Source organism: Sorex araneus, chromosome X (assembly GCF_027595985.1).
Source record: "Sorex araneus isolate mSorAra2 chromosome X, mSorAra2.pri, whole genome shotgun sequence".
In the NCBI taxonomy this organism is placed as follows: Eukaryota; Metazoa; Chordata; class Mammalia; order Eulipotyphla; family Soricidae; genus Sorex; species Sorex araneus.
Window position 1 is genome coordinate 223,935,611 of NC_073313.1, and position 280,977 is coordinate 224,216,587.

Genomic DNA, 280,977 nt, shown 5'->3' on the forward strand with positions numbered 1-280,977 from the left:
ATTTGGAAGCTTCTGCCTTTTTTTGTTCATGGCACCCAATAATACATCCTGTCTCCTAGATTTCCACTCTGGTCTCTTATGTGAACTGACCTTGCCATAGCCAGTTTAACTGCAAGCAGGTAACAATGGCAACATTAAAGGAAATGATGCCATTCATCTTTCTTTCAAAATAGAACTGATATTTTTATGTTTAATCAAGGAGGGGAAAAGGTAAAATGTCAAATCCATATATAATGCTGGTAATTTAAGGTCTTTGCCTCCATGCTACTGATGAAATACTAAAGTTTCTGGACTATTACAGTAAACTAAAATCATGCTAAACCATTCTCTGTGGTAAAAACCAGATGAAATAGTTAAATGATAGCAATTCCAATTTTTTTAAAAAATGATATTCTTTGTTTCCTCACCATTTCAGTTTACAAAGTCAGTGTGAATCCAGTCAGGCTCATACCAACTGATGTGAAAACTGAGCAGAGGCTTTAACGGGTTCAGCACCAAGGAAGTGCCCCAGGCATGTCCAATTATATTTAACACAATATACAGACATATATATGTACACACACATATATGTATATATATATATGCTTAAAATAGACTTCAAGAAAACATTGTCCCCCATCAAAGAAAAACAATGCACTTTTATAATAATATAATTGTGGTAAGGGATAGTCAAAAAGTAAGACACAGATACACAACAGTGTGTGGAAATTATATGGAAGAATCTTTCAAACATGTCTCCCTAAACCACTTTTTAATGTGTCAGAAGGTAAGTAACACAATACACTTCACAAAAAGCAGTCAGAACGAGGTCTAGAAAAAGCACAACAGAGATAAATAGCCCATTTGCATGTGTATTTGTCAGAGAACCACATTAGTGAAAAATATGTAATTCACAATGCAGTTACACAAGTGTTCAAATTATTTGTCATATTCAAGTTAAATGATCTGTCAGGGAACTTTTTTCTAAATTATTAAACTTTCTGAACAACTGAATACTAGCTAATGACTATAAGACGAATTAACAAGAAGAAACAAATTTGACTGTCCACATCCATGGATAATTTTAACATCTGGGAAAATAATTCGATTTGCTTCCAGAGATACTGTTAACACAATCTGGATCTCTTGGTGGAACTATGAAGATAATTTCATTTACAGGTGACCATGTAGAAGATAAATACAATGTTATTTACCCCTGGATATTCAAGTTTAAACAGAAAGCACTAGTCATATATTTGGAAGTACACTTACTTCCTTCTCTCGATATGAACCAGTATCCTAAAGCTACTATAAACACACAGCCTTTTTCTTCCTAGAAATACAGAATTTTCCTTTTGTTTAAAATGGGAAGATGTAATAAAATAAGCCAAATTTTATCAGCTTCCCAGAAACGGAACAGCTCCATTTGATAGAAGGGTGCTATAAAGTCAGTTTAGTTCTGAACTCTTTCGTTGATGGACCACTGGGAAGCTTTTAGCCACACATAAAGCAGAGAGAGAACAAGAAATCTCCTGAGCAGAAATGTGTCATTCTTACATCAAAAAGTTCCCTAAATAACCATGTGACCTATCCAACCACCTTTAACAGGTAGGCACTAGCTTCTGCTCAGCATTTTCTAGATGCTTCTAAACTCCCACCTCCCAAAGCTCTCTCACTAGAATTCTTATGCTTTGGGTACTCACAAAACCCACACTGTGGAGAAGGCTTCCCACTTTTACCTTGAAATGAGATGTGTGAAGCCTTTCAGGGTTTCTGAATTAGGGGGAAATCCACTCGCTATCACAGCTTGCAGCAAATTTGTTGACATTTCTTTCATTTCCCTAGAAACACAGGATGTGAAGGAACAGAGTAGCAGGAAATCACAAATGGGAACAGGGGAAATCTGGCCCGAGAAGATGAGGAAAATTCCTGGTCTAGACTTCATTTATCTGTAAAAAGATAAAATGCAGGTAAGCGGATTACATAGATTGCATGGCACGCAGACTCACTAGTGAATGTTTCTGCTCTGCACCAGAGCAGCAGCAGAAAATAACCATCATGGACTCAGGGGGCCATCGGCACGTGCTGGCCTTTCCCTGGGCTAGTGGAGGCCTTTCCTGTCCCCTAAGCCGATGGATTAAGGCTCTGCAGCCTGCAGGCAGAGATCTGTGAGTTCATCCAGGCTTAGGCTGCATAAAGCTTTTTGCTATTAAGCAACATGGCAAATGTGCTCACGCAAACAAGGGTGAGGCAATGCCAAGCTATTCCAGAGAAGAGAGGGGTGGGGATGTGGGGAGATGCACTGCCTGAAAGGTCACCTGGTCAGAATAATAGCGAACGTGATTCAGGTACAGGTAGAGAGTAGATTCATCCAGAACCCCATCATACCCTCCCCTGGCCCAACCACCTGGAATGCGGCAGCCTGAAGGCAGTGAATGACTCATCCAAAGAGCAACAGACTGCCCCAATCTGTCGCCCTACAGACTGAGCTTTCCCCTCAAATCAGAGGCTCTCAACCGGGGATGACATTGGTCCCCCCAAATGTCCGGAGACCTGACTGTGGGGGTACCTACGCTCCTGGCAGCTAGTGGGCTAAAGCTGGGTAAGCTGCTGAAAAACCTCCATACACAGGCTTGGAGGTTTCAGAACAGAAGACGATGCGCCTCGCCAAAGCAATAGAAACTCAGTAGACTCAAAACTTCTTGAAAATTGAGTGGGTTTTTTTTGTTGTTGTTGTTGTTTTTTGTTTTTTCAGTACCAGGTAATCAATCGTGGGTGGTTACCTCCTGGGCTGTTAGGAAAAGCATTTTGCATTAAAAAGCACAAGGAAAGTTTTGTTCTCTTTCAACCTATCTCAGTAAGCACTTGCTTAAGGACCTGGTTTGAATCCCAGCACCAAATACAGTCCCCCAAGCACACCAAGCATGACCCCTGAGCACAGAGCCAGGGGTACCCCTGAGCACCTCTGGGTGTGGTTCCCATCACCCACACGGGCAGTCAGCATGGCAGGCTTTGAAAAGAGAGGAGAGCAAGTGACTGACGTGTGTGAGAGAAAGACACACAGAGAGAGGGAGATGGAAGGAGGGGGAAGGGAAAAGTAAGGACAGGCGGGGGCTGAGCCAGACTGAAACAGACCTGGATTCAAATCTTGACCCTGTCCCTTGGTTGTGTGGCCACAGCATAGTAATCAACTTCTCTAAACTCCCAGGTCCTCACCTATTCAGAAGAACTCGTCTCCGTAAACAGATTTGTAGAAAGAATTAAATTAGTATATACAAAAATGCCTGAGATGAATAAAAGAGCACAAATAAATGTCCCTTTTACTAGTTCCAATTTTCACTCAAGGCCTCTCAGAGTAGACTGGTTCTCGTGTAGTCACAGAGGAAAAATTTATGAGACAAGAAATCCAGACTAAACAAATACTCAGGTTGTGTTGCAGAAGACACAGGTGCTTTGTGTCTTTCCTGGGTAATTTCCTCAGGAGCCCAAGGTTCCTCCTGCTGCTGGGACCGGCCTCGGCCCAGCGCTGCCCTGGGACAGAGCTGCGGACACTGGCTAGCTCTGCGCCTTTCTTTCATTTCAGTGCACAGGCCCTTATTCCAAGAGCTGGTACGGAATGGAAATCATGACCAAGGCTGAGGATAAATAAACAAGTTGGAATAGATGAGGTCAAATCCACCAATCTGGTGGATTTGAGACTAATCCCAAAGCCTAACTCTTTTGCCTAACCAAGACTGTGCCCATATTATAACTTCTTTTAGCGCTCGTAGTCTGCTGCAGTCTGATGTAAAGAGGAGGCTCTGTGTGCAGGAGCGCGTGTGTGCATGTGCGCAGGCGTGCGTGCGTGTGTGTGTGTGTGTGTGTGTGTGTGTGTGTGTGTGTGTTGTAGAAAAGTCAGTGATTTTTTGTTTTTGTTTTGGGGGTAGGAGGCTGGGGCCACACCCAGCGTTGTTAAGGACTCGTTACAGGCTCTGCGCTAAGGGATCACTCCTGGGGTACCAGGGGTCCTTATGGGGTACTATGGAGCAAGGTGGCGTCAGCTATGTGCAAGCCTTAAACACTGGATTATCTTTCATGTTCCTTTAATGTATCTTTTTGGTTTTGTTTTTCTTTGTGACTTTTTGTGTAGTGAAGAGTTGTGTCTATGATCATACTTGAAAAGTATGACCAGATGAAAATTCTTTCATAAGCTAACCATCTTTTAATTAATACACATATATGACAAAAGATGCATTTAAAATTAAATGGGCAGGGGGATTTATGGATGACTTTACAAATGTTTTGGAAACAAACAGCTGGCGATGTATATGGGAAAACTCCCCAAACTAAATTCTATCTCATATTTGTAAAAAAATATAACTTCTTATGAGGCAAAAATTTTTTTTTTTTTTGCTTTTTGGGTTACACCCGGCAATGCACAGGGGCCACTCCTGGCTCTGCACTCAGGAACCACTCCTGGCGGTGCTCAGGGGACCATATGGGATGCTGGGATTTGAACCGGGTTGGCCTCGTGCAAGGCAAACGCCCTACCCGCTATGCTATCACTCCAGCCCCAAGGCAAAAATATTTTTTAAAGCAACTCAAAAGATTTAATAAAACTTCAAGATTCATGTGATAAATGACCAAGATTAGTTTTGTTAAGAGTTTTTGCCTTTCCTAAAAGGCAAAATCTTGGCTCTCATGGAAATATAAAATGAAAACAAATATTGCTTTTAACTCATTAGCAGTAAATACAATAATAAAATCACCCCCAGAGTATTGAAGAGACAATATTTTCACAAAGTCGAAACAAAATTAATCTGAGCATCAATATAGAGACAAAATGAGGTTGTAAGCTTACTTTTTAGGTTATCTATCTTTTTTTTTTGTTTTGCTTTGTTTGGGGACTCTACCGGGCAGTGGTCAGGGGTTACTCCTGGCTCTGCACTCAGGAATCACTCCTGGTGGGGGTCCCGGGGACCTCATGAGGAGCCGAGGATTGAAGCTGGGTCGGAAACATGCAAGGCAAATGCCCTACCTGCTGTGCTCTCTCTCCAGCACCCCCATCGTTAGTTTTTCTACGGGAGAAAAATTACTTGTATCTCTACAAAGAAGGAAGCTGTCACTGTCACTGTCATCCCGTTGCTCATCGATTTGCTCGAGCGGGCACCAGTAACGTCTCTCATTGTGAGACTTATTGTTACTGTTTTTGGCATATCCAATACACAGGGTAGCTTGCCAGGCTCTGACACATGGGCTCGATACTCTTGGTAGCTTGCAGGGCTCTCTGAGAGGGGCGGAGGAATCGAACTCAGGTCGGCCGCGTGAAAGGGGAACACCCAACCGCTGTGCTATTGCTCCAACCCAAAGAAGGAATCGTAAGTTAGAATATTATCCTTACTATATCTGGAGTCTCCTGTCAGTCATGCTGATGAGTGGGACTACGTAGAATCCTTACATAAGACAAGGGCAATGTTTTTTTTTCCCCCATAAGGGTTTTTTGGGCTACACATGGCTGTGCTTCTGGCTCTACCCTTCGGGGTCACTTTAGGAAATGCTCTGGGGACCATATGTGGTTGTCAGCAATCAAATCCTTTTTGGCTGTGTGCATGACAAGTGCTTTAATCCCTGAACTCTCTCTCCAGCCTGACATCAGTACTTTTGTTTTGTCTGTCCATGGCCAGATAGTGTTTCAGCCCTCATAAGTCATAATGTCTTTGTTGTCACGACTTAACTCAGCCATCAGCATGAAAGTTAGTCGTGGAACAAATAATTTTCAATACTGAAAGAGCATACTAGGAGCTCGAGAGATAGTACAGCAGATGGGGTGCTTGTTTTGCACAAGCCCAACCTGGGTTCAATCCCAGGTACACCATATGGTCCCTTGATCCCTGCCAGGGATGATCCCTGAACACAAAGCCTGCAGTAAGCCCTGAGCACTGCTGATAAAGAAGCATACTAGAGCGATGCACCAAAAAGTCCTATTTATACAGAGGGTCTGAGCTGATGCACAGGCAGGAGTTTAGAGCACCCCATAACAGATCATTCTTGGGTGTCCTTTGTCCCTTTAGGATATTGAACCTTTTCACCTCATTCCTATAAACTTGTTATGTGTTTTACACATGCGCATGAGGACAGAGAATAGGTTTCCTTATTCTAGTCATCAAATGAACAAAATCATCTAGAAAGGGAGAGGCATCCAAAGGCCACAAACCTACTTCCTGGCTACTGTGTAGACTGCACTCACAGCACATTCTAAAAGCACCAAGCAGGCTCACAGTGCTTGCACAGATGGGGGAATTCATCCATCTTATTTTTCCAAGGTCATGGGGACTAATGGTGATGACAGAGTTAGACCTCCCATTTCCCAATTCCAAACACTGGCCTGTCACCCCAAAGCCACACTGTCTTTTCAATAACAAAGCAGAATGAAACATACTCAAGTCTAAAGCAAATAGCGTGTCTCAGGAGCATGTTTTGAATGACGCAGGGACAAGCTTTTTGTGGAAAGCCTTCCAAGACAGTGGCTGGGAGATGCCCTTAAGGCACCCATTGGGTTCAAATATTCTTCTCTGTTGTTTTTGGGCCACACCCACTGATGCTCAAGGCTTATTCCTGACCCTGTGTTCAGTAATCACTTAGTGGGCTGGGGGACCACATGGGGTGGCAAGGATTGAACCTGAGTTGGCTGAGGGCAAGGCAAGTGCCATACTCACTGTGCTGGCCTACCCTCTGTATTATCACTCTGTCTGGGTTCAAATAGTCTTTCCACCATTTGCTAATAGCTTGATTGTAAGTCAAATCATGTCATTTGGGGAAAAAGATCTCTTCCAGATCTATAAAAGTGGGAAAGTCAATAATACCTAGCTGAGAAGGGTGCTGGAAAGTCCGAGCAAGCTATTACCTTGTGACATTCCTGGTGCCCAGCAAGCATTTCCGAAGTGCCACCAAATACGGGGGTAATGATTATCATGCTGACACAGGGCCACTTGCTCAGAAATAACAAAGGCAGTGTGCAACAGCCTTACTCTATTTTGAAGCTCACATGATCTGAACAGCCCTTTCCAGTTAGCTGTAACTGTGCCAAGTTTATGAGGCAAGTCTGTCTAGCCGGGAGCTACTAACTGTGGACAACTTTGTGGTCACGTATACACCTATGAAAGGTTCATTTCACATGCGCCACATACAGAACTATTTTGCTATTACCAGTCTAAGCTCTTTCCTAACTGACTTATCTCTGACATCACATTCAGAAAGGAGTAAGAAGTGTTTCTAAAGATGCCAATCCATGCTGTGAGGAAATAGGGTGAAGAATATCTTCATACACCAGAGACTTGAAACTCAGCAGGTTGTAACTCCTGCCATCGAAGCATCTTCCTGAGCACAGGAATGTCCTTCCCTCTCTGCCCATCCCTCTCCCCTTCCTTCCCCTTCCCCTGCCTCCCCTTCCCCACCCCTCCCCACCTTCCCTCCCCCTCCTCCCTCATCACTGGCTCACTGTCTGTGCCAGACTATAGGCACATGGTGAAGAAAGGCCAGTTATGACTCAGAGACTTTTTTTTTTCCAAAAAAGCATTCAACAAAATTATAAAATGTAACTGGAATAGCTTTGTATAGAAAAGAGCTTAAAATCAGATGACTTCAGGGGAAAAAATAGAAGCAACCAAAAGAGAACACATTTAACACGAAGGATTTCTGACTAATAGGCAGACAAGACTATCTGACATACCTACCCAAACCATTCTCCCAAAGGAAGGTTCCTCATCCTCATGGGATCAGCCTGTCACAGCTCCGGGTGCGGGTACCAGCGGTACAAATCCATTCACACACAGAAAAGCAGAGCCATTGACTCGCTGCCGCTGGCTGACAGCATGTAATTATTGTAACTACTCGGGAACATGAGCCCTTTTCCCTTCCTAAAAATAACATTTCTTCATCCAGACACGGTGCTGAAATAACAGGGCAAAGGGAAGCATTTTCCAAGTGGAGAAATCTGAATTCCTTAACAGACAGACAATGGATGCACTATTCCTTGATATAACAAGCAACTTCAAAGGCAGAGTGGGCAGGAGTGGTTGTGTGTGTGGTGGTGGTGGTGGTGGGGGGAGTATTTGAAATAGCAGGAACACAAATCATCACAGGCTCCACTCAAGCCCCTTGCCCTGTCTCTCCAGACCTGTGGTCTGACCTGACGCTCACCCAGCCTCAGCGGACACTCAGCAGAGCGGGAACAACGCACCCCCTCCTCGCACTCACCATGTCAAACTCCACTCTGCCCACCATCCGGGACACCTCGTCAAAGTCCTCAGGAGACATCGGGAGAAGGTTGTCCGTGTTTTGAAGCCGAGAAGGGTGACTGAAATGAGGAGAAAGGAAAGGAGGCGTCAGCCACTGGATCCCACAAGCCAGGGTGCAGACTGGGACCCGAAGTGGCACGGTCAGCTCTCACCACCGATCCAAATGGGTATGTGTAAGATACCCGGGAAAAGTACAGGTCCCGGGAGGTTCCAGAGGTTCCTTTGAGTCCCCAGCCCAGTCCCTTCGAAACAGACTCCAGACACCTGAAGAGGGAGGCCCCAGGACCCTGTGTCTCTTCTGCCTGGGTGGAGGGGTAGCCTTGGGTGACCAGGCCTCGGGGCATACCCCTGACCAGGAGCACCACAGGAACCTGGGGAGTCCCTCCCTCATCCCTACCTTGAGGTTTGTATGCAGAAAAAGCTGCTCCAGAGTGGTTTTACATGAAGGCTACATCCATTCACCCCAAGACACTGCTGCAGGCCAAATAACTGACAATGACTTTTCCAATTTTTTTTCTACCTTTTATGAAATGAAACAACAAAATAAAAGCAAGCAGAAAAAAATGTATCTCCATCATTATTTTGGCCTTGTCTCCATTGAAAAGAACTATTTGCCCACTCTGATCAATTTTTTGTTCATTTTATTTACACTTTTTCAAAGTATCAACTTGGGGAGAACTTATATACCTTAAATACAACTCTGGGGGACTTGGGGGGTTTGGGGAGGGGTTCTTTCTTATAAAGGCAATAAAACGCCTTTTCAACAAGTTCCACTGGGATGGCAGCAATGACAATGGACAAGGAACATATGAGACTCTTCCACAGCCTGGGGCAGGCTGGCATGAGGAGTTTTACACATGGCACTCTTCTGTGTTCACTTACACTTCAGACACAGAAATCAATTCGGTCTTGATATATCCTGTTCCTTTGGGGCCATCGAGTTCCATTGGTTCCGGGGCTAAAAGCAAACACATTGTGTACTCTTAGCAGAAATGAACACAACCACACTTTTCTCTTTAACCCACATTTAAAGTTCTCCTTAACAGCCACGTGAGAAGTTTTGTCAGATTCCAGAGTTCTAAGCTCCCTGCGTGGGCCACCTGAAACTCTCGTGGGAGGTAGAGAAACAACTGGAAGAAAAGGTTCAGAAGTCAAGCTGAGAGGCTTCAACTTCTCAGAAACCAGACACCCCCTTGTGCAAGTGTTTTCTGCTCCAGTGGTCCTTGCTGGGTGGTGCAGTACACACAGCCGTTGAGGCCAGCCGGAAGAACTTTCTCCCCAAAGTATCTGTGCTAAGACTGAGATTTCTGACCCTGAATTGTGGGTGCCAGTGTGCTCTGAATCACCCTGTTCAGTTAAACTCAGCTCTTTCAAATGTAGTCAGGAGGAAGGAGGTACAGGAGATGGGATTCTAATCTAGGCCTGCTCTTCACGAGAATTTCTCAGGACAGTGTGATCCAAGCATTAAATGGGTCACTTCTCTTGGGTATCAGTTTCCTCAATTTGGGGAAGAAGGGTAGGGACACACCTGGTGGTGTTTAACAGCTACTCCTTGGTGGCTGAGGGTACCATGTGGTACCAGGGGTGGAACCTGGGGCTCCTGCAGGCAAAACATGCACCCTCTCTCTGCCTCTGTTTCTTCATTTTAACACTGACAGACTGGCAAAACTCAGTTGGCCAGAGTGGTCCCATCTTTTCCCCTTCCCACGTGAAAAAGAGAACACAAGACCAGTAGTGGGCTCTTAAAAAAACCCACCCTTTGGGGGTTGGAGCAATAGCACAGCGGGTAGGGCTTTGCCTTGCACGTGGCCGACCCGGGTTCGATTCCCAGCATCCCATATGGTCCCCTGAGCACCACCAGGAGTAATTCCTGAGTGCAGAGCCAGGAGCCAGGAGTAACCCCTGTGCATCGCCAGGTGTGACCCAAAAAGCAAAAAACAAACAAACAAACAAACAAAAAACCCACCCTTTTAATTTCATCCCCCAAATAAGAAAAGATTTTACTACATGTGTCACAATCAAAAGAATGCACTATTTCAAACTTCTCTGTATTTACCCCATTTTGGAAGGCCCACTTAAAAAAAAAAAAAAGAACAAACATTTGGTGTGGAAGGAGGGAATGTCTGGGCCACACGTGGAGGTGCACAGGGCTTACTCCAGTCTCTCTAGTGAGGGATCATTCCTGTCAGTGCGCAGGGAACCGTATGTGATGCTCCGGACAGAATCCAGGATTGCTATATGCAAGACAAGTGCCCTACCCACTGTTCTATCTCTTGGGCCAGGAACGATTTCTTTTTCAAATAATAATAATAAAAAAAGCAACAGGCTAATAACTTCCTAGAGAAAGAAGAACGAGCAAGGAAAGTGGAAAGCACGTAAGTAGGGATGCTTGCAGACCTAACTACCAGTTCATCTCAACAAGAAATGTACTTTGTTGTTTGGGGGCCACAATCAAAAAAAAAATTCATAGAGGGAAATTAAGCTGGGACCTGTGCCCACAAGGGGCAGGTGTGAGACTGTCTCTGCTTCTGGGAAATCTCTGACTGATGACAGTGCCGAGACTCCAATTTTTCAAAGCAACCGAGCTGTGCCCCATCCGCCTGGACAGTGACTGTTTGCTCTCCCCACTTACCTTCCTTTGGCCTGGAGTAGTACTTCCCAAAGGCATGGTCTTTATCAATGTTTGGGTACAGATACTTCAGAGGATTCTCTGGGATATTTTCAGCAGCCATGACTTTGTAATTGCGGATAATATCAGGGAAAGTAACAGCAGAAAGTTCTTTCTTCGTGTAGGGTTCAACGGCATGGAAGTAAGGTTCTGCAAAGAAGAGCAGCAAAGTGAGTCCCAGGCGACCGCCAGCACCGCCAAGACTGCAGATCTGAGGGGACTGGTAAGAACGAGTCACATTGAGGACATGCACACAGCTGTGCCACATTTTCTCTAGCAGCTCTGAAGGCGCCCCCCCCCCCCCCCAACAGGCGTAGTCCCGGTGGTCTCTGGCACCTCACGGTCCAAGAAGCACCACATCCATGGGCCCCAGCATCAACTGAATGGCCTTGGCGGGGGTCAGGAATCTCCTGGGCACTGCTTGGGACACCACACCCATTAAAAATACAAAAAAAAAAAATCACAAACAAAAACCAAAAAAACCCAAAATACCCACCCACCCAGGAACACTAGAGGCTGTGATCAGCTGCAGTAATACTGCACTGGCCACTTATTTGTTTAGCTTTGTAAATCTTGTCAACAGAGTTTACCCACCACTGTGAAAAACCCTGCCTCTTCAATGATGTGCTAACCACAGGCAGATAAATGATCACTCACACTGGGCTGTGGATGCCCGAGATGAACACTGAGTTACTGTAAGGCAAAGTATTCAGCTTTTAAAAGAAATATTAAATATAATTGTTGTTGCTGTTTTGAAGATACACCCAGCCCTGTTCAGGGCTTACCTCTAGCTCTATGGTAAGGGATCATTCCTGACAGTGCTCAGGGGACCATATGGGGTTCCAGGGATCAAACCTGAGTGGGCTGCATGCAAGGAAAAAAAGAAAAAAAAAACCCCTGTACTATTAATTTTTTTTTTCTTTTTGGGTCACACCTGGCGATGCACAGGGGTTACTCCTGGCTCATGCACTCAGGAATTACTCCTGGCGGTGCTTGGGGGACCATATGGGATGCTGGGAATCAACCCGGGTTGGCTGCATGCAAGGCAAACGCCATACCCACAGTGCTCTATCTCCAGACCCTGTACTATTAAATTTTTAATGGAAAATAAAAGATACTTCAGAGTTTTCCAAGACAAAAAAAAAGGTCCTATTTTCTACGTTTTCCTCAAATCCATCCTGTAATGAACCAGATTAATTCATTTCTGCTAATTCCCAGATGTAATTTAAATCCCACTTTTTTTTTTTTTTTTTTTTGGTCTTAGGGCTCAGGGCTTACTCCTAGCTCTGCACTCAGGCATCACTCCTGGCGGGCTCAGGAGACCATATGTGGTGCCATGGAGGGACCCTGGGTCAGGCGAGTGAGGCAAGCACCCTACCCACTGTGCAATCACTCGGGCCTTCAAATCCCACTTCTTAAGAGGTCCAGTTCATGGCTGGACGCAAAAACTCCAGCTCCCCTATGTGGCACCTGAAAATGAGGAAGCTGCTGCTGCTAGAACTTTCAGCGGCCAAGTAGTTTCTTCTCCTTTGCCTGGTCTGCCAGCCCCATCGGCAGCCTATCCAGGCAAATCCCAGTGCTCCAGTTTTTGTTCTTTGTTGTTGCTATTTTATTATTTATTTTTGCTTTTTGGGTCACACCAGGCGATGCACAGGGGTTACTCCTGGCTCTGCACTCAGGAATTTCTCCTGGCCATGCTCGGGAGACCATATGGGATGCTGGGAATCGAACCTGGGTCGGCCACGTGCAAGGAAAATGCTCTACCTGCTGTGCTATCACTCCAGCCCCATTATTTTTAAATTCTTATAAAGTTGTTCACGATGGTTTGTTATATTTCATATTCCAACACCAATCCCACCAATATTGCACCTTCCCACTACTATTATTTCCAATTCTCCCAACCACCACCCAAGCCTGCTTTAATGTGCTCCAGTTTGTTTTTTTTTAATCTGGAGACAACTACCAGCAGAGGGAAATGGTCTGTCCTGCTTCATCTTTGCACTAAAAGAGCCTGTTCACTGAAGGGGCTGTGGATGCGGCTTGAGCAGGCAGAGCAGACTCTGAGCCTGTGCATGACCCTCAGCTGGATCCCCAACACCGCATGGCTCTGACCCCTGAGTGGCCCCCGTACTACAACAAAAAATTAAAGAGGGGATTGGGGGATATTCGCTCAGTGGTAGATCATTTGTCATGCATGCGAGGCCCTGGATTCCCGTCCATGGCAGCAGCAACAAGAACTGCATCAGGGCAAGGGTGACTGTACAGTGGTGAGGGAAGATGCGCCAGCCCGCCCGAGCTGGACACTTGACCTCCCAGCACTCTAGGGTGACCCTGGCAGCCCCTGGGCCACAGAGCGGAGCAGCTCCACATCCTCAGGTCCCAGCACTGAACCTCCAGCCCAGGGGACAGCAGGCTGCCAGGAGGTCCCCCCCCAAAAACGAACAGACTAAAATTAGTAAATAATAATAAAGATGAAAGGGTAAAAGCCACAGGAACTAATCAATATTTTTCTCCACTTCTTCCAACAGAGGAAACAATAAACAGCAGTGGAAAGTCACCAGCTTCTCTTTTTATCATTTTTCTTATCTCTGAGGCTCCACCTGATCCTCCCCAAAAGCTCTTTTTTACAATGCCAAGGTTTTGGGGTGTTGTTTTAGCTACAGGTTCTCTCAGTTCATTAGACACCCCAACGGATCAGAAAGGCAGATTTGCAATATTTATTATTTTTTTTGTCTTTCTTTTTAATTTTTTTCTGCTTTTCTTTTGTGGGGGGCACTCTGGGCAGTGCTCAGGGCTCATTGCTGGCTCTGCTACTCAGGGATCACACCTGGTGAACTCAGGGGATCATATAGGGTGCTACGGAATGAACCTGGGTGGGCCATATGCAAAGCAAGCACACTATATGCGGTACTATGACTGAGCACCCAACCACAGTCACATTTGAAGGGACAGCGGAGGGCTGCATCCTGTGCCCTCAGGGACCCCTTGGATGTTCCCACCCCACATGTACTCCCTTGTGGATCATTCGTGGGAGCCTGCACTAAGGGGACCTCCCCAAGTCGTGGCCAGTCACACATCTCTCATCACTCACGGACAGATTACAAGCCTGTCAGGGCTAGCCTGTTCCTCCGACCACTATGCCAGAGAAAAACCCAGGTCTTTCCCATGCCAAGTGGGCTCCTGCCCCTTGGACAATCGCCTCAAACTTATGGGTTTTCCTTTTAAAAAACATCATCTCCTTGGGGGCTGGAGAATTAACACAGCGGGTAGGGCATTTGCTTTGCATGCGGTCGACCCGGGTTCGATTCCCAGCATCCCATATGGTCGGTCCCCTGAGCACCGCCCGGAGTAATTCCTGAGTGCAGATCCAGGAGTGACCCCTTTGCATCGTCCGGTGTGACCCAAAAAGCAAAAAAAAAAAAAAAAAAAAAAAATCAAAACATCATCTCTACAGCATGTTCCAGGCGGTAGTCACGATATTCAAGGGGCCATAGAGAGTCGACCTGGGCACTTCCATCCATGGGAGGGTATGTGTAGGACCCAAATTTTTATGTCAGAACTTTTTTTTTTTTTACAGCTACAAAGCTTTTATGTTTGAGTTTCAGTCATACAATGATCAAATACCCATCCCTTCAGCAGTGTACATTTTCCACCACCGATGTCCCCAGTCCCTCCCCCCACCCCATCCCATCCCTCTCCCTGCCTTTATGGCAGACAATTTCCTTCTTTCTCTCTAATTTGGGGCATTATGGTTTGCAATAGATACTGAGAGGCCATTATGTTTGGTCCTTTATACACTTTCAGCACACATCTCCCATCCCGAGCAATCCTTCCAACCATCGTTGTTCTGTCAGATACTTGTTCTCTATTGGAGTACTGTATTTCATGGCTTAATTACCACAGATCCACAGATTTTAGGACAAATTGTTTTGCAAAAAAAAAAAAGAAATTTTGTGTCAGGACCAGAGAGACAATACAGGAGGAAAGGCACTTGAACTACTGGTGGCTGCATCAGCTGCCACCCTAGTTTGATCCCCAGCAAAACATAAAATCTCCTGAGCACCTCTAGGGGTCACTCCCCAGCACAGAACCAAAAAACAAACCCCAGCACTGCTAGGTGAGGCCTAACAGCCCCAAACCTTTCCCTGCTCAAAAAAAAAAAAAGGTTTGTGACCATCATATAAAGCTTTTAACTAGAATGAGCTGGCATTTAAAAAAAAAAACTTATCATATAGGATCCAGAACAACAGAACAACATGTAGAGTGCTTGCTTTGCAGGCAAATGACGTGGGTTTGATCCCCAGCATCCCATAGGGCGCCCTGAGCCCTGCCAAGAGTGATTCTTGAGGGCAGAGCCAGTTCTAAACTCATCTGGATGTGCTCCCTAAAGAACAAACCCAAACACACAACAACGACTTCTGACTCAACTTTCTTTGGTGCAATATGGGGGTTGCACGGACTACTTGAGTATTTGAGTATGTGTTAAAACTTTGCCGGGATGAGGGACTCACTCACTCGGTGTGAACAGGTATTTGGGGTCTGGGCTTACCGCCTCCGTTCTGCGAACGCTCCACCCAGGTGAAGGTGATGGCCCCTTCCCGGCAGCTCTCGCTGAAGCGCAGCAGGAAGGTCCCGGGCTGCTGGTCCTTGAGCAGAGCACGCTCGCCCTCCTTGCTGATAAAGCCCACGATACACCTGCCCGGAGAGAGCAATCAGGAGTCCTCTGAGGCACTTACGGTTCGGATCTCTACGTGAACTGATACATCAGAATGGCCGCAACACGGTGAGGAGAACGGAAGATTAAAATGTCCGGATGGGAGTGTGGGGAGGGGATATATGGGAAGACTCGGGGAGGGAAGTTGACACGGGTGGTGGGATTGGTGCTGACATATTTAATGCCTAAAACTCAACTATTAATAACTTCGTAAATCACAGTTCTTTAATTAAATTCTTAAGCTCCCCGTGGCATATTCGATATGCCAAAAACAGTAACAACAAGTCTCCACAGTGGAGATGTTACTGGTGCCCGCTTGAGCAAATCGATGAACAATGGAACAACAGTGCTACATTTTAAAAAATGTCCAGACTCCTTTAGATGCTTTGAAATCTCTTTCAGAGATGCTTACAAAGGCATTGCACTAAGACACATTTCACTAAGTCAACAAAATCACTAACACAGTGCCAGCAGGCTTCAACAGATGATCAATAAATACCGTGTAAGTAACTAAACTCTTTGTTTCCACTTGTTGACTTTAAAGGCCATGAAATGTCTAAATTTATGCATCTTCTACAGTGGAGTGGGAGACCCAGTCAATAGTTTTATTGTGGAGCATCCTAGTTGAATTAGCAACTGGCCCTGTGACTAAGAAACAATTTTCAAAGTGAAAAAGGTTTGATCTTTTTTCCTTGGGAGGGCTCAAGAAATCCTGGTAAAATGAATAGAATAAATCATCATGGCACTTCAGGTTTTCTTTGGTGGGAGGAGGTGGTTTCCTTTTCTAATTTATCTCTGAAGATAGGGATGCTGTGAAAAATGTAGCCTTCAAAGGTTCCACAGTCAATAGGGACAGTCTGGAAGGACACTACTTTGTGCGATGGACTCGTCAACGAAATTCAGATCAGACTTGGCTCGGCCTCCTGGTGAGGGAGTATGCGCTCAAGCCATATTAAAAAAAAAAATAGATCCAGAAGAGCCTTTACCCATCATTCCAGAGCGAGAGCAGGTGCTTCTTAATGAGTTCAAGGATGCTTTCGATCCAAAGCCAGAAAGAAAAGTTTTTATCATTGATGTTTTCCTGCGAGAACACAAAGATGCCCATTAGGAATGAAGAAATCCAAGAGAATAATGTACCACACCTCCCTTGACCGACAGATCTGAATTTACACAGAGCCCTCAGCTACCAGAGGGAGACGGCCCTCGGGATGCTGCCCCCTTCCCCTCTTATCTGCGCTCCAGCACCGTGCTCCCCGTTTCCTGGGCCAGGCTCCACTTCCCTCTCCAAACAGAGGTAAAGCGGCCAGGGGATGACCTCCAGGGTGAATCATGGAACAAAAGCAGCTCTCGCCCTTGTAAACTCCAAGAGCTTGGCAATACTGTCTGGTGACCCCAGTGGGGCCACCTTCTTCCCTCCAACTGGTTCCTCTGCTTGAGCAGGCTCAGGGGAATGTGTCTGGCTGCCGCCAGGCTGTCCACCCCAACGCCCACAGCACATCATTCACAGAATGGGGCGACAATGCTGCCAGGCAAGGCGGCTGGTGGGAGCGCACGGGAGACTCATTCCGGATGTGAGAGAATGTTATCTCGCAGGCAGGCGCTTCCTGTCAGACTCACTCTCGGAGACCAACCTTCTGCGCTGAAGGAAAAGTCAACAACTTGGCCTAAGGGCTCCATGGGTGGGAGGAACATGCCAAGATACACACACACACACACACACACACACACACACACACACACACACACACACGACTGCCACAGTAGAAACAAAACCACCTCCAGGAAGGACAGTGAAAAGAACTCAGAGTGGCAAGCCCCGAGGGTACCCACCTTGCAGAACCTTGTCCACGGAATCAGACCTTCCGGGCTGGCATTAGGGCCTGCACAGAGAGAGACACACTCATTGAGGAAGCAGAAGTGGAAGCTTTGGCTGGAACAGAGATTCTTGGAGGCGATCACCAGAAGCACAGCCAAGCCCAAGAAAAGGAAGGGGGTCTGTTCACCGTCAAGGTTCCCAGAGAGATGAGTGCGGACGGTGTGCTGAGTCCCTCTTCTGCCTAGTGACCCTGCAGCTCTCCAAGAAGCTCACACTAAGATGAAGCTCATCTACGTAACTGACACTCGGCTTCCCAAGCTAATGTTGACTAGGAAGTAAGTGCTCGCCTCGGCTCTTCTCCCAAAGGTCCTGAGCTCAGGCAGGTGAATGCACCCCTCAGTCACATGAGAGAGTGCAGGAGGGGCAGCCTCGGGGCTCCCAGCTACAACCGTTATTCCAGAAAGAGAGCAGGTGCTTCTTAATGAGCCTGGGTCACCTCTCAGAGAGAACCACAAACCCTCCGGGACTTCTTCACGCTCTCCCCAAAAGAAGTGTTACTTCACTTCTTTTTCCTGCACTTCTTATCTCCTACCCTTTTCATTTTACTTACAGCCACTTCTTACGCTTTCTTTGGGATTGTGAAGGGGTGGGTGGGTTTGACTAAGCCTGGAGGTGCTCAGCGCTTTACTTCTGGCTCTGTGTTCAGGAATACCGGTGAGGCTCAAGGGACCATATGCAGTGCCAGGGACCAAATCTGCCCTACTTCTGTACTACCGACCCAGTGCTGGCCTTCGTTTCCTATCCTTTAGTACACAAGTGCCCCACTTCGAGTGGAGGCACTGTCGAGAGCTTGGGGAGATACAATTGGTGTCGGGAGTTGGCGGGGCTCAGCAATGCAGAAAGCAAACCTGGACAAAAGTTGCCTGTGCATCTTGGAAGAAAGAGTTCAAATTCAACTAGTCACTGGAGATCTGGCCTTGGGACTAGCAGGTCATTTTGATTTGCATAGTGTGGACTCAAAAGTTCGCAACGCCAAGCAGAACTGTTGGTCAAGGGCTATCTCCTGTGTGTGAATTCTATGTCCTCGTTCTGGGTCACCTGACCCAGACTCACCATGTGCTGTGTGGAGGGCAGCCCCCTCCCCACCTTACCCCAACCATGTCCAGCACAGATATCGCCTGCAAGTTTAAGAAGACATGGTCCATCTCATCGAGGAACTTACTTCAGCTGCAAATCATGTATTTCTCCTCATTCAAAAATATAAAAAGTCACATGCTCTGCTAATGTTAACATGAGATCATGGGGGAAATGACTGATCTGAATCTTCTATCAGGTTTTTCTCTTTCCAAGGTGAGGTGCAGTGCTCACTTAGTATAAGAAGCCGGTGTAGGGGATCAGTATGTAGGGCATCTGTCTTGCATGCCGCCAAACTGATTCGGTCTCCAAGTCCCGCCAGGGGTGATCCCTGAGTGCAGAGCCAGGGGTAAGCCCTGAGCACCTCTGGGTGTGGCCAAAAACCCAAAACAAAACAAAACAGATAAGTTGAAGTTGTTGCTAGATGGGCTGGAGAGATAGCAGAGTGGGTAAGGAGTCTGCCTTCCACATGGCTCACCCTGGTTCAATGCCTGGCACTGCAGAAGGTCCTCCAAGCATTGCCAGGAGTGATCCCTGAACACAGAGTGTCCCTGAACACAGAGCCAGGACTAAGTCCTGAGCCCAGCTGGGGGTGCCCTTGCCCTGCCCCTCACTTCCTCCCCACCCTCCACCCCCTCACCCCCAACACACACGTACAGAAGCTACTGCTGGAAAAACCAATAGCATTTACCACCCCACCACCTCGAGCAAATCAGAAAGCAAACAGGAAAAAGGAGCAATTTGAAATATTTTCATGAATTCCAATTTTTATGCCCGCGAAAAATTATATATATGTTCATACCCAGAAGTTTCTCTCCCAGCATGTTTAGCTGGTCCGCGTTGAGCCCTCTCTTGGTGACAGAAGAAAACTGCCAGCTGAGCACCTCTGACAGCTGAGCCCAGCGTGCACACGGAGGGTTCAGGAAGAAGGAGAGATTCTAGAGAGAAAAACACAACAACTAAGGAAGAGCCACAGGCACGAGCAAGGCACGCACGCACGGGCCAGTCTCACAGGTCACTCCTGTGCCTGCAAATACGCTCAAGTTTCCCCTAGTAGACAAAGAGCCAATTCTGATGATCACAGATTCACCTTTGTGAATTCATCTGCTCACGAAAACTGACTTGGAAACCCCAAACCCATATTTATGGCACTCACAGGTTTTCATGGGCATACACTGCACACAGCAAGGGAAAATCAGAGTGGCTGAACATTTGCAGCTGAGGCTGGACTGAGTGACACTCTCTTCTTGTGTCAGCTCTCCTGTCCACAAGGGCCCTTTTCAAAGCTTTTCAGAGTGCCATAAGCTCTGAGTGTCTGTGGCTTTTTCTTGGTGTTTACTTGGTGAGATCACTGTTTTAAAGTAGCTCAAGTGTAATGTGAAGGATGGCCTAGTGTTCTGAGTTAAAACAAAAAAAAGCCACATCAGTTTTGATCCCCAGCATCCCATATGATTCCCCCAAGCCTGCAGTGATTTCTGAGTGCAAAGCCAAGAGTCAGCTCTGAGCATAGCCGTGAAGTACCTTAAGGACAAAGTACGTGTGCTACATATGCTATGCTCAGGCAGGAGTTCAATGCTAATGAATTGACAAATACATCAGATAACTGATCTTTAGACAGAAATGCACACAGACAAGGTTATATATTGACTGGCAGAAATGCACACAGACAAGGTTATATATTGACTGGTTGACAAAAAAGGTTGGAAGCAGAGGCTTACAGGAATCTAATCTTGGAACATTCCTAGGAATAATAGTTCACTAATCACAACTGCAGTGTCCACAGTGAATTTATGAAATGTAACTACAGTGAATCATGAGACTCACTATAATTAATCAATAATGAGTATCTATCTCCACATCCAAAAATGGAGCCTGCTTCTTAAGCAGATGTATAGCTTTTAATATCTTTTTTTGTTTCATTATTTTTGTTCTCAGAAATTTTCTCTTTTTTAAAAAAGAGTAACAATACAGGACTTATTCCACATGAAGTGGTATGAAATAATTTATGACCTGAGTTTACCATGGGAAAAAGATTTTATTCTTTACCAAGTCTTACTTTATCAAGTAAGGCTCATTTCTAACACAGACATAGCTCATTCTCCAGAATCACTCAAGATCCTTAGCAGCGTGTACTAAGGGAGATAACAATACGCACCCAGTCCCTAACTGTCAATCAGAAAATAACAGGGCGAGATGAGAAAAAGGAAAAAAGTGGGACCAGACGTGACAGAGGGACAGTGGTGCATGGTCACGGGCACTCTGATGGCGGACTGTCATTCTGCACATCAATCCACGAACTTGAACACAACTGTAACCCTATTAGCTAAACGATATATTTTAAAAGGTCTCCTTAGCAGCTCCCCCTGTGTGACATCAGGCTCCCTCAACATTGGGGGCCAGTCCAGACATGCAGACACTAGAACAGGTGCAATTTCCATACCCTGGGTTCCGCCACCAGCATGTTGTACCACAGGATGGAGGCCCAGCCACTGGGGAGCTGGCTGACATTGGAGATCACCACAACGGGCAGAGAGGTCGTCTGCAAGAAGACAGACACCATGAAATCTTCGGAATCACACAGTATCACCTTCATCCCCCCCACTCTTGAAGCCTCAGAACTAAGTCAGGAATGAATTCAACACCTGGGTTTATTTTAGACTCGAAAGAAAGTTAAGAGGTCAAGTGATGTTTTGTTTCCAGCTTATCTTTGCAGTTGAGGAAAGAGTCTCCTTGCTATGTATACGAAAGTTAGCACGTGATTCTTGCCAGGGCGATAGTATAGTGGATAAGGTGCATACTTTGCATGCAGCCACTTTGATCCCTGGTACCCCATACGGACCCCCCTCGGTCCCCAACGCCCCATATGGTTTCCCTGAGCATTGCCAGGAGTAATTCCTGACTGCAGAGCCAGGAAGAACCTCTGAGCATTGCCATGAGTGGCCCCCAAACAAAAATGAAACAAAAAAGAAAGGTAACATGTGATATCTCAAATGGAACATGTGGAATACTAAGCGTAGAGAATTTGGAAATTATTTCAGTGCTATGGCTTCCCGAACCACTAACTAGGTGACACTAGCATTACAATTTGTGTTAATGAAGTCATATTCAAGGGGGAGCCACTGGTAGTACCGGCTGGTGTCAACATAATATGAGCTGAAAGTGGTCTCAATGACATGTGCACCAAAGGGGTGCACATGCCTGAGTGTGCAAGACCTCAAGTTTGAACCTCAACACCATGTGGCTTTTCCAGGAAACGGCGCTGCCAGGCAGAGCTGTACTGCATTGCCTGGCCTGAGCACCTGTCCATGAGTCCCTCATGACCAGCTGAGCATCACTGGGAGTGGCCCCGGGACCCTCAAAGCACTGCAGAGAAGCTTCCCCCACCTCAAAAAAAAAAAAAGATTTCTTCACCAAAGCCCACAAAAACTTGAAAATAAAACACGTATAAACAGTTAAGGGGCCAGACTGATAGTACAGTGAGGAGGGTGTTTGCCTTGCATGCAGCTGACCCAGGTTCGATCCCCAGCATCCCATATAGCCAAGCACCGCCAGGAGTAATTCCTGAGTGCAGAGCCAGGAGTATCCCCTGAGCATTGCTGGGTGTGACCCAAAAAGAAAAAAAAATACCCCAAACAGTTAAAAGCCAAATCAATCAATCAATCAATCAATCAAGGTTTTCAGTTCCTAATCATGGCCGTCTTACCTCCAGGTCAATGACCAAACCAGGCTGGCACAACTGGGTCTCGAAACTAAGGGAGTGGAGCTCCTCAGTGACGATGAGAGGACCCTGTAGAGAGAAAGGGGAGGGGGACGGAGCCTTTCATCCACCGATCCTGCCGCTCAAGAAGGGACAACAAGCACTGCTCTCGGCCACAAAAGTTCAGGACAGCTGCGGCACCGTCCCCTTCCCAACAGCCTCCCTTGCAATCACCCTGAGTGTCTGAACATCCTCCGAGACTGCAGACCTCGGTCTGGGGTGGTCAGAGGAAGGAGCCACGCCAAGAGGTTCCCGTGTGACCACCAGCCACTTGGCGCTCGCTCGGCACCTCTCCCCAGCCAACCAATCTGTGTGGGCTGAGCCACTCCAGCAAGAGGGGACGGCAGGAGCTGAGACTAGAAGTGCTCGTGTGATCTAGGTGTGAAGATTTCCAGACAGACTGATTGGCCGGCCTAAGCCTGGCAGGCCCCCTGGTGCCTTGGTTTGGGTAGCCAAGCTCTAGTTCCAAAAGCGCCTTCTCGCAGCGTCACTCCCGTGAGCATCGGAGATCGGCCACAGAGAGGAGCAGGCCTATCTGTGGTCACAGGAGAAAGCAGGAAAGACTTGCACTGCCAGGCAGCTGACCACTCCACAGCTCCACACGCCCCCTACTGGCGTGCTGTGGAAGAACAGTATATTCTCTTTTCTCATTTTTTATTAGTGAATCACCATGATATATTTATATATATATATAAATTACATATTTATATATAACATACTTTCCTTTATATATATATATAGGCTATATATATAGCCCTAGATAAGTCAGACTTTTTTCAATTATCCTGAATTTTATTTCTTTTTAATTAAAAAAAAATTTTTATTAGTGAATCACCGTGAGGTACAGTTACAGACTTACAAACTTTAGTGCTTGCATTTCAGTTATACAGTGGTCAAGTTACAATACCTCCACCAGTGCCCATTTTCCACCACCAATGGTCCCAGTATCCCTCCCATCACCCCCACCCCGTCCTCCCCCCACCCCCCTCCCCCCCACCCCACCCCACCTCTGTGGCCGGGCATTCCCTTTTGCTCTCTCTCTCCTTTTGGATGTTGTGGTTTGCAGTAGAATTATTAAGTGGCCATCATGTTCGGTCTATAGTCTACTTTCAGCCCGCACTCCCATCCCGAACGGGCCCTCCTTTACTTGGTGGTCTCTTCTCTATCTGAGCTGCCTTTTCCCCCAGCATGCAAGGCTGGCTTCTAAGCTGTGAAGTAATCCTCTTGGTACTTATCTCTACTGTTCTTGAGTGTTAGTCTCCCATTCTGTTACTTTCTATTCCACAAATGAGTGTAATGTTTCTATGTCTGTCTCTCTCTTTCTGACTCATTTCACTTAACATGATACTTCCATGTTGATCCACTTATATGCAAATTTCATGACTTTATCTTTTCTAACAGCTGCATAGTATTCCATTGTGTAGATGTACCAAAGTTTCTTTAACCAGTCATAAGAACAGTATATTCTACTCTACAGGCACAAGGAATAAGAATACCCTCAACCCAGTCCTCTCTCCTCCAGGCAGCTTGACCTGTGTCCATTACTCCATTTCAAATTTCTCAACAACATAATTCCAGAAGAGTCTAGTTGTCAAAAAGAAGTGAAGAGAAATACTGTGTCACTGAGGAGGGATCGTGTACAATGGCAGGCATCCCCTCTGAGCACGACCTGATGTTGTCCTGGTCATCAGAACACAGCCTTTAGCTCCAGCTCTCACTGGCATTCCCTGTGCAACCCTCGCTAAATCCTGCAATACCTTCCCAGGCTTGACCTGGTTCCTGTGAGTAATATAGAAGTCCTCCCCAAATCTATTCATGTGCACAAATCAACCTGGTTATAGAGTATGACTCTTACTGCTACCAATGATATGCCCCAAAGGTCACTCCCTGAGCTTCCTTAGTCAGCCTCTCTCTGAGGTGTCCCCAGCCACAGGGGTGCTGGTTAACTCCACTGGACAGGGATCAATTCACAATGAGGAAGTTAGAGCCCATTCAGACACACACAGAGGGGGGAGAGAGAGAGAGAGAGAGGGTGAGAGAGAGCGCCTCACCTCATTAGTCCTGGTGCCTGCATTTTTCTGTTCTTTCAGTTGCTGTAAAATAAGAAACCATCTTACTACCTGGCCAAAGATGCTATTTTCACTTACAAATCAGTAAGAGTTGGAACTTAGAATAAAGAACATGAAATGGTTTTCCAAACACAGAACAAGAGAGGAAATGCCCCTTGTGAAGGTACTTAAGAAGGATGGCCTTTCCCCAGCATGACATCTTGTCCACACCAGAGGGTCTAGAAGGATCCAAAGGATTGCATCTGGTCCCCTCCCCTTCCCCGTGCAAACTGTTCCAGAATGTTCCCTAGTCAAACTGAACTTCTCCACAAACCCCATGCAATCAATCACCAGAAACACATTCTAAACCTGAACTCCAAGGGTGCTCTCCACACGATGCACACAGAGCCAGTCTGTGGGGGACACGGACCAAGGGAGACAGATTCAGCTCCAAGAAGAGGGGAACTGGCCTCCTCACCAGGTGTCGAAACTCTGCCGCCAGACTTCCGTTGATGGACTCATCCATGTTCATCACCTTTGTATGTGTGCCCAAGATGTTGAACTTTCTGAATCTAAACAAGGAATGGCAGACATGTGTAAAAGGCCGGGAACTATTCAGCCATGAAGCAAAATAGTGAAACTCGGTGCAAAGCGATTTACATACCCTTTCACTGTATTTTTCTCATTCACATCTCTGCAAAAAAAAAAAAGATATATAAACATGTGAATTTAAAGTTTGAAATAGCCTTAATATTAATGCAAAAGCATGTGTATAAGTAGAAGATGTATAGACGTCTACACCTGTGGGTTTTCCACCCCTTCGTTCATTGCACCCTCAGCCAACCAACCAGCCACCATTAGTGCTGGCAAGAATAACTGGGTGTCCCTGGGCCTCATTTCTCCATTATCCACGCTGCTCAAGGCACCAAGCTTTCAGCATTTTGTGAGGAGTAAGCCAGCTAAATGCTAAAAAAGAGCAACTGGCTTGCTCTCAGTAAATGGATGCACGGTCATGGCTGTTTATTGAATTTCTCACTTGTGCTGGGTATTAGGGATGCTCTAACTGAACTTAGAAGACTTTCTGACGTGATGGCTTAATTCTTATTTCTATTCTTTGTGATCTTTAATAGTCACAACAAAACTTGAGGGTAGTCAACTAGTTTTTAAATCTGAGGTTACAGATCTTGAGAGACCTTGCACCTTACATAAATTCAGGGCATACCTGTCATGTTCTGCACAAATACCCTACCTTAGAGGCAGAGGCACAGAATGAAAAGATGAGCCATCCATCATCTCTAACAGTGACCTACTTTTCCTCTTGGATAAAATTTTGTTTTGCTTTTTGGGCAACATCCAGTGGTGCTCAAAGCTTCCATCTGGCTTCGTGCTCAGGGAATCATTCCTGGAGATGCTAAGGAGACCGTATGTGGTGCTAGGGATCAGACCGGGGTCAGCTGCTGGCCAGGCACATGCCCTACCCCCTGTACCACCTTCTCTGGCAGCTGGATGAAACTTTGGAATGAAAAGGAATAGTGTGGGATAAAGAACACTCCAGAACTGAAAAAGACAGAAAAGAGCCAGGAACACAAACTCAAAGAGAGACTGGGTCAAAGCAGAGTGTGTGGTCAACTGCAATGGCCAAGTTCTAGGAGTCTGTGGATCCCAAGAAGATTCCCCCAAATGCTGTTTAACGTCACTCCAGAAACAACCTGACAACTGAGTGAAGAACCAGCACTGCTTGGAAACAGACTTGAGTGTGGAGGAATAACCAACTTTCGAAGTTCCCTTTGAAAGCTAGGAGAAGGGATAATATGCCACATCTAGTTGCTTCCAGACTTGATCATGACAAACTTCATAAAGCTCAAAATTTACTTCTCCTTTCATTCCTCTCCCAGTAGGGGTGATACTGTCTTCTGGGGAGCAAAAGCAGCCTGGGGTGCAACTGGGAGGGAGGTGCTTTCTTTGCTTGCTTGATGAAAGGGAGATTTCTGTGTGTGTGTTGGGGGGGAGTACGGAACAATCTTCTTGGATTTTTTTTCCCAAAAAAAAAGATGGTTGGCCAAATAAGTCTGGAAACCTCTGCTTTATGCTGAGACCAGCTCCTGGGGAAGCTTTCGGATTCCAGCTTCATTTACAAACAGTCCTGGCCCGTCAGTCTGCATTAGCTGTCGTGCCCAGCATTTGTTCATGTATCTTAGGTAATGGCAAATATCTTACTTGTCAAATAAGACTTTGACTTTCAGGTTATAATTCAGCTCCGGTAATTTCACCAACAATCTGGGGGGAGAAAAATGAAGATCATTATGATTCTGAAAAGCTATGCCAAGTTAGTGATGATGCTAATTTACTATCAATTAACATTTCAGTATCTCGTACCCTCTCTCCAGTTTCTGGTTATTACAATGGTATTGAAGTCCTTGTGAGTCTACTAAGTATCATACTTTAGAAAGTATGATAATCTCCAGGCTGCAACTGCCAGGAGAAAACTCTGGTCACTAAAGTCTGACAGAGGCTTGTTCTCTCTCCCTTGAACACGAGTCTTGCTTGCTTGTCTCCATGTCTCTTTGCTTGCATTTCCCACTCCAGAGAAGCCTGCCTGTGTTCTCTGTTCTCTCTCTCTCTCTCTCTCTCTCTCTCTCTCTCTCTCTCTTTCTCTCACCCTTCCTCCTCTACTCCCTCTCCTCTTCTCTCTCCTCTCCTCTCCTCTCCTCTCTCCTCTCCTCCCCTTCCTGCCCCTCTCCCCCCTCCCCTCCCCTCTCCTCTCCTCCCACCCCTGCCTCTCTCTGTTTTGTATTGTTTTTCTGGGCCACACCCAGTGATGCTCAAGGATTACTCCTGGCTCTGCACTCAGGAATCATTCCTGGTGGCACTCACAGGACCATACAGGACACTAGGGATCAAACCTGGGTCACCTGTGTGCAAGACAAGTGCCGTATCAGCTGTATCATCTCTCCAGCCCCTATGTTTTCTCTGGAACACGTACTTCCTCTTTCTTTTTCCCTCTTCTTGTGCTTTCTAAGATGTTTCATTCAATAAAAACTATCTTGCTCCAATAAAAATAAAACCCAAACTGACAGAAGCATTGAATTTATTCCCACCAAAAGTTACAAAGAGTACCCATTTTCTTCTATAATTTTCCAAAACTAGACTGTAACAAAACTTCTACTTTGGTTTTGTCGGTTTGGTTTTGTGTGGAGCCACACTCAGCAGTATGTGGGAACTACTCAGAGGTGCTGGGAATCAAACCTGCAGCTCCCATATGCAAAGCGTGAGCTATAACCCTTTTGCGCCATCTCCCTGGGCCTCAAAATTCGTTCCGTTGGTGAAAAAACAAAAATTATCTCCATCTTTAGAAAAGTGAAGGTCACATTCCAATCTCTCCAAGGCAGTGTGGAAAGACAGTAGGAAAGAGTGCAGGGCTGACACTCAGGTGCCTCTGTGGGAGACTTGGGGAAAAAAGTCTTTGAAGGCAGCTCCATGGGGAGCAACGGGGATACGGAATGGGCTTTGGAGTGCCCCTAGCTGCCAGGTGTAGAGTCACAGATGCTCTAGCACGGCACTGTCCTCTGGAAGGATGCACCCACAGAGGAACTCAGCAGTACCCTGAACCAAGGGACAGAGCCGGCCAAAGGCAGTCCCGCCGCTCACTGGAGGAGCACTGCAGCCCTTGAAAATAGGAAAGTCAAAACGTACGTCCTTGTGTACGAACATTTCTGCAATAGATGATCACAGAGAAAAGCTAGACTGCAGACCACAGAGAAAGAACCCTAGTTTTCAAAATAAACTTTGTGTACCATATAGACCTAGATGGAGATATGTGTGTGATGTGCTTACAGAATTGCATAGATGTAGAGAAAATTCTGGGAGGACAAACACGAGGCTGTTCCCTAGGGTGGTTAATAGACATTCGACCAGAGCCAACTTGGAAAAGTTGATAAAAGCTGTGAACCCACACACAAGAAAAAAAAATGGACGTGGTCTCTAAACCCTCTGCCTGAAATTCCAGAGCTATAAATAAAGCTCATGTTATAAACAGATGCGCAGGAGAGGATGGGACTTCTGACATCTTCAGTTCCTGCTCTGGGCATCTCTGAAATTTCAAATTCCTCCTTACAGTGAATGTGCATGAGGGACGAACCGGGTGTGTGCACACATGGATACCTGTGACATTTTTGTTCTGAATATGACTGACAAATCTGAGGCGTCTGAAGTAGGGATTCGTATTAAATCATTGCAGCAAAATTGCTTCCTCTAAAGCGGGCTGTGTAGCAGAGTTGAAAAGGGAAGGTGGGAACAGGAAGCACGTGACTGGCAAAGTCTAGAGCTATCTCTTTCCTTACCTCAACTTCACTGTAAACTGCACCCCCGTCTTCAAGACTAAGGGCCTCTGCGGGTGAGTCGGCATGCACGGCTGTCTTTCCACCACAAATGAGCTGAAAATTCCCAACAAAGGGTAAGTTAGCATTTCCATGACGACAAAGGTAGTGAAAAATTTCATCTCTTAAAGAGAAAAGGAAAGAAAAGGGCTTGAGCTAAAAATAGTTAAATATAGTCTGAAATAGATAAAAATAGTCCAAAAAATTCAAACAAGTTGGATAAATGAAGGGGAGATTTCTAATCAGGAAAGAAATCTTCAAACCTATTATGCACTTAAAAAAAAGTGCTTTGTAGAAACTCAATAATGGCCACCACAAAGTGGACTGTTCATTTTCCAGTATACATGAAAACTGCCCACTAGACTTACTGTGCTGATTCTTTTGCAAAAATATACAAACACAAATCATTCTGGTCCCCCAAAGTAGTGAAATGTTCCATGCCCTGTATACCTTTATTTAAAAATGAAACGAAAAAAGAGGGAAATTTTCCTACCTTTGAAAATGAATCACATATTTCTTCATCTATATTATCATCTGAAATACTTTAGTGTATTTTGGAAAACAGCCCTTTTAGAAATACTGTCTAGTGATATTGCCTACTGATATCTAATAAACATTTCAAAATATTAACTTTTTGTTTGAAAAGTAAAACAAATATGAAAGCTACACTTGAAAACCCAAGTCAATGTCTTTAAATATATGAAATCACCATCCAAGTATTTCTGGTTAGATTTCAACCACAGGCAATCCCAAATATTTTTATTATGTCACCAGCACAAAAAAGTGCTTGCAATATGACCTGTACTCCTCTTTTTGTTTTGGCTTTTGGGTCATACCTGGCGATGCACAGGGGTTATTCCTGGCCTTGTGCTCAGGGGAACCATACAGGATGCTGGGGATTGAGCCCAGATCGGATGTGTGCAAGGCAAGCACCCCACCCACTGTACTACTGCTCTGGCCCTGATCTGTACTCTCCTACCCAGAGCTATTGCTTCAGCAACAAAGGGTACCGGGAAAAGCTACCATGGGCAAGGCCCTACACAGAAAAATAGAACGACAAAGGTACATCCCCTCCAGGACAAAGTAACCAACTTACACAGACAACCCTATCTCAGAGGCCATGGTGGGACCAGATTGGAGAATGAACTACGAAGATCTGGAAGGATCTGAGCACCCTTCTGGGGAACTTTGGGAAGATTTCAGATATAAGCTGAAGTGTTCAGGATGCTACAATTGTGAAGTCAGGTACAGGAGAAAGTGGCTCAGGGACAGAGGAAATCATGACAGGAGCACAGAGATGTCCACAAGGCAGGTCCAGCCAGGGGCAGGAGGCCGTTTGCCTGGAGATGAGGCAGGCGAGGACACTTCCGGCAGGGGCAACGGGGCCAGCCTGAGGAGGCAGCACACCAGTGTCCAGCTCACAGGCTCTGCTGACTGCGAGCAGGTGACAGAGAACCGGACTAGAACTTGGCCCTGAGACAAGCTCAAGCCATGAAGGCTAGAGAAAGGGCTGAGCGGGTCATCCCAGGAGTGCCAGTTAGGCTGCAAGAGCCTGAAACGAGATCATGTCATGTCTGGGAAGAAGAGGACAAACAGCCAGGACACTGGTCACAGGGAGGAGGGACAGGAGGGACAGCTCCTCCTTCCCAGCCTAGGTGGCCGCAATTGTGAAGGGCGATGGGAATGAACCAGAAATTCGAAAAAGCTGATCACTGGTGAAAATACGTGACAAAGTTGAAAATACATGAGAATGGCAACTCTTTAGGAGAGGCTTCTAAAGGCTCTCAATTCCTGCGAGTTCTCTCTGGAGTGAAGAGAGGACCGTGTTATTGCACTTATTTGTGGAGTATAGGATAACATCACATGAGGCTGACACCCAAGGACAGTAGATACAAGGGCCAGGGGGATTGCCCCATAGCTGGAAGACTGCTTCATGAGCGGAGGGGAGAAGGCAGATGGAATAGAGAAGGGATCACTAAGAAAATGATGGCTGGAGGAACCAGTTGGGATGGGAGATGCATGCCGAAAGTAGATAATGGACCAAACATGATGACCTCTCAGTGTCTGTGTTGCAAGCTATAATGCCCTAAAGTAGAGAGTATGGGGAATGTTGTCTGCCATGGAGGCAGGAGGAAGGTGGGAAAGGGGGGTGTATACTGGGGATACTGGTGGTGGGGAATGTGCACTGGTGGAAGGATGGATGTTTGATCATTGTGAGATTGTAACCCAAACATGAAAGCTTGTAACTATCTCACGGTGATTCAATAAAATAAAAAAAAAAAGAGAGAGAAGACCGTGTTACCTCTGAATGAGCTGCTGGAAGAGGGTGATGGTGCGGTCCCACAGCACCGACTTGTTCTTGGTGATCGGGTCGTGGTCGTAGGGAACCTTCTGCTCCAGCTCCTCCAGCTTCTTCAGCTGCTGACGCACCTGCTGCAGACTCTCGGCAACGATGGTGAACCTGGGGAGGCACAGTGCACAGAGCTCTCGGTCCCAGCTGGCCCTCGGCCGCCTGCGGTGCAGGGAACCCCGGGGAAGACCCGTGCCGGGTGGGCAGAAGCCGGGGCCATCCTCACAGGCAAGAGTGCACCCTCGCTGGGAAGAGAAACTTCCACATACGACAGCCAGGAGACAGGTGGAATGGAGGAGAGGGGAGAAGAGACTGGGCTCATCAAAGGGCCGTGATAAGCAGAGGGTGAGATTTGGGCTGAGAGGTGGAGGACAGAATTGGGAGGACTCCACTAGGCAACACCATCAGACCCACACATCTGGCAGCAGGAAAGGGAAATGGGAGAACAGCCTTCGAGCGATCCAGGTGATGCCAGACCCCGTCCGGAGTTGAAGTGAAAGAAGAAAGCAAAATGCGAAATGTTTGAGCTGGGACCCTCCAATAGGCAGCGAGCAGGGAGCCGCGCCGTGGCAGAGAGGCTCATCCTTGCTGACAGTAAATCGCCCCAAGAAAATCTCGCTAGCAAGAACCCCCTCGTTCCCTGAGTCCAGCTCACAGCACCAACTGAGCAGCCCTGGGCTGTGAGAAGAGCAGCATAAAGGGGGGGAGGGTGGGCAAGCCGGTGGGACCCTCGAACCCAGTACTGCCTAAGTGTGGGCCCCAGCTCACAAAAAAAAGACAACAATGCTCGCATGGTCCAGTCAAGGGGGGAGAGAGTCTGCTTTAGTTTTCTCTCTTCCTTTATTTATTTTTTTTGGGGGGGATGGGGGAGTAGGATTTGGGGCTGCAACCGGCAGCACTCAGAGTTTCCTTCTGGTCCTGTGCTCAGGAATCACTCCCGAAATGCTCAGGGATCACAGGAAGTGCTGAGGATCAAACCGCTCTTGGCTGCGTACAAGGCAAGCGCTGTATGCACAACACCATCTCTCCAACCCTCGAGGGTTTGTGCTCACCAGGAGAGGCACGGGGGACAATAAGCCATGCCCAGAAGGCTCCCCACAGCCCAGGGTCTCCTGGGCCACCGGGAAGATCTGGGGGTCAGATTTTCTCAAGATTCCGGGAAACAGCACACGGGGAATCTCTGTTCCAACAGCAAGAAGCAATTCATAAAAGGAAAACAGATGGTGGTGGGCGGGAGGGGGTCAGGGCCACTGCTCAAAGGGTGGGAACACATGCCTTCCACGCACGAGGCCCTAAATTTGGTCCCCAGCACTGCACAGATCCCAAGCGCCAGGATTTCACCCTAGTGGCGGTCACCCCAAGCAGTGCCAGGCCCAGCACTGAACCATCCAGGCTGGTTGGTGAAGTACTGCTAGGAGTAGCACCCTGCTTAGGGCTCAATTAACGGTCATAAAAGATTGGTGATTGTGACTGTGATTGTGATCGATATATATATATATATACATATATATATATAGTAGTAGCAATCTCAGACAATAAATCTTTTTGTTTTGTCTGTTTTGGAACCACACCCAACTGTGCTCAAGGCTTACTCCTGGTTCTATGCTCTGGGATCACTACTGGCGGGCCCAGGGGACCATATGGGATGTTTGGGATCAAATCTGGGCTGGTCATGTGCAAGGAAAGCATTGTACCCATTGTGCTATCACTCTGCTGCCTCAGAAAATAATCTTATGAGATCTGTGGTCCTAGAGATCCTGGATTCTTCAGATTCTAGCCCAGAGTCTGGCTTAAGAGGTATTTGTGTTAAGTGGATGACCAAAAATCCCGTGAGAAGCTATCATTCTGTTATGCAAGCCTTAAAAAAAAAAGTCTCCAGATATTTTGTGTTGAAGAAAACACGAGGACTCTTTGGGGCTGGAGTGATAGCACAGCGGGTAGGGCATTTGCCTTGCATTCAACCCAGGTTCGAATCCCAGAATCCTATATGGTCCCCTGAACACTGCCAAGGGTAATTCCTGAGTGCAGAACCAGAAGTGAGCCCTGTGCATCACCAGGTGTGACCCAAAAAGCAAAAAAAAGCAAAAAAAAGAAAACACCAGGACTCAAGTTGCTCAGAGATCACGAAGTGACGGTAGCCCTGTTGCTCTCACAAACCAAGGGGGTGTTCCAATACACAGAGAGCCGGGGACAGGAGGGCTCTTCCTCCAGCTGACCCAGGCTGGAGAGCTCTGTGCTCTCGCATCTTCAGGGCAACAAGTGCTGGATCATTCCAAACTCTAAACCAGTGTCTCCTAAAGGTGAACACTGGGGAGAGACTACTATTCATTTGCTTAAGGAAGGAAGATTTCTAGTTGGGGTGAGGGTGGGGAGCAGGGGTTATAGCGGTATTGAGCGCTTTTTTTTTTTAAAGTTTGGGTGTTCTTCCATAAAATGGGGATGTTAAGCCAAATAAATTTGGAACTTGGGAAATTTCTGGTCTAAACCAAAGTTTTGACAGGGTCCATAAAACTAACACAGCTTAAAAAAACAACAACACAGTTTTATTTGGGGGGTATTGTGACGGAGGGGGGTTGGGCCACACCCATCAGTGCTCAAGATTACTCTTGGCTCTTCACTTAGGAATTACTCCTGCAGGGACCATATAGGATAGGCCAGGAATCAAACCCACGTCAGCTACATGCAAGACAAATGCCCTACCTGCTGCGCTATCGCTCCCAATATCAGTTATCGCAGTTTGAAGGTGCATGTTCCAAGTCAGTGTGTCTGGCAAACTTTCTGCTCCAGCTCATCTTACCAGTTCTGCAGCTGATCGAGGCAGGCATTGGGGGGGCCTCCAATGCAGGCGCTCTGCTGTCTCCGCTTCCACTCCACCAGCTCATCATTAATCAGGGCTTTCTGGGTCAGCTCAGTGACATTCAACAAGTCGATTATTTTGTGAACTACTTCCTATGAGGAGAGGTAGAAACAGAGAAAAATGAATTCATATCTAATTTCCATATTTTCAAAGACTTCTTTTTATTTATTAGTGAATCACCGTGAGGTACAGTTACAAACTTTTGAACTTTCATGTTTGGATTTGGTTTACATCCCTCCACCGGTGCCCATTCTCCTCCACCAATGTTCCAAGTATCCCTCCCACCACCCCCACCCTAACCCCCACCACCCCACCCTGCCTCTGTGGCAGGGTATTCCCTTTTGTTCTCTCTCCTGTTGGGTGTTGTAGTTTGCAATAGAGGTATTGAGTGGCCATCATGCTCAGTCTATAAGGACTTTTTTTTTTTTAAGAGCAAAGCAAATATCCTTTAATTCTCTACTGGGATTCTCAACCAAGTGACTAGAAGAATAACTTTTCCTCTATTTTAAACTTTAAGTTCATTATGTACATCCTATGATAAAAGTAACAAGTTGATCTGGAAGTAAATCACTACCTTTCTCTTATTGTCAAGCCTTAAAAACATCTGCTGAAGTAAAAGCTTTTCTTGTTTCTGCTCTTTCGTGGCTACACCATTGGTTTCATTCTCTGCAAATTGGGGGAGAAAAGAAAATACACGTGAAAAAGAGACAAAGGCAACTAAATCCATGATTCATAGAGACTTAGGGAAAATGGGATCTCAAGCTAATCTCATGATACTAAAGCTAGGGCCACTGTCAAGCTTTATTAAACAATGCATGAAAAATGTCCAAGAACAAAAAGGGGACATTCAGAAACAAAATTTTTGCTTTTGATGACCCATGTACCCAGGCAGCCATCCTTCCTGGTAAGTGTCTGTCAAGGCTATTTCCTAAATGCACATAAGTGACAAAATTCAAAATTGCAGATAAATCTAGTAACTTGGAAGGAGAATTAGCCACTGGAAGTAGTAGCTAGTAGGTGAGGGTTCTGTCATGCATAATTTTACTCAGATTGTGCGAATAATTCCTCCACCCTAACCTGTCTCTTCCCAGTGACTGTCAGGGTGGCAGCTGGAGCCACATGTTCTACACAACTGGAGATTATGCCCAACTCTTTTCCTACCACCATTAAAAACAAGGATAAAAATGTTTTGACATACAAGGAAAAATGCTAAGCCCATGTGTCAGACACACACGTGGAACTAGGCTGTTGGAAAGAAATCCAGGTGTTAGGGCAGGGGCACTCCAGATTAGCTGGTCAGCGGTAAAAAACACATAACCAGTGGGTTAGCAGTAGGAGTGCCTATTGTCCTCCAGGGACTACACAATCCCCAAGAGGTAATATCTGGATACAATTTTAGTTGCCACCTTTAGGAGCTTGGAGGTCAGTTCCACTGTAATTGTCAATGTACATGCTGTTCAACATCCGAGGACATAGAAGACACACAGTGGACACAGTGGAGTACTACAACAGTACTCAGGTTCAACAACCCTGACCTGGGTCATCAAGAAGCCGAGAGATACAACTCAGAATAAGAATGTCAGTGGCCAGAAGGAAGGAGATTCATTATCTAGCACAGAGAGAAACATTTCTGGAAAATAAGCACTGCTTTCGGCTTTCTTACCTCTGTTCTGAAAGGTTTTATATTTGAAGTCATATTCATCCTGTAAATCTTCCAGGGTCTTGATATCATGCTCTATACACTGCAAATGAAGACAGAAACAGGTTGTCCCCTCCAACGGCTACAGGAAACATAAACCCTGCTTCCAGAGGACACAGAAAACCAGGAAAAACAACCCCATTCCCTCCAAGAGGGAAGGGACCAGCTAATTCTAAGCACATAAATGAAATCATTTCTATTTCACTAACAAGGGTAGAGTAACTTTCTTAGAGAACAGAAAGTAGATGGTATATTCATGCCGAGTGACATGACATCTGCTTTACTTCATGCTTCCTTGTGTGGTGGAAGGATGGAGTTGCTGCAAAGAATCTAAAATTCAAGAAAATTCTCTCTGACATACAAAGCCAAGGCCAGGTAGGCTGTACCCAGAGATGCACAGGTGGCTGCAAGCCTTGTCAGGGAAAGACTTCTATGATTGGAGCCTGGTGTAAAGCGGGGCTTCTGGTCTCTGACCCCAAGTAGCCTTAAGAGTGGACACGAAACATCACAGGCCTTCCAGGGCACTGAAGTTGCCCTCAGTTTCATGAATTATTTTATAGGTTTTATTACAAAGGTTTTATTAAACATACACTAGGGATGTTTAACTCTAATAACAAATGTATTAACATTTCTTTCAGTGAGTTGTTTTGCCCCTTTTCCAACAATTTTTTAATTTAAGCTAGATTGATTTTTTTTTCTGCTTTTTGGGTCACACCCGGCGATGCTCAGGGTTTACTCCTGGCGGTGCTCGGAGGACCACATGAGATGCTGGGAATCGAACCCGGGTCTGCCACGTGCAAGGCAAATGCCCTACCTGTTGTGCTATCGCTCCAGCCTCCATTTTTTTTTAAGTGAAGCAAGATGTTTTTAATTAAACAAAACTTAGAAAGATGCAAGAGGGGTGCTGGAGCGTAGCACAGCAGGTAGGGCGTTTGCCTTGCACTCGGCCAACCTGGGTTCGAATCCCAGCATCCCATATGGTCACCTGAGCACCGCCAGGAGTAATTCCTGAGTGCAGAACCAGGAGTAACCCCTGTGCATCACCGGGTATGACCCAAAAAGCAAAAAAAAAAAAATGCAAGAGGATGGGGCTGAAGTCAGGAGTAATAGTATAGTGGGTAGGGCATTTGCTTTGCGTGAGGATGACCTGGGTTCAATCCCCAACAATCCATATGGTCCCCAACACCACCAGGAGTAATTCCTGGGCACAGAGCCAGGAGTTAAGTCCTTAGCATTGTCAGGTGTGCCCCCTGTCCCCGTTAAAAGAAAAAAGATTCAAAAGGAGAGAAAGAGAAAAAGTACACGTTCAAGAGAAAACACCATTTTCTCAGAGTGGAAAAAACAAACATAGAGACAAACCAGAGATGTGTTTAAGGAAGATAACGGGCTTGAAGAGGAAGCCCCTTTTCCAACTCTGTAGACAAGTGCTGGAAGGAAATGGGCCCCGTGTCTCCGAAAGCTCTGTGCAATACCCCAGTCCACCCCAGTCTGAGTCGCAGACACAAAGACTATGTAGAGCAGTGGCATCTAGTTCATGAGGAAACAGGGCATAGTCGCCAGCAATTGCTGCTCTGGCAAGGAAGGAAAAGATAGACAAGTTCTTTTGAAGTCACGCAAGGAGCCATAAAAGTTGGGCTCCTCGTTTGTTTTGCCTGTGTATTAAATTATGGTTTGGAACCTCGCATAATTTCCCTCAGCTACATAAAAGACTGAAAAGCAGTTATGAGGGCAAGTGAAACCTTCCCTATACCCCCCACCTCCCACAAAAAGTTATGAACAAATGTTGTGTATGGACTCACCATAACATTGTCCTTCACATTTCTGACTTTGCAGTCAAGCTCCTTCTGTTTGTCCAACATCACCGTGCTCTGAACATTGCCTGACTGGGCCTGTGATGGGAGGTAGGTGGGAAATGGCCGTCATTTCCTCTGGTGTATTTACCATCCACTTTACCTTCCAAAGCCAAGTAGGGTCCCTCCTACTCTCCCAGATGTTCCCAAGTTTCCTACAAGTGTTCCACGAGTATCAACCTAAAAGAGCTCAGTTCTCAAAGCCCTAGCAAAGCCAGACAAATTATTTTTTTCAATTATCCTGAATTTTATTTCTTTTTAATTTTTTTAAAATTTTTTATTAGTGAATCACCATGAGGTAGTTACAGACTTACAAACTTTTGTGCTTGTGTTTCAGTCATATAATGCTTGAGTGCCCATCCCTCCACCAGTGCCCATTCTGCACCACCAAAGATACCAGTATCCCTCCCACCCATCCCCACCCCATCCCCCCTCATCCCCGCCCCCATCCCCCCTTCCCCCCACCTCCTCACCCCTTGCGTCTGTGGCTGGGCATTCCTTTTGTTCTCTCTCTCCTTTTGGGTGTTGTGGTTTGCAATAGAGGTATTGAGTGGCCATCATGTTCAATCTATAGTCTACTTTCAGCACGCATCTCCCATCCCGAGCGGGTCCTCCAAACACCCTTTTCTTGGTGTTCCCTTCTCTATCTGAGCTGCCTTTTCCCCCATCATGTGAGACAAGCTTCCAAGCCATGGAGCAAACCTCCTGGTACTTATCTCTGCTATTCTTGGCGGTTAGTCTTCCATTCTGTTACTTTATATTTCACAGATGAGTGCAATCTTTTTATGTCTGTCTCTTTCTGACTCATATCACTTAGCATGATACTTTCCATGTCGATCCACTTATATTCAAAGTTCATAATTTCATCTTTCCTAACAGCTGCATAGTATTCCATCGTATAGATGTACCAAAGTTTCTTTAATCAGTCATCTGTTCTCGGGCACTGGGAATTTTTCCAGAGTCAAAGACAGACAAATTCTTAAAAGGCTATAGAAAGACTGGGCAGTCTCAATTCACGCCTACTGTAAATAACAGTTCTGAAATTTTCCATCAGTTCATATAGTTGCATGGTACCACACAAGGATTTCAGGGTTTCTCAAATTCTGATAAGACTACTCTTATTAATCATGTACTTATATGTCCGAAGACATTGCACTGCACAACGCAGTCTCTGAAAGAGTCGAGTTTGAGAGTTGGAAATACAGAGCCTCAGAGTTTCAGAATCTCCTCAGAATCTCCAGAAGCAAGCACTTAGTAGGTCAACCTGGCAACGATCTAGACTTGGTGGTAGAGTGGAACACTGGGTCAATCCTGTCCTCGAAACATATTCTACTCTAGAAAGATGTACATCTTGTTTAGAATTGAAGTTCTCCCTTGGCAAAGATCATATTGTCCACCTTACCAAATATCCCACATAGCACAGATTACATGAAGACAAATTTATATATAAACAAGATGTATATACTTTTATATACTCAAATCTATCGGTCTATTCTTTCTTTATATCTGGATTTTCCCTCACATTAGAAAGTTTGCCCTACTAAACAAGATTATAAAGGAGTTCACTCATTTCTTCCTAGCCCTTCCTCTCTCCCTTCCCTCCCACTCACTTTCCCTCCCTCCCTCCCTCCCTCCCTCCCTCCCTCCCTCCCTCCCTCCCATTCTTTCTACTTTTGAAGTTGAATGTGAATAAGGGTCCAATTTCCACTTTTTTGCCAATTGCTCATCTATTTGTCTTAAAAGCACTGAAAATTTCTTTCCCCCAGTGCCTTGAGTTGCCACACTAAACAGATATTTTCCCAAATGTAGCTAGGTTTATTCAGATTATATCTTCCTTGGCTCTTGCTGTTTCTTTTAAACCTGAACCCTGAGCAAAATACAGTTAGAGTGTTTCTAGTACATCTACATGGGCTAATCCCATCTCCTTCTGTTATTCCATGAGTTTTCTTGCTTGTTCTTCATGTCTCCCTTTCGGATGAATTTCTGAATCAATATACACAGTTCCAGGAAACATCTTGCAATGTTTTATTGGAACCACATGAACACTGTGAGTTAACTGAAAAGGGGCTGATATTTTTCCAAAATTATTTTCTACTCAAACGGTTTTCTTTTGTCTAATTGCACCGGTCAATATGAACAACAAAGTGCTCAAAAGCAGTAGGAAGTGGGCATCTTTGTCAACACTTCCCACTTATTGGTGCTTTACAAAGTAAAATACTCAATAGAATTGGTATTGATGTAGCACTGTAGGCACTGTCATCCCACTGTTCATCGATTTGCTCGAGTGGGCACCAGTAATGTCTCCATTACTATTGTTACTGTTTTTTGGCATATCGAATATGCCCCGGGTAGCTTGCCAGGCTCTGCCATGCAGGCGGGATACTCTCGGTAGATTGCCGGGCTCTCTGAGAGGGATGGAGGAATCGAACCTGGGTCAGCCACGTGCAAGGCAAATATCCCACCCGCTGTGCGATAATTTAAGATGTATCCAGCAGTTCCTATTTTACTGAGTTTTTCCTCAGAAATGAGTGTTTGGTCAGTTTTAGCATCTGTGAAGATAAGTAAAAGTTTTCTCCTTATATTTATTTATATGATGAATTACATTAAGGGAATCCAAGGCACAACTTAGTCATGTAATAAAAAATAAACCGTACTGATAATGATGCAGTATCTTCTTCAAAAAATATTCACACACACACACAGAGGAATGCATGCACATACGATAAAAACAGAGCTGCACGTCTGTTTCTGCCTGTCCTTCTAGCTGCCACGTTTGATTTGTCTTGTGAGGAAGAAATACCACAGGATAGTTACCTGCTCTAAGAGGGAAGCAGCAGTCCATGCAGATCACTAAAACCCTCCTACCCCTTCCTCTCAGATCTGAGACACACCTCTACCCTACTTCCCTCTGGTTACCTGGAACCATCAGGTACCTGGAAAATAACAGCCACAGTAAGCTTTTATTCAGAAGAGGGTGAAGTCTTACTTTGAAACTGTCTGACAGGCCAGAAAGGATAGAAAACCGCAGGCTCATCAAAGGTTCCCACAATACTGCCCCCACCCCAATGTTCTCATTTCACCCTGTACCTCAAGAGACCTTGTATGTATACAGGATTTCCACTGAACTCAGACATGCCTGCATCCAGAACAGATTCAACTCTGGTGCTCACAGAGGCTGCTCTCCTCTGCCGAGGAATAGGGAGCTGTAGATGAAGAGGGGGCTGCCAGACGTTCTCTCTCCCCACCCCACAGAGGAGAAAACTGAGGAGGGATAAAGTGACTTCCATGATAAATGAATCTTTAAAAAAAAATTCTTTTTGCATCACCATGAGACAGACTATTACAAAATTGTTCATGATTTGATTTCAATCATACAGCATTCCAACACCTATCCTTCCACCAGTGTACATTCCCCAGCACAATGTCCCCAGTTTCCCTCCTACCACCCCCCAACTCCCTTTACCCCAGCCTGTATCTATAGGCACTGCCCTTCTCTCTCTCTCTCTCTCTCTCTCTCTCTCTCTTTCTCTCTCTCTCTTTCTCTTTCTCTCTCTCTCTCCCTCCCCCTCTCCCTCTCCCTCTCCCCCTTCTCTCTACCTCTTCCCCCACCCCTCTTTTGGGCACTGTGGTTTACAGTACAGACCTGAAAGATTATCATGAACATCTCTTTACTACCTACTTTCAACACTCAGTTCTTTTTTTTTCTTTTTGGGTCACACCCAGCGATGCTCAGGGATTACTCCCAATTTATGCACTCAGGAATTACTCCTGGTAGTCCTTGGGGGACCACATGGGATGCTGGGGATCAAACCCAGGCTGGCTGCGTGCAAGGCAAACACTCTACCCGCTGTGCTATCACTCTGGCCCAACACTCAGTTCTTGTGCAGTGTGATCATTTTCAACTATTATTGTCATACTAATCCCTTCTCACTCCCCACACACTTGTGGTAGATTCCAACCACTGACCAGTCCTCCTGACCCCTGTTTTCCTTAGATATTAATCTCATACTATTTTATATACCACAAATCAATACAGTCAATTTATAATATCTGTCCCTCTCCTTCTGACTCATTTCACTCAACATGATACTCTCCATGTCCATCCACATATAGGTAAATTTCATGACTTCATTTTTCCTACCAGCTGTGTAGTATTCCACTGTGCAGATGCACCATAGTTTCTTTATCCATAAGTCTGTTCTCGGGCATTCAGGTTGTTTCCAGATTCTAGCTACTGTAAATAGTGCTGCAGAAGTGCAGACAGAGTTTCTGCTGTGTTTTTGTGCCCCCAGGGTAAATTCCCAGAAGTGGTACTCCTGGGCCAAACGGGGGCTCAATTTCTAGTTTTTTGAGGAATGTCATATTGTTTCCCCAAAAGGCTGGACCAACCAGTCAGCATTCCCACCAGCAATAAATGAGAGTCCCTTTCTCCCCAGGTAAATGAATCTTAAGAGTGACACAATTCTAGGTAAAAATTCCAAATATCAGCAGCTCTGTGGCCTTGGGCAAAGCACTTGTACTTTTACATCTTAGTTTTCTCTGCAGAGGAGAAAACTTTGAACCCACTTTGGGGCCTGGAGACAGTCAGCGGTTGTACAGAATGTCTTGCCTGTGGCTGATCTGGCTAGAGTCAAGCATCACAGGGTGCATCCCTGAAGCTCCCCAGCATCTCTAGGGTGGCTGGGGTGTCCCCAGCACACAGGGCATGAGTAGTCATTCCTTGGGTTCTTGCACTGAATCCATGGCCCAGTTGCCTAAGAGTTTCCACTGGGGTCCCCAGGCATCCTGAGCACTGCTTTGAAGTCCTTCCTATTCTTCCGAGAACAGAATATATAGTTTCAAGTTTTGAAAGCACTTCTTCAAATAAGATGTTTATGAAATGCAAAGAGCAAAGCCCAAGCTATGAGCACTTAGCATACAGTATGTCACGTCTAACCCAAGATCACGAAGATGCTCTGAGTTGATTAAGAATTTGAGGTACTTTTAAAAAGGAGAGAGAATAAAAGGGAATGCCCTGCCACAAAGGCAGGGTGGGGTGGTGGGGGATGGGCTGGGGGTGGTGGGAGGGATACTGGGATCATTGGTGGAGGTGAATGGGCACTGGTGGAGGGATGGGTAACCAATCACTGTATGAGTGAAATGCAAACACAAAAGTTCATAACTTTATAACTGTACATCACAATGATTCTCTAATAAAAAATTAAAGAAAAAAAGGAATTTGGAGTACTTTTACATGGCTGAAATTCTCTTTGTTTCTGAATTATTTAGGAATTCCAAACTCCTTCCTTCCTTACCCCGCCACAGCAGTGCTTAGCACTGCTTTTGGCTCTGTGCTCAGAATTCACTCCTGGCAGTTTTCAGGTGACCTTATGGTGTACCGGGGATCAAACCCTGCTTGGCTACATGAAAGACTTACTAGCTGTATTATCTTTCCAGCCCTAATGGCTAAATTTCTTAAATCCCCATCTACCTATCCCATAATTTTGGCAATTACAAATTCATGGACACCCTTATTTCACCTTATTTCACCTTATTTCACCTATAATATCTCTCCTCTGGCTCTAAAATGGAATTATTTTTGGAACAAATATATCACATTTGAAAAACAAATATCACTTTTCAAATAGATGTCAATAAGAGTGGAAGATAGTCATAGTTACTGGGCTGGAGCGATAGAACAGTGGGTAGGGCACTTGCCTTGCATGTGGCTGACCCAGATTTGATCCCGTGGCATCCCATGGTCCCTTGACCCCTGCCAGGAGTGATCCCCGAGCATAGAGCCAGGACTAAGCACCGAGAATTGCCAAGTGTTTTCTCCGTCCCCCCAAATAAATAAATCATAGTTACTTTATCAAGTGGGAAATGACACAGTTCTAAAGTTCCCTGAAGTAGTGACATAGAAAACGCTGGAAATGAAGTACCAATTCCCCCTTTCCTTTCCTGAACAGCCTGGGCATCCAGGTCCTTCCCTTGCTTCTCACATTCTCTCTGGCAGCCAAACAGCCCTCCTTATTCCTTTCTGGAATCTCAGGAAGCCCTCTCCCCGGAGTTCCTGCATTTGTAAAGAGGAGGTCAAAAACAGCCCAGCCTCTGAGGCCAAGCAGAGGCCTTCATGCTCCTGGTGAGCATGAGAGAGGAAGGCAAAAATCACAAACTCGGCCTCCTACTGCCAAGTCCAGGCCAGGACAAAATGTGAGCCGAGGACTGCCTGGCAGTTCATTCCTCTGTCAGTCTCTGTCCTTGACTATCTGTCCTCCTCAATCCATTACAAGATAGAAATGGCCCATCGCATATTACTGTATTAAGATGAGAAAATACCAGGCCAGAAAACTCCCAGGGGAGATGGCCAAAGGGTGGGAGGCATTTTTGCATGTGGGAATCTTGGGTTTGAACCCTGATGCCAAATGGCCCCTTAAGTACTCCCAGAAGTGACTCCTGAGCATCATCAGGTAAGAACCCCCGCCAAGTGAAAAGAGAAGCTAAAATCCCACATCCCTGGCACCACATATGGTCCCTTGAGTCTTTCCAGGGGTAAGCCCTGAGCACTGCTAGGTGCTCAACCAACAACCAGCCAAACAAACATCTCCCGCTGAAAAATCTCTCGACTAATGCCTCATTGAAGACAGGCATAGTTGTCCTTTCTCAGAGAGACAAAGCAGCTCCCAGGATGAAAAACACCTGTTCACTGGGTAGATACCAGAGGAACTGGCTAGATTTAGGTTAGCACAAATAAGATGCACCTTTAAATGTTCAGCACAGCAAGAGACCTTCAGTGTGACAGGGAGAAAGGAAGTAAATGGCTGGGGAAGTAGCCAGATTCCTAAGACCATGTGACCAACAGAAAGTGCAGGAGTAGGGTCTTTACTATCAACACTGAAACCCTGTCTCCCCCCCATGGCAGGCTCACTTTGTGGGCTATTTGCAAGTTAAAGGCAGAAAGGACACAGCCCACTGTGACCTGGACATCCTCCCCACAAGTTGGAAGGGTCTCAGCTAGAACAATGCAGAGCACAGTGACTTGATTTCTCAACTGTCTGCGTGCTGGGCTGTTCTCACCACCCCATCGCTCGAGAAATGAATGAATAAAAACTGTAAACCCTAAGTGGGTTTATAGAATTAGTAAAACTCTAATTTTTTTAAAAACCCAGTAGCCAGAGAGATCATACAGCAGGTTGCACTGCTGCTTTGCATGTAACCGACCACTGACTGGTTGAATCGCCAGCACTATATATGGTCCCCTGAGTCCCACCAGATCTAAGCCCTGAGCACTGCTAAAGACCCCAAACCAACAACCAACCAATCAAGCAAACAAAACATTCAGTGATAGTTAAACTTTGACTTTCTCAATGTCTGGCTATGTTAGGTATGTAACAGAATTGCAATCCTATTCAAGGAGAAATTTGTAATTTTTCTACAAACTTGCTCTTCTGCTTTGGAATCTATGGTTTCTGATACAAACTCTGCTATCTTCCCCGTCTTCTCTGAAATAGCAGCAACGTTCACCTTTGCTTTTCCTTATTCCCATTTAATATTTTTTTCACATAAGCCCTATTGGTACCATGTCTAAAACATAACTTGAGTTAAGGATCTACTCCTTCCCGCCTCTACCTGGTGTGCGAGCACCTTCTCTTCCCTGCACTCCTCCCAAGAGCTTTCCAACAGTTAGTTGCCTGCTTTCTCTCTTGCCCCAGAAACTCAGTAATTTTCTGACCCTGATCTAAATAAACAAGTCCAATCCCCAGACACCACATCGCTCCCTCATACTACCAGGCTTGGTGATCATCACAACAATTATCACCATCCAAGAGCAACACTTTATGAGTTGACTTTTTCCTTCACTAGAATGAATTCCATTAGCTTAAAGCCACTTCTTAAAATCTGGGCCTGTAAGATCTCTGCATCTGATTACCCTTACTTCTTTGGCTATGAAATCATAGAGCTATGAAATCACAAGTGCCTTGAACAGCTTCTACAAGGTATTTGTTGAATAAACGAATGAATTTCTATTTTATTACCTAAATATTCAATTAGGTGGAAAGTACCTGATTGAATCTCTGAGCATTTTCCAGGATTTTCCTTTCCTCCTTCAGGCAGTTATAGATAATCATGGACATCTGTATTGGATCCTCCTGAAAATTATCCTAGATGCGATAGTTAGAATAAACACAAATTAAATTTTAGACTGTTTTACAATGCATTAAAAATTGAAATCACTTTGCTCCTTATCCACTGAGAAGCTAACTTATGCTTATTAAATTTTATAGGAGTCAGTTTTCTTAAAATCAAAAATATTAATCTCACAAATTGTGACCCCAAAATGATGTTATCTTTCAATTACATAAAGATACCTAAATCACCTTTTGATTAAAAACTAAAGCTACTTTCACTCAGGGTACAGAAAATATTTTTACATTAATGTCTACTGTTCTTGAGGCCAATTTTCTTCTATTAGAATCCAGAAACAAAGCAAATGATACAAAACTCATCCTTTAATCTTTAACATTCCTCAATTAATTATCTTTTGGTCTGCTATGAATTAAACAAAGCAAGAATACAGTTCTCAGTTTTTTCTGGTTCCTTGTCAGGACTTTAATTTTGCAAAATACTGGCGATTATGGCTCTTTGTAATGGCTACTATAGGAAAGCAAATTTCTGTAAGTTAATGTAAATTCCCTACTCACTGTTATTTATAAAATCACAGATATAATTATAAAAGAAGAGGAAGTCTCTAAACAATCTAAATTGAATAGTTGGGTTTTGTTTCATAAAGCAAGAAAACATTAAAACATGAAAGTTCCATGAATACAGAAAATGAACGAGGTAGCCAGGTTTAACATTAGACACTGAGAAGATGTCTAAAGAGTAAACCTTTGTGGCACTACTTTCTTCTGTCTCCTTCGGCTTTTTCCATGGCAGTGGGGGGGGGCACTCTCCCAGAAGCAAGACAAGGCAATTTTTAATATTATCTTTTTCTCAGAACTACTGACACTGGGGCTGGAGTGACAGAATGGTGTGAATAGGGTGCTTGCCTTGCACCCAGCTTGGTTAGATCCCCGACCCTGGTTAGATCCCCAGCACCACATATGATCCTGGGCTCTGCCAGGAGTGATCCCTGAGCACAGAGCCAGGAATAAGCCGAGTACCATGGGTGTGACACAAAAAAACCCAAGATATGAAAACTACTGACACCTATTAGGTGAAACCTGAAGACTCCTAACATGTTTCTGAAACAGGTGTCTTAATTTACTTATGCTTGAAATATTCACCACATAAAAATACCACATATAATCTCTGTAGCTCATCATAAACACTGTTTTTTTGTTTGTTTGTTTGTTTGTTTTTTGCTTTTTGGGTCACACCCAGGGATGCTCAGGGGTTACTCCTGGCTCTGCACTCAGGTATTACTCCTGGCAGTGTTGGGGGACCATATGGGATGCTGGGAATCAAACCTGGGTCTGCCGAGTGCAAGGCAAACGCCCTACCCGCTGTGCTACAGTGCTACAGTCTCAACACTGTTTGTTTAAAAGTATTTGCTGGATGATTAAAATCTCGCTTGGATAAATCAAACATGGGCACACTTCAACTAAAATGCTCAAGACCAATCATACCTGAAGATTACGCTTGCTTTTCCTTATGTTATGCTGCAATAAAAATTTTTTTCCCAAGGAAAAGCGGCTGTATTGATCGTCCAGCTGTGACAGGAGGTCATGAAAAAGGATAGTGGCAAATGAAACGTCATAGGCAGCATGCTCCCTGCAGGATGAAAAATGCACACAAATCATGTGGGATACTATTTCAAGCAGACAAATACTGCTTTCTTATTGAAATAATTTCAAATAACTTAAAGTATTTTTCTTAAGGTTTAGGTATTTGTTTTAAAACTGCCACTATTATTTTTAGTAGCAGTTTGTACAATAGACATCACTAGCATAAAAACTCTAAAACTCAGGGCTGATGAGATAGCAGAATGTGTAGGGCATTTATTTTGCATTTGTTTGGCCCCAATTTAAACCCGGGCACTGTATATGGTCTCGCAAGCATCCCCAGAACTGATCCCTGAGCAAAGTGATAGGAGTAAGACCGGAGCATAGCCAGATGTGGTCAAATAACACACCAGAATTTTTTTACATGGTACTGTTATGGTCTTTGGAGGGGATAAAACCAGCAGGGTTCTCCTAATCTTTATGAGCTATCTCTTTAATTTTATCACTTTCTTCTGATTTCTCATCTCTGTTTTGTCATAGGTCAGCACTACACCTTTTAACAAACTTCTCTCTGTAGCCTGGGTCCTAACTCAAAATGTAATTGGTGTCAGTGTTACTTAATTTGTCCAAAGTTTGAGAAATACATATCACAATTACATTTCAAAGCAACACAAAAGTGTTACTCGAAGCATCGCCATGACCCCAAAATCTAAAACCCCAAGGAAACATGTGTCACATTTAAAAAGTCAGCACAATTTTATGGAATAGATAATTCCTATAGCTATTATTGAGATTCATCTCAATGAAGCTTCCAGGTGCTTAATCATCAATTGTAGTAAGTAAGCTTTCCTTACCAGTCTTGCTTTTCTAGCCATTGTGCCAGGTACTGTCTAATTTCCATGGGAAAACTGTCATCGTAGAGCTGATGAACCAGCTCCAGGAATTTGGAGTCAAGCTGCTGGAGTTCATACCACTGAGACATCCTAAAAAAGGAAATTACAGATTATGAGTAGAAGCCCCCACGTCCAAAGAAATCAGATATAGCACTGCATTTTCACTGATGCTTTAAATATTATTTGTAAGGGTAGGGGTCAGGGCCTGAGAATCTTGCACTGCAGAACCTGGCAAGCTACCCGTGGCGTATTGGATATGCCAAAAACAGTAACAATAATGGGCTTCATTCCCCTGACCCTGAACTCGACAGGGACAAATGGAGATGTTATTGGCGCCTGCTGGAGCAAATCAATGAGCAACGGGATGACAGTGATGCAGTGATACAGGGGTCAGGACCATGCATGGTGGTGCTCAGGGTCAATTCCTGCCTGTGTGCAGAGGAGTGACCCTGGCGATACCTGGGGACCCATATGTAGTGTAGGGGAGTAGGAGGGAAGTTGCGGACACTGGTAGTGGAAAATGTACACTGGCGAAAGGATGGGTTTTGGAACATTATATAACTTAAACTAATCATGAACAACCTTGTAACTGTGTATCTCACTGGTTCAATAAAAAAAAGTTTTTAAAAAAGATCTGTGATCCAATAAAAATTTTTTTTAAATAAAATAAAAAGATCTACACTTTGATCCAGACTTGTTGTCACTGTATTTGGCATATTGAATACACCACATGTAGCTTGCCAGGCTCTGCTATGCGGGAAAGATACTCTCAGTAGCTTGCCAGTCTCTCCGAGATAGAGGAATCAAACCCGGGTTGGTCGCGTGCAAGGCAAATGCCCTACCCACTGTGCTATCGCTCCAGTCCTTATCAAATAAATAAAATAAACAAAAAGATCAAAGAAATGATCATTTAAAACTCTCCAAAAGTTGCTTTTACAAATTACAATACATTCATAATTTCACTGAAAGAATTTTAAACTGATATTTTATGATTTGCATCCTGAAATGATTTTTGTCATAGATCTTCTATAAGAGATGCTTTTCCTCTTTTGCCTATCATAGACAATGAATCTCACAAAAATATCTTAAATTTCAGCCATAATTAAAAAAATTTTTTTAAAGATTCATCATTGTTAAATATAATTTGAAAGGACAAAGTAGTATCTCTCAGGATAACTAAATCAACTGTCAACACAGACATTTTGAAGATGAAAATGTAAAACTGAAACCAGGGAAAAAGCTCAAATGGCTGGAGCACATGCCTGGCTTGCCTGAGACCTTGAGTTCAACCTCTCGTACCCCTTCAACACCACATACCCCTGCCTCCTCCTTTAGGAGTATCTCTGCTGCCCCCCCCCCCCCCCCCAGCACTACAAGGCCTGAGCAGATCCATCCTGGGGCAGAGCACCAAACGGTTCAGCCTGCAGAGGCGGGCCAAGTGGCCCTTAGGCCTCCTGAGCACTGCTGGTCAGCCTCCCAAAATAAAATTAAAATTAAAATGCAGCTTAAAGAAATCCTAACCTCCCTTAGGAAAACAGAGGACAACTTGGGATTTACACCAGTGTCATCACTGTCATCACTGTCATCCCGTAGCTCATCGATTTGCTCGAGTTGGCACCAGTAACGTCTCCATCATAAGACTTCTTGTTACTGTTTTTGGCATATTGAATATGCCACGGGGAGCTTGCCAGGCTCTGCCGTGGGGGCAAGATACTCTCAGCAGTTTGCTGAGCTCTCTGAGAGGGGGCAAAGGAATTGAACCCAGGTCATCCGCGTGCAAGGCGAATGCCCTACCTGCTGTGCTATGTACCATGGACAATACAGAGGGGCTACACACGAGTCTCATACAGTCTCTGAGGAAAGGTTCTGGGTTTGAAGCAGGTGATGAGGTGAGGGGTGGGGGACCGGTATGCTTGGTGGCAAGCACACATGTGCAGAACTCAAGGCATTCCTTTCTTCGAAACAGCACAGTGAGACCAGGAAGCTAATCGCCAGGACAGATAACATTAGAAATGAAGCTAAATCAGGCCGATCGGGACACTATCCATAGCGATTCAATTTTTCACTTCAAACTTATCTTACTTACACTTTAGAGGATTCTAAATATGTGAGTCTCTCCCCGCTTTGAATCCCCCCTGCCTGCCCCAACCTCAGTGTCTCCTAAGGCTGGTCTGCATGTCAGTCAGCAGGGCCTGGGTTGCAAAACCTCTTACTTCTCAGATGAAAATTTAGGGAAATTTTTTTCTATCAATAGGTAATTCTGGGTGGACTATACACACAGAGCACTTGGCACAGAGCAGGTGACAAATCAATTCATCTTAACATTTCCAAATTCCCTCTGCCTTTTTTTCACATAACATGTTACTAACACGGGGTGTAATGTGACTGCACTACCCAACACCCAATCACCTGGCTCAAATACCAAATTTAGGACTGACTCCCATCTCTTAAGCCCTAAAACCTCCTACCGCCAACACTCCATCTTCCAAGTTTAGCTTCCTGCACACTTGAGATGGAACATATGCGCTCTTGTTCAAAGCGCACGATAACTTATGTATTCTTAAGCAGATTTCGAACCTCCCCACTCCCCACCACCCACTTCATCTAACAACAGAGCAATCTAGAGATCCAGAGACCCAATTATTACTATGGCAAGGTGGAACAGGGTGTGTGTGTGTGTGTGTGTATCTGTGTGTGTGTGTCTGTGTGTGTGTGTGTCTGTGTGTGTGTGTCTGTGTGTGTGTGTGTCTGTGTGTGTGTGTGCGTGCGCACGCGCGCGTGCATGTGCAACATTTCTGCTTTTCTCCTTCACTTATCCTTGGGATAAAACTAACTTTTGGGGTTGGAGTGATAGTACCGTGGATATGGTCCTTACCTTGCACGCAGCCAACCTGGGTTCCATATCTGGCACCCAATATGGTGCCCAAAGCCCATCAGCAGAGATCCCTGATTTCAGAGCCAGGAGTAAGCTCTGAGCATTACAGCTTTTGCCTGCCCTCCTCCAAAATACAAAAACCAAAACAAAACAAAGTCCGCTTTCTTATAAATTGCTGCTCTTCTAAAACTAGGTATGAATGTCACTTCTTCCATAAAGCTGAGACTTACCCAGAGATTCTAGAGTTCAGACTTAACCATCATTGCATTCTGCTGGAACACCTCTGCTGTGGCATCACTCTGTTTGCCTTATTAAAAACTCCATTATCTCCCATGAAACAGGCATGTAATATCATGTAGGAAGTACGATGCCAACACCAGAGTTTCCAGGAAGTTTTTTTCCAAACATCTTGCATATAACATCAATCCAACAATAGTTTGCCAAATTAAAATGTGATATATTTCTGATTAGATTTAAAAAGGAAGCAGCAAGCCCTACTACATGTAGTGAGTTTGAGTCCTGCCTCTTCTTGAAGCAACAGCTGCACACGGGGCTGTGCTGGAGGCAGTGGCTTTTTGTCCCATAAAAAGTAATTGTCTTGGGGCTGGAGCCATAGCACAGTGGGTAGGGCATTTGCCTTGCACGCGGCCGACCTAGGTTCGATTCCCAGCGTCCCATATGGTCCCCCGAGCACCGCCAGGAGTAATTCCTGAGTGCAGAGTCAAGAGTGACCCCTGAGCATCGCTGGATGTGACTCAAAAAGAAAAAAAAAAGTAATCATCTTTCTGGGGCCGGAGAGATAGTACAGCGGGTAGGGTGCTTGCCTTGCATGCAGCCAACCTGGGTTCGATCCCTGGCATCCCATATGGTGCCCCAAGCACTGCGAGGGGTAATTCTTGAGTGCAGAGCCAGGAGCTTTTCCGGTCACACCCATCAATGCTCAGAGCATTGATGGGTGTGACCGGAAAAGCAAGACAAAAACAAAAACAAAAATCATCTTTCCACCCTTATATAAAGACACCCAGAGCAAGTCCACCTCATACCTATAGACCTATAGACCTCCCATCAACTCTAGTAATAATCTCTCTCTCTCTCTCTTTCTCTCTCTCTCTCTCTCTCTCTCTCTCTCTCTCTCTCTCTCTCTCTCTCAATCTCTCTCATTCTTAGACTACACAATGGGGAGGCTGGGGTAGGAGGTTTGCAGGAACTAAACAATCATTCATTTTTTGCAATCCTGAACACTTCCTAGACAAAGGATACATAATCAAAGTTCCAAAGTCATGTGCTCATTCATTCCTAGCCACAAACATTTACCGACCTGTCCCCACAGGTGGTCCCCACACGGGGCAGGGGATTGGACCCACGCAGCAGCCACACACAGCACTTCTGGGCTCAAGTCTTTGGGGTTTGCAAGCACGGGGTGCAAGCGTCTAACTTTTACGCAGCACTCTGGGGATGCAGAAAACTGCCTGCAAAAAAAAGGGGGGGGTGGGAAACGTGTTGGAAAGAGGCAGGGAAGGAGGGAAAAGTTAAGGGTGGAGAGAAAAAGGCGGTATTTTGAAAAGGGGGAAATATTGTATCTCACAGGGTGTTTTTCTTCCCCCCCCCACCCCCCAGATGGGGCAACCGCACCATCACCGAGAATAGCACTGGGAATACTCGGGTCGCGGTGTCTTTCCAGGAGGACGGAAAGCAGTGCAAGGACCCGACGGCGCCGCCCCCAAGCGTCCCACCTGCCACTGGGACCCCTTTCCCCCCCACGCCCTCTCACCCTGCGCGCTGGGTCGGGCAGGGGTGGGCGCGGAGATGCTGCGTCTCCCGCGCGCGCCCGCTTTGCGCGATCTGGGGAGTCTGGGGGTCCGGTGGGCGTCGAGGGGGCTGCGGGTGTGTCCGTCCAGCGGCCACTGGAAAGCGAAAGTAGCTGCAGGCAGAAAAGGCCGCTCCGGGGAGCCACGCCTCCTGCCGCGTCCACCAATCGCCGGGCGACCGCGGCGCTCGACCAATCGGACGCGGCTGTTCCGCGAGCGCGCCACCTCCCGCCGCCACGGGGCCGCCCCGCCCACATCCTGCACCCCCTGGAGGTTGGGCTGGCTTCCCGCGTCGACGACTTGTTCTGCGCTGCAAGTTGATGGGCCTGCAGTGATATTTACATACTTTATAGAACCGCCAAAAGGAAGTTCAGTGTTGACGAAGGTTCACTTTGGAAATCCGTGCAAGCGCCCCACATCTGGCAACTCAAGGGAGACAGAAGTTGTAGACTTTGACGTTCTAGAAGCTCAGGTTAGCAAAGGTAGAAGCTCAGATTAGCAAGGGACCTCCGAGTGGCCAAACCCAGAGAACTCGGTGTGCTTTTCTTGACCCTGGTGAATGTTAGCACACTTGTTGCCACCATTCCTTGGCCATGCCTGCCATCCATCCTCGATCCAGCCTGCCTCCCTGGCACTCTCATCTCATCTCTACTCTGCTTCTGCTACTGACTGAATCAGTGTTAATGTCATGGACCTCATCTTGGTCAACGTTACCTACCCTTGTCCTCATCTATCCTGTGATGACCTTGTCCCCAGTTTCAATTTCCTTTGACATATAGAGGACTCCTAGGATATTCTGTACACTGGCCATAGCTTCCTGAGCACCTCATCCATGTGCACAGTTCCCTTTTGCCTTTCTATTCGCATGAATAGTAAGCTCTGCATATTGTGTCCAAAACTAATGCATCATCTTCTTCCTTACACCCGCCTTTTACTATAAATTGCACATGCCAGAGACCTAAAGATTATCCTTGATGTTGCTTTCTTCTGTAACCTGTCAAAATAGTTCTCATGAGGCTGAGAATGTAGCTCAGAGGTTGAGTATTTATTTTGCATGTGCTGGGTTCCACGTCTGACACAACAATTAAATATTTTTAAGTATTCATCTATCACTTCTGTTTACATATCATACATTTATAAATGTTAGGCTACCATAAAAGAAACTACACTACCCGTTCTCATTATATTATTGCAGTAGATTTCCAAATGGTCACCTCATTCCAGCTCAATTCCCTTTCAAGTCATTCTCCCAATAGCTACTGAATGATTTTTCTAAATTGCAAAGCAGATATGTTTGCCAACCTGAAGCTCCTATGAAGGTTTTTATGGCAAAATCCAAACAATTTCAGAGTAGTCTATTAAACCCTGACTTCCCTGATTTTCTCCAACCTTGTCTTGTGCCACATATTTTTCTTATTTAAGCATTTTTATTCTTGAAATAAATTACCCTCTTTCCCCAAACTCACCAGTACTTCTCCATTTGGAAAACCCCATGAGCCAATATTTCCCTCCCCAACATCTCAGAGAGTTAGTTCATCTGTTGTTTGTTAGCTAAAATCTCCACTTACATACCACTGAGTCAGGCATTCTTGCAGGATGCATTCTAGAGGTGAGACTAGATTAGATCTTCTTGGAATAAAAGTAATTGGTTCCTTCTAGCAAATGGAACTGAGTCAACTTTGAATAATAGGGCAACTTTGGGTACAAATAATTTTCTCAGAGGTATTCATATGTGTGCATGTACTATCTTTTATTTTTATTATTACCACTTCTGTTTACTACTTATCACACAATAACCCTCATAAAGCCCTTTGACCTGGCAATAGTAATGACCTTTGGTACTCAAGTAGCAGCCTTCTTTGAAATTAGGCGAACGAAATGAATATTTTCCTTCCTCTTCGCCCACATGAGTCCCGGTAATTATTTTTGAATAGCTAATTCTAAGAAGATTGAATAATTTGTTAGAAACAGGTTTCTCTGGTACTATACAACTTGCATGGAGATCGCTTCAACATAGGCAAGTGAATTAAATAAGCTTGATGTCTGCAAACAGGATGTTTCCCTATTTGTATATTTTAATTGTCTTCAAAATTTATGCTTCCTTAACTCTACTCCTTATCCTCATTTATTAACAATACTCTATGGTTTTTACTTCAGAACTAGCCTGCTAAAACAGATTACCTTCTCTTTGTACCTTTTTTTGCCATTGTATTTGCCAAATTAAACGGTCCAAATCTCCACATTTATGTCAACATTTTAAAAAATTTTTTCAGTGAATCACCGTGAGGTATAGTTAGAGACTTACAAACTTTTGTGCTTGTATTTCAGTCATAAAATGTTCGAGTACCCAACCCCCCACCAGTGCCCATTCTCCACCACTGATGATCCCAGTATTTCTCCCCCCCCATACCCCCCACTCCACCCCACCTCTGTGGCAGGGCATTCCCTTTTGTTCTCTCTCTCCTTTTGGGTTACGCCATCATTTTCTGGTCAAAAACCTTGACAACTCTCAATGTATGATAAATAGGAACTTTGCTTGTCTGGATCTTCTATAAAAATGTCTCTACACATCTTTTCTATCTTCTCTTCCACTGTCCTATTTCCCAAATAAACAATATTCTGCTTTTCCCATTGTGCTTTTAATATTCCTCATTCGGCTCAACTACACTTACTATGTCATGGATTTCACATATAAATAGCAACTCATGCTCTATAGTCCTTCATTCAACAAACTTAAAACCAAGCCCACTCTTATCCTCTCAAACCTGAGTTCTCACTTGGACATTTATCTTGCTTGCTTGTCTCTGTGTTTGCTTACTTGCTCTTTCAAGCTCTTCTTCTCTCTTGAATACACATTCCTTTTTTACTCCTCTCCCTCATGTCTTTTTAAGTAAGTTACATCTATAAGAACTACCTTGCTTCAATTTAAAAAACCAGGGGTTGGAGAGATTGTATAAGAAGTAGGGTGATTGTTTTGCATGTAGCTGACTTGGGTTTTATCCCCAGAATCTCACTGGTCCCCAGAGCTTTGCAAGCCAGGAGTGATTCCTGAACAGAGAACCTGGAGTAAACCCTGAACACTGCCAGGTATGGCCTCCACATTAAATCAAATAATAGCAAACCCCAAACTTCTTATTCTCCTTTTAAACCCCCCTTAAGCTTTGCTAATCAATCTAGTCTCTGAAATTATACTGTTCCTTTTTATTCTGTATGTCACCATACATTCCCTTATGTTATGCTTTTTTAAGTGACCAGGACTTCTATCTCAGAGTTTATATATTTCTGGAGGAAAAACTGCATTTTATAACCATTTGACATATTTTAACTATTTAAGAAGCAAACAAAAAGCCAATTAAAAATTAGAAACATAGAAGTAACAGGACCAAATGTGTGATAACTCCCTTAGAACAATTAAATCGGGAAATTATCTGTATACGAACAATGTCAGCTTTGCAAAAGAAATTGTAATACCAAAATCACAGGAATGGCTAATAGAAAACAACCACTTTATCAGTAAGAAGATACCTTTAACTTGGGAAACTAGTCTGGCCAAAAAGCATGCAGAGTGAGCTTTGGAAAGGAGGAGTAAGGATTTGATTTTATGTTGAATATCGTCAGAATTCTGTAACAGTTTATGCCTACTTAACTTTTCTGGGAAAAGTCATGCATACTTATAAGAGCGAACCATAAGTGCATACAGTTGTAAGCATATAACGAATACTCATAAACATGCATCACATTTATGATTTCTCCACAGGAGATGGTGGAGAAACATCAGTGGGGAGCATGTTTTATTGCAATAAAAGAAATAGGTCAAGAAAAGATGCAGTGTGCAATCCCTGTTGATCAGCCAGGGACTTGGGGTTTCTTGATATATACAAAGCTACTGTCAAGTAATATTTGATTTCAGTCCAATATAAGCCAAAAATAGAATTATACTATCTCGCGGGGGGGGGGGTTGGCATATCACCTAAACCACAACCTGGAACCAGTGTGTTTTGATTTCTAAAGTCCAAAGAGTTGGTCACAGTTTATGATGAAAAATTATCTGAGTACAAAGTTAACAACTTTTTTTTTTACTTTTTAGGTCACACCCGGTGATGCACAGGGGTTACCCTGGCTCTGCACTCAGGAATCACTCCTGGGAGCACTCAGGGAACCAAATAGGATGCTGGCAATTGAACTCAGGTCAGTCACATGCAAAGCACACCTACCGGCTGTGCTATCACTCCAGACCCCAAAGTTAACAACTTTTTAAAATTATAACAAAAAATCTAGAAAAATTTAATACCATGACCTGTGTTAGTTTTCCATTTTTTCCTTTCTCTTCCCCTGCTGTTCCCTCCTTACCACATCCCCCCACCCTACCCTCCTCCACCTTTTGTTGAGTGAAGCATTGCACTTACACTGGCTCACATTAGCCATATGACTTGCTTTCACCAACAAGTGTGATGAACAATACAACCCACCCATGACTTTGCAGGTTCTGTGATTGACTGTCCGTGTATGAACTTTCCCTGAACTGGCAGCCACAGACACTCTAACCTGAGTGGTGGAAAGGGAGATCTGTGGAGTCCCTTGAGTGTGTAGTCTTGGAGCAGATCGCCCCCTCATGCCATCCTCCTCCAACTTCATCCCCATAAGCTCATCCTGCTCCATTGGTTTTGGCCATTTGTTATTCCTGTTTCTTTATAACTTATATATGAGAAAAATAGTTCTGTATAGGTTCCTCTTCTCAAATGGGTTTTGTTTTTTTGCTTTTTGGGTCACACCTGACAATGCACAGTGGTTACTCCTGGCTCTGCATTCAGGAATCATCCCTGGTGGTGCTCAGAAGACCATATGGGATGCTGGGAATCGAAGCTGGGTCAGCCGCGTGCAAGGCAAATGTCCTACCCACTGAACTATTGCTCCAGCCCCTCAAATATGTTTTTTAAAGCAAGAAATGATAGGGTACTCTATACGAGTGTGCAGCTTTGAATTCTTTCCAACATGGCATCCAGCTAGTCATTATCAAGCAATCTGAGATGGCTGTTAAGATGAAATGTGCATTGCTTGAAAGGGGAATTAGGGTCGACGAGGAGTTTTAAAACTACATGACATGATAACCTCCCATTTGGAGTAAATTTCTTTTCCCCTGGAGGAAAAAAAAGATACTGATTTCTATTTCATTTCTCCTATTCCCCACTCAGTTGCATTTGTTATAATTATATTACTAGGAAACGGATATTATCAGTGTCTCATGGTTGGAAGGATGTTTTAGTAGATTGTTTTCCATAACAGCCGCATTATTCCTTTCTCTGCATCTACGCCCCTTTGCAATGTGGCTCTGGATTCTATTATAATTGAACAGAGCAGCAGGTTCTGTTTCCCCGTTCCTTGAATCTGGCACTCTGGTGACTTGCAGTGATCAATGTTATGCAGCAGATGTGACAGTGAGTCATTCGCAGCTGAGACCTCGTTCTCGAAGTTGAGAGAGTTCTCTCTCTCTTCTATGGAGCACTGCTGGCTGTCATGTCCAGCAGGCCAGTCCTGTGGAAGGAACAGACGCAGGAGCACCACTGGGCAATGTGCCTAAGTGCATGACACAGGATCTGATGACCTCCTTAATGTTACAGCTTTTTCAGAATTTGTCCGGTTTCTACTGGAAAGCTCCTCAACCCCCCTGCCTAGAAAAGAAAGATCTGATGGCCTCCACCAGAGAAGCAAAATAGCACAGTTTACCCTAGATTCATAAGCAGTGATTAATTTTTATTCCATTTTTTCCCGGTAGTTGTGTTCCCAAACAGATATCAGGGCGTCTCAGTGATTCTGGCCAGCCTGTCTGAACCACAGTCTCAACATGAGATAAAGGACACAAGGCTGCCTGCCAGGGACCACCATGGCCACCGCAATTGGAGATACTTCAGAACATTTGGAGGGTATTTGGTTTGTTATATAGCCATCAATCCCACAGACAGATTTATGAGGTGAGCAAACTATCTTACTACTGAGTTCTAGAACCAAGTTTCTCAATGATGCCTACCCATTGACCCCCACAGTAAATATTCCCCGGGATCTCTTCCATCTTCAACTAACACTCCCTTCTCTGTGCCCTTACCATCCCCCTCTTCACCCCCCCATGAAAAACTACTGCCTGAGTTCTGTCTTCACAGCCTTGGATTGTTTCAAAAGGAGAGCTGCAGAATGAGAACAAAAAATCCTTAAGAATATTTTTTAAAGATTCTTACTTCCAAGCATTCATATTGCATCTCTGGAGAAACTTTTGGAAGAAATGTAGCCTGAGTATCTATTATATATATATACACACATATATATATGTATATATACATATATATGTATATATATACATATATATATATCCCTGTGCTAGAACAAAATATTCTCTCCAGGATGATTTTGTTTCATCTAAAACTACCTAATTATATAAAATAAATGAACACGCAGGTTGGCAGAAATGTATATAAATTGAAACATAGAAGAAGGAGTTGTGGAGAGAGTAAGTTGAAAGTGTTAATGCTTCTGGGCATTAAATTACTTCTTTATGAATATTTTTTCTTTTGTTTTATATTTTTTCTTTTTTTACCAAAGTACCTCTAACACACCATTGCATTTGCACTGGGAATTCACTACAAGGTCCTGTGCCAGCCATGGCAACTGCAACCTCCTTATGTGGCTTGCAGGGGCCACGCTGCTTTGAAAGATTTCCAAAAACACAGCAGAGAGCGCGGCGGGAGGGACGCAGTGCCCAGAAGAGCCAGCCCACGTGTTTTCGGGGAAACGGCCGGCGAGCGAGAAGCAGCAGGCTTGAGAGGAAACCGAGAAGCGAAAGTCAAACCGGGTGGCTGAGGCTGCGCAGGCGCGCGCTCGGGGGTTTTCCCACGCCCCGCGCGCCAGGCCTGCACCCTCACCCCCCACCCCCCTGCCCGCGCCGCCCGCCCGCCTGTCCCGCACTCAGCCGCAGCACCTCTGCGTCCGCCCCGCGCTGCAGCCCGCAGCCGCGGAACGAAGGCGAGAGTGGGTACCCGTTAACTCTGGAGGAGGGATGGAAGCAGTGTGTCTGAACTGCACAAGATGCTCGAAACCTTAACCCCTTCGGAACCACCTGCTTGTCCCTTCGCCTGCAAGGTCCGGTTTCCTGCACTCACTTTTCTAGAGTCTGAACTTGGGTGCACTCAGATTTGTCTCTCAAGCTGACCCCGTCTACTTGGGGGTGACTGGGGCGCCCGTCCCACTTTGCTAGATTAGGGAAAGGGGTTTTCAACAGCCCCTCCCCTCGGGGGGGTGGCGGTGTAGGTGGGGGTAGAATGGGGTGGTGTCTTTCAGTGCTGTCTTAACCTCATCAACCATGGAAAGGATGCAGAAGGTAAACGGAGGAGAATGTCACTGGAGTATGATTTCCAAAGTTTGGTGGGTCCAGCAAAAAGAGTTTGGGTCCAAGGACCGGTTCTTTGGGCCCCACTCAACTACTTAGCAGGCTGTATCTACTGAGGGTGACTTAGGGACCCACCCAGGATCCCCGATGTGTGTGAGGACCCATCTTTTGCGACCACATTCTTGTTATTTTGTGAGAGCACAGACTCCAAAATGCCCTCTATACAATGCAAAAGGTGCAAATTATTTGCTGGTGAAGGGAGGACAGTCCTGGATGTATTATTCGCACAGCCCAGTGCAAAGTGAAACTGTGGCTTACTCGAACCGTGTTCAGAACTTCAAGGTCATGTAGAGAATTCAAACAAGCACGACTTCATTCCTGCTTGATCCACTCTAGCGCTGGGCTGGTTGCACAATCACAAATTCCCTTGCTGGGACAAGTGAGAGTCCAGCTATAGAAATCATGGGGCATTGAATGCTTAATCAGAAGAAAACTTAGATATAATGAAGAAAGAAGTGTTACTCCCTTTCTCCCCTCCACCCCAGCTTTAAAACCATGGTGGGCCGGAGCAATAGTGCAGCGGGTTGGGCCTTTGCCTTGCATGAGGTCCACCCAAGTTCAATCCTTAGCATCCCATATGATCCCCTGAGCACCGCCTGGATCGCAAAAAGAAATGAAATGAAACAAAACAACAACAACAACAAAGCCCTTAAAACAGGCGCAGGGCTGGATGGACCAGAGAAAGATTGATGTGCTAGAGCTCGGGGTTAGCTCCCTGGCATACCATGATCTGAGTACCGCCATGAGTAACCCAAATATTCAAATAAGTAAAAATCTCCACGGGCTTCCCATACTGCTTAAAATAAAATCCAGAGCCTTCCATTTATCCTGTAGAAAAGTGTTCAACCTTTTCACATCTGCACATGGACTTACAGCCCACATCTGGCTGTTATAATTAAGGCGGGGTCCCAGTAGTTTTTATCCTTTTTATACCTGCAGTGGGCATTGGCCCATGGATGGTGGCTGAAGTCCACTGCTGTGGAACTCTATGTGCCTTAGTCTTGCCTCTCTCATGTCGCAGACATGAGCTTGCACTCTGGCTGCACTAAACTCCCCTTGGCGTTTTAGTTGCTCAGATTGCCCTTGCCGTTGCTTGTCTATATCTGTATTCTGTTGGGACATTCCTTTCCAGACTATATCCATGGTCTCTGGTAATGTAGGTCTCAGCTCAAATAACTCAAAACATTTATTGACTACATCTTCCAATTCCCTTTTCATAGTGTATTTTTCATAACACCTAATTCTGGCCATTTGCATTATTATTTACTCCTTTGTGTGCTTCACTTCACACCAGGAGGCATACCCTGTCCCATACTTGGTTCCACAAAACTTAATAACCCTAAAGTCCAAAATATATGTATATATCACCTTCTGTCTCTGCTGTAGATGTACGATGGAACACTTGTGCTAGCCTGGGAGAGAACTGAGAAAATGGACAAGCCAAATCACCTTTTCTGTCTTGTGCTCTATGGGAAAGCTCTGGCTGAGAAAGGTGATGCCTGATGTAGTTTCAAACATACTGATCAGTTGAGATCAAGAATTAAACTTCAGGGGCTGGAGTGATAGCACAGCAGGTAGGGCATTTGCCTTGCAAGCGGCCGACCTGGGTTCAAATCCCAGCATCCCATATGGTCCCCTGAGCACCGTCAGGGGTGATTCCTGAGTGCATGAGCCAGGAGTGACCTCTGTGCATTGCTGGGTGTGATCCAAAAAGCAAAAAATAAAGAAAAAGAAAAAAGAAAGAAAAAAAAATTGAACTTCAGTGATATACATTGACCAATACTGGAATCAGTTCATTCAACCTCAGATCTCAGCACTGAGTTTAGCTAGAATTGAGGGAGAGAAAAAAATTTATGACACCGTAATTCAATAAGTATATATAAAAAATAAGTTATGAAATTTTTCTTCCTTTGGTTTTGGGCCACGCCCAGTTGTGTCCAGGGTTTACTGTGCCTGAGGATCCATCCTAGTGGGGGCTTCTGGAGCCATAAGGGGTGCTGGGAATCAAACCTGGGCTGTCCATGTGCAATGCAAGCACCTCACCCACTATACTATCTAGGCCTCCCTCGCTCTCTTCCTTCCTTTCTACCTACCTTCATTTCCTCTTTTTCTTTTCTTCATCTCTCTTGGTGGTCCTCAGTACTCCTGGCTCTCTGCTCTGGTGATGGTGAGGCAGGGTTGTGGCTGATTCTGGACCTTCTGATGCAAATCTTGCACTGTGGCCTGTTAGAACTCTCTCACCAGCACCCATATTCCTCTTTAAAGAGCCTGAATAAAAGCACCACTCCCTCTTCCAGACTGACCCCTGTCTCTGCCCAAGGTGGTCTCTAAGTTCTTCCCATCCAGCAGTCAGTGAGCAAAGAGAATATCAAGGCTAACGTATGAGTTTTTACATTAGGACTTTATCAGGGGCAGGGGTACTAAAGAATGTGAATGTAATGAAGCAGAATTAAAGGGGCCATTTCAGGGACATAATTTACCTGTGAGTGGTGGTGGATGCCTGGGATATTTTGTACACATGAGATAAACGGAAGTTAGGGGTGCTAATAAATGTACAATTAAATAGCATTTCTGTTTTAAAGTTGTGAGGTGAAATACAGAGGAAGTTGCATGTTATTTGAGCAATAATGTGTGTAATGGGTTTGAAGTATAACACTATTCTATAATTTTAGATTTTGGTAATTCTATTGAAGCTTAACAAAGGTGTAAAGGAAAGAAAAGAGTTATTATCTTCTATGTGTTCAAATACTAAATCATTAGCAAATATTTATTAGGGGCTATGTTTGTTGTGTAGCTTTCAGGGCTCCAGCTGTGAGTAAAATTTTTTTTTGTTCCTGTATATGCAGAGCTTGCTTAAAGCAAACAAATGAAGAAAATGAGGAAGAAATGTTATATACATTTACAAGATGATAAACATTGTGGTGGGAAGTCTAGAGAGCTTAGGGTGCTAAGTGACCTAAGTCAAATTGTGCGTGTGTGTGTGTGTGTGTGGGGTGTGCATAAGCATACACGTGTGTGATGATGCTCAAGAATGTAAAAGATATGTGAATATCATCAGGTGAGAGGGTACATAAGGATGGGACTGGAGAATTGAGAGGCTACTGAAAAGGGAGGTAAGATCAAGGTTGGGCCATAACAAAAACTGAAAGCAGTTCAGTATTCTTGTGTGTGCATATTTTGGAGGATGAGAAACCATTGCTGGGAGGTCTGAGTTAAAGACTAAGCAGATATTAAATAATATATGGTCCTATTAAGAATCATAATGTACATCCAAATTTAAGTGTGTGTATGTGTGCTGTGGCAGTCTGAGAAAACCTATGAACTCTTTAAGAAAAAGTTTTCAATTGAATAAAATAAAATTTTATTTTTTATTTATCGCTGGAGCAATAGTGCAATAGGTAAGGCGTTTGCCTTGCATGCGGCCAACCTGAGTTCGATTCTCCACCCCTCTCGGAGAGCCCAGCAAGCTACTGAGAGTATCCTATCTGTACCGCAGAGCCTGGCAAGCTACCTGTGGCATATTCGATATGCCAAAAACAGTAACAACAAGTCTCACAGTGGAGACATTACTGGTGCCCGCTTGAGCAAATCAATGAGCAACAGGATGACAGTGACAAAATAAAATAGCTAAAATTTAAAAGAAAACAAAATAACAATTATACAGATATCAAAATATTAAGCCAACTTTGTTAGATAGTAATATGAATACTTTATTAACAGCATTGAAGTGTATAAGAATAGTTTCAATGAATCAATTTCAAAATTGTGTCTGGTTCATGTGTAGAGCTTGACCTTATGAGAATAATCTAGAATTCAGTTGAGTGTATGTGGATATGTGGATGGGTATAAAAGATAAGATTACTAGGATTACATCTCACTAATGGGAAAATTGTTTTTCTCTTTGAACATTTTTACTATAATATATTAATTAGACTCTGTTTCCTTGACTTGCCTGGAGAATAGGAAACTGGTGCAAGAAATTAGAAAACAGTCCATCAGAGAGAGGGCAAGGCATCTCTGGCTCTGCAGTTAGGATTCACCAAGGATATCAGCCTGAGGATTTTGCTAAATCTGGTCATGGCAGATGCCTGCATGTGGTGACCTCTTGCTTGGAAGAGCTGCTCCCCAGGGGCCTTGGAGATAGACCTTTCCAGGTGTTGGGACCAGGGAAATTCCAGGCTAATATTATAGTAGTAGGTGTGCAATGACATCACATTGTCATTGCCTCATTCGTCCCAGCATCTAGTCCTGAGACAAGTAAGGCAAGGATCCAGATGTTCAATGCTCATAGACATGTGTTGACACCAGTAAATATTTTCCCTAGAGAAAACTGAGAACTTCTCAGCTTAAAAATTATTCCTACATCCATGGAACAAGAGACTCTTAGAGCTAGAAAGGACCATAAGGACCTAACTTGTTCGTCCCTTTCTAGAGATAAAGATGCCACTCTGAACTTAAACCACTCAGCCAAGGCCAATGTTGAAATTCTCGTTCCAGTCGTCATTTCAAGAGATTTTTTTAGCCATGCATCTGCTTTCATTGCATTTTGCCCATGTTACCACCAGATATAATTCTGGATTCCTTCCACTAATAAGATCTATGTTTTGAGCTATGGTACCTGCAACTATGAAGCCCTAATTGGAGTTTCATAGTTGGAGCAAAGTTGAAATGGCAATAAAGAGACTTCATAATTTTCCCCCCACCTTCACACCAGAGTTCCTGTGGACTCTGCTGCTATGCAGTAGAGTATCATTGTTTCCATTTTGTATCTAGAATGATGACTGTTACCCGATAAAACTCAGGTCATTGATTTATTTGATATTTCCCTCATGTATTCCTCATGGATTCTGGGTAATGTAGGTAAGATTTGTTATTCCTGACTTACTCTGGAATCTTAACACTTAAACCTTCTAAAGTCAAATTTATAAGTGACACTTGAGAAACAAAATCAGAAACAAAAGAAACACAGTCTTTTTGTTAATATTATATTAATACTATATTAAAGTGTCTCATCTTCCAAGTTCATCTGAAGACATGGGTTTCAAAATTATAATTCTAAATTCAAATTTTAGAATTACAGTCCTTTGGTAGAGGGATGTTATACCTGAGATTGGAGAACTTTAGGCTTCAACTATTTCCTGAAAATTGGTACAAACAAAACTGAAGATGTTGGCAAAGATCACACTTTTAATTTACTTGCATCCTTTTGTTTTGAATGTCAAAAGTTTGTTCTCTTATTCATCAGAATATGGAGACTGCATCTAAAATTGAAAAGTAAAAAATGACCTCTGAGTAAACTCTTATTTTGAAAGTAAATCACAATCTGTTAGATATCCATTGTCTTGCTGCTAAATACTCCACAGTTCCTCTACCAATTAACTATTGAATATTTACAAAAGTAATTGGAGTTGATCCTTTTAAATAAAAATGTATCTTTTTAAAGTAGTTTTAAGAAAGTGTATTTATTCAACCACACATATAGTGAGGATCACTAAATGCAAAATATAGGAAAAGTTATTTAAGGACAATTAGTATTGGTGTAAGATTTCAAAGAAGAGCATGAATTTTCCTTCCCTGAGAATTTTCAAGATAAGGAGTTCAAGATGCTTTATTTATAGTTAGATTCAGATTTCTTGGGTTCAGAATAGCATCTACTGTTCTCATATATGTTCATTTTCACTTAAATTGAACAGTTGTTCTGTTTTGGGTCTAAACCCTGAAGTGTTCAGGGCTTACTCCTGGCTCTTCACTAGGATCACTCCTGGAGGGATGGAATCTGGGCCAGACACATGCAAGGCATACACCTTCCTACTATATTTTCTCTCTGGACCAGACTTTGAAAGTTTTGGGAAGAAGAACAGTACAGTTAGGTTGCATCCCATATTATCCTGTTACTTCATTTAAGATTATGACTCAATTCTCCAAAATAGTATTGTGCTACTAATGATTATTACTCATATACTATATTGAATAGATTCTTGGCAAAGTAGCAATCAAGACAAATTGGAATTTGTGGTGCTTGAATTGCTGAAAGAAATATTAAACTAAGCTTACACATGTTGACTAACATGTTGTGTCTGCTAAAGCAGTAGGAAGTTGTGGAGTTAATGGTGGATGTAGAATCAAAAGTTCTTGAATTAGGGGTATAAGAACATTTTGCTCTCCAGTGGCTTTTGATGAATGGCGTGAAGCTAAATCAGTTCAAATAGGAGCAGGTGCCTGCTTTTGATACCTGTAATCTATGGTGATGTCAATAACACACTTTTTGTGTTATGCTCATGAATTCACTCCATCAAAAGTATATTTCTCACTGCCCAAGCAGAACTTTGGCCCCTTTAATTCACACACCACCTTTGCTTTCTTAGAAATACCCTTGACCCGCAACGAAAAAGGTTGAGAACATACTGCATTTTCAATTGTGGTGGGACTCAGGTTTTCTCTCAGCACTGCATATACACTTGGAGACATAGGCAAAAGGTCACATGGAGAATGTGGCTCAGTTGAATCACTTCGGCTTAAAGAGATAACAAGGTAAATATTGAAACGGATTAAAAGATAAGAGCTTGTGGCGACTTACTGTGTCAGGAACTCATTTCTAGGGCTTCATCTACTTGTGAGGTTGCAAATCCCAGATCCTCATCAGCTATCAGAACTTTCAGCCTATTACGGAACATGTGGCATTTAAAGAGCAAATGGATAATTCCAGTCATGAGAGACTGTAGTGCATCCATAATCCTAAGGAACAGATCTTTTGTATTAAAGGAAATGCACATTGAGCACCAAAATGCTTTGTTTTCAGTTATATGCATTTTCTCTATCCTTAAATTTTTATAGACAAAACCATTCAACTGCTTTTTAAAAATGTGATGTTATTTACATGTAACTAAGATTACTCACATTGTGGAGATGGGAATAAAAACTGAAGGAACATAACCTTTGTCTCCCCTTTCTGTTGGTCTTGAAACTGAAAAAGAAAGGCACAATGTTGGGGGGAAATGTTATGGCTGTTATTGATAAGATTAGAAAGATGTGTCTAGAAAAGTATTAGTCACACACAAAAAAAGATAATACAAATGTTTAATAGTTCATAAAAATTTTAGTCAAATAAATGAATTAAAATGTATTTTTCTACTTTCACATCTTGTGTTTACCTAGAAATATTCCAGATATTACTAAATGTTTAGGTAATACTAAATTAGAGCTTCTTAGCAAGTGCCCCAGTATGCCCATCTTGTGCATATCTACTAATATTTTGGATAAGCACAAATGTGCAAGAAGAGAAAACAAATCCCTTGGCAGGCCTAATCTGACTTTACATATTAATATCTCTAAAATGCACGAGAAAAAAGGGAATTGACCTTATTCTCTACCTAGTATGATGAACTTCGTTTTTATCATAAGGACTCATTTGTTCTTGTATTGAGGGATTTGTTGTAACTCAATTCTTTTTATTAAAACTGATACCCATCATGATCTTATTATGTAACTGGTTGAAGCACAGATAACACGCCACTAAAAGTACCACTGCTCTGTGCTCCCAGTAACATGACACTCTCACTTTGGGGATGTTCCCCATGTTTTTCTATGGCACCTGTGCTTGGTCCAACTGTAATTTGGACTAATGGTAATTTTTCCAGTCTCATTGGCTACATTGGCATTTGTTATTTCATTTGCTTACATGCAGAGGCATTAAAAAGCCACAATTTCTGTGTTCGTTATATGGAGCTTTTCAAAAGTATGGCCCTAAAAATGTATAGTTTTCATTGATGCCAAATAAACTATTCAAGAAAAAAAAAGTTACATTTTTTCCTCTTTATTCTTTGTATTGGTTTCAAAGGGGGGGATGAAGAAAGGGGTCCAGGTCACCATCCATGAGTCACCTTGTATGAAACCACAGGAAGGTGCTCTTAAATTTAGTTGCTATGGATCAAGATTTCCACGGATTGTATACATCTCTTATTAGGTAAAGAGAATGGTGAACTTTCATTAAGTGATATAGCTAATTTTATTAATTTTCTTTCACGTCTTCAAGAAAGATTAACCAAGCAGCTATTCTGGCCAGGTAATGTTTTAGGCCCATAGGCTATATACTTCAGAAAGTTAGGCATGTCAGGACTTGACTATAGAAGGTAGAAGGGAGGGCTCAGATCCCTAGGTCTTGCCCTAAGCAATGAATAACAGTCTCTGAGTTATGAAGGTGCAATATGGTACTGTCACTGTCACTGTCACTATCATACCGTTGCTCATTGATTTGCTCAAGCAGGCACCAGTAACGTCTCCATTGTGAGACTTGTTACTGTTTTTGACATATTGAATATGCCATGGGTAGCTTGCAAGGCTCTGCTGTGCGGGCAAGATACTCTCTGTAGCTTGCTGGGATTTCCGAGAGGGCCTGAGGAATCGAGTCCGGGTCGGCTGCATGCAAGGCAAGCACCTTACTGGTGTGCTATCACTCCAGCCCGAAATATGGCACATAAATAAATAATTAAAACATATTGGAGATGTAATTTAGTGGCACAGCACATGCTTTTGCATGCACCAAGTCCTGCAATGCTTCACACCAAAAAAAAAAAAAGAAAAAAGAAAAAAAGAAAAAAGAAGAAAAGAAAGACCAGAGAGATAGCTCAAGCGGTAGAACACATGCCTAGCATGTTCAGACTGGAGTTCGGTCCCCAGCACTTGCAAAGCCCCTGGAGCAATGCTGGGCGCGGCCAAAGACTGCACTGCCTGGTCAGCTCACGGAACCATCAGGCCTGCGTCACCTGGTTGAGCTTCTCTGAGGATGGAGTACGCAGTCTGATGGGTAGGGCCCCTAAAATAATTGAAAAAAGAAAAAAAAGAAAAAAAAGGGAAAAAGAAAGAAGGAAGAAAAAAAAAGAAAGTATAAATCCTGAATGCCTGAATGTCTTTTGTAAAAAAATATACCCGCAAAACTTTTAAGAGTTTTCTACTCTTCCCCTCACTCCCTTCCTCTCCCCTTCCCTAGTCAAGTGAAGCTTTCAGCCCTCCTCTTTATAAAGTGGCACCCATGAAGAAGTGAGAGATGATGCCACAAGTATGGTGAAGTCTGGCCCCTATACTGGCCACTAACTACTGTGTAAGGAGGACAGCCGGGAGGCCCTTTGCAGGAACTGTCCACGTACCTCACTCCTAAGGCTCTCACTTCCACAGGGCCCTTAGGTCCTACTACCATCCAAAGCAAACATGCAAAAAGCAACTTCAGTTAACTTTCCTCTAAACTATGGTTATTTTTTTCAAAATAGCAAGAGAACGGTAAGTGAAAGTACCAACCTTCGCAGGGCTGGGAGCTGTAGTGTTTACCAAAGGCCTTGTCTTTGGGAATGTCAGGATATAGGTACTTCAGTGGGTTTTCAGGAATGTTTCCAGACATTATAACTTTGTAATCTCGAAGAATGTCAGCAAATGGCAGAGCAGACAAGCGGGCTTTATTGTAGGGTTCGACAGAGTGGAATCTTACTTCTCCTGGAAAAAAAGAGGAAGTGGGAATTGTTCAGTTACTAGCAGGCATTCTTTTTGGCTATTCTTCCTACCCACATTATCTCCATGCTGCTGATTAGAAAATAATACAGCCATTTTATTTTCTTTTCTTATATTGAATTATCATATATATATATATTGTACATATGACCACAGATGGAGGAAGCCCACACAGATTGAGAAATTCATGATACCCTGTTCTGGGATAACTCTTGATAACACTCAAACCATGAATAACAGAATGGCCTACCACACACTGCTGGGTATTGGGAATACTGCTCAAACTCCACAGTGCTAAATTCACATGAATAGACAGACAAGAGCAGATACCATTTTCAGAATGGTCCACCCAGGTGAAAGTTATTCCTCCAAGATGACTTTCACTGAATCGTAACAAAAAGGTTCCAGGCATTTTATCCTTTAGCAAGAGGCGTTCCTTCTCCTTACTAACAAAGCCCATGACGTACCTAAAAATAAAACAACATAAAGTTGAATCTGATCAAAGGTCATGTTTTATTACATTTGCATTTGTTTCATTCACAAAGTGCAGACACAGTTCCTTGTGAGTTTAAGTAAAAGTCAATAATGCCTGAAATATTCTTCTACAGGTTAAAGTAAATATCAATCCTCTATGGAAAGTAAAAGAAACTGACATTATTTCTTCCAATCCCCCAAACATTGAACATGCTTAAAAATAGGCAAAGACAAAGCAAGGAAAAAATAACCACATAAATATAAGAACTGACTGAATAGGAAAAGTACAGCCTGTAACTCACCCATCAATCCACAGGGGAAGAATATGTTTTTTAATTAGATCTAATATTGCTTCAAGCCATGTCCAAAAGGTAAAGGATTTACCAGGTAAGTGTTCCTAATGGAATAAGAAAATATGTTGCGCATTGATCATTTCTGGTATAATCATACAAGTTTCTATTTTCAATGAAATGTTCTCTTTAAATGAGACATTAGAGTTTTCTTTTAAAATAATCCAGGAAGTCATCAAAATTTCGAATATGGTATGGAGACTTGTAAAGAAATACTAACTTTAAAAATAACCTGTGTGATATTTCCCTTCCCCTGTTTATACCTTGCAGAACTTGGCCCAGGTGAGATGACCATCACTGTAGTTAGACTGAACTAAAAACAAAAGAAAAGAATGATATTTTTATGAACCATTAGACTCTTCATTTGGGGCTTATTTTAGACCTCCCTACCTTCAACACACACACTCTTTCATGTTTTTTCAGGGTGGGCACACCCAGCAATGCTCAGGAGGTACTCCTGGCTTTGTGCTCAGGAATCACTCCTGGTGAGGCTCGGCAGACCATGGAAATGGAACCCAGGTCTGCCACGTGCATGACAAGCACCTTACCCACTAGTCTACCTCTCCAGCCCCTCTTTCAGATATTTCTAAAGCACTTTTCACTAACAGGTACTTAATGCTAGGGATATGTTTATTATCTGGTAAAGAATACTTCTCCTTTTGGGGGTTAATTTTAGTCTAAAACTAGATGGAATGCTTCATGAATTTGCATGTTATTTTTGCCCAAGGCCATGATAAATCTTTTCTGCCTTGTTCCAGTTTTACTGCACATACTGCTGAAATTGAGGGAAAAAATTATCTTCAATGGAGGAGCTAAAGATAACTTTATAAAACGGTGGCTGTTCAGGACCAGGCTTCTAAGAATAAGTGAGATATAAATGGTCAGATATAAATCCTTTCTCACTAGGAAGGAGGCCACCCAGTAGCAAGAATAATGTAGGTCGAGGTCCAGTGCATGTGAAAGTGACTTCTGGAAGAGACATTCAGAGTAGTCTAATGTTGCTGAATAGTCATCATAAATGAATTGATATAAATCTTAAGCAGCCAGGAGTCTCGACTAGTACAATGAAAAGAGTGAAGATTTATTAGGCAAGGATATAGATACAGATACAAAGTAGTGAAAGAATGAAAAGAGATTCTGTAATTTTAAAGGGAATTATATTTGGTAAAGATCGAATGGATAGAGCTGGTCTCTGAAGTACATATTATTAACTCTTTAACAAAATATCTATTAATATCTACAACTGTGATTTGTAAATTCAATAAGGCTTTGAAAGGACATTAGGTTAAGTAAATTTTAATAATATTTACTGAAGTCCTGATTTATTTATATATGTATTGATGAGATAGTAGGTACAACTGGCAACCCAGCATTACTTAGAAGTCAAAGTTAGTCAACTCAAACATGGCTCCACTGTTGTTCAAATGCATTTGAGAACTTACTTTAACTAGAAACACTTATAAGTCCATTTTCACTTTTTGGTGGTATGCCAATGTGTTCACTCTAGGCTTAGCATAATACAAATATCTTATAAACTCTTAGTAAACACATTATAGTCACTACAAGGAGTTCTAATGACTTATGCATTGTTAGAAAGAAGAGTCAGAGCTGAAATGATTGTATGCAGAACTAAATATTACCTGGGTGGCTTTAATTTTCTACTACATCTCCTGGAAAATAAGCTATTTTTTCCAGTCAGGTTAAAAATCACTGTGATATTAAATAACAAGATCAAGAGCACTTCACATCATATTCCGTGGGAATTATAAAGGAATATCCTAGAGAGTGGACCATGGAATGGGAAAAGGGGGTCTTTAGACCTAAACGCCGGATCTGTAACTTGACTCTGTTATGTAATAATCACGCAAACCTCCAAACAGAAGTAACATCATATAATGTCTGTCATAACGGAATTTTCAGAAAATTAGAGAGAGTAGAGAATTTAAGCATGTGCTTGGCAGCATACAGGTATTCAATAACACGCCTCTTATTACTAACAGTAGTATTAGAACCCTGATTCTTTAACACTTAAGTACCAGGTATTTCATTTTTACCAATTCTCACCTGTAAGCTTCTCTGCCAGCATGTTTAACTGCTCTGAATTAAGGCCACGACCAACATATGATGAAAACTGCCAGCTTATCACTTCCAGGAGTTGACACAAAGTAGCAGATGGAGGATTATTAAAGAAAATCAAGTTCTGAAATAGAGTTGTAATGTTGATTATACTTATGAATCATATTAGAAACTATAATTCAATATGTAGGATTTCTAATTTAAACTTTTTAGGCCAAGTTAATTTAATGATAAGAATGTAATCTCATTTCTGTTATGCTTTTTGAGACTGATTTTTTTCCTTTTCTGAAAGTGTTTTTTTGTTCCTTCATCTAATATATACATAATGCATGACTCCATTTTACCCTTGAAATAAACATTGAGCATCTCTTTAAGCTTTCCCTGGATTGTGAACTATCAGCCCACACAGGGATACTTAATACCTTCTGATAAACAGCTGGACAAGAAACATAAAGAAAAGCTGAATTTGTAGAAGCACAGAGATGAGAATGGTTGTTATTAGGGTTTGGAATATAGGAGAAACAATAAAGTGTTGGTTAAAGTGTACACATTTCCAGTATTAACTGTAAGTTCTGGGGATTTAATTATTGAAAATTTATTATATTTAATGTATATAGATACACTTGAAAGTTTCTAAGGAATAGATCATAAATGCTTTACCACAAAGAATAATAATTGTGTGTCATGACGGTGGTTCTAAGTAATGCTATGCTAAGTAATGCTATGCTATTATTTTGTAAGACCTAAGTGTATCAAATCAACTGTTATGCACCTGAATCTCACACAATGGTACATGCCAATGACATCTCAATAAATCTGGAAAAATTGGACTGGTTTTCCTTTTGGAAATATATTAATCCTATATAAAAACTGTGTCATGTCATTTAATCAGTTCACCATGAAGTGACACCAGACAAAGCATCCCAACGCACAAAAAATTGATAAATCTCAGGCTAAGAAATGAGATTTATTTAAATGAGATTTATATAAATGAAAATTTAGAGTTAAACTGAGACTCCTATATTTTGCTTTTGGACACATCTGGAAGTGCTTAGGACTTCCTTCTAGCTTTGTGCTCAGGGATCACTTTTGGCAAGGCCTGGGGGACCAAATGAAGTTTTGGGGATCAAACCTGGATTGGCTTTGAGTAGGGCAAATGCCTTACCATCTGTACTCTCTCTCTAGCCCCTGGGACTTGTTTTAAGAAAAGTAAAGTACTGTTTTCTGCTTTTTCACTGGACAACAGGCTTTTCTTATGATGAACTGCAAACAAACTAGAAAGTGGATAAATAATACTGTTCCAGATTAGTGGAAAACAAAGTTTGAAAGTCAATGAAGATATTCAAGGATGAAGGGAATAAATGAGATAACTGATTAAGTAAATGGAGAAGTCTGAGCTACACTGGGAGGCATGAGAAGAAACTAATACAAGATATTTCAGAAGGATGGAATGAAGAGGGTACAGAGCCTACAAAAGGGGTGATAGGAAAGAGAGAAAAATGGAATGACACTTCCTAGGGAGACACTGTTCCTTGAACACAATAATTCTGTCTGGATAAATGATCAAGAACAAATGAATATAACAAAGGCTTTGATGCTTAGGATTTGAAATAGAATCTGATTAAGAAGAGAAATCAGGGGCTGGAGTGATAGCACAGCGGGTAGGGCGTTTGCCTTGCACGCGGCCAACCCGGGTTCGAATCCCAGCATCCCATATGGTCCCCTGAGCACCGCCAGGGGTAATTCCTGAGTGCAGAGCCAGGAGTAACCCCTGTGCATCGCCAGGTGTGACCCAAAAAGCAAAAAAAAAAAAAAAAAAAAAAAAAAAAGAAGAGAAATCAGACATATTTATTTAACTGGGCTCTAAAAGTAGGCTGTACATCTATGTTTTAGTAAACATAGATGACAGACACTTCCACATTCCTCATCCTGAACTAGAAAAGAATTCGTATTGGTATGCCAATTCTAGTGGCTGCCTTACAGAAGACTGCTAAAGAATGTCAGGGCAGCAGCATTGTACCATGTGGTCAGAGGACAGAGAAGTCTTCTCTCTCCTCTCCTCTATCTCTGAAGTGGAGGAAAAGTGCAGAACAAATGTTTCTCCTGATGGGATGTGACATTTAATTTCAATGGTCTTGGCTGTTCCCAGCCCTAACGACTAGGTGACTCCCCAAGTAAATTTGTTCCGTCAGTGGGTCAGGACAAGCAGGGGGTAGAGCACTCTGAGTGGTCTTTCTCACTGCAGTTCATTTATTGTATGTGCCCCGACACCAGAGGTTGAGAAGGAACAGGGCTGACTGAGTCATTTCCCTTCTCGGTCCCCTTTATCAGGAATGTCAAACAGTAGGGGAATAATGCATCACTCCGATTCTTATTGGTAGGACCTAAGCTAGAATAATTCTTTCCTTTAGAGAGAACATTTATTTTACACTGCAAAGGACTTTTGTGTCTACCTCGAACCTACTTCCTTTCTCTAGTGCTGGGTGCTTTCCCAGACAACAGAGGTTGTGCAGGAGAGCTCAAAGGAACTGCTGACTCATAAGTGTTCTTCTCTATCACTCCATTTTCTGATGATCTTTTTCTACTTTTGGTGGTGGTTAGGATCTTTAAGCTGTTATAGCCAGGAATGTTCAGGGGCTATTCCTGGATCAGTGCTCAAGGATGGCTCCTAGGCTGCTCCTGCCCTTTGAACCTTTCTCCCTGCCCTTATAAGAGTATTTATTTTCTACTTCTTTTATGACCTGAAGTCAGTTTAACATCAGTGTCTCAAAATAACCACCAGATGGCATTAAAGCCCAATTTTAACCTAGAAGGAATTTAATTTCTTTTATTTCTTTTTCAGGATCACAGGTGCCACACCTAGGAGTGCTGAGATGGGAGGAAAGGTGTGTCATCCTGAGATGCTGATATTAGGGTTAGGTGTCAGACTCCATGATGTCCTGGAGTCACCAGAACTACCCCAACAGTGCTCAGTGTTCGGGGACATTCAGTGGCAGGAGTCAAACTCTGCAGGATCAGGCTCTACCACTTGAGCTCTGAGTTCTAGAATGGATTATACTCATCACTGTCATCCCATTGTTAATCGATCTGCTCCAGCAGGCACCAGTAATGTCTCCATTGTGAGACTTGTTGTTACTGTTTTTGGCATATCGAATACGCCACGGGTAGCTTGCCAGGCTCTGCCGTGCGGGCGGGATACTCTCAGCAGCTTGCCGGGCTCTCCGAGAGGGATGATTATACTCACAAATCAACTTAATCATTTGTGCTCTCAGAATATGTTAGGGAAGAGGGATGACTATTCTGGTTACTTCTTTGGATACCTAACTGATTCCTTTGTAGAGGAGCCTGCATGAAGGATGCAGTCAGAGGCAGCTGAGGGGCAACTCAACAGTCGCATATAAAATTTGGGGGCAAAGAGGGTCTCCTCGAAGCCCAGTTAAAGGAAGCAGAGGATGGCACTAGAGTTAAGGCGGTGGGTGGGGGGAGGGAGGCATACCAGATTGTCAGGCAAAGCGAATATTTGCCACTTGAGCTAGACAGAATTCTCTTAGGGTCAAAAGACAGAGTAAACATTTTAAAATTCATATTCATTAATTTATTTGAGGTGGGTGTTGGTTGAAAACACATCTGACTGTGCTCAGGGCTTACACTTGTGCTCGGAGATCACTTTTGTGGTGCTGGGGATCATATGCAGTGCTGGGGGTTGAAACTGGATTAGGTGTGTACAAGGCCAGTGCCTTCCCCATCTTCCCCATCATACTAGCTCTCTAGCTCTAGAGTATATTGTTTTTAATATGGCATGAGGGAGGGATCATACAACTGGAAATATTGTTGTTCTGGAATAAGACAACCCACAATGATATGCCAAAATATGTGTGCATATGTACACATAGCTATATGACACATAACTATATGATACATAAAACTACATAGCTATCTCTCATCTCTCTCTCTATTTTGTTGCATATGAATTCTATTGATAATAAAGTAAATCTATTAGAACTCAAGGAAGGGAGACAGGAATGGGAACCCTACCTGGGAATCATTGGTTGACACATTGTACCAGATGATGGATGCCCATGCGTTGGGTAACTGACTGACGTTGGAAATCATCACCACTGGTAACGAGCTGGTCTGGTTTAAAGAGATAAATGAAAGCACATTTATTATAGGCTTGTCTTGCCTTAATGATTTTATGCATTGTCCTCTTCACTGCACAAACATCTTAAGCAAATTCCACTCTGCCAATTCTGGTATCTACTGTTCCTTGGTTACTAAAATAACTTATAAAAGCACTGGAACTTTCTAAGCAAATATGAATCAAAGTATAGGGAGGAAAGAAGCTCTGAAAGTAGGAAAACTTACTTAATGTTCAATTTCTCAAATGTCTTCACTGGTAGTGTAATTTTACTCTTTTATGTCACATACTTTTCAAAATACAACAAATTGTAGATTGTATTGGTTTGGCAACTATTACCTTTGTGCGATCAAATGATCTAATTTTAAATTTATATCTGGATTGAGTCAATATTTTCAAATTATGCTCAAACAAAGTTGGTACCAGAAATGAGAGACTGCTGCTGCAGAACTCAGCTTAGTCTGACTGGCACTGTAGTTGTTTTATCTATTGAAATAAACACACTTTCACAGACACCGTCAGGGAACTCATCAATTACAGAGGTTTGATTGTTGTGATAGTTAAATTTCCAGGGAAGGCAATTAATAACTTGTAAACAGAGGTTTAGGGTAAAGAGATAAAGGAGAGAAATAAAGGTAATATTTTATAAACATTACACACCAATTAAGATTAAAAAAAGAAAAGCAGGGTTGGAGTGATAGTACAGCCAGTAGGGCATTTGCCTTGCATGAGGCCAACCCGAGTTCGATTCCCAGCATCCCATATGGTCCTCTGAGCACTGCCAGGGGTAATTCCTAAGTGCAGAGTCAGGAGTAACCTCTGTGCATTGCTGGGTGTGACCCAAAAAGCAAAAATAAAAAGCAAAAAGTAGAGTTCTAAAACAATATAGCCTACCAACTGGGCCACATTCAGGATGTGTGGAACTACTCCCTCATGCATTCATTTGTTCACTTATTCAACTAATGTTAAGCATCTACTCTGTAGGAACTGTGCTAAGCCTGAATAAATAAGCCACTCGCTACTTCCTTCAAGGAGTACAGAGTTAATCATGTTCAACTTTAATCTCCCCAATTTAACAAAAAAAATTGCCCTAGATTTTTTTTATTCCTTTGCTGAGTCCCATAGTCCTATGGTGCCTTACAAGATGATTAAAACAATGTACTATTAATTTTTTTTTTTGGTCTTTGTGTCACACCTGCAATGCTCGGGGGTTGCTCCTGGCTCTGCACTCAGGAATTACTCCTGGCAGGGCTTGGATGACCTTATGGGATCTTGACAATCAAACCTGGGTCAGCCTAGTGCAAGGAAAACACCCTACCCACTGTTCTATCACTCCGGCCCCTGTTAATGTTTTTAAGATTTGTTTTAGCTCATCCATCACATTGGAAAAATGTTTATTCTGAGGAAATTTTATGTATACATCAACTTTTTAAAGTTAGCTTTACAAGATGTGGTTCAAGGATTATTATTTCTCTTTTGGATTTTCATTACAATTTTTATTTGACTTCCATTACTCAGGGAAAAAGCAAACAACAAAACATATAAACTTGGCAATGACTTAGTCAATCTACACTGAGTTCATTATTCCTATGAGATTTTACCATTTATGTTTAACCAGAATAGGAGTGCACACTGATTAGTGAATAGAGACACTGCTTTTCTAAATGGAAATAAAAACACCAGGGAAGGTACTAAGATCTAGAAAAACTGAATTTTAATGTCTGAGTACTGTTCAGTTTCTGCAAATGTTATTAATAGGAGATGTTTCATACAAGACATACCTCCAAATCTATATTCAGGCCATAGAGGCAGATCTGTGTCTCAAAGGTTATGGAATGAAGCTCTTCGGTAACCATGTGACAGCCCTAGGGAAAAAGAAATAGACTGTTTTCTTACAAGTCTTACTTGCTATCAATTATTGCGATCTATTATCCCTATTGTGTTTGTGAAACTTACAAATTCTTCAAGTGAATGTCCCCAAACACTTCCTAATACAGAATATTTTATTTCTTTTAAAAATTATACATACTTATTATATATTTAGAGAAATTTTAATGGTCACAAACAATACTTTTAATTTAATGGTCACAAACAATACAATACTAAATACACTCCAAAACAGTGCATTTCCTGAATTTTAAGATTCCAGAATATTAGAATTAAAATTCCAGAGAAATGATTATTTTTAACATTTGAAAATTAGCTTTTTTAAAAAACCAACTATTAATGAAAGCAAGCCCTATATGCATAGGTATAAAGAAACAAATCAGCATCATATTACATTTGTTTAAAAAGGCGGCAATGGTGTTAGCTCAAGTTGTGAAATAAATACATGTATAGCATATGTTAATCTCTGAGTTCAGACTCTATAACACATGATCACCTTCTCCACCCCTGGCACTCCTGAGTGTGAACCCAGGACCTAGATATCACTGGATGTGACCCCTATAGAGGAGGAAAGAGAAAGCAAGAAAAGTAAGGAAGAAAAGGAAAAAAGAGGAAGACAAAGGGGAAAAAAAGCAAGGTTTTTCTTTTGGCTAAATGTGATTGATGAAAAAATAAATTTTCTTTAATTTTTTTTTGGGGGGAGGAGTGGTGTGTGTGTGTGTGTGTGTGTTTGTGTGTGTGTGTGTGTGTGTGTGTGTGTGTAGCACTGTACCTGCTAGAGTTCGGAAGTAAGGACATGGTCAGAGCCCCGCCTCAACTATGACTATGAAAAGATGCAGTCTTTGGAGTGGGTGAGTCAGAGGAACTACAGAGATGCTCTGTGTTCTGGGTAGGGGCCAAGCTGAGGGCAGGGGAAGGAGCTGCTCTGAGGAGAAAGGAATCTTATAGTCCATAAACAAGATGGAACCTTTTTCTGTGTCTGACATGTTAGGAGCTATCAGGGAAGTGAACCAGGTCTAAGAAACAACCTACACATAGCTTCTTTGTGGTGGGGTGGAGGATGGACAGCATGGAGGGAGGAGGAGGAGTATCCTAAGAATCAGTCTTTTTGTTTTTTTTTTAAAATTGAATCACCATGAGCTACAGTTACAAAGCTTTCATGTTTGAGTTTCAGTCAGTCATACCGTGATCGAACACCCATCCCTCCACCAGTTTACATTTTCTACCACCAATATCCCTAGTGTCCTTCCCCCTCCATCCCACCCCTTCCTGTGCCTCTATGGCAGACAATTTCCCTCTTATTCACTCTCAAATTTTAAGCACTATGGTTTGCAATACAGATACTGAGAGGCCATCATGTTTGGTCCTTTATCTACTTTCAGCACACACCTCCCATCCTGAGTGATCCCTCCACTCCTCATTGACTTAGTGATCCCTTCTAAGAATTGCTCTTTTAAATTTTTTTTATTTTATAAAGTAGTTCACAATATTTGATTACATTTAATATTCAAATACCAATCCCACCACCATTATCCCAAGTTCGATTCCTCCGCCCCTCTCAGAGAGCCTGGCAAGCTACCGAGAGTATGGAGCCCGCATGGCAGAGCCTGGAAAGCTACCCGTGCATATTGGATATGCCAAAAACAGTAACAATAAGTCTCTCAATGAGAGACCTTACTGGTGCCCGCTCAAACAAATTGATGAGCAACGGGATGACAGTGACCACCATTATACCTTCCCACCACTGTATTTGGGATGTTTCCATCCCAAGCCCCAAGCCCTGTCCCAAAGCAGAACCGAAATAATATATTTTGTATTGTTTGTTATGAAAAACCATTGAAAATACTACAAAAAGGTATACATCTAGGAATCTGTGTGAAGATTGTTCTATTTTGGTAGGCGCCATTAAGACCTTCTTTAAGATATCACCAACATATTAAAAGTTGAGCGTTGTGAACTTTCATATATATATATGTGAATGTGTATATATATGTATATATATATATTTCCCTCTATGATTGGTTGCCTACTATTTGAACTCCATCAAATGTGGTGTGGTACTCTTGGAGAATGAGTAGGGAGTGACTTAGGATGTGTCTTATGGTGCATTCACTGCTGTGTGGTCCAGGAATAGTTTCACTAATGCATGAGGCTCAGTCTGAGTGTGTGGGGAGCGGCCTTGAGCATGGCAGCAGTTGGGTTCTGCAGATTTTCGGCTGCAGGGGCTGGATTCCTTGGCACGGGGAGGGCTCTCACCCACCCCCATCTGGGGCGCCCTGAGTGAAACAGCCCGGCATGGTGTCCCATGGCATGGCTATGGCGAGTGTTCTAAGAATCACTCTTAAGTCAACAAATCTCACCACACACACACAGAACTTCGAGGTAATTTTTATGTGTTGCTTTGTTGTGGTGGGGGGTCCACACCCAATAGTGCTCAGGGCTTACTCTTGGTTCTATGCTCAGAGATAATTCCTGGCAGGGCTCCGGGGGCCACATATGGTGCTAGGTGCCAAACCCCAATGAAACATGTGCAAAGCAAGTGCCCTACCCTCTGCACTACCTCACTATCTCTCCAGTCCCATCCAGATAATTTTGGAAGGGTTCCTCTCATGAATACGAAGAACTAACAATTATCAGACATTTAATAAAAATCTTCACATATAAATAATAAAAGAGAATTCAGTGCAAAAAAATCAAAAGCAAAAAAAGATCAAAATATATTAGAACTAGTCAATCAATATATGGCACGGAAAGTGGGCAAAATTAGCTAGGTGTAATTGGTGGGTATTGCTTGGGTATTGATTTGTGCACACCAATTGCAAAAGGACCTTTGGAAAACAATGGAGAAAATGGAATGAGAAATGAGATTTCTCATTAGCAGAAGATTTTTAAATGATGTTAGTGTGTGATAAATATATTGTGATTATTATTTTGAAATCTTTTCATTTTTGAAAATGATATCATCAAAAAATCTCAATGAGCAAGATCTTATAATTCCTGGAGCATAAGTGTTCCAGAAATACTGTTATATCTCTTGCTTTCCTTTTATACACATTTGAAATAGTTCTTAAAGATACTTTAGAAATTCATGAATATCCTCACAGATAAAATGTTATGTAAGTGAAATAAAATAACGAGAACACTCTTTAAATCAGTGACTTAAGATAAAGTTGGATACACAGACAAATAAGGAAACGAATTCGAAAAGGTGCTTTCCAGAAAGTAAAACAAATAAATCAGGCGATAAAATTAACAATCTTTTTTTAGTTTCTGTGCCACACCTGGCGGTGCTCAGGGATCACTACTGGTGGGGGCCCAGGCTATGATATGGGGTTACTGGGATCAAAGCCTGTTAGCTTCCGCAAGGCAAGCACCTTACCCATTATACCCTCCCTCTGGTGCCCTGATACAAACTTTTAATACACAGGCACCAAAAATCTAAGAGAAGTCCTAGAAACAGAACGGAGAAAATAAAATAGAGGAACTACCAAAGGCATAATTCAGAGGTTACTCTTGTACACAGCTGATGGGAGCTGGTTGTTATCACTTTGGAGAATAATTTCTTAATATTAGTAAAGTAGAAAATGCTCAGATACTATGCATACAAATTATTGTTTGATATAAATCAAAGGTTGTCTTGTATCCACATTTTTCAAAAGAAAGACATGTAGGGGTTAGAGCAGGGAATGTAGCTCAGTGGTAGTGCACGTGCCTTGATGTGCTCTTAGGTTTAATTCCCAGAACCACACAAAAAGGATATAAAAATATGGCTAAAGCAGCATTATTTATAATGCTAAAATCATTCAGCAGTATAATAGCTGATATAATATTAATGCCAGGTATATTTATAGAGTGAAAAACAATGCAGTATTTGAAATGAATGATCTATAATGTCCTATAGGAAGTCATTGACTTTTCTGAGACTATTAGAGCAAATCTTACTAAGAAAAAGAGACAGTAAACTCAAAAAGAATACATGAAGCTTATTAGGATAAAGGGGAGGGGAGGTATTCTCTAGGATAACATGAAGGAAGTTTAAAAACATCTCCCCCCGCTAGACTCTCCAAACTATAATAGTGAGTTTTGTTGAAATATTAGATGCAATCAAAGTGAAAGTAAAGTGAAATTTATCAGTTACACAGGCAAGGGGGGGCTAGGGGTGGTGGGGGGACTAGGGGTGGAGCTATACTGTGATTCTTGGTGGTGGAATATGTGCACTGGTGAAGGGATGGGTGTTCGAGCATTGTATAAATGAGACTTAAACCTGAAAACTTTGTAACTTTCCACATGGTGACTCAATAAAAAAATTAAAAAAAAATAAAAGAAAAGAATGTTCAAAGAAAAAAAATAAAATAAACACATCTCCCCCATAAAACACAGATACAGAGAAAGGAGAGAGAATGATATATATATATATCATATATATAATGATATATATATGTATATATATAGAGAGAGAGAGAGAAAGAGAAAGAGAGAGAGAGAGCAACATGCAACAGCACCAGCAGGTAACTAGCTCAGATTAGAGCAATAGATAAAGGCCTAATAAGAAAGCAACAGATGGTCAAAAGCATTAGAACTGGAGAGGTTTTCTGTAGAACTGAGCTTGCCTGCGGAGGTGGGAAGAATGGGAGTGGTCCTTGGCAAACTGGTGGAGGGAACAGGCACTTTGGTGGCTGAGTTTGGTATTAGAATGAGGTATGCATAGAGCAATATAAATCATGGTGTTTCAATAAAAATGGAATTAGAAAAAGAGATATAGGACTCCAGGGGGAGTGCCAAGGAAAGAAGAAAGATTGACATGTTTGATGGAAGTGTGAGGTTCTCTAGTTCAAAATGTGAGGTTTTCTAGTTCTCAGGAAGGTTTGAGACTAAATTAGTGATTGCATATAAGATAAACTGGTCAAATTAAAAAGACAAAGCAAATAAAAGATCAGAGAAAATAATATTTGCATGGGAATACAATCATACTATGGAATATAGCTCAGTTAACAATTTTCATATAATCATAGCAATGTAAGCATTATGTATAATGCCTAAACCAAAATTTATTGTAAAAATTAAATATACGCAATAATATGATGATGATGGAGGAAAAGTTATACCTCTGGAGACCTGGCAATAAGAAAGCCTTGAATTATTCTTTTCTGGGGAATGGATTCATCTTTCATGGAGAAAATTCAGGAATCAAATATATTTACAAATTATGAAATACCAGTATATGTGTGATACAAGGCAAAGATCAAGAAATGATCAACTTTGGGGTGTAGATGAAGTGAGAAAGAATGGAACAGAATGTTCTGGTTATTTTTTTACAAATTCTTTTAGTGCTTTCTATGTGTCATTATATAAAAGCTTATTCAAAAAATGGGGTCTCTGGTCTCATCCAAGGCATACAGAGTCAGATTCTGCACTTTTAACAAGAACCCAGATCAATATGGTATACCACATTGTGGTTAATGCCGAAAAAGCTGTGCAAAGATTAGGAAACTATATGATGTTTAAATAATTTTTTTTCTTTTTGGGTCACACCTGGCCATGCACAGGGGTCACTCCTGGCTCTGCACTCAGGAATTACCCCTGGCGGTGCTCAGGGGACCATATGGGATACTGGGAACCAAACCCAGATCGGCCACGTGCAAGGCAAACGCCCTACCCACTGTGATATCGCCCCAGACCCCAAATATTTTTTTTAAACCAAAAATTCTTTGTGGGAACCCATGAACAAACAAGGAATTATCTAGGCTAGAAAAGCAGGGGAGGACAGAGTCCTAATGAAAGGTTGTGTATTAAAAACTAGTCAAATATATTCTGTATTAAATAATAAGTGGTTCAAATGTGATGATTGCAATAACAATGAGATGAGGAAACTATTGATAATGAGAAATATTAAACTTAGCATGTATTACTGAGAAGAAAATTGGGAATTTGGAGTTTATCCTGCAGCAGGTAAGGCATTTGTGACCTACGTTCGATTTCTGACACCCCATAAAGTTCAGAGCCCTTCCAGGAGCAGAGAGCCAGGAGTAAGACCTGAACAGTCCTACTGGTGGAGGGATGGGCTCTCAAACATTGCATGAGGGAAAAACAGGCACAAAAATGTGTGAACCTATAACTGTACCCTCACTGTGACTCACTAATTAAAAAATAAATAATTTTTTTTAAAGTAAAAAAAAAAAGATCTGAGCAGTCCTGGGTGTGGCCCCCAAACAAAAACAAAATAAAAACAAAAGAGTAGGTAAATAAAAAATTCCCTTCTAAAACTTTCCTTATTTTAAATAAGAAAGAAAACTCTTTGTCCTTCATAGAGCGATCTCCACTGCAATCAGGAAGGATGACTCATTAGAGGGATTTTCTTACTAGGTTAATAAAAAACTATGTAAATGAAAATTCTGCTTGACAATCCCATTGACTACTCCTAAAATGAATCCCAGTATATCAAAACCACATCAAAGATCAAGTTTCCTAGTCCCTAGGATGAAGTAACTAGATTGCTGTTTCTATGGTTGACCATGAGATGAAGAAGTTCATTGGGTTTAGGCGCTAAGTTAAAGAAAAATTAATTTTTTAAACAAATGGGAATCTCCTGCATAACTGATGGGAGGAGTGTTTATACAATGCGAAGCACCAAGACAAAGGAAGAATCCACAATTCCTTATTCAGGACTGGGTGTCCTTCACTTTTTAGCCTACTTCATGGCAGTCAGAGTAATACAGGATTGTGCAGAACATCTGAGAGACTTGAGGCAGATGCACAGATGGAAGCCCGCATACCATATGTCTAAACAGTTAACCATCATAAATCATGTTAATAAACTGCTAGAAGATGGCCCAGCCTTCTGCCATGACATCTCAGTTTTCACATGACCTAACTGGCCAGCTTGCAATGCCTCAAAGTTCAAATGGAACATGAGCTTGAGAGAGTATGGTTATCCTGGGCCAACCTCCATTGCCCCTCACCCCGCAATTTTCTCCTATGTGAGGGGCTTCACAGGACAACTGTGGCTCCCTGGGACTCTGCTTTTACAGATATTTTATTTAGTTTATTTTTTTATTTTTGGGTCACACCTGGCAATGCACAGGGGTTACTCCTGGCTTTGCACCCAGGAATTACTCCTGGTGGTGCTTGGGGGAACATATGGGATGCTGGGAATTGAATCCGGGTCGGCTGCTTGCAAGACAAACACCCTGCCCACTATACTATTGCTCCATGCCCCTAGATATTTTAAACATATGTAAACAATATTCGTGCTGTATTGTTAAGAGAGTAAGGGCTAGAGCGATGGTGCAACGGGTAGGGCGTTGGCCTTGCACGCGGCCGACCTGGGTTCGATTCCTCCGCCCCTTTCGGAGAGCCCGGCAAGCTACCGAGAGTATCTCGCCCACATGGCAGAGCCTGGCAAGCTACCCATGGCGTTCGCCATGCCAAAAACAGTAACGAGTCTCACAATGGAGACATTACTGGTATCTGCTCGAGCAAATCGATAAGCAACGGGATGACAGTGATACAGTGATTGTTAAGAGTTAAAATGTCAAAATGCTGGAAATGTTTGCACTGATGGCAGCATCTGCACTTAGGAGAGCAGACCCAGATGCCCAAAGAGGGCCTGGAAATGGGCTTGAGGAATTGTCCCATCCTGAACTCGGGAAGAGCATCTCTCCCCAGCTCACAGGAACCTCTTTCTCCATATAGAAGGCGCAGGAGCTGATGGACAGCTAAAGGGAAACTTCCAAAGTCTGAGGTCCATCCTCCCCTCTTTCAGTTTCTATGGTTCATTTATGATTAAATGCATAGTTTGATCATATGATTTCCCTCCATCTTTGAGTAGAGCTTCTGTGTGTTCACCATCCAAACAGCAGGACTTTGAATCAGAGGAGAAACCAGGACTTCAAAGTTAGAGTAAAGACTCTCAGGGTTGCTTTTTAACTTTTGGGGAAATACTTCATGCTTTAAATGGAAATGTGGCTGGAAAGATGTTTTTTTTTTTCAGTGATTCAAATTCATTTCTAACCTGTACTCAAAATTCCTGAAGTAATTCTGAGGCACATCCAGGACAAAATCTGACAAGGGAGTTGACGTACTCAGGACTGAACTAAAGCACCTTTAACTGGAGGAAGCATCAATGGGTTTCCATGACCATCCACAGTTTTTATTGTTTTCTAACACAGTGCAAATCAAGATGCTAAACAAGGTTACATTCTATGCCTTACAAAATTGGGAACATATATAGATAATAAAGATGTATCATTAAAAGTTATCTGATCATCTTGAGAAATACCTACATTGATTATATCTATGTAATATGCCACTATTATAAGAAGTTCAACTGGTTTGTACTTCTAAAAAAAAGTACCCATTGGATAATCTGCTAAAATAACTGAATAATTTGACCAGGGCTCCACTTAGAAATAACCATCATCCAATAGAAGTAAATAGTACAAGTAAATGACATATATATATGACACCTCCACCTACACCTAATATATATATATATTTTACACCTTTGATTAAATGCATAAAATATGCCTGGAAGCTTAGCATATCTTAATAACAAGTGGTGATGGATTTTGACTTAAAAGAAAACCTTTGCTAGGAAAATACAACGGGGATAAGGATGATCATCATGAAATTTCTTACTTGTCTCTTAACCAGCCTTAATCTATGATCCTGTTGCACATGGAAAATGATGTGGAATAAAATGCAAAGATAGTACTCTGTCCACCTAATGAATATTTATTGAGTATCTATCTCCATTAGGCACTAGGGTAGATGCTGGGAAACAATACTGAGAGGGAATTTAATGGTAGAATCCCACGGAGAGCGTCCTCAACCACAGAATCAGTGGAATCATTTTACACAGAATGTAAGAGGACAATGAATTCTGAGCTGCCAAAACACAGGGGAGGGTGTTACCTAAAAAGCCTTCCTCTTTAGTGTTATTCTTGTACTGATCTCTCTTCTCTCTCTCTTTTAAAGCTTGGCAGCAACTTAAATTAGTGCAGGAGGAAATCAACTTCCTGTGAAAACGCTTGGGTGAGTTGGAGTGTGAGCAGAGTACCAGTGTTTGGAAACATCGAACCTTGAAAGAACATCTGTTTGGCTATTTTGTTAAATGAAACTCAAGCTGCCCATGCTTTACTAATAGCTTCTTTGTGCTTCATGAATTTCCACCACATAAACAAAATTACCTAGGCACCTCAGTCTGTGACTAAAACTGTCATTTATCAGTGACTAAGAGCAAACTGCAATTCTTGCTTCCCTCTCCAGTTTCCCCTGTTTCAACAATTACTCTCAGGATGATGCCCTGTCAGATAAGACCCTTCCGGAAAGGTTGCTTCCTGAGAATGTTTATTCTACAAGGACACATTGATGTCTTCAATACTGGGCCACTTGCAAGTCCAGGGAATCGTTTCTTTGCAGTAATTCTTCCAAAGGAAGCACAGAGAGGCAGGAGGAGACCGTAACTGCTGACCTTAATTTTGTGATTGACATGCTCATGGATTTCTCTAGGCATGCTGTGAAATTCCAAGGAAAACTCTTTACAAAATATTTACAAAATATTGCACATTTGCAGAATCTTAGTGAAAGAAACTTTAGAGGCTGCAGTTTCCAATGGTTTTTAGATGCTTTGCAAGAAAAACTTTAGAATATAATCACAGTGTAAGTTTCCCATATGGACTCCTGTCTATAAAATGCATAAGGCAGAAGTGTCCTGGTTGAAATAGGTGGGAGATGTAGGACTCCACCTCGCACTAATCCCAGTTCAGAGGTGACAGTTCCTGAGGCATCTGTGGTCTCTTTTGGCCTTTTGACAACACTTCCACTTTCTCCTTTCACCAGTTCCCCGACATCTTGCCCCTGATCACCTTGACAGGTCACTTCTTGGATAATCACTAGGATTGCAAGGTTTGGAATGGCAACCTTCAAGAAACTATCATGGGAGGTTTATGATCATTTAATAGGGATCCAATTCAAGATTTCATAATGACAAAATCAGAAGCCAGTGTATATACGTGTGCATATGAATTTATGTGTGCACATGGGATAGGGCATGGTGGGACCCTATATGTATACTACTCCCATTAATAAGGCACACACCTGGTCATCTGAGGTTTAGAGACTCAGAGCCTAAAGAGATGGTTGGGGCCTTAATAGTTAATGTCTCCAGCACAGCACTAGCAACCAGTTGTTCACAGCCACATTATGCACCTTTAGAACCATTGCTTCTTCCCATGTAAATACCTGCTCTGTACACAAGGGGTTACATGGGGAGCTGAGATCCATAGCAGACATCTTCACAGCGCCTCACTATGACTCAGACAAACCAGCTCATTATGGATATCTCAACAATCCCATCTAGTGTATGCTAACATTATACTCATTTTAGAGACGAGGAAATTAGGAGTTAGTGAGGTTCAATGGCTTGCAGAAGGCCAGCTGCTGCTAAGAGGCAACCCCCCAAATGACACTATATCCACTCCTTGCCTGATGCAGTTTCCATACCTCAACTACTGTACACAGGAGCTAAGGGAAAGGTCAACAGTATCTTTATTTAATTTAATTTAATTTTAATTTAATTTTTTTTTGCTATTTGGGTCACACCTGGCAATGCACAGGGATTATTCCTAGATCTGCACTCAGGAATTACCCTGGCAATGCTCAGGGGACCATGTGGGATGCTGGGAATTGAACCCAGGTCGGCCACGTGCAAGGCAAATAAATGCCCTACCTGCTGTGCTATCACTCCAGTCCCAACAGTATCATCAGAACATTGCATTGCACTGTAGCACTGTCATCCCGTTGTTCATCGATTTGCTCGAGTGGGCACCAGTAAACATCTCCATTGTGAGACTTGTTACTGTTTTTGGCATATTGAATACACCAGTTAGCTTGCCAGGCTCTGCTGTGGCGGTGGGATAGTCTTGGTAGCTTGCCAGGCTTTCTGAGAGGGACGGAGGAATTGAACCCGGGTTGGCCATGTGCAAGGCCAATGCCCTACCCACTGTGCTATTTTGCTCCAGTCCATCATAAGAAGGACAAGGATTTTTTTTTAAGTAATGTTCTGATGATGTTTTGATGATACTTAAAAAAAATCCTTGTCCTGGGATCACAAAACAGATTACCCAGCAGTGGGGGCTGGGCAGTGGGAAATGAGAGGTGGCGGTGGGGTGCATCAAAACCATAAATGTTAATACTATTGTAACAATGTTCCCTGACGATAATTTAAAGAAATAATTCCTCCTAGGATTACTCCACAGCTTAGGAGCCAGCCTTGCATGCTGGGGGAAAAGGTAGCTCAGATAGAGAAGGGACCACCAAGTAAAGGGTGCTAGGAGGGTTCACTCGGGATGGGAGATGTGGGGTGAAAGTAGACTATAGACTGAACATGATGGCCACTTAATACCTCTATTGCAAACCACAACACCCAAAGGGAGAGAGAGAGCAAAAAGGAATGCCCTGCCACAGAGGCGGGTGGTGGTGGTGGAGGGGACGGGGTGGGGGGGCTGGTGGGAGGAATACTGGGACCACTGGTGGTGAAAAATGGGCACTGGCGGAGGAATGGCTACACTTTGTGACTCTTTCGACTGGCAGAGTGGCACTCAGGGCAGCAGCATGGTCAGAGTAGGCCAACTGCCAAGGCTTTGCCACTCTGTGCCACAGTTTCTCTAACTAAAATAATGATACCCACAGCATCTACTTCAAAGCATATCTATGAGAATTACAATAAATCAATGTCAGGGAAGCTCTTTGAGAGTGTCCACTAGCTAGCAGGCACCACACACAGATTTGTTGTATAAATTCATTTTTATTTTGATTTTGTTCAGGGACTATTCCTGGCTCTTTGCTCATGAGTGACCCCTGGAGATGCTTGGGGGAACACATGTGGTGCCTGGGATTTGAACGGGGGTTGGCAGGGTGCAAGTCATTTAGCCCCTATTTTTACATCTCCATTCATTTTAAAATTTTATTTAATTTTTGGTATTTAGGCCACACTGGTAATGCTCAGGGTTTATTCCTGGCTCTGTGCTCAGGAATTACTCCTGGTGGTGCTTGAGGGACCCTAAGAGATGCCGGGGATTAAACCTGGTCGGGTGCGTGCAAGGCAAGTGCCCTGCCCATTTCGACATCTCTCCAGCTTCATCTCCATATATTCTTATCAGACAACACATTTCTGCCAAAGGTGCTTGCAGATAGTAACACTTTGAAATCTGAACATGAGTTAATGCCATGCTAGCCTCCTGTTTTCCTAAAATCTTGGTTACTAGAATCTCCATAGCTCACTTTACAAATCCCACTTGATAGCCAAGTCTTTTCCTCAGCTCTTGTTTTTCCTTTGGCCACTCCTATTGTTGGCCAATTGACAAACACCTGAGTTCACCTTTCTTGTTCCCTTTCACCTTTTTTTGTAGCTCCGATTCTTCTGTAGCATATACTAAGGTTCTGATTTGTTTTAAATGGACTAGGAGTCATATTCACATTCTATCAACAGGGGGAGCTCGAAGAACATCTATACACAAAATTATACTACACTAGCCAACTTGGGGGAAAAAGGAGAAGAAATAAAATCACCAATGGACTTTATTATTTACTTGATTTAATTAAGACTTAGTTAACTAAATATTTAGATGATTTCAGTTAAGATGACTTAGTTAAAATGTTTCTCTCTAGGGAAATCCAAGTAAAGATTTTTTATTTTTTACATTCATGAAAATAAACAATGTACAGAAAAGTTGAGCTTTTTAAGATTTATTTCCAATTAATTTGTTTTACTTAAGAGAAGTTCAGGGGCATTGTTCCTAGGGTAGTCAGGTTTAGTAAATACTATTCAGGGATATCATATTGAATGAAATGTTGTTTGCAACTCTGGCCAAAATGCTAGCGAGATGAGTGAAATAGGCTTTTCATTATAATGCACTAAAATTTCAATTAGGAAGTCTGAAAAACATGTGTGGGTTTTAATAGGGTGGGAAGACACTCTCCCCCCTTATTGAAATATCTTTAAACTCAAAGGCTCTCTGCTCATGTGATGGCTGGTTAGATCTGTCTGGACCATTGCCCAGAGCAACCCCTCTTAGATTACCCCTGGGGGCAGCTCTCATATTTGGCAAATATCTTTAAGATACAATTTAGCGAATGAAGGTTTCTTGCAAAGGAAAATGCAGAGCATTAAACCTGTTGTGATAGATTTTGTGGCTCTATGTGGTGGGCCGGATTGATTGCAGCTGAATGCTGGATTTATAAAGTGCTTTTTTTTTTCCCTCCCTTCCAAATGATTCAAAGATCTTTCTCATAGGAACTGTGAATATCAAGCTAGGAGTTTGGATCAATAGCAACCGCACCAGAAATAACCCACAATGCTTCAAAACTGTACTAGAGAGGTGGTTTTACATATGTGGCATCCCTGAGCAGAGCCTGATGTTGAGCATCACCACCCTGATTTCCTGGAGAGAAAGAATGCAGTATTTTTCATTCAGGATCATTTGCCAGGGATCACCCATTCAGTCACTGTCAGAGCAAGCACTCAAACCCATGTTTTCTCATTTTAAATATGTCGGCCATAGACATTTCCCCAGTGTCTAGGTCAATTAAGTAATTAATAATGAAACAGATGCTCTTCAAGGCCACACAACATCCACAATTCCGACCACTCCATCATTGACTGATTCAGATGTGAATTGGACTCCTTTGTTCTTTTCTTCCACTCACACACACACACTGAACGCCCATTTTCGAAATAAAAGTGGCCAGTGATGCCATAAAGTAAAAGGATCATTTTTTGTTTTTTAACCAGTGATTTTCATGTGATGGTAAATTGGTCATGCAGAATTATTTTTTGTGAGAACTAGTGATTTAAAGGGTTTATAACTGGAAAGAACTGACTGAAGAGATCACAACAAGCCTGCATGATGCCATTCTGAGCTGCCGTCACAGTCATATGCTCCAAGAGTCAAGATCATGGAAAGCTATTCACCTTACCCTTTCTTGGGTGGGAAAAGGGGAGCAGGTTTACAAAAAAAAAATTACCTATATATTTTAATATCAAGGCCCCTCTCCACACGTTCAAACGAGCCTCACACATGAAGGTATCGGCAGAGGAACCCCAGTTTGTGGGACCCAGGCCTGAGGCCTCCAAGCCTGCTCGGATCGGGACTGGGTCTCTTCCGCCCAGAATTCCCATCTCTTAGTAGCTAGGCGGCCACACCCAGGGACTGCCCCTGGCACCATGTAATCCCATCAATGGCCAGCATCCAGAGACTTAAAAGCAAGCTCCCGGAAGCATGAAGCCGCTTATAGCCTACTTTTCCCTCTGGGAGAACCTGGCAAACTACCGGGAGTTTCCTGCGCACATGGGAGAGCCTTGAAAGGTCCCCATGGTGTATTAATATGTCAAAACTAGTAACAAGCTGGGTCTCATTCCCCTGACCCTGAAAGAGCCTCCAATGCGGCATTGTTGGGAAGGATGAGTAGAGAGAGGCTTCTAAAATCTCAGGGCTAAGACAAATGGAGACGTTACTGAGACCGCTTGAGAAATTCAACGATCAATGGGATGATGATGATGATGATGATGATGATGATATATTTTAAGGTAATGAAAGTCTGTAGTGATGTGCCAAAATGTCAATAGTAGTTTAATTCGAAGGATATTGTTGTAAGCCAATTTTATTTTTGCCTCTTAAAAACAAAGCAATTTGGAGGTAATTTAATGGTAGAGCATCTGTGTTGCAAGTGTGAAGCCTTGAGTTTGATCCCTGGCACTGCTCCCAACACCCCCATGCAATCCTACCAGCACCCCCAAGGCAAGCTCAGCCAAAGAACAGGTTAAATGGGCTAGAACCACAGACAACAAAATCAAGTGTGTGTGAGACCAATGGAATAGCAACAAGTAGCAGCAGCAAAAAAAAGTAAAAAAAATTTAAAAGCTAATGCTGAGAGCTTACTAAGCAAAACCTAAAATACTTATAATTCTTCTCTTTTGTGTGTTTGGAGGGTGTTGGGTTTGGGGCCACATCCAGTGGTGCTTAGGGCTTTCTACTGGCTATACAGTCAGGGATTACTACTCCTGGCAGGACCTGGGGTACCAAATAGGGTGCCAGGGATGAAACTTGGATTGTCTGTATGCAAGGTAAGCACTGTGCTACCCACTGTAATATTACTTAGGCCTCACTTAAAATATTTTTTACATAGTCTAAAATTATTAAGTTTTGTATTTCCAATAAAGGAAATATTAAACTGAGTTATAGAAAGCTATAAAGGTGAATTTAAGTGCATTTTGGAGATAAGCGATCACAGGATTACATCCTAGGACAATTCTCTTGGAGACAACATGACCTACCTCATTCCCTTTGCTTCCAGTGCTGGATTTCATTTCCTTTGGTTGCTTTGAAAAAGAAAATAACAATGTTTAGAGAAAGAAATACTCATTATTTGTTAAATAGCAAGTTGGTCATGCCTATTATAGTTCTTTACTTGGCCACAATTTTGTCTTCTTCTAGAATAATAAACCAGATGTCCTCTCACTCAGAGATATCTGATACAGCCACCCAGATTCAACAGCAAAGAACTTCTGGTTTCACTCATGAGCTGCCACTTTAAATACTTACAATGAGATAAGTGAGCAAGTCAGCATACTATTAAGACTGTGTTTTTAATTAAGCCAACATTTTTGAAAGAGGAAATCATGCTGGGATGCTTTAGTCGACTCAGTACTTCTTTGTACCTGAGAAGTGACTTCTGAGATAATCTGTAAGATTTCCCCATCTCTTTAAAACCAAGTTTGTAGAAAGGATCTGGGTAATAAATGAAGAGTGGTATTCCCATGGCACAGTGAGGTGCTAAATGGCAGATCTGCATGATACTTACTGACCTTAAAGCATTCATGATAGATTGCTATTGGGGAGAAAAAGCTGTCAAATTAGTTGCACAATCTGATTCCACTGTGAAAAAGTGAGATATAGTAGATAAAGAGCTAAGACATAAAGTGGGAATATTATTCCAGAGAGATAATAGGTTATTTTAATACAAAACTTAAAATGTAAAAAAGATAATAGGGTACATAGGTTATTGATTAGAAATTATGTGTTATTCCAGATAGAGGTTATGGGTTATCTTTTCATTTTAAAATGTTCTCATAGATAACTAGATAAGGAAACTGTGACATATATGCACAATGGAATGCCATTCAACTATAATAAAGGACAAAATCTTGCAACTTTCTACTACATGTATGAACTGTAGAGATTATATTGAGTGAAGTCAGTCAGAAGAAGAGAGACAGAGATTAAAATGAGCTCTTGCATATATGGGACTAAAAGAAACAGGATCACTGTCATCCCGGTGCTCATCGATTTGCTTGATTGGTCACCAGTAACATATCCATGTGAGACTTGTTACTGTTTTTGGCATATCGAATACGCCACGGATAGCTTGCCAGGCTCTGCCGTTCGGGCTAGATACTCTTGGTAGCTTGCCGAGCTCTCCGAGAGGGGCGGAGGAATCTAACCCGGTAGGCTGCATGCAAGGCAAATGCCTACCCACTGTGCTATCTCTCCAGAAACAGGATGGGAATATCAAATGGTCAAAGACAATAGAACCTGAGAACCGGCTCTACAGAACTGAGCTTACCAAGGGCAACCGGGAGGGGGGGTGGGGTGGCTGGATGGGAAAAGAACCTGAGACAACTGTGTAGGGAAGTGGACACTGGTGGACGGTGTGGTGTTTGCACATGGTACACATAAACCTGTCATTGACAGTATTGAAGTCTATGGTGTTTCAAACAGTGAAGTCTATGGTGTTTCAAACAGTGCTCTCAGGTTTTCTATTCTTATTTCTTTTTTTGTGGGGGAGGGTCACCAAGCAGTGCTTTAGGGGTCCTGGAGCCAGTCTCTATGACACATGGTGTCAAACAGTTACTGCTTGGAACCAGCAATGCTGGGAGCCACCAGGATCTCACCAGTTTTGGGGTTAGGGTTGAGGCTATTTGGTGCTGGGAATCAAACTCATATTCTAGTGCATGCAAGTAATGTCCTCCATCCCTTTGAGTTATTTCCACAGCCCCTAATTATTTATATATTTAAACAGTTTTAAAGTTATTACATAAAAGATAATTATGTGACAATTATTTGCAGCTATTCTGTAAAAATGGTTATTATTATTATTATTCTATACTATACTTGATGAATAAAGACCTAGTCTTTTTTTTATGTGTTCTGATTCTTATCTATTTCTATTATTCCAAGTTCCTTGAGGATAAGAACCTAAGCAAAAAACAGTGTTGGCTTGAAGGATGGCTAAACCATAGTTTCTCATTATATTTAATTTATCAGATGATGGATTTTGTTAAAAAGAAATGTGCTTTTCAATATGGCAGGCTAAAAGACACAAACGAAAAAAGGAGTAAATTTGTGTTCACAGCTTTCTGTTAACCTAAATTTATTTAATCGTTTAGAAAGTAACATTTTTGAGAGATTTGTGCAGTAGATTTATTTCCTAAATTGTAATACACCGGATGAGTAGTATGCTTCTGGCAAGAAAGGCAGCTGTGTATTTAGCCTGTATGAACTGCACAGTACTAAAAAGAAAGCAGGAGGAGAACTCTAGGTTAAGAGGAAGTGGTAAAAACAAGAAGCAACAGGATGAGGTGGGTCAGAAGCTTTCTAGAAATGCCAGAACAAATTGTGTACAACTGCCCTACCCAGGAACATCCTATATCCTCAAACTAATCGACTGAAATGAAATGACTTCAGCCATGTTGTAAGAGGATATAACTTCCTGGAAAGATTTAAGAAATGAAATGATAGAGACAGAAGATGGATTATCTGTGTTATCATTTCCAAAATCTATTGATCATTTACTACAAGTAGTTTTATTATATCAACATTGCTAAGAATTAAGACCTTCTGAGTTAAATTTCAATGTTTTCTACCATTTTTAATTCTAAATGATGGCATGTTTGATTTCTTGACATGGTTCTTAATATTACATAAGAATACTAAAGAGAAAAGCATTGAAGTGTAGGGAGTATTAGTAAAGAGGTGTCTAATTTGAAAGACCAAAACTCCTGCAATTTTCCTATTAAACTCACCAAATGTCGAAATTCTACTGAGAGACTCCCATTGGAACATTCTTCAATGGACATTACTTTGACATGAGTTCCACAAAGGACAAATCTTCGATTGCTAGAGAGGAAATCTAAGCTATTTACATGGTCTTGCATAAAATATAATTGTAAAAAAGCAACAACAACAAAAATGTCTAAAGCAAATGTCTTACCTTAGAGTTGAAGCATTTCTGTAAAAAAAGAAAATCCTTTAAAATGGGCCATTTAATTAATCTAGTAAAAACTTTTGAGAAAATCATTTCTGAAAATTCTAATCTTACGTTTTAAACAATTGGGTTCTCCCAAGCAGCCCTTAGCATGGACAGGGCACACTCCCAGCAATACTTGGCTAGAGGGGCCAGATAGTTCAATGGTAGGCTCTAAGAATGTGAAGTTGCTTGGGATCTGCTGCTTCAAAGATCATCAGAGTCACGATGGTGGTGCTTTGGAGGGCCTTCGGGAACATATAGCAGTGCTCAGGGGGCCACAGGGTGGGGTGTTTGAACTTGGATCCCATCACATGCAAAGTAAGTACCACTAACCATTGATCTATCTCCCCGGCCCTTAATCATAAAGAACTTTAAAGCAAATTTGTATTAAAATACTGCTAAGTGTTTGAACTTCAAGTTTAAATATTTGAAGTACAATGATAAATATACTGTTCAAAACTTAAATTTAAAACTCTGACATTATACTAAAAGCAATTCGTTAAAAATAAAGACTGACATTTTTGTGTTTCAAAATGAAATTAAGAACTTACTTGTCAACTGATGCTTTCACTTTTACCTGATAGTTTAACTCTGGCAGTTTTATTAGTAGTCTGAAAACAGGCATCAAAAAAGAATCAAAGGTAAAAATTAAAAGTGCCAAATTTTAATATTAAGCAGTTACATGCATTTATGGCATATATACAAATAAAAACATATCTCTATAATTTAGCATATTCTATATATTGTATTTTTAAAATATAATTTTTTTCTTTATTTTTGCTACTCTTTATATCAATCGCATTATCATTACTGATAAATCTTTGGGAAAAGTTTCCATTTGCTTCATTTGGTTTGAGTTTGATAATATATGGGCATATCAGAAAAATAGCTCCATATATTTTGGCTAAAGTCAAAATTTGAGCAAACAATAATTATGTACAAGTCTACTTATATATCTCTGTTTTAGTCTCATGCTACAGAAAAGTTTTGTCAATTTAGCAAATCAACTTTTTTTAAATGAAAAACGGTTATACAGTAAAAATACTGGGCAGAGTTGGCCTTTGATAGAAAATGGACAAATTCAATTCACATGCTTTTGTAATCTAAACACAACATATTAAATAACAGCAAAGTGCTCATAACCAAGAGACCTAACTTCAAGTGATCAGAAATTAGAATAATAGTTCCCTTCATTTCTATACTTCCAAAGTCATCTTTTCCTTTATTCTTTTGCAGTTCCTAACTCCTCAGAGATGTACTCTTTTGCAAGTATTCTCTGAAGTTAGCATTCATTTTCATAGAAATCTACTCACTTAATCACTCATTTATGCACATAGTCCACACTCTGCTCACTCAGCATATATTAAGTTCCTTATCTAACCTATACCCCTATATAAATCCTCCATACAGTAACTGGTATAGTGAAGATAGGGGCCAGGAGAAGTGTGAACATAGTTAAACACAGAAAAATAAAGTTCTGAAAAATAGATAAAACACAGATTAGTAACTGTTATTAAAGAAAAAGGAGGGTTAAAGGTAGTAAAAATTCCTTAGAATTTCATTTAAAGGTCCAGAAATGGCTGTGTCTAAAGTGTTTGCCTTGCAAGTATGAGACCATGATTTTGATCCCTGGCATTACCCACATGTGCTAAGTATGATCTGGCCACTCGGCTGTTTGTATCTGGCTGCTCAGCTGTCTAGGCTTCCAGGTGCCACACATGATTTCTGGATGTACTATGTACAGGTGTGTGTGAGCACTGAACTATAGGGTGCAGCCATCAATGAGCACTGCAACTAAAGAGATACGGCAAGCGCTGTAACCAGGAGGATACTCCCCTGTGAGTATAGTTTTTGAGCTCCATGACATCCTCCAGTAATAAAGATATACACACCCTGGTGAGCATGTGTGCAAAACCGGTATCAAGAATATGAGATCCAGTGAACACCACAACCAAATGAGCAAGCGCTACAACCAAGCATGTACTACTTCTGACCATTTAAGAGACCATATCCAAGGAGGAAAGGGAAGTGGGGCAAAATTTTTACACAGAATTTCAGAGTAGATTTTATAAACTGGAACATGATTAAGATATGGTTAATATGATTTATTATAAAGTGGAAATACGGAACAGCAAATGCTGTTATGGAGTGGAGGATGAGGTGATCATCCGAAGAAGGCAGGTACTCCTCCGAGATGTATCGTTTTGCAAGTCTTCTCTGCAGTTACAATTCGGTTTCACAGAAACTTACTCACTCACTCACTCACTCATAAATGAGTAATTTTTTTCCCTCTCATCTTTCTATCCTGCATCAGAAAGATTCTGATTTACTAGATGTTGATGACCTAGAGCTCCATATCATGCTTCCCTTTAAAATAGAGTAGAATATTATGGTGTAGAAGAACTTTAGGGGAAAATCTTGATGACAAAATACAGGATGATGAGCAAGATATGGGGATAGAGTAGAGAGGATGAACACCCAAGTAAGGTAGAAGAGGAGGACAGAACACCCAAACCAGGGACTTGGGCAACCAGTGCAATCCCAAGAAAGGGATCTCTCTGGCATTTCTTGCACTCAGAACTCTTGACAGAACAATTTATATTCAACTTTTTTTTTAATCCCAGAAAGCATCTTAGACTCAACATATCATCTATGGGGATGCCTCATAGATATGGTGTCCACCAGCCATTTATCCTATTCTGACCTTTACTGTTACTTTCTTGTGGGTTATAGTTTCAGAAAAGAGGAAAGAGCAATTTTAAGAAAATAATGAAATTTTATTTTATTTTTTAATTTTTTTCTTTTTGGGTCACCCCTGGTGATGCACAGGGGTTACTCCTGGCTCTGTACTCAGAAATCACCCTTGGCAGTGCTTAGGGGGCCATATGGGATGCTGGAAATCGAACCCAGGTCGGCCACTTGCAAAGCAAATGCCCTACCCGCTGTGCTATTGCTCCAGCCCCAAGAAAACAATGAAATTTTAAAAGGGAACCCAGCCTCTGCTTTTGTTTCTGTTTATTCAACCTTCGTGCAAAATTCATACAAAGGAAAGAATGAAGAATTCCAACTGGGGTTTTTGAAATGCAGGACAAAGACAGATGCCTTGTCTTTGAAAATGGAGTTCTAAGGCACAGGATGTTAACTAAACTTATTGTGGTAATCATTTCACAACATATGTATGTAAAGTTATTAAGCTGACCCTCTTCAGCTTACACAGAGTTCAATGTCAATTACATGACAAAACTGAATAACAAAATGGAATTCTCACAGTGATACACGATCAGGAGCCCTATCAAGTACATCACACTCTACCTACAGCATTGCCTGCTCTTTTCCTAGTTCAGATTTTCAGCTTCCCAGAAATTATTGAGTGATGAGGAACTTAAAGCTTAGGGACCTGGAGATAAGGTATGATAAACATGTTTGGAAGTTCAAATTTTTAAGTGACTTAAGGGCAAATGAGAGATTTGGGTTGCTTATGCTAATGAAAGGATCAGATATGTAGATAAGGCAACAATCACTCCAAGTCATATACAAGTAATTCAAGGTGCACACATTAAGGATATACTGAAAATTGAGCTGAGAGTATTCATAGAAATCCAATAAGGAAGTGAGTGGTTACTTAAAGAGAAAAAATTGCAGCTGATATATTTCTTGGAAAGGAGATTCAAAGACTTCCACATTCTGTTCCCAATCTACCTACTCAATTCTGTCTCTCCCTGCTTCAGGTTTATAGAGAACAGAATTAGGTGCTGGATATGCAAGAGATACTTAATAAAGAATAGTTGAGTAAAGGGTACAAGGAGAGACATTCAATATTAATTAACACAGTGAAGCCATAAACATATGAAAACATTCAGCCTACCTTAGCTTTACAGTGAATTGAATGAGGGTTTTAAGTACCATTGGTCTCTGAGGGTGGGTTGGCATGCATGGTTGTCTTTCAACCACAAATGAGCTAGATTAAGAGGAAAAACAAACGTGTCATTTGAAAACATTGAAAATGTTGACTGAAAACCACAGAGGAACAGGCTGATATCCTCTTAAAAGCCCATATTTCTACACTGAGAAGATATTTATTTAAATTCCCATGAAGGCCAAATCTTTCTAATGACCTGTCAAGTAATGACCAAAAGATGGAACAATGCCTAAAGACTGTCCTTAGAAATAAACATAATTCCCAGTCATCATGTCTCAGTTGAGAATAAAAGCTTCAATATATTTTAGTCATATTAAACAATGTGAAATGGCCATCTCATGACCATTTTGAGCCAATTATTAGGAGTTCTGATATACACTAATTTTTTTTTCTCATCTTGAGGTTGGGGTGGGGAGTTGGACCACTCTTGGTAGTGTTCAGGTCTTATTCCTGGCTCCATGCTCAGGGATCATTCCTGGTAGTGCTCAGGGGACCATACACAGTGCTGGGATTTGAACAGGGTTGCAATAAAAAGGCAAGCATCTTAACCCTTGTACTTTATCTCTGGCCCCAGAATTTTGTTCTTTTTATATGAGCTTATAAACACAAACATGATCTCTACCCTTCATTTCTTGGATATACAATGAAGAAATCCTTGAAATATTTTCTAAAATGTGAAAACTGTACTTTAAGTGGGTGATGTGACTTGACTCATGAAAAACTGAGTCAGTTGGTGGGAGATGAGTGGTGATAAGTCTGTGGTGAACAGCAGAAATGTGATTTCTAGAGGTTTTTTGGGCTTTATTCACTTTATCACTCAAGACTCACTATTTAATATTGCCACTCCACTTTAGCTTCACACCAAAACCCAAGCTTGGGTGTGTTTCCAGCTCCATAGGACTGAGGATGCTACAAGATACCCAGATAGACAATACCTCACTTACTTCTTGAAAAGGTTGTAGATCAAGAAGGTAACTCTTTCTGTCAGGTGTGCTCTCTGCATGGGGATGGGATCACCTTCATATGTCATTTTGGTTGACTGCTCCTCTAATTTTTCCAATTGTCTTTTGAGTTGGAAAAAACTTTCTGCCAAGAGTGTAAAACTATTGGACAGCAAAGGAAGATCACAGATAGTATTTCCACTTTGCAATATATCATATTAACCATCTCTTAAAAATATTAAATGGCTAAATAAAGATTAAATTAATAATTCATTCCCATTAGAGGTGAGTTGACAGTTATTTATTTCCTAATCCATTTTCCTCTAAAATGCATGATACAAGTTAAATATTTTTAATATTCTCAAACTTATATCTTCAGTTATAGCTAATAAATCATTGATAAAATTTTGTCATCTAAAACAAAATCATTTTAATTATCCTTTGTTTAAAAGTCTGTTAAAAATTTACATCTCGAAAAAATGTCACCCATTTAAGGACTACGAGAGAAAAATTTAAACTTTAAAAATATGCCATATGAAGACTATTTTGTGTAAGAATACTGAAGGAAAATGTGATATAATCCTTTGAATTTTTTTATTGAATTACTGTGAATTGAAAAGTTAAAAGTATTTTTATGATTGAGTTTCAGACATAAACTGTCCCAACACCAATACATTCACCAGTGTCTACTACCCCCCACCAATGTCCCCTCCAGCCCTCCATGAATATTTTTTTGAAGGAAAAAAAATCTATTCTCCCCTATTCAGCAAATACATGTTCTTTATAAGTCCTACATCATAACCAAAAATTTTTAATGGATTTATCTGGACAATGGTATCTGTTATCACTATGTGGTGATTTCAGTTTAAAAATGAAGGAGGAAGTATGGGCAGGAAGAAGTTTAGTGAAAAGGAAGACTGAAATGGAACAAAGGGGACTTTAATTAAAGATTTGCTACATCCATTTGGTCCTGAAAGTAGTTCTTTCTCCTCATATTTCATTTTCATATAACACTGTGAAAAAAACAGTAAAGCCCCCACTCACTTTTGCTATAGTATCAATATCTGCTTTATTTTTCTGTTTCTTCCTTTTTGCTTAAAATAAACACTAGGGTTTGGGGTGATACTTATATCATCAAACTCTCTCGTTCCCAGAATATTGCTTATAGTTTCCCAACAGAGTGCAAGGAGGCAGAGAATTAAAACATCTCCTCAAGGAAAATCAATGCATTAAAAAAAGAGACCCAATACCTTCTTTTGAGAAATAGACCAGGCAGGACAAAACTTTTAGAGTAAAAGCAGCTAACTACTAAAGAGTTTCTTCATATTAAATTGTACTCTTTTGAAAACAATTCTGGATTTCAGGTAGGACATTTCCTTTTCATTATATTCCCCACTTGTTCTTTCAGTCAAATAGTTTTTTTTGTATGGATTGAAGGAGGAACCCATAAACATTTATGACTATGTGTCTATGTAAACTGTGTATGTGTGTATGTGTGTGTGTGTATGTGTGTGCTGGAGGGGATGTCTACTGTATGCAAGGCAAACACTTTGTCACTATAGCACATCCCTGACTCCTGCATGGGTACATATATAGACAGAGAATGCCATACTGTATTAGCCATTTGAGATTCTTCATTCACATATAAAAAGAAATTGTTTATAACTCAAAATGTTTGTTATATCAAGATACACAATTAAAAATTGAGAAATATTTTTATAAGCTTTAGAAGTTATTGATCTTTAAAGTATATCTATTGCTGATTTCAATGATCCACTTGAGTCTTTCTAAGATTGATACAGTATATAAGAAAATTAAGCAACTGCTAGGACATTCTATCAATTTTTATTGATAATTGACTTTTCTCCCAAAGGCATGGAAATTAAGAGTATTCGTATATACAAGCATATATACATATATATATTTGTTTTCGACTGTAGAGTTCCCAGATGCTAATTCACTGCCAATAAGCTAAACCTTAGCCCTACTTGAGTGCCACTGGTTTTTTGTATTTCCTGTGGTTTTCACTAGAAACTAGAGTCAATTTGTCTTACCAGTTTTGAAGTTGATCGAGCCCATTGTGAAGTGGACCTCCAATGCACGCGATTTGCTGTCGCCGTTTCCAGTCATGCAACTCCTCAATTAGCATGCTGTTAAGTAGCATGTCTGTCTCATTTACTATTTGTGTCATCTTACTGAGGGCTTCCTAAAGACAAAGATACTCATGAGCCCAAAAGTCACTCAAAATTCAACCTATAGAATAATTTTTCTGACCTAGGAAGATAAAGGCTGGGTTAACATTCTGACCAAGTATTTTACCAAACACTACCTTTTTTTTTTCTTTTTGGGTCACACCTGGTGATGCACAGGGGTTACTCTTGACTCTGCACTCAGGAATCACCCCTGGCGGTGCTCAGGGGACCATTATGGGATGCTGGGAATCGAACCCGGTTTGATTCAAACGTCCTACCCACTGTGCTATCGCTCCAGCCCCCAAACACTTCCTTTTATTTGCCATAGCACTGCCGCTTCAAATAAGTAGACTATTATGATTAAACAATGTAATGAAGAAACATTTAGTTATAATCTCACAACATTCTAGTACATATGCTGAAACAATAATTTCTGTGACATTGACTCTTGTAGTGATTGACTTAAAATATGGGTATCTTTTTAAACTTAATTTCTTATATATAGGTAGACATATTTATTTTAATAATGTAATGACTTAAGTTTGAGCCTTCCTGTTTGATTTTATTAGGATTTTATCTGGGGTTTTGGAGGCAAGTTGAGAAGGCCTAACTTTCAAAGGCCTAACTGGACAAAGGCTTTTAAGGGTAAAACTGGAGAAGTCATTTAACATTTCTGCACTTTGGTCTTCTGATCTATAGTTGGGTGAATAAAATGAATTACTCCTGTTCTCTTGGAAATCTTATTTCTAGCACAGTATAATTCAGAGAATGCATAAATGTATAGCATAGACTTATTGTGCATAAAACATTAAGTTTGTTGTGGATTAACTGCATGCTTAAAATATGACATACAAATTTAAGTTTTATAACTGACATTGACCTAAGGTGAAAATAAAAATATTGATTTGTGCTGAAAAAAATTCCTGCACAGCAAGTGAAGTCAAAATTTAGAAATAAACATTGTTTGTATCAGTGATATGTTGACTGGAGCGATAGCACAGCAGGTAGGGCATTTGCCTTGCACACTGGGGTTCGATTCCTCCATCGTCTAGGAGAGCTTGTAAAGCTATGGAGAGTATCTCGCCCACACGGCAGAGCCTGGGCAAGCTACCCATGGTGTATTCGATACCAAAGACAGTAACAACAAGTCTCACAATTGGAGACATTACTGGTGCCCGCTTGGGCAAATCGATGAACAATGGGATGACGGTGACAGTGACAGTGATATGTTAAATTTCAATTACATTTATTTTGTTTTTTTTGTGCCACCCAAGCTCTGTGCTCAGACATCTTTGGGTTATTTTGTGCTAGGGACTGAACCAAGATCTTCTGGATGAAAATATTGTGCTCCAGCCTCTTGAGCTACCTCTCTGGTCCATGTCAGTTACATTTATTTTCAAAGAGAGGTAGAAAAATAAAATAGAGATATTACCTCTCTTTATATTTTCAGTGACAGGAATGGATAGAAGGCCTCACACCTGCCAGGCAAACACTCTGCTGCTGAACCACAACTCGAGTCTTCTTTCCACACTTATAAAACACTTTATTGAGTTAGAAGAAAAGTTTTTCCTTTCCTTCAGAGAAGGCTATATTGCATACTTTTTACTGCCAAGGAACTACTCTGAAATCGAGAATATTACTTAGCACAAAATTTTTCAGAGTAGACTCTGAATCACTTATTTTTCCAATCAAATTTTAGTAGTCATTAAGAAATATTTTAACTATCCATGAATAGTAGAATTTACCTCAACATAATACACATAATAATTGATACAATCATGTCTGAAATAGCAAATAGATGTCAGGTAAAATGTTCTCCTTAAAATTAATGCTGACTATGCATTGTAGCACTGTCACACTGTTGTTCCATTGTTCATCAATTTGCTCGAGGGGGCACCAGTAACCCTCCATTGTGAGACTTTTTGTTACTGTTTTTGGCATATCGAATACGCCATGGGGAGCTTGCCAGGCTCTCCTGAGCAAGCAGGATACTCAGTAGCTTGTCAAGCCCTCCTAGAGAGACTGAAAAATCGAACCCGGGTTGGCCATGTGCAAGGCAAATGCCCTCCCTACCCACTGTGCTATTGCTCCAGTCCAATGCTGGCTATAATCAATAAAATTCAGAAGCATGATAAAAAGATTCTGGAGAGATCCAGCATGGATATTTCAGAAGAGAAGAAATGCAAACAGTGTGGCACTCCTCCTAGAAACATTCAGCATTAAAGAAAAAGGTCAAATACAAGAACTTAATTCTTTACAGTAGCACTAGATGTAGGGAAAAAGAAGAGTAAGTAAAAGACATAATTAAAAACTCTTTACTAACTTTTCTCTTAAAGTCAATGCTATTGAGCATTTCTTGCAGAGTCAAAACCTCCTGATTCATCAGTGCATTGTTCTTGTCCCCATGATCTGTGAAGGAAGAGAGATTAGATTTAGAATCCTCTCCAAGACCACGCTCTCTACCCTGAAAGTGACATCTACAAAAATCCTCCATAAGCAACTGGTGCTGGTGTGGATGTGGGGAGAAAGGGACTCTCCTTCACTGCTGGTGGGAATGCTGACTGTTTCAGCCTTTTTGGAAAACAGTATGAACGTTTCTTAAAAAATTAGAAATTGAGCTCCCATTTGACCCAGCAATACCACTTCTGGGAATATGTCCCGGAGATGCAAAAAGGTATAGTAGAAATGACATCTGCCCTCATATGTTCATTGCAGCACTGCTTACAATAGCCAGAATCTGGAAAACACTCGAATGTCCGAGAACAGATGACTGGCTAAAGAAACTGATACATCTACACAATGGAATATTATGCAGCTGTTAGAAAAGATGAAGTCATGAAATTTGCATATAGGTGGATTAACATGGAGAGTATCATGCTAAGTGAAATGACTCAGAAAGAGAGGGACAGACATAGGAAGATTGCACTCATTTGTGGAATTTAAAGTAACAAAATGGGAGACTAACATCCAAAGATAGTAGAGATAAGGAACAGGAGGATTGCTCCACAGCCTGGAAACTGATTGTACATGCTGGGGGAAAAGGCAGTTCAGATAGAGAAAAGTAAAGACCAAGTAAAGGATGCTTGGAGGACCCACTAGGGATGGGGGATGTGTACTGAGAGTAGACTATAGACAGAACATGATGGCCACTTAATACCTGCGTTGCAGATCACAACACCCTAAAGGAGAGAGAGAGTAAACAGGGAATCCACCTACCACAGAGGCGAGGAAGGGGGGATGGGAGGAGGGACACTGGGAAAATTGGTGGTGGAGAATGGGCACTGGTGGAGGAAGCGGTACTCGATCATTGTATCACTGAAATGTAAGCATGAAAGTTTGTAAGTCTGTAACTGTATCTCATGGTGATTCACTACAATAAAAAATAATAAAAAATAAAGTGGAATACCATAAAATATCATATTATTATACCCTTATTGGTGAAAATAAAACAGAGACCTAGGCATCTTAAAAAGAATACTAATAAATCAGTAAGACTTGTGGAAAAAAAAAAAGAATTGCATCTGAGTGTGCCAGAGAGGAGCAAGGCAATTAAGAGCCTTCCTGCCTATGCTTTCTTTCTCTGGCCTTTTAAATAGCATTTTATAAACCCAAACTTTCATAAGCTAATATTTCCTAATCTTTACTAGCAAGGTTTCTCACGTATCTTTCAAGTCATTTAAAACATCTAGCTCCACATATCACTGTCACTGAGTCACTGTCATCCCGTTGCTCATCGATTTGTTCGAGCGGGCACCAGTAACATCTCTCATTGAGAGACTTATTGTTACTATTCTTGGCATATCCAATACGCACGGGTACCTTGCCAGGCGTGCCGTGCGGGCTCCATACTCTCGGTAGCTTGCCGGGCTCTCCGAGAGAGGTGTAGGAATCGAACACGGGTTGGCCGAGTGAAAGTCGAAAGCCCAACCGCTGTGCTATCGCTCCAGCCCAGCTCCACCAATAACCAACAAAATACTTACCGATTCAATTTTTTATTTTCATTATTTACATCAAGCATTGAATGATAATAAAGTGACTGGAGTTCCAAACAATTTTATGCTTAATGTATTTTGTGACAGTCTAATTCTACTGGGTGGAGAGACTTGAAACTAGTAGTTAGGGGTCCCAGCCACTCCCTGCAATTCTCAGACAATAGTATGATTTATACACAGGCCGAGGTGAGGCTGTATTCAGAGGCCAGCAGTTACCCCCAGCAGTGCTCAGGGAGCCAGGAGGAGCTGGGACTCGAACTCGAGACCTCATGCACACAGACAAGGACCCAGACTCCTGGTTCCTGATATATAATTTTTTAAAAATTGGCAGTTCACATATGAATATGGAATGATGGTGCTTTCAATGAGTACAATGCTTGATTTAATTTATAGTTGTTCTAAATTTTTAAGTATTAAAGATGCCTTGGTCGGTCTGATGAAAATCAATGTTTGTGCTATTTTCTTCTGAAGGAAAATTCATACATATGAAGAATTATATTTTTAATTGCCATTTCATAGGAAACAAGACACTAGTCAACATGTGACTCCTCACCTATGACAGAAAAAATATTTTTCTGAATATTGTCTCTTTCAAATGAAAGCATTTGATCCCAATCATTCATACTTTATGACAATTTTTAAACTTATGGATTAATAAAGAAAGTCAAAATTAAAAAAAATTGAATTACTGTGAATTACAGAGTTACAAAATTATTCATGTTTGAGTTACAGGCTTGCAATGTTCCAACAACAATCTCTTCACCAACATTCACTTCCCTCCACCAATGTTCCCAGTTCCCCCCAGGGCTATACCTCAATGACAAATACTACTTTTTTTCTTTGTCCTTTCCTTTACCTTTTAGGTACTGTGGTCTACTTTACTGTTACTTATAGGGTAAATAAGGATTTTTTTTTACTATGTAACATGTTTTATGAAATAACTATGTAACCTGTTTTACTTGATATAATTTTAGAATTTAAAAAATGGTGCAAAAACAGAGAATTCCCATACCTTTCTCCCAGGTTCCTTCAGTGTCTTGTATTAAATGAAAGGATAAAACCCACTAAGTAAAAAGTAAAAAATCCTATGACCTAACCTAGACCTCATTAGAATTTTGCCAGTTGTTCCACTAATCATAGCACATTTTAAGTGCTCAATCTATTCTATTACTGTATTATTACTGTCATCCCGTTGCTCATCGATTTGTTCGAGCGGGCACCAGTAACGTCTCTCATTGAGAGACTTATTGTTACTGTTTTTGGCATATCCAATATGCACGGGTAGCTTGCCAGGCTCTGCCCCGCGGGCTCGATACTCTCGGTAGCTTGCCGGGCTCTCAGAGAGGGGCGGAGAAAGAGAACTCGGGTCGGCGGTGTGAAAGGCGAATGCCCAACCGCTGTGCTATCTATTCTATTATTACATGTAAATTTGAGACTATAAATATTATCATTTAAAATTTCTTAAAATACACATAATTACAAACAATCTTAGTACCTGACTACAAAGATAGAGTCAAATAACTTGTAGGTTTTTTAGATTTTGACATTTATACAAGTATCTTAATCATGCTTTTGCAGATTTTTTGACGTAAGGAAAAACTTATGAGCAATATTTAAAATGCATTATATAAAACTCCATACATATTTAGTCTAATTTTTAAAAAATGTGAGTATATAGGAAAGCAAGATGGAAAGAAATTCTAACAGTTTGATATTGCTATCTACCATAGGATTTCAGATGATTAAAAATTCTTTATATTATTTTCCACATTTTCTTCCATTGATCACAGTTTTACTTTTTCATTTAAATGTATTTGAAAACTCAGCTAGGAGTTTTCTGGAAATTAGTAATTTACTGATCACAATAGACATTATTAATTTTTAGGGTTTTTCATTTGTTTGTTTGGGGACTTCTGCTCTATATACTCAGGGATCGCTCCTGGGAGGGATTGGGGGACCCTATGGGGTACCAAGATTGAACCTAGGTCTGCCTTGTGTAATGCAAGCACCCTACCTGCTGCAATATCTCTCCAGACACTAATTTACGGTTTTAACAATGATATTTTGAGTACATCAGTACTTATTTATTTTGTATTTATTTTGGGGAGCTACTTGTTGAAGTTGGGGTAATTTTTCAGAGGTTTTATAATTTTGGGTACTGTCACTGTCACTGTCATCCCATTGCTCATCGATTTGCTCGAGCGGGCACCAGCACCAGTAACGTCTCCATTGTGAGACTTGTTGTTACTATTTTTGGCATATTGAATACACCACAGGTAGCCTGCCAGGCTCTGCCGTGCTAAGAAATATATTTATAGAGAGAGAAAATAAGGAAGCAAAATGAATCTTTCTCATCTACATCTTCAATTAAAGGCAAAAACTTGGGTCAGGGAGATGGCTCAAAGGATGGGGCATATGCTTTGCATGCAGGAGCATCAGGTTGAATCTCTGGCACTGCAGGATTTCCTCAGCACTGCGCCAGCAGCAGGCTCTGAACACTGCACAGTGTGTCCCAAAAAGCAATCCCCACCAAATCCAAAACAACAACAACAGAAAGAAAATTCAATTAAGGAAGTAGATAAAATGTATACTTCATCAATAAACAAACTTTGGTCATGTTGCCTTATATTTCTATGTAGAATTATAGGCAAAACAAAACCTTACCCATTGTCTGAATTGTTTTATATCTGTAGTCAAATTCATCTTGCAGATCTTCTAAATATTTGGTGTCTTGTTCAGTCATCTTGTTACAAAAGAAAATAATACTATTGTTACCATTAAGCAGGTCAAAGAAACCACATCATCAGTATTTTAGCATACATCAATGGTCCCTGGTAATAGCTAGACTAGCCTTTAAACCTACCTTTTGTGCTGGGAAAACTGGACAGCTACCTGCAAAAAAAAATGAACTCTGACCTCTGTCCAATGCCAGGCACAAAAATCAGATCAAAGTGGATTAAAGACCTCAATATCAGACATGAATTCATAAGGTATCACTGTATCACTGTCATCCCATTGTTCATCAATTTGCTCGAGCAGGCGCCAGTAACATCTCCATTTGTCCCAGCCCTGAGATTTTAGGAGCTTCTCCTTACTCGTCTTTCCAAACGGTGCCATATTGGAGAATTTTTCAGGGTCAGTGGAATGAGAATCCATAAGGTACGTGGAGGAAAATGTAGGCAGAGCCCTCCATGACACTGAAACTAAAAGCATCTTTAAGGATGGAACACCACTGACCAAGCAAGTGGAAACAAACATAAACAAATAGGACTACATCAAACTATGAAGCTTCTGCATGTCAAAAGAAATAGTGACCAAAATACAGAGAAAGCACACGGAATGGGAAAGAATATTTACTCAATACCCATCTGATAAAGGATTAATATCCAGGATATACAAGACACTAGTAGAATTGTATAAGAAAAAAACCTCCAACCCCATCAAAAAATGGGGAGAAGAAATGAACAGAAGCTTCCTCAAAAAAGAAATACAGGGGGCTGGGGCGATAGCACAGCGGGTAGGGTGTTTACCTTGCACGCGGGCGACCCGGGTTCGATTCCCAGCATCCCATATGGTCCCCTGAGCACTGCCAGGAGTAATTTCTGCTTGCATAAGCCAGGAGTAACCCCTGTGCATCGCCAGGTGTAACCCCCCCAAAGAAAAAGCAAAAAAAAAATACAAATGGCTAAAAGGCAAATAAAAAAGTGCTCCACACCACAGAGACTGGCACACATTCAAAAGAACAAAAGCAACCAGTGCTGGTGTGGATGTGGGGAAAAAGGGACACTGTTTCACTGTTAGTGGGAATGCCGACTGGTCCAGCCTTTTTGGAAAATATGGACATTCCTTCAAAAACTAGAAATTGAGCTTCTATGTGACCCTGAAATACCATTTCTGGAAATATATTTTGAGGGTGAAAAAAAGCACAATAGAAATAACATCTACACCTACATGTTCATTGCCGTACTGTTCACAATAACTAGAATCTAGAGACAACCTAAGTGTCTGAGAACAAACAACTGGTTAAAGAAACTTTGATACATCTACACAACGGAATACTATACAATTGTTAGGAAAGATGAAGTAATGAAATTTGCTTATAAGTGGACAGACATGGAGAGTATCATGCTAAGTGAAATGAGTCAGAAAGAGAGGGACGGACATAGAAGGACTGCATTCACTTGTGGAATATAACATAACATACTATGAGACTGACACCCAAGAATAGTACAGACAAGGGTCAGGAATATTGCCTTATAGTTGGAAGCCTGCCTCATGAGTGGGGGGCGGGGAGGGGGGAAATCGGGGAGAGAAGGCAGCTGGAATAGAGAAGGGATCACTAAGACGATAATGGTTGGAGGAATTGTTCAGGATGGGAGATGTGTGCTGAATGTAGATAATGGACCAAACACCCATTTGGTAACCTCTCAGCATCTGTATTGCAAACTAAAATGCCCCAAAGTAGAAAGAGAGTATGGGGGAAATTGTCTGCCATGGAAGCAGGGGGAGGGTTGGAAAGGGGAGGTATACTGGGGACATTGGTGGTGGAGAATTTGTACTGGTGGAGGGATGGGTGTTTGATCATTGTATGATTGAAACTCAAACATGATAGCTTGAAACTGTTTCTCACGGTGATTCAATAAAATTTTTTTAAATAAATAAAAAGTTATTTTATATGTGAACTTAAAAAAATGGAAAACCTACCTTTTCCAACAACCTCAAAATCCAGTAACTGGTAAATGTTTCAAGAAGTTGTGGTATATCTACACAATAGAATACTATGGGCTATAAGAAAAGATAAAATCTTGATGTTTACTGCAACTTAGAAGAAGCCAGAGTGTATCATGTTAAGTGAAATAAATCAGAGGGAGAAGGACAGATACCAGATGATCTCATTCATTTGTGGTATATAAAGAAAGAGAACAAGGCCATAGAGAACAAGAAAGGAGAAAAAATGTTTGATGGCAAAACTGAGTTGACTAAACTTCCAAGTACTGGGAAGAGATGAGAAGGCAGAGGATTAGAGGTGACATAAGTACGATGGTGGAGTGTTTGAGGCACTTGGTTGTGGTGAAGGTGCTGTAACTTTGTTCCTCAAAACCGTGAAATTTAACACTATTCTAAATCAGATCACTTAAATCATTATTTTTAAAATTATAATTATAATATAGGTTATTGTAATAATAAATTACAATTACATATTAAATTTAGAGAAACAAAACTGGGTCCATAAAAATAGCATAGTGGATAGGGTGCTTGCCTTGCATGTGGCTGATCTGAGTTCCATCCCTGGCACTCTGCCTGGTCTGTCTCTCTCCAGAGCCCCACAAGGAGTGATCTCTGGGTGTAGAGCCACGAACAAGCACTAAGAACCTCCAGGTGTGGCCCAAAAAGTCAGGGCTGTGGAGGGGTGGGGTGGGGGAGCACACTCCCTAACATTTTAAATAATCAAATTTCCCATGAAGAGGAATGATACTGCAGAAGTCACAGTGAAATTGCTTCTCCAACTATTTTCTTTTCCTCATTAGAAATCTTTCAACACCTTCCCTGTCATTTCTCAGTTCCAAATGAAGCTTCCTTCCTAATAGAATATATATATATATATATATATATTTTAACTGGAAAATAGGGTACTTCCTCCTATCTGTTTCCATATAACTTCATATTAATACACCATCTTTTGGTTCTAAGTCTTCATTCTAGTCAGCTGCAGTTTTTGAGAACTTGGTCTATTTCCTGCCGTGTCCCCGTTCTTTTTTGGTGGATTTTTTTTTTTTGCTTTTTGGGTCACACCCAGCTATGCACAGGGGTTACTCCGGGCTCATGCACTCAAAAATTACTCCTGGCAGTGCTCTGGGGACCATATGGGATGCTGGGAATTGAACCTGGGTCGGCTGCGTGCAAGGCAAACACCCTACCCACTGTGCTATTACTCCAGCCCTGAAAAATGTTTATTTTGTCTTTCCTGTTTGTTTGTCTTTGGGATATTTGCTTTACTCTTCTCCAAATCTGATGTTATTTTCCTGCTTAAACATAATAGGTATTTAGAGTAAAATCTGGGTTCTAAGATTTTTTAAAAATGTTTTCTTGTGTGGTCCTAACAACAATTCATGAAGAGGTATGGAAGGATAGTAGAGTGTGTAGTGTGCTTGCCTAGCACATGGCCAGCCCAGGTTCAATCCTGGCACAGCATATGGTCCCCTGTCAAGAGTAAATCCTGAGCACTGCCATGTGTGGCCCAAGACCAACACTCACAAAAACTGTAAAACCAAATCTAAACAAAAAATCCCACAAGGAGGTTATCCAAACTTATATCGATGAAACAGCTGATACTTAGAACAAACATGAAGTTCCTTCCTTGTCCAAGGCCATGGGGTTTCTCAGTGATGGAGTTTTGGGCATTAAAAAAATTGTACCTGTGTAACTTTGCATCCTTCTTTCACTAAAATCAGACCCACTACTTCCTGGATCTCAAACCATGTTCCATCCTTCTGAGAAAACCAAATGTTTCACTGCCTACTTATTCCATCTAAGAAGAAACATACATCTGTATTTACACCTATTTCTCTACAAATTCCAAATTTTATCAGCTAAATTACTAAAGGATCCAGAGAATCTGCAATTACAAACTATGAACTGTTTAAATGGCTTGACATGTTAGTACCTATACCTGTACAAAGAAATGGGAAGGAATAAAGTAGGGTAGAGATGAAGGTAAAGAGAGTATCTTTCTTGGGGATTTGTTCAGAATTTCATGAGTTAAACTGCTTAAACACTGTGTCTAATACCAGGCACATGTTTGTTGTTTGTAAAAGGAACCAAAGATGTAGCTATTGGCTAAGTAGTATATTGTCTTGACACTTGGTAACAGGACTATCAATTTTTAGCAAATCTGCCTTGTGCTTAAATCTTACATTATTTTTTCAGAAATGTATAAGGTAAATTATTTCCATTATTTTTCTCATGGAGGCCATACTCAAACCTAAGCCATACAGGAAATCCAATCTAGTGTTGCTTCCAAGTCTTTACTCTTTCTCTACACTACACTTCAACATCTCTTGCAGCATATTTCACTTAAATGTTAATTTTCTGAAGAGCAAAGAGCTGTGGAAGGTTCTGCGCTATTCAACAGAATCTTCCTAATCTACATGCATGAAAAAAATAAGAAAGTCCAATAAGATTGCTTTAAAGCAAAATATATATTGAAAGTTTTACCTTTCAATTTCAAAAGTAAAAATAAGACAATATTTATTTTTGCTTTGGGGCCATACCTGGCAGTGCTTAAGGCTTACTTCTGGCTCTGTGCTCAGTGAGCACTCCTGGCGGGCTCCAAGGAACCATATTGGGTGCTGAGGATTTAACCTGGGGTTCGCCACACGCAGGCAAGTGCCTTACCCACTAAATTATACCTCCAACCCCCTCCCATAACGCAAAATCTTGCAGAATCTTGTAATGAAAAGCACACCAAATTATTGCCATAGTCTTTAAAAGGCTATAATAAATAACTTGAAGGCTTTCTGATATGGTAATCAGTAATTATAAACTGTGAAACCACAACAGGCAATACTTACTATTCACAACCTCTCTCTCTCTGAGAATTCTTATGGAGTGCCACATTCCAAAACAGTCCACAGAGAAAAAGAGGTTATAGAATAAGTGCGGGTGGGCATAGGTATTCGATATGCCAAAAACAGTAACAACAAGTCTCACAATGGAGATGTTACTGGTGCCCACTCGAGCAAATTGATGAGCAATGGGATGACAGTGACAAGTGACAATAATAAGTGAGGAAGATCATTGAACTCAAAGGACAGATTTACCTATTTACATGTGAGGCCAGGTTTCCTGGGACAGGGGTCAGAAGCACAAGATTTACTGGGGGGTCTTGAGGAATTTTGAGGGAGAAAAGACCAACAGGAGACAGGTAGGCAAGCAGAAGGAATGAGGTGAAAAAGGAAGTAGTCGCAACTTGAAATCCAGCTTTGGTCTGGTCCCCCCAACAGCTCAGAAATAGGGCCTGCAGACCAGAGTTCTCTTCACCTGGCTGCAGGAGCCTGACCTCCTGAACCCAGGGCTTACTTAGTTAGTCTGATTCTTTGAGGTGATTCTCTGGAGAAGTCCTTGGCAAACAACACTCAATGGGTGAACTGGGCCGGTCCAGATATGTCTGATTGAGACTCCCAAAGTCGGGCTTCTGCGGCATCATCATTTTCAGGAATTTTAAGAAGGAATTTGGGTTGGATACAAAACTCATTTTTGTCTTTGATTAATATATGTAAGCATTCTTATAATAAAATAATTATCCCCTGCTTTTGTGGATTCCATTGAGCCCTTAGGTTTGAGGTTGTCATGTACTCAAGTGTTTTGCCCTCAGACCATCTGAGCTCTAGCTCTTCCAGTCTTCCAGACAAGTGTAAGCAGATACTTTTACATGTCTGTTTTGCATGTTGTGGAGGAGGGGGTCTGCAAATCAGAAATCTGCAAAGAAATGAAATTTAAAGCCTTTGCCTTTGTTCAGACGAATTTGTTCAGACGATATATGGGGATGATGCACCTTTAAGCATAAAATTTCTGTAATTTATGAATTTAGTACTTTTGTGAAGAATATGAAATAAATGCTATTTAAGCTTTAGAAAGGAAAATAGACATTGTTTTATAAACAAATTAACCTCTTCTTCCCAATGGAAAAAGAGAGAGCACAACAGGTAAGGCATGCTTGTCTTGCATGCCATGACCCACTCCATATTGTCCTATGAGCACAGAGCCAGGAGTAAACCCTCCTGTGTAATTCCCCAAAATCAACCCCCCAACAATCTCTAGAATAATAAAATGAATCGATTCCTAATTAGACAGATGAGGAGTGATGGGGAAATAAATGGAAGGGCTTATGACATCAAATAAAAAAAAACTCATGATTTTCTCCAGCTATGCAAAAGATAATAAAGAATATAATGAACAACTTAATTTCAATACAGGCCACTTAAGTAAAATGTGTACATTTCCTGAAAAGTATGAATTACCAAGATTTAATGAAGAAGAAACTGTTTGAATAGACCTATATCAAGAAATTCAAAACAAAGTTAAAGAATTTACCCAAATACCTATTTTCTAATAAAAAAACAATGTGTGTGACAGTTGCTCTCTGATTTTAGCAGGCACTGACCCAGGGAACCTGGGAGACAGGGGCATGGCTGATGGACAACGGCTAATCTTCCTCGGGCTCCTGCCATCACTCACCTGCACACTGTTTTTAATGGCAGCCACTTTGTGCTCCACATTTCGTTGTCTTTCTGAAACCGAAGAACTTTGTAAGGATTTCTCCAGAGGGCCCTGGGGGGAAAAATGCCTCAAAATTTCAATGATGATGATAAAACAGGAGTATGTTGTATTACACGCATATTGTAATATATAAAGTCTAATGTATTTTCAATATATGCAGTAAACACTCTGAACTGGTATTTGAATCAATCACTGTAGCACTGTCATCCCATTGTTCACCGATTTGCTCGAGCGGGCACCAGTAACGTTTCCACTGTGAGATTTGTAGTTACTGTTTTTGGTTTATTGAATACAACACAAGGAGCTTGCCAGGCTCTGCCGTGTGGGCGAGATACTCTCGGTAGCTTGCCGGGCTCTCCAAGAGGGGCGGAGGAATCGAACCTGGGCGTGCAAGGCAAATGCTCTACCCGCCGTGCTATCACTCCAATTAGCAGTCATATAGTAGAAACATTTAATGACATATAAGTAGCATTTGGTTGTTAAGAAAAAACAGATTATAAAAATAGCATATTTACGATCTTTTTTGCTTGGATATATATTATACAAATGTTCAAAAAAAGATGATTATACATAAAAAATTTTATCAAAAGAGCACACATCCCAAATGTTAAGTTGTATTATCTTTAGTGAAATTTTAGACTATGTTTCAAAATAATTTTTTGATTTACTATAGTTATCCCATCCAAGTATTAACCAGACCTGACCCTGCTTAGCTTTCGAGATCAGACAAAATCAGGTGTGTACTGGGTGGTATAGCTAGAGCGATAGCACAGTGGGTAGGGCATTTGCCTTGCACGCGGCCGCCCAGGTTTGATTCCTCCGTCCCTCTCGGAGAGCCTGGCAAGCTACCAAGAGTATCTTGCCCACACAGCAGAGCCTGGCAAGCTCCCTGTGTTGTACTCGATCTGCCAAAAATAGTAAAAACAAGTCTCACAATGGAGACATTACTGGTGCCCGCTCGAGCAAATCAATGAACAATGGGATGACACTGCTACAGTGCTACTATAATTATATTCTTTAATATATATATATATATATAAAATCAATACATGTAATTTAAAACTTAGTACAGTAAACCTATGCTAAACTGGACTTAAAATCAAAGTCACAGGAGCTGAATCTGCTGGGATGACATTTTTATACTAGAACAACAGGCATTTAACAAAGAATATATGAAATATTAACCTGTTTAAATAGGCTAACTGGTTTCCTTCAGCACCATTTCTTGACCACACTAATAATCTGACTCTAAATTCCTATGATACAGTAATAATTTATTATTTTTACAATATATTATATATTCCTATCCTTAGTTTCTAAAATCCTTGAAATTTATAGGTGATGAACAGTGAAAAAGTTGTCATTGATTGTGAAAAGTGAATATTAAAAATCATAATGTCTATGTAATAAAGACTCCTTAAACTCCCCAACCCACACCCTAAAGAACAGAGTTCAGAGAGCTTCCAGGTTGGTGAGTCATGTGGAGATTTAAGGGGAGTGGTGTTCTCATAGAGGGTGTGACATGTCATGCTTCTTACCACATATCTGGTATCTCTTCATGAAGTTGCTTCTGAGTAACAAGCACCCTTTTACAATAAATCGGTAATCTCAGAAATAAAACATTTATCTGAACACTGAGAGTCACTCTAGCAAATTAATTAAACCTGAGAAGTCAGAAATTCAGGGGACAACACTGACTTGTGATTTGCATCTAAAAGGAAGGGGTTAGTCTCCTAGTATTGACCCTTTAATCTGAGGGATTGATGCTATCCATAAGGAAATCACTGTAACATTGTCATTCTTTTGCTTATCAATTTGTTCACAGGGGCACCTGTAATGTGTCCATTGTGAGACTTGTTGTTACTGTTTTGGGCATATCTTATACGCCATGGGTAGCTTGCCAGGCTCTGCCAAGCTGACAGGATACTCTCAGTAGCTTGCCGGCTCTCTGAGAGCAGCGGAGGAATCCAACTCGGGTCAGCTGCGTGCAAGGCAAATGCCCTACGGGCTGTGCTATCGCTCCAGCCCCCATAGGGAAATAGGGCTAGAAAATTAGTTGAATTATAGGACACCAGCAGGTATCAGAGAACTATCTAGTGGCTAGGAAAAATATCATACAATATATGTAATGAATGTTACATAGACTTGAACCTGAAATTAGAACTGGCTTGAAATCTTAGCTCTTTAGAAGCTAAATTATATAGATAGGTAGAGATGTGAATTAGAAATGGCCAGCAAACCTTCTGCCTAGCAGTTCAGTTGGCAACTGTGATCAGAAAAGTTTATCACTTGGCTCAGATTCACAGCTAATCAGTGTTAGGACCTCAAGTGGAACTCATTCTAAGACTGTAAAGCTTTTTTGAAAAATTCTCTCACTTTGATCTCCATTGTTTTCCTACCTATTTAAGATTTACAAATCAGTGTTTTTTTTGTGCCACTGTGTATTACTGACCAATTATCTGCAATAACTTAACTAAGCATTTAATAAAATAAAGGCATATTTCTTATTTGACGTCTGGTGTTTGACAAGAAAGGCACACATACATACACACAAACATATATAGGCAAACACTAAAATGATTAGATAAGAGGCATATAAAAATAGCTGAGTACAAATGCACATATGATACAATGGCACCCCATTTTTTTACCCCCTAAATAGAATCAAATATATGTATTTTAGTATACGTGCTGCTGAAGTGAGCACAGCTATAAGTAGTTTGGAAATTTACTATACATTAAAATTGAATAAAAATAATACATCCCTCATCTCAAAATAATAGCAAACTCTTTAAGACTTGTTACCTTTCTAAAATAACCATAATCTGATAAGAGCAGAACTGAGAATATTTAATACTTAAAAAAAAAGAGAAACTTTTCTTGGAGCTTTAAAATTTGATTGATGTGATTTGATAAGTTATGGAAGGAGTAATTTGTAAATTCAATTATCTACATACCTTTTTATAAGGACTAACAGAATAAAAAACATTCCTAAAGATTTCATTGAGTTTTCTACTTGTCTCTGAATTATTAATTCAATATATAAACTAAGTAGAACCTAATTATGGCAAGGAAAGTATATTGAAGCAATCAAACAGACAAGTATTTATGAGACCAAAAAAAGCAAGTATTTTTCTGTGAAATGAAATTCCTGTCTTTAGAGAGTTTGGACGCTGGGCTGGGAAACTGGAAACCACTGAAGAGACTTAAGCAAAATCAATCATCAAAGTCAACCTGCTGGGGGAACAAAGTCTAAATAGAAGTAAGGAATTTAGCTGGGAGATGGTTCTGCTCTTCCTCAAAGGATGTCTTTTTTTTTTTTTATTGTTGTTGTTACTGTTGTCGCTTTGAGTACTCAGGGGCTTCTTAGAACTCTGTACTGTGAATCATTCTTGGTGGTCTTGGGGAACCATACAATATTGGGGATTGACAGTACCGGGACTTTTTTATCCTCCTCAACTTGTTGAACTATTTCTCAGGCTCCTGAACTGTATCACTGTCACTGTCATCCCGTTGCTCATAGATTTGCTCGAGCGGGCACCAGTAACGTTTCCATTGTGAGATTTGTTGTTACTGTTTTTGGCATATCCAACATGCAAGAGGTAGCTTGCAGGCTCTGCTGTGCAGGTGTGATACTCTCGGTAGCTTGCCAGGGTCTCCGAGAGGGGCAGAGGAATCAAAACCGGGTCAGCTGAATGCAAGGCAACCGCCCTACCCACTGTGCTCTCGCTCCAGCCCCTGAACTAATATAGTTAATATCACAGGTCAGTGTGTGATTAAACAAAGGTATAGGTAGGACTCAGGAAGCAAAATTTTTAAAGAATTGGTAATTCTAACAAGAACAAGACAGAAAAAAGAAACTATTCAAAGATGATCCCGAGACTTTGATACCAAATTGCTGAAAGGATGACAGAACCATTAACCAAAACAGAAGAAGGTGAGCAAATGAGCTTCAGAACAACTGAATTCAAGTGAAAATAAGATCACAAGCTCAAGAAAATTACCTGAACTGGCATGTTGGCTGCCGCCAATATTCTCCTCTCTTCCCTTAAACAATTTGAAATGACAACAGCTACATGCATTGGATTTCCATGAAATTTTCCCTGAAAAAAAAAATCAGCAAAACAACACATAAGTTGAAATAGGTAAGTATATGTAAACTACATATAAGATAACAGTTCTACATTTAAAAAAATCTTACTGTATGTATCTAGGTAAAATTATTCTATTTGTTCTAACAAGCAATTCTACTGTAAAACCATAGGCACTTGTACTGTGAATGTAGACTCCCATGTGATATATTGCTCTATTTTTAAAAAATAATTCTTAATAATTAGCACTATATCTTGAACATTTCTATTGAAAAGGCCCCTGTATATTCACTCATTAGTAGCAGTTTCCTTTAGGTTTAATTTAGGTTTTAGGTAAGAGTTATATCTCTAAATTAGTATTAACCAAGTGGTTCCAGCTAACTGTTAACTCTGAGATTCATGATATACTTTAAACATTTCTTTTGACTTCTGTATGATACTGATTATGTTGATTAGCTCATACTACATCAGTGTATGAGAGTGCAACACTCAGCAATAATATCTTTGTGATATCAAAGCACATACAAATTTAAAAAATCTTTTTTACACATTTTTAATTGAATCACCGTGAGCTATAGTTACAAAACTTTCATATTTAAGTTTCAGTCATACAATGATAGAATACCCATCCCTCCACCAGTGTACATTTTCCATAACCAATGTCCCCAGTATTGTCCCCCACCCCGTCCCACCTCTCCCCCTGCCTCTATGGCAGACAATTACCCTTTCTCTCTCTCTCTCTCTCTCTCTCTCTCTCTCTCTCTCTCTCTCCTTACAGGTATTATGGTTTGCAATACAGATTATAGATAATGAGAGGCCATCATGTTTGGTCCTTCATCTACTTTTAGCACACTCTCCCATCCCGAGCAATCCTCTAATCATCATTGACTTAGTGATTCCTTCTCTATCCCAGCTGCCTTCTCCCCCAATGCATAAGGCAGGCTTTAACCGTGGAGTAATCTTCCTGGCCCTTGTCTCTACTGCCCTTGGATGTTAGTCTGATATTATGATATTTTATATTCCACAAATGAGTGCAGTGCTTCTATGTCTGTCCCTCTCTTTCTGACTTATTTCACTTAGCATGATATGGCCATCCACTTATAAGCAAATTTCATAACTTCATCTTTCCTAACAGTTGTATAGTATTTCATTGTGTAGATGTACCAAAGTTTCTTTAACCAGTTGTCTGTTCTTGGGCACTTGGGTTATTTCCAGATTCTGGCTATTGAGAATAGTGCTGCAATGAACGTACAGGTGCAGATGCCATTTCTACTGACATATGCACATCTTATTACCAAAATCATGGTGCATAAACTGGCTATCTGCACCATTAGGTATTTTTAGATAAGTTAAAATATTAGAACTTATATGGGAACAGAATCTCCTGCCCCCGCACCAGGCTGTCTTCACTGGGGCCCCCTTGGAAGGGATTGAGTTGAGTTTCCCTCCCCATCCTAAGCACAGCCCCGGCAGATGAAAACCTCCAGAACCGAGCCACAGCCATGCTCAAGGCCACTCTCCATATGCTCAGATGAGTCTCCTGTGTGAGGGAAAGGGCAGAGGAACCCAAGTGTGCAGGGACCGGGGCTGAGATCTATAAGCCTGATCCACCCAGATCCCCCATTTTCCAGGAGCTTGGCAGTCACACCCACAAACTCCCCCCAGCGCCATGTAATCTCATCAACGGCCAAGATCCAGAGGCTATAAAACAAATCTCCCGGAAGAGAGTGATGCGATTTTTTCCTGGAGTGCACGGCCGGCCTCGACCTCTTTATTTTTATTTATTTATTTATTTATTTATTTATTTATTTGCCCACATGGCAGAACCTGGCAAGCCACCCGTGATATATTTGATATGCTAAAAACAGTAACAACAACATGCTCTTCGTGTTCCTGGAGCAAGCAGACACCTTTGGACTACACTAGCATGGGACACGGACAAATGAAGATGTTACTGGTGCCCACTCCAGCAAATCAATGAGCAACAGGATGACAGTGATACAATGATTTGGGAACAACAGAAGTGCTCATTTACAGATAGTGGATAAAGAAGATGCGATGGATATGAAAGATCATTGATGAAAACTTAACATTTATCACATCATGGATTGACTCAGAGAGCACTGTATTTAGTGAAACAAAGAAGAAGGAGAAAGACAAGAAAGACAAGTATATGTGATTTCACTCATATGGAGAAGAGAAACAAAACAAAACAGAAAAACAGTCTAAGACTCTAAGAATAAACACAGTCTTAGGGTCCAAGAACAAAATGGTTATTTGAGAACAGGGCATCAGTTAGACGGTGTTAAACGAACACCAGACAGCTGGGGCAGAGTGTGGTTTACACTAATGTCTGTACACACAAAAACACAAAACCTTTATAAGATGTTAAACCAGCTACTTCCATTAAAATGATATGAAAATGTAACATGTAACATTTCAGAGGAAGAGCATGGACATTTCAGTTTTCACCCGTGTAGGGCCCTGGCCAGGCCCCTGTAGGTGTCCGAGTTTTCCAACTTTAATTTGAAGGACTAATTTGCACAATGAGTCCTTCCTCATGCTGACAATTTAACATTCTTCCTAGTTAGAATTTGTTCCCGTTAATTTCCCCATGAATTGATTTTCCCCCTCTCTTTCATCCATCTCCCCAAGAGTAGCTCTGTTTTCTCATTTTCCTTTAATTCATTATTAAAATACTTCATGGTTAAAAATAAAGTGCTTGTTCTAGAGCTAATTTGGTGGTTCTGTTAATTACGTAAACACGAGTGCTCTTCACAGGCAGCTTCAGGAGTTGCTCTAAGCCTGCAGAATCACTCTCACGTGTCCCTTTCTTAAGCATGGGGGTTTCTCAGGGTTGAATATTCATTCAGGTACTAACTTTTACCATTTCTCTGCTCCATTGTGTATACTTTATTTTCCTTTATTTGTAAACTTTCTTTTCTGGTTTAGTTTCCCTCTCTGTCCTTTAGAGTTCAATTATTTATTTCTTTTCTCTGTGAAGAGCAAGGAACCACCATTGTTTTCATGCAAGCTACTATTGGCTTTCTTTGCAAATTTTTCCTAATTCAGTCCCTCACTTAAAAGTATAAGACAAAAACATGTTGTGGAAAATGAATCACTATAGATTCAAAACCAAATTAACACTTTTCATTTTCATAAGCATCAAAGATGTACGTAGCCCCACATTTCGGAGTTACCACATATAAGGAACCTTACTTATAAAGACTTCAAAAGGCAAAGCAACAACAAAATCCCCAATAACAAAATAGTCCCAAAGTGTGTGTTGGTGAGAGAAAGGCTACCCAAGCCACTCCTCAAGGTGGGGACCTCCAGAACCACATCCAGAAGTAGTGAGGGAACAAAGTGGTACTGGGGATCAAATTCTAGTCAGGGACTGCTAGGCTTGAGCCCAAACTGCTGGACTTGCCTCTAGGGCTGCTGATTCCTATGACTTAGGGAATCTCTCTCTTACCAGCAATTATGCAGCTATTTGTTTATTTGTTTTGCAATGTCGGGGATCATCAAACCCTGGGCTTCACACATGCAAGGCAGGTTCTCTACCACTGAAACACATTCCCGACATTTCTCCCTCCCCCCCCTGCCCCACGACCCCCAGTCTTGGAGATTCTCCTTCCACCTCCTTTCTTTCTTTCTTTCTTTCTTTCTTTCTTTCTTTCTTTCTTTCTTTCTTTCTTTCTTTCTTTCTTTCTTTCTTTCTTTCTTTCTTTCTTTCTTTCTTTCTTTCTTTCTTTCTTTCTTTCTTTCTTTCTTTCTTTCTTTCTTTCTTTCTTTCTTTCTTTCTTTCTTTCTTTCTTTCTTTCTTTCTTTCTTTCCTTTCTTTCCTTTCTTTCCTTTCTTTCCTTTCTTTCCTTCTTTCTTTCTTTCTTTCCTTCTTTCTTTCTTTCTTTCCTTCTTTCTTTCTTTCTTTCTTTCTTTCTTTCTTTCTTTCTTTCTTTCTTTCTTTCTTTCTTTCTTTCTTTCTTTCTTTCTTTCTTATACTATTTCAATCATCCCTTATAGTTATGTCTTTAATCATAATTCACTAGGAGATTATTAATAATGAGAAATCTCTTGAGAATTTTCTACATATTGGCTTGCTCTTCAAGACCATTGAATATTCTCTATTAAACATGCATTTCTCTCTCTCTCTCTCTCTCTCTCTCTCTCTCTCTCTCTCTCTCTCTCTCTCTCTCCTCCCTCCCTCCCTCCCTCCCTCTTCTGTGTTTTTTCCACTCCGGAGAAGTCTGTATTCTAGGAACATGTATTCCTTTCTTTTTCTCTCCTTACGTCTAAGTCATTTTGGTTCAATAAGAACTATCTTGCTTCACAAACAAATAAGTTTTCTATATAGATATAGATATAATCAGTTCCCACAACATTTATTAATATTCTATTCTTTTATCACTAGCCATATCAGCAAAGTTATAAATCAAGTGTACTTATATATTTGTGGATTTGATTCTGGACTCAATTCTATCTTTTAGGTCCAATCACCTTTATCAGAGACCGACTTAATTATTAAACTTTAGTGACAGCTTTCTGTGTTTCTACATAAATTTTATAGTTAAGCCACAAACACACACACACACACACACACACACTGAGAATTTTATTGACACCAAACAATTTTTTGAGGAGTGGGGTTTGGGCCACATCTGGCTGTGCTAAGTAATTGCTCCTGGCTCTGTGCTCAGGGCTACTCCTGGAAATGTTCAGGGGACTATATTTGGTGCCAAGGATAGAACCTGGGTCAGTTGTGTGCAAGGCAAGCACCTTTCTATATCTTGACCCTAACACTAAATTGCTAAAAATATGTGGTAGATTTGGCTCTCTATAAAAGTGTAAATCCATTTATCCATGTTTTAATTTCTCCCTACTCAACACTATAATTATCCTCAGAGGTCATACACTTTTTTTTTTTTGGTTAGGCTTATTTCTATTTAAAAAAAAATATGGAGGGGCTAGAGAGATATTGCAGCAGGCAAGGCATTTGTCTTGCATGCGTTCAACTTGGGTTTGAACCTTGGTATCCAATATGTGCACTGCTGGAAACCTGAGGTTAGGCCCAGGAGTAAGCCCCAAGCATCTCTGGGTATGACCCAAACACTTAAAAAAAAAAAGAGAGAGGAACAAATGGTGTGTTTCCTTCTTAGGTTTGGGTTTTGTTTGTTTGTTTGTTTTTACTGGTATTTGGAAATGTGGTTTGTTTTTGGACCACACCCATCAGTGCTCAGAGATTACTCCTGGCACTGAACTCAGGGATCAACCCTGGTAGGCTCGGGGTAGGGGGGCGGGGCATATGCGATTCCAGGGATCTAACCTGGCCCTACTCCTTGTATTCTCTCTCTCTGTTCCCAAGATTTTTATATTTTTAATCCATTCTACTTGCCAAGCTCCTTGATAGTAATGATATATTTATGCAATTAGTTATTCATTATAAAACTTGTCAGTGCTTTAAGACATATTATATGCACACAAAAATGAAAATGAAAAATTCTTCCTTTTAAGTATCTTAAACTACATCCTAATACTTTAGAAATGCATTGCCTAATTCCCAAATATAGGAGTTTTTTTTTTAACAGATTTTACCATCAATTAGAATCAGAATAGATGTTATGAATGATTGTTGTAACTTAAAATTTGCTGAGAATTAATTTGTGTTTCAGCATACGGACTTCTTGGGAATGTTCCATATGAATTTTAAAGAATGTGTTGTTTAATTGCTTTGAACAAACATCTTTTATAGGTTACTAACCTAAACCTGTATTTGTTTTTATCAAAATTCTGTATCCTTGCTGACTTTTTGCCAATGTTTTGGGGGGTTGGGTGTGATGGGGATCTGGGGGTGTTCTAAGAGGTGCTGGGGGACCCACAGATACGTCCTGGTGGCTCTAGGCCATCAAGACACTGGTGCTTGGTTTTGACAATGCTCAGACCCCCAGGTGCTCAGAACCACCAGGGCCAACCCTTTGGCTTAGGGGGTCACCCCTGTGACTTAGGAAGCCTTGTGGTGCCTGGGATCTAACTGAGGCACGCACCCTAATCACAGTCCTCTCTCTTGGCCTCTCACCTGATTAATTTGATCAGTTATTGAAAAGTGCATGTTAAAATCTATATTTTATTTATTTTTATTTTTTTGCTTCTTGGTCACACCCAGCAATGCTCAGGGATGACTTCTGGCTCTGCACTCAGGAATCACTCCTGGTGGTGCTCAGGGGACCATAGGGGATGCTGGGAATCGAACCCGGGTCGGCCTCGTGCAAGACAAACTCCCTACCCGCTGTACTATTGCTCCAGCCCCTAAAATCTATTTTTTAAATGATTAGTTGTCCTTTACTGATAAGAAAACTGAGATTTGTTATTTTATTTAATGTTTCAACTTTATAACATCAGCATATAAATGTTATAAAGTAAATGTTATAAAATGTATAACACATTAGTATACAATTTATGGAACTGAAATATATAGCAATAAAATGTATATAATAAAAAAATCTATTACAAAATCTGTTTTGTAAATTTTTCTCCCTGTGGTTTTGTCATTGTCTTACTAAATTACTAAGTAGGTTATATCTTCCGTTTCTGTGAACTGACTTTTCTTTCTCTGTAATAATGCTTTTTTTTGCCTTAGAGCCAATGTTTTATTTTTTATTTTGTGGGCCACACCCAGATGTGCTCAGTGGGCTACTCCCGGCTGAAATTTAGGAGTCTTTGTGATGCTGGGAATTAATCACCATGCCCACCCTGCTCTACCATACAAAGCAGGAGCTCTAGCTCTCTTAACTCTCTCCCTACCTCTGACATATTTTTTTTGTTGTTCTTAAGAATTTCAACACTGGGAAGATATTGCATTCCCGGCTTCCCATATGGTCACCACAAGCACCACCTGGAATTCCTGAGTGCAGAGCCAGGAGTCACCCCTGGGCATCACCCATGTGACCCAACTCCCAGGGCCGCCCATCCAATAGAATTTTCACTTTATTCATATTGAAAGAGATATTTTGATTTATTTTAGCACGTTTAAAATCACAAGTACCATTCTTACGAATATAAAGTAAATCAGCATTCAATAAATTAGTATATACCTACAAATTTTTGACATACATAGATTTCAACTTTTCTGAATTCCCTTTCAACTCAGACTAAACAATATGCACATTTTCCTGTGAAATACTGTCCTGTGTGCCACTAGGATGTAACAATTTTCAAGGTGCATAGTTGTCACTCCAGTCTGAAAGTTTTGATACTGATATTACTTATCCTACCAGAAAATTCTCCACAGGAACTTTCTATGTCAGAACCAGGACTTACATTCCTTCAGCAAAATTTCACTAAGTGGGGAGATAGTACAGCGTGAAAGGTTTGTATCTTATATGCAGCTGACTCAGGTTTTATCCCCAGTACCACACATGGTACCCTGAGTACTGCCAGGGGTAATCCCTGCATGCAGAGATAGGAGTAAGCTCTGAGTACCACCAAGTATGCCCCTCCCCACAAAAAGATTTTTTTTATTAAATGGTTTATTGACTGAAGCATTGAAAATTATCATGGCTTAGTTATTTCATCATAATCAACAGTCATATCACTATACTTTTAGGTGAAATTTTTAACTTCTCATGTGAAATTCCATAAATTGACTAAGAACTAAAAATCTAATAGGCTCACAAAGTATCTCTTCCAGATGACTTCATAGTCTATCACTTTGTATCATTTCTAGTAACACCTTTGAAGATATTTCTAGACATTATTTTGCATTAACTATAGTGAAAAGCTTATCATTGTGCAATTAGGGATAAAATCGCAGGGACACACTGTTTTTAGCAAGTAGAACTCACATTCTTTCTTCTTTTAAAAATCCTTTTTGTGGAGAAGGAGAGGGGGACACCCAGGACAGAGGGGAGAAGGGCAATGGGAAGGATTTCTTTCCTGAGTACCCAAGTTTCAGTTTTGAAAGATGAAAAAGTTCTGGATCTGGGTTGCATAACAATGTGAATATAATTAGCATCATTGAACAATACATTTGGTTCAAATGTAAAAAAAATTCTTTTTTGTGGGCTATAGCAATAGTATAATAGTATTGTGGGGAGGGCATTTGCCTTTGACATGGCCAGCCTGGGGAGCACCCCAAAAGTGATCCCTGAGCATAGAGCCAGGATAAGACCTGAGCACCTCCAGGTGTGGCCCCCAAACAAAAATAATTAAAGGTCCTTTTGCATTAATAGTGTGACTTTAAATCTTATCATACTAAACCATTTCCTGGTATCATTCATTTAAAATTTTTCACTTTTCCTCAATGACACATGCTGGAAATTAAATGCATTCTGCTCAAAATCAGCAGGAAGTTTCTGAAGTTTCTAATAAATGGATGTTGTTCATCTTAATAATAATCCTGTGCAATGCATGGTCCGTTTATTCTAGTCTCATGCTGCGCTGAGATTTCATTCATCTAATGTGAGCTATTTAGCAATTTCCTTGCCATTGTCATTTTGTGTATGAGAGGCAATAATTTTGTATACATCTCAGATATAAAATATAATATAACATACTTGTGAATATCTTCTTTTCTTATAACCTTTACTGTTGATTTCCAGGAAAATATGGCCATTTATCATTTATCCAGTGATAAATATTTTGTTTTACAAATATAAAATTTATACCCTACTAATTTGTTCCCATCACATTCTGTACACATGATAACTATTTATTTCAGTCCTAAATCATAGTGTTATATTGATGACATTTTAAAGAGCAATTAAACACAACATGTGTTGTAACAACAGTGCACATAATTCAACTGATGTGACAACAATATGAATAGCTATGATCTAATTTCACATTCCAGGGAATGATAATGATACTGTGATTGCCACCTGGCAACAGCAACTAAGAGACATTATTGATTATAAGATGCGTTTTTATTTCAGAGATATTGTAATGAGGGGGAAATGGTGTCTTAGAATCAGTGAATGAGCTGTAAATTCTATTTGCTACTTTATGCAACAGTTCATGACTGTTTCATATTCCTCTCATGATCTTTCACCAAACTTTAAAGTTTGACTTGTCAGAGTAACTAGGTTATCTTCTCTTTTCCTTCTAAATGATCTGAGAAGTACCAGTCAGAGAAGGGCATGAGATCTCCTATTCTAAATGATCTTCAGCTGCCATAGAATCTGAAATTTCACAACTAGAGACATTCATTCCGTTGAATTCTTCCCCAAGGATCCCCTTAAAATTTAAACATGCCTAAGAGTTAATATTACATTGAACCAATTTTCTTGGCATTTTGAAGGACACATCAGAGGCTACTTTCTGATTGCAATGACCTGAAAACTGGGTGAGAATAATGGATTGCAAGGTGCACAGGGAGATTTGGATGAACAGCCCACACAGAGAGATTCACATGAACCCAGAGAGGAAAACAATAGTAACGAAAAGAGATTCAGGACTCTGACGAGGCACATAACCACGTAACTCAGCGTGTACTCCTCTGGAAAGAGTTATCCCTGAGAAAAAGTTTTCAATATGAGATGTACAACTGGGAGTTGCCCCTTTAAAACACAATTAAGGGAAAGAATAAGTGAAAAAAGACAATATCCCATGAAGATGTCTTATAAAACACTTTCCTAAGATGGGTAGAGAATCTTGGGAGTCAGTATAGACAAGTGACTTGGGGTTATCTACTTGAGGATTTAGAGAACTAGAATAGTTTTATACCAGTCTTTATCCCCTTATTAGCCCTGTATCACATATCTTCTCCTATACTCAATTTGAGGAAGTTTTAACTCCTCAGCTTTTGCATTTTGGGCCACACCATGCTCAGGAAGTAAGTAGTGCCTAAAATCAAACCCAAGACCTTATACGTGGGAGGCAAGTGCTCTAAAACTGAGCAATATGCCCAACCCCCTGACATTTATTTTTAACTACCTACAACCATGCTATGGTCAAGAGCTATTTCTTATGTTTTTGTTACTGTTGCTTTATGAAGCAGCTGTCTCTTCTTATAGAATAAAATGATTTTATTTACATTTTTATAGGAATCTTCAATTGACTATGCACTTCTGTTCACTAAGTAGCATGTTCTCTTTGTTGTAAATACCACTGCTAATTGATTTTTATCCTTGCCCCTTACTAGTATCAACACATCATCTACACATCATTTACATGACATATTGGACTCAGCTTCAGTCTCTTAAAATTATGTTCTCTTTGTTCTCAGCATATAATGTTTAAAATACTTCAACCTAATATTTCTTCCACCAGAATCATAAAAGTTTTGTCTGTGGAAAAAGTAGCCCACAAAAAATTTTTAAAAGAGCCTAATTCGTCATCTTCAGTTTAATTTACATATAGGATGATCAACCCAACAAGATTTAAAATGTAATATGGGGGTGGGGTGGAGAGCCACATCCAGGTGTGTTCTGTGCTTACTCCTGGCTCTGTACTCAGGGACCACTCCTGGAGGAGTTTGGTGGAGCGGGGGACCATATGAGGTGTCAGGGTTTGAATCCCTATTAGTCATGTGCAAGGCAAGCATTCTACCCACTGTACTAGCTCTTTGGCCCCCAAATGCAGCAGATTTTAAATAAAAACTCTCAGTAAACTAGGAATAGAGAGTAGCTTCCTCAAATTTGGAAATAAATCTAAAAAAAAAAAAACCCAAGAGCCCTGCAGCTAACAGACTTAGTGATGAAAACTAGATGATTGAATGTAATTTCTGATCAGCAACAAAGGAGAGAAAAGAGGAAGAGATTTTTAAAAAGGAATTTAAAACCATATGGGCAAAAAATAAAAAGGATATTATCAAAGGTGATATACAAGTGGCAAATAAGCATATGAAGACATCATGAAAAACATATGTGAGGTGAATTACACTTTAAAATAACTGTGAGATTCCCACTACACATCTTTACAGAAAAGCAAACTTACAAAACAATGACAAATGTGGGACAGTAGGAAGGAACTCTCACATGGAACAGCTACTTTGGAAGAATGTTCAGCAGTTAGAGACTTACCAGACAGAGGTCAAAGTATTTACTCAAATAAATACAACTTTTGACCAAATAATACCTGCCTATTTATTTACAGTAAAAATTTTCTTAATTAAGTGACCTTCATTGGCAAATAGGTTAAAAACTTGTATATTTACAATGGGACATTTTTAACAATTGGAAGAAATAACCGTGACGCTACACAGTCATTTATAAAACCCAAAAGCAAATTGATAAATGAAAGAAGTCAATTTAAAAAGGCTGTACACTGGTAGGCAAAGCTATGGAGACAATGAAAAGGTCAGCATGATCAGGTTGAAGAGGAGAAAGGGATGAATAGAGGAAGCCCAGTTTTAGATTGAAATTCTTCTGTATGATTTTCATGGTGAATGCCTCCATGATGCATTTGTTAAAACCCATCAAACTGCTCATGTAAACGATGATATTTATTTCATAATGTGTTCTTTCATTGTAAAAAAAAATGTACCTCACTCAGGCAAACAAAATGAGACGTAACTAACAGGGTGGATGGGGTTAAGGGAATAAAAAGGAAAGTTCTATACTTTGCACTTAATTTTTCTCTGTAAACCCAAGACTATTCTAAATAGATGAGGCTGGTCTGGTATTTATCATAATTCTAGTAAAGTTAAGTTCTGACACATTTTTATCCTCCTATTCCTTTGTCTAAGAACAAATTCAAATGACCAAGTTGACTGCCTCTCTTTTTCTTTCATTTCGCTTTGAATTCTCCTGTCATCATAAAATTTTTCTTGAGAAAAGAGAAGTGAGGTATAAAGTCTCAAGAGACAGAAACAGTTAAGTATTTTTATTTTTGTTACAATAATAATGATACACCCTACAAAAACTTTGCTAAAAATTAGATGCAGGAATATACAGATTTTTTGTGGGGGGGGGGATTGGGGTTTTTAGTGGGGGACACACCCAGCTGTTCTCAGGGCTTATTCCTGGCTCTATACTAAGAGATCATTCCTAGCAGGGCTCAGAGGACACATATGGTCCCTGGGATGGAACCCTGGTCGGCTGCCTTCCTTCGCTCCAGCCCATATAATGTATTTACTTTTTAATTAAAGAAAACACTTCTTAAAAGTATTAAGTTTATCCTTTGTGAGTTCTGAGTATTTTCCCTACACAATGTCCTGTGTTTTAGGAGGGCTTTACTTATCCTAGAACATGTGCAATGCAGCAGGAATCAGCTCTCTATATAGTCACAAGACATGGGTTTGTGACTGTTACTCACCATGTAACCAGAGGCAAATCACTTCTCAACCTTCATTATTTTAATTGCCCCATTAGTTGGAATAATACTTGTCATTCATTATAAAATCATTGCAAGGAGTTTGCCAGACTCATAATTTGTAAAACACTATAAACTCAAGGAGTTTTCTACTTAACATTGGGGGGAGGGGTTTGTGTGTTAGAAATTTAAAGCTCAAGTATGGTAAATTGATAAAAACAAGATATAAATGTTTTTATTAGTTTAAAAATAAAGACTGGGCCTGGAGCGATAGCACAGTGGGTAAGACGTTTGTTTGCCCTGCACGCGTCTGACCCCGGTTCAATTCCCAGGATCCCATATGGTCGCCGAGCACAGACAGGAGTAATTCCTGAGTGCAGAGCCAGGAGTTACCCCTGTGCATTGCTGGGTGTGACCCAAAAAGAAAAAAAAAGATAAAGAGTAAAACTGATTTTAAAGCCAATGAAGATGTGTTCTATGAAATATGTTTATATAAATATAAAGGAAACTCAAGAACAAGAATGAACATGTTTGGTTTTTTTTTTAAATATTAGACAGACGTACTTCCTGGCATTTCCGTAGGACTTACTTGAACATGAACCAAATACTCTAAAAGCTGTTTGACTTAAAAAAGAAACCAACCAGTTTCAGTTGATGGAAATTAGAAATAATACAGTGCTCTAACATGAGAATAATCGTATCAATTAAGGAAAAACGTTATTAGCACTACACAATGTATGCATAAAAAGGGCCTGGGAGGAACATGTCTCTCATTAATGATCATCTTGAGAAAAATGTGATTGGAGGAGGTTACTCTGAGGCAGTATTGTTTGAATCTTTTAAAAATATTCATGTGTCACTTTTATGATTGAAGCTAAACAAAAAGTGATAAATTACACATGTATGTTTCATAACAGGTCTTCTTTTCCTTAATTTATGCAGGTTTTTTTTTTTGGTAAAAGATGAATGTTGACTTTGAAAATTTTTCATTTAGGTAAAAAAGTGAAAAGAGTAATTAAAAGCCCAGTTAGATCACAATGAAGACTAAAATTTAATGCTTTTGGAAAATTCAGACTTATAATTAAGAGATAAACTGTTAATTCAAGATGAAAGGAAGAGAACACATAGATGCTAGTAAACTCACCAATTTTTATATGTTTGAATATAATAGTAATAGAACCTGCCACTTATGCACACTATAGTGCTTTATAGTTTTTTTGCTTTTTGCCACAAAAGTCTGCACAGTATATATTAGGAAGCCCCAGAATTACATCATTTGGAGGTAAAAAAATCATACAAAAGTAGCATAGGAAAAAGGTGGCATATCCCAGGTTAGTGGAGAAAAATGATAATTTTAAAAGTATTGCTGGTAATAAATTCAGATAAAACACTATATGAAGAATTTTGTGTCAAATTAGGATTTAATTAAATTACTTTTAATGTAGAATAAAATTCAGGAAAATATGTATAATATAAAGGTTAGAGATTTTAAGCCATAGAACCGCCCCAGCTGAAAATGATTGATATTTTGCATTTACATATTTTTGTATGAAAAAAATCATAAAACCAAAATACACACCTTAGATTGATGAAAAATATTATACTATTAACATATGAAAGAGCTACTACTAAAGATATTTTTAAAGTAATATTTTTTATATGTAAAGAACCCTTTGATGTTTTGAAATAAATGATGAGAAAGCCCAATGGAAGAAAGTAAATGGGAAAATGACCAAGGAACACGTCAAACCAATCACTATATGTGAGAGCAACTCCCAATGTCACAGATACAAAAAAGCAATTTAAAGTAAAAAGAGAAAGAGATGATTTCCCAACAGTCAGATTGGGAAAAGTAATACCTACTTTAATAGTAATGTGTGAAAGAGGATCCTCATACCTTTTGTTGGAGAAATGTGAATTTTACATTAAAACCATGTTTAGAAAATAATCTGACAATTGTTTACTTTATTTATTTAAATACTCATACCTTGACTCGAGTAAGCTAAGGAATCATGCAAATAAGAAATAATATAAAATAGAATACCAGAGAGACAGCTCAATGGATTGAGCACGTGCTTTGCTTATAGCAATGTATGGTCTCTGTGGACTACTGGGTGTGACCCCCCAAAGAAAAGAATATAAATAAATAAGTAAATAAATGAAGAAAAATGAATACTAGCTCTTACACATTAGAAGGTATGTCTAAACTTCTTATAATATTTACTATGGTAGAGAATATTTGGAGATAAAGAAAGTATCTGTTGGTTTACTGTGAATGGATCATTAAATTGTGGCATCAAAGATAATCTATACCATTAAAAATATACCAAAATTCCTTCAAGATCCTGGAGTTATAGTGCAGTGGCTTATAGTATCTACCTTACAAACATATGGTTTCAAGTTCAAATCCCTGTGTTCCACATGTGCCAAGAGTGATCTGAACAGCTCTGTGGTTTGAATCTGGCACCTATGTGATCTGTGATCCTCAGTACTGCCAGAAGTTTGCATTCATGCTAAAGCCAGGTGTGTGCAAGCATCACCACATAAAAGGCGTCTACAAGTGAAATAACACAGGAGTGACATGACTAGAAAATGTGAACCCCAGCAAACCTTACATGAGCACCACAGTAATCTCCAGTGATCACCACAACTATAATCTGTGTGCCTCAGTTAAGAATCCAACCCCCAGCAAGCATGGGTATGAGAAGTGCATCTAAAGGAGTGTAAATCTCAGGGAGCACTGTGACTGCAAATGCAAGTATCACAACCTGACGTGTGAACCTAGAGAGCACCTCATCTAATAACAAGAAGGCACTATTGCCAGGCATGCTTACAAGTTTTCTTCTCAATAAAAATGTTGACACTGAAAACATTCAGGAAAGGGTGGGAGAGAGTTCTTTGATGTACTTCTTTGATGTGAGACTTCGGAAGCAAAGAACTAAATAAAATTTCAGCTTTGCGGAAAAAAAAATTGTAAATGCCATAATCCAGTACTACCAGAAGTGTTTTCTGAGTGCAGAGCCAGGAGTAACCCCTGAGCATTGCTGGGTGCAATCAAAAAAGCCAAAAAAAAGAGAGATAGGGGATAAACCTTGCAATAAGATGCAGTGTGTATAATACTCCATATTATGCAGTAAATACACAAAAACTCATAATGGTGGACAATGTATATTAATGACTATCTTTATATTTTTATAGAATTCCGGGGGACTTTTAATTTCCTAGATTTCATTGCTATTTAAATTTTTAAGCATTAGGAAAAATTAAGTTTTCATCATCGCAAAAATTTCATTAGTAAAATTGTATTAATTTACATATTGTGTAAAGCTAGGAAAATTAGACATTCTAAAACAGGAAGTGGAAAACTTATTACATCCTAAAGAAATAAACAATGATCTGAAGATGCTGAGCATTTTTAAAGCAACCGCTAAAGTGTTCCCATACATTTTCCACTGAAGAAAAATCTGAAATCTATTTGAACTATAGCAGAGGTATTAATACCATCGAGTTACTAAGATGAAAAGAAACTGAAGGAGTTAGAATAGCTCATAAATAACGGAAAGTTAGTTCTCCAATGATCTAAACTCAACTCTAAGCATGAGGGCTAGCACTGAGCCAATTTTTGGGGTGTGAACTCTTAATATTGGTACATGCATGCCTGAAATGATACTTCCAAGGACTTCTTGATTGACCTGAAATGCAAGTTACACTAACACACTTATTTATACACTCAAGGACAGTTTTTCTCTTAGGGATAGTCAGAGAAGATGCTAACTAACATTTCTTCCCTCATGTGTTTTACAACTAATTGGCTCTGGCTTTCACAATTATTTCTAATCTCAGCTTGCAACAAAATATATTTATCTCACTCTCTGTTTCTGGTTCACCTATCTCTGTCATCTCTTTCTCCTACTATATTAGATGAAAAAAAAACGTATTAAGTGTGCATTCCTGTACATTACCACCTCAGGTCCTGGGTGATGTACTTGACATACTGAACCAGCTAGCACTGTAGAGATTTAGCTTACTCAGGAGAACGTGCTGGAAAGTCCTGAGGACCTGTGGTCAGAAGTTAAGGGTTTTACCCTAGCCCTGTCATTAAGTGCAACGTTGAAAAAAAGTCCAGCAACCACTTTACCTCTGAGCTTTGATGTCCTTGCCTGTCTTTCTCCCTGAGTTGTGAGAACCAAGTGGGATGTTCATAATATCACAGTAAATCATTAAACAAAGGTCAATTGTGTTTTTATCTGATTGTACAGATACGTCCTTTGCAGAAAATGTCTAAATGTAAAAATCATTAAGCAAATTAAGAGCACCCACAATGACAAGATGAGAGAATAACTGATACTGATGAACTTTCATATAACATTTAATTGTATTTTCATTTTCATATGTTTACTCGCATTAAAAATAAAATTCAGAGTTTGCTCTCTCTGTTGCTATGCATTTTTTCGCCATTGAATTAAAAACTAAGTTATTGTCATTAAAACACATACATTATTCTAATTTTTAGAGTTGTTAAATAATTAGCCCTGTCTGTTTCATTTAATAATTTGCATTTAAGTTACTTAAAATTTTACCCAAGGACAGTAGAGATGAGGGCCAGGAAGATTGCTCCATGGTTGGAAGCCTGCCTCATGAGCTGAGGGAGAAGGCAGCTGGGACAGAGAAGGGATCACTAAATCAACGGTGGTAGGAGGGATCGCTTGGGATAGAAGTTATGTGCTGAAAGTAGATAAAGGACCAAACCTGATGACCTTTCACTATCTGCATTGCAAACCATAATACCCATAAGTACAGAGAGTAAGAGGGAAATTGCCTGCCATAGAGGCAGGGGGTTGGGGAAGAGGGATACTGAGGACATTGGTGATGGAAAATGTACGCTGGTGGAGGGATGGGTGTTAAAATCATTGTATGACAGAAACTCAAATATGAACGTTTTCTAACTAGTTCACAGCAATTCGATACCAAAAAAAATGCTGTAATACACTCTTGGTTAAGCCAACCTCAGTCCATTCTGAAATTTGAAATCTATATTTACTTCTTGTTTTGCCTACTTGATATATCAAAAAACAGAGATAAGTATGTCCAAGTATGACAACACTATTCTATTTCTTCTCTTCTTTTCAATTTCAGGTTGGGGCAGGGTCCTGCTCTGTGCTCAGGGGCTACTCCTGGCTCTGCTTGGGTGTTGCTCTAGGCAGTGCCCAGAAGTCAAATCCATCTTTCTGCATACAAAGTATGTACGTGGTCCATTAAACTATCTCTGAGGGGAGGGAATTTCTTATTTCCTCTCTTATTTCCTCTTCTATTCATCCTTTTGACTTTAAATGTTCATGTAATAGTGCTTGGTTCATTTACTGGTATGTGAATGCTAGATGTTCATTTAAAATGATGAATTCAGGGAAAGATCATACAGGGTCTAAAGCACTTGTCTGCATGTTCTCAATTCCGATTTGATCCTATACACCCCATATAGTTCCCTGAGCACTGCTAGGAAGTCATTCCTCAGTGCAAGGCCAGAAGTAAGCCCTGAGCACTGCTAGAAGTGGTTCAAAAACTAATTAGAAAAAGATAAAATAATGAATACAGTATTTGCCCTAATTATCACTTTTTGGATAAAAATTTAACGAATCTGGGACTGGAGTGATAGTACAGCCAGTAGGGCGGTTGCTTTGCATGCAGCCAACTGGTGTTCAATTCCCTGCATCCCACATGGTCCCCTGAGCACCTCCAGGAGTAATTTCTGAGTGCAGAACCAGGAGTTAACCCTGTGCATCGCTGGGTGTGACCCAAAAAGCAAAAAACAAAAAGCGAAAAACAAACAAAAACCCAAAATTTAATATGTCTAACAGGTTTATATTTATCATTAAAATTAAGTGAGATACGATATGTCCTTAGTAACAATGAATGTTATTTTCATATCTCATTTTATTTTATTACTATATTGTTATAAGACATATTTATAGCCATATCTTTAGTCTGATATATCATATATCACCCAATATATCATTGCCTACCTATTTTCTTTTAATTCTTCTAATACATAACTTTAGTGGTTGCTTTAAACAATATGTTGCTTAATTATTCTTGTCTTGACTCTAAGTGAGAATCTTATTTTCAACCATTCAGTATAATTCACTTGCATTTTGGTTTTACTTTGTTACCTGGTTTCTTACTTCCTTTTCCTGCCTTTTGTGAGCTTTTATTTCACTTCTCTCATTTTCTGGAGTTTTCTATTCACAAGGCAATTAGCACTGAATCTATCAGGAGTATTTCTTGTACCCAGTTGTTCATCAGCTCATTGTCACTTTGATGCATTGGTGACTAACCTCACTTTCACTACACGTCTCATTGTGGACTACCGCATGATGACAGAGTAGGTACTGGAAGATGGCCATTCCCAGTTACAATGCCTCTAACTCATCATTTTCACTTGCCCATGTCAATCACATGGTAGCACCGTAGCACCATCCCCGTTGTTCATCAATTTGCTTGAGCGGGCACCAGTAACATCTCCATTGTGAGACTTGTTGTAACTGTTTTTGGCATATTGAGTATGCCACGGGTAGCTTGCTAGGCTCTGCCTTGCGGGCAGGAGACTCTCGGTAGCTTGCCAGGCTCTCTGGGAGGGACAGAGGAATCAAACCCAGGTCAGCCGCAAGGCAAACACCCTACCCGCTGTGCTATCGCTCCAGTCCATCACATGGTAATAGCCAAGAAAAGCTTTCTAGAGACTGGAGTAAAAGATAGGCTTTGCAAAAATCCCAAGCCATATTGAATGCTTGCATTAAATATCTCAAATTTGTATTCAAATGGTTTCTTCCCTAGGAAATTAAATGTTATATAAAAGTGGTCCTTAGGATTCATTTTCAAATGCCATATTTGTTCTACTTGTTCCGGTTTCTTTAGCAGTGACCTGTATGCTGGTTCTGCTACCTCTGATTTTTCACATCTTAAAAAAACCCCAAAAAACAAAAACTCTAAGTAACAAATAGTTTATATCTTTGTACATGTTTCAGTAGTGCCTTTTCACACCTCTTCAAAAGTTGTCATACCACACCCATGACCAAAGTGTGTTGACATCCCTCCATCACCATTTACTGACCCTCTCCACTCTTGAGGGCACCCTGTGATCTGGCAACCTCAGTTCTGTGGTTAGAATTCTAACTTTGGATTGAACATGGTTTTTCTTATTTCACTTCACTACATTTTGTACTTCAAGCATGACTCCCCCATCACCTATTTATTCGCTATGATTTTAATTCTATAGTTTCCTGCATCCCATATAGATTTAATTCTACTTTTCTTTTTTTTCCCACTCCTCAAGATGCTTTGCTATTTTTGTTGTCACATGAATGTTATCTATCTCTTTCTCATATCATCATTTCTTTTTTTGTTTTGCTTTATTTGGGGGACATACCCAAGGGTACTTAGGGGTTACTCATGGCTCTGCACTTGGGAATTACTCCTGACAGTGCTCAGGGGAATCATATGGGATTCTTGGGGTTGAGTCCAGGTAGGCCGTATGCAAGGCAAGTGCCCTACCTGCTGCATATTGTTACTCTGGCTCCCTCATATTATCCTAATTTTTCATATTGTACAAGACATAATGTTCACAAGTATGATGATCTTCTAACACATCAAGATGAGCTAGACAGTTTCTTATTATTATATTTTTCCTCACAACTTCCAGGCATGTGTCTTAAAAAATTATTGAAGTAACATGATTTACAACATTGTATAAATTTTAGGTGTATAGCATCATTATAATTTGATATTCATATAAATTATTGGCACTTATAAATTGGGAGAATAACTATTAACAAGAATATAAGAAACAACAAGTGTTGATGAGCATGGAGAGAAAAAGGAACCTTCAACACACTATTGCTGGGAAAGTGGGAAACTAAGGTAGCTTTTATGGAAGACAGTAAGCAATTCCTCAAGAAAAAAATCATAGAAAAGTCATATAATCCAAATATTCTACTTCTGATGCTATTAGAATACAAAAACACTAAATTGAAGTGTTTTTAAAGACTACACCTTTATGTTCATTGCAGCATCTTCTGCAAGAGCCCCAATTTATAAACAATCTAAATGCCTACTAGTGGATAAGTGGATAAAAATGTGATATATATATATATGAGTGAAATATCAACTACCTATTAAAAAAGGCAAAAACCTTGCCAGACATGAATACTTAGGTAGTATTTCTTTTCTTTTCATTTCTTTTTTGCTTTTTGTGTTACACCCAACAATGAACAAGGGTTATTCCTGGCTTTGCACTCAGGAGTTACTCCTGGCGATGCTCAGGGGACCATATGGAATGCTGGGAATCGAACCAGGGTCGACTGCGTGCAAGACAAACACCCTGTCCTCTATATTATCACTCCAGCCCCGGCAGTATTTCATTGAATAAACACAGGTTTGCTTTTATTGATTGAGGTTTTTTTTTGTCTAAGATTGATGAAGATTTTGCTCATGTTCCAACATCTAACTATCCAGTCATTTCAGGTTTTAATGTTGTCTTTTTGTTCTCATATCACTGTATCATTTTATCACTGTCATCCCATTGATCATTGATTTACTCGAGCAGGCACCAGTAAGTCTCCATTCATCCTAGCCCTGATCTCATATGTATTTTATAAATAAGTTTGAAGAGTTTTATCTACAATTGTAGCAGAAATCCTTAATACCAAAGCCAAAGTCTGATTTTCTGGAACTATGTTAGACTGATAAAGCACATCTTTAAAGATGTATTAAAATTTATTTTTGTTTTAATATTTGTACATCTTTGAAATTTTTTTATTGAATCACCCTGAGATACAGTTATAAAGCTTTCATGTTTGAGTTTCAGTCATACAATGATCAAACACCCATCTTTCCACCAGTGCACATTTTTCATCACCAATGTCCCCAGTATCCCCTTCCCTCATCCCGACCTTCCCCCTGCATCTATGGGAGATAATTTCCTTCATACTCTCTCTCTACTTCTGGGCATTTTGGTTTGCAAAATAGATACTGAGAGGCTATCATGTTTGGTCCTTTCTCTACTTTCAGCACACATATCCCATCCTGAGCTATCTCTCCCACCATCATTGACCTAGTGATCCCTTCTCTATTCCAGTTGCCTTCTCCCCCAGCTCATAAGGAAGACTTCCAACTATGGAGCAATATTACTGGCCCTTGTCTCTACTGTCCTTGGGTGTTAATCTCATATTATGTTATTTTATATTCCACAAATGAGTGCAGATATTCATTCTATGTCTGTCCCTCTCTTTCTGACTCATTTCACTTAGCATGATACTCTTCATGATAAGATGTACTAAAATGTTAATCTCTTATCAGAGTCCCTACTAGCAAAAATAGAAATCCCTAACTTCTCTCACTCATAGAACTGGTCCTATTACAAAATCAAAGTTTTACTTTGACATGATGGAAGTAAAACTTTTTTTAAACAATTCAGTTTGAAGTAAGATATATATATATATCATTCAGTTGAAGAATGTATGCTCTGCATGTATAAGAACCTGGCTTCAGTCTCTGTACATAATTCTTCATCCCATGCACACAAATAGGAAACTATCATATTTAATAGAAATAATCCCTCCCACTAAATATTTATACACAATGCCTTTTCCATGTTAATGAGAATAGATCTTAAATATTTAGGGCCAGAGCTGTGGCTCAAGTGGTATGCACATGCTTTACATGTGTTCAAGGTTCCTGGGTTCAATATTCAGCAATGTATGGTCCCAAAGTACCAAGAGGTGTGTCCTTTTTCCTGCTTTGAAATATTTTCAATAATTAACTGCTTTCTTTACCATAGCATTTTGATTCCCTACTTTAAGAGTGTTTTTTTTGGGGGGGGTCACATCTGGCGATGCACAGGGGTTACTCCTGGCTCTGCACTCAGGAATCATTCCTGGTGGTGCTTAGGGGACAATATGGGATGCTGGGAATCGAACCTGGGTCAGCTGCCTACAAGGCAAACACCCTACCTGCTGTGCTATTACTCCAGCCCCAAGAGTGTTTTCTGAAGGCTATAATGTCCTTAGTATTTATTCTCTATTTTAACTTGAAGAAAATTTCTCATTGGAATGCTTACTTTTTCCTATAGCTTGCCTACTTTCTACATCACTGCCGACTTTAAAATACATGTAGTGTTAGTTGCACATTTGTGAACATCACCCAAGATCCAAAACTATAATTAATGGGTTTATGCCTAAGTATTCTAAGTAACAGAATCAATAGCAGTAGCATTTTGATGTAACATATATTAAAGAAACAGCCATATAGTTCTCTTTTGTAAAGAAGGACATTCAGCTACAGTGTATTTTATTTTATTTATTTATATTTTGATTTGGGGGCGCACATCTGATTATGTTCCTAACTCTAGGGCTCACTCCTAGCTCTGTGTTTAGGGATCACTCCTGGCAGTGCTGGGGGACCATATGGGGTGTTGGGGATTGAACCCAAGTTGGCTGCATACAAGTCAAACACCTTCTCCGTTATACTGTCTCTTCAGCCCCTGAACTTTCTTAACTATTATATAGTTAAGAAAATACCACAACTACCATCATATCATCATGTCACCATCTTAACTTTATAAAGGACAACAATCTTTTTCCAAGTCATCTGAAGGGTTATGTCATAGAGCAAACAAGCATATTTTAAAAAGAATAAATTTGGCTTTACAAAAGCTCTCATTATTCAGCTGGTAAAAATTTAATGAACAACTGACTCTGGGAGGCTGAAGAAATAGTACAGGAGATGTCCAACCAGTTTTATGCCCAGCACCATGTGGGCCTCTGAGCACCAATGGCTGCAGCTCTGGAGGACCCTGAGCAGTTCTGGGATGGTCCTGGTGGTCCCTGGCCCTGCAGGTCCCTAGTATTGAACCTCTTGGGTTGGTTGATTGAGAATTTCTTTTCTTTTCTTTTTTTTTTTTAATTTTTAAAATCTTCCGAATACTCTGTACTGGTAAAGATGGGAGCCTGTAATTGGGCGCCACCACAGCTTGAAGTGTTTCTTTTCCATCACCATTTCCCATGGCTGCATTTTGCCCCTCTAGTCTTCCTTTCCTTATGTTTGAGACTGGTTCTGGGCAGTCTCTTGCCCATACGCCTGGCTGTCTTCCCCGGGGCCCCTCGGTGGGGATGGGCTCCAGCTTCTCTCCCCACTCCGAGCAGAGCTCCCGGCAGCCGAAGACCACCAGGACCTAGCTACAGCCATGCTCAAGGCCCCTTTCCACACGTTCGGACAGGCCTCACTCATGAAGGTACTGGCAGAGGAACCCAGGTGTGTGTAATCCCATCAATGGTCAACATCCAGAGTCTTAAAAGCAAGCTCCCAGAAGCGCGTGGCCACTTCTTGTAGCCTCTTCTCCCTCTGGGAGAAATTGGCAAGCTTCTGAGTTTCCTGCCCACATGGGACAGCCTTGCAAGCTTCCCATGTGTATTCATATGTTAATCCAGTAACAAGCTGGATCTCATTCCCCTGACCCTGAAAGAGCCCCCAGTGCGACATTGTTGGGCGGGCCGAGTAGAGATAGACTTCTAAGATCTCAGGGAAAGGACGAAATGAGAGGTTACTGAGCCCACCCGAGAAATTGGAGAAATTGGTGATTAAAGGGATTTTGTGATTTCGTGATTTAAAATTTTATTGACTCGCCGTGAGATAGTTACAAGCTTTCATATTTGGGTTACAATCTCACAATGATCAAACACCCATCCCTCCACCAGTGAACATTCCTCACCATCGATATCCCACCTTTCCCACCCTCCCCCTGCCTCTAAGGCAGACAATATTCCCCATACTCTCTCTCTGTTTTGGGGCATTATAGCTTGCAACACAGACACTGAAAGGTCATCATGTTTGGTCCATTATCTACTTTCGGTATGCATCTCCCATCCCAACTGGTTCCTCTAGCCATCATTTTCTTTTTTTTTTGTTTTCGTTTTTTGGTTTTTGGGTCACACCCAGCAACGCACAGGGGTTACTCCTGCTAGCCATCATTTTCTTAGTGATCCCTTCTCTATTCCATCTGCCTTCTCCCCTCCGCTCATGAAGCAGTCTTCCAGCTGTGGGGCAGTTCCCCTGGCCCTTGTATCTACGGTCCTTGGGTGTCAGCCTCATGTGATGCTACCCTACACTCTACAAATGAGTGCAGTCCCTCTATGTCTGTCCCTTTTTTTCTGACTCATTTCACTTAGCATGATACTCTCCATGTTTATCCATTTATAAGCAAATTTCATGACTTCATCTTTTCTAACAGCTGCACAGTATTCCATTGTGTAGATGTACCAAAGTTTCTTTAACCAGTCATCTGTTTTAGGGCACTTAGGCTGTTTCCATATTTTGGCTATTGTGAACAGTGCTGCAATGAGTATATAGGTATAGATGTCATTTCTACTGTGCTCTTTTTCATCCTCGGGATATATTCCCAGAAGAGGTATTGCGGGATCATATGGAAGTGTCCCCTAGGCTCCTGAGCTCCATGCTTTTTGGGAGTCCCCTCTTTCCCTGCCACTTACAGAAAAGGACCCTGAGTGGCACTTCATGTCCCTTGGATTAAGACTGTTTCTCCTAGTGCTGTGCCAAGTAAAGTCCATCTACTCCCCCCTGCCTTCCCCCTTTTTTTGTTTTTTGGAAAGGTGTGTCCCAAACCATGCTTAGAGATCTCCATGGCCATAGGGCAAAATGCCCAGGAACCTCTAGAGCAATAATGCGTGGTGTTGGGGTCAAAGGCCCATTTTTATCTGGCACCATGGAAATGTGTAACTCTTGGCATAGGAACAAAAATTTCAGAAGAAAAAGTAAAATCAGACTGGTAAATATTGTCAGTGAAAAAACCTGCTCTACCCCTGTGTTTTCTCAGATTCTTCATAAGTTTTACTGGTAACATTAAACAAAGAAAAGATTGAAACCCCCATATGAATGGGCACAGGGGAAATAGTTGTCATTATCACCCTGTGAAGGATAACTAACTAGCTGTAACTCAACCCTTTTCACCCACTCTACTAACACAATAATCCTTGTATAGCCCTTATTTATGCCCATTTCTTTGAACTTGTTTCCATCTTTCTCTTCCCTTGCCTCATCAAAAGTTTGTCCTCAACATCTACCAAAGTAATCTAGTTAAATGTGAGCTGGATTTCGCTACTCCCTTAGCAAAATAACTTCTCACTTCAAAATAAAAACCTGTCTTTACACCGTCAGATTCAATTTTAAGTCAGGAGTGAATGGCATATACATTATACACTATGCTCAAGTTGGTATGTTCTTTATTTTTATCTTCTTAACATCTGCTCAGGATTTTGGAGGCCACTTTTTGGAAATAACCAAGTGGACCAGATGTTCAATGGCGGGACCTAAGGATTTGGTGCTGCTAGGCTAGGATTTCAACCAGTGGTATTCAGGCTGATGTACACATATTTATTTATTTATTTATTTATTTATTTATTTATTTATTTATTTATGGTTCTTGGATTGTGCTTAGCACTTACTCCTGACTCTGTGCTCAGGGATCACATCATAAGTGTTTGGGGACCATAGTGGTGCTGGGGATGGAATCAAAGTGGGTCATGAGCAAGGCAAGCACCTTAACTGCTGTACTCCTTCTCCAGTCTCTGATATATTAAGAGGATTAATCTTTACTGTTAAAAAGTACATTGGATTGTTTAAGTAATTTAGTCTTGGGAGCAGAGAGATAGCATGGGGGATAAGTTCTTGCCTTCCATGACACCAACCCCTGTTCGATCCCCAGAACTACATGTAGTTCACTGAGAACAGAACTAGGAGTAACCCCTGAGTGCCTGCCACCAGGTGGGAAGAAGAGAAGGTGGGGGTGGAGGGAGGAGGAGGATGAGGCCACTCCTGTTGATGATGAGGAGGATATAGAAGGAGGAGGAGGAAGAGGAGGAGGAGAAGAAGATAAAGAAGAAAAGAAGAAGAAGAAGAAGAAGAAGAAGAAGAAGAAGAAGAAGAAGAAGAAGAAGAAGAAGAAGAAGAAGAAGAAGAAGAAGAAGAAGAAGAAGAAGAAGAAGAAGAAGGAGAAGGAGGAGGAGGAGGAAGAGGAGGAGGAAGAGGAGGAGGAAGAGGAGGAGAATAATTTTGTTTTTCAGTTTATTGTCACATGCTGCATATGACCTTTCAGTTAGTCATGGAACAGACAAACCCGTACTAGTGCACTCTAGATTCCTCCTTTCTAGTCACTATAGTACACACTGCCAGGGTAAGTTAAGAAGTTAGGAGTGACCCAGGTTTTCTTCTAAGATATTGAATTCTCATGCCAGAAAAATAGAGAAGTACTGTTTGAAGAATAATATATTCTATTATACTAGCACAAATAGGAGGCACAGATATATCACTCTATTCTATTTTCCATTATAAACTCTATGAGATTTGCAAATTGCCCAATGGATGCATTTCTCAGAACATGTCCCTATTAAGCAATTCATGATCATGTAAATATAACCAGTGATCACTGAATAAAATATGAAACATACATAAAGCTGTAATAAACAAATTAAAATCATCACCAACTTTACCCACTAAAACTAAGCACTAGTAATATACCTACATAACTCCTTTTACTGTTAATTAATTTTTGTCTAGTATTTAAAGTATAAAATAAAATTGAGATGAGTTTGAATTTATATCCCATGCTTTTTACTCAGCACAGAACCCATTCAGGATCATTTTTCCATGCTATTGATCTTTAAAAATATTATAGATGTTAAATAAATATATGCAATAATTGTTGGGTAGGTCATAATCACAGAACCATTTTTTTCTTAATGTCAGTTGTTCCTGGTTTCTAACTATTATATTTAATTACTTTATTGGTAAATTGAACTGAAAGTAAAATAGTCCCTAACTTTGATTATTGTGACTATCAGCACTGAGGGCTTGTGGCTTGTCTGAGATTGTGGGAGTATCAGGGGAGTTGGTCTGATCACTAAAGGAGAAAGAGCAATAGCAAGGCTCAGGGTCAGCTTTTCCATTCCAGAGGAATTTGGGGTAGGTCATTACAGCCTCCACCAAATCATCAGCAACACTGAGTTGGACTCAGTGGCATTAGAATTCCCGCTCTCCTCATTTTTATTTTATAATCAATCTCAAGCCAATAATAATCAGCCATCCATTAGAACACAGACATGAGAAGGAAATTCATAACCCTTGAGGTCTCATTTGTGCTTCTATGGTTCTGTTGGCAATTCAATCACTTGGTGCTGGGAGCTTTTCCAAGTTGGCATAGCAGTAGACAAATCAAAACACATTGCAAATTCTGTGTGTCTTGCCATTTAGTGGCTACTTAGAAAAAATACAAATGCATCAGAATTGAGGTACTTTCTGGGCCGGGGTGGGGGCGGGGAGATGTACATCAATCACCAAATCATTATAGGAATAGTGAATCTACATCTTCCAGGGGCAGCATATGATGGAGTGACAACATGCCTGTGGCTCACATTGAACTTAGACCAGTTCCCGTGAGGTGGAGAAACCTCATGTGTGTGAGGAAGCATTCCTGCAGTCCTCGAGAGCAGAGAGGACATTTCTGCTGTTGGAAGAAATGACAAATTGATGTCTTGGTGACTTACATAGAACATCGGTCAGGGAACATTGGACTTGCAGTTGATAGTTGTGTAGTTGCATTGTTGAATGCAAGTACTTCTACACATTTTTGTTGTTTGATATGATCAGTAGGAAACTGTGATTATTACAAATGAAATGCAGTTGTATCATATACTGTGTCCAATGGGAACAGTGGGATGTGAAATGTTTAAAAGCTTTAGAAATTAGTTTGGGGAGCTCCTGAGTTTGGGGAACACTTTTAGGTTCTAGTCATCTTTTCATCCCTACAATCAAACCTAGGGTTGTTGAGCTCAGGAGATATAAAAGCATGTTTATAGGCTGAGCTCTGCAGAATCATCCTTTATTGTGTCTATATAATTTTTCTCCTGAAATGTAACATATATCATTTACATTTAGTTCTAAATATCATTATCTTTCTAAAATAACATGTTACTGAGGGCTGCTGAGTGCCAGCACCCTGCTAAATTCTGTCCATGAATTATATCACCTAGTCTTCATACCAGCTTTGTGATCATAGACACGATACTATTCTATCCTTTCACCCGACAGGGACAATAAAGACTGTAAGGTGGCAAGAGATGAAATAATTTACCAAATGTCTCATAGTCAGTAAATCAGAGTCAGGATTTAGCTGCCTCTCTGATCCAGGAACATATGTGTGTCAGCATTAGATTATTATTTTAAATCTTGTTCCTACCTTTTGGTTTCAATGGTTTGTTTTTTTTGTGGAAAACAAAAAAGTGGAAAGAAAAAAAAGTGGATTTTTTTCTTTTCTTTTAAAAAAGTCTACAAATCAAGGACCACACAGGTTCTCCCGAAGAATTCTAATTATTTATTCCTATTACTGTTATTATTATTATTTGGTTTTGAGACCACACACAAGGGTGCTCAGGGATCACTTCTGGCAGGTCTCAGGGAGGCATACGGATTCCTGGTACTGACCTGGGTTAGCTGCATGCAAGGCAAATACCTCACCTGCTGTACTTTTTGGCCCTAAGTAGAAATTTTCAAGGCGTGATTTCTTTTTTTCAATCTAGATTATTACCAACCCTTTCTGCTGTTTTTATCTCTGATCAGAGGAAGAAAATCTCAATGACAGCTCTAGTTTCATAGCAAGTAATTCTTATGTGGAGAGGTTCTAAAATGGCTAGAGATCAAAGGGCCCCAAGGTTGAAATAAAAAAGATTATCCATTGCTTAACTGTCAGACTTCACAGAAAGTAAGGAAAATTTCTGAGAAAAAAGTAGGATGATAGTTTTAATGGATAAATATGGTATTGTTCAAAAAAAAAAGGACTGATTGTAATACTGGTAATTTCACTTCAATTTATGCAAACCTAAGTTGAATGCATGAAGCAAAACAACTAAAATGTTCTTGATAAAGGAAACACTTTGGTCAGCATGAGCCAGAGGAGACAAACACCTTCAGGGGAGAGAAAAAAAAGGCTGTGTCTGAGACTAGGACTGTGGTCAGGTGCGACAGGTTTCAACCAGCCAAAGGTCAAAGTCCCAACCAGCCCTCCTCAGGGCTGGAAACTCCCCGAGAATTCGAAAACACTGGGTCCCTACCTGCTCTTAAATGTCTGATACATTCGCCAACAACATAGCTTTTCTTCATTGAATTTTCCATGTCTATTACCCCATCTGAAAACTAGAACTAGGTGCGTGACAAACCTGTTTTTCCATTGGGCAAAACCACCAAGCTCCTAGTTTCTATTGGAAAGTTACCGAATACGAACTTGCTTCACTCTTCAATGTATTAAAGACCGTTGTCACCAATTTCGACTGCTCTGTTCACACCCTGACCAGGACTGGGCAGGGTCTGGAGCTGCCTGGGGAGAGCCTGACTCCGCTTTCGCTGGCAGCAGTGGTTAGTTAGGAAGAGAGACGACTGTCTCCCTTTGATCGATAAAGAGCAAGGCTGAAAGGAAATGCCATTTGTTCTGATGAAACCTCTTTCAACTTTTGATAGAAATGTGTCAAATGTGTTTAAACACTTTTTTCAAAATGGGTAGAAAAGGCAGAATGATGTTTTCTGCTGGGTTAGCTAAAAGGTCTTCTTCAGGCCTTTACTTCCTACAGATCCACGGAATACAGTGGGCTAAGTCCTGTCTTCAACCCCCCATTCTCTTGCCTCCATTTCTGTACTCTTCCAAACAACATGGGAAATTAGATACTATGAACCATCAGTTCAGAGATAGGATGAACACACTCAAGGTCAAATGACTACACCAGTTCATTTTTATTGGGAAAGGTCAGCCTGGCACTCCAGCGTGTTTTACTGCCCTTCCCAAAGTCTGTCATAGTGCGCAGACCTTCAAAACCTGCAGATCATCATTCCTTAAATATTTGGGGGGGCCTTCCCAGCAGTGCTATGGGCTATACCCAGAAGTGCGAAGGAGGTCATGCATTGCCTGGAGCCAAGCATAGTGCCTCGTATATACCAGGTACATACTCCAGGCCTTTGAGTCATCTCCCTAACCCCTTTTTTTCCTCTTTTATTTGTATTTTTGCACCCGTCTCTCCCAGAGGCTATTTCTGACTCTCTGCTCAGGAGTGATCACTGATGGAGCTCAGGGGACCAAGAGGGTACTGGGGATTTGAACCAGGGTGTAAGGCAGATACCCTAATAGTTATCTGTACTCCTGTACTATCCTCCTTAACTTTAAATTAATTTTAAATCCTCTTATTACAATGCAGCTGCTGCTTCTCCTTCTTCCCTTTCTCCACCTCTCCCTCCTCCTCCTCCCCTTTATCTCCTTTTTCCTCCTCTCCTTTTATCCTGCTTTCTCCTGTCTCTTACTCCATCTCTCAAAATGAAGCTCCTATGCTATTAGTTTTGTGAGGTCCCTCAGTCCTCCTCTGGCTTTCTTTTCCCGGCCCTCTTCTCTATGAGAGAAAGGTGAATGGGAGGGCACAAGGCACAGATTAAAGAGCCTCGAGCACACAGGGCATCTGTACTTCTCATAAAGCAAGCCACTGCCAGAAAATGGTTGAATTCAGACCAGAAATGTTGCCTCAGCAAACCTACTGATGAGTTGAAAACTCTTGCTATTTTCTCTTTCTCTTTGTAACTCAACATGGTGAAGTATAATAAGTTTTTTTTTTTTGGTTAGGTTTTGGATTACATCCAGCAGTGATGGGGCGGGCGGGGGGTGGGTACACCTGGTTCTATGCTCAGGGTTCACTCCTGAAGGTGCTCAGAAAACCACACATGGTACCGAAATTGATCAAACTGGGGTTGCCTGAATGCAAGACAAGCACCTTAACCCTTGTTCTATTTCTCCAGTCCAAATCTCTAAGCATCTTACATATCATGGGGTCTCTTTACAGTCTCTTGGTAACTTATTTGGGTATCTCTAAAAAGTTAGAATATTTAGTTACAAATCGCCACCTATGGGACAACACTCTATGCTGAAGAGCCCTTGACAAGCACTTATATTTCCCAGGGGGGCCACTCACTGAACAAGGCTCAAGGAGCAAACCCCCGGTTTCTGTTATGAGCTGTCACCTCCCACCAAGGATACAATCACCACACCATCTACAGGCCCTGTGGCAAAGGCTGCCAACATCACAGCCTCAGTCCTGGAGAGACCCCCTTGTGTCTTATGGGACAGTCCCTACTCCCACCCTCCAAAACCTCTCAGTCTGCCTAGCCATGGATTTAGGAAGAAAAGGGCTCCTTTATCTGGCTCAAGAGCCACCAGCTATGTACTGCATCTCTGATCCGTGTGGAGAAGGCGGGCTATGGAAAATGCTAAAATTGGATAAGTAAAAGAAGCCCTTTCACTTGTTCTTTGTGAACTAAAGAGAAGTCTTAACAACAAAAGAAAAAAGAAAGGAAGAAACCCTTAGGAAGGAGACACACACACACACACACACACACACACACACACACACAAGCACGACATTTATAAAGACCTATATATCATGTGTTTTCAACTGCTTTCTTAAAATTTACCTGTCAGTTGGTAAATCTAAATAAAGCCTGATCTTGCACTCTCTCTCTCTCTCTCTCTCTCTCTCTCTCTCTCTCTCTCTGACTCTCTCTCTCCTCTCTCTCTCATAATGTAATTGTGCAGAGGTGGGAAATATATTAGCCACTTAGCCAAGAAAAGTTACATGCATTTCAACAGACCCAAATGAAACACTGTCAACTGACTGAGCTAGTTTCTGGCACCACTTTGGGACAATGTAATTTAAACATTACATGTCAATTGCAGAACTTTATTATGACATACCAAAATATGGACTTTTATACCCATGAATGCATGGGTAAAACATCAAGATTAACTTATGGTTCTGAAAGACCAAGTGATATATCTGGGAGACCTTTTTTTTTTTTTTTTTTTTTTTGCTTTTTTGAGGAACAGGACTCCTAAGCTGTGGTTATGGGGTCACTCTTAGGCAATACTTGCCCAGAAGGCCACACAGTTCAATGCTAGGGGGCGCGAGGTGGCACTGCTTGGGCCCAACAGTGCTGGAGGCCCAAGACTATGCCTGGTGGTGCTTGGGGCTCCATGTGGTTCTGGGGATCAACATCTGTGCCTTGCACATCACATCATGCACTCCTGACCCCTGAGATACTGGGATATAATTTTTGTATATTTTCTCCTACTTCCAAACTTATTGTTTTTTTAAAATTTAAGACAGCTAAGTAATATTTCAAGCAAATGTGTGTAAGTCTTAAAACATATAAATTAAGGAACAATAACTACCAAGTTTAAGAATTTGATCATTTTTAAATTTCCTGCATATTTCAAGCACAGAAAATTAGTAAAAATTATTTTTCAAAGTAACTTATGGGGATAAAGCTCAAGAGACAGAGCACATATCTTGCATGTAACCCCAAATTTGATCCCAAGCATTATAAGGTTCCCTGAGAATGGGTAGCTGTGATCCTGGCAGCCCTCAAAAATCTAAGGATTCGGCCTCTAAAACTAGCTAACTAACCATCTAGCTGACTACATCACAAGTGATAGTCTAGGCCTATAACGGAATACTAATAGTAATATGAAAGAATGAACTGTTATTATGTGGAATTATGGATTATCCCAAAATATAATGCTGAGTCATAAACAATGAACAACGAGAGCAAAATGTACTATTCTATTGATATTAAAACTCTGAAAGAAAAGGCACATATGTTGCCCAAGCCCACGTGCTGCTTGTGCCCATGTGGCCGAGCACATGTGGTGCCTGAGCATGTGTGTCACCCCATCTCCCCTCTTGAGATGTGGACTTTCATGTTTTCGTGTCTAATTCTGGGTTTTATGTAGGGGTTCTCTCTGCCCTTGAAAAGCCCGGGTTTTCTCTTGAGCATGATATTCTCATCTCTTCCCCACCTTCTCTTCTCCTTCCCTTCAAAACCTATAGCACATCGGTAGGGCGTTCATTTTTCATGCGGCTGACCCGTGTTCGATTCCTCTGCCCCTCTTGGAGAGCCTGGCAAGCTACAGAGTATCGTGCCCGCACGGCAGAGCCTGGCAAGCTACCCGTGGCGTATTGGATATGCCAAAAACAGTAACAATAAGTCTCACAATGAGAGATGTTACTGGTGCCCGCTCGAACAAATCGATGAGCAATGGGATGACAGTGACAGTGACTAAAAAAAACAAACAAATTCTTCTGAAATAATACCCAAATAAATCAATAGTGACAAAGCAGATTAGTGGTTACTGGGGGATGGGACCTGATACAGAGAAGGTTGGGGGAAACAGAGTTTACAAAGAGGCTAAAGGGGAACATTTACAGATGATGTAAATGTTCAATATCTTGCAGCTATGGTTTCAGATATTTATATTGATATCTCTGAAGAGTTATTCACTTTAAATTTGTGCTTCTTGTACAGTTATACAATAATAAAGTTTTAATGGTACCATAGTGTGTTTTTCATACACAATTTAAGGAAATTATATGCATATTTCTAAACATGGAGCACAGGATCTGAATAAAGAAAAAATGAGATTATCTCAGTTCTCTCACAACCTATGTCATCTTGAGTAGATTAAACTTTTCCAAGCCTGTTTTTCTCCTCTGTAACTGGGGGAAATAGCAAGGTAAGTGATTTGTGAAAGGGTAAGTGTACATTAAGCATTCACCATTCTTTGAAATTGCATACATATAGATATATAAACACGCATATACAAATTTTTACATAAACAAGAAAGTGACATATCTATGCATAGTATAGGATTTAGTGATGAAATCATAAGGAACTACAAATCCAATGACAAAAAAACAAAACTTTTGTTATTATTATTATGTTTGGGGGGTCACCCCTGGTAGTGTTCAGGGTACCAGATGTGGTGCCTGGGATTAACCAGGGTGAACCAAGGCAAACATCTTATCCCCTATATTATTTCTCCAGCCCATCATTTTATTTTTAACAGTGATGTAAGCTATGTCTTTTACTAATTTCCAATTCAGTGGAACAAGGAAGAAAATAGAAGCATTAGAATAGGAAAATTACCTGGCTAATGAGTTGGTAGTACTGGAAGTGGAATACATATATTCTGGTTTAGACACACAGTTTCTGTCTTCTAGTAGGGCAAATATTAAGTAAAAGATTTATTCTGCCATGCTAATTCACTTTTCCCAACAGGGGCAACCATAGGGCCAAGATGCTCAGGCCCACCTTTCCAGGACTCTCAGGCAAGCACCAAGGATAACTGCAAATCACCTGGTCCAGGCTCCTGTCTCCACACTTCCATTGCTTCCAGTTCTATACCTCTGGATTGTGTTCCATTGCCTGTAACAGCTGCTGACCTCTGGGAACAGCCTCCTCTTACACTTATAACCAGAACTGGCAGACATTACTGACGCCACTTATTCATTCATTCATTCATTCATTCATTCATTCATTCATTCAATCAAGTGTTGTTCATTTGTGCCCCAAAGCAGTACTGACCAAGTATTGAACCAGACCTGATCTGAGTGCTGAGAAAAACACACCAAACAAAGCATCACCTCCCCCTTTTTTTTTTCTCTCTTATTCTGACCTTCTCTCTTAGTGCCTCTAATATAACTGCCCCTTTACTGTAAAGAACTATGGCCAGGACACAGTACAGGACTTCAGAAGGGAGACAAACATATATTTAAACTCTATTTCATTCAAGAAAAGTAATGCTATTATTGAATTTGATGTAATTTTAAAAAGCTGACGTTGATTAATATCAGAAACTTACACATAGCAATCTTGAATAGAATATTAATAAGACTGAACTGATTTGGGACCCTATAGGAGACTGGGGGTGTGGCTCAGTGTTGATGTGCATGCAGGAGACTTGGGTTTGATCTCTGGCATTGCCAAAAGAAAAAAAATACCTGTGAGAAAGTTAGATCTCACAAGGACAAGAGGAGAGAACAATTTTTAAAGCAGGCTGGTGACCAAATGCCAAAAGGTCAACTTTTGCCTTTAAGAAGTTAAGCGGGTTAAAGATATAATTTAGAAAGTGTTTTCAATGGGTATTTCAGCAAAGAGACTAGAGAAATAATATAGAGGAAAAATAATTACAGAAACCTGTGCACTGTAAATCAACATAAAAATTTTAAAGATAACTTTGGGGGCCAGAGAAGATAGTACAGGAGTTGGGGTTGACCCCAGATCGATTCCCAGCACCAGAGGACCTCCTGAGTGTAACTAGGTGTGGCCTTATGGCCCCCCAGTACTGCTGGGCTGACCTGGGTAATCCCCCTACACCTACACCACAGGGCTACAAGAGTAAGCGGGGGAGGGGGGTAATCCTCAAGTACTACATTGGCCCACTGGTTTACTTAACAGAGCATTGCTTCCAGGCACTTTAGCACGCCTTGGAGGCCCCTCACTGCCCAAAACTACTTTTTCATAGAGGAAGTTCTCCCAAGAGCAACAAAGAATGCTTTTTAAAAAATCCTTTTGTTCTGCTTTTGGGGTTTGGAGCCACACCCAGTGATGTTGGGGGTTGGGAGGGGGGGGCACTCTTAGCTCTCAGCTCAAGGACTGAGAGGGGAATAGGATGGAGTGCAGGCCTCCTGCAAAGCATGCACTCAGTCTATAGGGCCATATATTGCCCCTTTCCAACTTTCAAAATTAGGAAAGTGATTTGGTAAATAAAATATTTTCATACATATTTATTATGACATGCCGCTCCTTCCTCTCAAAACTACCACAGACAGGAGGTTTTGTTAGGGTTGATAGCTGATCAAATCTGATGTTTAAAATACATTCTTAAGAAAGCTGTGGTCAAAGCAAAGGTGAGGCGTACAGGAAGCTGCTGTTTTAATTTAGTCGGGGCTGCAATTGTTTTACAACTTAGAGAGTGTTTCAGACTTAGTTCATCCAACGGAACTAGATGGCTGGGAATAACTGTCAGTAAAATAATAAAAACAAGTTGAGCTTTAAATGCTATTTCCAAAAGAGGCAGCTAATACAATTTTTAAAGATGAGCAGGATCCAAAACTTAGGAATATTGCCTGAAGTCTCATCAAAGCCCTGGTAAGGAGATCATATGTCAGTAGAATGCAGGGACAGAGAGATAGTACAGTGTGCTTGCCTTGTTTATGACTGACCTGGGTTTAAACCCAAGCACCTCATATGGTTCCCTGAGCATCATCAGGAGTGTTCCCTAAACATGGTGCTAGGTGTAAGTCTTGGGCACTGCTACGTGGGGCCCAAAAATCAACTAAACAAACAAAAAACTTCTTTTCCTGAAAGCGCATTTTATTGTTTATCTATTGTATACGTATTCATTATTTCTTAGGTCCTTTTCATCGACAATGTTATTTTTCTAAGATGCTTTCACTTAGTGTAATAAACAGATAAAACATACTTCCTCTGTATACAATATAGATGGGGAAACAAAAGAAGTAGCGCTATATCAGAAAGCAGCATTAAAGAAGTTTCTCTCTTACTGACCTTTTCTCACCTCCTCCATAAAGTTTAACAGGAAGTCACACTCTCAATTGCATAATTTGTGTTTTCCATTCTCTGCCTATTTTTCAGCTGAGTATTTATTAGAAATATGAAGTCAGTTCTAGTGAGAATACTAGCCCAGTGACGTCACTTCAGTATGCATTGAAAGTGCTGGGCTTTCCTCTCCAAACATTTCACCCTCATAAGCCTGGTGCTATGAATAGTGACCCTTTACCACAGGAGCAACCAAACGTAGGGGACTCTGTGGCAGTAGAGAGAAAGCAAACATGTATTGGTTGAGAATAAATTTCTGCTTCCAATTCAGTTCAACTGCCACTTGCTTTGCTGGGTTGTTGGGCTGTAATACACCTCTCCTCCACCCACAGGTCCCCCCTCCCCAATGACCTAATTTTATGTGTCTTTGTTTTTGTACTGTCGTCATTGCTATGGTTTATTTCTGTTCTTAGAATTGATGCCTTGATGTACACAAGTTTGCGTACCTGAAACTTGTGATTTCCCCTCTTTCTATTCTGTATTTTTACTTTTTATAACAAGAATGGAAGTGTGTTACTTTTATCAAAAGGAAGAGTTAGGGCCTGGAGGAGTAACACCTGGGCTTAGAGCAACTGCTTTGCAAACTTGGTCAGCTTCCCTGGTGTCTCACAGGCATGTGAGCACAGTGGACAACTCTGCTATTTGGACCTGGCAGTGCTGGTATCTATGAATCCCCAAAAGTATAAGTGACTTTTTGGCCATACTTAAACACATAGCCAGATGTGTTTAAGCACCATCACAAGAAAGGGTAAATCCTTGGCAAGGTCATGAAGATGGTTGAATGCAACTAAAAAGATAGGGAAGAGCCATGGGCAGGAAGTGTGACCTCTGGTGAAGATACATGGAAGCACCTCAGTAACCCCCACGAAGACCACGAACATAATGTGGGAGCCTCAACCAAGAATGTCAATCCCAGGGCTGGAGTGACAGCATAGCGGGTAGGGCGTTTGCCTTGCACGCAGTCGACCTGGGTTCAAATCCCAGCATCCCATATGGTCCCCCGAGCACCGCCAGGAGTAATTCCTGAGTGCAGAGCCAGGAGTTACCCCTGTGCATCGCCGGGTGTGACCCCCCAAAAAATAAAAAGAATGTCAATACCAGAGATGACATGTAAAAGCACAACTAAAGACTGCAAACCTTTATGAACACTGGGACCAACTGTGCAAGGCACCATAATCTGTGTTGACCCCTGGGAAACACCACTGTTCCAAGTGTGCAGACCTTCGCAAAACCTAACAAAACCACATAGCCTCATCTAAAAACTGGGTGAAGATGATCAGAAATGTCCTCAATGAAGAGACACAGATGGCCAGAAGGTCTATGAAAAAAGGCTCGGCATTACTTGTCAAGAAAATGCAAATCCAAACAGCAATAAGACAGCTACACCAGTGAGGCTGGCATGCATAACAAAATGGTGTGTTTGTGGGGAGAAAGGAACCTACTTTCATTGCTAGTGGTACTATCCATTGGCTCAAACAGTATGGACACTTCTCAAAAATTATGAATTGAGCTTCCAAACAACTCAGCAATTCCAAGGGTCCTATTCCAACAGCCTGAAGATGATTCCAAAAAAGATGTTTGCTTACCTACATTCATTGCAGGACTATAAATATGCTATAGGAAAAGGTGAAATCAGGGCTTGAGTGATAATATAGCAGGTAGGGCATTTGCCTTGCATGGGCAAAACTGGGTTTGATTCCGGGTATCCCATATGGTCCCCCCCAACACCACCAGGAGTAATTCTTGAGTGCATGACCTATGAGTAACCCCTGAGCATCGCTGAGTGTGACCCCAAAAGAAAAGGTGAAATCATGCAATTTGCTCTATATGGATGGAACTAGATAGTATCATCTTGAGAAAAGTCAGTCAAAAGGAGAGGAACAGACCTGGGTGGTCATGCTTTTGCACGGCTGCTTTGCTGCTGAATGACCAAGATCCAGAGGCCAACTACACTACTTCTGGTACCAGCAAGTGCTTGCAGCCATGTCTCTAGACTGTGAACTAAGCCTCAGCCCCATGCTGCCCCAGGAAGGGAAATGATGCAATTTCCAACATAAATCTCCCTGGACTTAATTACTAAAATACAGAAATCCGTAACCATGCGGCCGCTACCAACACCCATCCCTCCACCAGTGTACATTTCCCACCACCAAAAAAATCATATCTCTTTATTCTCATCAATGGAAAACTATCAAATGCTTCCTTGTCAGTAGGGCCGTATTTTTTGGGGGTAAACTCCAACAACAATAGTGAGTTCTGTGTTGAAACTCCAACAAAATAGTGAGTTTTGTGTTGAAATATGGAATGTAATCAAGGTAAAGAGAAAATGAAGTGAAATTTATCAGTTATGCAGGCAGGGGTGGGGGGTGTGGGGGTGGGAGGTATACTGGGGTTTTTTAGTGGTGGAATATGGACACTGGTGAAGGGATGGGTGTTTGAGCATTGTATAACTGAGACATAAGCCTGAGAACTTTGTAACTTTCCACATGGTGATTCAATAAAATAAATTTAAAAAAAAGGAGAGGAACAGATACAGAATGATCTATCTCATATATTGGATATAAAGAAACATAGTAATGGAATAACAAATGACTAAAGGCAACAGTACCTGAGAACTTGTCTAGGAGGGGGTGGAAAAGAAATCCAATGGAGGGTGTGGTTTGGGAACATTGTATGTGTGAAACCCTGTCACTAATAGTATTGTAAATCAAGGTGTCAAGGTGTCTCAGATAAAAATTAATTTAAATATGCAGCCTTTAGTCATCTCAACAACAACGGGAAGGAGGGATTTTTTTAAGAAGTTGTTTTACTGTTTCACCAATACCTATGTAGTATCTGCACCATTATATATTGTGATAGGTATTGGGTGCCCAGAGTTGAATGAAATATAATCCCAACTATGGGCCAAGTAATCAAAAATTAACTTGCTGAACTAATTTATTGAAATCATTTTTTCCTGGTTATTCTTCTTGTGCGAGAGAGAGAGAAAGAGAGAGAGAGAGAGAGAGAGAGAGAGAGAGAGAGAGAGAGAGAGAGGGAGAGAGAGAGAGAGAGTGCCTGCCATAGGGACAGGATAGAAGGAGGGTGATGGGAGGGAAACTGGGGACATTGGTAGTGGGAAATGTACACTGGTGGAGGGATGGGTGTTGGAACAATGTATGACTGAAACCCTACCATGATCAACTTTGTAGCTCTGTATCTCATGGTGATTCAATAAAAATTAAAGTAAAATAAAAACTCAGTGTAACAGAAAGCAGACTTGTAAAAGTCATACACTACTTTATGAAGTGTTTGAGGGAGGAAAAAACTTCAGTTAAGAGTTCAGAGAAGAAAAAAAATATCTGTCTTTGGGCAATAGAGTACACTGTTGAAAAATGACAATATGGGCTAGAAAGAGAGGGGAATTAACCTATGTTTTCTCCTTTTATCCCCCCATGACTTAAGGCAGCATAACAGAAAGCATAAATTTCAAGGTCAGAGGCACTCTCAGAGATGCTGGGGATCAAGTAGTGCCAGGATTCACTGACCCCAGGACTTCTGAATGCAAAATATGTGCTCCAACCCTTTGAGCCATTTCCATGACCCAGGAAAATTTTTTAAACACCAGTTTAAGCACTAAGCTCTGTTCCAAACTGAACACAAGGTAGGCTTTTTGTTTGTTTGTTTGTTTCACATGTTCTCTCACCTTGTGCTTAGAAACTCATCGAAGCAAAAGCAGTGTCTCTGCCCTCCCAGCTCCCAATCTGTGGACAGAGTCATTTCCTGGCCACGTACACAAAGGCCTGAAGTTGGAAGGGCTCACAAATTCTGACCCATGTTATTCATTCCAACTGCCTCCAGGAGAGCTATCTCTCCACTGGGCTCTACCCTCCTAGCTGGGGTCATGTCTTTCCTCCTCCAGTTTGTCAGATTCATAAACACTTTGACCCAAGCAGTCATGAATCGACTGACTGTGTCCCAGACAGAAGAGATGAAAGAAAACCTCGGCAGCCGCTAGCCCATCTGCTGTCTTAAGGCGACTTAAATAAAGCCACCTCGGCAGCCCCACAGTAGACCACACTGGCTTCATAGAGAGGTGCTGATAGCATTTCATGGTCTGCTTGACCCTCAGCCTGGTGCCTTTGTGCAGCCATGCTCCTCAAGACTGTAAAATCTCCAGTCTTTGTTCATTGTTAATTTGCACTGGTTTTGTGACAGATGCAACTTTATCAGACTCTCCAAAAATCTTGGTGGATGTCTGTGGTGCCAATTAGGCCCTTAGTTACAAGATGCCAGATAGAACGTTGTTCCAGTTAGCATGAATATGCAAGTGCTGACAGCTCTGCATTTTCCATGAATATTTTAGGGTGCATTTAGTAATATAAGTGTTAAGATGGCACATGACCTCAGTCCTCAGAAATACTGACTTTCTACCAATGTGCAGAGGACAAGAAATATCTAATAAACTAGGTATCTTCTTGGAAAGAAAAAGAGTGGAAGGGAGGGAGAGAAGAGATTAATGAGAAGCAATGGCGAGGCAGGGCTCAAGGAGATTCAGGTACTTCACTGGCGTTAAGGAAGGACAGAGCTAAATAGCCAAACCACAGAGACAACAACACTGAAATCACCAGACTCAAATTTTAACAATTTAATTAAAAAAGGTGACTGTCAAGGTGGCAGGCTCAGGGGGGCTGAGAAGTATGGGAGGAATCTGGGATTATTGGGGGAAGTAAATTGACACTGCTGGTGAGATCAGTGCTGGAACATTGTATGTCTAAAACTGAAATATGAATAGCTTTGCAAGTCACGGTGCCTTAATAAAAAGAAACACTGTTGTCCTGTTGTGCATCGATTTGCTCGAGTGGGCACCAGTATCGTCTCCCTTGTGAGATTTGTTGTTACTGTTTTGGGCATATCAAATACGCCATGGGTAGCTTGCCAGGCTCTGCTGTGAGGGTGGGATACTCTCGGTAGCTTGCCGGGCTCTCTGAGATGGACGGAGGAATCAAACCCAGCTCAACCATATGCAAGGCAAATGCCCTACCTACTGTGCTATCGCTCTAGTTCTAATTTAGTATTTTTAAAAAATGAGGGCCTTCTTATTTGGTATCTTATAAACCAGGCTGTTTATTATATAAAATTGATTAAGCCTTTGCAGGAGAAAGGGATTAGTCAAACTGGACATTTGAAATGAACCTTGTCACAAAATATTATGATCATGGGGAAGAAATTTTGAGTACTGTCAGATGTCAGAAAAACTGCATTTGCTTTAATGTATTCTGCTTGATTTATGAAATAGTTTGCTAAGAACCATGAATGAAAATGTAGAAAATTTGAGGGTCCCCTTATATGCTTTCACTCCTGTGATGAAACAAAGATTACGTATGTTCTTTGCCCACTGGGTATTGACAGGGGAGAATGCATTTAGGCCATTTTCTCTGCAGAATCATCCCATCCCATCCCATTCCAACATAGACTTATGCCCTCCCATACTAGGTCTTATTGCTGTATGATTACTTTACAATATAAAGTTTAGATAAGGAAGAATAAGTTTAATCATAATATAATTTAGCCTAATAAAAGCTGAGCAGTGTTATTTCAGATTACAAAGAAATACTCCTGAGGGGCCAAAAATTATTTCTAATAAGTGCAATTTATAACAAGTTATAAGGAATAGCCTCATAGAATTAGAAAAGCCCTTTAAAAGCACATCACATTCGTTCTGGACTAAGGTAGCAACTTGTGGATCAGCCCTTTTAGCTGGATGTTATTCATTTAAGGCAAGATGTTGTTCACAGATCTTGGATCTCACAGAAATACGATGGCAGGTTTAATTTGATCGCTTTGGTAGATGATATACATCCTGAGAGCAGAGTTTTGAATCTCAGCAGAGCTCCCAAAGAGAACCCGCTCACTGCATACATTTTGATTAAAGTAAATCTTCTCACATACCAGAGATTTGAGGAGACTGAAAATAAATTACTATTAAATTATTTTTTAAAAAATTGTTGAGAGTCCACACATGCTGGGAATCCATCCTTTAGGTTGATTTTCACCCACTTCGACTAGGTAAGCAACTTAACTATCCCTTCTTTACAATGTTGTAAAGAATCATTAAAGGTATATGAAATATACCTACCCTTTTTTTTTATATTTTGGGAGTTAGAGTCCCAAACTTGGTTACACATGACAATAATAGGAGAAATTATTTAAAACACAATGGTTAATTTTAAAATGTCTGATGTTTCTAATAAACAGACAACATTAAGAATAGGCGAAAGGCAGTTTTACAAACCTTTCTGATCATCAGATTCACCCGGGCCCACACAGCCCAAAGTGGCCTCAAAGGTTTTGCTATTTGGCAGTTTGGAAGATACTGAGGGTTTTGTTGTATTCTGCTAGAGGAAACACTTGTTTTTAAGATTAAGGCTCTTTGACTTCAAGTTTCACCTTCTATAGAGTTGCCATTGCTCTAACTTAGTGGTGACACACACTTAATTTATTGCAGATCCACTTCCATGTTATCCTAGGGCATTTCTTATTATTCTGAAATAATACTTCACAACTTTCATGAGACAGTATTATTGTAAGTCAATTCTCATCTATCTAAAGTAATTGGAGTGCGTGATTAAGTGTCACTAAGTAATGTTTGGACGTGAAAGGTTGGAGTGAAGGAGAAACTGTTGTGGATTTTAGTGACAGAGAATTTGGGCTGGAACTTAATGGATGGTGAGAGGCGAGGGCAATGAATCCTGGAGAGAGAGCAGTCCACGTGATAGGAACAAAGGTTTATCCTAGAGATAGAAAAACACCTATTGCTTAAACCCACCATTGCTGTATTTCTTCTTATGCTCCTGCTTGGGATGCACCTCCCCTTTACAAATTTTCCTCCTGGTGTCTTTCCTGTGTTCCCCAAGCCTATTCTAACCTACTCAATCAAAGTGGAGGCTGGAAATGGGAAGTGGCTGGAAACCAACATTTTTCATCAAGGTCCCCCAAGTGATTTTTATAATGAAACACTAACTTAGGGGTGATGAATCTATCTACACAATTCTAAAAGGTGATAGATGGCATGGAATGTCCCCCCAAAAGAACCAAATACAACAAACTAGCACTTCGGTTGAAATAAATCAGATACACAATTTTTCATTTATCAGTCTGACAAAGATTAAAACACTTTGCACCACTCAGTGTTGAAGATGGAATAAGCTTTTACGCACGGCTGGTGAGAATGTGAATTGGTACATTACTAAAGGACAATTTGGCAATTCTTATCGAAAGCCTTAACATTTTTCATATGCTCTGACATAGTAATTCCATTTTTAGAAATTTATCCTAAGGCTGTGGTCTCAACCTTCCCAATTGATCAGAATTACTTGCAAAGTTTTTTGAACTACAGATATCTGAGTCCCACTCATTAGAGATCCTAACTTCGTAGCTTTCTGACAAAGTCTGGAAATCTGGGCGTTAAAAAAAATACTGACGCAATTTGGACTTTTTGTTAAAATGTCAAGTAATAGAAAAGTTAAACATGTATGAGAACTCTATATCCTCGACTCTCTTTGCCCAATTCTTCCAATTAATCATACTGGACATGCTGTTCTGTTTCCTAACTTTTATTTGACTACATGTTTTATTACATTCATCTTTCATTTCAATATATTCAGGTTTAATACTTGAAGAGCTATGTAGCTTGCATAAGAAGACTTCCATTATTTAAATTTTGTGAGATTTTAAGATGGAATTTTAATATCCATTCCACATTTTATAATTATAAACAATAAGATCATGAACATTCTTCTGTGAATAGCCTTTTTACCTGTGTGAGAATTTCTATTGGATTTATATCTAGAAAGGGATGTGTTTGGTGATATAAAACTTTACTATGGAAACACTATTCTACATAGAAAACATAGCTAACATATTTAACTGTCCACCAAAATTTTTCTTGGAAGTAGAAAGTGGTTCAAATAGATTCTATATCCTGCCATCAGCTGGCATGGTGCAGGAGGCTTGTAATGAGTCATATAGTATGCGACTATGAGATGTATAGTACGTCATTTCCAGTCTAGGAACATCAAGATATGGCTATGATATTATTCTCTTTCTTTTTCCCTATCTCCTTTCTCCAGAGGTATCTTGATCCCTTTGGAATAGCCAAACCACATAATAGAAGAATTTGGTTCTTTGAATCACAATGGGCGGTGGAACGATAGCACAGCAGGTAGGGTGTTCACCTTGCATGCAGCTGACCCAGGTTCGATTCCTCCTTCACTCTTGGAGAGCCCAGCAAGCTACTGAGAGTATCTCTCCCCCACGGCAGAGCCTGACAAGCTACCCGTGGTGTATTCGATATGCCAAAAACAGTAACAACAAGTCTCACAATGGAGATGTTACTGGTGCCTGCTCAAGCAAATCGATGAGCAACGGGATGACAGTGATACAGTGACAGTGTATCACAATGAATAGCAAAGCTACCCACTTACATATCAGAACAATCAAGGTTAGATAGTATGTGCACAGTAATAGAATTTTATTGTCTTGTAGTTTATTTGACACATATTATAGATATAACAAACTTATCTGTGCACCAGGAATGTGGCAGAGATGTAGAACACATGCTTTGTAAGTGTGAGAACTTGAGTTTGATCCCCAGATCACAGCACAAAATTAAGAATAGATGTGTGACTTCCCCTGATTCTTAGTAAAAAAATGCAAAAATACATTTCCAATTAACAGGTGACTACAAAACAATGCTAAAATAATGTTTAATGTCATATAATGCATTCCATTTAGGAGAATAGTTATAAGGCTATGTTCATTCTAAAACATGTTTAACAGTAGAAATATTAGCAGAAAATATAGTACAATATTCACAGAAATTATCAGTTAAAGATAAAATTTTACTTCTTTCTCTTTTCTCTGTGTTTCTATGGCTGACCATTATCTATATTTCTAAACGTTCTTGGATATATAACACACCTTTGTAGTAAGAAACATTTGTTTAAAAAATCAGATGTTAAATTATATGTTAAGAGAAAATGATATGCCTCATCATAACTGAGATAAACCACTTACATGACTCTGTAGTCATGCGGTTGAAGCTCAATAAGATATGAAAGTTGGCTACCTCTCTGAGGAGTCATGAAACCAGAGTTGTTCACATGCTTATTAAAAAGGCTAAAAATTAGAGCATTTTAACAACAAATACATGTCTATTCATTGAATTGGGAAGTTGGAGATTAGAAATGTATGTGAAGCTTAAAAAAAGTTAGACATCGTAAAATTAATAGTCTTAAAAATACAGTTTCTGACCCAAGAATGACCCTCAAGTAATAGAATTTATGCCTCACATGTAGAAGGCTCTGGGTTTGAGACACCATACAAAAACAAAAATTTGGAAGTCAATGAAATTTTTAAAAATCTAATAATATATGCAGAAATATTTTTTAAATGAGAACAGGTCTTCCACTCACTTATAATTTCTTTTAATCACTAACAAGTGAGCAAAGGAAAAATGGGTTTGGTTTATAGTGAGTGACAGAAGAAAGCATTTCCTGACACCTTGCCGGAAAAATTTTGGAAAGCCTACAGAATTTATTCATGCAACATCCTCTCTGGAATTTTAAATACCAGAAAAATATGGAAGTGGTTCAGTGTGGTCTTATTTTTATTTATTAATCTACTGTGGAGTGATAGCATAGCTGGTAGGGCATTTACCTTGCACGTGTCTGACCCAGGTTCGATTCCTCCATCCCTCTCTGAGAGCCCGGAAAGCTACTGAGAGTATCCTGCCCACATGGCAGAGCCTGGCAAGCTACCTGTGGCATATTCAACATGCCAAAAACAGTAACAAGTCTCACAATGGAGACATTACAGGTGCCGGCTCAAGCAAATTGATGATAATGGAATGACAGTGCTACTGTGCTAATCTACTGTGGTACTGAGGATAACCCCAGGGCCTCATGACAGCAAGGATGGCATATGTGTTACCACTCAGCCACATCCCTGGGCTTCCTCTATGGTTTTTAAAAGCAAAGGATGAGGGCCAGAGAAAGAATACTGGGAGTATCATGCTAAGTGAAATGAGTCAGAAAGAGGGACAGATATAGAAAGAATACACTCATTTGTGGAATATAAAATAACATGAGACTGACACCCAAGGACAGTAGACACAAGGGCTAGGAATACTGCCTTATAGTTGGAAGCCTGTCTCATGAGCTGGGGGAAAAGGCAGCTGGAGTAGAGAAGAGATCATTAAGACGATGATGGTTGGAGAAATCGTTCAGGATGGGAGATGTGTGCTCAAAGTAGATAAAGAACAAAACGTGATAACCTCTCAGTATTTTCATTGCAAACCATAATGCCCAAAGTAGAAAGAGTATAGGGGAAATTGTCTGCCATGGAGGTAGGGGGAGGGTTGGAAAGCGGGGGTATACTGAGGACATTAGTGGTGGATAATGTGCACTGGTGGAAGGATGGGTGTTTGATCATTGTATGATTGATACTCAAACATGAAAGCTTTGTAAACTATCTCACAGTGACTCAAAAAAATACAGGGGAATTTCAGCACTTTCTTAGCACAAGGCAGACTGATTCAATCCCCATAACTGCATATGACTCCTTGAGAACCACATGGAGTGATCCCTGAGCATTTCAGGGTATGACCCCAAACCAGCCAACCAAGCAAACAAAACTAAAGGTATAAGACCCTTCTGTGGGGGAAAGTTGACCCTTGACTTCTTGCTTGTAGATGACAATATCTGAGTGGAGAGTGAGTGACAAGAGGCCATTTATAGTAGTTAGAAATGATAACATTCAAACCAAAAATAGATAGCAAGGTTTTCAATTTTGCTACACTATTGAAAGATATGAAAAGTCAGAAACTAAATGCCTATTTCAAGAGGACTGGTTAAATTATGCTATATGCCTGTTATGAAAAACAGATCTATATAAGAATACTGTAAAATAACAGAAAAATTTGAGACCTAAGTAAAAGAATGATTCATGTTACTACCAAACGCTGGGGAGCAGGGAAAATTGGGAGTTATTTGTCAAAGGGTTCAGTTTCAATTAGGTGGGATGAATATTTCTACCAATATAGGCTACAGCACAATGATTATTGGTCAATAATATATTGAATAAAAAGCTGAGTAAATTTCAGCTTCTCTTGTCACCAGAAATAGCAATTATGTGAAATACTTGTTATCTTGTTGGAAGTAGTCATTTTATTATGTGTATGTATATAAAATCATGTTGTAAACATATTTTTAAAAGCTCAATTGTGTTTCTGCGTTGCATCTGAAACTAGCTGTTTCAGTGAATGAAACAAAAAGTATTTCCAACTCATTAATTTTTTTTAATTTTATTGAATCACTGTGAGATAGTTACAAGCTTTCATGTTGGGTTACAATCATACAATGATCAAACACCCATCCCTCCACCAGTGCACATTCCCCACCACCAATATCCCCAGTATACCCCCTTTTCCTGCCCTCCTCCTGTCTCCATGGCAGAAAATACTCCCCATACTCTCTCTCTACTTTTGGGCATTATGCCTCGAAACACAGACACTGAGAGGTCCATTATCTACTTTCGGCATACATCTCCCATCCCAACTGATTCCTCCAGCCATCATTTTCTTAGTGATCCCTTCTCTATTCCATCTGCCTTCTCCCCTCCACTCATGAAGCAGGCTTCCAGCTATGGGGAAATCCTCCTGACCCTTGTATCTACTGTCCTTGGGTGTCAGTCTCATGTGATGTTATTCTATTCTCCACAAATGAGTGCAATCCTTCTATGGCTATCCCTCTCTTTCTGACTCATTTCACTTAGCATGATGCTCTCCATGTCTATCCACTTATATGCAAAGTTCATGACTTCATCTTTTCTGACAGCTGCATAATATTTCATTGTGTAAATGTACCAAAGTTTCTTTAACCAGTCATCTGTTCTAGGGCACTTGGGTTGTTTCCAGATTTTGGCTATTATGTCCAACTCATTTTACATGGTTAGCATAACATTTATCTTAAATTCCAAAATAACCTCTAAGAAGACTATTTTCAAACTGATTCAAAATCTGAAATAAAATGTTAGCAAAGCATTTAGCAATGTATAAAATGCAACAACAGTTGCATATTTATATTTTATATATTTATATCTTACATACATATTTTAATTTTGTTATACATAAATATATAAAAATGTCTGCCATACACATTAATTAGGGATTAAAGAAAATACACATAGTTATCTCAATAGAAGCAGAAAAAGAATTGATAAATGTGATATTCAATATTTCAATAAACAAACATGGATTATGAGAAACTTCCTTAATAGCATGAACCTACAACAAGCAATATCTAATGTCACCTGCTATGGCTGCTTAACTTCAATATTGTAAAAAAAATGCTGATAAGAAAAGAAAATGGAATGACTCATAAAATTTGGAGAAAACAGCCAAACTGCTTAGCTTTAGATATGTTGAGGAAAAAGGAAGTGTATTTGGAAAGATTTTCTTTTAAACAGCAACATCTATATCAACTAGAATATCCTTACAGAAATTTAAATTTAAAAAAAATACCACTCAAAATTATCAATAAAATGTAAAAGGAATATCAAGGGATAAATTTAAGGGAAAACAGGCTACAATTTTGTGAGGAAGATTAAAAACCAGTACTGAAGAACACTTGTTAAGACCTGTATGTAGAACTGTAACATGGTCATTAATCAAAAGATTCAATTATATGAAAAAATTATCTTCTTAAATTAATGTATACATATAATTCCAACTAAAATTCCAGCAGAAATTTTCAATAAATGTAAAATGATGAATTTAAAGCTTATATGAAAGAAAACATGACCAAATTACTTAAATTTTAAGTAAAAAATTGATTATAAAATATCAAGATTTATTTTAAAATTGTAGCAATTGAAAGTATATTATTCAAAGTTAATAGCAAATAGATTTAAAAATAAGACCTAAAAATATATCTGTGTATATAGGAAAAATAGACATAACAATATAGTGGGGGTATAATACATTACTCAGAAATGGTAAAGTAGTAATTAGCTACTGGCATAAAAATTTTAAATGCAAATTCATCTCTCATCCATACAAAATACTAATTGAACCATAAACCAGAGAAGTTTAGTTTGAATAGCTCAATTTGAATATCAGTGAAAGAATTTCAATTTATGGTAATAATGGTGTACTCATTTAATGAACATAAGTTGGTAAAAACTACAGTCTAAGATTAATGACAGGCACTAATGAGAAAGATTCAAACCATAACTCATAAACTACTGGCAAAAAATATAAGTTGATTAAGTTTCTTAGAAGAGTTATTGGTAGAATCTACGAAACTAGATGATACACAACAGAAATTCCCCCTCTGGGTATATTCTAGGTATAGTCTATTAAAAAATGGGAATATTTACTGAATGGGGGAGACATTTGTACATCATAGATTTGACAAGGGATCTAAACAAAAGAAATTGCAAAATCCAATAATAAACTTCTTTATTGAAAATGGGCAGACTTGGGGCCAGTGCGATAGTATAGATCGATAGTGGAGCGGGTAGGGTGTTTTGCCTTGCACACTGCCAACCCAGGTTCAGTCCCCGGCATCCCATATGGTCCCCGAGCACTGCCAGGGGTAATTCCTGAGTGCAAAAGCAGGTGTAACCCCTAAGCATTGTCAGATGTGACCCAAAAGCCAAAAAAAATATTCAAAAATAAATAAAAATAAAAATCTAAGCATTACAAACAAATGGGGAGACCAAAATAGACAAATATCCAGAGAAGGCAGATAGACAATAGACAATATTAAAAGGATGTTCATCATACCTTTTTATTAGGTACATGCAAATCAAAATCACAATGACTATTATCCAAAAGATAAGACCAGTGTAAGAGAGGTGGAGAGAAGGAAATACATATACTACTGGTAGAAATGTATAATGATGTAGGCATTGTATAAAGCAGTATAATGATCCCTGAAATAAAATTAAAATTTTAGGTGACCCAGTTGTCCCATTTCTAGGACACCTTAAAAATAAAGAACACTAATTCATACATACATGCAACATATTATGTTGACTGATTACATCATTACATAGAATAGCCAAGAACGGAAACAACAGATGAATGGATCAGGAAGGTGTGATGAATACTATTCAGCTATAAAAATGATGAAATTCTATCATTTGCAACAACATAGATAAACCTATAGGGTGTTATGTTGAGTGAAATAAAGCAGAGAAAGACAAACACAGTATTAGTTTACTCATATCATATATACAGAAACAAGAAGACAAGATGAGCCCAAAAATACCAAAATAAAATTGTAGACTATAAGGCCAATTGATGGCTACCAGAAAAATAGGGCAAGAATGGGTAAATATAGACAAAGGGAACAATTGTAAGACAAGGTATAGAACTGGACTTTTAGTGGTGAGTATATGCACATATAGATTTTCAATAATACATACCAGAAGATCATATAATGTTATATGACAATGTTACTTCAATAAAAACAAATCGTTTAAAAATAAACATTATAGATTATAACCCATTAACATGTAAGGAAATCAATTTTAGTAGCAATGAACAGAAGGAAAAGGAAGGGGAATTAGAAGGAAGGAAAAATTATGTTTTACAGGTTGCAAAATATAGTCAATACTATTGATTTTGTAAAAAGAGTGTTTTAGGTTCATGAATTGGAAGATTCAATATTATTAAGATGTCAATTCTTTCCCCTAAGAGAAATTTCTGAAAACCTGAAAGGGCAGTTGATTTTCTGAAAAGTTCAATATAGCACTGCTACTTTCTCATTCCTCTATCCTGCTAATAGGTCAGAGATAACAGACTGCAGATCAAACAATAGAAAATATTTTTTGAATTGGCAGTTTCTTGATTTTATGTGTACATACAATGTTCTCATTTTGGAGGGTAGCAACGTGGTTCTCGGTTTCCTATACCATGTTACAGCTCAATATACACTTAGGAGACAACTCTTGACCTGAGGGTGAGAGTATATTACATTCCACTAAAGTAGCTAATCAGAGCGTGGAAATGGAATGTTAAAAACCAACATACCAAGTTCTTGGCTCTGCACTCGTTTGGAAGTATGTGTTGGAAAGAGATGAGACCAACTGAGCCAGTTAATTGTCCCTAGGTTATCTCTGGAAAATAGCAATGCAAGCTCACAAGGTGCCGAGAGGTTTGTGGAACAAACTACCTCTTCTCCCCAAATCATGAACTTCTCATTGATAAATTTAAATGGGATTAAATGGGGTTTACTATCAGTTTGTTATAATATTTTATAGGTATAACACCTTTATGTGTGTATAAGATTCATTGCACATACAGCAAAATACCACATACCAGCAAAAGAAAAAAAAAAGTAAACCACTAACCATTCTTCCCACTCACCAACTCTTCCCCCTCTAGTTACCACCATAGTAAATTTTAATTATTGTCATTGTTGATGATGTTATTGTCTTTTAGTGAGTACTTCCTATGGTACCAAAAATGGCTATACCTAGTGGTGCTTAGGAGGGCAAGCAGTGTTGGAGATCAAACTCATTGCCCTGCACAGACAAGAAATGCATGCTCTGCTGCTTGAGCCATCTTCCTGGAATATTTTTCCCACTTTTTGTGCTTTGCTAATCAAGTCCTACAAGACTTAAATAAAATGCTTCAAAAGGAAAACACTGAAGAGAACCATCTTGGTTAAGAATATCTTTAGAAGGTATCTTTAAAGATGACACGCAACAGAGCAACCAAGTGGAAACAGAGATAAACAAATGAGACTAGATTAAACTAAGGAGCTTCTGAACTGCAAAAGATACAGTGACCAGAATACAAAGGCAATCTACAGAATGGGAAAGGATATTTAACCAATACCCATCTGAATAAGGGGTTGATAACAAGGGTATATAAGGCACTGGTTGAACTCTACAGGAAGAAATCATCCAACCCCATCAGAAAATGGGGCAAAGAAATGAACAAAAACTTTCTCAAGGAAGAAATATGAATGGCCAAAAGGCACATGAAAAAATGCTCTTCATCACTAACATCAGGGAGATGCAGATCAAAATAACTATGAGACACCACCTCACACCACAGAGACTGGCACACATCCAAAAGAACAAAAGCAACCGCTGTTGGCATAGATATGAGGAAAAAGGGACCCTCCTACATTGCTGGTGGGAATGCTGACTGGTTCAGCCCTTTTGGAAAACAATATGGTCGCTTTTCAAAACATTAGAAATTGAGCTCCCATTTGAACCAGCAATACCACTTCTGGGAATGTATCCTGGAGAGGCAAAAAGGTATAGTCAAAATGACATCTGCACTTGTATGTTCATTGCAGCACTGTTTACAATAGCCAGAATCTGGAAAAACCCAAGTGTCCGAGAACAGATGACTGGTTAAAGAAACTTTGGTACATCTACACAATGGAATACTATGCAGCTGTCAGAAAAGATGAAGTCATGAACTTTGCATATAAGTGGATCAATATGGAAAGTATATTGCTAAGTGAAATGAGTCAGAAACAGAGAGACAGACATAGAAGAATTGCACTCATCTGTGGAATATAAAACAACAGAACGGAAGACTAACACCTAAGAATAGTAGAAATAAGTACCAGTTTTGCTCCATGGCTTGGAAGCCAGCCTCACATGTAAGGGAAAAGGCAGTTCAGATAGAGAAGGGAACACCAAGTAAAGTGTGGTTGGATGACCCGCTCGGGATGGGAGAGGCATGCTGAAATCAGACTATAGATTGAACACGATAGCCACCCAATACCTCCATTGCAAACCACAACACCCAAAAGGAGAGAGAGAACAAAGGGAATGCCCTGTCACAGAGGCAGAGTGGAGTGTGGGGGATGGGATGCGGGGGTGGGAGGGATGCTGGGGTCATTAATGGAGGAGAATGAGCACTGGTGGAAGGATGGGTACTCAAGCAGTGTATGACTGAAACACAAGCACTAAATTATGTGTATCTGTACCCTCACAGTGATTCATTAATAAAAAAAATAATTTAGAAAAAAAAAGAATATCTTTAGACAGAGTTCAGGTCACCATGGATTTAGAACAGTAAAGACAGTAAAGGTTTCCTTCTTCATTCATGGGAAAGATTACAACTAAAATAAGAAAGGACTTTAAAAAGAAAACACTGTCACCAGAATGACAGAATTCTTGTTTTTGTTTGTTTGGGCCACACCCAGAAGTACTCTGGGTTTCTTCTGCTTCTGTGCTCAGGATCAGTCCTGGCGTGACTAGAGGAACCATATGGGGTACCGGGGATCAAACCTGGGTCAACCATATGCCAGGCAGGGTCCCTGACTAATCTGCTATCTCTCTGGCCCCCGAATTCTCATATGTTAAAGGTGAATATCTGCTTCACTTTCCCAACCAACTAAAATGAACATATGACTCTAAACATCCTCAGATCTCCTTTCTCAGTTGACATCTCTGCCACTCTACTCACATTCCCAATATCAAGGATAATCATCGAACTAGGCGACAGAGTAATCAAACTTTCCTCTAGATCAGGATTACATATTGAAAGTTGAAGTTGAGAGATTCTAGAGCAGTTCCCAAAGAAGACTGTAAGGGCTTCCTGTTTTCCCCAAATAAATATTAGACTTGACTTTTCATCATACGAAGAGCTCCATTTTTCCCTCTTTGGTGTGTCTTAGATTTTGTGTCAGAGAACAACTTTATCCAATCTCTGGCTCAGTTTGTTAAATTCAAATAACCCGAGAAGAGGGAGAATAGGAGATGGAGTGAGGAAAGAAAATGCTTTCAACCTCAGAAGAATTCTCCAATATTCCTTGGCTTACAGCAGACAAGAAATGTCTTCCGGGAGAATGGGAGATGTGTGCTGAAAGCAGACTATGGACCGAACATGATGGCCACTTGGTACCCCTACTGCGAACCATAACACCCAAAAGAAGAGAAAGAGTATAAAGAAATGTGCCTACCACAGAGGCAGGGGGTGATGAGAGGGGTGGTGGGAGGGATGCTGAGATCATTGATAGTAGAGAATGGGCACTGGTGGAGGGATGGGTACTCGATCATTGTATGACTGAAAATCACAAAAGTTTGTAAATCTGTAACCGTATCTCATAGTAATTCATTAAAATTTTTTTTTAAAAAAAAACTAAAAAAAAAGAGAAATGTCTTCCTAGAAAAAAACTTTGAATATGCTTTTAAATAAAATTATATACTTATGTGACTTAGAAGCTTTTGATGGCTCCCCACTGCCAAAGCTCAACCCACTTAGCAAGGCATTCAAGGGCATTCATTCTTCCTGCCCTCTTTTTATATATTCATTGATTCTCTACACCGTGGTGCTTGGGAGATCATGCAATGCCAAGGGATCAAACCCAGATCTCTCTGCTTGCCAGGCAGGTAATCCTTTGAATCATTCTCCCTAGGTCTACTATCTCCTTTATTTACTTTTCTTTCCTAAAATTTATTTTGTTAAAGCATCATGATTTACAAAGTTAGTCATTGTTGGGTTTAAAAATACAATGTTCCAGCATTGATCCTGCCACCAGTGTCAACTTCCTCCCACTAGTGTTCCCAGGTTCCCTCTCCTACACGTCAATCCCCAGCCTGCCATCCTGACAGGCACATTTTTTATTTTGTTTACTAAATTTTGGGTCTCATAATTTAAGGGATTTTTTAAAAAAACTTTTTATTGAATCACTGGAACTAACCACACAAGTGTGTGTGGGGCTGAGGGTAGGTAAGATAGAGAAGAGACCAGTATGATAATAATAGCTGGGAATAATCACCTTGGACAAGATCTGAGTTAAAAGTAGGTAAAAGGATATTCTTGATAACCCCTTTCAGTATCAATATTGCAAACCACAATACCCAAAAAGGTGGAGAGAGAGAGAGAGGGAGAAGAAGAGGGAGAGAGAGAGAGAAAGAAAGAGAAAGAAAGAGAGAGAGAGAGAGAGAGAGAGAGAGAGAGAGAGAGAGAGAGAGAGAGAGAAGAAATGCGCCTGCACAGAGGCAGGCAGGGGGTGGAGGATGGGGGGTGATGGGAGGGAACCTGAGGACACTGGTACTGAAAAATGTACACTGGTAGAGAGATGAGTGTTGCAATACTGTATGACTGAAATCCAATCATGTACCATTTCCTTCAACAGTGAAAGTACCCAACTTGTTTGAGGCATGGACATACTCTCGCTGTCATGTTCTTGCACTTGCCCCTCTGAGCATGACTCTCTTCTTCCCTCTCTCCACAGTCCTGAAGCATCCTGTTAGGACCAGCTCAATGCTCTTCACTCCGCTCTTCCACATTGCATTACACATATTCTTATATACTTTACCTCCCTTCTAGATGACAAATTCTTTGAACCGTAGGGTTTTATCCAGAGTGTTGGGGAGATCACTCAGCGGTCAGGAGTCCCTTACCTGCTATACTATCTTTCCTGGCCTCAGATTTCTCATCTTAAATGCCCCTGAGCCTCTAAAATATGAATTTTGGGGCTGAAGCTATAGTACAACAGGTAGAGCACTTGCCTTTCATGTGGCCAATCCCGATTCTATCCTTGGCATCCCATAGAGGTCCCCTGAATCCTGACAGAAGTAATCTCTGAGCACAGAGACAGGGTTAGGCATTGAGCACGGCTGAGTGTGGCACAAAATGAAAAAACAAAAAACACAAGAAAACCTCTTATTATTTTGGCAGCTCAGAAAAATACACTTTGTTTGTGCGTGCTGGAGTGGCAATAACCCATGCATGGCAAAGAAACATGAACGATTGAACTTTGAACCCAGAATTCTTTCGGGGTTAACATGACTTGGCCGAGGTTCTTTCCAGGTCATAGGTTGGGGTGACCTGGTTATTGCTCTCTGTGTTGTACAGAGGGGAAGGAAGAGGAGTGAACTGAGAATGAATGCAAGATCTGACAGATTGAGAGCAGCTAATTAGTCAACCTTTTTTTTCCTCCCTGGTTGTTGCTAAAATGTGCTGCTGTAATCCTCAACTGTATCACATTGAATTTCTCTCTTCTGGTATTGAGAACCAGAAAGGTAGGATTTATATGGTGTAGGAAAGAAAGGACCCACATTTTTTCTATTTCAAGGGGTTATTGTCTCCAGTATACTTCTCCCCCCTACCCCCCAGGCAAAGCCAAAAAACATCTGGAAAAGAGACCTTGGTATGCAGAAGGGGACACTTGAGATGTGTTACTTTATATTGCCTCTCACCCACTCACAGAGAGATAAAATTCTAATAGAATCATTCCCCCGATGGTAGTATTGCTAGCCACAAGAGATAACCCCAAACCCTGAACAGTCTTTAAAATTCACTAAAGCTGTTTTCTATTATCACATCATAGACATTCTTATTCCCTAACAGTGATTTCTGAGGAGTAATCATAGATGTACTCATAAATTTGGAATCAAATAATTGGATTCTTTTTAGAATGAGGCCTCATGACTTGTCTAATTTAATACCTAATTCGTAAAATGTGACTAATAGTGGGGGCCAGAGAGCTAGTACAGTGGTGAATATAAGTACTTGCCTTGCATTCAGCTGACCTGGGTTGGCCCTGTGTGGCCCAAACCAACCAACCATACAAACAAGAGATACAACTAATATCCTGTAAGGGTTCATTAAATATTTGTTGAATAAATCATAATATTTTATATATTTATAAAAGATATGCCTAGTGACTCATCTGTGGAATATAAAATGGCAGAGTAGGAAACTAATACCCAAGAATAGTAGTTTATAATACCAGGAGGTTGTCTCCATGGCTTGGAAGCTAGCCTCACATGCTGGGGGAAAGTCATCCCAGATAGAGAAGGGAACACCAAGTAAAATGTGATTGGAAATCCCGAGCGGGGAGGGAGATGCACGCTGAAAGTAGACTAGAGACTGTACATGATGGCCACTCAATACCCCTGTTGCAAACCACAACACCCAAAAGGAGAGAGAGAGAACAAATTGGAATGCTCTGCCACAGAGGCGGAGTGGGGTGCGGGGGATGGGATAGGGGGTGGGAGGGATACTGGGTTCATAAGTAGTGGAGAATGGACACTGGTGGAGGGATGGGCTCTTGAACATTGCATGAGGGTAAAACAAGCACAAAAATGTGTGAATCTGTAACTGTACTCTCACTGTGACTCACTAATTAAAAATTAATAAATTATAAAAATTAAAATAAAAAAATAAAAATCATCATCATCATAAAAAAAAAGATATGCTTAGTGGCTGACACCCAAGGACGGTAGGTACAAAGGCCAGGAGGACTACCCCATAGCTGTAAGCTTGCTTCATGAGCAGAGGGGAGAAGGCAAATGGAATAGAGAAGGGATCACTAAGAAAATGATGGCTGGAGGAACCAGTTGGGATAGGAGATGTATGCCGAAAGTAGATAATGGACCAAACATGATGACCTCTCAGTGTCTGTGTTTCGAGGCATAATGCCCAAAAGTAGAGAGAGGGTATGGGGAATATTGTCTGCTATGGAGGCAGGGGGAGGGTGGGAAAAAGGGGTTATACGGGAGATATTGGTGGTGGGGAATGTGCACTGGTGGAGGGATGGGTATTTGATTAATTTGTGATTGTAACCCAAACATAAGAGCTGTAACTATCTCACAGTGATTCAATAAAATTAAAAATATATATACGGGTAATATAAAAGATATGTGTAGTACAAAATGCTATAGAAAATATGAACATGAAAGACATGAATCAATTTACCAAATGGTGAAAAGAAAGCCACATAATATTTCAAGATGATAAAACTGGTAAATACACTGAAGAAGAATATTTCATATTGATGCTTTTTTTTTTCGGGTCACACCTGGCGATGCACAGGGGTCACTCCTGGCTCTGCACTCAGGAACCACCCCTGGCGCTGCTTAGGGAACCATATGGGATGCTGGGAATCGAACCCAGGTCGGCCGCGTGTAAGGCAAACGCCCTACCCGCTGTGCTCTCACTCCAGCCCCCCATATTGATGTTTTTTATGTTTAGTTATTTTCTATGTACTATACTATCTCTTTGGCTGGAGCAACAACACAGCTGGTAGGGCATTTGCTTTGCAAGCTGGCCGACCAAGGTTCGATTCCTCCACCCCTCTTGGAGAGGCCAGCAAGCTACCACAAGTATCCTGCCGGCATGGCAGAGCCTAGCAAGCTACCTGTGGTGTATTTGATAGGCCAAAACCAGTAACAACAAGTCTCAAAATGGAGATGCTACTGGTGCCCGCTTAAGCAAATCGATGAGCGACAGGATGACAGTGACAATAACAGTGAGAGTGATACTATCTCTTTAGCCTGTGAAAACACTTTTAGTTCAGTAATTTTCCTTAATTTGGTAGGCTTATTTATTCATTTTTGACATCTCCTATATTCCACTACACTTTCAATGTGAATATCTAAGATGCATAAGTTAAAACTGGAATTATGTAGATTATAGAAATTAAAACTGGAATTATAGGATACAATGAGTATTACATGTTTAATAATATCAACATTATCTTTTAAAATGTAGTTAAATTCATTTATAAGGGAAAAAAGAAAGCAGACAATAAACAAATTAAGCAATTAAATAGTTAGCTAAAGAGCAAAAAATTCAGGCACACGAACAGCTCCTCTGCTCCTAAAAGACCATGATCCCGGAGGCCCACTAACTACTTTCGGCACCCAGAGGCTTCTTACAGAAATGCCTCTAGACTGTGAACTGAGCTACGATCCCATGCCACCCCGGGAGGGGAAAGGATTTTCACTCTTGGCCTTTCCTTTCGGCGGTGGAGGCAGCATGGCAACCGCCATCTTATAGAGCCCACTAACCAGAGGTACGACTTGCAGTGATTAGACTGCTGGCAGAAATTTCTCTGGAATTAATTACTAAAATACCAGAAATCCAAAACTGCTTGTATACTCTTTTCATATACTCTTTTCAGCAATGGAAAACAAATTATCAAATGCTGCCTTTTCAGCAGGTTTGATTGTTGGGGGGAAATTCCGAATATTAATAGTGAGTTTTCTGTTGATATATTGAATGTAATCAAAGTATAAAGAGGATAAAGTGAAGATCATTAGCCACACAGGTGGGAGGTTAGATGGGAAGTATACTGGGCTGGTGGAACATGTGCACTGGTGAAAGGATGGGGGTTTGATTATTGTATGACTGAGACTTAAACCTGAAAGCTTTGTAACTTTTTTCATGGTGATTCAATAAAAAATTTTAAAAAATTTAAAAATTAAAAAAAGAACAAAAATTCAAACTGAAGCAATTACACGTATGCACCGCCAGTATGCTGCATGGTATCTGACATGGCATATATGTGCAAGCAAGTGACACTAAATTATACACTTTATGTAAAATATAAAGCACATTTATTGAAAAGAATGTGGCATCATCTAGCACAATTAGAGCTTTATATATTCCATGATCCAGCAACTTCACATACACAATATAAGAATTTTTTCATATCTATACAGAGAAGCACACACAAGAATGTTCAGATCAATCTTTTTAAGTGGCAAAGAAATACTGAAGATAATCCCAATGCCCATCAATTGTAAAGAGGATCGACTATGATATATTCACATAAAGAAATACTATGTAACAGTGAAACTGAATAAAAACTATGGCAAATAGGTGGGATTTTAGGAATAGGAGCAAAGAAAGGAAATTGTGGAGTATTTTGTGGAGCAAGAGGCTGAAATCTCTTAGACTCTAGCCCACTGATGTACCTAATGCAGCACACGTGTGTTTGGTTTTAACATACCTGCTTGTATTGTTGTATACATGGGCTTAAATGGCCTCAGAATGAAATACAACAACCTTCACACACTTCCCTCTTATTGTGGTGAGAAGGTGCTCACTGGTTGGGTAGGTGTTTGAATATTATCTGCAATGAACTAATGTGAACTATTTTATGAAAATAAAATGTATAAAAATCATAAAAAAGAAAGTAAATTGTGAAAGATAAGTACAGGATGATCCCATTTCATGTAGTACACATCCCACATCCTGTATACTACATGTATACTAAATTGTATACTACGTGTGCAGTACACATGTATACAGTGTTTAGAGCTGTCAATATATACAATGACAAAAAAAAGTAAGCAACAGCTCTAAGTGCAGATTTAGATGAGTGTTTACTTTGAGTAGGAGTCAGAAAAGAAGTCAGAGAGGCTTAAAGGAGGCTCCAAGACTTGGGTCATGAAAATGTTAACTGTAACCTGCACAAGCCAGAATTCTCTGAAATATATATAGGAAGGAGTGCTTAGGTTGTGAATTCCAAGGAACACAATATCAAGGCTTCTTTGGTTGATATCATTAGAATATCTCAAATGGGGAAACTCAGTCACCATATAAGCTTTGGGTCTTAAGATGCATGCTTTGGGGCTGGATGGATAACCCAGCGAGAAGTGATTCCTGAGCACAGAGCCAGGAGTAAGTCCTGAGCACTACCAGGTGTGGCCCCCAAACAAAAATAAAATAAAATAAAATGCATCTTCTCCCAATTAGCCAAGACTCAGTTACTGTTGACAACTCTGGAAACCAGAACACATTAGCACCCCAACTTAGAATCTAGATTTTTGGCAAAGCGCATGATCTAGATTTACAACTACAAATACAATATGCCATTCGTCTCACATAAAACTAACAATTGGGACATTACTAAGTTCAAAAGTTTCTTGAGATGAGGAACCCTCATAAATTTTATATATATATATTTATATATGTATATATTGTCACATATACCTTTCTATTTTGTTCAAATATTTTCTATACGCAGGACAGATTATTTAGGTGGCATGCTAAACAATCACTTTATCCTGTATCTTTTCTCACTTTTATTGGTGTTCATGCTTTGCCAGTTGTAATACAGTATGAACTTTGTCCTGAACAATATGCACATTTTTTCTCATAACAATATTTGAAAGACTTTCACTCCTGTTCTTGCATGGGCAATACATGTAATAGGCAAGGGTGCCTATGAGCTTTTTATACATTGTGTTGAGCTGCACTGAGTTTGTGGTTTCAGGGGCTGAAAGACAGTTTTATTTCAAGAAAATGTTATTGCAGAACAATCAGCAGAAATATGTGCTTTGTGTGTTTAGGAGACTTTATGCATAAATCTTACAGATGCCCAGGTTTCCCAAGAAATTGTGGATGAATAGGGAAATTCAAGAAATACTTCCCAACTATCAAAGGAGAGGTGTTTACAAATAGTTGAGAGAATAAAATAATAACTTGGCAGCTCTCTAATCAGCCAGTGCTCTCTAAAGACAGACATCTCTGCACATCACAGCTTTTAAATGTGGCAGCGTTATTGAGACCTTCATGAAAAAAATACTTGATGAAATCTGGTCAACTAGGAAGGGATCGCAGTGCAATACCTCAAGTATGTGAATTGCAATTATACAACAGGATAACAATGTAATTGAAAAGTATAAATTGGGAAGCAGAGGGGATGGGAAGTGAGTGCTAATGTATTAGAATATTAACTTCTTCCATGTTCTGTTACAGTCAACAATATGAAATTTAAAATTTAAAAACATAGTTTAGGGATATTAAATTAATTTCAACTCTTAATGATGTTCATAGTTTTCTATTAACTTCAGTGCAGTTTTTTGTTTTTTGCTTTTTTTTTGCTTTTTGGGTCACACCTGGCGATGCACAAGAATCATTCTTGGGTCTGCACTCAGGAATCACCCCCGGCCATGCTCAGGGGAGCATATGGGATGCTGGGAATTGAACCCGGGTCGGCTGCGTGCAAGGCAAACGCCCTACCCGCTGTGCTATTGCTGTGCTATTGATCTAGCTCCTCGGTGCAGTTTCTTTTGGGGAAAAAGTATTTAATGAAGTGAGAAGATGTGAATCAAACATTAAAATTTTAATATTTAATCAAATTTGAAAATTTGCATTCTGAAAAAAGCATATGTACTGTGGTTTTACTTAAATCCAGGTATTCTTACATGATATTTATTTAAAAATTATTGACAAGTCCCTACTGTGTTTCCAGGCACAGTTTAGATACTGGCAGATAACAGTAAACAAACAAAAAGGACTTCTCTTTGTGAAGATTAGTTTCTAATGGCAGAAAGAGACAAACAAGCAAATAAGGACAGACTGATAAAGTCAGATTATTAAAAACTATGAAACAGGGGTCGAGCAGTAGTACAACGGGTATGGTACTTGCCTTACATGCAGTTGACCCGGGTTTGATCCCTCATACCCAGTATTGTCTCTCGAGCCTGCTAGGCATGATCCCTGGGCACAGAGCCAGGGGTAAGCCCTGAGCAGTGCAGGGTGTGGCTCCAAGATTAAAAACAATAAAGCTATGAAACAAATTGACGGGAGATTAGACACATGAGGAGTTTTAGATGCATGTATGTGAGTGTAAGTTGTATATGAGAGAAATAGAGACAGACACACAAACACATACACATACAGAGAGAGAGAGAGAAACCCTGTCTTCCAACTCTGTAATTCCTATGTGTAGCAGAGATAAGAATGCAGGAATGTGAGTGTTTAGGATGTGGTCAGAATGTATCCCAACATTATAACTGTATATACAGAGATGTCTGAAATAGTGTTTGTTTAATATTAAATTGGATAGATATGGGTAGTAGATTTTGGATTATTTAATATTTTTTTTGCATTTTTGCTGTATTGCTTTAACTTCCATGAATATGGACTATTGTCTAAAAGTCATTCTGTGGTAGAGGAAGTTTGCTATAGACTAAATGTTTGTGACCTTCCCTCCCAGATTTATCTGTTGAACTCCTGAGCCCTGATGTCACAGTTTTAGGAATCTGTACATCTGGGAAGTGACTCAGTCATGGGAGCAGAGCCCTTCTGAATGGAATTAGTGCATTCAGAACTGTCACCCCAGAGGGCTCATTCTCCTCTTGGGTCATGGGAAGTTATAGTAAAAAGACAGCAATCTACGAATTAGGCAAAACAGACATCAATATGTTGGTACCTTCATCTTGGACTTATCAACTTCCAGAATCATGAATGGAAATGTCTTACTTTAAGCCACTCAATCAATTGTATTTTTTCTTAAAGCCGCCCAAATAAAATAAAACATCAATGAAAGGGGAATAAGAAAAGGAGGTTTCAATAGAAAGTCCAGGTACAAAGTCTAACAATCAACCCATGTGACACGTGCCAACAAAAAATTTATACATAAATATTAATATAATTTTTATTCATAATTGCCAAAAATAGACCAAACTGTAGTGCATTCATAAATAAAATCATTCAGCTGTCAAAAGAAATAAACTCATAAGTTACAAAATGATGGAGGAAACTTAGAAGCATATTACTAAATCAAAAAACCAAGTCAGAAAAGATTACAATTATATGATAGCATTGATTTCAACCATATGGCATTCTGGAAAAAGCAAACCTATTAATATAGTTTAAGAAAACTCAGTGGTTGATCTGGCAGATAGTTCAAAGGGTTAGAGTGCATGATTTACATGCTTGATGCCCAGCAACACATGGTCCCTGATCACTGCTTCGAGCAAACTCCAAGCACTGAACTGGGAATAGGCCCTGAGCACCACCAGATGTGATGCAAAAGCCAAAAACAAACACATTTTTAAAAAGATCACTGGCTGCCAGAGGTTAGGGGAGAGGAGAAACAGATGAACTTGTAAACAAAGAGAATTTTTTTGATCAGCAAAATTGAAAGGGTGATACCTATCATTAGGCATCTCAAAATCCATTGACTTTGGGACACTGGTGGTGGGTGTGGGGTTGGAATGACGTACTCATGAAACTGTCATGTATAGTATTGTCAATCACGGTAGCTCAATAAAAATGTGGAGAAAATTTCAGACTTGTACAAATAACTAACGCAAGCTTTGACTTTAATAATAGTATCTCATAATAGGTTCTTCAACAATACCAAGTGTAGTAATATGAATGCAAGATGTTAATAAGGTAGCTGGGAAGGGAGGGATGATGAAGGAGGATATGCAAAACATGTACTGTCTGTTTTCACAAATGGGTGCTGGAGAGGTATTATAGGGTTTAAGGCTCATACCTTGCATGCCTTTGACGCTGGTTTGATACCTGGCACCAAGAATCACCCACTAAAGCCCCAAAGTCCCAAGCATTGCTGGGATAGCCCAGATAATCTGGCATCACAGGGTCTGAGGCTTCTTAGTGCCAATCATTAAACCCCTAACTGGAGAATTGCTGATAAGGTTTCCTGAACCCCCTGAGCACGGCTTTGGAGGACCCCCCCATAGTCAAACGGTGGAAAGAAAAGGGTCTGATAAGACATTTGCCTTTAGCAAATACTACTATTGCTCCTAATATCCTTATGGGACAGGCAGTGGTATGATTCTGCTGGGTGTAAATGTCTTGTCTTGACCCCACAGCAAGGATGTCACGGAGCCAGAGTTCTTCCTGACACAGAGCTTACACCTGGCCTTCATAAGAGAGTGCCTTCCCTTTAAAGAGTCGCAGTGAGGGGCTGGATCCTTCATACAGTGGGTATAGTACTTGCCCAGGGTTCGATTCCTGGCACCCCGTATGGTCTCCTGAACCCGCCAGGAGTGATTCCAGAGTGCAGAACCAATAGTAACCCCTTATCACTGCTGGGTGTGGCCCCCAAACAAACAAAAAACCCCAAGACAAACAAAAGAGCTGTGATGAGGGCATTAGTGTTCTCGATTCACCTCAGAGCTTCCTTTACTCTTGCTTCATGTATGTCTTTTATAACAAGCTGGTTCACATTCTGATATAAATAGTGAATGAAAATCTGAAGTTGTAGGCCTCACTTGTTCTATAAAAACTAAAATAAAGTGACACTTATTTTCTCAGTTCTCTGGTTATATTACATACTTACTTATTTTTTTTTTTTTGCTATATTGGTTAAGATGTATTATAATTTAATGCTTTTTTTTTTTTTTTTTTTGCTTTTTGAGTCACACCTGGAGATACACAGGGTTTTTTTTCTGGCTCTGTACTCAGGAATTACTCCTGGGAATTACTCCTGGTGGTGCTCAGGGGACCATATGAGATACTAGGAATCGAGCCCAGGTCGATTTTAAATAGGAAGCTTAGTCTTCCTTTCTCTTTTTTGATTCTTGATGGAGGATTTTTTTAAATCAAAAACGTTTGTAAGACCAGAGAGATAGCTCAATGGACTGAGCACATCTTTATATAAGGGAGACCCAGATTCAATCCCCAGCACCACATTGTCCTCTGAGCACTCCTAGGAGTGACCTCAATGCACAGAGCAAGGAGTAGCCTCCATGCACCACTGTGTATTGCCCCTAAAACAAAAAATAAACTAAAAAATGGTCTTTAAAACTTCCTGGAAATATGCTAAGTTAAAGATAAACAAAAAGTGCCATTTGTCTCAGTATAAAATTATACTTGATTATGTTTTATTTACTATTGTACTATGAATTTATACTAATATCCAATAATATAGTTTGTAGAAGAAAAGAAGGGCAAAAAGTAAAAAGTGTTTTTCTCAATTCCAAATGTCTGTTGTTGTCTGTTTGTTTTAGTTCTAATTTGTAGAAGAACCATACAACGTATTGGAAAAGGTCAAGTAAAGATGGCTCAAGTGTAACCCAAGCAATAGAAAACACAACTAATGTATATGTCCCTCTCCTTAATTCATTTCTATTATAGCCTAGATAAACTTTTTAAAACATCTTCTAGGAGATGGTGCTCCTACAAATAATTAGGAAATGGAATGTACTTTCCATGTTATCTGATTTTGTAAGTTTACGTTCATAATTTGTTACATTAGCATCACTGAGTTTAGCTCACTATTAGCCTGTCCTTTACTATTTGTATCTCTGATTTACACATTTTATTAATCTCTTTAAACAATGACTCTTACATAGCTACTCATGATGGGCTCAAGGGATAGAAAGATGATACTAAAGCTCTTGTCTCAAGGAAACTACAATTTTGGGGAAAATACAGAAATAACATGAACGTAGAATATACTCAATGTCGCTGTACAAGAAAGCTTCAAGCTCTATGGGAACAGAAAGCTGGGATTTGCTGGGGGAGATCTGGAACAGGTCACTAGAGTGGACCAAAAAACACTTTTAAATGAGGCAAGATTTTAATTCAATCAAGGACAAATCAAGCAGAAGATAGTATTATTCTTATTGAGAGGTAGAACTTTCTTGTATGATTGATAGCTGAAAAACGATCATATTTCAAACTACTGTTCCAGTATTGCCAAATCACATATAATCTCTTCCCTAATCACATACACATGAATTTCATGAAAAAATAACAACATTGGGGAACACAATGAAGTTGAACACAACATCTAAGATGGTAAAATAAGTCATATTTACCCTCAAATCTGGCTAGGACGTAAGATAAGGGTACCTATTTGATTTTTTAAACTGAATTTTAAACTTGTTAATTCCAATTTTAAGATTTTTGATAAAATATAATGCATTCTCACCTGAAGAACTTTTCTAATTCTTTTCAGGTTGTGAATCAAGAGTAGGTTTTTCTCTTTGGAAACACGACCTATCTGGTCATCCAGTTGTATCAACAAGTTTTGAAGAAGAATTGTTGCCATGGTTTCATTGTTAGAAGCTGCCTCCCTTAAAATGAACAAACAAAAGCAAATGTTATTAGATAGCAAGAGATAATTTAGTAAAATGCTTGTTTACCATACTAATTTTAAAAAATGATAACTTTATTTCACAGTGATGGGTATTCAAAGATTTTTAAACATTAAATTATACACATTAAAGACACTTAACATCACTAATAATTACAGAAATGCAAAACAGAACACAAGGATTTACTCTTCACATCTATTAAGATGGCTGTTATAAAAAAAACACAAAGTAAAAAGCATCGGAGAGGGTAGAGAGAAATTAAGATCCATGTGCATTGCTGGTATAGACATAAAATAGTGTGGAAAACAATGGAGGCCCTCAATATGTAAACAGTGACATGAAACAGTTTTATTTCTGGGATGAAACCCAAAGGAATTGGAAGAGGGGCTTGAGAACGTGCTTTGCAGCAGTGGGAGGCCTGATATCCAGCAACACTTGCTCCAAGCACCACCAGTGTGACTCCCAAGCACCAACTATGGGAACAGCCAGGGGGTGGGGAGAAGAACTGAAATTGGGGGTTTGCACAGATATCTGTCCATCAATACTCATTTTTGACATTAGCCAGAAGTTGGAAACAACTCAAATATCTATTGACATACGAATGACTAAATGTGTACCATATGTATAAAATAGAATATTATTTACCCTTTTAAAGGAAGGGATTTCTGACATGTTACATGAATGAATCTTGGAAAATATTATACTAAATGAAATAATACATCACCACAGGACAATTGTTGTAATTACTTATCCATAATATCCAGACTAGCCAAATTTAGAAAAGCACAGAATAGACTGGTAGCTCCCAGGGAATGGAGCGCAGATAAGTGGTTTTTGATGAATGGATACAGAGTTTCAATGTGGGAAGAACTGTTCTGTAGATAAATGATGTGATGATTGGACAACATTGGGAATTTATCTAATGTTAACTGAACTTTGCCTATAAACAGACATATAACACAGTAAAAATTAGATGTTAAGATAAAAACATTGTTATACGAGGGAAATTTTTTAATTATTAAATTTTTAAAAGAATGCTTATGAAACAGACTACAACACTATGTCAAGTCTGTGACAGAGAATTTATATAAATGATAGATCTGCCTCTTGACTTTTTTTGTCTATTTTTGGCTTTTTAGGTCATACCTGGCTATGCTCAGGATTATTCCTGGTTCTATACTCAGGAATTACTCCTGGCAGTGCTTGGGAATGCCAATGACTCAACCCATTTTGGTCAAGTGAAGGCAAATGCCCTACGTGCTGCACTATTGCTCCGGCCCCCCTCTTGACTTTTTAACACATAGAAGATTGCTGATGTTTTGAACTATTAGGAAATAGCTCTGGAATCACTGTTTTCATCAACAGTAGAAATAATACAAAGAATGTTCTTCCACCTTTGTGGGAGCTTTTCAAAACCTGAAATGAATGTATCTATTGAATCCAAAGTGGACCACAGAATAAATTTATTTGGACAGAGCATGAAGCATTTGTACCTCTACTATAGGGAAAATGCAAAAAAGGTTGATCTTACCAATCTTGACTTTCAATCCACTGGGCCAGAAGATGCCGAATTTCCATAGGAAAGTTGTCATCGTAGAATTGATCTACTTGTTCCAAATATTTTATTTCTAACTGTTGGACTTGATTCCACTGAGACATGCTATAAAACAAGAGGTAAAATTCAAACTTAAAAGTAAAATTTAATAACTGTTGTACATTTTCCCCATAAATTTCAAGCAAGTATAATACTATTCATTAACTGAAGAAATACTTACATCATCCAATTCAAGAAAATACAAAACAGAATATGCTTGTAATGCAAAGTTTGAGCAAGTCTAAGACTTTTTTTTCTGAGTTATCTCTGATGATAGGAAGAGGATTTTTTTTCTCTCTGCCTCAAACCTCAACCGTCCTTTGCTTACCAGGCACTGATGGAACTTTATCCAAAAAAAAGTTGTCGTTTCCCTGCCCAGTACGCAAAATTCCAAAACCCATCCCATTCTTCATCTGAGTGTGTATTCTCAACGAAGCTCCTTCCCTAATCTATGTTTCCTCTATGCTATTAGACATAAAGTATCTTGAAGGCAAACAACGTTTACAAGTATCACCCACATTTCAAAAGTTTGTATAGTAGGGAAACCTGTATCCTAAAATCATATTAATGTTTTCAAAACAAGGAACAAACAACAAAATTTTATATACTATTTGGCTTGTCCTTTTTTTTTAAATGCATTTTATGTCTACTTGTGTCCTAGACTCAGTTTTACACTCCTAAAATTCTTTAATTTCATATTTAAATGTATTTCATAAGTATTTTTCCCATTCAAAATAACTCTGAACTAATAACTTTTATTTCTTTGTGATGATTCACAACAGAGAGACAAAACAAAAAAATTTTGGGCAGGGGCAAATCTTGATGTTCTCAGAATTTACTCCTGACTCTATGCTCAGGGATTACTCCTGAGGGGCTCGTGGATCCATACGTAGTGCCAAAGATTGACCTGCTTCCTTCATGTGTGCAAAGCAAGCGCCTTACGTGCTATGTTATCTCTCTAGCCCACAGTGAGAAAAAGCTTTAAAGATTAATGAAGTCTCTGGAGTGGATCCAACAATAGACCTTAAGTTAATTGAAAAGGATAAACCTACAAAAGACATATATTTGGTAGCCTGTCATAAAACAGAAGCGTGTATTCCCTCTACCTATTCCCACTGTGACTAGGGCCCGAGAGACAGCAACGCAGGTAAGGTCTTGCCTTGCACTGGGTCAAGCACGATTGGATCCCCGCTGCCAGTGCATATGACGATCCTTTGAACCCTGCCAGGATCCCTCAGACAGGGCCCAGAGAGCACTGCTGGGTGTAGTCCTCAAACAAAAAATCTAGCCCCATTTCTAGCCAATTTGTAAGCTTCAATTATATTTATTAATTTGAAAAAGTCTCAAAATAACAGTATTCTTTTTATTTTATAGTATTTTTATTTTTTTCAGAAATTGTAGATCAAAGAAAAATTTATTACATGGCTAAGCACCAAAAAATTCAGGTAAGTTCGAATTTCCTTTGCCTGCAGAGCATTATGAAAGTAAGTTTCATGTATTTCTATAAATATTTCTTGGGTTTGTATGGAATCCTTTGGGGCACCTTTTCCTTGATCTAAAATATACAGAAGAAAATGATTGCCAACGTTTCGCTAAATGAAAGCAACTGAGAAAGAAAGCGTTTCATTTTCACATTATTTTATATTTATAAAGACCTTAAGACACAATCTATTTCTAGGCACGCTATAAATTCTCAAGTGCTTGTTAAAGGAAGCAGAGACACTTTAGATGGAGGTAGAATAGGTGAATAATAATTATCATTCCAACTTTTAAAAAATGAAAAGTATCATAGAGTCAAGGTGATTCTGCGACTTCCTGGCCCCAGGCATTGCTGACTTTCCAGATGCCCAACATGTACACACACACACACACACACACACACACACATACACACACACACACACACACACCTGGAACATTCGTTTCCATGCCACTATGACAGTGCCTCCTAGGTCTTTATTAACTCGTTCACAAGTCACAAATTGCCGGAGGAACACGAACTGAAATGGCACTGCAATCGCAATTGCTGCTAAAGGATCCTCGTGATGGGTTGAAAACTGTTTTCTGAGAATCAGCGGAATCAACTCCATCTAAACGGAGAGTTCGCCCTCCAATACCCTAGTCCCCCCCATCCAGGGCGCCCAGCTGGGGCTGAGAAAGGGGAGGACAGGGCTCATACGCTTCCCAGGACGTCCCTCCACTCCATTTTCGCCTCGAGAAAAGCCTTAGAATCCAGTTCAGAGAAATCTTAAGCCCCTCCCCCTCCCCCCCAGCGCCCCGCAACCCCCACGGTACCACTGTCTCCCGAGCTAATAACGGATCAGTCACCCCTCGTTTGCAAAAGTGATGACCTTGCCCTAACATTCCTGACATTATCGGCCGCTCCCACCCAAGCCGGGCTGCGCACTTTTACTTATCATCATCATCATCATCATTATTATTTTCGGGAAGAGGTACTGGATCGAACGTCATACCCCGCAACTCTTAGAAAAGTTAGATAAAAACGGAGGGAGGGGTCTTCCTCGCCCAGCAAGCAGCCCCTGCTCGCCCGCAGCCCCGCGAGGCGCCGGAGCTGGTCGCTCCAAGTCCCGAGCCCGACGCTCTCAAACCCTGCGGGTTCTGAGCCCCGCTAAAACAGGAACTGGCAGACCCCCCGGCGCCGCGCAAAGGCCCGCAGCACGCCGCCGCCCCGACGGCCCGGCCCCGGCCCGCCCGCCGCAGGAAGGCGTGTCCGCGCACCGTACCTGCAGCTGGGCACCGGGTCCCACGCAGAATCGCCGCCCTTCACCGTCCCCCCCAGGTAAAGCCTCGAAACCAGCCTCGGGGACACATTTGCATCTCTCCTCCCCCTTGAGGCTTTCCTGTGCGTCAGTGCTCAGAGTCTCTGGGACTTTACTTGGGTCGGTTCCCACCCACTCTCTAGTCTAGAAATGCTAAAGAGCAGCAACAGTGGGCGAGGCCGGGGGTGGGCAGGAGGCCCTCGCGCCTCTTCTCGGCTCTCTTAGGAGTCTGCAGCCCCCCCCCCCCCCACCACGAGGCCCACCCTACCCCCCAAGTCACCTACCTCCCCAACCGGGCCGCGAACCCACCCACCCTCACCCACCCCCGGGCCTCAAGAGGAGGTGGAGGGAGAGAGGGTACTCGTGGCCACTCACTTGGGGACTTTCTCCCGAGGATCCCGACGCCGCCTTCAGACGTGCGTGCAGCTACCGCCCCGGCTTCCCGTTCTTCCCCCCCAGGAGTCCTCTTCCCGAGGGGAAGAGGGTTGGGAGCCAGGAGCCAAGCAGCCAACTCGCCAAAACCGCCCGGTAGGGGGATGAGCTCCCTGGCAGGGGGATGAGCGCCCGGAGGTGAGGGTCAGCTCCAGTGCAGGGGACACACACACCTGCCCCTACCCATCCTCAGGCCCTCTGAGCTCCCTGCACGCGGTCCCTTAGAGCCCCTTCTCCCCTTGTGACGCTGTCCGCTCTAGAATCCCAGCGCTAGAGGGCGCCCTGGTCTCTCCTCTGGTTCTAAATCCTTTCTGCAGAAACTAAGGTCCTTAGAGATTTCCAGTTTCCCTGGGAGTTAGCGGGCCAGCAGGGATGCTTTTTTATTTTTATTTTTTTCCTTTTTCTGTTTCCGGACACACAGTGAGTTTTTCTTCAGCTGTTCCGGAAAATAAAGACAAACACGGAAGATAGATGGGAAGAGGTAGAAAGAATGGCTCTGCTCTGCTAGAGGAATTTATTCAGGTCAAGACAGGTTGAGGCCTGCTTCACCTCTGGCTCTGAAGAGTCTTCTTCACAGGGCTATAGCCTCTGACTCTTCTATTATCTCCTCTTGGCACTACCGCAGGATTATTATTAGGTGCTTGAGATTACAGCTGTTGAGAGGGTTGAGATATTACAGGGGTTAAGATGCTTGCATGACATGTGACTGGTATCAGTTACATTCCTGGTGCTACACATGGTCCTCTGAGCATTTCCAGGAGTGAACTTTGAGCCCAGATCCAGGAGTAAGTCCTAAACACTGCTTGGTTTGGGACCAAAATTAAAAATTCTCTGATCATTGGCCCAGGTTTGGCTGTATGCCCAAACATACAGCCCAAACATACAGGAACATCCCAATACAGATTGACCTTTAAACAGCAGGGCAGAGACCTTAGGGATAAACGTCTAGGTAGAATGGCCTTAGGGATAGGAGTCACTGGCTCTAGGAGAAATGTCCAATTCTTGGCCCCCCAGGTTTATTTTTTTCTAGTTTAGTTAACATGTTGACAGTAGTATTCATGTTTCTGATCATGATACATACTCACTACATCTTATGGGTCCCCAATTCTGTACGATATGGTCCTAGCCTATCTAGGAATTATATCTCCCCTAGAATGAGGGGCTGGCATTTCCACTCGACCCCTAGACTCCCCTCTCATCTTTTAGTTCTTCTACTTCCTTTTAAATGCAATTTCCTCCCCCAGCTTGTCTCCCTATTGAAAACCTATCCTCTGTGGAAGGGTTTAGTGAAGACCCTAATCCAGAGCAGTTTTTCTCTACTTGAAATTCTTGTCACACTTCCCATATGAGCATGCCTACATAATCAATATACACATTATTAGCGATAGACTCTGCATTATTTTCATATTAAATCTCTCAAGTCTGGGGTGTGATTGACATTTTTCGGACATCTCCATTTAGACGCCACCTTTCAAATGCTGAATAGCCACAAATGGCTAGTGGATAGATCTATATCATTCATTTAGCATTTTTCACTTCCTGTCTTGGTATTAGTCACGCTAGTTTTGCTGCTTTTAACATCACTGTATTCATCTACCGAGTGCCTAATATACAAAGCAAAAAGTTTGTTCTCTTCCTTTTAAGGACCCTATCTTGGGACTCTCTTAGCAATTCCCAAGCTATTTGTCCTTAAAACCCCTTTATATTCTTAAACTCAGTGACAACCCCAAAGAGTTATAGTGTATATTTAGTCATTAAAAATTAAGTCATCAACTCATTTGTAGAAAGAAAAGTAAACACTTTTCCCATGAAAAATAGCATTTTTCTAATGTAAAAATTCTTTAAAAATTAGTGAAAAGAATGGTGTTTAGTTACATTTATATCTGTTTTAGAGATGAGAGCTGAACTTATGTTAGTTCTGCATTTAATGTGTTGCAAACTCTTGTTTTTGGCTTAAGTATTTAAATCTATTTAAACAAGTGCAATTGTGTATTGAAAGCAGATATTTGATGCTACGCCAAACCCTTACAACTGATGGCTATTCAATAATTTGGTTGTATTGTGGAATATTTATTCATTTTAGCAAGTTTTACACATAGAGTTTTACACATATGCCCCTACATTAAATCTACTGATCTAGGGGCCACAGATATCGTTCACATGATGGAGCACATGCTTAGCATATTTGAGACCCTAGATTCACCCTCTAGCACTCATAGCTACTTGAGCACCACTGGGTATAATTGTGGTAGTTCCAAAGCACTTATAGGCCAGAACTCTAAGTTGAAATTGTCAAGCCTACACTTGAGCACTGCTGGGAGTTGCCCCGTGCCTCCACTATCTCCAGCATCACTGGGAATGAGAATCATAGAAATTCATATTTTGTTTTATTTTACTGAGCTACTCTGATCTATAGAAGTATAAAGATTTATGATTTTTTTAAAAAAATTTATTAGTGAATCACCATGAGGTAGTTACAAAGTTACGAACTTTCGTGTTTGCATGTCAGTCATACAATGATTGTTTACCCATAATCCTAAAGATTTATGATTTTGACATACAATGTTACTGCACCATATCGACCATCAGAGTACCTATGTATTTCCAGCACTATCTCCCTGCTTCGAGGACTCCATTCTGTTGGCAGAACTGGGTTTGCTTTCACTGATCATTGTCTGTTCCTTTGCTTTTTTCCTCTATGCTCCACAGACGAGGGAGATCATTAGCTATTTTTTGTCCTTATCTTGACTCACTTGGCTTAACATGACAGCCTTCATTCAGTTTCATCCAAACTGTAGCAAAATACAGGATTCCATCTTTTCTTAGCTGAGCAATATTCTATTCTGGGTGAATACCACATTTCTTTATCCACTCATTTATTGCTGGGTACTTGGATAGTTTCCAGGTCATGGCTATTATAATTAGTACTGCAATGAACAAAAGTATGCATATATTTTTAATTAGTTATTTGGTGTTCTTGGGACAAATATCATCTGAGGATTTACTTCTAGATTCTCAATTGTATTCTACTGATTTGAGAGTTTGATTATATTTCAGTTCCACCTCATTTTGATTGGTGTATCAATTGTAACTTCTCCTCTTTCATTTCTAATCCAATTTATTTGTATTTTTCTCTTTTTTTTCTACATGAGTCAGGCTAAGGGTTTGTTGATCTAGTTTATTCTTTTGAAAAACCAACTCTTGATTTCAATGTTCTTTTTTGTGCTTTTTAAATTTCTTGTATTATTGATTTCATTCTGTTTATTATTTTCTTCCTTCTACTTATTTTGGGTGTGGTTTTTTTGTTCTTTTCTAGTTTCCTAAGGTTAGGATTTTTATTTGAATCTTTTCTTGTTTGATAAAAACCTGTGTTTCTATTAACTTGCTTCTTGATGGAGCTTTTGCTGTGTCCCTTATGTCCTAAAAGCTCATGTCTTTATTCTTATTTGTTTCCAGGAATTTCAAAATTTCTTCTTTGGTTTCTTCTGTAATCCTGTAGCTGTTCAGTAGTATGTTGTTTCACCTCCAAATTTTTAAGTTTTTCTCAGGCTTATTTTTATGGCTTATTTTGACTTTTCTAGCATTTTGGTTTAAAAAGATACTTAGTATTATTTCTACCTTCATGATTTTATAGACAGCTTGTTTTGTGTCCTAATAGGATGGTCTAGCCTGGAGAATATCCCTTGTGTACCGGGGAGGACGACATACTCAGTTTTGGGCAGTGGAAAGCCCCATATATGCCTTTTAAGCCCAGCTCTTACATTTATCCCTACATATTTCATGTTTCCTCATAGATGTTTTGTCTGGTTGATTTATCCAATGATGAGAGAAGGATGAGAGAAGCACACCTAGATGTGCTCAGGGCTTACTCCTGGCTCTGTGATCAGGACCACTCCGGGTGGAGCTTAAGGGATCATAGATATAGATGATACCAGGGATTGAAACCAGGCTTGAACCCAGGCTGGCCATATTCAAGGGAACTGTCCTACCCACTATACTAATTCTCTAGTCCCAGAAAAAAATTAAGTATAAAGAACCTACTAAATGCATGGTGAGAAAACCAAATTTCTTAATTATAATTTTTGCTTAAAAGTTTCCTTATTATTGACATTAAATATTGTAATTTGTTTTCCTTGAACTAACAGATTTTGTTCATTTTCAGGAAAATGTTTTTTTTTTAAATACCCAAGTTTTTTAAATACCCAAATACCCAATATGAGTTTTTATTCATTTATACTTTCCCCTTTGCGGGGGAGAAGAGTGTTTGGGCCACACCCAGCTGGTGCTCAGTGTCTATTCCTTGTTTTGTACTCAGGAAAGGCCCTTGTTGGTACTTGGAGGATTATTTGTGCTACCAGGGATTCAAACTGGGGTTGGCACAGGCAAGGCAAGTGCCTTACCTCCTGTGTTACTTTCCAGCCCTTCAATTTTTCTTTCAACTGAAAATGGAGTTTGGTGAAAAAAAAGGACTGGTTTAGTGGGCAATTCAATGATATATAAGTTTATATATGTACTTATAAACTGAGGATCTTATCATATGTTATTAATTACATATATTTCCCATTTTATTACAAGGGATATTAAAGAGACGTATTCAAAACTTGAGATTTAGTAAAACTATTTTTTTGCAGCCTAATTAAAAACATTCTTTAACCAAACTGCTATTTAATTTTCTAAAAATTGTGGCGGGGTGAAGACTATAAAAGAACATGACCACAATCAAGCAATTCTGCCTTGTTTATTGCTAGGGTTCTGGTAGTGTCATCCATCACTGCTTTGGTGCCACCAGTGCAGATACGAACTGAGTTAGAAGGCCAGATAGTACTATTACAAAAGGAGTTTTTCCTTTACAGATCTCCAAAAGGGCCTCAGGGATCACTCTTAGGGATCTAAAGACGTTTTTTACGTGCTCACTCTTTATAATCAGTTTACCCAGAGGTCTAGCTGAAGAGATCATAAGATCTCTTCACTGAAATGAACCCATTCTTCTTGTCTAAGGCATCTGCCTTAAACTTCTGTATCTTTAAAAAAAAAAAACTTCTGTAGCTTTAAAAAAATTATCTTAGGCACTGTAATTTACAGTATTGATAATGGCAGGGTTTCTAAGAATGGTATCTCTTTATCCAACTTTGCATCTCTTTCTGACAATCAAGTCTAAACATGTAGATCCCTGTTCCTTGCTCATATACTGAATCTGGTCTTACTACACCCTCAGATCTAAAGAAAGGGAGGGAGAAGAAGGAAAAAGAGAGGAAGGTGAAGAAGGAATGAACGGAAATATAAAGGAAAACAAAAATATTCTAAAGTTAAATTCTCATAAATGTTTCCAATACAAAGGCTGCTACTGATTCTTCTTTGTCCTAAAAAAATGAGTTCTCAGTTATAAACCTCTAATATAACTCCTAATATTTTGTTGCCTCATTTTTTCCAGGAAAATCTCAGATTACAGATCTTTAGGAAAATAGATTAAGTTCTCTCACTTTGCCACTTTCTATCTGCATAAAATCAAATAAGCTACCTAACCTCTCTAAGCTCCAATATTCTTATAAAAATTGGAATATTTTATCCCACATGAAAGTGCAGGGAAGATTCAAAGATTTAATGTAAAGACAGAGATAAAAAGAGATGCTCAAAAATAGCTTGATAGTAATAGAAAAATAATCAGGTTCTGAGCAGGAACTTTGAATTCACTAAATTGGCCCTCAACCTTTTCTACCCACTATTGTACAAGTTTTCAAATGAAGTTGAAGGGAGTGAAATAAGGCAGGCAGGTTCACGCTTGTAAATTAAAGGCAGAGAGGATCAAAGTCAGTTCATTCTGTTTGTTTTTTGGGGCCACACCCAGAAATGCTCAGGAGTTACTCCTGACTTTGCACTTGGAAATCACTCTTGGGGTCAGGAGACCACATGATACTGGGGATCCAACCGAGATTGATCCTGTGCAAGGCAAGTGCCCTACTCACTGTACTATCTCCTCTAGCCCCCCAAATCAGTTATGACTGATTTTTTTCACCAAGTTCAGAAATGTTTATCATGGTGGCAGCAAAAGAGGAAGAGAAAGAGTGATCTCTCTCCTTGCTGCAGGTTGCAACCCAACTCTGCCTTCTCCCATTTTTTCTACAAAGAATGTAGGCCTTTGCTGGTTTTGTTTTTCCTTCCCTCCCTCCCCACTCCCCTCCCCTCCCCTTCCCTTCCCTTTTCCTTCTTCCCCCTTTTTCCCTTTTCTCCCTTCCCCTCCTTCCTTCCTTCCTTCCTTCCTTCCTTCCTTCCTTCCTTCCTTCCTTCCTTCCTTCCTTCCTTCCTTCCTTCCTTCCTTCCTCCCTCGCTTCCTTCCTTCCTTCCTTCCTCCCTCCCTCCCTTCCTTCCTTCCTCCCTCCCTCCCTTCCTCCTCCTCCTCCTCCTCCTCCTCTTCTTCTTCTTCTTCTTCTTCTTCTTCTTCTTCTTCTTTTCTTCCCCCTTTCTTCCTCCCTCCTTCCTTCCTTCCTTCCTTCCTACCTTCCTTCCTTCCTTCCTTCCTTCCTTCCTTCCTTCCTTCCTTCCTTCCTTCCTTCCTTCCTTCCTTCCTTCCTTCCTCCCTCCCTCCCTTCCTTCCTTCCTCCCTCCCTCCCTTCCTCCTCTTCCTCCTCCTCCTCCTCTTCTTCTTCTTCTTCTTCTTCTTCTTCTTCTTCTTCTTCTTCTTCTTCTTCTTCTTCTTCTTCTTCTTCTTCTTCTTCTTCTTCTTCTTCTTCTTCTTCTTCTTCTTCTTCTTCTTCTTCTTCTTTTCTTCCCCCTTTCTTCCCCCTTCCTTCCTTCCTTCCTTCCTTCCTTCCTTCCTTTCTTTCTTTCTTTCTTTCTTTCTTTCTTTCTTTCTTTCTTTCTTTCTTTCTTTCTTTCTTTCTTTCTTTCTTTCTTTCTTTCTTTCTTTCTTTCTTCCTTTCTTTTCTGCCTGCATGTTATGTCTCCTGTTAAAATTTCTTCTTTTACATTTCTCAACAAAACTGGGGTGTCCTGGAGTAGGATACTGCCTATGCATATAAGCAGATGTAGCATATGCTAGTATCAGGTGAAGGATTCTTAGGACAAGATAGCTTGGTGTAGGTCTTACCATCTTGTCTGTGTGCTATGGGATGGTGGGAATCAAACTTGAATCAGCTGCATAGAAAATCAAGCATCTTCCCCACAGTACTGTCTCTCAGGCTTCTTAGGACCCTCAAATTCTATCAAAATAAGGAAATGTTTTGTAGGAAGGGTTTAATATCTATTTCATGCTTATTTTCTCATCTAGCTGCCAACGACTGCTCCCTCTACTGCTACCTAGAGGTATTACATTTACAAATTAATTTTCTTTTAAAAAATACCATTTCATTGGCTCTAACTTCATACCAAAATTTAACAACTTCCTAACCGCCAATTTACCCAACCCTTACAATACCTCACGTAGTTGAATATAATTTTAATCTCCAGTTGATGGACAAGAAGATTGCAGCTTAGTGGGACTGATGAATATTGGATTTAAAAAAAATTAAATGGTCACAGGACTGGAAAGATAATACAAAGGTTAAGAAACTTGCCTTGCATATGGTCAACTCTAGTTGAATCCCCAGTATTGCGTCTTATTCCCCAAGAACTGCCAGAAGTAACCCTGAATAGAGTCAGCCAGGAATATCCCCTAAGCACTGCTTGGGTTTGGCCCCCAAACATGCAAACCATTCACTCACTAAAGGTCACAAGAAGGGGGTTTCTATATGGAAAGAACAGGAAGGAAAGGGTAGGCAGCACACCAGTGGGCACGAGATGAATAATAAGGTCCCTTTGTGGGCTGGTCCCCATGAGGCACACACCATTTGACTGATCAATGTTGATCAGATGATAAGGGCAGAGTCAGGATTCAGTCAACTCTGTCTTGCTCTGGAAACAATGCCTGTAAACATTCTCATGCACTAAAACACTTATCTGCTGATGAGAGTAAAGCAATATTTTTTTAGTGTCTCATCAAGGAATTAAATTTAATTATACACAAATTTCAAAGTATACTCCTCTATAACCCATTGGTTACATGATGCCTAAGTGCTGCTCCGACCATTTTCCTTGGAGTGTGTGGACCTTTAGCCACACATTCAAAGTCTTCAGTGAATAATATGAGAGACACTTTGTCTTTAGTATACCAAAACGCTTAGCAATCTATGTGGTTCTACAGCATCTTGTTCATATTGTACCTAAGGTGACTGTTTCTGTTGAGCCACAACTTTGAAAATGATGCTTGACAGCAGGAAGAATATTTGAATTGAAAACTCTTCCCCAAAACTGTTTTGTTTACTCTAAACTATTAAACTACCTCACTCAATATTCCATAGCCTCTGTTTTATTCTATTTTGTGTTTTTCCCATGAGTTGGTTTATCTTGGAACTGAATATTTAGAAGTTCAGGACTAAATATTACTATACTTTGTTGCTGCAGTGTTCAGCTCAGGATCCGGCACAGAGTGGGTACTCACAAACATTTTCTAAGTGCTCTAATCTTACAGTCTGTACTGAGACTCTTTTGCTCACTTTCCAACCTTCATTACATCATCAAAACAAGACCTATATATTGCATATGCCGCTGTATCACTATATATTATTGCATGTGGCATCATAACGTATCACTGTCTCCTTATAATAAGATCTCACATTTATAGGGTTCATTAGAGTTACAGAAAATTGATGCAGATAGTGTCTGCTTTCCAAAAGTTTCATTACTTCTACTTTGCTTTTATAAAGATTTACCTGGGGATGGGATTGGGGGGTGGGAGGGAAACTGGGTTCATTGGTGATGGAGAATGAACACTGGTGGAGGGATGGGCTCCCGAACACTGCATGAGGGAAAAAAAGCACGAAATGTGTGAATCTGTAACTGTACCCTCACTGTGACTCACTAATTAAAAAATAAAAAAAAATAAAAAAAGATTTACCTTTGTACCTATTTTCACAAACTCAAATACAAAATAAAGAGGATTTTTCTCTTTGAAAAAGGATTTTTTTAAATTAAAAAAAACAGGGGGTGTTGCTTTTATGATGTTCAGCATTTGCTTTGTAGAAAGTGTTTTAGAAGAATCAGGCATCCCGGGCAGCAAGATGATATCACAAAAACGACTCATCAGGAACTACTCTATTCGATCTGTGTATGCACTATGTCATCTCTGCTTTTTCTTTGCCTGAATGCTATTTTAGACTTTATGTTTTATTTGGCATACTTTAATAGGTTGTTTTGGGGGCTGTGTAGGAACACTCAGAAAGTTCTATTTCTTCAACTTACATCGTTTTGTCATGCAAGAGGTGTCATGGGAGTGCTCTAGGTTTGCTTGAATCGTGTGAGAAACCTGTGAAGTGAGTTGTTGAACCTTAAAATTCTATTTGGACAATTAAGTTGAAGAGGGTTGAAAACATTATCTTTCAATTTCTCTCTTTCTTTCAAATGAATAAACACTGCTACTTAGAAAAGGACCCGAGTCAAACATTATGGTGTGGTAGTAGAAAGTGGAAAAGACTGCTAAAGACTATGCAGGGATATAAATAGGAATTTAAGAAATGGAGCAAATTGGCATTTTCTGCATGCACAGTCAGGTCACTGTCAATAGAAATAATTCATTTCTGCCTTTCCAACCTCTGTCCTTCATGTAGTACAATGTTCAATAGGCGTGATAATAGAATGTATATAGTCTTGGGGTGAAGGTATTGCTATTTTTAACCACTAAGTATAAATGTGACTGTTAATTTTTCATGTGTACTCTTTTTTATGATTAGTTTAGAGAAGAAAAATTCTATACTTAGCATTTTCTTTTTCCAAGAATTTTATCATAAACAAATGCTAAACATTGTCAAATATATGGTCCTTTTAAATCTGCTAATATGCTTAGTGTGATTCTTGTTAAGTATGTTAATATATTGATTTGTATTGATTTAATATTTTTTGACTAGTCTTTCATTGACAGGAATAAACCTTACTTGATTGTGATACATATCATTTTTATGCATTGCTAGTTATAATTTGACATTTTAGGAAGATTTTCAGCAACTACTTTCATTAGATATATTTTCCTGTAACTTTTGTTGGAATATCTGCATTTAATTTTATTAGAATAACACTAGATTCAGGATGAGTGACAAAATGATTTTTCTGTCCATTTTTTCTGGAATCAGCTATGTACATTGTTTCTTTAAATATTTGGAATACTTCACAAATAGAGCAATCTCTGTCTAGAGTTTAATTTCAATTTATCTTAATTAATGAAATTTTTTGTTTTGTTTTGTTTTAGGGCCACATCCTGTGGTTTTCAGGAGCTATTCTTGGTTCTGTGCTCAGAAGTAACGCTGGTAACACTTGTAGGGCCCACATGCAGTTTGGGGGTTAAACGAGTGTCAGCTGCTTTGCCGGGCAAGTGCCTTACCTCCTCTACTATCTCTCTAGTCCCTGCCTATAGTTTTCTCAGTGGAAATATTTTAAACTATGACTTCAATTTCTTTATTAAACAGAGGACTTTTTAGTTTATTCCTTCTGGAGTAAGGATTAATAATTTTTTATTCATAGAATTTACTTTATAAATTTTAATATGTATAGGCACAAAATTTGCACAAGATATTATTTAATGATTCTAAAAATATTATTTTAAAAATTATAATATTATAAAATTATAATGAGATGCTGTAATTTAACTCAATAATAATGTCATTGGTTTACCCTAGTGTTGGGGATTTGCATTATATCTCTGGGACAATCTTACTAGGAGTTTATCAATTTTATTGATTTTCTCAAAGAATATCATTTTAGTTTTATACTTTTTTTTGTTGTTTGTCTGCTATGTCATTGATTTCTACTCATACCTTTGATTTCTTTTCTTCTGAATACTTTGTTTTCAGTTCAGTTTTCTGTCTCATTTGTCTTTTCAAGTTTTCATTTTATTTATTTTTAATAACTTCCTTTCATTGTTGTCAATGCTGTTGCAATGATGGGTGTGTGTATGGGGTTGGGGGAAGTGGTCATACTTTCACTTGACTGTGGTGCTCCCACATTTAGTCGTGAGGGTTGTTGCGAGTGGTGGTGCTCACACACTTTGGCCAAGACGCTCGCACTCCTTTAGTTGTCTTTACACACTAGCTCTCTAGGGATCAAACTCTAGTTACGGCACTACATATATTCTGGTTATAAAGGTGTTGCTGCAGTGCACACACACATGCTCACCAGGGGGTGCATTTTATGGCCATGGTACCCGTATCTCAAGAAAAGAGTCAAGAAAAACATTCTGAACTCTCTTACTTTCTTCCTTGTAAACTATAGAAAATGTGACAGCCCCAAATTCTCAACTTTGTTTTCTCATTTCAGGGAGTCTACTAGGCTCTGTTTGAAGTTCCTCTTTCTGGACGACAAGACTTAAAACTCTTCTAGAAAGTAAAACTCTTCCAGAAACTAAATTGAGCGATCGTAAAGACTGCATGATTAATTTCCTCAGGGATCATTGCCTTGCAAAACCTGTCCAGAAAAAGTGTTTTATGTATTTCTATGTATATTCTTAAAAGTTATTTTAAGGCAGGAGGAAAATTAGAGAGGGTTTCTGGACTTAAACAAGTTTGAGTCAAACCTGAATGTCAGATCAATACGTTTTTATTTATTTATTTATTTATTGCTTTTTGGGTCACACCCGGCGATGCTCAGGGTTTACTCCTGATTCTGCACTCAGGAGTTACTCCTGGTGGTGCTCGGAGGGGACCATATGGGATGCTGGGAATCAAACCCGGGTAGGCTGCATGCAAGACAAACACCCTACCTGCTGTGCTATCACTCCAGTACCAATAAGTTATTTTTTTCCAATATTTTTTCCTACATACTCAGCAAGCCTGAACTTAGAATTTAATGGAACTTCTTGGGTTTTATATGGTAATTCTATTCCATGTTAATCCAACATGTCCAAAACAAAGGTCCTAAAACTCTTTTAGGTACTATGGCTGTGTACTTGTCTGGAAATCCATTCATTTCAGTATGAAATATTTACTGAGATCCTACATTGTGATCATTAAAATGAGAATAATTTTGAAAGGAATCTTTTAGAAAAGTCAAAATATTGGCCGAGGGGCTGGAGCAATAGCACAGCGGGTAGGGCATTTGCCTTGCACACGGCCAACCCGGGTTCAATCCCAGCATCCCATATGGTCCCCCAAGCACTGCCAGGAGGAATTCCTGAGTGCATGAGCCAGGAGTAACCCCTGTGCATTGCCGGGTGTGACCCAAAAATAAAAATATTGACTGAAACAAAAGAAGCATATGAAATGAGTAAATGATCAGTTGGACTATTGGACTAAACATAAATGCCGCCGAAATGCAGAATTAGAGGTCTAAAAGAATGGAGGCATTCAGAAAGTTTAGGATTTATGGTTCTTCACTGTGCCCCCCTCTCCCTTGCTAGGTTAATAGATGTGTATTTGGCGGGGGAAGGATGGATTAATGATGCAGGACTAAGACTGGCATCCTTCTGAGTAATCAGGAAAATACCCTGAACACATGTTGCATCATTGTAAAAAAGTCATTTGGTACCAGAATCTTTGAGGATAATTGTTTGGCTTGTTTACCGCACAAGCAACACAGGGTTAGGACATTGAGTGAGGACTGAAATCTAAACCGAAATGACTTCGGTCTCCAATATGTGAGCCTTGTTAATGACTGGTCAAATCTATTTCAAGGCAGCGATACTGCCTTCTGCTTCTAAGTCACCTCGGAATTCGGCTTCTGAGCTGCTGAGTGGGAGCTTCGGTCTCTTCCTTCTTGGTAGTCATGGTAGGAGTTTAGTTTTGATCCAGAGTCATCAGTGTTGGAGTCCCTAGGGCAGAGTTGGGAGGAGATGTTATGAGCTAAGTTATTTCTGTCACATGAGCTTTTTCTCTGCTGTGCTTCTGTAGCAAAAGGCATGGCGATGGGGCAGAATGAAACTCAATGTGAAAGGAGAAAGAAGGGTGAGCAAGACAAAAGGAGAGGCCTTCAGATGTTTTGATAGAACTCCTCCAAGGTGCAGTGCCAGCACCAAGTGCTGTGTAGATGAACAGAGTGGCCCTTTTCCCAATGTTAGCGGCTGTGTCTCCCTTAGCAGGTGATGGGCTTGCTGATAATCTTTCTAACAGCTACTTGAAACAATTTTTCTGCCCCAAATAACTTAGTTTATTTTATTCTCTGTGTTAAGAGATCAGATGCAGGGCTTCACATATACAAGCAAGTGCTCTAACCAGTGAGTTACATCCCCAGGTCTCATAAAAAAAAATAAATCTTTTAGGAAAATTTGCAAGTCTAGGCTTTTTAGAGGAGAAACCTGAATTTTGATGTTTGTGATACATTTTAAAATGTAACCATGCACACATTAGCACAAAGCTCACACTATCCTAGTAGAATAACTGGACTTTAGAAATAAATGCTACAAGTGTTCTTTTTCTGTTCTAAGAGAATATTTTTAGCTCTAATCAATCGATATAAAACCTGCATTATGTATAAGTGGTTTCCCAAAAGACAGAGAAAAGGCTAAGGGGGGAGAAGAAAAAAATCTCAAAACTTATTATTGCCCTACATACCAAGATGGATTGAAGTATTTAAGAAGACATGACCGGGACCGGAGTGATAATACTCTGGTAGGGTGTTTGCCTTGCAGGCAGCCAACCCAAGGCTCAGTCCCTAGCATCCTATTTGTTCCCCTGAGCACTGCCAGGAATAATTCCTGAGTGCAGAGCCAGGAGTATCTCCTGGGCAACGCTGAATGTGACTCAAAAAGGAAAAAAAAAACAAAACAAAAAAACATGACCAACCACGTTCTCCACACTTATTCATTAGTTTGATTCTCTTAAAAGCATGAAGGACCCATATGCAGCCTTAACTATATGGAGCAATAGTTTTGTCATGCTTATATCAGATAAGAATCACTATCAGCTCATTCTATGCTTTAAGCAAAAAAAATTAGCTCATTAACTTAAAATTAATTCCCAAAGCAAATAATCATCTGTAATAAGTTTCTGGTTTGTGAAAAAAAGTCTATTATTAGATGAATATAACATCCTTTCTCCCTCATATAGAAGTTGGCATGGACTGTGTAGCCAGCTCCAAACCAAAATATGTTAGATACTTCCATGGAAGTTGTAGTCCTCTGAAACTCCAGTGAACAATAAGAATCAAATGTTTAATAGGGAGCATTGGTACGTTCTTTCTCTTAAGAACTGTTTGATTTGCTGGGGCTGGATAGCCCGGATCATCACCTGTGTAAGAGCCAGGAGTGATCCCTGACATCACAAGTAGACCCCCGACGCCCTCAACATGTTCTCCACCCAAAACAGTATTGTTTAAACTCTCTAATTGTTGCTAATAGAATACACATCTTATTCCTTTGCTGCCTGCATCAGTCTTTCTGTATGAACGACCACCATCTTTTTTAGTTTTAGGTTCAGTTAGCTCAATGAAAGAAAATTCTAACCGTTATGAACAGTTTTGTTTTAGCTTTTATTTTTCCTAGTGCAGGGGATTAAATCCATGGTCTGATTCATGAAGGACACTAACGCTGAATTACATCCCTAACCTAAGAAGACAGTTTTTAATGGAAAGATGGTATTTTTAGCAAACCGTTGTCACGTAAATCTTTTGACGTGGGGTACCTAGTAAAGGGTTTTATTTGTTCTGTTTTTAGCCCATTCTGGAGATTGGAATATGAAACAACCACCAGAGGGCACTATTCTTCCATGGAAACCAATTTAAAGCAAGTAAAAATGGAGGGGTTTTTGTTTGTTTTTCACTTCTGAGTTTATCTTTAAGAGAGATTCTTTCACTTTAAAATGAGAAGAGTATTATTGTCCAGGATTTTACCCCCTGTGATTGTATAATAGCTTTGTCCCTGAAACATCACAGGGTTTACAGAGTTAATAAATTAACTACCAGCTTGCTCGGCCGCTGTGAGTAGTATACAAGAAAGTGATTTATCCAGGACAGGGCTGGGTAACCAGAAGGGCTCTGAACAATAAAGCTTAAGTCAAATCATTGTGGAGATTTATTCTTGGCTTTGCATAACCTGAGTATTTTCAGGTTCACGCCTTTGAAGAGATCTAAGTATAAGGAATTTGGTCAATTTGGATAAGATTTTTATACTTTTTCTGGATTGTTCATTCTACACTGAGTAGCCATGTTAATGCCTCACTGACATCCCCTTCCCTAAAATAGATATCATCTAAGTAAAGATGGCATAGTTGGTACACAAATGCACTTTCTTTTTTTTTTTTTAACTTTTTATTAAATCACCATGTGGAAAGTTACAAAGTTCGCAGGTTTATATGTCAGTTATACAATATTCAAACACCCATCCCTTCACCAGTGCCCATATTCCACCACCAGAAACCCCAGTATACCCCCTGCCCCCACCAAATCTTTCCCCTTTCACAAATGCACTTTCGAGACGAGCTCCTGGCTGCCTCTCCCAAGTGTGTTGTGTCATGGTTAGTTGGTTAGTTTCTCCAGAGAACTTTCTCTGCAACTGCAACTACCTTCTCTGGTGAAGGCAAGACTTGGGTATTTATGTTCTCATTGCTACTAAGCATAGGAAACCCACACAGGAAATATAAGAGCAGTAGTCATCTTTATCCAGTGCTACTGTGTGTGCAAAAGGCTTATCAAGAAAAATTAATTCATTCTCTGGGAATGTCTGTGGTCATGTATCAAACAGCTGTTTTGTTAGACTCTAGTAGATGGAGAAGTTTGTCATGTTTGGCCATATTAGAAGCAGCTAGTTCATCAGACTTAACATAAAACTTTGACATGATTGCACAGTTGGTGACTTATACTAAAAAGTATATTGTATTCTTGTCTACACTCTGCAGAACACCCCATTGAAAACAAGATGTCTGGCTTAACTGGGATATCCTTGAAAAATATTTAAACTAAAACAGAAACTGACATCATAGGGGCAGGCTGTGTTCCCTGTGTTTGTCTTTCTCACTCCCTCTGCCATTCCCTAAGAAAACCCCTACCCGTTGCTTAATAATGATAACAATGGATTATATACAGTGGTTGGCAGAGGGAGAAAAAAAACGATTAGATCATCCAGTCAACTCATCTTTCCAGCAAAGGGCAGAATCCCCAGATAGGGAATCTAACACTTCATTTAAGGCAAAGGGCCAAGTAGTAAGAACTACACTAACTTCTTTGTCTTCTCTGGCAGTCCTGAGAGAGTACCAAATATGTTTCATTTGGCTCTTGCTCTGCTTATTTCTTTAAGTGGAAGCTTCCAACACAGAGCTGCTCTTTTTTTTTTTTTGGAGATAACCAATGGAGTAAATGTTATCAGGTGGAAGGTAATTAACTCTGGTAAATGATGCCTGCGCAAAACTCAAGGTCAGGTTAACATGGAGAACACCTTGACAGGAGCTGGCCAACTCAGGGACAATGTCCTAGAGAGTCTGTCCATCTGGAGAGTTTTTCACCACTGCTGTCCACTGTTATTGTGTAAATGTTAGCTTAGAAAGGACTATTGTTTCAGGTTTATTTATTTGCCTGATTGAGTTTATTCAATAGCACAGCTGAAACAAATCGTTTCTCACCCCTAGACTCTGGGCTTTATACTAACTGGAGCATCTATCTTGTTCCTAGGTATATTTTTCTCTCTTAAGTTCAAATACACAGCTAATTCAAATTCTCAAAGTGTATTTTGTCATATTCTAGGACGGAATCTACAATGATTTAGACTGGCTACCAAGTCCTCTACTTTGGGATTTCCCATGAAGAACACGGTAGTATTAGCTCAGTACCTTTATTCCCTGTAGTGACCTATGTCTCTGGACTCATGAGAGAGACTATGGTAGTCAAGCTCTGGTCAGTCTCTTGGATGTTTTCTTTTTGGTGTTGTTGGGTGATAAGAACCTAGAGTTCTCTGGAAGACATTGGAAGACATAGACAATCTCTGGAAGACATTGTTGAACAAAGGCAACAGAAGTCCCTGCATCTAATCATGGCTAAAACCCCAAACTTCCTAGTTGACCTAGGAAATAAATTTATTTGATTTAACAAGAAATTTAGAGTGAATTTCTGCCAGAAACAGTCAGTTAGAAGCCTCTCCAATAGAGTATCATATTATTTCCACACTGTGGAATTAAATAAAAAGACCGAGAGGTCCAGAAAGTGAAAAAGAGACTGACCATAGATTGTTTATAAAGAAGCTGCATTAAAACTTTCAAGAGGATAGCTTGCTTTGAAGACAACTTGCTGAATTGGTTGAACTTTTTCAGAATTACATCTGTTATTCTTTAACATTTTGGGGGGGGAGGGGGATACCAAGGAAGTGCCAGCACACTGGGAGAAGAGCCAACATAGATGACTGTAATAAAACGGGGCAGAGTGACTGTACAGCTGGTAAGGTGCTTGTCTTCCATGCCACTGACCCAGGGTCAATCCTCAGCATCCCATACGGTCCCCAAGCACTGCCAGGAGTGATTCCTGAGTGCAGACACAGGAGTAAACTCTGAGCATAGCTGGGTGTAGCCCCCAAACAAAATAAAACAAACAAACAAAAAAGAAGGACTGTAATAAAAAGGGCAAAAGATTGAGTTTAAGAATTAAAGATCTGTAAACCCATATTTTATAGGGGAGGGAGGGAGGGAATTGCCATCCTGAGTAATGTGCATGGAATAAGATATTTACTTCATGTGAATTATACTTTCCCAATGACCGCTCTAATATTTAAATGAATCTAAATAAATTATAATAAATTAGCACTGGATATAAAACTACTTTGCAGTCCCAAAGAAGTTGTGCCATTGACTGGAATCTGAATAAATAAGGGAGGTAGAGACCAGAGCAGGGGCTCAGAGGTGATGCCAGGGTCTAAAACCAATGGGATTAAGATCATCTAAGAGGCTATGCCATTTTCTGTCCCATAAAATTTAAAATTTTCAAGATTGCGGATTTAAAAGTTCTTTAGATCCTTTGGGATATTATGCTCACTATTTAATGAATTGTTACTAAATAACCACTTTGTACCACATTTATTTTTTTTTTTCATTCACTCATTTGACAATGATTGAGTCTAATTTTGTCAGGACACCCTACTATGTGTGAAGAAAATTAAAATAAAAAGAAGTTGACTAGGTTTTTCCAAAGTTATAATAGCTTCAGCTGAGAATGTTTTTTACCTGTTCTTACTTATAACATCCATATTGAGTTTTCTTTTTAAAAAAATTATCAAAGGAATAACAGTTAAGAGGTAACTAAGTCCTGATTATGTTTTTACATTTCTTTGAAGATTTTCTTTGAAGCTAGGATAAAAATCCAAAGAAAACTTAATGTCTTAAAATAATTCTTATAACCTTATCTTGGTTCTTTTTGATGTTTTAAAAAATTTACAATGTAGGATTATCATTCTGACTGTCTGTAGATCCCACATTTCCTGTTTTTACTTATTGATTTATTCCATTTCATTATATTGCTAGTAGTACCCTGTTTCTATGGAGTGAAAGTGCCATCTTTTATCTGTAAGTTTGTTTTTGTCATGGTCAGAAGCAAAACAAATATAAAGCCAAACATATGGGGGAAAGATTATTTCAGTCTTTTCATTGTCCACTTCTATTTTTACTTTCCTTAAAAATCAACAGAATGTTATTCTTGAAAGTATGTTCTGCATCATTCCCACTTTCTGTGGTTTTCCATCACTGTATATGTTCTTTTGTAAAATAGTTTATTAAATAAGTTTCATTCAAGGATATCCAATAAATTTTTGTAAGCATGAACTGTCACTTTTTACTTCTGTACTTATATGTAAAACAACCAATTTGAATACATTTTGCACAGCTATTAAATACTGTCCTTATTATTGACTATAAGATGTGTCAATGGGAACTTATTTGCTCATCTATTTTTTTGGGGGGTCACACCCAGCGATGCACAGGGGTTACTCCTGGCTCTTCACTCAGGAATTACCCCTGGCGGTGCTCAGGGGACCATATGGGATGCTGGGATTAGAACCCGGATCGGCCGCGTGCAAGGCAAATGCCCTACCTGCTGTGCTATCGCTCCAGCCCCTATTTGCTCATCTATTAACTCATCTATTAACATCTATAATTCATCTGAGAACTGACACCAAACAATCTACAGCAGTAACTTAAAACCAGGTGAGAGTCCAATTTGTGCAAGATACATACATCCCTGCTTGATAATTGCTGTGTTCTCCATCTGCTCAAAGAGACAAACTGAACCTGAATATCTCACTACATGGCACTTTGTGACTCCTGTTAAGTAAGTAATTTGAGCAAACTTAGGCAAACAGGATAGAAAAGATGTTTCCAAAATTGTAATAGGACTTTTGATAAGGACAGGGAAAAGATGTGTATGTGAAGAAAAGGGCTCAAGAAAAAGCAGAAAGGACAGGGAAATTGTCTTTGGGAAAGATAATGTGAGATACATTGACGGGGCAGGAGCTTCAGATTGGCAAATAAAAGCTGATCTGTGTTGTGGTGTTTCAAATGTCAGGTTCATGGTTTGGATTTTTTTCTATGGTTCAGGCAGCATGCCCTGATTTCATGCTCAGCCTTTTGAACCCATCCTCAAAATTGCTGCCAAAATGATTCTCCTAAAAGAGAAAGTTGGTGTGTGAGTCCTTATTGAAGGATTCTCTGGCCCCTTAGCCTAAGCAGGAGTAGGTATCTGTGATATTGTTCATAGCTGAGCACCAAGATAGAGGTTCTTCTAGGGCTCCTAGTGACCCTGGTTGTTCTTGTAGGTATCTGGGTCAGCAAAATCCCTTTAGTCCAGGCAATAGTCTCAGACAGAAGTATAAAATTAGTATCTTGCCATCCATTATGCTATGGAAAGCAAAGATAGAAATCTCTTTGGGAACTAATTGAATTCTTCGGAATTTGCATAATAGAACTTGATGTTATAGCCCCAGTGAACTAAAACAAATCTTTGCACAACTGTTGAGTTCAGGTTGTAACTTGCACTACATCTCAGCAATAATTATACCCTTTGTATTACATTTATTTAGTTGTATTATGTTGTTGTATGTTGTATAAAGTAAGAATGAATATAATATGGATTTTTCCTAATTATGTATATGCTTAAGTGACGTGATAAAAAATAATTTAGATTAACACTGAGTTTACACAATTTTTTTGCATTAAAATGTTTTGCTGTATTAATCAAATAGGAGGAATAGCACAATTATATCTAGTCTGTAATCATTTCTGCATGGCAGTTAATATTTTCCTCATAGTATATATAGGAGATAGGGCCAGAGTGTGCAAGAAATTTACAACAGTTCACACAACAAAGTGGCAGGGTTGAGATTCTCTTCTGTTCAAACCAGATCTTCTGTACTTGCAGAATCAAGAGTCATCTTCAGAGAAGCACAAGTAGATTTTGTGATAGAATTCTAATACATGGAAGAGATATTACAAAGGACCTAGACTCCTTCTGCATTAACTAATTTTGATGAATCACTTTAAAGAAAACCACAGATTATGATCTTACTAAATAAAGGGATTGTAATCCATACATTTACATATCTTCTGTCACCCTCTAAAGTCTATGATCCTTTGCCAGATTTTTGCTGCTCCTTAACATTTCAATTTTAAGAACCAAGTTGAGATGTTCTTTGCATGTTAACAGTACCTATTTCAATGAAACACCATAAGCAAACTTTGAATCTCATTCCCACTGCTGTTTACTCTTCATGCCTTTCCCAAAATCAAATAGCAACAGAAACCAGCAAAATATAACTGTTGTCTGCTTGAAGTTTAAGCCAGATCTGTATTTAGTTTCCCAGACCAAACTGAGAAATGCAGTTCGCTGTGTTACAAGCCCTCAACAGTGCGAAAGAACAGTGGAACAGAACACTTCAAAATTAAAGCCATACGCCTGGTAGGAAACAGCTCCAACTTGTTGCTTGTTAGTAACTAGGCATTTGCTTCTGACAGAATTCAGACAAACACCGCAAACCTGGCAAGCAGACAGGGAGAGAGATTTTTCTTTCCACAACATAAAACAGCAGCATCCCATGGCATTAAGACCCCAGTGATCCTGGACATCATCAAAAGCCAGAGCCTTTGAGGGAATTCTCCATTTTACTATCACACAGGGAGGCCTTTTCTTCCTCAGGAATCCTCTGCAGAGGGAGAGGCTGTGTAGAACTTTCCTGAATGTGATGAATGTCAGCACATTCCCAGCTAGACCACGCGTTCCATTCTTATCAAATGAAACTGACCTCTTTGCCCCAGCATGTTCTCCTTGTTCATCACTCTGATTAATCTCAAATTCACAGGGATGCAGGTTTCTAGATGAATTTTCACAGTCCACTCCAGATGGCAAAAATGTACCTCTGGAATTGCCTCGCCTTTACCAAGAGGGCATGTGCCAGCTTAGAAGAATGAGAGTTTTAAAAAGAGCTGGCTTACACTCAAATCTGCATCCTACAACATGTACTGCCCAGACTAGCCCCTTTCCTTTCGGCTGGCAGAGATCCTCCCCTTCCTACTCATTTTCCATCTAATACCAAGTGACTCAAGTGGGAGTCATAACCAAATGAAAATGTTTAGCACATAATTCCAGATTTTTAAGTATTATTTTCAGTCAATGGAAGCAACCAGGATTTATGACGGTCGTCAACTTGATATGCAATAACCCTTGAATTGTGCTTATCCAATAGATTAATTCTACCAGTACATCATACTGAGTTTCCTTTCCTCCTTGCTCTGTTCATCATCACCAACAAAAGGAACAAAATATGCAAAATAGAAACTGGTCAGGAATTGCTCTTTTCAGTATGCATTTCTGTATCAGACTGGTTGTTGCAGCATTGACTGACCACAGATTTCTTCCTACAATCTATGTTCAGAGGTTCCAAATGAATCAATTCATGGAGGATGAATGAATTCACATTTTCATCTTCTGCTCTGTCAAGATTGTGTTCTTATTTAGGTATTTATTTATTTGGGTATTTATTCAATCCAAAGAATAGAAGGTATTTTTTATGGATGAACATGTAGGCAGTCTAAATGCTCTTGTACAAAACTGACTGCTCTTCTTTGCCTCCCAGAACTGTTACTTCCAGAAACCTCTCCTGAGGTTAGCTGGAAAACTCTGCTTGGAAATTTTGAAGAGGATATAAGGGTGTAGTTTTGAAGAGAACCTAATGGCGTAAGTCTGGATGGAAACAAGATACTGAAAGCGTAGAGGCAGAGTCTGGGAGTGCAGAATCATAAACAGGGCATATCTACCCACTCAACAGAAGCTCTTGTGCTCAAGCATTGTTTTCTTACCATGTACAAATCAGAGTTTCACTAGTGACAAAGCATTCTCTGCTTCCTGGGTCTTGTGGCTTTAGGAATAACTGAAGATATCTTACTCTTTGAGGAGCTCTTAGTTTGCTGGGCAATGTAGGGGCTGGGGCTGTGAAAAGAGGTCACACTGCCTGAAGAAAGGGAAAGGCATCACTGAGATAACTTTTTGAGCTAGGATGTGAAGGATGCATAAGAATTTGCTAAACCCAAAATAGATAACCATGGAAATGCAAGAGAAGGTGCAGGAAGGGACATTTACAAAGACCCAGGTGCTATACTATGGCCGCAGAGTGGGATCAGGATAACTGTAGATGGTTTAGACAAGGGGAGGTAGATTGTGTCACATCAGGACAAGCTTTTGATTCATAAAATGGTTGAGGTGTCAGGGTTGGCCAGAGTTTTGGTATTGACTAGACCAGGAGAAAGAGAATAGCATAGAGAAAGAATTGAGTTTTGGGCCACAGTCTTAGCAAGAACTGATGAAGGCTAGACTAAGGTGGTGGCAATGGCTTTAGAGAAAAAATGCTACATTTCAAAGACATTATTTTGAGGTGGCATTGCTATAATTGGATGGGGGGGATGAGAGAGAAGTCCACAGAAGTTTCAAGTTCTGGTGGCAAATATGAAGGAAGTATAAGTAACAAACTACATGTTTCTCTTAGACAGAACTTTTCCATAGTTCTTTCCACCTCTGCAGTTCTTTGTAATACCACGCCTCTTTCATGCCTTTTTCATGTGACATGTTTCTTTTTCCATACCTGCTCCAACAACCACCATTTTCGCCACCATTTTGACTCTGCTACTGGGAATTTCAGGAGACAAGTGCCCTTGACTTTCCATAGTCCTCACTCAATACCATGCTATTCTGCACCTTTATCCACTATTCCAGTGGCAATATTTCTGTACCTATAGGACTGAAATTACCCTCACAGGAAAGTCGTAGGGTAGAATTCTTAGTTGTGGTTCTTGGATCAGGTACCTGTAACAATTTCAATTTCAAATGGAAAAGATGAAGATAACACTCTAAGAAACTTGACCATCTAGGGCCTATGAGTAGGGAGATTCTCTTACAACAGGCAGTTCTAATGCCTGTTTCATGAAATATGTTTGCAATAATGGTCTTGTGAGGGGTTCCAATCTTAAAGGATCCCTTTGCAGAGCCTTCCAATTGTTGCTATGGTCAAGCACGAAGGAAGGCCCTCTAATTTAGATGAAAGAACTAAATTACAGTGACTTCTGGCCAGGTGACATTTGACTAAACCTTGGAGAATACTAATATGTCCTTTAGTTGCCCAAAGATGAAAAAAAGGACAAGTCGGTCAGTGAGACTAGAGGAATCAAAGAGGAGAGTTTCAGGCAGGCTGGCATTCTAAGTTCACATGGGCACAACCTCTGCCATTCCTTCCCAAATCTATAGCAGCGCTTCAGGTAACTGCCTAATTTCTTTATTTTGAATATGATTTAAATCTCTGCTAGAACCTGAAGAGACATTGAAGTCACAATAGGCTGAGCTGTTAGGGGATGGTGAGAGAAATTAGAGGGATATCCAGAGCTTTCATTGTAAAGCTTGGAGATTGGTTGATTCGAATAGTCCTGTTCTGGCTTGGTTATTTCATTTTGTTATACATTTTTATTTGACTGTGTACTAGTTCATCCGATCTACACAGAACCAAGAGGTCAGTATTATTATAGTCACATTGTTCACAAAGAACAATATTTTTAAAATTTTTATATTCTGAGTAGGAAATATAAAATGAAAAAGATACTCAGGGAACTTGAAGGTAGAACATTAGTAAGATGACAATATCTTACTTATTTTCCCCTCAAATATTCTTTCCCCCTCAAATATTCTTCCCAAGCTCAGATTATGGCCTACACCAGTGTTTTCTAAAGAGGATGATTCTGCCCCTTGGTGGAAGGGGGGCATGCTGTCGTGATCCATAAGGTGGTAGTAGTTTCAGATGTGATTATGGTTCACTTACTGATTGCTTAAAAAAAAAAAGATTTCCAGAGAGGTGGTAAGTAATGTTTTGTTTTGTTGAAAGGGGGGTGGTAAGCGAATAAGTTTGGGAACCCCTGTAAAATAAAGCTCTATGTATAGTCAAAACTAATTATTAGAATCCTAAGCATTTTTCTACATACCACTCATGTAAGTGAATCCAGGTAACAGACAAATGCCATGGGAGATGATGGAAAAGTGTCTTGCCAAGGTGGAATATTTTAACTGTGCAGGAGGTTTTGGGTCACCTGATGAACTTAATCCTGGGTTGTCATGGGTCTCTTATGACCTAGAGGAGGGCAGAACCAATCACAGACATGGTTTAATACCTACAGCCAGGACAGCTACCTCCTTTGACAATCCCTGAATTTTGTCCTCAGAGTCATGGAAACAAACAGTGAGATCAACTTTGTTTTAGATGGGAAATTGCCAACACTGTTCTTGGAGTAGTTCTTCATTAGCTACAGGTAATGGCAAAATCTCCCAGGGATGATGCCCCATTACTGGTCCTCTGTTTTTTTTGGTATTTCTTTTTAATGGTTATTTTTGAAGTAGCCTCAGGAAGCATCATAAAGTGATTCATAACCATTACAACATAAATAACTTTTGCCATCATGTCCACCTTAAATCCCAGCTTCCCTTGAGAGGTAAGGGGGAGTTATTTACATAACATATTACAGATACTTGGGTTGATTTGTTGGAAGGGAAGAGTTTATGAGCAATGGGATTTTTAGTAATAAAATCAAGAAGATACCAGAAAAAAACCCAACATATTGGGGCTGCAGAATATAGTATTAAGGTGCTTTCCTTGTGTGCAGCTGATCCAAGTTGATACTGAGAACCCCACATAGCCCCTCAAGCATGCCGGGAGTGACCCCTAAATGCAGAGTCAGGAGTAAACTCTGAGCTCTGTTGGGTGTGACCTACGAAACAAAAGTAATCAAACAAACCAACCAAAAACCCAACCCAATAGATTACAAAATTTTAGGGTGTTAACTGATCATAATAGGGTAGATGCTAATTTGGTTTACAGAGAATAAACCACTTTCATGTATTTCATGTATTTTAAATGTACGCTTACTGGCTAAATTAAAACATTTGTATTGCAATTTCAACTAATACACTCATTATCTCAGTGCGAAAAAAACAGCTTTATCATGCAATTAAATATACTTGAATTACTGTTTGTGGTGATTACTCTTATGAGTTAATTTGGGTAGGCCATTGTACCCAGCTATTTAGTCAGACATTATTATTTTGTTTTAAGTGAAACAAAATAGTTTTAATGGGAGAAATTCACTTAGAAAAATATCAGGGAAGACAAGGAGAGAAAGAGAGAGAGAGAGAGAGAGAGAGAGAGAGAGAGAGAGAGGAGGGAGAGGGGGTGGGGACAGATAAAGATGTTCAAGAGAGAACATGGGCATCTATAGGATGGAAAAACTGACCCTTGTTTTTTGTTTTTGTTTTTAAATTTTATTGAATCACCATGAGATACACAGTTAGAAAGCTATTCATGGTCTGCTTTCAGTCATACAATGTTCCAACACCAATCTCTCCACCATGCACATTTCCCACCACCAATAACAATGCAATGTCCCCAGTTTTCCTCCCCAAACCCCCATTCTCTATGGAAGGAACTTTCCTTCTCCCTCTCTGTCTCTCTCTGTCTCTCTGTCTCTCTCTGTCTCTCCCCCCCTTTTGGGGTTTGCAATACAGAAACAGAGAGGTTATCATGTATGTTTCTTTGCCTATTTTCAGCACACAGTTCTTATCCAGAGTGATCATTTCCAACTGACTATTTTCTTGATATTTCCATGAAGGTGCTGTAACTGGGAGAACTGGGTCCTCCAAAGAAGTAGGTCTACTCAGTGTGTCATAAAATGTTGCTGATCAGCAAACTCCTGGTTGTCTTGCCAAGTATGTTCCAGGTGACTTAGGTGAAGTGGGAGCAAGCGAGGTAGTAACCTTAAGAGAAAGGAAGACTGCTACCATCTTCCTGTTCAACCAACTTTAGTTACCTGGGGAAATCCTGAGAAAAGCCAGCATCCGGCCTGACAGAATCTGTGAGAAGCACCTGAATGGCATGGACTGTGAGACCCAAGAGCATCCCTAGACAGCTGCCAACTGCACCCAAGTTCCACCTGATGTTCACAGTGCAGGAACTTGTCCCCACCATCTAGCTTCTGTGGAGCTGTGGCCTCAAGCTGAAACAAGGCATTTGGAAGGGAAGAAAAGGAAAATCAGTCCTGTACTCTGCCCAAGTGCCCAAATTTATTTATTTTTTAAATTATCTCTCCTTGCAGAAAATGATTTTGGAAAGAGAAGAATAATGAGCAAGGTATCCTTATTCGGGAAATATGAGTGGGAAGAAAAGAGGTTGTATATGTGTGTATGTGTATAGTATATATGCTATATATACATATATTTTAGTAGATACATACTTAGACAAAACATAGTTTTCTCCAGAAGGGAGAACACTGAGATTACACATCCCAAGGTGAAAAGTTGAAATGAGGACAAATAGCCAATGGGAAGAGCACCTGCTTGCCTCTACAAAGTCAGTTTTATAGGATTTTCCCAAAATGCTCCCACTCATAGTTTTCTATGTTGATAGGAATCTGTCTCAGGGTGTTGTTTAGAAAGAAAATCAGAATTTTCGATGCTCATCTTCCATATCCTTATCATGGACTTTGTTTCTTGCTGGAGCCTCTCTTTTCAAAGGCCACTAAATGCTGGAAGGCTAATCCCTACCTCTTAGCAAGTATCCAGTCTTCTGAAACAGGTTTTTGTATCATAAAGTTCTTCATGTCATTGGACTAGTGTCTGAGTAACTTCTGTAATCCACATTGCCAGGACCTCACCTGTAGGCCTGCTTGCAACCAAGGTCTTTCTTCTAAGAGATGAACATCTAAATCAGTAGAATAAATGAAATAGATTGCCTTCTCTAATTAGTTGAAGCCTTAATAGAAAAAAAAAGATGATATCTTCTGATGAAGAAGGAATTCTGCCAGGACACTGTCTTTGTGCTCAAATTGCTACTCTTTCCTGGGTTTCTAGCTTGGTGATCTACAAAAGTTTGGCTGTAAAAACACTGTGGTCTGTTATTTCCAATCGTGACAAAATTCCTTAAGATAAATCTCTCTCCCCCCCCATCTCCCTCTATCTCTGTTTCTTTCTCTCTTTCCACACACACATTTTATCAGTTCTTCTTTTTTCTGGAGAATTCTAATATTCTTCCAATACACAAATTAAATAATTCCTTCAAAATAATTCATTTTATCAGGGATATTCTTTTAAATTTTTTTATTGAGTCACCATTTGAAAAGTTACAAAGTTTTCAGGTTTAAGTCTCAGTTATACAATGCTCGAACACCCATCCCTTCACCAGTGCACATATTCCACCACCAAGAATCACAGTATAGCTCTACCCCGTCCCCCCCCACGCCTAGCCCCCCACGCCCCTAGCCCCCCCCTCCTAGCCCCCCCTTGCCTGTGTAACTGATAAATTTCACTTTCATTGCATTCAATATTTCAACAAAATTCACTATTGTTTGGAGAGTCTCCCCCCTAAAGTCAGACCTACCGAAAAGGAAGCATTTGACAATTTGTTTTTATCAGGGATATTTTTTAAAGTTCTTATTAGAAAATAATAACCTGATAAAGTAATTATAAGTTTAGAGGAATTTTTTGGCATTCCCCACAAGTTTGAAATAACTACCTTTTCCTCTTGAACATTCTTTGAGTCCTCCTGTCGCTCAACATAAGTTGTGTTTTCACTGCAACACTGATTTAAGATAGACAAACTATAGGGAGACCATTTACAGATACCCAGGATATATCACTGATTTTTTTTCTCAGACAGGCTGGGTTTTTCTTGACTCTTTAGATTCCTTTTCTTTATCTTTCCAGTCTCAAGTATAACATGAAACTAAATATCGGTTGAATGACTTACCACTGTAGCAATACCTATGATAGAGAAAGTTCTGCTTTTTCTTTTTCTTCAATTCTTCAGATTTGTTTTGGTTTTGGAGACAGATGAGGTGGTGCTCAGAACTTACCCATGACTCTGTGCCCAAGGATTAATCCTGCCAGTGACCATACATGGCTGCAGGATGGAACTGAAGCCTTCGACCAGCAAGAAGCAAGAAAAGTTCCTCAATCTCTGTTACTATCTCTCGAGCCCCTTCAGTTCATATTTGATCAAACTGATAAACATTAATAATACTCATTTGGATTTCCCCTGGTTTCCCAGGTCTTTTGGGGAAAAAGTTATTGTTTTCCTTTTACCCTGCACCACTGTCACCATATATGTGCTGTATAGCACACTACATACACATACACACAATACATTTCCGTTTTTCTGCACAATAAAATGTGCAGATGTCTCTTTGCTTCCCCATTATGATTCTGAGGTGATTGAGTTAGTTACTAAGGCACCTTCTCCTTCCTCAGAAACTCTGTATTTACTAGAGGAAACTTGATGAGAAAGGTTTAGGCTGGCTGCACACCAAGAACATTCATTATGTTCAACAGTCTACACCCTAGAGATGGCACATACAGGCATTTTTTACTGTTCCTAAAGTCAATGCTAGGAACAACCGGTTGCTCTTGAAATCACTCCACTTCACTGTGTATTTCTGCTTTCCTAGTTACTTTACTATAACTTACTGTTTGGGCTGAGTTTACAAAAGTAACTTAGTTCTTCCCTTGCTTTTGATATTGCTTCAATGACACAGTCCGAGAGAGGGTATGTACTAGCTGTCCTTCCAAAGCAGTCTAAAGAATGGAGGGGAAATTGTCCTGATGCCTACCTGTACTCCTCAGATCTGATGCCCACAACTTTATTGTCCACGTAACAGTAAGTTCTTTAAATTTTTTTTTATTAAGTCACTGTGTGATAAACAGTTACAAAGTTGCCCATGATTGGGTTTCAGTCCTACAATGTTCCAACACCTATCCCTTCACCAGTGTACATTTTCCACCCCCATTGTCTTCAGTTTCACTCCTTCCACCCCCCACCTGCCTCTAAGGCAGACACTTTGTTCTCTCTCTCTCTCTCTCTCTCTCTCTCTCTCTCTCTCTCTCTTTTGATCATTATGGTTTGTAGCACAGGTACTATAAGGTTGTCACATTTGTCCCTTTACCTATTTTCAGCACTCAATTCTTGTCCAGAAGGATCATTTCCAACTATCATTGTCATTTAACTGCCCTCTCCCCCTCCCACTCCTACAAAATTAAGTTCTTATCTTTCCCAAAAGATGGAATGACCCAGTCTTTCAAAGTAATGCTCAGTCGTAATCTCTTAAAAAGCTTCGATATGGTTGTTAAACCAAGTTTCTGGCCCAGGATAGCACTATCGATCATCATTTCTTTAAAACCAATTCTATATTTTTCTTCCACTTGACTAATGAGATACACGTGTGTGTCTCTGTGTGCGTGTCTCTCTGTGTGTGTATTTAGCTAAGTACTGTGAAGAGTTTCAGTTCTCAGTTTCTTTACTTTTTCAGATCATTTTTGGTGCAAGGGTCCTTTATAGATATTGTTGATCAGAGATAAACCAAGAGAAATAAATCCCAGTGAATCCTCTGAGATGTAGACCTCCTCCTCTCTCTAACAGAAGCCCTCACTTCTCATGTTGTTCTTACCTGGTGGTGTTAGGAGAAATACAGTGATCCTGGAAGAAGACCCCATCTCCGGAATGACATATAGGTAAGTATGAACTACTGATTTCTTTAAGGAAAAAGAATTTGATGACATCAGCTTGTCACCAACTGGTTTTCAGTTGTTTTTTTCCTCCAAAAGTGAGGTCATACTAAAGATTTCATCATCAGCCTCTCACCCTGGCAAGCAGGAGTTCAGTAGCAGCCCTAGTTAGATTAGGCTTAACAAGTAGAATACCACTTTTGAAACATACTTTGCTTCCATTCTTGTCACCATTGCTTCATGGCCCTATTGCACAAATACTAGAATAACTCAGCAATCAATTGGTATTACATATCTAATTGTTTGGGGGGAGTTCTATATGCGATTGTTACTCTCTGACAGATCTTTATGTGCAATTTAGTATTTAATGAAAGATCCACTTTTTTTAAAGTGCCTGTTTTCCTTAATCTATGTGCATACATTCCTACTAGATCCTTGTCACATGTCTTTGAATGTATTTTCTTCTAAGTAATGACTATCAAATCAAATATCTTTCCAATGCTCAGGATTCAGTTTATATTCCTTTCACGGGCCTTTTCCTAATATGAAATGAATAACTATTATTCTTCTCAATAGGAGGATTTCTCTTAAATAGTTTCCTTCAGGGTCAATTTTAAGTGGGGTTTTCAGACAGTAATTGTTCAATTTCTGGCTCGCACCAACATGTTTAAACATATTGTAGTGTAACATGTTTAAATCAGGACCCAGTCCTTTCTTCCTTTGCCAGTTGGTCATAGAGGCTTTCCAAAGATGCCATAGATGTGGATTTGGGTTATATAGAAGTTGGAGAAATGAGCTCATGGCACCTTTCCATGTAATTTAGACTTCAATCCAATTCTGAATGTATCCCTTCCATTATGTGATAATTATTGTGATACCCACCTGGTTTGGTAGATCTGATAATAGTCAGCTCATGATGAGTACCTTTAATTTCACAGATCTACGTTGGGGAATACATTTCCAGTGTGATGAGCACCGTGTTGTTTTCCCAAACAGGAAATTGTGCCCTGCCAAATAAAGATATTGCTTGGTTATGCATTCTCGGGGTTTATGATATTTTCTTCTGAGACTTTCCAGAGGTTCTACATAGAATTCCTCTCTATAGAGAGCTTCACAATATTCATAGTAGAAGACTCAGAGTTAATGTGCAAGGGTGGATGGTGACTGCTGCCTGGGCTTGCTACAATCCTTTTCTTCTTGTGGGCCATGTGTGAATAGGCCCACAGGCCCGTTGATTCATTGATATAGAGAAAAGTGAGAAAGAACCCAATATTCTAGCCTCTGTCTATCCATCTTGCTCCTAGGAAATTTTGATTAATTATTCATCATTAGCAATCTCCGTGGATCAAAACACCAGTGCCTCCACCCAAACCAGATGGTTTTGGCTGTTACCTCAATTACTGCCCACAGACAAGGCTGCAGATATTGGAGAACATGTATTGTCCTTCAAGATTTAAGGTGAGATCAGTGAATTAGCTCCAGGCAAGATGATTTTTCTCCCCCTCTGTGAAAAGGTGGTCTCAGTTCCTTGGGAGTAATTTCTGCTCTACACTAATGCAGGACCTTTGACATTCACGACTATTCAACTTATTCATTCAGATATCCACATTGCAGGCTTTAGTTTTCTCCTCTTTCCCTCCCTTTGACATTGGAGCACTTGGAGGCTGTGCACTTGCATAGCACTTGTGTCTCCTCTGTAGTTTTGTCATCCTGTAATATACAATCCTGGACCTGATTTTCTTCTTTGTCTGTCTTGCAGCTGCCAGAGACAGAGCTTTTAAGAGCTGCCACAGAGCCCGCTGGCTTTCATAGCAAGCTATAAGTGGGCAATTAGCTCCCCTGAGCCTGTTACTCCCTTTAGCAAATCTTCCAATGCCATCAAAAGCAGCCACACATAAGATAATCCTTGTAATTACCAGTCCTCCATTACTGATCAAGTACAGAAGACACTTGATATGCCAATATCTTGCCTTCAACCTATAACTCTAACTGATTAAGTCCAGGTGAATGTGCTAGCAATTGTGATACTACTGTATGCCTGGGAATGGGGACCACCAGTTTGCCAGCATTAGAGGGGTCAATATATTCTTAAAGTCTATTTAAGGGCATTACTTGTACTTCTGTCTCAGTCTGGAAAGAAAAAGTTGAGGCAAAATTTTAAATACAAACATTTATTATTATCATTTGTCATTGTTGTTTCATTGTATCATTAACATCATTTCGACGTTACTGGTGCCTGCTCGAGCAAATCAAATATCAGCAGGATGACAACTGACAAGTGATCATTGTTGTTATTATTTATTTATTATTATTGCTGTTATTATTTTGGGTGCAGGGTCTATACCTGCTGGTCTCAGGGATCACTCCTTGCTCTGTGCTCAGGCATCACTCCTAGTGGTGCTCAGTGCTGGAGACCAAACCAGAATCGACCACATCTTGTTCAGTCAAGCATTACTCCTGTCCTATCTCTCTGCCCCTGAAGTTCTAATGTTCTGTGAAAGGATGAAAACCCAGGGATTTTGAAGCACTGAGGCTGACGATGAGGAAACAAGCCCGCAGATTATGGCCTAGCAAGGCAGAGCATTCACACAAATAGCTTGTTTGCTCTGTCTTGAAAAAACCACCTCCAGAGAGACCATATAAGAGTAACTGCGACTTGGAACAACTTATCCCCTCTAATGGGGAGCAGAAGGACAAGCCATCCTCTCATCTCAAGCCAAGGCATCTCAGAGGTCCAGACATTCATTGTACACATATCTAAAATAAGTGTTTGGGTCTCCCATTTTCTATCTTTGGGTGGTCAGAGTACACCCCATTTTGTCCCTACCCCAAACTCAGAGTTGCCCCAACACCCGCTCCAGGCCCCATACATGCCATGGGACCTGGAATCAGTGGCAGTGGGGCCTCTGTGCCTTTGTTGGCCTTGCCCATTGATGCTTCTGGGTATGTAGTGCCAACCCATCCTCAGAAAGTTCTCAGACGGCAGCACTGGGAGGAGCTGCAGCTAGGATCTTCTTTGAGAGGTGGGGAAAGAAAGCTAACAGCCAAGGCCAAGTTGCAGAAATTTGGTGAAAATGAATGAATGAGTGGATAGAAAAATGGATGTCTGATACCTAAATGGGACCTCATAGAGCCATTTTTTAAAAAAAATTATTGAATCACCGTGAGAACAGTTACAAAGCTTTCAAGTTTAAGTCTCGGTCATACAATGATCAAACACCCATGCCTTCACCAGTGCACATTTTTCACCACCAGGAACTCCAGTATACACCCCATCCCAACCCTCCCTCTGCCTGTGTGGCAGATGATTTCCACTTTACTCTCTCTTTCTCTAGTTTGATTACATTCAATATTTCAACAAAAGACCCACCATTATTATTTGGAATTTTCCCCCAACAATCAGACCTGCTGAAAAGGCATCATTCCGATAATTTGTTTTCTATTGCTGATTATGAAGAGCATATGATGTTGCGCAGCCACAGCGATTTTGGATTTCTGATATTTTAGTAATAAGTCTGGAGGGATTTCTGCCAAAAGCCTCTGGGTTCCAAGATTGGTTTGTGTGCCTCTGGGATCATGGCCATTCAGGAGTTGGAGGAGCCATTCGGGGCGGCAACTCGGGGTCTCTTTGGGGCGGGAAGGAGGGTTGGTTCCACCCCCATCCCATGAAGACCCCGTGTGTCTCCTCACTGCAGGCTCATACCTGGCTGTCCAATAGGCTCTGAAAGATGGCAGCCACCATGCCACTGGGGGAAAAGGCAGAAGGGACAATGCCTTTTCCCACCCGGGCTGGCACGGTGCATAGTTTAATGCTCAGTCCAAATGCATTTCTGCCAATAGCCGCTGGGTTCCAAGATTGGTTTGTGTGCCTCTGAGATCATGGCTGTTCAGGGGCTCATAGAGCCATTTTTCCTTCAAGGTAAACCCACTTACCTTGCTTCATATACCTTCATAAACCCACTTACCTTGCTTCATATACCTTGCTATACCTTGATCTTAGGCATAGCAAGTTGCTCTACCTCTCTGGAAGAGAACCTGAGAAGCCTGAGCATTAGACTGTTGAAATGACACTTTTGAGTCAAAGCAATTTTGAAGTTAGACTGCCTGCCTCCTGCTCAATATCACATCAACAAGGCAGAAGAAAGGCAAGCAGGGGGTGATCATTGGCACCCCACTTTTGCCATTATCAAAGTCTTTATAAGGTGTTGGTTTAGTGAGGTAATGTCTAGAAGCAGTTTTCAGAATGTTGAAGGAAAGATGTTAGGTAATTTTGAAGTGCGATTGTTGATTTTGGAACAAAAATTCTTTAAACAGTCCTTGCCTGCCTGGTTGATGAATCAAAGTGAGTGTTCTAAGAATCTACATTTCCAGAGGCAACACATGGTCTTTGGAAATGAAATAGAGTATAGTACTGAGAGGAAGTGCAATAAAAGAAGGTGATTATGTCAGATTGAATTATTGCCTTTTTCTAATGCTAAATCTAGTGTGTTAAACTTCCTCCTTAAAGGCTTGGCTCAGAGGTCCCCCTCTGTTCTTGAGTTCACCCCTACAAGTACACATTGCACTCTGTACCCTTTTAGCACAGCTAGCAAGTCAACCTTTGGAGGTGTCTTGAAGGTTAATATGCATCTAGAGCAAAACGTTTCTTGATCCTTGAAAATAGTCTTATTTCTAGCAAATCTACTTGCTTTGCCCTTGGCAGCCTCATAGACTGCCTCAGTCTGTGGGTTCCCACCTCTGACACGTATGATGTTTGCCTGGGTTAAGGTCTGAACTGTACCTTCTGACTGCCTGCATTTCTGTAGCTACTGCAGCTGTACAAGGCCTACTAATCTTTTATTTCACATTCCAAATAAATTCCTAGGAAACTTCTTGTTTTTATTTCCTGCATGAGAAAATTTCAAAATAGTTCTAGCTTGCTAAAATCTGTTTCCTATCAGGTCTTAAATTAGCCTGGCATCGATGTGCTTGAATATCTGCCCTAACTCTGTGGGAGGAAACTGATGAACTGGCTTCAAATTTCCACCAGTAGACGCCAGCCGTGGTGCGCCCTGGCACTGAATTGAGATGTGTTTTGCCAAGAGCAGTCTCACTTCTGATTTCAGAGCATATCAAACCCCAAGTGAGAAGACAGAGAAGCGGGAGAGGAAATATTCAGTTCTTCAATCCATCAACTTTTCTACTTCTATCCCTTTCCACGACAGGAAAATTACAAATTCAATGCAATTCAGTGAAGTGTGCAAAAAAAAATAATCCTATGTAGTTTTTAGGCAAGGTTGCCACACCAGCATCACAAAGCATTAAAATTTCTGCTTCCACTATGGAAAAGATGCTCACTTCCAGGACCTGTCCGGTGCTGCTCTAGAGACTGAAAACCTCTCCTGGGATGAAGGTAATAGCACACTTGCTTTGTGCATGAAGAGTTTCCCAGTTCACTCCTTTTAAATTGAAATAGATAATTGCCCTTCTATAGTACCATAATGCCAAAGCCTGGTATATATATATAATCATACACTTAAATTTGCTGTTTCTTTCTTTATACAGGGTGTGCTTTCCAGTAAATTCTACTTTGGAAGCAGATGAAATGACAGAATCTAATTCTCGTTGCCCAGGAAAACTCATTACAGGCTTGCACAAATGCAACCGAAAAGGAAGATTTACTGACTGCCAGACAAGGCAAGGGCTGGAAAATGGGACTCTCCAGGAATGTTTTTGGTCATTTTTCTTCCTCTTGTTCTGTTAAGGAGGCTTGTTGAATACACCTGCTTTAAAATTTGGGAGATGCAGTAAAATCAACAGAAATTCAGAAGTGGCAATTTTTCTTTCTTCAACAGACACTAAATGATTGTCTGCCTCTCCTTGAATATGCATCCTTAATTAGAACAATTTGAATAGTCTAAGCAGCATTGCAGGTGTGTGTCTGATATTAAGTCTTTGTTTCTAAGCACACACTGAGTTCCTGAACACCTCCATGAACATAGATGCAGAATTATTACCCGAGCAGGGAGCAGGAATGTTCATGGGTGATGTGTACCATAGGAGATGTACTATGTTGTTCATATGTATGTACAAAAACAAAACTGTAGCAGAATGTCATAAAGGGGATAGTGGCATTGATGCTATCTACCCCCATCTTTTGTACTTATTGGAACAGAAAATTAATAAAAAATATAATTTTTCAACACAGCCTGTGCTAAGACATAAAGCCTTAGATATTATGGGGGGAAAATTCAAGAGAAAATTAATTATAGTACTAAAATAGAAAAGCCCCAAATTAACTTCTATTATGCCAGTCTCTTTTTAAGAAATTATTATTATTTTTAATTTTTTTTTTAATTAGTGAATCACCGTGAGGGCACATTTACAGATTTATACACTTTTGTGCTTATGCTTCCCTCATACAAAGTTCGGGAACCCATCCCTTCACCAGTGCCCATTCTCCACCACCAGTAAACCCAGCATCCCTCCCACCCTCCCAAATCCCATCTCCCCCCACCCCACCCTGCCACTGTGGCAGGGTATTCCCTTCTGTTCTCTCTCTCTAATTAGCTGTTGTGGTTTGCAATAAAGGTGTTGAGTGGCCACTGTGCTCAGTCTCTAGCCCTCAAAGAAATTATTTATTTATTTATTTATTTATTTATTTATTTATTTATTTATTTATTTTAAATGAATCACCATGGGATACAGTTACAGACTTATAAATTTTTGTGCTTACGTTTCAGTCATACAATGATTGAGTGTCCATCCTTCCACCAGTGCCCGTTCTCCACCCCCAATGTTCCCACTATATCTCCATCCCCCCTTATTCACCCCTCCCTCCCACCCTCTTCCTCTGTGACAGGCACATTCCCTTTTACTCTCTCCTTTAGGGTATTGTGGTCTCCAATGCAAGTATTGAATGGCCATCATGTTTGGTCTATAGTCTACTTTCGGCACGCATCTCCCATCCCGAGTGGGTCCTCCAACCACACTTTACTTGGTGTTCCCTTCTCTATCTGAGCTGTCTTTTCCCCCAACATGTGAAGCTAGCCTCCAAGCCATGGAGCAAACCTTCTGGTACTTATCTCTATTACCCTTGGGTGTTAGTCTCCCATTCTGTTACTTTATATTCCACAAATGAGTTCAATCTTTCTATGTCTGTCCCTCTCTTTCTGACTCATTTCACTCAACATGATACTTTCCATGTAAATCCACTTATCTGCAAATTTCATCTTTTCTAACAGCTGCATAGCATTCTATAGTGTAGATGTACCAAAGTCTCTTTAACCAGTCATCTGTTCTCAGGCACTCAGGTATTTTCCAGATTCTGGCTATTGTAAACAGTGTTGCAATGAACATACAAGTGCAGATGTTATTTCTACTATATTTTTTGCATCTCTGGGTTATATTCCCAGAAGTGATATTGCTGGGTCAAATGGGAGCTCAATTTCGAATTTTTTGAGAATCGTCTATACTGTTTTCCAAAAGGGTCAAACAGTCGTATATCATAGTCTCTTGAAAGCAAGTTTTTGTTGGGTGGTGAAAATTATAAATGATTTTATGTTTCTTCTCACTATTTCTATAACTTTCATCTTTTCTACAATTCATTATCTTGTAATAAAAACAAAGATATTTAAATTTAAAAAACCAGAGTTCTATGGGTATGAGATAGCCTGGTCTTAGAATAGACATATATATCTTTAGAATGGTGAGAATTAGCTTTTAAAGGGCATGGTTTAGTTTGGTGATCTGTGCTGTTGGTTCAGTTGTACATATGCATATGCCTGTGTGCATATATATATACATATATATATATACACGCACACACATATATATGTATGAATGTATGCTTATAGGTTCACAGAGAAATAAAGAAGAACTGGACCATGTTTGTACACTTTATCCAGTTCCCAATGGTACACATTTTCCTAAACTAACTAAAGAACTAAAGTATAATACCATAAACAAGCTACTTATTTTGGTACAATCTCAACCAGTTCCAACACCAGTGAAATCTCTTGTGTGCCTCTTTATAACCACACCCACCTTCTTTTTGTAACCTCTCTAATCCTTAATCTCTGGCAATCACAAATTTGTTTCTTCATTTAAAAAAAGTCCTTTGTTGACCCTCTATATGAAATTGCACGTTATTAATTATTATTATTATTATTATTTAATCACTGTGAGATACAGTTACAAAGCTTTCCTGTTTGCGTTTCAGTCATACAATGATTGATGACCCAACCCTCCACCAGTGCACATCTTCCACAACCAAGAACCCCAGTATTCCCCTCACCCCGCGCCTTCCCCTGACTCTATGGCAGACAATCTCCCCCATACTCTCTTTCATATTGCTTGTTATGAATAGCATAAGATGTCACGCTGCCACAAGAGTGGCCATGTGCTACTGGAACTCCAAAATTGCAGATAATTGTGGTCCAGAGAAATCTCTGCAGCAAGCTGCTCGGTTCAGAGATTCCTTTGTGTGTCTCTGGATCATGGCCGCCAAGGAGCTTAAGTTGCAGCTGAAGGCAGTTTGTGGACATGACCTCCCGGATCTCAACCCTTGAGTCTTGAAGTCCGCTGTCACTGAACCCGCATACCTGTGCTTCTCACTGGGTTCTGGAAGTTGGCAGCAACTGAGATTTTTAGGGCGCAGGTGGAAGGCATTGTCCTTCCACGTGCTCCTGTCTGAGGCACCCCAGTGAAATAGGCCTGGCTTAAAGTCTGGAGGCATCTCTGCAGTGAGCTGCTCGGTTCCGAGTTCTTTTGTGTCCAGAGCAAACACTTTTAATGTTATGCAGTCTAATTTGTTGCTTTATCCTTCCATGGATCTTATTTTTTTATCAAGTCTAAGAATTCTTTATCTTGGGCTACAAAAATTATCTATAAGATTTTTCCCTAAAACATTTTTAAACCATTTTAATTGAGCTACCAGGATCTACAATGCTAATTATACTTTTCATGGATACATCATTCTGACACCACTCCCATCACCAAAGTGCCTGCTTTCCTCTACCCGTGTGTCAAGGGCCCCTCCCAGTCACCCCTTCTGCAGGCAAAGATGTGTTCTAATGACAGAATCTCAAGTTCCAATCCTTTTGCGCATTTGTTGTTCCCTTACTATGTTTCTTCATACACCACATCTGAGAGAAAACTTTTTTCCAGTGGAGGTGGTGACACTACACACATATATATAAATAAAGAGATACATAAAATTAAGCTTTTGAAATTTCACAAAATTGTAAATCAACGATAAACTAATAACATTTTTTAAAAACTGTATGTTTCTTTTTTGCAAGTATATAAATTTTAATTATATTATGAATAATTATAGCTTAACAATTATATCATGAAAATTAAAATTATATTGAGAATCACTGTATCTCTGTCATATCATTCATCGATTTGCTCAAGTGGGCGCCAGTAACATCTCCATTCGTCCTAGCCCTGGAGATTTTAGCAGCCTTTCTTTCCTCGTCCTTACCAATGGTGCCGCGTTGGAGGCTCTTTCAGGGTTAGGGGAATGAAACCCATCATTGTTACTGTTCTTGGCATATTAAGTACACCAAAAATTTGTGACATGAATATCATGATACAAATATCATGAATCACTGTCACTGTCATCCCGTTGCTCATTGATTAACTCGAGGAGGCACCAGTAACGTCTCCATTGTGAGACTTGTTACTATATTTGGCATATCGAATATGCCACGGGTAGCTTGCCAGGCACTGCCGTGGGGGTGAGATACTCTCGGTAGCTTGCCAGGCTCTCCAAAAGGGGTGGAGGAATCGAACCCCGGTCCGCTGAGTGCAAGGCGAATGCCCTACCAGCTGCGCTATCATTCTGGCCCCAATATCATGAATAATAAATATAAAATTTACATGAAATTTAAATGATTTCATGTAACAATTAATATTGTAATTGTAGTAGTAATGTAAATGTAATGTAATTAATGTAATGTAAAATTAATAAATCTTAAATTTACATGAAATTTAACATTTACATGAAATAAATAAATTATACAAATGTACAATTTGGTAAGAGTAAGGAGAGGAGACTTAAAAAATTGAAAAGTAGGAGATGGAGAGATAGAACAGCGAGGAAGGCACTTGCCTTGCACGTGACTGACCCAGGTTTTGTCACCAGCATCCCATATGGTTTCCCGAGCCCTATCAGGAGTAATTTCTGAGTTCAGAGCCAGGAGTAAGTCCTGAGCATTTCCAAGTGTGGCCTCCAAATAAAATAAATATAAGATTTAAAAGTAAAACCTGAATAGGCCTATAAAGTATAAAAGTATGTTTTATCCTAAAAAGGGAATATTAAAATTTTGTTAGAAACTATTATAGTAATACTTAAGTATCTGCATTATGAGTAAATTATTATAGTAAAAGTATCTATGGATGTAAAAATACCATCTGAATAGGCAGAGAATTCTATATATAAAACATTATTTTAAAATATAAAAACCCCAAGCAAGGTAGAAATAGACAGACCTTTGTTAATTGAGTAGCAAGCAACCTTTAGTGCCATGAGAAAATCTCATACTCGATGTCAAAGTGCAAAAAGTTTGTCTTGTCTTTTAAAAAAGTTCCTTTAATGCTTCTTGCAAAACTGGTTTCAAGGATATAAAATTCCTTAAGCTGTTGCCTGTCGATGAAGCTCTATATCTTTCCTTCAAATCGGAATAATAGGCTAGTTGGAGAGCGTATTCTTGGTGAGGTTTTACTTTTATTCATTTGTTTTCATTTCTACTATATCCCACTATTCTCTTCTGGCTCATAAGGTCTCAGTTGACAAAATTGCTTTGAATTTTATAGGATTTCCTTTGAATATAGGCTCCTTTATTGATCTGTTGCTTTCAGTATTCTGCCTTTATCTTTGGTTTTTGTAATTATAACTATAATGTGTCTTGGAGTTTTTCTATGAGTGTACTTTTGCTGTGACCCTCTGATTTCTTGTGTGCCTGCAGTCCTCAACTCTGGAAAATTCTTTTCAGGAAAGGTGGGGTGGGCCACACTTGACTGTGCTCAGGGATTTCTTCTGTCTCTGTGGCAGTGCTCAAAGGAACCTATGAGGTACTGGGGATGGAACCTGGGTAGGCTGTGTGCAAGGCAAATGCCCTACCCGCTGTTCTGTTGCACCTGTCTGGAAATTCTTATATGTATGATTTCTTTAGCTGGTGGTTCGTTGAGTTTGCTTTCCTGTTCTTTAGGGATTTTGATGATCCTTATATTGTTCCACTTGGACTCATCGCATAGTTGCTGATGCTCTGTTCACTTCTCTTCACACTTTCCCCTGTTTTCTATTGTTTTTTAGATTTCCTACATCTCATCTGGAGCTTACCAAACTTTGGCTCAACTTCTGTCATTCTGCTATTCAGACTTTCTATTGAGCATTTTCACATCTCCTGGTGTACTCTTCGTCTTTGTCACTTCTGATTCTCTCATTTCAGTTCTCATACTTTCTTGTGCCTTGCTGACTAGCTGTGCCATCATTTCTTTGAGTTCATCAAACATCCTCAACTAAAAGATGCTAAAGTCATCTGAGAGTTTAAGAGCTCCTTGGTTCGGGTAGAGCCTTCTCTGTTTTTATTTTCACTCATTGAACTTAGTGGAACTCTACATGGTTCCCTACTATGTTTGCTGTTGCTCCTGGCAGTTAACTCCACTGGGACTCTCTAAGGGATTTTGCTGAGAGTTGCTCCTTTCCATCCCTGCTGGTCTTCACTCAGTGACATGAGGTATGTCACACGTGATGAGTAGAGCTGCTGTCACATGGCTGCATGGTTTAGAATACTAGCAGACACTTGAAGAAGCAAGTACAGGGTCTGAGATTCGGAGAAGTGTCTGCTGAGATGTTGGAGGTCTGCTGTGAAGGCGGTCAGGATGAACCCAGCTAAAAGGAAGCGGAATCCACTTCCTGTTCCAAAATGGCCCTAAGGATGCAAGCAGGGAGGTTAACCTCATCTGGAAGGTTAGAGAAGGAAACAGATGGTCTGAGATGTGGAGACAGGCCTGTTGAGATAGTGAACATCTAAAACATTTTATGGTTTTATATTCTACATGTAGGTCTATCTGTCCAATTTGCGTTCATGTCTCTGTTGCTCGATTTCCCATCATTGTCAAAAATAGGTTGTAAGTATCTCTGTGGGCCTAGTTCTGAGTGTCCACAGCAGTTTGATGCAGTGTCCACTTCAGAGGGAGAGATGGAGAATGAGAAGTTCTCTTTCATGGAAGAAGAGAGGTCTTGATGAGGCCTTTAGCAGAAGAGAACCAAATGAAGAATCAGTTGGAGAGCACAGAACTTTCTAATTGTGAGGAGGCCTACGTGGCTATACTTGAAGAGCTAGCCCGAGCTTTGAAAACCCACTTTTGCTTACAGTTTATAGTAGGACACTGGTGAACACTCTGCCTCTCTTATTGCCTCTCCCAGTTTGCTCTTTTAAAGAATTTTTTGACTTCCCACCATTTTCTGTTATAGATGATCATAGATTTCATTTTTTTCAGATCTCTTTGCACTCTCAATGTTTCCCAGAGGTTACAATCATCACCTTCAAAATAGAGTTTTCTTCTCTTTCCTCCACTCCTCATGTGCATTTGCCAGTCTCCACACAGGGAGCATGTGGGATGGCTCAGGTTCTCTCATTTTTATTTTTTCATGTCAGGAGTTCAACACAAATCTTGGGAGACACATGAATAGCTTAGTTATTTATTTATTTTTGCTTTTTGGGTCACACATAGTGATGCACAGGGTTTACTCCTGGCTCTGTGCTCAGGAATTACTTCTGGCAGTGCTCAGGGGATCATATGGGATATTGCGAATCAAACTCGGGTTGGCCGAGTCCAAGGCAAATGCCCTACTCGCTCTGCTATTGCTCCAGCCCCTGACACATGAATAATTTTGAGAAGTTCCAGCCTGACTCACCTTCTCTCATGTAGGGAAGGTATTTCACTGTACCTTGAGTCATCATGTCTTATACTTGTTCACTTCTTTTATCATTTGTCCTGGCCTTTGAAGAATAAGCAGAGTAAGTCTAGAATTTTCTCCAAGATGGTAACTTTTACCTCCACTCTACCTTTCTCCAAGGGACTTAATTTCTTTAATAAGAAAAATGTACAATATGGATGGGTTCATTACAACCAATACACTTAAAAATTTCTTAATTGTAAGGGAATGAGCCTTCTCTCTGCTCCTTCTTTGTAAGATACTTCTCTCTCCTGTTCTTTGACTTTTTTCTCATGGAACCTCTTGCTTTCCTCTTTATGTGTCACACAGTAAATGGGGGAAGTTTCATAGTCTCTCTCTCTGTCTCTGTCTGCTGTCTCTCACTTAATGTATTCCTCTTTCTCATGATATTTTTACCTCTTTTCAGTAGAGGTAATACATTGTAAATTTTGTGGTCTAAGATATTTGTGAGGGGCCTGAGAGGCAGTACAGAGGTTAAGATGCATGTCTTACATGCTCCTGCAGCTGTGACAGTGGTTTTATTTGTGGTCTGCATAGGGTTTCCCAAGAACTGCCAGGAGTGACCCCTGAGCACTGCCGACTTTGGACCCCCAAAAATAAAATATTTGTTTGAACTTAAGTACATGTTTTAATTACATGCCCTGGAAATTGTAGGTTCTTTGGCTATGTGAGTTTCCTTATGCAACTCAAGTTAATTCTCAAAATGCTCACACCGATAATTAACACAGGGTTTTTTTTCAGTCAATTAACAGGCATTTACTATTGCTGGAGTGCAGAGACCAAATATTGTCCTTAGTATTCTTCTCTGGATGGACCAGTAATTCAAATAGCGACAACAAGTCAGCAAAGGAAAAATCAATCTAATACAATACATAGAGAGAATGTGCACCGATCTAAGTTTATCCTGTTTCAGGAGATCTGAGACATCAAGATGAGAAAGGGGGAGACTTTTCATTTGGCAAAAAGGAGCTGTCCTCATCTCATAGAAAAAGAGAACAAGGAAGAGAGCAACACACTGCAGAGATGTCTCCCCACTTCATGCCAGGCTGATCTCATTCAGGCACCTCGAGGGGGCAAGCATGTCCCTCTACCTGCTCTAGAAGAGAGTCCTGGCAGCTGCAAACCTCAAGAACTCAATTGCTGCCATGCTCACGGTAAACCTTCACAGGCTTGCCCCGAGCCCCCCCACCGCTCACACACACACACACACACACACACACACACACACTCGCATGCACACATGCACACACACACTCACATGGAATTGACTCCACTGAAAATAAAACAGGTATGCAGGTCTTGTGACTAAAATATCCAGGCTTCCAGAGTTGGGAATGGGCCCCTCCTCCCATCTCCCTGTGCTTCCATTTTCCTGGCCGTCACATGCACAAATTGCCTCTGGGCACCGTGTAAGCACATTAACGGTCATGATCCAGACTCACAGCTGAGTTTCAGAAGAGAGCAGCACACTGCAAAGATGCCTCCAGCCCCCAAATCACCATCCAGTGAAAATTAAAAAATTAACTCCAGTTCTAGCATACTATGAAAACATTTTAGAATTTCAGGAGCATGTGACTGCAAAAGTGGCCATGCAAGATCTCATACTATTATGCTACTGATATACTAAGAGTAGCACACCACGTTTGATGGGTGTAAGGTAGAAGACAACCAATCTTGATATGTATGTATATATATATATATATATACATATATATCACTGTATCACTGTCACTGTCATCCTGTTGCTCATCGATTTGCTTGAGCGGGCACCAGTAACATCTCCATGTGAGACTTGTTGTTTTGTTTTGGGCATATCGAATATGCCAGGGTAGCTTGCCAGGCTCTGCCGAGTGGGTGAGATACTCTTAGTAGCTTGCCCGGCTCTCCGAGAGGGGCAGAGGAATCGGTAGGGATCGGTAGGGCACACAGACTCAAACTCTAACAGTATGCTGATAATATCTAATACAGAGGTTTAATGATTCCAAGATGAGATACAACAATTTCCACACACTTTCCTCTAAGGAAACCTTTTTGGATCATTTTTAGTCAAATTTCTATAACAAGCAATACAAAATAAATTATTTAACATCTGCCTTTGGGGAGGCTTGGGTGTGGTGGGAAAATTTGAAATAATGGCGGTGGGAAGGTGTAATGGTGGTGGGATTGGTGTTGAACTACTGAATGTAATCAATTACTGTGAACAAATTTTTGAAAATAAAATTTATAAAATAATTTTAAAAAGAAAGAGAGAACATGTTTACTGTGAGCATAAGCCTGGGTAACACTCCCTATACTACATTATCTAGACAATAAAACGTATTATTTTTCATAGTTATTGCTGCTTCTACTCAGAACAAGGCAAAGAATGAAGCCAGGCATATGAGGTGCTTTTTAACCTCAAGATCTTTCACTGCTCTTAATTTAATATGATCTGTATTGTTTTAAAAACAGTAACAGATTTTCTGACATCTGTGAGGACCAAGGATGCACTTTTGAGAAAAGTGTCTATTCTGGGCATCTTAAGAAGAAACCTGACTCCTTAGGAAGACAAATACCACACCACCTACCTACTCTGTAAAGATAAGGCACTTATACTGAAAATTATCAACAAAGTAATCTTTTGGGTTTCTTTTGTTGATATCAAATTCAGGTCAGTGTCCCCCCGCCCTCTGCCCCAGCCCATATAGAGGTCAGTGAAGATGCAAGTACTCACTGACTTATGGGACACTTCAAATAAAGTAAATGACTCCCCCGGGAGACAGCTGTGTCACTCTGGGCCTTTTCAGCTTTGTTCCTATGGTAATTGTTTTTTTTTTAATTTTTTTTATTCAATCACCATGTGGAAAGTTACAAAGTACTCAGGCTTATGTCTCAGTTATACAACATTCAAACACCCATCCCTTCACCAGTGCCCATATTCCACCACCAAAAACCCCAGTATACCTCCCACACCCGTTCCCCCACCCCCAACTGCATAACTGATGAATTTCACTTCATTTTCTCTTTACCTTGATTACATTCCATATTTCAACACAAAACTCACTATTGTTGTTGGAGTTTCCCCCCAAGAAGGACAGCCCTACTATAAAGGAAGCATTTGATAATTAGTTTTCCATTGCTAAGAATGAAGAGATATGAAGTCCCACTGCTCCAAGTACATAACTCTTTTTTTTCCTTTTTCCTTTTCCTTCCCCCCCCCATCCCCCTTCTTGCGCCTCATAGTATGATGGACACGCCATGTTTCTCCCCGAAAATAGGAAACAACCGGGAAAGAGGGATATTTCCTTTTCTCGGCTGGCGTGGGGCTGTTGCTTAGTTCAGTCTAGAGAAATGGCTGCTACTTTGACTATCTTCAATATTTCAACAAAAAACTCACTGTTATTATTTGGAGTTTCCCCCCCAAGTCAGACCTGCTAAAGAGGAACCATTTCATATTGCTGACAATTAAGAGATGTTAAGTCAGTTTTGGATTTCTGTATAAAGTCCAGGGAAAATTCTGCCAGAAACTGCATAGCCCATCTCACAGTCCCAGTGCATTGCTGTAAGAAGCTGCGCTGGATGCCAAAATGTGTTAGAAGGTCTCTGGAATCAAAGTCTTTAGGCGCAGAGGGTCCATTTCACTCTCAGCAGCTCCAGATTTATCTGGGCCTAGGGTGTGCTAGTTACACCCACTTCCCATGATTCCCTAGGAGCCCCAAGTGTAAAAACCATATACCTCTAGGTTAGGAGTCTTAGAAGATGGCTCTCACCACGTGGATATTGCTGCTGCCGCCATTTTCCGTGCAGAAAAACCGGGTGAGAGGAAAGATCCATCCCCAGGCAGCACGGAGTTGTAGCCAGCTCACAGTCCCAGTGCATTGCTGTAAGAAGCTGAGCTGGATGCCAAAATGTGTTAGAAGGTCTCTGGAATCAAAGTCTTTAGGCGCAGAGGGTCCTCCTATGGTATTTGGCTTCTCTTAATCCTACCCTTTGGTGAGAACTAAATTTTCTTTGCCTTCTATAAAAAAAAAGTCCACCAAACAGTTAATCATAATTTCTCAAGAAACAATGCCTACCTAAAGGCACATTAATCTAACGGCTAATCTAATTTAATCTGGACAATGCTCTAAAGTCAATATTAAGAGTATTCCCACATTACAGATAAGAAATCTGAAGCCTAGAGCGTGGCGAGATAAATGTAAAAGTCACACAAATGAGAGTAAACAAAGCATATTTATTTATTTATTTATTTATTTTTGGGTCACACCCAGTGATGCACAGGGGTTACTCCTGGCTCTGCACTTAGGAATTACACCTGGCGGTGCTCAGGGGACCATATGGGATGCTGGGAATCAAACCCGGGTTGGCCGCTTGCAAGGCAAACTCCCTACCCGCTGTGCTATCGCTCCAGCTGCCAAAGCGTATTTATTTAGACCTTGCTACGGCACAATAATCTTCTACCATCACTTGTATTGGGAGGAGACTCAAAAGCAAGAGAGAAATGAGAAAACTTTAGAACAGAAAACTGATGGAGGCTTCATATCTGGTCTGACTGAGTGCTGTTGACTTGGGAAGCTGTAGGTGGATAACCAGAAGGAGGGCATCTATATATTTAGGGAATGTTTGGCTTGCTTTAGTTGCTTCTTAGATTTCAGAAGCTGGGGTAAAAAATATGGAAGTTGTTAATTATTCATAGAATCTTTGTGTTTTTTAGGTCAATTGTTTCAGGGTTGTAGCCTGGATTTCATGTATTGGTTGTTATAAATCCTGATCTTAATTCCTAGACTGATTACTGCAGTTAGGTTGGCTTTCTGGGCTGGTTGCTATAGGTTGTGGGTCAGAGTTCTAGTTCTTATATTGCTTAATGATGGAGCTATATTTTAGTACATGTGAAATGAAGATGTTTTGTCATTGTTAAATGCTGCAGAGTACCACTACACAAACATTGATAGAATAAACCACTTCAAACTTAGTTTAAATTGTTTATCTTATTGGGTCCAACATTACATATGCAAATATTGATGGAAACATTGTGGGGGATGCACGACTCTGGATGGTTTGGTCTTGGTCTGTTTGTATGGTTTTTCTCATGAGTTTAAGCAACTTGGAACAAGCTGAGGCATTTGCCTTGCCCATAGCCAACCCAAGTTCCATACCTAGTACACATATGGTCCTGAACACTCCCTGAGCTCAAAGCTACGAATAAGCTCTGAATACAGCTTGGTGTCCCCTACTCCCCCAAATAGTTTAAACAAATTGTCCATAGAAAACATCCAGTTACAAACTCACAGTGTAATGAGAGCAGGAATTTTCCCAACTCAATCAACATGCTGAGTTGATCCATCCTTTGTGGAAGACTCCCAGGGAAAGGGTCTCAAAGAAAACTGCCAGAAAATGGTTGCAATTTGGCGATAGGCACTGCTGTTTGCTTATCTATCCAACACCCATCTTCCTTCCTAAGGAGGCTTTTGATTTTATTTTGATATTATGTTCCTTCACCTTGCAGCAGACTAACATAGGGATATCGGATCCTTTCTCTGCCTCCAGGACCCTGATCTTTCCTAGCCAAATAGTATGTGACATTGCCCTGGTCACTCCTGCCCCACTCAGCATGAACATGGGAGGTAATAGGCCCAGAAGTAATGGAAGACAGTAATAAAGGTTTTATTTATTACCCTTTGCTGCTGATTGCCATCATTTATCATAAGCAGACCAACCTTAGGTCAAGTCAATGTTCAGAAGAACAATAAAAAAGCAAGAGAACCTAGTTTCTTCATGATACCAATGATTCATGCTCAATTCTGCAGTGTCCTTTCTTCCTCCTGACTTCATTACATGAAATCACTTTTCTTATTGTTTAAGCCACTTTACGTGAGGTTTTTTTTTTTTTGTGGGGGAGGAGCATCCTTCTAAACACAGCCTAGCAAAGAATCTTTGCCTTGAGAGATCAACAAGCTGCAAAAATCCATGGGTACACTGTTCTCCAAACTAAAATTTTTGAGGTGCCCTCAGGAAGGGGGGATTGACTGAGTCCCTGCTTTGCCAAATCCTGGCAGCCACTCACACCCCACAGCTGCTGCCATACTAAGCACTGTATGGATGCCAAACTGTCAAAGTTTCCAGGCACACCAGACTTTAGGCTGAGAACTCTGGGATCTTTTCAGAGTGGGGGTGGGGACCCTTCCCTCATTCCCCTCCCTCTCTTCCAGAAACCTTGGCAGCCACACACACATCCCAGAACTGCCTCCATGTAAAATCACCCCCGCCCCAACTAAATATTCTGGAGTTCTGGAGACCCTCCAAATTCTACAATGCTGACATCCTAGTAGGAGCCCACCAAATTAGATGGAAAAGCAACATAGAAGCCAACTAAGCTCGATAAACAGAAACATCAACACAGAAGGATAAAACCCTCAGATAAGAACTTAATGATCTCCTGGTGAGATATAACAATTTTTACAAATTTCCTTCTACTGAAGTATTTTTTGATAATTCCTTTAGTCATTAATTCTAACAAGCAATATTAAGTAAATTATTTTGTGCCTGCTAAGGGGGCAGGCTTGCAGGGAGGGAAGGTCACACTGGTGGCGGGATTGGTGTTGGAATATTGAATGACTGTAACAAATGTGTTGAGAACAACTTTTGTAAACCACCGTGGTGTTTAAATGAAGGGAGGGTGAGAAAGAATCTTTGCCTTTATACTATATTCCAAATCTAGTGGCAATTTTTTGACAACCAATAGAGCAAGGTGGTTGAAAGTTAATGTTCTTATTACAATGTGGTGGGGAAGAAGTGGACTGAAGGAAGTGGTGGGTTAGAGGTGACATAGGGCTAGTGGGGAGGCTCTTTGGCACTTCAATTGTGGTAAGCTGCCATAACTTTGTGCATAAAACCAGAAACACTGGGTAATAAAATTCATGGTGACTTAATAAAAACTTAAAACGCATAACACTCTCGTAACCATGCGACCCAAACAAGAATTTTAAAATATCAGTAATGCTTGCAACCTAGAATATCTGCCTCTGAAACTAATCACTCTTCTAATTGCTGATTTGCGGCAACAGCTAGACTGCATCAAGCACTCAGAAAAGTGCCCAGAACAAAAGTATTTGTTGTTGATATTATTGTTTTTATTATTATTGGGGGCTGAAGGGATCATACAGTTGCTAAGATGAATACCTTGCTTATAGCTTACCTGATTTAATTCCTGTCATCATTTGCTCTCCAGAGGACATAGGAATGGCCTGGGGAATCCCCAGCACTAACAGGACCCAAGAAGCATCCTTGGACCCTAGCATTGAACCATGGGCCTGATTGCTGAGAATCAGTGGAAAGGGGTCCCCTCCCCTGGGCCTCCTGAGCAGAGCTTGGAAGGCTCTGCGCCCCAAGAACTACGCCCTCCAAAATAAGCACTCTTTAGAAAAAATTTTTTTAACCTTTAGTTTTCCCAAGAATTCATACATACATACATACATACATACATACATACATACATACATACATAAGAGAGAGAGAGAGAGAGAGATCTTTCTTTTTATCATTTTCAAAACTTGAAGTTACTTCCACCATTGGGGTCAGTGAGTCTGGTCTGTTCATGCCTCTGCTGCAGACACATGGCCAGTCTTAGCACCCTAGAAGCTGGAATCACACAAAGAGGGGACACACTATGTGTTATTTCTTTCATTTCTTTTTGGTTTGAGGCCACACTCAGCAGTGCTCAGGACTCTCTCCCTGTTATGCTCAGAGGTAGGGATCATGTGATGCCAGGGATGGAACCTGAGGTTCCCACGTGTTCGGCATGCATGTGACCCCTTAATGCCATCTTTCCTGCCCTTTGCCTCTTTTCTTGATTTTAAATTACATATGCAGAGCCCAGGGTTGTAGTTTGGTGGTAAAAATACTTGCCTGACCAGCATAAGGCCTCACGTTTGATCCCTAGGGAAAAACTTGGCTTGGGCTTGGCCTGTTTGGTGAATCCTGTGTCTGAAATACACTGTGCAGTGTCTGGATAGGTGAAGCCAAGTGTGTGCCAGTACTACGACTTCAACCTTTGATGAGCATCACAGCTATGTTTTATAACTCTAGCAGCCCCTGGCAAGTTCCGCAACCAGGTGGTGTGAGAGCACCACAGCTAAATGAGTGCAGCTCCCAGGGAGCACTATAAGCAAATGTGTGATGGAGGGGGCGTGTGACTCGTGGCAGCACCACACTGGCAATAGCAAGATCACCATTTGGCGGCTACTAGAGTCTTTCAGGTTCTTTAAGCTTTGTACCACAATCCAGGTCGGCTTTTGTCACCTGAAAGCACCATGAACAATGGCTCTGGCTGCATTATGACGACACTTTATTTCTAAAGACAAATACCAGTGCTCATTTCAGCAGCACAAATACAAAGATGGGAATGATTCAAAGACGTAACAAGATTACATGACTGCAGGGAAAGAGGGAGTGGTGGGAGGAAAACTGGGGTCATTGGTGGTGGGAAATGACACTAGTGGAGGGATGGGTGTTAAATCATTGCATGACTGAAACCTGACTATGAACAGTTTTGTAACTGTGTACTTCACAGTGACTCAATTAAAAAAAAAGGGAGGGATTACATGACTCCAGCACAAATTGATGAAGCATTTCATAGATAGATATGGCAGTGCTCAGGGTGCACTTTTGACTCGGCTCAGGCATCACTCCTGGCAGAGCTCAGGAGACCATATGTGGTGCCAGGGATCAAACTAGATTAGACTGCATGCAGAACAAATGCCTTGTACATGGCCTCATCTCTCCATCCCTGAGAAATCCCATATTTAAAGCAAGACAACCAAAATGCAAGTTACCAAGCCAGGGACAGTAGGTTGCTTGTCCCTGCCTTCAATCCTCCTCGATCCAGCCAGAAGCCAGGCTGGCTAGAGAAGGTACAAGCATTTGGAGGCTGCACATCAAAGCCATGGGAAGGAAACAGCTCATCTTCTCCCAGGAGAATCACATCAGCTCCAAAATGCTTCACCAGGAATTGCCCACATCACTTCCACTCACGCTTTGCTGACCACAGAAGACCCTACAGCCACATCTAAGTTTAAAAGATGGTGGTGGGCAAACAACCCAGCATACCTAGAACAGAAGGAAGCTCATGGCTGTTATTGCACACTGGATAATGCCTTTAAACAGCTCTTTCCATGGCTGTGTTGTTTGCTGAGCTTCGTGTTCCTGGTTCTTAGGAAATGATTGATAAAGCAGGGCTTTGGTCTCTATTCATATAGGTGTGTTGGTTTCTAAATAAGCTGCTCCTTGTTTCCTGCTTTTCTTGCCCAGCCTCTAGTTCATTATTTTACTGTTACTATTACTCATCAACCAAAGAACTAAAGGACCAGAGGGAAAGTGAGGCATAAGATGCAAATCTATCCACCTCACATGTGGCTTCTGGGCCTTGGACCAGTGCCTCCACCTCCCTCCTGAGGATTCATTGTCAGGTTTGGGGTTGTGAAATTTTGCATATTATCTAATTTACACAATATATTCAAAGTAACCACTGGGGAAATATCCTGACTTGTGTTGGATGGTGAATACTAGGACTAATGTGAGCATACGTACATAGGGATGAACATTGGAATATTAGAAAATCAACTCGACTAACCTTTTCATAGCTTCATTTGCATTTCATTATGAGCCTCTTTGCTCTATTTATATTTTTCTCTCCCTTTCTTCACAGTGAACCCTTATATTTTCAGAACCAAAGTTACGAAGGAGGAGAAGTTAATGACAATTCTTTTTAAAATTAAATTTCTCTTCCCTATGTCGAATTGTTTCTCCTTCAAAATTTCTGTTTCTTTCTTCGTCTCCTCCCTCTCTCCCTCCCTTCCTTCCTGATTTGTTTTTCTGTTTATCTAATATCTAAATGAGTACTTAGTACTTGCCAGACCCTCTGCTAGGTGGGTAGCACTGTAGCACTGTCATCTCGTTGTTCGATTTGCTTTAGCGGGCACCAGTAACATCTCGATTGTGAGACTTTTTGTTACTGTTTTTTGCATAACGAATATGTCACGGGTAGCTTGCCAGGCTCTGCCGTGTGGGCGGGATGCTCTCAGTAGCTTGCCAAGCTCTCTGAGAGGGATGGAGAAATCAAACCCCGGTTGGCTGTGTGTAAGGCAAACGCCCTACCCACTGTGCTATCGCTCCAGCCCAGCTAGGGGGGTATGAGGATAAAACCGTGGATAAGACACAGTCTTTTTCCTTTATAGAGATGAATACTTTTGTGAAAAAATGATTGTGACAATTGATGAGACCCAAGGAAAGACAGAAGTTAGGGTGCATTTGGGGAGGGGGAGATGGGAAAGTGGCACCCCCCGGAACTAAAGGAGTAAAGGGGACAGGGCTCGTGACTTTGCAAGCAGAAAGCTTCTAGTCAAGATTTTATTGAAATATTTCTGTTCTTTAGCCTTTTGTTTCCATTGTTTGCACCTCTGCTATCTTAAGCTCTGTGTGGAGAATGGCAATACCCAGCAAGTTCTTGGTAGATTTTCCATTTGTAAAAGGTTTCTCATTTATTTGCTTTTGACTTAAAGATCAAATTGCAGAACTGCAGTTAGCCTACTGCTGATCCCTGTCAGAAAGAGCTGGGTCTTTCTCCAGGCATCCACGTTAAGCATGACTCAGATGAGAATTTCACACGATTTGAATAGAAGAACAAAAAATGTCCAGCAAATGACTTTTTCCCCTAGTTCAATTTAGCAAAAGATTGAGATTTAAGGGGTCAGGTTTGGCTCACTGTGTGTGGTCAAGTATAAGCCATACATGCTTGAAACCTGGGTTCAAGGCCTCCTGCACTGAAAATTTTTTAAATGGAGGGTGAAAGTGAGAGAGATAGAGACAGATAGAATCAAAGATACGGGCAGAATGTGGTTTCATGTTCTCTATTATTTGGTTCTTTTCTTTCATTTAAATTACTTTTATGTTGTGGAGAAAGTGTTTGTCTAGTAGGAATACATACTGAAATAGAACTACTGTAATATGTAAATCGTAAAGAAATTTTTACAAATGTTATATATAAAATTAGCACAATAACCAAACCTACAAAAGTACATACAGTAACAACTCATTTATTTTGCAACTTAGAAAAAGATAGCATCCGCATTATAAAATTTTCAGAAAACATTCTCCTTTTGCTACATGTTTCATGCATGAAATGATTTTAGAACAGATATTTTGAACAAAACATTTTTGTATTTCCTATTTCTTAAGTGTAACTTGCTCTTTTCTTGCTGACTCCAAGTGTAATTGGCTAACTCAGATGGTTCTAATTTTCTGTAACATACTGGTGTTTCAGCATTTAAGATCTGTAGAGTGGTTTGCTGCAATGGGTATGACTATAATTCAATGTTTTAAGGTGCTTGTACAATAAAATCTATTAAAAGTTTGGTTGCTCTTCATTGTTTTATGTTTTGGCTTGTCTGTATCTTTGTCAGGGACAAAGATACTTTCTGTAGATTGTATGCTTCTAGCAACAAAATTCTCAGTTTAATACTTTTGATTTATGTGGAGCTATTAATAAGAATTGTTCAAAAGAGTGACAGTCCCAAAATGGAGGCACCAATGCCAAGCCCACCACGACTTAATACTTAACCTTACTGCAATTTTAACCTCTTCCAGGATGGTTGTCTCAGCTGTCAGTGTGGAAATTTTCTGGTCAGCATCAAAGAAAGTATTATTTTCTACACCTACCCCCAAAAGACAATGAGACACCTACCACAAGGCCTTTTACCAGTAGGCTATGGGGATAACTCAGTGCCTTAGAACATGTTTTTTTGTTTGTTTGCTTGTTTTTAATAGTTTTGGGACCACAACAGGGTGGTGCTCAGGGCTTACTCCTGGCTCTAAGCTCAGGGATCACTCCTGGGGGTGCTCAAGGAACCACATGAGATGCTGGAGATTAAACTGGTAGGTTGTGTGTATGGCAGGCAAGTGCCTAAATTCTCTCTGCAGTCACAACCTATTTGCTAGAAAGATTTTTTTCTATGCCCACCATAGGTACATTATCTAAGGCATTTACTTGAAATAATCCCTTTTTATCTGATCATCTCTCTGCCTGTGCAACTTTTCTTTGGCTGGGAACTCATGTTTTCTATGGGTTGAACCCCAAGTTCAAACTCTAAACCCCTTTTCCCCTCAAGCACTGCCTGTGGGGAGTGTCCCCTGAAAACTGTGTGTACCTGGCCCCCACCCCTTGCCAATAAAACACACAAACTCTTTTATTTTGCATTGATTTGGGGATAGGATCACTCTTGCACTTGCTATATATAAGCTACTTGACTCCATGAATCATCTAAATAAAGTCAATTAGATATTCAACATAAACTGGTTTGGATTTCTGTTATGTAGCATTGTATACTGAGGAGGTGCAAGAAACATTTAGAGCAAAACTAAGAGTGACTGACACATGATAAGAGCTTATTTTCACAACCAGAGATAGGTGATACAAACTGCAGTATGCCATGAGTTTATTAGGCTTTCTTGCTCCTTCTAGCACTTGACTGCAACATACGTGGGTAATGCCCCTATGCTAAGGTATGCAAGCACCGCAGGCAAGAGTGAATGGCCACTGGTCATCACAACAGTGAGAGGGAAGGATAATGGGAAAAATTAGCAAAATAAAAAAATATGTCCCATTCAACCAGATGTGTCATTTAGAAAGGAGTGTCCTGGCTCTGTGTCTTTGAGTGGCTTAGCTCTTTGGGTTGTTCTCACAGTGGCATGCAGTCTTTTGATAAACCGTACAAGATCCTAACTGCCTGGATCTAGTTGTGTCCACAAATGTGCCTTTTGTCTCATGCAGCAAATGTGTAAAGTGGAAACAGCATTTAGCTCCATCCAGGGCTGATGAGCAGCTGCTGGACACTAATACAGCTGCATGGGTTATGCACAACCACTGTGCCAGGTGTTAGATATTTTGAAGACCTCTCCAAGACAATATTGGAAAGATCTTTGTGGTTCTCTATCAAGGACTCACCAGTGCAACATCCCGTTGATCATCTCTTGCATCTCAAGCTGTTTCCCAGAGCAGGAATTTAGCAATCTCCAGCCAAGACGGAGGAAACAAATGCCTAAATCACTTGGGCCAAACAATGCAGAGAGTTTTGTCTCCAACATTTCACATAACAACCATTGTTTCCAGAGCTATTGTTCTATTTTACTCTAGCCTCTCCGCAGGTTCTGGCCTCAGCAGGCATGACACATTTTCAGCAGTGGGAGAAGATGCTTACTGGAAACCATTGGCAGTAAAGGAGCTAATTCCACTGTGGCAGAGGTGTTTTCCTTCTACAGGCATCCTTGACTCTTGTTACTGCAGGAGAAGAACAGGAGAGGTAGGGCTAGTCTATAAAAATTACTGAACCCCAGTCACTGCTTTTGGCGATTTATAATCCAGAGCTAGCAATTGTGAGAGGTCATGAAGAGAACTATGAAGTGTCAGTTTTTTTAAGAAAAACAAAACACTTTTTCTTTTTTTTTTTTTGCCACGGTGATTTACAATATTGATAATGACAGGGTTTCATTTCTATCATGTTCCAATACTACACTCTCCATCAGAGTGTCTCCCCCCTCTGCCTCATTCTACCTTCAACCCTCTAACAACCTGGTAAGCTCAGTACTATAGTTGTTTGTTGTAAGGTTTTGTTACTTTTGGCTATTTATTATTCCCTTACTATGCTTCTTTATATTCCACGTAGAAGAGAGAACATTCTGTATCTGGACCTCTCCTGGCAAACTTCATTCAGCATGATTCCCGCAGTCCAACCATTCACACAGCAGCAAATGACGTGATTTTGTCTTTTCATATAACCTAGCAGTATTCCATTATGTATATATACTGTAGTTTCTTTATCCAGTCATCTGTTCTTAGACACTTGGGTTGTTCCCAGATTGTGGCTTCTGTGAATAATGCTGCAATGAACACCGGAGCACAAATGCCTTTTTGGAATAGAGTTTTGGGGCTGTTGGAGTAAATAATAAGTAAAATTGTGGCATCATCTGAAATCTCAATTCCTAGTTTTATTTGAGAAGTATTGCTTTCCAAAAAAGGTTGAACCAGTTGACATTCCCAGCAGTAGCGGATGAGAGACCCTTTCCCTGCCCATATGCAACACTGGTTCTTTGTGATGTGTGCCCGTCTTGTTGGCGTGAGGTAATATCTTAATGTAGTTTTGATTTTCATTTTCCTGGTCGGCGTACAGAGAATTTCTTTATACAAACTTCTAGTGCCCCTGGTAGAGGAGTTTGAGTTGAAGTGAGAAAGGGGGAAGAAAGGACTCCAGTCACGCTGCCGAAACAAAAGATCATGGGCTAGAACCATAGTTCTAACAACAGACACGGACTTTTCCCCTTTGTTCCGAGGGGCGGCATGGTTGGGCTCAAAGCTTGGTTTAGAATAGGAGCTTTCTCCTTGGCTTTGGGACAGCCCCCCTGTTTGTCCTCACATGGCATTTCCTCAGTCTGTGCCTGGGGGAGGGGTAGCAAGCTGGCTGTTAAGTGTTTCATTTCTTACTAGGACAGATGGGAGAGACACTAATCCTAACCGGCTTTTCAGATCCCACGTGACCTTAATTACTTCCTGACTCCAAACAACAGCCGCCCCTGAGGGTCTGGGCTGAAATCTATGAACTTTGAGGAGACACAAACATCCCATCCAGAACAATGGGTTTGAGATGGAACAGCTGGAAGGGCCAAGGATCGCTGACATTTCATTCCTGTTGCCTGGAAGATTTACTTGAAACCAATGACTTATGACTTGGATTAGCCCCACAGGGATGACTCACTCCTAGTTGACAGTCTCCGTTTCAGAAGCTGCTTCTTGGAGGGGAGGGCTGGTGCCCAGACAGTGGCTGGAATGGAAGCAGGAGGGGCCACTTCCCAATTGTCCTTCAGGCTGCTGTGAAGGCCACAGAGAGGGCCCAGAGCCCAGGGCCCAGGGATACACTGACATTCCTCTCTCTAGGAGCATCATGTGTGACCTTGGTGACCCCCAGTATTTCTGGTCCAGAGTAGCTCATTCTTAGACTCAAGCAATGATTTTGACCCCATTGGTCAAATATTCTGGAGTGGTCCTTGGACCTCCTGAGCACTGCTTGGGACCTGCTCACCCTTCACACACATACACCCCTGCAAAAAGGGAAAAGAATAATGTCCAGGGCAGATATCAGGACAGATCTCTGGACTCATGAAAATATTATAAATTAGCATTTCTCCAGGCCATACAATAGTAGATGGTGGTTCTAAAACAGGTAAAAGGAGAGAGCAGAGAATACAGAGACTGTGTGAAAGTAGAGAAAGAAGAGCGGGGCCTGGGATGTGGCTCATTGGTAGAGCATTTGCCCATCATGCAGGACCCCTGAGTTTGATCCCTAGCGAGAGGAAGGGAGGAAGGAATGAAAAGGGAACCGGCTTGAGTTACAAAGATGAAACTCAATCTTTGGCTCTAAGCAGGACTGATTTCACACATATATTTGGGCCCTGGATGTTCAAGACTGTTCTTTCCTTCACCCCAAGACTGACATCACAGTTTGCCTGGCTTGATTTCTCACATCTTTCTCTGCATGTAGGATCATACTCTGGAAATGTTGTGTGTTCCCCATCTTTCCCTTCTTGGGTTATGGCAGAATCAGTGCCTGGAAGCTGTGGTGAGGGTCAAGCCCTGGACTGAACACTGACCTCAGGGGGCATGTGCTATATAACTTTTTAAGTGCCTGTTCCTAGGGCAGAATTGCTACAGTTTCTGCAGCTACAGACAGCATGTGGCCCTCTCACCAGTCTGGTGTAGCACGACCCCCAGGGGTGTGATTCACACTGAAGTGTGCATCAGTGGTGCTGCGGGTTGTGTGGTACAGACTCCGCCAGTCTGTCCTCAATGTTCTACTTCTTCCCCAGAGACCCCTTGTTCAGGAGGAGTCAGTGACTGCTCCCATCATCTCTGACAGTAGCAGGAATGACAAATGGACCTATAATGACAAAGCTAGGGGATAGCACAGGCTTGCTCTCTCATATCATTTTCTTTGGCCAACCATACTATGATTTTGAAATGTCCTGTACAGAAATGGTTCTCCTTGTAGCAGAATTTTCCAAACTTTGCAAAGCACAATTTGCCTAAGATCATCATCATCATCATCATCATCATCATCATCATCATCATCTTTTCTAGGTAAATGCTGATTTTCAGTCCCTTGAATATTTAAATCTCCTCTGGGGGGAAAATATAAGTTAATAATTCTTCCATTTCCAAAGCTGACTTGACGTAGTCTACAGAGGACCTCACATATGCAAAAGTATGTAAATCAGGGCTGAAAAGTACAAGGTGTCTCTGAAGCATAATTAATTAAGCAAAACACTTTTTCCCTCATTATTTAAATTCTGGCAGTCATCCTTGCCAATATTTGGAACTCTCACTTTTGCATTCTCACATTGTCACCACTGGAACAGCATCCCCTATAAACTCACAGGAAAGGAAAACTCTCAGGTCCTACTCCAGCCCGGCTGAATCAAAACTGCACAGCAGCCTGGGACGCAGCTGCATCTGATGTGAGCTCAGATTTGGATTTGAGAAGCAGTGTTCTCAGTCTTGAAAATGACTCTCAGTCCTGGCTGCCTACAAGAAATCCTTAGATAAAGTTTAAAATTCTGGGATTATATGGGAGGCCCTGGGTTGAAACCAGGCACCACATAGTCTCTCAAACACTAGTGCCACAGGAGTGACCCATGGAGCACAAAGCTGGAGTAGGCTTTGATGGGTATGACCTGACTCCCCTTCCCCCTCCCAGATTCCATACCCTAGCCCTACTCCAGACAAATCCAAAGGTGGGGGTGATGGTGGTGGTAATTACAATTAGCCCGAGTCCTCTGGGTGATTACAATTACAATCAAGGTTAAGAACAACAACTATTTTAGGAGCAATGATTTGCAAACTTTATCCTGCCTAAAAATGACCTGGAATTAACTCCAGTCACCCTGGAGATTTGTATTTAGTAGATCATTGATGAAGCCCAGGAATTCTTTTCTCCTAATCTTCCAGGTTACACATGGATCTGGACATTCCAGAGGGAATTGTGCATTAGTGACTGGATTGCTGGAAGAATGTAAGAATGTCAGAGGTACAGTACACTGGCAGGAATTGTGAAGCCATCACAGCTTTGAAGATGAAAAGTTGCAGGCCCAAAGAGTTGAACAGGTGGTCATATGCAGAGGGTGTGCAGTGGAACAGCAGAAAGGTATGAAGCTCCTTTTTTTAGGTCTGGTGCTTTCATTTACTGTGGAAGCTAGTGAAATACGTTAGTCAGCGAAGTAATGACATTGGGAGACTGACCCAGAGAATCCCTTAAGGACTGGAGAGATAGTGCTGAGGGCAAGGTACTTGTCTTGCACACAGCTGATCTGGGCTTCTTTCCCAGCATTACATGTGGTCCCCCAAGCACCACCATGAGTGAACCCTGAATGCAGAGTTGGGAATAAGCCCCAGGCATTGCTGGGCATGGCCCAGAAAACAAAGACAGAAACAAAACCCAAAATATTCCTCTAGAGAGGTAATACCAAAAATTCAAAACAAACAAAGAACCCCTTAAATTACTGTGGTTCTGTGTTGGGAGCTCACCCACCCAACAAAACCAAACAGCACATGGCAGGATCAGGGCAGGGAATGAAAACAACACAGAGTTTGGAGTCGAGCCCATTTACACTGGAGTCTGGATGTCACTGCTCTTAGCTCTGTGACCCTGAACAAGGTGACTCTGTGTTCTGACAGATTCTGTACTTCAGGCTGTCAAAGGAGAATATTAATAACTCCCTCATGTAGTCATTATGAAGATTAACGTGAAAAGTACTTGGCACCCACTAGCCTCACAACAAAGGGTAGTTATTGTTTTGGGTATTTGGGGGTGGGGAGGACTGGGTTACACTCAGCAGTGCTTGGGAACTATTCCCAGCTTCTGCAAGAGCTGGGGTACAGGTCTTGGGCGTATTGGGGGAGGTGGGGGAATCCCAGCACTCTCACATGCAAACCTCAAGCCCTTTGAGTTCTCTCCCTGGCCCAGTGGTGGCCCCCAGTACTGCTTGGGCGGCCAAACACAAAACCAAATCAAACAAAAATGTCCCGTAAGCATTCATCTATCAGGATTTGCTTTCTAATTTATGGTACCAGTTGCTGTCTCGTAGTTTTGACATGAGAAATTCCTTCTTATAGATGCACAGAGTTCACAAGCAGAGACAAAGAAACTTGCCATTATCTTAAAAACTAAATAAAAAACAATCAAGACTGGATAACTCAGGAATATTTCTTCTAAGCCCACTGCTTGATTAAGTCTTCCAAGTTATCCTCATACAGACTCTTGAGCAAACGGGACCCACAGCAATCTGGTAAAAAGTTAACTTGGGAAGAGTGGTGTAAATCCTTTCCCAGCTGTATTCTAATTGTGTATTTCAAAAGTGGATACGTGCATTTTACTGCAGCAACACCAAGCATGGAGCCTGCTAAAGATAGACTTTCCAACGATTCACTTGGTGGTTCCTGATTCAATCATGTCTTTCCAACTTTGGAGAAACTTATGGAAATAAAAAAGAACATGGTAGAGGAAGACACTAAGAGTTGAAGTTGAGAAGGAACTTCAAAAGCCACTTAGTTTGGGGGATGGAGAGATAGTACAGTGAGTAAAACACTTTTCTTGCATGTTCCTGCCTGAGTTCAGTCTCAGTCAGCCCATATGGCCACCAGGAGTTAATTCCTGGGTGTAGAGTGAGGAGTCACTTCTGAGCATCACTGAATGTGGCCCCCAAACAAAAAAAAAGGCCCCCTAGTTTTGTGTTTTTCGAGCTTTATAAAGAATGTAGACTGACCTTCACGAAGGGCTGAAGCAGATGGGGATTTTTCCACCTAAGTTCCTGTCACTGTCACAGTCACTGTCATCCCGTTGCACATCGATTTGCTCAAGCAGGCACCAGTAACGTCTTCATTGTGATACTTGTTGTTACTGTTTTTGGTATATCGAATATGCCACGGGTAGCTTGCCAGGTTCTGCCTTGGGACCTGATACTCTGGGTTGCTTGCTGAGCTCTCCGAGAGGGGCCGGGCCAGCCGAGTACAAGGTGAATGCCCTACCCACTGTGCTATTGCTCCAGCCCACCTAAGTTCCTACTGAAGTAATAATAATAATAATAATAATAATAATAATAATAATAATAATAATCACTTGTTCTATAGCCTCCTTCCCTTCACAGATAAATATTTCTCTTCCATGACTGTGTGATAGAGAGCAGTTGGGTTTCACTCTTGTCGTTACCCCTCACGCATTTAAGGATGACAGTTAAATCATCCTTTATTTTACCTCTATATGGCTGGGGATAAAAATCTGCTCAAAAAAAACCAGTTGGTTGTTTCCAACTGGTCTCCTAGGTCTGCTTCCCTCTCTCTTCCTCCTCTACTTCCTTTGTCCTGGCCCAGTGCTCTCCTGCTCTCCTGGGTGCTCCTGACATTCGGGTCTGGACCATGTCCACACACAGGACTTGAACAGCAATAGGAAAAGCCCTGGTCTCCACATTCACCTGTGTGCCAAGGAAGTCCAGAGTCATCGTGAGTACTGAACAGGCATTGCCCTGGAAGGTACAGAAAGCACAGAAGGTACAGCAAGCTCTTCTGTACCCAGGACAAGGGAGGATGAGCTGATCTTGCAACCTGGCCACAGACAGCAGCTGGGATCTGCTCTTCTGCAGCTGAGGCCTGCTGTTGTTGGGTCTTCTGATTTTCCTAAAAAAAAAAAAAAGTGAAAAATCTGAACTTAAAATTCCTGATTTGGGGGAGAAGGGAATGGGGCCACACCAGGGATGCTCAGGGCTTGCTCCTGGCTCTCTGCCCAGGGTTCACTCCTAGCTGTGCTCAGAGACCATAATATGCAGCGCCAGGGATGGAACTGCTGTATGTGAGGCAAGTCGCTTAACCATGTATTATTTCTCCCATCGCTGATTCTTTAATTAAAAAATACAACCGGCTCCAAAACATTCAAACACTCTGTGGGCAAGCAAAAGAGGTTTGGGGATGAGATCAGGGTGTGAGACTCCTGATGACTTCTAGTCTAGCTACGAAGTATCAACAAAAGACAGGTGCGTTGGGGCCAGGGGTGGGGTCCAACAAGGAGCCACACTGAAATTGACAGGTGGATTCCTGTTTGGAGACTGGCCACAGACTGACTCTGGCTTTGTGCACTTAGTAAACTGTTTGTCTTCATTGGAAACAAGGATTCTCAATGTGAGTACACCCACACCCCGATTCTGAATGTGTGCTCATCTTCAATAAATCTTTTCCTATTATTTGTATTTGACTTTGGGGACACACCTGCTGGTGCTCAGTGCTTACTTACCCTGGAAGCGCTCAGGCTCTGCTCTCAGGGATAATTCCTGGTAAGGTTCGGGAGTACCACACAAGGTACCAGGGATCAAATATGGGTCAGCCATGTGAAAGACAAAGTGCCTTTCTTGCTATCCTATTTCGCCAGCTCTATCCTTTTCCTCCTTTTTTCCTTTTATTTTAAAAGTAACTTTATTAAGTCATTAGTTTAGTTACAGACATTCAATGTTTCAACACCAATCCCACCACCACTGCACCTTCCCACCACCATTATTTCCAATTTTCCCAACCACCCCTTGAGCCAACCCCCATAGCAGGCCCTCAGTAATTTATTTTTACATTGCTTATAATAAATAATTTCTAAAAGGATGATCAAAGAATGTTGCCTTAGGAAAAAGTTAGGGAAGATTGCTGTGTCTCACCACGGAGCTCTTAAGCCCTTGTATAAGAGATTACTAAGATGTTGTTACAGGTTAAGCTTCTGTGTTTATATTTTGTTGATTGAGATTAGTTGCCTTCTTCATTACATCCCATCCAATCTGGTGTTCTGGTTTATCTGTGCTGTAGAGTTTGAGATCTCGCTCCAGGAAGTCCAAAATTTGGACTGTTGAGAGACTGCTGAGCTTCCATAAATACAGGGAGATGTCAGGAGGTAGCCCATCCCCAACCCTATGAAAGCTGGAGATTTCAGTCACAAATCCCGCCTACCTGAGTTTTTCAACAAATTAATTCCTGGATGAGGCTCATCTGAGCAGTGGGGTCTGGCCAGGAGCATAGTTGCGATTCTTTCTTTTTTCTATTCTTTTAAAAAATTAAAGAAATTTGGGTGGAGAGAAAACAGAGGTTAAGGTACCTCACATGCAGCTGTCACCACGACCCTGGTTCAAATCCTGATACTGCATATGGTACTGCCAGGTGTGGCCAAATAAAGAAATTAGTGACAATAGGAATTTTAAAATTTTAAATTAGTGACAATAGGAATTTTAAATTAGTGACAATAGGAATTTTAAAAGGTAAAATGTTAAAATGACTCCATTTCAACTCAATGTCTAGAACAGAGTGAGGGTTCAAGAAATGTGTACTGAATATCAACACCCTCCTTTTTAAGTAGTGTTCCCTTCTTGAGGCATTTTTTAATTTCACTGACTGCTCAGAACAGTTCTTTTCCCTCCTACTCTCATTACTTTCAGCACTCCCTGTGCTAGGAGAAGCAGGGCTGGAGTTACGGTCTGGATGCTTCCTTCTTTATTTCTGCTTGTAGAATCTAGTTCCCTCTAACTCTAGTCTGCCTTGCTGGTCCTGCACCACGGGTGTGAGGATTGGTCCTTTGGGACAAGAGACTACTTTCCTCCACCTGGACTGCTCCAAAAGCTCATGCTACCCACCCTCTCTCATCACTGCCTTTCCTCAAATACTTGCAAAACAGTCACTTCTCTGAACTGTCGGACCACACTCAATCAGGAAAAGGCTATTCCTCCCACTTTCCTTGGGAGAATGATAAGCATTTTTGTTTCCTCTGGCCTCCATTTTTTCTTCTCTCCTGGCTCCTTCTCCAGAGCAAAGAGGCAGATCTCATGCCTCTCGAATGTTAAATCTTTCACTTCAGCTTCAGCCTGCCTCTTGCAGTCTCTCCCCGGTCTCTCCCTTTATTTATCCCCCTTCTGTAAGAATCATGGCACTGTCTGTGATCCCCTCCGCCCTGCTCTCAGTCCTCCTGACTGAAACTCAAGTAATCTCCTGGCAGTAACACCAATTTGCATCTTCGAAGCCTCAGGTTCCCTGACCTTAACGCATCTCACCATCCTTCATGAAACAGGCTTTTCTCCTTTTGGCTTCTCTAGCATCATCTCTTTGCCCCTTCCCACCTCATTCTGCAGTCCCATGGAATGTGATCTGTGCTCCTTAGATATTGAATGTGGTGTCAATCCTACACCCCCAACCCTCCATCAGCTCCCCAGATCCTGGTCTGCACCAAACACAGTCACTTCACACCCTTTTTAACTGTTTGGTTGAGAAGGTGTATTTGACCCAGTCTTGGCCATTAGTACATAAGAGAAGCCAGCTTGCAATCACCAGAGATAAATGTTTTCTTCTAATTTAATTTTTTTAATTGAATCATCATGAGATATATATCCCCAAAGTTGTTCATGACTAGGTTTTCATCATAAGTGTTCCAACACCTGACCCTTCACCAATGTACATTTCCCACCCACGACCAATGTTCCCAGTTTCTTGGCCCCATCCCCCAGTCTGCTTTTGTGATAAGTATTTTTCCTCTCTCTCTCTCTCTCTCTCTCTCTCTCTCATCTTTTGGGCATTATGGTTTGCAATACAGATAGTATCATGTATATCCCTTTACCTAATTTCAGTACCCAGTTCTTTATCCAGAGTGATCTGTTTGAATCCTAAAGTAAAATCCTGCAAATGATGGTATCTCCTCCTCACTGGGGATGGAGCAGAATCTGTCCCATGATGAAGGAGCTTGAGAAGCCCAGATTATCAGTTTAGCCTTTGTGCAGCCACCTGAGGCCCACACAGCACGTAACCTTGTTGTGCCTGGTAAAGAATTGTCATGTGGCTTAGAAGGTTTGAACTGGATTTTATTGATTTGAAGGTATCTGGGCACATAATACCAAATCCAATCTTTTTTTGGATGCCTGGAATCTTTTTCTACTTTTTATTTTGCTTTCTCTACTCATTTACGAAGTCCTAACTCAGGTGCTTGTGCAGAAAGGTTTTCTATTATATTCCAATAAAAGGATCTTGGTGCAAGGGGAAGCTCCCAAGAGATGCCCAGGAGGCAGAGAGACCCTACTAGGATTCTTGGGCAACCAGGCCAGCAATCCAATGCAGCAGCCTGGAAATGCTGTGCTTCTCAGACCATGTTGTGCTGGGAATTATCTGGGTCATTATTACTTTGGCAGTGCTCCGGGATCTCCAGGGCTGCAGCGTGCAGTGTTTGGCAGACATGTAGTGCTAGGGATAAAACCGACGCTGATCAGTGTACTCTCTAACCACTAACTACTGTACAATCTCCCAGCCCCAAGATGTTCCAGCCTCAGACCTCAGACTCACAAGACAAACATTGAATTGAGTATAGCATGTGAAAAGACCCAGTCTTTGAACACTGGAAGGTAAAGGGCATCAAAGGTTAGGGACAAGTGACGTTGTACACAGATATCAGGTAAAAGAGAGAAAGAGAAAGAGAGAGACAGAGACAGAGAGAGACAGAGACAGAGAGAGAAACTTAGGCCTTTGGGAAAGATTAGAACCACATACTTAAACTATATAATAAACTATAACTTCATAAACCTCTGGAGTTTTGTATGCAAATATTTCCTACATTACCCAGGGACCCCATACTTAAGAGCTAGTCCAATTTCTCTCAAAACTGCCACCCTATAGGACTGTAATTCCTAAAGAGGAGGGTCATGGTTAATAGAACATAGCAAGTGCATATTGAGTTTGTTTACATGAAGAGGCAAGAGAGATAGTTCAGGCCTTGTCTCATGTAAGGCCTTACATGAGGCTGACCTTTTCATCCACATATGGTCCTCTGACCACTGCCAGTAGTGATTCCTTAGCACAAAGTGAGGAGTAAAACCTGAGTATCACTGGGTGTGGCTCCAAAACAAACAAAAATAGGGCCTCCCAGCCCTCCCAGTCCCACGTTTCCCATTGCCTGCCACTTGGACAGATCCCTGAAGGCACCTGCTGGACTTCTGCTGGGAGTGTCCGACCACCTAGCACTCCCCGCGGCCCAGCCCCCTCCTCTTCTGTAGAGGTCCTTGGGCTGGGGACTAGCATAAAAATCACTGTAGGGGCGTGGCCTCCGCAAAGGGGGCGTGGCCTTCTTTGTGGCCCTTGGCTGCTTTCCTGGCTGTAGTTATATTCCCCTTTCTCAGTTCTCTCAACTTACATCCAAACTTTTATTACCTAAATCTGTGGTGATAAAAAACTTTTATCACCTAAATCACCTAAAACAACCTGTCCACCTCATACACAACCTGACGATAGTCCCCTTGTGTACTCCAACTTCACCAAAAGACCAGTGTACACAAGAAGCTGTACAAGCCAAATATAATAGAACACATCCTCCACAGCTTCACTAGATGCCTATCATGAGCCACAGAAAAATATCTGAGAGGAAGGACATATCCTAGAAGGGGAGAAGGGTGGCTAACATCGACCAAGCTCTTCCAGAATTTCTTCCCGCCATCAGAGGAAATAGTGCTAGTGAGCTGGAAGGTTTTACCTCTATACAACGATAGCAACATGAAGAAACAGTGCAAATCCCCACTATGAGGAGAGGACGATAAAAAGAGTGCAGAATCCTCACCAGGGATTACCCACAAATACGATAACTCTGATAAAGAATTCTGAGATGAAATGCTGAGGATGTTCAAGGAACTCAAAGAAACAATGGAGGAGACATCCAGAAAATTACAAAAGGAAATGAAAGAAACAGTAGAACAGATAGCCAACAAAATACAAGAAGAAATGAGAGTGGAAATAAGAAAGTTACAGTCATAAGTGTCACTAATAAAAGTTTATTAGATGAAATAAAAAACTCAGTAGGTTCCCTCAACAATAGAATGGCTACAGCTGAAGACAGAATCAGTGAACTCGAAGATGAGTTGCAGAAATCATACAGGCAACAACAAATAATGGAAAATGACCTCAAAATAGCTCTAAGGTGAATCAGGGAAGTAGGGAATGATTCCAAGAGGAAAAACATTAGAATCATTGGAGTACCAGAAGGACAGGAAGGCAACCCCAATGAAAAAGCCACAGTTAAAGAAATCATTGCTGAAAAGTTCCCAGAGTTAGAGAATGCAGGCATCCAGATCCAAGGAGCCAGAAGGGTGACAGGTAAAAGAAACCCTAACAAAAGTAATCCAAGATATATCATAGTCAGAATGATGGATGCCATGGATAGATACACAATACTGCAAGCAGCAAGGTCAAAGAAGGAAATCACATACAAATGAGCACCCCTTAGATTTACAGCAGGCCTATAGGGTGAAACCCTCCAAGCCTGAAGACAATGGTGGGATATAGTGAAAAAACTCAATGAAATGAACGCCTCACAAAGAATACTTTATCCAGCTAAACTCTCACTCAAATTCGAAGGAACAATAAACTATTTCACGGATAAACAACAGCTCAGGAACTTCAGAGACTCAAAACCAAACTTAAAAGAAGGACTAAAAGGGCTACTGTAAGACAAGGAAAAACCCTACAAGAACAACAAACCCTACAGAAAGATGGCACAACCCCATAACAATAATCTCCCTCAATGTCAATGGTCTAAATGCACCAATTATGAGACACAGAGTGGGAAAAGGATTCGGGAACTAAACCCAACATTCTGCTGCCTACAAGAAACACACCTGAACAGTCAGAACAAACACAGACTCAAAGTCAAAGGATGGAAAACAATCCTGCAAGCAAACAACTCCCTCAAAAAAGCTGGGGTGGCCATACTAATATCTGACAACATAGATTTCAGATTGAAAAAGATTAGAAGGGACAGTGAAGGTAATTTTCTATTTATCAAGGGATATGTACAGCAGGAAGAAATCACACTCTTAAATGTATATATACCTAATGAGGGACCAGTAAAATACTTAAAACAATTGCTAACAGATTTTAAGGAGGACATCATTAGCAACACAATAGTAGTCAGAGATTTCAACACTGCCTTATCACCTCTGGATAGATCAACGAGAACAAAACTCAGCAAGGAAACACTGGCTTTGAAGCAAGAAATGGAAGACATAGGGCTGATAGACCTATACGGGGCTTTACACCCCCCCAAAAAAAGAATACACATTATTTTTCAGTGTACACGGAACATTTTCCAAAATGGACCACGTGCTGGGTCAAAAAACATACCTCAATAGAATACGGAAGATAGATATCGTATCAACTATATTTTCAGACCATGATGCGCTGAAGATAGAGGCTAATCACACACAGATGCAAAGAATCAAATCAAATACCTGGCAATTAGACAATTCAATGTTGAACAATGAGTGAGTCAGGAAGGAAATCAAGGAAGAAATCGAAACAAATGAGAATGAAGACACGAGCTACCAAAACCTATGGGACGCAGCTAAAGTCGTGTTAAGGGGAAAATTTATAGCTCTGCAAGCATTCCTCAGGAAGGAAGAAAGGGCCTACATAGATAACTTGACTTCACAGCTCTAGATCTTAGAAAAGGACCAGAAACCCGACCAAAGAAAAGAAATAATAAAATTTAGTGCAGAAATTAATGACATGGAAACCCAAAAAACAAATCATAAGGTCAATGAAACCAAGAGCTGGTTCTTTGAGAAAATAAACAAGATTGATAAACCACTGGCAAGACTCACAAAGAAAGAGAGAGAATCCTAATTAACCAAATCAGAAATAAAAAGGGGGACATCACAACAGAAACCAATGAAATTCAAAAGTTTATCATAGACTACTTTGAACGTCTGTATGCCACGAAACAAGAGAACCTAGAAGAAATGAATAAATTCCTGGATTCCTACGATCTCCCAAGACTGAACCAAGAAGACTTGGAATACCTGAATAGACCCGTTCATATCAAGGAAATTGAAACTGTAATCAAAAGTCTTCCTAAAAACAAAAGCCCAGGTCCAGATGGACTCACTAGTGAATTCTTCCAAATATTTAAAGAGAACCAGTTGTCAGTTCTTCTCAAGCTTTTCCAGGAAATTGAAGAAACAGGAACTCTCCCAAACGGTTTCTATGAAGCACATATCTCCCTAATACCAAAAGCAAACAAAGACAACGTTAGCAAAGAAAACTACAGACCAATATCCCTGATATTGGATGAGAAGATCCTCAACAAAATATTAGCAAATATAATCCAACAATTCATCAAAAAGATCATACACCACGACCAAGTGGGATTCATCACAGGGATGCAAGGATGGTTTAATATTCAGAAATCAATCAACATAATCCAACATATCAACAAAAATAAAGGTAAAAACCATATGATCATATCAATAGATGCAGAGAAAGCATTTGACAAGATCCAACACTCGTTTATGATGAAAACTCTCACCAAAATGGGTTTTGAAGGAATTTTCCTCAAGATAGTCAAAGCCATCTAATACAAAACCATGGCAAGCATTATCCTCAATGTGGAAAAACTAAGGGCCTTCCCTCTAAGATCAGGGACAAGACAAGGATGCCCACTCTCACCACTTCTGTTCAATATAGTACTGGAAGTACTTGCAATAGCAGTTGGACAAGAAAAAGATATTAATGGCATCAAGATTGGAAAGGAAGAAATCAAACTCTCACTATTCGCAGATGATATGATACTATATCAAGAGAATCCTAAAGCCTCTACCAAGAAACTCTTAGAAACAATAGACTTGTACAGTAAAGTCGCAGGCTATGAAATCAATACCCAAAAATCCATGGCCTTCCTATATGCAAATAATGTGACAAAGGAAAGCGACATGAAAAAATCCCGTTCACAATCGTGCCCCAGAAAATCAAGTACCACAGAATCAGCTTAACTAGTGAGGTAAATGTCCTGTACAGAGAAAACTATAAAACACTACTCCACAAAATAAAAGAGGAGATGAGGAAATGAAAACATATCCCCTGCTCATGGATAGGTAGAATCAACATTGTCAAAATGGCAATACTCCCCAAAAGCACTATACAGATTCAATGTGATCCCTATAAGGATACCCATAAAATTTTTCAAAGAAATGGATCAACCAATCCTGAAATTCATATGAAATAACAAACACCCACGGATAGTTAAAACAATTCTTGGGAAAAAGAAGATGGGAGGCATCACCCTCCCTAACCTTAAACTCTACTACAAAGCAGTAACAATTAAAACAGCATGGTTCTGGAACAAAGGCAGAGTTGCAGACCAATGGAACAGGGTGGAATATCCCTACACACAACCTCAAATGAATGATCATCTAATCTTTGATAAGGAAGCAAGAAATGTGAAGTGGAGCAAGGAATGCCTCTTTAACAAATGGTGCTGACATAACTGGACAACCACATGCAAAAAAATGGGCTTAGACCTTGACCTAACACCATGCACAAAAGTCAGATCAAAATGGATTAAAGACCTTAACATCAGACCAGAATCCATAAGGTACATTGAAGACAAGGTCGGCAAAACCCGCCACGATATTGAAGCTAACGGTATCTTCAAAGATGACACGCCATTGACCAACCAAGTGGAAACAGAGATAAACAAATGGGACTATATTAAACTAAGAAGCTTCTGCACCACAAAAGATACAGTGACCAGAATACAGACAATCTACAGAATGGGAAAGATATTCACCCAATGCCCATCTGATAAGGGGTTGATATCAAGGATATACAAGGCATTGGTTGAACTCTACAAGAAGAAAACATCCAATCCATAGGAATATGGGGTGAAGAAATGAACAGAAACTCTCTCAAGGAAGAAATACAAAGGGCCAAAAGGGCATATGAAAAAATGCTCTTCATCACTAGTCATCAGGGAGATGCAGATCGAAACAACTATGAGATACCACCTCACATCACAGAGACTGGCACACATCCAAAAGAACAAAAGCAACCAGTGTTGGCACGGATGTGGGGAGAAAGGGACTCTCTTTCACTGCTGGTGGGAATGCTGACAGTTTCAACCCTTTTGGAAAACAATATGGACGCTTCTCAAAAAATTAGAAATTGAGCTTCCATTTGACCCAGCAATACCACTTCTCAGAATATATCCCAAAGAGGCAAGAAAATGTAGTCAAAATGACATCTGCACTTATATGTTCATTGCAGCACTATTCACAATAGCCAGAATCTGGAAAAAACCCGAGTGTCCGAGAACAGATGACTGCTTAAAGAAACTTTAGTACATCTACACAATAGAGTACTATGCAGCTGTTAGAAAAGATGAAGTCATAAACCTTGTGTATAAGTGGATCAACATGGAAATTACCATGCTAAGTGAAATGAGTCAGAAAGAGAGAGACAGACATAGAAATATTGCACTCATCTGTGGAATATAAAGTAACAGAATGGGACACTAACACCCAAGAATAGTAGAGATAAGGACCAGGAGGTTTGCCCCACGGTTTGGAAGTCAGCCTCACATGCTGGGGGAAAAAGGCAGTTCAGATAGAGAAGGGAATACCAAGTAAAGTATGGTTGGAGGACCCGCTCGGGATGGGAGGTGCATGCTGAAAGTAGACTATAGATTGAACATGGTGGCCACTCAATACCCCTATTGCAAACCACAACATCCAAAAGGAGAGAGAGCACAAAAGGGAATGTCCTGCTATAGAGGCGAGGTGTGTGTGTGGGGGATGTAATGGGGGGTGGGTGGGAGGGATACTGGGATCATCGGTGGTGGAGAATGGGCACTGGTGGAGTGTTGGGTACTCCAGCATTGTATGACTGAAACACATGCACAAAAATATGTACATCTGTAACTGTAACTCACAGATTTACTAATAAAAAAAGAATAAAAGAAAGTATTTGACTGAAAAAAGCAAAACTACTATTTATTCATATAACAAATGTCACATGAATAAATAGTATTTCCATTGATCTCACGGGTACTTTTTGTTAATGTGCAGGGATCCATAGTACCAGGGCCTTAAACATGCCATGGTGACTGGAACTTCTTTATAGTTTTAAAAGTTTTATTTTGGTCACCATGATTTCCAATATTGATAATGGCAGGGTTCTGTACAAAAGTAATTCCAACACTACGCCCTTCACCAAAGTGTCAGATTCCTCCATTATGACCCAGTGACCCCCATTCTCTACCCCATCCTATTTCCCTCTCCTCCCTACTGTGATTTGCTTCCTGATATAAACCGGTTTCAGTTTCTGTTGTGAAACTTCTTTTAAGACAAAAACGATCCTGGCAAAGAATCATGGAAATGGAGATTCCCCATACCTGTAAGTAACTATGGAGGTTTTTTGAACAATTTGACAATATGTTTACAATACAAAAGTACGCTCCCCTGATTTTCTGTCTAAGAGTTTATCATGACAAAAGAATCAGAGGTATACACAAAGATCCATGCACATTAGTAGTTCTGTGCTGTTCTTAATGTTGATACAATGAAGATAGTACATAGAATGGATAGGTTATATGCATTATAGTATAGTCAAGTTTTATAATACTAAGCAACCAGCAAAATGTGATTTTGAAAATTATTTAATGATTTGGAAAATAGTCCCATTGTATCATTAAATTAAAAGATATGTAATAAAAGTCATATGTAAGTGTGATCCCCATCTTAAAAATACATCACTGTATCACTGTCATCCCATTGTTCATTGATTTGCTCGAGCAGGCAATGGAGACCAGTAACATCTCCATTGTGAGACTTGTTGTTACTGTTTTTGCCACATCGAATATGCCACGGAGAGCTTGCCAGGTTCTGCCATGTGGGTGGCGTACTCTCAGCAGCTTGCCAGGCTCTCCGAGAGGCACAGAGGAATCAAACTTGAGTCAGCCCCATGCAAGGCATATGCCCTACCCGCTGTGCTATCACTCTAGCTGTAGATAAGGTAGTGATTATAATTTACTTATATTTTCCACATTCTCCGCAACAAGTATGTACTTTAAGTAGTTATTAAGGTTGCTATCTAAAAAGGAGAAAAAGAATACAGAAAAGGGAATAAAGAGGGATGAGAATGAGGGGTTTTGAATAGAGTTCTGTGTTTTAGTTCAAACTTTACCATTAAGATGCCATCTTCTTAGGCAAGGCCACTAAATTTTTGTGTCTGAGTTTCTCACTTATAAAATGTGGGTAGTATTAGTTCTACTTCAAAGAGTTATGAACAAAAATAATAAGAAAGAGCTTTGAAAAGTGTATGTATTTTGAAATGTGAGGTGGCATTGTTGTTGTTCAAATGGAACATTGTTTAACCACAGCTTCCTTTCTGTAATTTGAGTCTACAAACACATTTTTTTTACAAAATCTAAAATGATGAGATCTAATCCACTATATCCTGTGGGAATTTCCAGGTATTTGGGAAAGATGCCAAAAAATTGATTCAGTCAATAAATGTATTTATTTTAATTAGAACAAAACATAGAATTTTCTCCCATTCACCTAAATATTTCAAATACCCAACTTCTTTCTTTTGGGGGTTGAAGTACTGAATGCTGCATGTGAAATTTTTAAATCATATGAAAAACATTTTTTTGCTTTACATTCTCTGAAATAAAACAAGTGGCCAACAGTTTGTGAGAGGCTAAAGATGATATTTTAAGGAGCTGAATCACAAATCACTACTTTGGACAAAGGTAGTTCTCATTTAGAGGTTACCTTATAGCCTCAAATGCCTTCCAAGTCTATCATTTAATACTCTCTAGGGATTAGTTTCAAACTGCTTTTTTAAGCTTCTATCTTATAGACATTATACCCTTTAGCCAAACTAGAATACATTAGAATCTTAGTATTTGAAATTTTAACAAATATATAATTTCTTCTGCATTTTTCCCTACAAATAAATATAAAATGGTATTTTGATGAGGTATTAGTTTTTTATGTCTATTCATTGGTGATAATAATCATTTCATTATGTGTATATTGCCTGCATATGTTTCTACTTCTGATGAAGGCCTTTCAATGTCTTTTTTCTTTTTTTCCCTAATTTTATGCATCTCCACTGTTGATCGGCAGAAGCTAAATGTTCTTGCTACTTACTATTTTGATACTTATCACAGCATTTGACAAATATTTTCTCTCAAATTGGTATTTTTCTCCATTTTTCTCTAAGGTACATTTAGAATAAAAAATATGTGTATTTTAATGTAATTTATCAATGTGTGTAGTAATTGCTTAAAAATCTTGCATAGGGGCTGAAGAGATAGTAAAACTGGTAAGGCACTTGTCTTGTGCATGACTGATGTGAGTTTGATCCCAGTATCGTATATGGTCCCCTGAACACTACCAGGAGTGATCCCTGAACACAGAGACAGGGTAAAGCAATGATGGTTGTGGCCCTAAAACCCAAAATATTTTTTTTAGGAGCATTGATTAATGATCTTTATTTATTTAAACAAAGAACATTGTTATATAGTAAAATATAAAAAGGCTGTATAGGAAATAAGAGAAGCAGGTACAAATACACAGCACTTCAAATACAAAGCAATACAAATACAAAGTTCAGAATACCAGAAAGTTTTGGCTTATAAGTAATCAAGACTGACTTGGGGAACTGAGACAATGAGAGGTTAAATACAAAGGAACAGTTAAAGATAAACTTAAACTAAATTAGGGATGCTAGCAAGGGCACAAGAAGCTACTCTGAAAACCCAAAATATTTTTAAAGAATTTTAAAATCTTACATTAAAAATACTTTCCAATCTCCAAATCTAAATCATATTATTTTTCAACTATAAATGTTCAAATCTATTTTTCATATTTAAATCATTAATATGCCTCGTTGACCTTTGTATGTGATAGAAATAAACTTTTTTTTTACATATCTTTCTTTCCTTAGCACCCAAAATGTTACATCATCACCAAATTTACATTGGTATAGGGGATCTTAATATTTTCATTGATTAATTTATGTATCCCATCACAAATACAAAATGATCTGACTGATTATAATAACAGTGGTATCAGGTTGGTTACTCCCTGTTCTTTAATTTATTTTTTAAAAGTCGTTTTAAAATAATATGGGCCACACATATTGGGGCTCAGAGCTACTTCTGGCTCTGTGCTTAAGGATTATTCCAGGTCGGGCTTGGGAGACCAAATGGGGTGCTAGGGATTGAACCCACATCAACCACAGAGTACTATCTCTCCAGCCCCTTATTAAAATTTGAAAGCTTATTTTTCTTATGTTGTGTCTCATTTTCTAACAATTTATAAGGTATTATGAGCCCAGTAGCAAGTTTTCCACTATTTTTGTCAGAAGCAGAAAATTTGCCACATTATTAAAAATAAATACCCAAATAATAAGAAGCCAAATACATTAGTATTAATCTAATCCCATATCTCATGAGGCCATTTTCAAAATAAATAGAAAAGCCCAATTCTACATTTGTATTCTATATTATTACATTAAATGATAAATGTAAGCATTTTTGAATAATGCATATGTTTTGTGATCATGGATAATTTTGGGGTCAGTCTATGGCTTGTAAAATCCATTTTTAGTGATAATCCATGTAAGAATCATAAATGTTATATAAGTGATATTACATACCATACCATTCCATAGAAATATTTGTTTGGGGGACAATCTCAGAGGTTTCTGAATTCTTTTAGAATGAATAAGTATATTACACACAGTTCTCTCTGAATATTCCACATTTTCACATTATTCCTTCTCCCTTGCACATCTAATTCTGTTCATACATTTGAAATTTCTACCCATTCTTTTTTTTTTTTATTTGTTTTTTTAATTTTTTTTTTTAAATTTTATTTTATTAAATCACCGTGTGGAAGATTACAATGCTTTCGGGCTTAGGTCTCAGTTATACAATGCTGAAACAACCATCGCTTCACCAGTGCCCATATACCATCACCAAAAAAAAAAAAAAAAAACCCACACAGTACACCTCCCATCCCGCCTCCCCACCCCCTACCTTGTAACTGATAAGTTTCATTTTACATTCTGTTTACTTTGGTTACATTCAATATTTCAACACAAACCTCACTATTGTTGTTAGGAGTACCCCACTAGATTCAGACCTACTGTGAAGACAAATAGGGTCGCGCGGCCGCTACTGCGGCCGAGCGGTTTTGAATTTCTGTACTTTAACAAGAAGTCCAGGGAGATTTCTTCCAGATATTAGATAATTGCAGGCTTGAAAACCCAATCTGTGGTCGTCTTAATATGGCGGCCACGCGCGAGAGAGAAATACCTTTCCCCTCCCGGGCGGGCACGGGTCCGAGGCTTAGTTCTCAGGCTGGAGACATTCTGCGAGGAGTTGCTCACACCGAAAGAGGTTTTGCTGGGTCTGGATTCACGCTTGTACAGCTGCGGAGAGGCCGCACATGTGTGCGGCCTCCGGGATCACATCTCGGCGGAGGGAGGGGCCGGTGCCTCCCACCTTCCCAAGAGCACCCTCGTGTCCTTTTGCTGCAGTTTTTGTCGTAAATCCCATCTGTGGTCGTCTTAATATGGCGGCCACCGCGCCCTTCATCCCCGGAGAGAAAGAGGCGAGAGAGAGAAATACCTTTCCCCTCCCGGGCGGGCACGGGGCCGAGGCTTAGTTCTCAGGCTGGAGACATTCTGCGAGGAGTTGCTCACACCAAAAGAGGTTTTGCTGGGTCTGGATTCACGCTTGTACAGCTGCGGAGAGGCCGCACATGTGTGCGGCCTCCAGGATCACATCTCGGCGGAGCTCTACCCATTCTTTATTATTCAGATGATGTATTTCTTCCCATGTTTGTTTATTTTTTGTCAATATCTTTAAATTGAGATATAACTTTCCTCTATATCTCCATATCTCTTGGCCTATAGTCCGCATAGGATAGCTAGCATTTCTAACTTACACTGCAATTACTTACGTAACACATTTATCCTTAGTAGGGTGTGAGTTCATTAAAGGAAGTGCTGAATTTTAATTATCTTAGGGATTTCCTAGCAACTTCTACCTTGTCAGTTAATTAATGGTGCTCCACAAATCATTGTGATTTTGTCTTTTATTTGTGTTGCTTTCTTTTGTTTTGTGATCACACCCGGCAGCGTTTATACTGGGGTAACATGCCTTGCTGTGCATCAAACCTTCTGCATGCAGAGCATACCCTCAGTCTGGGGATCAATGTTTCCAGCCTAACGAATCATTGTGGAATGAATGATGTTGGAGAAAAGAAGGATCTCTGTGATATAATAGTAAAAAAAAATAGGGGTCTCTGCCCCAGTTCCTGGCTTAGAACTCCTGAAACTCTTGTAATTTTCTTTCTTTTTATTTATTTATTTATTTATTTATTTATTTATTTATTTATTTTAATTTTTTAAAACTTTTTATTAAATCACCATGTGGAAAGTTACAAAGTTCTCAGGTTTATTTGTCAGTTATACAATATTCAAACACCCATCCCTTCACCAGTGCCCATATTCCACCACCAGAAACCCCAGTATACCCCCCCACCTCCACCCCCTACCCCCTACTGTATAACTAATGAATTTCACTTCATTTTTTCTTTACCTTGATTACATTCCATAATTCAACACAAAACTCACTATAGTTGTTGGAGTTTCCAACCAAGAGAGACAGACCTACTACATTTGATAATTAGTTTTTCATTGCTGGAAATGAAGAGATATGTAGCCCCACTGCTACAAGTACATAACTCTCTCTCTCTCTCTCTTTTTTTTCCTTTTACCTTTTCCCTTTTTTTTTTTTCTTTTTCCCCCTCATCCTCCTTCCTGCGCCTCATAGTATGGTGTACATCACGCCGCATCGGCCAGCGTGGGGCTTTTACTTAGTTCACAGTCCAGAGAGGTGGCTGCTACATTAAAAACCTTCAATATTTCAACAAAAACTTACTGTTATTATTTGGAGTTTCCCCCCAAGTCAGACCCGTTCAAAAGGAATCGTTTCACATTGCTGACAATTATAAATGTTAAGTCGCGCGGATGCGGCAGCGTCCACGCAGTTTTGGATTTCTGTATAAAGTCCAGGGAAAATTCTGCCAGAAATTACATAGCCCAACTCACAGTCCCAGTGCCTTGCTGTAAGAAGTCTCTGAATTCAAAGTCTTTAGGCGCAGAGGGTCCGATTCGCGCTCAGTGGCTCCGGATTTATCTGGGCCGAGGGCGTGCCGGTTACGCCCCCTTCCCATGAGTTCCTGGGAGCCCCCAAAGTAAAAACCGAATACCTGTGGGTTTGGAGTCACAGAAGATGGCGCCTGCCACGTGGGTGCCGCCAGGCCGCCGCTTTCCGTGCAGGAAGGCAGGGTGGGGAGGAAAAAAATCTACCCCCGGCAGCACAGAGTTGTATCCCAGTTCGCAGTCCCAATGCATTGCTATCGGATGCTGCGCTGGATGCCCGAATGTGTTACATCTCTGGAGTCAAAGTCTTTAGGTGCAGAGGGTCCGATTCGCGCTCAGCGGCTCCGGATTTATCTGGGCCGAGAGTGTGTCTTGTAATTTTCTAATGTGATAAAAGTGATAGGAGGGAGAATCTCTCGCTGTAATATTTGGTCTTTGATTCAGACCTCTTAAAACAGAGCTCTTAAAACTCCTATAAATTCCTAAGTGATCACAGCACTAGGAGCATCTTTTGTTCCAATGAATCTGCTTAGATGAGTTGTTGGATTGGCTTTCGGATAAAACTGGTCACTCAAAGACCACGCCATGATTAGAAGCTTAGCGTTTTTGACCACATCCCCCAGTCTTTAGCAAAGTACAGTGGCTAGAATTAGAATTCATATTATGTATTACTTCATCTGTCTGTTCATCTGCATTATTTATCGTATCATTTAATAACTGCAAAATGTATTTTCCCAAGTCCTCTGAGATCCCCTAGTAAATTAATTCAATGCAAGAAGTGGTGGTGGGAACCTTAATCTGTTGCTAAATAGAATAAAGTTGTGGGTAACCTGGAAGCTACTGCTTGCTATTGGCAGCTGACATGGAGTGGCAACCATCTGGGAGGACTAAGGCCTTCACTTATCTGTGATCTGACATTATGTCTTGCAGAAGTGTCTGAATTGAGTTAAGTCAAATTGGAGGACTGTGGAGAGTGTGCAGGTGGGGGAAATTCTTCTTCCCCTAAAAGTACACACATGGAAAATAGGTATTAGAGCTGACCTCCAAGACAAGATTCTTAATCCATGTTTAATCAAAAGACAGTTGTCTCACTTTAGGTATTCAGGCATCTCTCTCTCTGAATCTGTGGACCAGAGGCCAATGATGCAAATGAGGCTACGGCTCAGTCACGCTTCTCACTAGGAATTGCCATGAGGAGAGAGTGTTCATGGAATTGGTAAGATTTTATACTTCTTGTTGTCATCTGTTTGAGTCTTTTTAAATTTTTATTTTATTCTTATAAAGTTGTTCACAGTAATTTATTATATTTAATATTCCAACACCAATCCCACCACCATTACACCTTCCAATCACCGTTATTTCAAATTTTCCCAACACCCCCAAGCCTGTCCCAACAACAGGCCTTAAATAATTAATTTTGTATTGCTTGTTATGAATACTTTTCTAAAAATGATTTTTAAAAGTATCCTCAAGATAAAGTGTGTGAATATTGTTATATCTCACCCTGGAGCCACTGAGCCCTTGTATAAGAGATTATTAACATATTATTATAGGTTGAGCCTTGTATGTTAAATTTTTTTTTATCGAGATTGATGGTTTTTACTTTGTATCCTATCCAACGTCAAAGCACTTGCTTTCTATGTGGCCTACTCGGGTTCAATCTCTGGTACCACATTATGTCCCCTGAGCAAGAAAGGAATGATTAGCTAAGCACAAAGGTGGGAGTGAGTCCTGAGTGCAGCTGGGTGTGCTCCAAAAACAAAACAAATTACAGTTTCTTAATCTTTCTTGGATGCACCGTTTATCATTGAGAACACTCTGCACTCAGTGATTCTTTCCCTTCACAGGGCTGTATGCTTTGGAATTCTAAGTGATCTGGAGATCACAATGCAACTCAAGTAGAGAAACACTTGGTGCACTTTTGGCTACTTGTTGAGATCAGTCCTAAGCTGTATATTCAATAACACCTTCTCAATGACATGCAGTGTCCTGGATATTGGAGGTGTGAAGTGAGTACATTTCGGTCTCAAGGAAATCAAACTTCAGATGGAAGATTGCTGGCAAAAATAAAAAACATATAACACAGGAGTGCAATCGAGCATAAGAACAGAGAGGACATCCTGGAAATGTGAAAAAGAATTCTTTCTGAGTATAGTACCTCAGGCTCCCAGGAAAGGTAGCATCTATGTTTACTAGAAGTAAGAGGACATCAAGCGAAAAACAGAAGATGAATGAACAGAAGATGAAAGGAAACAGCATGGACAAAGACACCAGACATGCAAGACTACGGTTGGGTTGGTATGTTTGGATGGGGGACTGCCAGTCAGAGGTTATGTCTGAGAAGCGACCTTGACCCAGATTACTTTCTATGATCTTCTAAGAAATATAGATTTGGTTTCATAGGCACATGTTTCCTACATTTGGGTCATATTTTTTCACCACTTTCACTCTTCATAATGTACCAATGTATATAACTTTTCTCTAGATCAACTTTAATTCAGATCAATATTAATGTTATGTAATGATTCATTATTTTAAAAGAATATGTCAGATATAAATTCTGGATCACAAGATGAGAGTGGATATTCATGAACTCATTATCCAATAGGAGTAAGATGTCTTTTCCCATTTAAGAAACAAAAGCAGTCCCCATTCCATTGCTCTGTGTGTAAGTTATCTCCCAAGTCTTCTTCATGCCTCTGCTAGTAGGCATGTGCTCTGTGCTCACTACTCTCTTGTTTTCTGAAGTAATATATTTTCTCCTATATATAGATCCTGAAGCATCATATTGCTTGGATTTTCTTGGTTTTGAGCTTCTTATTTTGATTTTTGACAGTCTTGCAGAAAAAATTATTGCAGGAGGAATCTTAGTTTCAGGGAGAACACAGAATCTTAGTTTCAGGGAGAATACAGAAAGGAGGAGAACTTAAAGAATCTGTATTAAGACAGTAGAGGGAGGACAAACGGTGAATAGAATTATTATCAAAGGCAAATTGCTGTGATCAAGAAATTATTTAAAAGAAATGTATATTAAGAGTTTCTTTAAAAATCGGCCCTTTGTGATAATTCTAGTACTAGAAATACAAAAGCCTGTGTTAATTTTATTGATAGAGTTTGCATTTTGATCCTCGATATGCTGGTGATTCTCTATAGTTTTCAGGGAACAAAGGGTATTGTGGGCAGTCAACATATATACTTCCTTCCTAGACAGTCTGCTCTGCTACCGTTAAAGATAAGTAGATGAAATCCATGCCTTTTTGAGAGTGTTTTATTTTTTTTATTTTTTTTAATTTATTTTATTTATTTATTTTTTTGAGAGTGTTTTAGGTGTGGTACTTTGTATTACAACTACGCAGCTGAACAAATATTCTGATTGTGTTTTAATAACTCCAAAACAAGTCTTTCCCTCCAGGCCATATTGACTTGGATTTGCATTAATTTTCATGCTTAAGCTTTTATGTATGTATAATCTCTATATATATACATAATATATATGTATATATAATATATGTATATATATAGTATGTGGCACTGTCCTCCCGTTGTTCGTCGATTTTCTGAGTGGGCACCAGTAAGACTTGTGAGACTTGTTATTACTGTTTTGGGCATATTGAATACACCATGGGTAGCTTGCCATGCTGTACTGTGTGGGCAGGCCGAGTGCAAGGCAAACGCCCTACCTGCTGTGCTATCACTCCAGTCCATATATAGTATATGTACATATGTGCATATATATACACAGTCTACTTTCTTTTATTTATTTTTTATGTAAAAGCCATGGTTTAACAGTTGTTAATTGTACAGTTGCTTCAGGCATTCAGATATTCAATGTCACAACACCATTCCCACCACCAAAGTGACCTTCCCTTTACCAGTGTCTCCAGTTTCTCACCCACCTCCGAAGCCTGTTCCTTCAACAGGTATAAATAAAATTACTTCATATTGCTGTGATATGGCAAGGGGAATTGTCAGAAGATAGATCAATATAAGTCCATTTGTGTTGTTAAATTTTATAATGGTGCTACCAAAGTTATTGTCTGAGGACTTACTAAGTTGACTGGTGCTGGTTGAGCTTTTTCTGTCATTGTGTTTGCTCATTGAGCCTGGTGGGCTTTGATGCAAACCCCCGCCCCCAAATTTGCTGTGTTCATCTCTGGCCTGCTAGTTGTGTGAAATATCAAGGATGTGTCATGCCCCCATATCTCCAGGAGCTGTGGAGCTGGGCCATTAGATCTCAGAGGTCAGGACTGGTCATTGCTGGGCCTCTCTGGCAGGGAGCAGAATCTTCCCACCCCCTTCTGAGAAGGCCTCTGAGTTTTCAGCTCAGAGCTTAGTACACCTGGGATGATTTGGAGGCTAGGCTTCCTTTTTAGCCCATATATATTTAAAAAATAAAAAGATCCTATCTTCTTGTCATTGGTTCATAGAGCGATGCTATTGTTTTCAGAGGAACTTTGGAAAGACCCAGGATTTGAACCAGAGTTGCAAATTATAGTTAATTTAAGGCTGTCTACATGACAGGGAGATTTTCACTTTGGTATGGAAAGTAGAATTAACCCAGTTTTATTGAGACTAGAGCAATTAATTTCTAACTTGTGGTTGGCTGAAAACAGTCACTCTATGGAAAGGGAGTCTGGGTACTCCCTCGAGTCCTCCTGTTGACCTGGATTGGGCAATTTGGGCAAAGAGAATGGTTTGAAAGATGCGTTCTCCAGCCAAGTGGCCATTCACACCATACTAATGAGACTTGAAACTGGCTCAACTCGCTGGATCAGAAAACAACTACTCCATGGGAGTTTTTTAAAAAACAACAACATGGCGATCACTTATGAAAATACCAATAGAATACAATAATTGTCAGTATAAGTCATCCTCTGGGAGTCAATATTCCACCTCCTCCTACCTATCTCCTTAGTCATTTAATTGAGCAATTTCTTTAGTTGGAGCTAAACTGGTTGTTCAACAAAGGTTTGATTAGGAAAGCTGTTCATTGGGCGACAAAATGTCTCAGATAACTTAGCTGTGTTTATCAGTCATGGAATTAAAAGAAAACCACAATACTTCCTTCCTCTACATGGCTGTGATATCTTAGACAATTGAATTCTGTTAAGCCAATCCTTATTAAGGATTCTTACATAAAACTTCCTTACTAAGTACCCATTCATGTTATTGACCGTCCTACTGGACTGAGAAACTTGGAAAAGTCTCCAAAATTTTGTATAAGAATTTTCTTCAGAGATATTACTTGCCTCCAAAATATGTTGAAAAGATGGGCAAGAAATGGAAGGTGTGGCTTTTAGGATATGTAAAACTTGGGTGCAGCATCTTTATTGTCCTGTCTTCTGGGAGGAAAGACATGTAAACCTGAGTCAGGGAACCCGGTGTAGAGATGACAATTTAGTGATTTGGAGACCTGGGGAGGGAAGACCATAAACACTCCTATTTGATGCCAGCTGAGGACCTGTGATTTAATGTTATGTTTTGACATGCTCAAGGTTTGCGGGCTACCCTGAGGGGTTGACTCATTCTTTCTGCATCCCTGTTCAACCCATCATTACTTTTATTGGATTTTATACTTACACTCTAGAGTTTTTGTTTCTAACTGGTGAGTTTGGGGGCAGGCTAGAGGTCAGAGGAATAGCAGAGTGTCTTTAAGCAGCTGTCTTGTTGGCATACAGTCATGGGTTCAAATCCCCATGTCTCACATGTGCCAAATTCAATCCTGGCAGCTCTGGTGTCTGTGATTCCCTGTGCTACTAAGTGATTTCTGACCATACCACAGCCAGGTGTGTGTGAGCACCACAAAAAGAGATGTGGCCCCCAGCAACTACCACCACCCTAACTTGTTGCTTTAACTATGAATACAGCCTCTGAGTAGCAGTGTAAAGACTGAAGGTCCTGGCTGGCACCACAATGAGACACACAAGCACCACAAGCTGATGTGTGAACCCCAGCAAACCCCAAGGTTAAAAAGTGTACAAGATCATAGTCAGACATGTGGGCCAAACCCTCTCTCATCACTGCAACAACAACAATAACTACAAGAAGAAGAGGAAGGGGGGGAAGAGTTTTTTTTAAGGCAAGTTATGCTTTATTCTTAGTTTATACCTCCAAATGAATGATGGTGGGTAATGGGAGGGCTAAGACAGGAAGCAGATGAATAAGCTAACAAAAACGACAAAAATATTTTTAATGTTTAAATCAAAAGGACAAAAGCTATTTATGAGTTACGGTACTATTTGGTAATGAGGAATTACACAGCCCTAATTAAGGTCTTTTAAGTCAATGTTTAATCCACAGAGACCTTTTCAGAAAGTCAAGCAGTATTTATCTTTTAAAAGCAGCTCTTTGACAGCCATTGTATTGTGATATTTGGACCCAGCATGTTCCTTATAGAAGTTCCTAAAACCCATAGCATGAATGAGTGAGTATGCATACTGGGTGAACAAAAACATCCAACAATTGCATAGTGCAGTTGTCCTTTAACAAAACAGTCACACCCATTCAAATAGGAAGTAGTGTCTCTTCTAAAATTCACTATCAATTTTTCTTCCTAATGACCATTTGTTTATCTTTCTATGCTGTTCAAGTGGATTTATAGTCTATGCCATTCAAGTAGATTTTACTGAGCATCCTAAATTTTGTTGATTTTTGACTGGGATGGATTCCCTTTGAATGCAACTGCTCCTTGGATGGACTATGTGACTGGGCAACAGCTTAAAATGTTTTTGCATTAGCATGGGTTAGCTGACCATCACCTCCAATAAGGGAGGGGAAGATTTAGGGTAGAGAGGATATTTCTCCAAGTGGAAGATGATCTCCAGCAGGGATGGGATCTTCCCAGGGCTTCTGGAGACACATCTCCACCTCCCTCATCTCTCACCAGCTTTCCTCAAAAGCTGCTTTTGACACCCGTGCTCCCAGTATCACATGGTGTATTGGCTCAGCCCATCTACTTATTCTGCCCCTAGACTAAGTTCTAAAAGACTGGGGAATCCTGCTTCTTGCCCCTGTTTGTCAGCCTTTCTTGGCACATAGTAGAGACTCAGAATGTACTCATAGAATGAATTTGCCCAACTGTAATATTTCAGCTTCTCATTTGCTCATAACTATTTTCAAAAAAAAATGACTTGGAGAATGCTAAAAATTAAAGTGTTTGTCTTTGTCTTGATCCTCTATGGGATACCAAATAACACAGGCCACATTTACTGAACGTTTACGGTATGTGCAGGCTACTGTCTTGTCATTTTATATAGATTGATTGATATCACTTTCATCATAACCCTCTGAGATCAATGCTATTGTTATAATCATTTAATAGAGAAAGAGACAGACTTTAAAAAAATTTCAGGCTCTACCACTAATTTATTATTGTTATTACTATTGAATCACTATGAATTACAGACTTGAAAAGTTATTCTTTATTATGCTGAAAGTGTTCAATTTTTCCAAAACCAATCATTTCACCAGTGTTCACTTCCCTCCACCAATGTTATGAATCAAAATAGGGTTGCACAGTTCAGAACCCCCCATACTGAAACCCAGGCCCTCTCTTTATTTGTAATCAAATTTCAGTAGGAAAAAATAAATTAAAAGTGTAGTAGTTTAGTATAATGCCTAGTATGCTACACCTAGAGGTGTAGTATGGTGCCCCAGCATGTCATCCTAACAATCCGCGAGCAAGTTCAGAAAAAGGGTGAAATTTATTACACATGAATTCTACAAAATTCAAAATAGCTGCCACAGTGTCCACCAGGTGGCGCTAGTGAGCCAACGGGACACCGGTAGGTAAGAACTCTGAAGAGGGCTGGCGGTCCCCTGGGCAAGAAGCTTTAGGTCCTGCTTTGATTTCTTTCCCACCGCCCTGTGTCCAGCTAGCAGGAGCTGCCCTGGTATCTGCTAGGCTCCTAGCAAGTTCTCTGCAGACTATCACTGTAGAGTCGCTAGAAGGAGGTCTGTTACAAATACAAAATCACATGCAGATTTTACAAACTAGAGTTAATGTTTATATCACCTTGGCTAATAAGGTCACAGTTCAAGGTTTTTTTGTTTTTTTTTTTTTTTTTTTTGCTCCAGCATCCTACTGGATGAAATGGGGGCTCTTGGTGCACCTCTCTCAGTTCCTATGTGTGTCGTCTCTGCTTGCAGCTTACCCAACCCAGTACAGGACTACATGACCTTTCATGTAGTAAGGCTCACAATTGCAATCAACATTTGGCTTGACTTGAAAGACACCATTAAGGAAATAAGGGGGTTTCAGTTTTAATTTGGTGCGGTGTTCAAAAACATTACAGGCTCCATACTCAGGAGTTACCCTTGTACTCAGTTGACTGTGATGCCAGGAATAAAAA

The 280,977-nt window shown here is 40.5% G+C and overlaps 2 protein-coding genes across 2 annotated transcripts; both read right to left on the reverse strand.

The window, feature by feature from the left end:
- Nucleotides 1-736: 736 nt before the first annotated feature.
- STAT1 (signal transducer and activator of transcription 1) lies at nucleotides 737-52,934 on the reverse strand. Its single transcript, XM_004601228.2, has 25 exons — nucleotides 52,768-52,934; nucleotides 52,315-52,465; nucleotides 48,083-48,211; nucleotides 47,133-47,277; nucleotides 45,567-45,665; nucleotides 37,474-37,563; nucleotides 35,639-35,717; nucleotides 34,550-34,641; nucleotides 33,916-34,067; nucleotides 31,071-31,229; nucleotides 28,733-28,825; nucleotides 26,610-26,669; nucleotides 25,057-25,086; nucleotides 24,871-24,964; nucleotides 24,396-24,437; nucleotides 22,291-22,374; nucleotides 21,028-21,126; nucleotides 19,390-19,525; nucleotides 17,468-17,517; nucleotides 16,624-16,718; nucleotides 15,473-15,618; nucleotides 10,888-11,073; nucleotides 9,138-9,213; nucleotides 8,215-8,314; nucleotides 737-1,928 (listed from the first exon to the last, which is right to left on the reverse strand). Exons 3-25 carry the CDS (start codon nucleotides 48,208-48,210, stop codon nucleotides 1,914-1,916), a joined length of 2,250 nt encoding a protein of 749 aa, XP_004601285.2. The 5' UTR covers nucleotide 48,211; nucleotides 52,315-52,465; nucleotides 52,768-52,934; the 3' UTR covers nucleotides 737-1,913.
- A 12,402-nt stretch (nucleotides 52,935-65,336) lies between these two features.
- STAT4 (signal transducer and activator of transcription 4) lies at nucleotides 65,337-193,226 on the reverse strand. The gene is made up of 24 exons (XM_004601229.2): nucleotides 193,134-193,226; nucleotides 190,327-190,455; nucleotides 188,630-188,774; nucleotides 121,296-121,394; nucleotides 117,250-117,342; nucleotides 110,677-110,755; nucleotides 106,344-106,429; nucleotides 103,883-104,034; nucleotides 101,832-101,990; nucleotides 100,834-100,926; nucleotides 97,520-97,579; nucleotides 96,933-96,950; nucleotides 96,745-96,838; nucleotides 93,997-94,041; nucleotides 78,557-78,640; nucleotides 76,673-76,771; nucleotides 72,626-72,761; nucleotides 70,825-70,874; nucleotides 70,514-70,608; nucleotides 70,068-70,204; nucleotides 69,531-69,722; nucleotides 67,137-67,203; nucleotides 66,645-66,753; nucleotides 65,337-65,500 (listed from the first exon to the last, which is right to left on the reverse strand). Exons 2-24 carry the CDS (start codon nucleotides 190,452-190,454, stop codon nucleotides 65,474-65,476), a joined length of 2,247 nt encoding a protein of 748 aa, XP_004601286.2. The 5' UTR covers nucleotide 190,455; nucleotides 193,134-193,226; the 3' UTR covers nucleotides 65,337-65,473.
- Nucleotides 193,227-280,977: the final 87,751 nt, after the last annotated feature.

Excerpts from the sequence above, each read along its gene's own strand:
- STAT1 (XM_004601228.2), bottom strand. The coding sequence starts at position 48,210 with ATGTCTCAGTGGTATGAACTCCAGCAGCTTGACTCCAAATTCCTGGAG. Across the intron at positions 34,642-35,638 it reads TAAAACCTTTCAGAACAGAG|AGAATGAAACCAATGGTGTA; the intron begins GTAAGAAAGCCG and ends CCCAATTTGCAG. Across the intron at positions 17,518-19,389 it reads GCTGGGAGAGAAACTTCTGG|GCCCTAATGCCAGCCCGGAA; the intron begins GTATGAACATAT and ends CTCTCTGTGCAG.
- STAT4 (XM_004601229.2), bottom strand. The coding sequence starts at position 190,454 with ATGTCTCAGTGGAATCAAGTCCAACAGTTAGAAATAAAATATTTGGAA. Across the intron at positions 101,991-103,882 it reads CTCGATCAACTTCAAAACTG|TTTTACACTCTTGGCAGAAA; the intron begins GTAAGACAAATT and ends GCTGTCCAATAG. Across the intron at positions 67,204-69,530 it reads CAGCTCCCAGCCCTGCGAAG|TTTCAAGACCAACAGAAAGG; the intron begins GTTGGTACTTTC and ends TTTCTTTTTCAG.